Source organism: Spinacia oleracea, chromosome 4 (assembly GCF_020520425.1).
Source record: "Spinacia oleracea cultivar Varoflay chromosome 4, BTI_SOV_V1, whole genome shotgun sequence".
Lineage (NCBI taxonomy): Eukaryota > Viridiplantae > Streptophyta > Magnoliopsida > Caryophyllales > Amaranthaceae > Spinacia > Spinacia oleracea.
In genome coordinates this window covers 1979894-2230335 of record NC_079490.1, presented here as the reverse complement: position 1 = coordinate 2230335, position 250442 = coordinate 1979894, and the positions used below count along the sequence as shown (strand labels likewise).

The 250442-nt window shown below is 36.1% G+C and overlaps 24 protein-coding genes and 1 pseudogene across 42 annotated transcripts in view; 14 read left to right on the top strand and 11 right to left on the bottom strand.

Annotated features, from left to right (window-relative positions):
• The first annotated feature begins 11690 nt into the window (after positions 1 to 11690).
• Positions 11691 to 14405, top strand: LOC130459469 (uncharacterized). Its single transcript, XM_056826850.1, has 3 exons — positions 11691 to 12026; positions 12505 to 12918; positions 14313 to 14405. The coding sequence occupies exons 1-3, from the start codon at positions 11691 to 11693 to the stop codon at positions 14403 to 14405; spliced, it is 843 nt and encodes a 280-aa protein (XP_056682828.1).
• A 14160-nt stretch (positions 14406 to 28565) lies between these two features.
• Positions 28566 to 31320, top strand: LOC110801155 (pentatricopeptide repeat-containing protein At2g37230). Its single transcript, XM_022006484.2, has one exon. The coding sequence runs from the start codon at positions 28737 to 28739 to the stop codon at positions 31056 to 31058; it is 2322 nt and encodes a 773-aa protein (XP_021862176.2). The 5' UTR covers positions 28566 to 28736; the 3' UTR covers positions 31059 to 31320.
• A 7741-nt stretch (positions 31321 to 39061) lies between these two features.
• Positions 39062 to 46899, bottom strand: LOC110801166 (uncharacterized). Of its 4 annotated transcripts, none has more exons than XM_022006496.2 (10): positions 45907 to 46899; positions 45047 to 45168; positions 44890 to 44952; positions 44595 to 44684; positions 44090 to 44258; positions 43250 to 43436; positions 41569 to 42416; positions 40219 to 40827; positions 39755 to 39838; positions 39062 to 39526 (listed from the first exon to the last, which is right to left on the bottom strand). In XM_022006496.2, the coding sequence occupies exons 1-10, from the start codon at positions 46399 to 46401 to the stop codon at positions 39416 to 39418; spliced, it is 2778 nt and encodes a 925-aa protein (XP_021862188.1). In that variant the 5' UTR covers positions 46402 to 46899; the 3' UTR covers positions 39062 to 39415. The 4 variants fall into 4 exon arrangements, with proteins under 4 accessions (XP_021862188.1, XP_021862194.1, XP_021862202.1 ...); XM_022006502.2 differs by having other exon boundaries at positions 45047 to 45162; XM_022006510.2 differs by having other exon boundaries at positions 39755 to 39820; positions 45907 to 46898.
• A 2148-nt stretch (positions 46900 to 49047) lies between these two features.
• LOC110801188 (transcription initiation factor IIB) lies at positions 49048 to 53419 on the bottom strand. Its single transcript, XM_022006520.2, has 7 exons — positions 52967 to 53419; positions 52167 to 52191; positions 51017 to 51146; positions 50806 to 50936; positions 50278 to 50366; positions 49730 to 49806; positions 49048 to 49488 (listed from the first exon to the last, which is right to left on the bottom strand). Exons 1-7 carry the CDS (start codon positions 53320 to 53322, stop codon positions 49355 to 49357), a joined length of 942 nt encoding a protein of 313 aa, XP_021862212.1. The 5' UTR covers positions 53323 to 53419; the 3' UTR covers positions 49048 to 49354.
• A 1734-nt stretch (positions 53420 to 55153) lies between these two features.
• On the top strand, positions 55154 to 58349 carry LOC130459251 (uncharacterized). 4 transcript variants are annotated; one of them, XM_056826496.1, is made up of 4 exons: positions 55154 to 55286; positions 55462 to 55587; positions 55972 to 57113; positions 58160 to 58349. In XM_056826496.1, the coding sequence occupies exons 2-3, from the start codon at positions 55527 to 55529 to the stop codon at positions 57111 to 57113; spliced, it is 1203 nt and encodes a 400-aa protein (XP_056682474.1). In that variant the 5' UTR covers positions 55154 to 55286; positions 55462 to 55526; the 3' UTR covers positions 58160 to 58349. The 4 variants fall into 4 exon arrangements, with proteins under 4 accessions (XP_056682474.1, XP_056682471.1, XP_056682472.1 ...); XM_056826493.1 differs by having other exon boundaries at positions 55157 to 55286; positions 55389 to 55587; XM_056826494.1 differs by lacking the exon at positions 58160 to 58349 and adding an exon at positions 57806 to 58147 and having other exon boundaries at positions 55157 to 55286; positions 55389 to 55587.
• Positions 58350 to 58943: 594 nt separating this feature from the next.
• Positions 58944 to 63988, bottom strand: LOC110801198 (beta-amylase 1, chloroplastic). Its single transcript, XM_022006527.2, has 4 exons — positions 63240 to 63988; positions 60738 to 60948; positions 60538 to 60648; positions 58944 to 60055 (listed from the first exon to the last, which is right to left on the bottom strand). The coding sequence occupies exons 1-4, from the start codon at positions 63845 to 63847 to the stop codon at positions 59249 to 59251; spliced, it is 1737 nt and encodes a 578-aa protein (XP_021862219.2). The 5' UTR covers positions 63848 to 63988; the 3' UTR covers positions 58944 to 59248.
• Positions 63989 to 68536: 4548 nt separating this feature from the next.
• LOC130459310 (uncharacterized) lies at positions 68537 to 72148 on the bottom strand. 4 transcript variants are annotated; one of them, XR_008918620.1, is made up of 4 exons: positions 71563 to 72146; positions 70177 to 71174; positions 68866 to 68938; positions 68537 to 68597 (listed from the first exon to the last, which is right to left on the bottom strand). XR_008918620.1 is itself a non-coding variant. In XM_056826584.1 (3 exons), exons 2-3 carry the CDS (start codon positions 71615 to 71617, stop codon positions 70429 to 70431), a joined length of 801 nt encoding a protein of 266 aa, XP_056682562.1. In that variant the 5' UTR covers positions 71618 to 71628; positions 71861 to 72148; the 3' UTR covers positions 69930 to 70428. The 4 variants fall into 4 exon arrangements, 3 of the variants coding, with proteins under 3 accessions (XP_056682562.1, XP_056682560.1, XP_056682561.1); XM_056826584.1 differs by lacking the exons at positions 68537 to 68597; positions 68866 to 68938 and having other exon boundaries at positions 69930 to 71174; positions 71563 to 71628; positions 71861 to 72148; XM_056826582.1 differs by lacking the exons at positions 68537 to 68597; positions 68866 to 68938 and having other exon boundaries at positions 69930 to 71174; positions 71563 to 71758; positions 71861 to 72146.
• Positions 72149 to 75265: 3117 nt separating this feature from the next.
• Positions 75266 to 83326, top strand: LOC110801205 (ABC transporter G family member 12). The gene is made up of 9 exons (XM_022006539.2): positions 75266 to 75745; positions 78224 to 78303; positions 78927 to 79391; positions 80009 to 80131; positions 80240 to 80371; positions 81053 to 81337; positions 81529 to 81801; positions 81894 to 82001; positions 82663 to 83326. Exons 1-9 carry the CDS (start codon positions 75436 to 75438, stop codon positions 83014 to 83016), a joined length of 2130 nt encoding a protein of 709 aa, XP_021862231.1. The 5' UTR covers positions 75266 to 75435; the 3' UTR covers positions 83017 to 83326.
• Positions 83327 to 84617: 1291 nt separating this feature from the next.
• Positions 84618 to 88546, bottom strand: LOC110801214 (protein TRAUCO). The gene is made up of 2 exons (XM_022006546.2): positions 87268 to 88546; positions 84618 to 85113 (listed from the first exon to the last, which is right to left on the bottom strand). Exons 1-2 carry the CDS (start codon positions 88391 to 88393, stop codon positions 84845 to 84847), a joined length of 1395 nt encoding a protein of 464 aa, XP_021862238.2. The 5' UTR covers positions 88394 to 88546; the 3' UTR covers positions 84618 to 84844.
• Positions 88547 to 90891: 2345 nt separating this feature from the next.
• Positions 90892 to 96076, top strand: LOC130459662 (uncharacterized). 2 transcript variants are annotated; one of them, XM_056827151.1, is made up of 4 exons: positions 90892 to 91414; positions 91510 to 91771; positions 92401 to 92465; positions 94579 to 96076. In XM_056827151.1, exon 4 carries the CDS (start codon positions 94586 to 94588, stop codon positions 95228 to 95230), a length of 645 nt encoding a protein of 214 aa, XP_056683129.1. In that variant the 5' UTR covers positions 90892 to 91414; positions 91510 to 91771; positions 92401 to 92465; positions 94579 to 94585; the 3' UTR covers positions 95231 to 96076. The 2 variants fall into 2 exon arrangements, 1 of the variants encoding a protein (XP_056683129.1); XR_008919221.1 differs by lacking the exon at positions 94579 to 96076 and adding an exon at positions 93461 to 93696 and having other exon boundaries at positions 90950 to 91414.
• Positions 96077 to 105215: 9139 nt separating this feature from the next.
• On the top strand, positions 105216 to 114707 carry LOC110801224 (NAD(H) kinase 1). Its single transcript, XM_022006555.2, has 11 exons — positions 105216 to 105428; positions 107576 to 107726; positions 107839 to 107958; positions 108763 to 108962; positions 109071 to 109184; positions 110111 to 110205; positions 110401 to 110507; positions 110700 to 110773; positions 111589 to 111667; positions 112596 to 112903; positions 114152 to 114707. The coding sequence occupies exons 1-11, from the start codon at positions 105414 to 105416 to the stop codon at positions 114461 to 114463; spliced, it is 1575 nt and encodes a 524-aa protein (XP_021862247.2). The 5' UTR covers positions 105216 to 105413; the 3' UTR covers positions 114464 to 114707.
• Positions 114708 to 115898: 1191 nt separating this feature from the next.
• On the top strand, positions 115899 to 121530 carry LOC110801228 (protein YELLOW LEAF 1, choloroplastic). Of its 2 annotated transcripts, none has more exons than XM_022006570.2 (5): positions 115899 to 116050; positions 116374 to 116455; positions 117427 to 117626; positions 120533 to 120605; positions 121026 to 121530. In XM_022006570.2, exons 2-5 carry the CDS (start codon positions 116395 to 116397, stop codon positions 121220 to 121222), a joined length of 531 nt encoding a protein of 176 aa, XP_021862262.1. In that variant the 5' UTR covers positions 115899 to 116050; positions 116374 to 116394; the 3' UTR covers positions 121223 to 121530. The 2 variants fall into 2 exon arrangements, with proteins under 2 accessions (XP_021862262.1, XP_056682982.1); XM_056827004.1 differs by having other exon boundaries at positions 116016 to 116050; positions 116365 to 116455.
• Positions 121531 to 123644: 2114 nt separating this feature from the next.
• Positions 123645 to 131297, bottom strand: LOC110801236 (protein RETICULATA-RELATED 4, chloroplastic). Its single transcript, XM_022006578.2, has 8 exons — positions 130593 to 131297; positions 128016 to 128084; positions 126898 to 127029; positions 126736 to 126789; positions 126558 to 126602; positions 125621 to 125760; positions 124707 to 124832; positions 123645 to 124025 (listed from the first exon to the last, which is right to left on the bottom strand). Exons 1-8 carry the CDS (start codon positions 131151 to 131153, stop codon positions 123959 to 123961), a joined length of 1194 nt encoding a protein of 397 aa, XP_021862270.2. The 5' UTR covers positions 131154 to 131297; the 3' UTR covers positions 123645 to 123958.
• Positions 131298 to 137321: 6024 nt separating this feature from the next.
• LOC110801244 (phospholipase A1-Igamma3, chloroplastic) lies at positions 137322 to 142020 on the bottom strand. Its single transcript, XM_022006587.2, has 3 exons — positions 141420 to 142020; positions 140288 to 140630; positions 137322 to 138793 (listed from the first exon to the last, which is right to left on the bottom strand). Exons 1-3 carry the CDS (start codon positions 141941 to 141943, stop codon positions 138068 to 138070), a joined length of 1593 nt encoding a protein of 530 aa, XP_021862279.2. The 5' UTR covers positions 141944 to 142020; the 3' UTR covers positions 137322 to 138067.
• Positions 142021 to 149254: 7234 nt separating this feature from the next.
• Positions 149255 to 155648, bottom strand: LOC110800948 (early nodulin-like protein 20). The gene is made up of 2 exons (XM_022006269.2): positions 155363 to 155648; positions 149255 to 149733 (listed from the first exon to the last, which is right to left on the bottom strand). Exons 1-2 carry the CDS (start codon positions 155517 to 155519, stop codon positions 149405 to 149407), a joined length of 486 nt encoding a protein of 161 aa, XP_021861961.2. The 5' UTR covers positions 155520 to 155648; the 3' UTR covers positions 149255 to 149404.
• Positions 155649 to 160420: 4772 nt separating this feature from the next.
• On the top strand, positions 160421 to 166502 carry LOC110801263 (phenylacetaldehyde reductase). 2 transcript variants are annotated; one of them, XM_022006610.2, is made up of 7 exons: positions 160421 to 160617; positions 162949 to 162993; positions 163584 to 163753; positions 164328 to 164519; positions 165411 to 165573; positions 165665 to 165851; positions 166179 to 166502. In XM_022006610.2, exons 1-7 carry the CDS (start codon positions 160500 to 160502, stop codon positions 166321 to 166323), a joined length of 1020 nt encoding a protein of 339 aa, XP_021862302.1. In that variant the 5' UTR covers positions 160421 to 160499; the 3' UTR covers positions 166324 to 166502. The 2 variants fall into 2 exon arrangements, with proteins under 2 accessions (XP_021862302.1, XP_021862311.1); XM_022006619.2 differs by lacking the exon at positions 162949 to 162993 and having other exon boundaries at positions 160423 to 160617.
• Positions 166503 to 166645: 143 nt separating this feature from the next.
• Positions 166646 to 170300, top strand: LOC110800958 (phenylacetaldehyde reductase-like; annotated as a pseudogene).
• A 1450-nt stretch (positions 170301 to 171750) lies between these two features.
• Positions 171751 to 180228, top strand: LOC110801256 (dihydroflavonol 4-reductase). The gene is made up of 12 exons (XM_022006601.2): positions 171751 to 171969; positions 174110 to 174279; positions 174829 to 175020; positions 175478 to 175640; positions 175759 to 175945; positions 176047 to 176152; positions 176811 to 176940; positions 177281 to 177450; positions 178428 to 178622; positions 179058 to 179220; positions 179306 to 179492; positions 179977 to 180228. Exons 1-12 carry the CDS (start codon positions 171852 to 171854, stop codon positions 180119 to 180121), a joined length of 1926 nt encoding a protein of 641 aa, XP_021862293.2. The 5' UTR covers positions 171751 to 171851; the 3' UTR covers positions 180122 to 180228.
• Positions 180229 to 180249: 21 nt separating this feature from the next.
• LOC110801289 (phenylacetaldehyde reductase) lies at positions 180250 to 189795 on the top strand. 3 transcript variants are annotated; one of them, XM_056843947.1, is made up of 11 exons: positions 180250 to 180527; positions 181125 to 181294; positions 182353 to 182550; positions 183349 to 183511; positions 183699 to 183798; positions 185903 to 186057; positions 186495 to 186664; positions 188065 to 188259; positions 188908 to 189070; positions 189165 to 189351; positions 189472 to 189795. In XM_056843947.1, exons 1-11 carry the CDS (start codon positions 180401 to 180403, stop codon positions 189620 to 189622), a joined length of 1779 nt encoding a protein of 592 aa, XP_056699925.1. In that variant the 5' UTR covers positions 180250 to 180400; the 3' UTR covers positions 189623 to 189795. The 3 variants fall into 3 exon arrangements, with proteins under 3 accessions (XP_056699925.1, XP_056699926.1, XP_021862330.1); XM_022006638.2 differs by lacking the exons at positions 180250 to 180527; positions 181125 to 181294; positions 182353 to 182550; positions 183349 to 183511; positions 183699 to 183798 and adding an exon at positions 185131 to 185288; XM_056843948.1 differs by lacking the exons at positions 185903 to 186057; positions 186495 to 186664; positions 188065 to 188259; ... (1 more) ...; positions 189165 to 189351; positions 189472 to 189795 and adding an exon at positions 184274 to 184557 and having other exon boundaries at positions 183699 to 183885.
• Positions 189796 to 192268: 2473 nt separating this feature from the next.
• LOC110801305 (cinnamoyl-CoA reductase CAD2) lies at positions 192269 to 207300 on the top strand. Its single transcript, XM_022006649.2, has 12 exons — positions 192269 to 192592; positions 193253 to 193422; positions 194056 to 194250; positions 194361 to 194526; positions 194631 to 194817; positions 195304 to 195375; positions 201722 to 201858; positions 204198 to 204367; positions 205107 to 205301; positions 205405 to 205567; positions 206118 to 206304; positions 206957 to 207300. The coding sequence occupies exons 1-12, from the start codon at positions 192463 to 192465 to the stop codon at positions 207099 to 207101; spliced, it is 1917 nt and encodes a 638-aa protein (XP_021862341.2). The 5' UTR covers positions 192269 to 192462; the 3' UTR covers positions 207102 to 207300.
• Positions 195452 to 198284, top strand: LOC110801312 (phenylacetaldehyde reductase). Its single transcript, XM_056843949.1, has 4 exons — positions 195452 to 197178; positions 197308 to 197498; positions 197962 to 198067; positions 198174 to 198284. Exons 1-4 carry the CDS (start codon positions 197176 to 197178, stop codon positions 198216 to 198218), a joined length of 345 nt encoding a protein of 114 aa, XP_056699927.1. The 5' UTR covers positions 195452 to 197175; the 3' UTR covers positions 198219 to 198284.
• A 5832-nt stretch (positions 207301 to 213132) lies between the features above and the next one.
• On the bottom strand, positions 213133 to 214040 carry LOC110800816 (uncharacterized). Of its 2 annotated transcripts, none has more exons than XM_022006139.2 (3): positions 213886 to 214040; positions 213617 to 213727; positions 213133 to 213509 (listed from the first exon to the last, which is right to left on the bottom strand). In XM_022006139.2, exons 2-3 carry the CDS (start codon positions 213708 to 213710, stop codon positions 213364 to 213366), a joined length of 240 nt encoding a protein of 79 aa, XP_021861831.1. In that variant the 5' UTR covers positions 213711 to 213727; positions 213886 to 214040; the 3' UTR covers positions 213133 to 213363. The 2 variants fall into 2 exon arrangements, with proteins under 2 accessions (XP_021861831.1, XP_021861834.1); XM_022006142.2 differs by having other exon boundaries at positions 213617 to 213719; positions 213886 to 214039.
• An 825-nt stretch (positions 214041 to 214865) lies between these two features.
• On the bottom strand, positions 214866 to 222839 carry LOC110801323 (protein OBERON 4). Its single transcript, XM_022006679.2, has 3 exons — positions 222692 to 222839; positions 219269 to 222493; positions 214866 to 216190 (listed from the first exon to the last, which is right to left on the bottom strand). Exons 2-3 carry the CDS (start codon positions 222474 to 222476, stop codon positions 215625 to 215627), a joined length of 3774 nt encoding a protein of 1257 aa, XP_021862371.1. The 5' UTR covers positions 222477 to 222493; positions 222692 to 222839; the 3' UTR covers positions 214866 to 215624.
• Positions 222840 to 228101: 5262 nt separating this feature from the next.
• Positions 228102 to 236682, bottom strand: LOC110800824 (uncharacterized). 4 transcript variants are annotated; one of them, XM_056843604.1, is made up of 7 exons: positions 236485 to 236682; positions 236332 to 236382; positions 230759 to 230884; positions 230518 to 230655; positions 229912 to 229985; positions 228783 to 229809; positions 228102 to 228576 (listed from the first exon to the last, which is right to left on the bottom strand). In XM_056843604.1, exons 3-6 carry the CDS (start codon positions 230804 to 230806, stop codon positions 229674 to 229676), a joined length of 396 nt encoding a protein of 131 aa, XP_056699582.1. In that variant the 5' UTR covers positions 230807 to 230884; positions 236332 to 236382; positions 236485 to 236682; the 3' UTR covers positions 228102 to 228576; positions 228783 to 229673. The 4 variants fall into 4 exon arrangements, with proteins under 4 accessions (XP_056699582.1, XP_021861843.1, XP_056699580.1 ...); XM_022006151.2 differs by having other exon boundaries at positions 229581 to 229809; positions 230759 to 230819; positions 236485 to 236624; XM_056843602.1 differs by having other exon boundaries at positions 230759 to 230819; positions 236485 to 236623.
• A 12206-nt stretch (positions 236683 to 248888) lies between these two features.
• LOC110800975 (uncharacterized) overlaps positions 248889 to 250442 on the top strand; it is an 11721-nt gene continuing 10167 nt past the window's right edge. Inside the window, exons 1-3 of the mRNA XM_022006288.2 lie at positions 248889 to 248986; positions 249085 to 249171; positions 249255 to 249410. Coding sequence (XP_021861980.2) covers positions 248897 to 248986; positions 249085 to 249171; positions 249255 to 249410 — 333 coding nt within the window. The 5' untranslated portion in view covers positions 248889 to 248896. The remainder of the gene's footprint in view (positions 248987 to 249084; positions 249172 to 249254; positions 249411 to 250442) is intronic.

Genomic DNA, 250442 nt, shown 5'->3' with positions numbered 1-250442 from the left:
CCGAAATTTTGTTGGGTTTGGGCTTTGGGTATATATTTAGACTCGATTTTCGGGCCTGACACGAGCTTAGTGGATTCAGGTTTGGAACTTCTAGAATTTGGCCATGTTCAACTTGAACAACATGAGCTTGGCCCGAATTTTGGTGGGTTTGGGCAGATTTTAGACCTGATTTTCAGGCCCGACACTAGCTTAGTGGTTTCAGGTTTGGAACTTTTGTTTAGGCTGGTAGTCTCTGATCCGACCTGATAACCCAACTCGAATCCGATCTGAACTGACAGGGAACCTGACCTGAAGTAAACGGGAAAAAATCGATCTGAATTGAACCCAAATGACCTGAAATCAATCCGATTTGACCCATATAATATATATATCCTATTTTGTAGCAATATATATATATTTTTTTTCACAACCCGACATCGACACAAAATCAAACCTGGACCGTACTCATTGAGCTGAACTACCACCCCTAAATTTGGCCAGGTTCATTGACCTATAGCCCTATAGGTGGGGATTAATCTTCTTTCTTCTGTTGAAGGCTGAAGCGTTCCCTTCCCTTGTAGCGGGCCTGCTGTTGCCGGGCCTTCTTGCAAGGCTGTGTTGAGGCCATATGGTGCATATGCAACTTTCCTATGATGTACAAGAGTTCAATCTTCACTAAGGGCAATTTGAGTTAAGTTTTCCTTTACCAATCCTGCCACTAAGGGAACTTGAGTTGAGTTTAGTTTTCCTTTTGAGTTAAGATCCTATACTTAGAGCTTTCAATTCTCATCCCAAATTGTTGAAACCGTTGAGTTAGTCCGGTCGTTTAGAACTCAAACCGTTAATAACCCGCAAGCTGTTACTCGAAATTTATCCGATCTGATTATATTCAACACGAATCGATTGAAAATATTAACTAGATTAATACGTGAAACCTGATAACAAATTGTTTCTTCCCGAACCGAATGAATCCGAAATCCGTTAATGACCCGATACGATTTAATCCGAATCGTGCCAACCCAAGAAAACCCATTTAATCCAGACCATTTACAACCTAAACTCTTTCAACCCTTACCGTATACAACCTAACTCGTTCAACCTTAACCAATTATAACTCGAACTGTTTAAAACTGTAACACGTTAAATCCAAACAGTTTATAACTGTAAACCGTCTACCCTGTACTATTTACAACAGCAACACGTTTTATTTGATCCAAATTAGAAGTCATACTACGTAGAACGATTTTATAACTTAATGTTGAGATAAGAAAGATAACACTTAATTATATATTGCTAAAATTACGAAACATTAATATTTTAAAACTACAAATCAAAGATAAATATTATAACAACATTCCATCAACACGCAGATACGCTAATGGCTTAAGCTGCCGGCACATTAAAATATACTTCCTCCGTTCTTTTTTAAATGACACAATTGTTTAGGCACGTTTGCCAATGCACGATTTCAAACATTAATATATTTAATTGTGTATCGGAAAAAATTATAAAAAGTTGATATTTAAATAATATTTACTGATACGAATCTAATAAGACCGCACACGACTATGTTTTTACTTATGTATAAACCACAAAAGGAAGTCAAAGGTGTTTGTGTGAATAGTGTCTAAAACCCCATTGTGTCATGTAAATAAGAACAGAGGAAGTACATAACAATTACTCCCTCCGTTTCTTTTTGTTTGTTACGTATTCCTTTTAAGGTGTTTCACAATGTTTGTTACATGAGAAAATCTTTACTTTTATAAACTTATTATACTATCATTTTTTTTGCCATCTTTTAATTTTAATTGGTTCAATTTTTTCAACTCATTAAATTTATTTACAATTTCCCAAGCATGTTAAGTTAGCAATCTTTGTGATTTTCCATTATTGGTTCATTTTATAAATAAAACAATCTTATTGGTTGTTGTAATGATTAGTGGATTGAGGTTTTACTTGGGTTTATTTTTTTAATAAAAAGAAAAAGAATATTTATTGTACGTTAATAAACGTGCAAAAGTTCAAACGTAACAAACAAAAAGAAACAGAGGGAGTAACTACTAACTTCTTTGTAGTAAACTTAGAGTTTTCTACTGTACCAAAAAAAAAAAAAAAAAATCATTTATCGGAAACTGACACAGTCTACACAACATGTTGTCTCGTAAATCATAGTTAGATATACAAAAGGTCTTGTGCGCACTAGGTGTACAATAAATTTATTGTACACCAAGATAACTTTTACTCAATATTTTGTAACTTTAACCTAGTTTTGATTAACTTTTATATTAGTAATAAAAAAGTTGATAGATAAACATTTTAAAGGGTTAAATGATTAATTTTATACATTATTTGTCATTTTAAAGAAATAAGTTTTACTAAAATCAAAAAATTTATCACTAAAAAATACATAACTTTTACATATATAAGCTTAACTTTTAAGCATTTTGAGTTAACTTTTACTTTGGTGTACAATATTTATTGTACACCTATTGTAAATAAGAATTTGTGTTAGATATAAGCTTCTTGTCGAACAACAAGTTGAATAAAAATCTCATCGAAGAGGATTATTTTGTATACGTATATAATAATAATATCAAAAAATATACTACCGTACTTTTTGTTATAGCTTATTTTAGTGAATTTTTAATACGGATGTATTTTAAATAATTTTTGGTATGGCTTTATTATCATTCCGCCAAAAAGTTAAAAACACAATTTAGCATGACATTAATTCAGTAAACATATACTTCCTCCGTTCTTTTTTAAATGACACAATTATTTAGACACGTTTGCCAATGCACGATTTCAAACACTAATATCTTCAATTATGGATAAGAAAAAATTATAAAAATTTGATATTTAAAATTATTTATTGAGACGAATCTAATAAGACTACATACGACTATGTTTTTTCTTAAAGATAAATCACAAAATGAAGTCAAAGACGATTGTATGAATAATGTCCATAATCCAATTCTGTCATGTAAATAAAAACAGAGGAAGTATTAAGTATTTGGTATGACTTTATTTTAAGGATTTTTTAACTTTTAACACCTTAAAATTTGATATATATATATATATATATATATATATATATATATATATATATATATATATATATATATATATATATATATATATATATATATATATATATATATATATATATATATATGACTAATAAAATAAAGAAAATTTATATTAAGATAAAGTCAACAATATATTATATACTAACATTTATTTTCATATACTAGAAATAAAATAGTGTCAAAGTGAAATATGTGAATAGTGCAAAAAAGTCAAAACTGATCGAGTATTAAGGGACAACGGGAATAAGTAATCAAATGAATAGAAGGCAAAGATTCCAGATATCTAAATTATAAGCAGGACAATTCAAGACATCTCATTAAATTCAAAATACAAAAGAACTTTAAACTAATATTTTGGTCACTATAATATTTAGAATCCTTGATATCTACAGAATTTGATAAGACAAAGAAGATTCATCGATCTGTTTATATAAGTAGCACTACGTATGTGAATGGAAGATACTTCTGTTTAAAACGACAAGTTGTAAATGGATGAAGATGAAACTTTAAAAGGAAAATAAATAAATTGAATTTGAAAAGAGAAGAATGAAGCTATTTCTTTTAAGGTGTCTCAAATTGATCTTTCCATTTCTTTTCTTTCCTTTTTAATCGCCTCTTTGTATTTTTAATCTTGTAATTCTGTTGGTTTACCAATAAAAGACATTATAATCTTATTGGTTGGTTTAAATTTGAATGGATTAATGATTTGACACTTTTATTCTTTGAAATTCTATTGGCTCACAACAATTACACATATTTTTATTTATTTTTGTGAAAATGGAATAATAAAACAACATTTCCTTATAAAAGACAACTAGTATATTACCCGTGCGATGCATGATTTATAATCTAAATATTAATTTGTATGAAATCTGGTAGACACCTATAATCAAAATAGGGTTTATAAATATTCTCCAAATAAAAAATAATTAATGATAGATAAATTGGTTATTTCTAATTCAGTGTCTTACTTATTAAAACAATTTAAACAAATAAGGGTACATCGGTAAAATTATTTTCATTCCCATTCACCACTTGTGTCAAGCATAAAGCTATCTTATCCGCCCTTTACTTCGGTAGTAATGCCCACTTAATACTCACACAGTCGCCCCGTCAAACTCACGACCCGATCGTTTAACCCCCATTAACTTTATTGAGTTAGAAATGACTTTGAGCCGGGGTAGGGCCTGCATACCCGCACCTGCCTACAATTCTCATCTTCTTCCCCTCCATCCACGATAGGAACGATACCAATCCCTCCCAACCCCCCATCTCGAGAGGTACAAAATAAAATTCATCTCCTCTTAATCACCCCCCTTCCTGTGTATCCTCACCCACCCCATACTCGACTTTTATTTTTTTGGTAAAGGAGTTTTGAAATTTAAATTAAACTCTATTACATAGAGCCTCCAAAAATTTGTTTGACTTATTAGAGTTAATTGAGTAAATAAACAAAACAAATATAATATGTAAATTAATACGGAGTAGTACTTTATTTTTTATATATTCATAATCAATGAGATGAAGGATTAGCGACTAGGGAGGGTCCAATCTAAATCCATCTCGCCCCTTCCCCGCGCCGAATATATATTTTAACCCCATCACCCAATAAACTTTCCTGCATCGCCACACACTTGGGGTTGATGCATAGAGGGATCTCCTAAAAAACCCGCCTCGCTGACAATCTGATATCCCTACATTCGATAAACAATCCAAATTTTCTTTCAACTAAATTTTAAATATATTGACATAATTTTATTACGATGTATCAAAATTGATTGTATTAGCTATAATATTGAAAAAGTATTTAAAAGTGACAATAGTAATTAGGATTGTGTGAGTGTTCTCAAATCCAATCAATTCAAACTCGTCCCATCATCAAGGTGGGTACATGTTATCCTTATACCCATCCACCAAAAATCTTTTTTTTGTTATTCAACATATTAGTCAATCATCTACGTTTAACTTTGTCGTCAAACCAGTCTAAAATCCAAACTCGTGCTATCATCAATTGTGATTCACCATTTACATATATAAGTTTTATTTTGCACGAATTTTTAAAGTGTTGTTGCAATCATTTACATTAATATATATATAAAATGTTTTGTTATTGCAAACATATTAATAATAAGGAACTTAATCATCTAGAATCTAGATTATACTACCTCCGTTTCAGAAAGTTCTTTACGCTTTGGAAAATGTGTCTAAAGTATGAAAACTTTGACCGTAAATTCCCACTATTATATACATCAAAATGTTACATGTAAGATCTTGTTAGATTGGTCTCGTTATTCATTTTGAGAATATTAATTTTTTATAAATTTTTTCCATACAAAATTGGATATATTAACGGTTAAACATTGCACCGGAGTCCGTGTAAATAGTAAGTGTAAAGATCTTTTTGAAACGGAGGAAGTATGACTTTGGACATAGTTGATTACGTTATATTAGTCAAAATTTCAATCAACATGATCTTAAGACTTCACTAATAAGAGCGAATAAATTATTGTATGTGCTCCGTATAAAAATATTACGAAAATGAGAATGTGGTAAGAGTTATTTTTTATATTTAAGATTAAGTATTCGTACTAAAGAAATTATATGGCTATGGGGCTCATTTTTTTAATTAGTTAATAAATGGCCTATAAAATGTTTGAGACAACCTTGTTAAATACATTAAAGCAATAGTTAAATTTTGTTATGCATATCCGTATTCATTATATGACACAAATTTTTAAATAGTTGATAGTACTATAATAATATAATTGATAGTCCAAGTTAAACCATTATAAGATTTCTATACAATTATAAGAATTGTATGCAGATTTTTCATTGGATTACAAATAATACGATCGAAGGAACGATCTAACATATCCGTACTTAGTATATGACAATTTCTAAACGAAACTTGATAGTACTTACAATTAGTCATTATTAATGTTCGTAGTATAATAAATAATTCGTAGTATAATCTATTATTACTATACGTAATCAAAATATTTTTGGTAAAATATATACAAAGTATAATTATTTTATCATAGGTTAGTTACCAATATTATAAAAGAGGCAAATCAGAGCGGCATTTGTCAACTCCACATCAATTTGCCTATCTTTTAGTATAGTGCTCTGTATACAATTGTTTGTTAAAAGTCGAATAAAATATAAGTCAATTGTTTAGCCTAAAATATTTGGAGGAGTTTTTTTACGTAGAGAGGACTACGTGTTAGTCGCGCATCAATTTTTTGTTTACTACTTTTTTCATATTTTTTTTGGATAAACCACTTTTTTTTCACGGTTGTTAATTAGTAAATCAAATAGTTGTATCTAAAAAATTTAGGAATTACGTAGTAAAGCAGTAGATAGATTAAATTACACAAAATTTTCTCTTGTTTAAAGAAGTTACATAATTATCTTAAAGTGGTAAAATATTATTATCAATGGCGGTGATAATTATAGAATTTATCTACTAAATATATTATGTATAACATAGTACAATTAATGACGGTTATGATAATCTCATTAAGTTCCCAAATATAATACGTATAAAATAGTACAATTAATGACTTTTTATAATTATTGCATTTAGCTGTAATAATTTTATAGAGGTACTAATGCAATTTTTTTACACACTATTATTCATAATTGATTGATTTTCTAATTTATTTGTGTTCGAATTATGTAAGTACGAAATAAAAATAAGTAGACTACTCTTGAATTTTTATAAAAAATATACTACTATTTCGTATAATGCATGTATTACTCCCTCCGTCCCGGAATACTTGCACCGCTTTCCTTATAAAGCTGTCCAATATTACTTGCATCGTTTCTATAAATGGTAAAGTTTTATTAATATTATATCAACTACCCCTTCGCATGTCATTTTGTGATTTTGCACCATCCCCCTTACCCTTTTACCTCATTTAAAAAGTTGACACATATCCCCTATCTATATTAAAAAGTATTCCACTATCAACTACCATCTAATTAAATAATAAGTCAATTACATTGTATTAAACTTTGTGTCGGTCAAACTGGTTCAAGTATTCTGGGGCGGAGAGAGTATTTCAGTTTATAATGGCCCTGTTTGGTGATTAGCGGTTAGCGGTTAGCTGTAGCGGATTGAATTAGCAGTTTTGACTAGCTGATTGAATTAGCAGTTTTGACTAGCGGATTGTATTAGCAGTTTGCATAAAAGTGTTTGGTAAATAGCTGTTAGCTGTTAGCTGTTTAAATATGTAAAATGACAAATAAGGACATGTCATATTAAATTGTTTAACTTAAAAGTACAAATTGTTAATATGATAGATATACATGTAATAATATATTTTTGTACATGTTTGTGCAAATAAATAAATAAATAATATTCTCTTACTAATATCTAAAATAAAATTGTGAGATGAACTTTATAGTTTGTATATTAATGTTGTATTGAAGTCCATTTATGAATTAATCTAAAAAACATTAAAAAAATAGAAGAAAAAACAGAAAATTTTAAAATAAATCAGAAAAATTACACCAATGAGGCAGGGGAGGAGGGAAATTAAGAGGAAAAATTAAAAAAGAAGAAGAAAGGAGTGGAGCAGGAGAGTAAAAAAAAGAATATCAGATAACATAGAAAAAACAAGCCAGGAAAAAATATACACAAAAAAAACAAGCTAGAAAATAAAAATAATAAAAAAAAAGAACAGAAATTTCCCCCAAAATTGGCGCAGGTAGGAGAGTTAAAAAAGAAAGCAAAAATTAATCAAGAAAAAAAAATCAGATAACAAAAAAAGAGTAAAAGGAGGAGATAAAATGGAAGAAAAACAAAAAAAACATAGAAAATTATCAAAAAAAATAAACCGCAGGAGGCAGAAGGAGAGAAAAAAAAAATCAAGAAGATCTTCTAAAAATAAAAAAATATTAGTGCGCAGGAGGTAGAAAAAAAACGCAGGGGTAGGGGAAAAAAACAGAAAAAATATCATCTAAAAACAAGGAAAAAAAATGCAGAAATAATTTACAAAAAATTCAAGACAAATAGAAAAGGGCAGTAAATAATAAGAACAAAATTGAGAAAGAAAAAAAATTACAAGGAAGGATTCTGATCTACTATGAAGGTGAAAGTTCGAGAGAGTTAATTTTGAGAGACCTTCATTTCGAACGGTTGGTGAAAGAGAATCAATTAATGGAATGTAGTAGAATGAATTAAAGAAATGCAGTAGATTGTTGAGGACAATATTGGAAATCCACATTAAAATCTGAATCCTATTCAAAAACGCTGCTATGGGCTACTTTTTTTATTTAGCGGTTTGAGGAGAATAAGCTATTCCAATCCTCGAACAACCAAACACCCCAATTAGAGGTTTTGAAAGGTCAAACCTCTAAGTTGCTCAAATCCTCTAATTTTCTACCAAACCTCTAACAACCAAACACCACCAATGTTTCATTCTCCTTAATAACCGCGTAAAATGACAAATGGAAAAAACATTTAGGGATGGAGAGAGTAATAAAATGTGTGGGTACTTAAAGTTGGGGATAGATTAGTCAAATCAGTCATTTAGGACTGGGCTAGCTGTTAGAAGCATTATCAGTGCACGCTAATGACATATACTAAACCACAAGGTTACCTTAGAAAATGAAAATATTTAGTGTTAACTGTGTAGAAAAAAAACTACGCGATATGGTCACCGTAAAAATTTCTCTAAAATAAATTCAACAGTGCTAAAAACGAAGTTAGGTTTTTTAGGTGCTAAAATTAAAAATTGCCTTATTTTCATAAAAAAAATTCATACCCATCAAAATAATAATACTCCCTCCGTCCCAAATTAGTTGTTACACTTACCTTTGCACAAAGTTTTAAGTGATAAGTGGTTGTTTGGTTATCAATTGTTATTTTATTGAAAAAGTAGATGTGATAGGAGTTAGTGGAGTATTTTTTTAATTGAATGTGAGAGAGTGTAGGGAGCAAAAAAAAATAGTGGGAAGAGAGAGACAATACAATAATTGTGGGGTCATTCCTGATGTGGGCTTGAACAAATCTCCCACAAAGCCCAAAGAGGCAGCCTACGAACTCACACCGATCAGATGGGCCCAGGCCTGGAAAGAAGGCCCAAAGTCCTGCTACTCCACCAGAATAAAGACAGAGCCCCATTGGGCAAAGCCCATTATCTTTAAAAGCCGGTCCAAATATGGGAGGACCATCATTGCAGGATAAAGGCCACGTGTCCTAAATCCCCAAGGGGCACGTGTCCCATAGTTAGGGTTGAGGGTGCAGTCCCCAAGGAACCCTAGCACTATAAATAGCTCAGATCCCAAGGTAAAAGGGCATTCAATTCTTACCCAACCACAACAAACTTGTCTTTGCTCTGCCTTCTCTCTACAAAGCACTTATCTCTCTAGCTTATACTTACTTAAGCATCGGAGGGAATATTCCTACGGGAATATTCTTGTTTTGCAGGTTGCCAGAAGTTCGTGCCAAGTCATACTTGATACCTCCGAGGAGCGCGTGCCACATCAGCACCGTAAAATTTCCCACAACATTTGGCGCCGTCTGTGGGGAGGTACAGTGTCATGGCTGAACTTCCAACTGACTACGGAAAAATCAAGGATAAATCAGAACTCCCAGCCAGAAAAGGAGTGTTTAAGCACGGGTCCAACACTCAATGTGACGCGGCAGCTAGCCAGCCTGCGGTCGTCATTCCTGTTCGACCCTTGCTGGATGGTCCTCACGGGGTCAATCCTAAGCATGATAATGGTAGGATGGTAGAGTTTCAGTCAGAAGATTCTGACTCGCCTATGAGGTGGCGCAACCTGGAGGAAGCTAGTCGGCATGTCAAGGAGGTTCGTCCAGGAAAAAGGACGAGACGAATCTTGCAGAAGAAAAATGCGGACCGTTACTCTCTAGGGGCTCCTGTAAGACAACATGAGAGCGTCGCCCGAAGGAAGAATGGCTGTAGCTCCGAAGGAAAACGGGGGCGAAGGAGGACGTCCTCTAGAGGTCCCTTTAAGTTCAATATGGCCCTTGACGAGATCCTCCTTGCGGAAGGACCAAGTCTGGGAATAGAACCGTCTCCCCGACGATCGTCCACCTCCTGCCCACAAGTACCTTTCTGTGCTTTTCACAACGACGAAGGGCATGACACTCAAAGTTGCCGGATGTTGAGGAAGATATTAACTGGTCGCGTGGCTGAAGGACACCTTCGCCAGTACGTCCATCTAGAGGACGCACATGAAGAAGCGAGCCCCACCTCTAAGTACACAAATGAAAGAATTATGGTAATATCCGGAGGAATAGCGGCAGGAGAACCATGTAAGGAGGGACGACAAAAAGGTCCACCTCATCTTCGCCCAGCACAGAGGAACCTACCCTCTGTAGAAATTTCCGAAGACGACTATAGAAGGGCGGCCATACCATATGATGATGATCCTCTGGTTATTGAGGTTAAGGTGGCTAATCTTAAGGTAAAGAGAGTACTGGTGGATACGGGAAGCTCGTCTGACATAATCAGTCTGCAATGCCTGCGGAAATTAAGGCACAATCCAGGAGACATAGAGCAAGTTTACGGGCCCTTGGTAGGATTCGGGGGGAGCATCGTTCGTCCAATTAGTTCCATTTTGCTGCCGGTTTCTTTTGGAATTCACCCAGTAGTCAAAGAAGTTGCCATCAGGTTTATAATAGTGGCAAATCTCACCACATTCAACATCATACTTGGTCGTCCAACACTCAACGACCTAAAAGCTGTGATCGTCCCCCATTTACTATTGGTAAAATTTGTTGGAAGCAACGGACGCGTTGGATCCCTCTATGGAAATCAACAGTTGGCCAGGGATTGTTACTTGTCGACGTTGGAGCCAACGGCCTGGGGAGCTTCTCCGAAGGGAAAGGAACAAACTAAACCTCCAGCGAGTCGCCGTAAAACCCGGAAAATTCCGACAGAGCACAATGCAGAAAGACGACCTGAGCCAGTGGGAGCACTTTATGATGTAATTCTGGACTTAGCGGATCCGTCTCGAACAGTCCCCATTGGGATCCATCCTGACGACCCCATGTCAACAGCGTTAGTGCATTTACTCCAAGAATATAAGGAGATATTTGCCTTCACAGTAGAGGAGATGCCCGGTATAAACCCGGCGGTGGCCGTGCATAAGTTGAATGTGGACAGTACTGTGAAGCCAGTACGACAAAAGAAAAGGAATCATGGAGAAGCAAGAAATTTGGCCGCCGCTGCCGAGGTCAAGAAACTAATGGATGCAGACTTCATACGCCCATGCCAGTACCCAGACTGGGTAGCCAACGTAGTCCTGGTACCCAAGCCCAATAAGACATGGAGAATGTGCATTGATTACACTAATCTCAATAAAGCATGCCCTAAAGACAGCTTCCCACTGCCGAAGATAGACCGACTCGTCGACTCCACTGCTGGACATGCCATGATGAGCTTCATGGACGCCTACTCCGGATTCCACCAAATTCCATTATGGCCCGAAGATCAGGAGAAGACGTCTTTCGTCACAGAACAAGGATTGTACTGCTACAAAGTAATGCCGTTCGGTTTAAAAAATGCCCCTGCTACCTTTTAACGGTTGATAAACAGAGTTTTCGTAAAGCAGCTGGGGAGGAATATAGAAGCCTATATTGACGACATGATTGTAAAAAGCAAGCAGAAGAAGGATCACCTTGACGACTTGAGAGAAACCTTTGAAACCGTCAGGACATACCAGATGAGACTCAATCCTAAGAAGTGCATATTTGGGGTATCTTCTGGCAAGTTCCTTGGCTTCCTGATTGACGAAAGGGGCATTGAAGCAAATCCGGACAAAGTGCAAGCGGTCATTGATATGACGTCGCCAAGGACGGTTAAAGACGTGCAACGCCTCACTGGGTGTCTCGCCGCCTTGGGACGATTCTTATCTAGAGCTGGAGACAAGTGTCACTACTTTTTCAGTACCATCAATAAGGGGACCCAGTTTGAGTGGACGGCAAGCTGAGGCTGCCTTCCTCCGCCTAAAAGAACATCTGCACACCTTGCCACGGCTGGTCAGCCCTCTCTTGGGGGAAATTTTGTATCTATATCTTGCCATCTCAGAATACGCGCTAAGCGCCGTCTTGCTTACAGAGAGGGAGGGAACGCAACTACGTGTGTACTTTGTCAGTCACATGTTGCAAAATGCTGAACTCAAATATCCAACGGTCGAAAAATTTGGTTTTGCTCTGTTCTTGGCTAGTAAGAAGCTTCGTCCATATTTCCTGGCCCACCGATTGGTGGTATACGCGGATCAACCGCTTAAGCGACCTTTCACCAACCTTGAAGCGTCAGGAAGAATGCTTAATTGGGAAATTGAGCTTCACGCGTTTGATATCTCATATGAACCAAGGAAGGCAATAAAGGGACAGGCATTTGCTGACTTCATCGCGGAACTGACCAAGCCACCCTATTTGAAAAATGAAAAAACTCAGTGGATAGTGCATGTGGACGGCTCTGCTACTCAGAACGGGTCAGGAGCCGGCATTATCTGTGAGTCACCAGAAGGAGATATCTATGAATATGCAATGCGATTCAACTTTCAGGCGTCAAACAACGAAGCCGAATACGAAGCCCTGATATGTGGAATTCAGATGAGCAGAGCTGCAGGGGCAGCAGACGTCCTCGTTTTGTCTGACTCGCAATTAATTGTCAGTCAGGTCAAAGGAGAGTATGAGGCTAAGTACGAGGCCATGATAAGATATTTGGAAAAAGTCCGCCAAGAAGCCCAACAGCTGTCTAACTTTGAAGTAAAACACATCCCCCGGTCTGAAAACAACAAGGCAGACGCTTTATCTAAACTGGCAAGCTCAGCATCCTGCGACACGCCACGTCATGTATTCTGGGAGGTAAAACAGTCCAAAAGCATTGACGCCTCGAGAATAGACATCTTGGATCGAACAGCCACCTGGATGGATGACATTGTCAACTTCAAAATGAATGGAGTACTCCCTGATGATCCCAAGCAGGCAGAAAGATTACAAAAGAAATGTACATGGTTTGAGATATGGAATGGAACACTATACAAAAAAGCCTTATCACGACCACTTCTCCGCTGCGTAACCCCCGAGAAGGGGCAAGAGGTACTGGAAGATCTTCATCAGGGATTATGCAGCTCCCACATAGGAGGGAGGGCCCTGGCCGAAAAAACTTTAAGAACTGGATACTATTGGCCCACTCTCAAAGAAGACGCCCTCAATATGGTCAAGCGTTGTGATAAATGCCAACGATTTGCTCACCTAATTCGACGACCAGCACAGAAACTGACGCCAATCACCATCCCTATACCTTTTGCCAAATGGGGGATAGACTTATTAGGACCCTATACGACGGCGCTAGGAGGACTGCGTTATGTAATAGTAGCCGTCGATTACTTCACTAAATGGGTAGAAGCTGAGGCTTTAAAGAACACTAAGGCACAGGATGTGAGAACATTCATCTGGAAAAACATAATCACAAGATTTGGCGTACCTCAGTCTATCGTCTTCGACAATGGGCCACAATTCAAGACGCCCAAATTAGAAGAGTGGTTGGCCGACCATGGTATCACAGCATGTTTTGCATCAGTAGGACGCCCCCAAGCTAACGGACAAGTAGAGGCATTCAACAAGATTATCTCTGAAGGGATGAAGAAGAAGCTTGATGAGGCAAAGGGTTTATGGGCCGACGAGTTACCCAATGTTTTATGGTCTATACGGACCACGGCAAAAAATTCCACAGGAGAAACACCATTCTTGTTAGCCTATGGGGCTGAAGCCGTCCTACCCATTGAAATGTGCGAACCCACCCTGCGCGTCATGTTGTTTAATGAAGATGCCAATTGAGAAATGATGAAGGCGGCCTTGGATTTCTTACGAGAAACCAGAGGGAATGCGGCTCTACGACAGCAGCTATACAAACTCCGCATGATAAGGGAATACAACAAAAGGGTTTCTAGAAGAATACTTAAAGTTGGAGATTTTGTGCTTAAGAAAATGGAAGCCGTCGGACGCGCCAATGAACAAGGGAAACTCACCCCTACTTGGGAAGGTCCGTATGAGATTTACGAGGAGGTTCGAGACGGAACATACCGGATCCAAGACATGCAGGGACGTCCGATTTTGCGTACTTGGAATGCAGATAACCTCAAGAAGTACTTTTTCTAGATTGACACTTGTCTAGATTATATGCATTGTAAAGACGTCTAGAGCCTAGACGCACCGTGTAGCATGTTTAAAACATTAAATGAAAAATTCACTGCAAGCCGGTCTTGTTGAGAAATCCTTCTGAAAAGAATGTCATCAAAACTCTCGGAGAAATGCAAACTAATGCTCTCCCAAAAAGACTAGTCGTTTAAAGGCCTAAGAAGTGGCACAGACTAGCACCCTCACTAGGCTGATCACCTAGAACACAGGGTTCACACATTCCTAACACAGCTATATAAAGTAGCAAAAGACTTTGGCAAAAAGACCAGGGCAGACATCTGACGACTCAAATAGGGGGCGTCGGACGTAATCATAAAAAATATGCTGAAAGCTAAAAAGCAGTAAGACGTTCAAAAGGGAATCATGTCATTCCCATTAAGTTAGTCATAATTACAAGAATTATGCACAAAAGCCACCAAGCATGGCGTCAAAAGAACATGTGCAAAAAAAAAAAAAACAAAAACACATTAATAAAAACAAAGACGCGTAGGAACTCATTCCTCATCCTCGCTGGGCACGAACTCAGGAGGGGTGCGTCCTTCCCTTTGAGCCTTCTCCACCTCAATCTGATAGGTGAGAAACCTCTCAAACCAGCTGAAGGGACGTTCGCTTGCAAATTCAGCATTCCATGCAAGCTCCAAACCCCTTCGGATCGATTTCTCACCCAACATGGCCGACTGGGCGAGGACACTCTGTGACGAATCAACTTCCTTGCTAGCCGCCTCCAGTTGAACCTCCAACTCTTTAAACTGAGTCTCCAGACGAGAAAACTCAGCCTCTTTCTCCTTTATCTTCTTGGAAAGATCCTCCATTTCAGAAAAGTTCTGATCAATATGCAGGAGACGAGTTGTGTTCTCAGCATTCTGAGAGGCCAGGGCGGTAGTCACATCGTCAATCTGCTCCCGCCTGTCTAAGCGAAGCTTCTCCAGTGTAGCAAAATGCTGGTCACCACACTGACTGGCCAGAAGACGGTGACGAGCTTCTTCATGCACCAAAGCAGTGCGCCACTTTTTCAGCGAGTCCAGCAGAATGAACATCTGCGCAAAAATAGTAAGTCAAACAAAAAGAAACGAGTGTGTAGAAATAAAGGTATAACGAAACTTACGTCCAACGCCGAGGACTGCATGGCGGCAAACATATTCTCGGCCGCCTCAGGAAGGGTTTCAGCATATTGGGGAGGAATGGCACTGCGCATCAGCGTCATTATCTTCCTACGGTCATGAGAATTGAACCCGCCTGAAGAAGGGATCTGATCCAATTCAGCATCTATGTCTTTCTGAGGATCGGGAATTTCTATGGGAAAAACAACGGCCTTAGAATCCCTGGGGGAAACTATAGAACTGCTAGACGAGGAATGGCAGGTGGTTACGATGTTGGAGTAAAACTTACCCCCAGAATTCCTAGCTCTCTCCGCCGCCCTCAGAGGGATGTTGCGGCGGACGACTTCAGGAATCCCCGCAAGGGGATCAGCTGTCCCTCCAGTTTTCTCCAAGCTAGGAGAAGCAGATGCAGCCTTGGGGACGGCAAAACCCTTAGAAGCCTTCGACGTCATCGACTTGAAGACGGGTCTCCCTGTACCGCCAGCCCTGCGTTTGGGAGTAGGAGCCGCGTCCGTGCTCGCCTTCCTCGTCTTCTAAAAAAAAAATGATAGAAAAAAAAGAAGTTGTAAACAACAAAGGAAATCACGTCTGAAGATTTAATTAATACCTTCTCCTCCTCAGCAGGAGGGGGAGCCATCTGCTCATGAATGGCTTGCTCGGCTGCCTGCTGACGTTTTCAAGCTCTGAAGGTACTGACATCGAGTACCTTCGCCAACCAACACGGCTTGTCCACTTGTCCTTTGGAGGCATCATCCAGCTGACCCATGGCCTCGTCTGGCAAAACGAGATAAAGACATTTAGTGCGGTTTTGATTAAACAGAAGAATTGGAAGTATAGATACATTACCTCTCGGCATATACGGATACAGGCCTACAGCCGAGACGAAAGTGGGATTGCTCAGTTGATTCAGATGAGGCAACCACCCCTCGGGTATGTAGGCCATCTTGTCTTTGATGACGAGCGGCTTGACCAGGAACAGCGACGAGATCCGCTCCCAGAGCTCGGCGGAGATGGGAAGTAAAGAAGCACCTCTCCCAACGAAGTTGGGCTTGGCGTTCCAGCGTCTCATCCTCTCACACATCTCCAGATTGGTGGTTTTGATAACCACCCACTTCTTCCTCCAGTGATGCCACTTAGACGCCTTCCCCATCACCGTCCGATAGGCCCCTTTGTATGTAAGAATCAGCCAGCCCGCGGCGGCTTTCGAAACTTGAGACATAGAGGCGATTCTTAGGAACGCCGGAAGAGAAGGGGTGATGCCGGCAAGCTCGCAGCGAGCAATGTAGCCAAACACACCCGCCCAGGAGTTCGGGGACATTTGGCACAGGCCAATATTGAAGCTGTCCAGCAACTCCACCACAAAGGGGTGAGAGGAGAATCTCATACCCAGCTTCAAAAACGAGCCGTAAACGGCGAACTCCGCTTTCACCAGTCCAAAGCTGGTGCAGTCCATGCCAGCCGGCATGCAGAATTTATACTCCGAACCTAGATTCAGAGACGCCCCAAAGGTTTTCCCCTCTAGAGTGAGGAAATTCAGCCACGTCTGAAGTGGGAAGATGGCGCTGGGATGAAGGTGACCTTCCTCCCCACCGGACGTGCTAGCCGGCGCGGCATCGGTGCTTTCTGGGACGTCCTCTATAGGAGAAGAGGACTCTCCCTCAAACTGCTCCTCGTCTTCTATTCGCGCCATTAAATCCTGCAACAACCCAAGATTTGCTTCAAAACAGGGGCAAACTTGAAAACAGAAGACGTCAACAGGACAAGATGACGCCTTCAGTTTGACGAGACCCATGCAAGACTAAGAAGAAAATTTGGAAGAATCAAAATCAACAAACACATTTTTCCAAAGAAAACCTTTACCTGATAAATCAAAAGGGAGTTTGTGAAAGAACTTGGATGAAGAACTGCAAGAACACGACTTTGAAGATCGTGGCGGTGCTACGGTGGATGTCGGTGGATAGAAGACGCCGGAAATCGCTTTCTCCTATTTGCTCTCAAGAGATCACTGGAAATGAGGGGGAAAATCACTCAAATTGGCCACTTATTTATAGAGGGGTAAGAAATGATTACCCCTGCCACGCGTCATCACCCTGTTAGACACTCGAAGAGCAGTGAAAACTAACGTCTGTTTTCACTCCTCATGAGGGGCAAATGATGTGGGCTTGAACAAATCTCCCACAAAGCCCAAAGAGGCAGCCTACGAACTCACACTGATCAGATGGGCCCAGGCCTGGAAAGAAGGCCCAAAATCCTGCTACTCCACCAGAATAAAGACAGAGCCCCATTGGGCAAAGCCCATTATCTTTAAAAGCCGGTCCAAATATGGGAGGACCATCATTGCAGGATAAAGGCCACGTGTCCTAAATCCCCAAGGGGCACGTGTCCCATAGTTAGGGTTGAGGGTGCAGTCCCCAAGGAACCCTAGCACTATAAATAGCTCAGATCCCAAGGTAAAAGGGCATTCAATTCTTGCCCAACCACAACAAACTTGTCTTTGCTCTGCCTTCTCTCTACAAAGCACTTATCTCTCTAGCTTATACTTACTTAAGCATCGGAGGTAATATTCCTACGGGAATATTCTTGTTTTGCAGGTTGCCAGAAGTTCGTGCCAAGTCATACTTGATACCTCCGAGGAGCGCGTGCCACATCAGCACCGTAAAAGTGCCCACAACAATTCCTAATTTAGAAGTGTAACAACTAATCTGGGACGGACGAAAAAGGAAAATGTAACAACTAATCTGGGACGGAGGGAGTAATAATTATACCAAAAAATATGTTACTGTTGGAAATAATGCAAAGAAAGAGTTTTACCATTTTGTGAAAATGTCCCACATTGGTAGAAATGAAAAGTAGGGATTTCAAGTGGAGTATTTAAAGAAAAGGGTTTTGTCTTACATGGAAAGAAAATGAACATTTCCCTTTGTTTAAATATAGGGAAGTGTTGTTAATTCTTGAAGTACTTCCCCTAGTGGTTTGGACTAAAAAGGGAATCCCCACACGCACGACGCCGCTGCCTGTCCGCCGTGGCACGTGCGCGGTGTGGTGGGGCCTCCTTTTTGGGCCAAGTCGTAACTGATGATCCAGTTATTATGAGACCGTTCAGTTACGTAGCTCACTCCATACTCTTAAATAAAAAACGTAACGGTCGCATTTATTACGAAAACGGTTCCATGATTTCCCGCCTCCGTTTTAATTCTGATCTTCAGTTTTGATTTTGATGATCTGATTTTATTGTCCAATTAATTCTGATTTTATTGCCCACGTAAAACTCTGATTTTCGGTTACATTTTTGGACCCCCTATAAAATCAGTTGGGGAGTTCATTTTTGACATACTGAAAATCATTCTTCTCTTCATCTCTTCTCTGTCTTATTCTGAGCATATTATGAGTTCCTAATCCGTTTTATTCGAGTGCACGTTAAAACGAATTGCTGTGTAAAATCTTGGGGGGCAACGCCTATTATGATTGCATCATAGTCAGGGAGAAATTTTCTTCTAAGACAGTGTTTTGTAACACGTCACAACTTTATACACATCAAATATTTGGCCCACATTTTATTCTCATTTTCGGATTTTACAGTACTCCTTCCTACAGTTACTTCGTACGTTGCATATTATTTGTGAGTGCAAGTATAAATGGAGGAATAATTATCATTTATACTTCTTACTTACTTGTAGAGGGGCTTGTGAGCTTCCTTTAGAGACACAACGTTTCTAACGTCCGATGGAGCACCCCCACAGGCTTCCAATGTATACTTATTGTGAGTTATGGATCATCAAAACATTAATTGTATTTTCATCGTCACCAAAAAAACCCACTCATTGAAGTAAACAAATAGCGTTTTCATCTAATGTTCTATACAACATCAACCTGATTTTTAGCTCGCCAAAACAAAGTTGAATTTATCTTGGCTATTGCTAGCTGGTTGACGATTCATGTTCTCGGCTTTCAGAAAATTTAGCAAAATTTTATTGGATTTCAGGTTTTGGTCCAATAAATTCTGCACCCACATATTAAGAACACCATTGTGTTCCTCCACATTCAAATAGTTCCTTGATTACTACTCCGTAAATATTTGTATGTAATATTTTTAATAATTATTTATCGAAAAGTTAATAAAATAAAATATATTTCGTAAATGCGTTCATCAACACCAATTGATCTAATTTTTTTTAAATAAATAATTTCATCAACAAATATAGTATTTAATAACGTTTTAATGTAATAATTACAATAGCTATCGTGAAAAAACGATTTATATCAAATCACTATCATCCCGTATGTTAAAAAAAGTTGTAGTATTAATGTTTTTTTTAGTGTCATGAGTTTATGATCCGTATAACATACAATGATTAATATTCCCTAAATATTATTAATACTTTTAACAATTTAACAATCATTTACAGAAAGTTAATAACAAACTATATTTCGTAAATGATTTTTTCATATACAATAGATTTCATTTTATTAGACATATCATAAATAAAAAACAAATTTGAGTTATGAATTGATATTATAATTCAACTGCAATTCAAAACCATAGAATGAAATGTTTGATTTTTTTTATACTCAATATATTTAACGGATTGTCTATGGTTTTGAAAAAAAAATCATGATATAAAAAATCAAACATTTCATTCTATTGTTTTGAATTCCAGTGAATTATAATATCAATTCATAACTCAACTTAATTTTTTATTTATTATATGTCTAATAATAATCAAATCTATTGGTATATGAAAAATTCATTTACGAAATGTAGTTTATTTTATTAGTTGTTCTGTAAATGATTGTCAAATTGATACAACATTAGCGCCGAATGGAAGTAGAGAGAAAATGGCGCAATTCCCCTCAATTTCCTCCCATTTGCTACAGCTTTGGCTCTATTCACCAAATATTTCGACCAATCAGATGAGAGGGTATGACATTATTCCATACCCTCATGGTATATGTAGCTTTTTCGAAATTACTCCAATATAGAAGCTTAATTTTCTTTCTTTTCGAGTTTTAGTAAAATTATGATCACAAATGTGTAAGAAGAATAAAGATGTTGACATAGAGAACAGAGTTTTAATTAGTTAAAACTCTGTTCTCTATGTCAACATCTGTAATCTTCTTCCACATTCGTGATCATAATTTTACTGAAATTCGGAAAGGAAGAAAAGTAAGCTTATATATTGGAGCAATTTGGAGTATGAATATGAATATAAATTTGAATTTCAAATTAAATTTGGGGTTTCCCTCTAATTTTCTAAATTCACTAAACTTGAGTGTTTTTCGATGACATCAAGTAAAACAGAGGATGAGTTTTTTTCTCTTTCGTAAACATAAATTTTGTGTATAAAACAATTAATTTATTCACTCTTTTCTACACATAACATCACTCTTCTCAACTTATTTTCCACTAAACAGTAAACACACACCAAAAATGAGTTTTTGGACGAACTTGTGGCTGTTCATTACCAACTATTTTGCAGATTGGTGGAGTCGAGTGTTGAGTCACCGCGTCGACTTCGATGAATACAAACAGAGGGATGGGTGGACCAGCGCAATCCGGCACGAAGTTCAAAAGAACGCCTATTGTCGGCTTTGGGCGTTTTTAGCGGCGGAAAGTGGTACCGGCGCAATGGTGTTCACGAAGTTGACTCAACGGTTCGATTTCGGTGACGACAACAAAAATGTAACTCACTTAACTTCTTTTCACTTGTTTTATTTGCGCATCATATGTATATAAATATATACTAGATTAATTTATTTTTTAATTTAATAATAACCCAAAAACATGAAACCTTTATTGTGTTATTTTGGTAAAATGACAAGTCGTAAGCAAGTTGATAAAATCTCATGTGGGAAATGACAAAAATATATTATAGGATGAGCTGTAATAATATTAGTAACTTTTATAAAAGAAATTCAAATAAAAATATAAGATTTTTTTTTATGAAAATAGTTTATTTCCTTGTTGCATCTAAAATTTTCAATTAAACTTGGCGACATAAAAAATGCAATCTTACTAGTACTGTATAAACAATCACATAAACAAAAATCTGGAATAGATAGAAATTAGAAAATAGAGATCGAAAGTGTTTCTTATAGTATGTTTACACAAAAGAATATGAATATATAAATTTTTAAGTAATGCTAACAATTTCAGTACATTATTATAATAATACAAATTATTTCTTAACAAGTTACTTTGTATTATGAAAATTAGTCACAATTTAGCAATCACTTCTGAACATACAAAGTGTTAAAGTAATGAAGTAATAGTTATTTTAATATTGAATTAAGGAAAGACCAAAAATGTACAAAGTGTTAACATTAACTAAAGGCGACATGTTGTTACAAAATAACTAGGTGGTTCAGTGGCGTTGACCTTTTTTTATTTCACAGCCATATTCTGGATTCGATCCCGGATATCTGATAATTCTCACTTTTTTTTTAAATTCACTGATTTTCTAGTTGGTAAACGCTTCAAATCATTACCCATTTCTTTTACCCTTTACATTTAGAAAACTAAAATATATTTTGTAGTTTGTAATTACTTTTTATCATTACCCATAAAATGTCTATTTACGAAATGTAGTTTATTTTAACGGTTTGTCTATTGTTTTGAAAAAAATCATGATATAAAAAATCAAACATTTCATTCTATGGTTTTGAATTGCAGTTGAATTTTAATATCAATTCATAACTCAACTTAATTTTTTATTTATTATATGTCTAATAAAAATCAAATCTATTGGTATATGAAAAATTCATTTATGAAATGTAGTTTATTTTTTTTAGTTTTTCTGTAAATGACATTTTATGGGTAATGATTTGAAGTGTTTACCCTTTCCATATTATGGGTAATGATTTGAAGTATAAAATGTCTCCCGTAATTTTCTTGTTTTGTAGTTTGTAATTACTTTTTTTTATTCAATTGATTGAAAGTTTCTAAATTAATTGTTTCCGCAACATATTGTTAGAGTTTAGTTTAATGTTATACTCCCTAATTCATCTGTTTATTTACAATTTAAGGAATTAAGGTTTGAATATTTTGACGTAAAAATATTGTGAAATTGAAATTAAAATTTGACATAGAGAACATAGTTTTGACCAGTTGGTTTGAATTGTCCTGTTTGATTTTATTATATGCGTTTACAAATTCCGAATCGATCGAACCTTGCACCAACACGTCAACATGTGCTACCAACTCTGTTACTGTGATTTAACATTTTCAATTGCCAGAAAAATTATAAATCAGTGTTGGATCCATGGGGTGGGCCAAGACCCAGGTCCGCCGGTGGGCCCAACCATTGTGATCTACATTATCTCTAGCTTTAATGCATATTGTCGAGTCTATTGGACCAACCTAATTCTACAATACCTTCGACCCATAGTTAATGTTTTGTCTATTACGTTAATTAACTTGTAGATTAATTTAATTTAATGATACTATAATATATGACTTATTATACTGAATGAAATCTTACATTTGTAGATAAGTAGTGCCATGGCTTACTTCGGCCTCATCGTTGTTTCGTTTGGTGTGTTTCACGCGGTACTGTTTGTTGTCGGACCTCGAGTGAGACAATTGTGGATTGTGAGAGTCACTCCTCACCCGGTGGTCATGGCCCTTGGTGCCACCGCGACCGCCTTCATACCCGTTGCGTGTACCATCGACGGCAGTTTGGTGGACAACAAACTAGACAAGTACGCTCTGCTTTGTACTTGTTTTTTTACCGTCCAGTTCTCATTTACTCAGTTAGCCATGCTCCCCGCTTACGAGTACATGCTTGTTCATACCTGTTTGAGTATCATGAGCACGATTGTATTATCGTTAACCAGTAACGCCGGCAAACTACGACCATGGTGGATAGGTTTAACGACGATTGCTAACGCCATCTATCTCGCTATCCACCATTGGTTTACTACAATGCACCCTATCGTAGTTGACCCGCAAGAGGTAGTTATTGATGCTAGGCCACCTAACGATCAGGAGATTGGCAACCGCAAATTCGACCCAGTGACTTTGTTAGACGCAGAGAATTGAGTTTACTGGAAAAAATAATCAGAAGTAGGTATGCCCAGGGATTGTTTTTCGTGGCGTTGATGGTTGCTGTCTCATTTTTGCTGGGGTAGAGAGGAGGGAAAACGCAAAACTTAGGGCTTGTTTGGTTTGGTTGACATGAGAATTAATTAGTTCCCCATTTTTAGATGTCAACCAAACAACCCCTTAGTATGTTGCTACTCCGTAGATCTCCTATATTAATTAATGTTGTCAATCTTTTAAAATTTATTAGAGATGTAATTTGTTTTAGTTAAGGATCGGACTAGTAGATCTCATGTACTAAGTATTTTAATGTTTTAAATGATTATTGTCTACCTAATTACGGAGTACTTATTGATGTTACAAATCTAGCTTTTTCTGATTATAAGAATTGCACCATAATTCTACTTCTTCTACTTGAACAAAAACAGTTTCTAAAAATCGTGATTATATATTGTCCTAGTGCACTGTCTTTCTACTATTGCGAAATAAAGCAACAATAGAACAAACTTATCTCGATGTTGTGATTAACGCGCGAATAATACAATTCTTGTGTCGTGGAAAATCATTATTCTCAAAGACAATTTCGTACTTCTAAGATGGCTATGGTCGGGCCGGACTTCGGGCTAAGCCCAATGGTTGTGGGACTAAACGGGATCGACCCACGTCATAACGTGCCGGACGGGTTGAAAATTTTAAAAATGCGGCTCAGACACATCCCAAACCCATGTGCCCTCGTGCCAGGCCGGGTTGGGTCGTCATACGTGCCTAAGTCTAATTAGACTCTAGAGAAAGACATCGTAATAATCTTTGTGCTCGTACCATTCGATCATTTGCTAAAATGAAATTGATGGACAGTTGTGAAATTAAATACTTCTCTCTATCCATGTATAATGTCATCACAAAATATAGAAGTGATGTTCCAAATGATGTTGGCGTCGACTTTAAACTCTTCATTCCATTTCATGTCGCATCGAACGATGTCAGTAAAATTACTCTTTACGGGAAACCGAAATTCATATCGGGTAGATGGAAGCACCGTCTTCCAACCATAATCAACTACCTGCACACCTTGATAGAGGATCATGCAATTGACTAGCAATATATCATTCTCATTAATCATATTGGTATTCTTTTGTCATGGTATTTTATTCGTACGTAGTATATTTTTTTTTTGATAATTGTGGTTTGGAGTTTTATTAATACTGTAATGGCAAGCTATTACAAGGATAGTGGCCTCGCGTTTTACATCCAAAACAGTCCCCAAACAATTACAACAGGAAGGTTACAGTATCACGTCTACAACCAGGCTAGAAATTCGTCAGTTCTAACAAGACCTTGGCCATTGAGTCAACCACAAAATTTGATTTTCGGCCCTTAATGATTTTGATTTCATTCCCCACTTGTGATGCATTTCTGATGTAGTTAATGATAAAGTTGAGGTTCCATGGTCCGCCTTCACTCTTCTTACACCACTTAACTGCATTAGCAGAGTCTGGTTCGATAAAGAGTTTAGTGAAGGAGCTGATACGTTCGCAGCTCTTGGATATTTTGATTGCTCGGTGTATTGCCAAGATCTCCGCATTATTAATATCCATAGGCGGTATAGGGGAGGAAAAGAGGCAGATGAAGGCCCCATTATTGTCACGAAGTACACCTCTAATGGCAGCCTTGAAGAGGGTTTTGTTGGCTGAAGCATCCACGTTCCATTTAAGAACGTTTGAAGGGGGAGGAGACCAGTTTCTTACCAGTGAGGCTTCAGCTCGAGAGGGAGCTAGGCTACGGCAGCTTGATTTCCATGGAAGGCAAGATGGATTCTGCAATATTTCATTTGAAGAGTAGGGAAAAGGGTCGCCCCATCCCTTTATCCACCAACTTAGTCGTAGAAGCACTAAATCACGAACTTCCCCTATCGAGCTGGGTATCAAATCAATCAAGGCCTCTTGGGCTCAATCATCAAACCTACCACTCATGAATAAACTGAAAGCAATAAAGCAAAACCTGAAAGCATGGAACATAGCAGAATTTGGCCTCATCGATGAACATATCTCCAAACTAGAAGCAAGAATCCACGATGTGGACCAGCTAGCAAATGACAGAAACCTCACCACACAGGAAATTAATGACCGGAAAAATGATCAAAGGGAGCTATGGAGTTGGCTCAAACGAAAGGAAGCTTATTGGGCTCAATCCTCACGAACAACATGGCTTAAGGAGGGGACCAAAATACAAGGTTCTTTCATACAATGGCCTCAATTCGAAGGCGCAAAAACAACATCGAACAACTCACCATCAATGGAGAAGTACTGGACTCGCCAGATGACTTAAAAAGGGAGGCTGTATTATTCTTCAAAGAAATATTTAAAGAACCACATGCTCTCAGACCCACGTTTGAATCACTGGAGTTTCGAAAGCTGAGCCCTGACCAAGCCTCATCCCTTACAGAAACTTTCAGCCCGGAGGAAATCAAAGAAGCAGTCAACTCCTGTGACGGCTCGAAAAGTCCGGGCCCAGACGGGTTCAACTTCAAGTTTGTCAAGTGCTCATGGGAAGTCATAAAAGATGATATTTGTGACATGGTGAACGAATTCTGGGCCTCCTCTCGCCTCCCCCGTGGAAGCAACAACACTTTTATCACCTTAATTCCTAAAACTGAAACCCCATCAGGTTTTAAGGATTATAGGCCCATTAGTATGGTGGGTTGTGTTTATAAAATAGTCAAAAAGCTCCTGGCAAGGAGGCTTCAAAAGGTCATGGATTCTATTGTCAGCCCAAATCAGTCCTCATTCATTAAAGGAAGGCAAATCCTAGATGCCCCCTCATCGCCAATGAACTCATTGACTCTTGCGGGAGAAACAAAACCGCAACCGCTATTTTAAAGCTTGATTTCCACAAAGCTTTTGATAGTGTATCATGGAGATATTTGGACTGGACTTTGAAACAAATGAACTTTCCTCCACGTTGGCGAGAGTGGATACAAACGTGTGTTACGACAGCATTGACATCGATTCTTGTTAATGGCTCCCCTACTCTGCCATTTAAACTCCAACGAGGGCTAGCTGAGATAAGGAGACCCACTTCGTACGTAGTATATATTATGAAATGAAATGTCCGTAATTTATAACTAAATAGACATAGGAAGCTTGAGAATAGGTGCAAAATTATAGGAGAGTCAAAATCTACACATTAATCTCCATAAGAAGTAGTATGCATGTCAACTTTTTTAGGCACAAAATTGTCGTTTTTATTGTTTTTTTTAAAAAATATTATGTATAATTAATACGCAATTTGGATTATACACCCGGGTGCACAATGTTCATTGTGCACCCTGTTGAACATTTGTTGAAAATCTAATGAACATTAAGAATGATTTCAATGTACATGTAGTACGTAGTGAAATATTTAAATTATATGTACCATGATTTGAACTATATGTTCATTAGCTATATGTTCTTTGGGTATGAACAATATGTTATTTGTATTTGAACTATATGTTCATTTAAAAACAGGGTGCACCGTGAGCATCGTGCACCCGGGTATATAAACCATAATTTATAATTAATAGGTGTCACGATTGTATTTGGTACAAGAAGAAAACGGAGGTTAACGAGGTGAGATAATTGTACAATTTTGCAGCAATTGATTTTTCTTTTAAGTAAGAAAAATAATACATTAGGAGCCCCTCCGCACAAGGGTCACAGTAATTGGACTTGACTTGCCACTAAAACTGATTTGGCTAAAACTACGTTGGTCTCTAAGACCATATGTAGTTATGTACTGAAAATTATTAGATGCATCCGGGTGCACCGTATATCCAAGGGTATTTGTAGGCACATTAGTGGTCCCTACCACATTTTTTCTTCATATGTTAGGAGAAGGCAACCATCCAAGATTATTTAGAGGGTAAAACTAGAGTTAGAAATTGTTATCTTCAAATTATGGGACCTTATTTCCAGGTTCTATAAGTTCAAATGATTTTAGATAAGTTCATATAAGTTTCAATAAGGGTTTATAAGTTCCAATAAGGTTCTATAAGGTCCTATAAGTTCCAATAAGGTCATATAAGTTCCTATAAGTTCTTAAATAAAATATGTAATATTATGATTATTTGCGTTGTTATATTAAATACGTCATATTTATGTTATTATATTAAAATTCTGTGTGATCACTCATTGAAGTTAATAATTATCGATTATTTGTAAGTATTAATTATTATGTTTATTGTTAATTATTATCAATATAATTTTAAGAAAAAAACTTATTTTTAAAAATTACATGCACATCACAAATCAATTGACGATTTTTTTGGTGAGATATGCAATAAATAACATGTGCGTATTAGTAATCACAACGTTCTGCAACAACGCTCGTAAATATTTAGAGTTAACATATTTTGTTTCTTAATAATAATGATACTCATATATCTTATCAATTGATTGCTTCAATCATCAGAGTATACTTCTTCTTCTTCTTCTTCTTCTTCTGTATCGTCCTTTTCAATCAACACATTCCCCAAACCGACATCCTGCCATATTCATCTGCAATTTTCGCTCGAACAGTTTCCATTGCCTTTTTTCTTGTTTTCTCAATCAAATTTAAAACAACTCTTGGTTCCATTTGTTCAACAACTTTGGAAATTGGAATCCCTAAATCATGTTAATCACAAATAATTTTGTTTTACAAATCTGTCTTTACCAATCAGCCTTACAATTTTTTTTTTTTTCCCATTTTCCTAGTTTTCTGGTTCTAGTTTCCTTAAAAAAGTGAAAACAAAAACAAAAGGTCTTGTGCGTACACGGTGCACAATAATATTGTACACCAAGATAACTTTTATGCTATTTTTTGTAACTTTTATATTATAAAAAAATGTTGATAGATAAACATATGAAAATATTAAATGATAATTTATACATTAATAGTGATTTTGAAGAAATAAATTTTATTTAAATGAAAAAATTTATCACTAAAAAATAGATAACTTTTACATATACAAATATAACTTTTAAGCATTTTGAATCAACTTTTACTCCGGTGTACAATATTTATTGTACACCACTTGTAAATAAGAATTTGTGAAACCAAAACTATAACAAACGGGTTTGGGCCTTTTGGGTATCTCTAAAAGCCCAATAAGAGTAAGCCCAACCAAAACCCAAAGCCCCCTTGCCAATTCACTCCACCATCTCAAACAAACCCTAACCAGACTCAAACGCAAACTCAAACTCAAACTCAACTCATACGCCTGAAAATGGCTAAATCACTGTGATTTCTCAAGAAGCTCGAAACTTTCTGTCACCCAGTCAATCATTTACCCACATTTCCTCTAATTTATCAGCTAATCTGGAAAAATGGCAAACATTTCTTGCTCAAAGCTGCAAAATCTGAGATCATCATCTAGGGTTTATCCTGGGTTTTACGGGATCTCAAGCAAAACCCCATTAAATCTCATCAAGCAATTCTGTTCAACAACTTCGATTGATGACCCATTACCAGAATCTCCCACCTCCATTGATCCACTCCAAGAGAAAAGCAATGATGCTGCGAAACAGGAAGGTGGTCGATTGGTTGAAGGAGGAACAGAGCTTGCTCTGAATCAGAGGGTTCCAAGAGGTAAGAATCAAACCCCAGAAAAAGTAGAGGATATAATTGCTAGAATGATGGCTAATAGAGCTTGGACAACCCGTTTACAGAACTCAATTCGTAATTTAGTTCCCCAATTTGATCAATCTCTTGTTCTGAGTGTGCTGGATAGTTCCCGGAAAACGGACCACGCGCTCCAGTTTTTCCGGTGGGTCGAACGGTCGGGTTTATTTAAGCATGATAGAGAGACCCATATGAAAATCATTGTTAGATTAGGGCGTTCATTGAAGCTAAATCATGCCCGGGAAATCCTGATGGATATGCCCAAAAAGGGTTTGCAATTTGATGAAGACATGTTTGTTGTTTTGATTGAAAGTTATGGTAAGAATGAGATTGTTCAGGAATCAGTGAAGATTTTTCAGCAAATGAAGGAATTAGGTGTGGAGAGAACTGGGAAGTCTTATGATACTTTGTTTAAGGTTATATTGCGGCGAGGGAGGTATATGATGGCGAAAAGGTACTATAATAAGATGTTGGAGGAGGGAATTGCACCTACTAAACATACATTTAACATCCTTTTGTGGGGTTTCTTTCTGTGTCAAAGAGCCGAAACTGCGAATAGGTTTTACGAGGATATGATTAGTCGGGGTATTATGCCGGATGTGGTTACTTATAATACAATGATTAATGGGTTTTATAGGTTGAAGAAAGTGGAGGAAGCGGAGAAGTTTTTCGTGGAGATGAAGGGGAAGAATATAGCTCCTACTGTTATTAGCTATACTACTATGATTAAAGGTTATGTTTTGGCAGAGAAGGTTGATGATGCATTTAGGATGTTTGAGGAGATGAAGGAGTTTGGTATTAAGCCGAATTCTGTTACATATTCGACTCTTTTGCCTGGACTTTGTGATGCCATGAAAGCTTCTGAAGCTCAAGCTGTGTTGAGGGAGATGGTGGAGAGACGTGCTGCTCCGAGGGATCCGAAGGATAATTCAATCTTTGTGAAGTTATTGAATTGTCAGTGTAAGTCAGGTAACTTGGATGCTGCTGCAGATGTACTTAAAGGAATGGTGAGTTTGAGCATCCCAACTGAAGCTGGACATTATGGGATCTTAATCGAAACTTTCTGTAAGGCTAAGGCGTATGATAGGGCGGTGAAATTATTGGATAAGCTTATTGAGAAAGATATAATTTTGAGTCCTCAAAGTAGTATGGATATGGAGCCAACTTCTTATAATGCAATTATTGAATATCTCTGCAACAATGGTGGCACTCAAAAAGCTGAAACCCTATTCAGGCAGCTGATGAAGAAGGGTGTCCAGGATCCTGTTGCTTTCAATAATTTGATCCGTGGGCATTCAAAAGAGAACAACCCTGAATCGGCCTTTGAATTGTTGAATATCATGATTAGGAGAGGGGTGAAATCAACAGCGGATGCTTACAAGTTACTCATCCATAGTTTCTTGGAGAAGAGCGAACCAGCTGATGCGAAAATTGTTCTTGATAGTATGATCGCGAATGACCACTTGCCTGATTCAGCGGTTTTCAGGGCAGTTATGGAGGGTCTTTATAACGCTGAAAGGGTTCAAACAGCTAGCCGTGTTATGAAGGTAATGTTGGAGAAGGGTGTGACAGAAAACATGGATTTGAGTGCAAAGATTTTGGAGGCTCTGTTCATGAGAGGTCATGTTGAGGAAGCACTTGGAAGAATTGAGTTACTAATGCAAAGTGGGTGTTCACCAGATATTGATAATCTTTTATCTGTTCTCAGTGATAAGGGGAAGACAATCGCTGCTCTGAAACTTCTAGATTATTCTTTGGAGAGAGATTTCACGTTGGAGTTTTCGAGCTATGACAAGGTGTTGGATGCCCTTTTAAGTGCTGGCAAGACTCTTAATGCATACTCAATATTGTGCAAAATATCACTAAAAGGTGGAGTGACTGAGAGGAACAACAACTACGAGAGTCTAATCAAGACCCTGAACGAAGAGGGAAACACAAAGCAAGCTGATACTTTGTCAAGATTGCTGACTGGTGATAAAATTCTCAGCACTAAGAAAGGCAAGAAGCAAGAGTTAGTAGCTTCTTGATTTTTTAGGTCATTGAGTTAATAGGTTTAATATCAGTGTTTTGGTTTTTGTAGTAATGTCCATTTACAATACCATCTTGCAGTTTTGTTATATGCTTGCTGGATTTGGTCTTTTATATAAAGAGCCATTCTTTATGTTTCAAGTCCGGATAAATAATTGAGGACTACAAGTTACTGTTTTATTCCCTTTCGCGTTGATTCAGGGTTTTGAATTCTTGTTTCGAGGTATCAACAATATCAAGCCACATTTGGCTTTTCCTTTTCGTTTTGATTTGTTATTTAGGTTTTTTGGTTTTGCCTCAGAAAACTTTCAGCATGGTGTTTGGTGTTTCATCAAATACTTTCAGAGTTTCAGCAGGTTGTTCGGTCTACTTCCCGAGGAACTAGCTTGGCTACTACAACACAGTTTGGCTATTGTAGTACTGTGAAGTACTCCATATCTATTACCTTTAAAGTTTAAACTGTCATTTGGCTACTGAAAACTTGAAACCAGAATTGATAAAATCATAAAAATTCTTAATCAACACCTAAACAGACAAAAGGTAATGACATACGCGCAATAATGTACATGTAACATGTGTAGTTGATTGCATAGAATAGTACTAATACATCAGTAGGATTCTGTATTTATCTGACTGAAGTACTGAACCCACAAAAGTTCATGTATCTAAACATTGAAGTTACTGCTTTTAATATCAGAAATACTTTCGTGACAGGTTTACCAGATTTTTTTTTTGATAGTTCTATCTATCCTTGTATGTTATGTACACTATACAGAGTACATTGGAGACAATTGTATGTTACTACGCGCTTAGTAGCTCATGCTTCTAAGCTTCATCTTGTCCTGCTAGATCGAAGGAAGAAGGCTTGGTGTCATTGCTTTACTACGTACAGTAAGGTGTATTTCAGTATCTCCTAGCCAATGAGCTTTCTGTAATATTATGCTTGTAACAATCTTTAAGGTGCTTTTATGTCTGTATTCTCAGCTTCATGATGCAGCAGCAGCCCATAAATTTGCCATACATAGGCTCGTGGGAGTTGCAATGATCTTTGACCATATCCAATCGTAGTCCTCAACTCGTTGCATCTCTGCCAACTGTCACATGACAAGGTGAGCATTTAGCTATGATTGTTAGTGTGCAAACATTCTTCTATGAGATTCAAATATGTTGAGCATGCACCAATAATATCCTTATTCAATGGAAACCATTTAATTTTCTGCTCTAAACTGAATACTGAGTTGTGTTGGTTTAGCAATTATATTGGATAAATTTTAAGTATGGAAATGGTCTTTTTTGTGATGGAAATATGGAATGCTTACTCTGCCATCCCCGAGCTCAATTATTACTTTATTTTCCGCTGAATGAATTGCCCGTGTAGGTGCTACCTGGAGCAGACGGCTCACATATGTTAATTATCACTGCAGTTCAAACTGGTGTAACCATGTAGACTTAGGTTTTGTTTGGTTGGCATACAAAAATATGGGAAGTTAAAATTCCTAGGAATTTCGAAGTGTGTGAGTTTTTTGATGAAATGGGGGAAGTGAAACTTTCTAGGAATTTCAACTTCCCACAAAGTGGGGGAATTTGCTTACCTAGTCCCCCCTATGTAAGTAGAAATTCCCATGGGAAGTTACTTCCCACATTGTTAACCAAACAACTTTAGGAATGTCCCATAAATTTAATTAAGGAACTCATTTTGCATTTCATCGGAAATTCTACTTCCTATATGAACCAAACGACACCTTGACACCTTAATAAACACATCTAAAACTCACCTTAGGATCACCGATCTTGTTAGTATTCCTTAGTTTAGCTTCTTCTGCATTATCCAGACTATCAGTATTGAAACAGATTCCTTCTTCGTTCCGATTCTTCAGTTTTTCCTCTCTTTCTTGTTCAACTGACACACTTTCTAAATCTGGAAAACCACAGTTTCTCCACTTCCACTCTCCTTGATCGAAGTGCCTTAAGTAAACCTTCCCGTCTGACCCAACTAAGAACAACTGGTGACCCGCAAAACTTGGGCCTGGAGCTCCAGCTATTCTCACCCCATTCGGTGTGCCGTGTTCAACCCATATCCATCCATCAAGTGAGTTCCAGTGATATTCAATTAGTTCACCATCTCTTGAAATCATGAATAAATAGCTTTCCAATGATAGTGCTGATAGCCTCATAGCTGTCCCAGGTAATATTGAGAGAACTAAGTGCTGAGATTTATGATGTTCGTGCCATAATCCGGACAATCCATTATATTTGTACAAACGTCCATTCCTTCCGATAACAAAAACTATCTTGTCTCTACACACTTCCTGGTCTACTATCGTTGCAACCTCTGTATTTTTAGGGTTTTTGCAGTCTTTCCATTTAAAATTCCTGAGAGCAACCTAGACAATAGTGTCTTATGTTAATCCATTTTGGTAAAATATCGGAAAACTATTCTTTGAATGCATAATGAGAGGAGATTAATTTCCCGGGGATCCTAAAAGGCTAATGTATATGAATATTATTTCTTGTGCAATGAACCAAGTGTAAGGGAAGTGCATAATAGATAGTGAGTAATATTAGGTAGAAGACAAATTAGGTAGGTCCGTAGGTGTAGTAGAATAGTTATAAATAAGGGCACATTAGGTTATAAGAGTCATGTTGAGAATTTGGTAAAACTTAGGCTTTGGAGAGTGGTGACCTCAAGTCACTAATTCTGGAGATTGGTGGCCTCAAGTCACTACTTTTATATCCCCTTTTTGTGTTTATCATCTTTCAAGCAAATTAAATATATTTCTGCCATTAATTTTCTGCTCAAAATTATCAGTTTATCACATCTTGACAGAGAAGTAGTTGTTGTGAACACTCTACTCTAGTGCAGGTTTTATATTTTTTCAACTGTGTAATCAGAAAGATCATTCTAGCTAAATCCTTGATGGGAAGAACTAAAAAGAAACAACTTCAAGTGTTACGCTTCTTATCTTAAAAGCAAGAGGGAAAAAATTGCTTCTTTTCAATTGGAAAATGCAGTTGAGCAAACTTTTAGTAACTTGAATTTTTGGTGTTTCACAACTACAGTGAACTGCAGAAGTCTTCCGTTCTCGGCTTACAAAATAAATTGCATCATTTTCTGTGATTTTCTTTCCTACACCATGAATCCTGTCCCATGGAGGGCCACCAATTATCTCTTTCCCTATCTTCATAGCAGTACAATTTATCCACTGCAACTCATTGTTGCTTCTCTATCTAATTAACAAACTACCATCAATATTAACCAAAAACAAACTCCCATTATAACTCCCAACTGCACCTTTCATTACTGTTGTGTGATCATGTTTCAGCCACAACCCTACATTATCATTGTAAAGATATTAATAAGTCAAACCAGCATTTGACACCAGAAAAAATGATCTGTTCATTGTAAAGATATTCATAAGTCAAACCAGAATTTGACACCAGAAAAAATGATCTGTTCATTGTAAAGATATTCATAAGTCAAACCTTGTATAACTCTCATCCCAAAGTTCACATTCACCCAATTCTCTTCCATTTTCTGTTCTTCTTCCACTGGTTTTTCCATTTTGATGTCAGAAATTCCGGGAATCAAGTAGTTCTGCTGCATTCCCTTTCGCCTTCTTCTTGTCATACTTCTTGTGTTTGTGAAATCTTCTGTGTCATATTCCTTTACACCCATTACGCAGTTGGTGGGCCCACGTTCCTCGGAACAGTACTCTGCATTCCATCCTTCAGTTTCAGGGGCATCTAATATTGACCAAATATTTTGATATTGTTCTTTTTCTGATACTGATTTGATGATGATCTGGTCCTGAATTTTCACCCGCTAAACCTGATAGATGAAGTTCTGCTATCCTTCCGTCATCGAATGGGAAAAGGGTCCTCCAAATTGGTATGGTATCCCTGCTACACCTCTTGCTACCTTTGCATGGGGTGGATGCATATGATTTACCCATGGCTCTTGTAGTTGGTTGTCTTGAGCCACTCCTATCAGCATACAAAATCACAAATATAAACCTCAGTTTCCTTTTTTAGGTGTATTGGAGGTAGAGGTGATCAAAATTCGGGCCGGGCTGGGCTTCACACACACAAAATCATGCCCAACCTCATAAATTTGGTGCAGGCTCACCCGGCCTGGATTGGGTTTTGGTCTAAAAATGTTATATTTTAGGCTACCCAAACCCACACTTTTTTGGTTCTGGTCGGGCTAGCAGGTCGGGCTATAGTTGATCAGGTCTCCTATTTGGAGGTTCAAGACCCAATAAGTGCATAATGGTTTTGGACACATATCTCATGTACAAGCCCCCTAGACAGTCCATGGAACTGCACATCTTCACCCTTTGTCCAGCATTAAATGTCACACATACTCGTTTATGATATATACACCGATGGTTTATGATTAGATTTCCCAATATGCCACTATTTAATAATAGATGGCGAAGGTTGGAAGGATGATAATGACCCAATAATAAAGGGCATTAAAAAAAAAATGTCATATCCTTCATTATGAGGGGTTGGGACTATGTGACAATTAATTCTGGACGGAGGGCGTGTTATATCAGATTTTCACCAAAACTGATATCTTTCATGCTACAATTCAACAAAGGGCATTTTGAAAAATGTCATATCCTTGGTTTTGAGGGGTTGGGAACTATGTGGCGATTAATTCTGGACGGAGGGCGTGTTACACCAGATTTTCACCATTACTGATCTCTTTCATATTTATTTTACGCCTTTGTAATTACTAATTAATCCTCTCTTTCATGCTACATCTCACACTAAAATGCTGTTTTATTATCTTCTTCAAGAATCAAGAGAACTATGTCATATCCTTCATTATGAGGGGTTGGGACTATGTGACAATTAATTCTGGACGGAGCGCGTGTTATATGAGAGCTTCTGTAATGTTGGAGAAAAGGGTTACAAAAAACATGGATTTGGCGGCAAAGATTTTGGAGGCTCTATTCATTAGAGGTCATGTTGAGGAAGCACTTGGAAGAATTGAGTTACTAATGCAAAGTGGGTGTTCACCAAATATTGATAATCTTTTATCTGTTCTCAGTGATAAGGGGAAGACAATCGCTGCTCTGAAACTTCTAGATTATTCTTTGGAGAGAGATTTCACGTTGGACTTTTCGAGCTATGACAAGGTGTTGGATGCCCTTCTAAGTGCTGGTAAGACTCTTAATGCATACTCAATATTGTGCAAAATATCACTAAAAGGTGGCGTGGCTGAGAGGAACAACAATACGAGAGTCTAATCAAGACCCTGAACGAAGAGGGAAATACGAAGCAAGCTGATACTTTGTCAAGATTGCTGACTTGTGTTAAAATTCATAGTACTAACTACTAAGAAAGGGAAGAAGCAAGAGTTAGTAGCTTCTTGATTTTTTTAGGTCATTGAGTTATTAATTTAGGTTTAATATTGGTGTTTTGGTTTAAGTAGTAATGTCTATTTTGATTTAAGAGAAACCATATCATCTTGCAGTTTTGTTATATGCTTGCTGGATTTGGTCTTTTATATAAAGAGCCATTCTTTATGTTTCAAGTCCGGATAAATAATTGAGGACTACTCGTTACTGTTTTTTCCCCTTTCGCGTTATTCAGGGTTTTGAATTCTTGTTTCGAGGTATCAACAATATCAAGCCACATTTGGCTTTTCCTTTTCGTTTTAATTTGTTATTTAGGTTTTTGGTTTTGCCTCGAAAACTTTCAGTACGGTGTTTGGTGTAGTTTTTCATCAAATAATTTCAGCAGGTTATTCGGTTTACTTCCCGAGGTACAAGCTTGGCTACTGCAACACAGTTTGGCTATTGAAGTACTGTGAAGTACTCTGTATCTATTTCCTTTAAACTGTCATTTGGCTACTGAAAACTTGGAACAGGAATGGAAAAAATTATAAAAATTCTTAATCAACACTTCAAAGGACAAATGTTAATGACATACACGCAGTATTAAACTAATAATGATACATGTTTAGTTGATTACATATAGTACTATAGTAGTACTAGTACGTCAGTAGCATTCTGTGTTTATCTGACTGAATTTTTTTATCCCATGTATCTGAACATTGAAGTTACTGCTTTTAATATCAGAAATACTTTGGTTACAGGTTTGCTAGATGTTTTTTTTTGGATAGTTCTATCCTTGTATGTCACTGTACAGTAGACATTGGAGACAATTGTATGTTACTGTATGTTACTACACGCTTAGTAGCTTATGCTTCTAAGCTTCATCTTGTCCTGCTAGATGGAAGGAAGAAGGCCTGGTGTCAATTCTTTACTATGTACAGTATGGTATGTTTCAGTATCTCCTAGCTATTGAACTTCTGTATTATGCTTGAACAATCTTTAGGTGCTTTTATGTCTGTATTCTCAGCTTCATGATGCAGCAGCAGCCCAGAAATGTGCCATACATAGGTTTGTGGGAGTTGCAATGATCTTTGACCATATCCAGTCGTAGTCCTAAACTCGTTGCATCTCTGCCAACTGTCATATGACAAGGTGAGCATTTAGCTATGATTGTGTTAGTGTGCAAACATTCTTCTATGAGATTCAAATATGTTGTCTCCTTTTACAATGGAAACCATTGGATTTTCTGCTATAAACTGAATACTGAGTTGTGTTCGTTTTTAGCAATTATATTGGATAAATTTCTAAGTAAGGAAATGGTCCTTTTGTGATGGAATGCTTACTCTGCCATCTCTGAGCTCAAATATTACTTTATTTTCCGCTGACTGAATTGCCCGTGTGGGTGCTACCTGTGTAAGAGCAGATGGCTCACATATCAGTTAATCGCTGCAGTTCAAACTGGTACAACCAGTTAACCACTACAAAATAATCATTTTATAGAGATGAAGAATTTTGTCTCTAAATAGTCCAAATTCGTCTCAAATCGATGATTAGTGACGGATTTGAGACAGAAATAGGGCGTCTCATAATTTTTGAGACGGGATTGGCAAATCTATTTCAAATTTGAGGCGGAATTTTTGAAACAATGCACACAATTCCATCTCAATTTTAATTTAGAGACAACTTTACTAACCCGTCTCAAGTTTGAGATGTTTATACTTTTATAGTATCCGTCTCAAAATCAGTCTCTAATAATGCATAATTTTTTAGTGAACCATGTAGTAGAGTTATTAAACACATCTGAAACTCACCTTAGGATCACAGATTTTGTTAGTCTTTCTTAGTTAGCCTCTTCTGCATTATCCAGACTAGCAGTATTGAGACAGATGTTTAATCAAGACCCTGAACGAAGAGGGAAATACGAAGCAAGCTGATACTTTGTCAAGATTGCTGACTGGCGATAAAATTAACAGTACTAAGAAAGTGAAGAAGCAAGAGTTAGTAGCTTCTTGATTTTTTAGGTCATTGAGTTAATAGGTTTAATATTGGTGTTTTGGTTTAAGTAGTAATGTCTATGTTGATTTAAGAGAAACCTTCTCATCTTGCAGTTTTGTTATATGCTTGCTGGATTTGGTCTTTTATATATAAAGAGCCATTCTTTATGTTTCAAGTCCAGATAAATAATTGAGGACTACTAGTTACTGTTTTATTCCCTTTCGCGTTGATTCAGGGTTTTGAATTCTTGTTTCAAGGTATCAACAATATCAAGCCACATTAGGCTTTTCCTTTTCGTTTTGATTTGCTTATTTAGGTTTTTTGGTTTTGCTTCGAAAACTTTCAGTAGGCTGTTTGGTGTTTCATCAAATACTTTCAGCAAGTTGTTCGGTCTACTCCCTGAGGCACAAGCTTGGCTAATACAACACAGTTTGGCTATTGTAGTACTGTGAAGTACTCCATATCTATTACCTTTAAACTGTCATTTGGCTACTGAAAACTTGGAACCAGAATGGATAAAACTACCAAAATTCTCAATCAACACCTAAACAGACAAATGGTAATGACATATGCACAATAATGTACATGTGTAGTTGATTGCATATAATAGTACTAATACATCAGTACGCTTCTGTATTTATCTGACTGAACTGAAGTACTGAACCCACAAGTTCATTTATCTGAACATTGAAATTACTGCTTTTAATATCAGAAATACTTTTGGTTACAGGTTAACTATAATAATATTTTTTTATAGTTCTATCTATCCTTGTATGTTACTGTACAGTATACAGAGTACATTGGAGATAACTGTATGTTACTACGCGCTTAGTTGCTCATGCTTCTAAGCTCCATCTTGTCCTGCTAAATCGAAGGAAGAAGGCTCGATGTCATTGCTTTACTATGTACAGTATGGTATGTTTCAGTATCTCCTAGCTATTGAGCTTTCTGTAATACGAAGTATTATGCTTGTAACAGTCTTTAAAGTGCTTTTATGTCTGTATTCTCCAGCTTCATGATGCAGCAGCAGCCCCCCAGAAATTTGCCATACATAGGCTCGTGGGAGTTGCAATGATCTTTGACCATATCCAACCGGAGTCCTCAACTCGTTGCATCTCTGCCAGCTGTCATATGACAAGGTTTGCATTTAGCTATGATTGTTAGTGTGCAAACATTCTTCTATATATGAGATTCAAATATGTTGCACATGCACCAAAAATTTTCTTATACAATGGAAACCATTGAATTTTCTGCTTTAAACTGAATAGTGAATACTGACTTGTGTTGGATTAGCAATTATATTGGATAAATTTCTAAGTATAGAAATGATCTTTTTGTGATGGAATGCTTACTCTGCCATCCCTGAGCTCAAATATTACTTTATTTTCCGCTGAATGAATTGCCCGTGTAGGTGCTACCTGTGTATGAGCAGACAGCTCACATATGTCAATTAACCATGTAGTAGACTTAGGTGTTGTTTGGTTGGCGTACAAAAATATGGGAAGTTAAAGTTCTTGGGAATTGCAAAGTTCGTGAGTTGTTTGGTTGACATTTTTTTGATGAAATGGGGGAAGTGAAACTTCCCAGGAATTTCAACTTCCACAAAATAGGGGAATTTGCTTACCTAGTCCCCCTAGGTGAGTAGAAATTTCCATGGGAAGTTACTTCCCACATTATTAACCAAACAACTTTAGGAAGGTCCCCTAAATTTAATTAAGGAACTCATTTCCTATGAATTTGCATTTCATGGGAAATTCTACTTCCCATATGAACCAAATGATACCCTGACACCTTATTAAACACATCTAAAACTCACCTTAGGATCACATATTTTGTTAGTATTCCTTAGTTTAGCCTCTTCTGCATTATCCAGACTATCAGTATTCACACACATGCTTTCTTCGTTCCGATTCTTCAGCTTTTCCTCTCTTTCTTGCTCAACTGACATACTTTCTAAATCTGGAAATCCACAGTCTCTCCACTTCCACTCTCCTTGGTCGAAGTGCCTTAGGTAAACCTTCCCGTCTGACCCAACTAAGAACAACTGATGACCCGCAAAACTTGGGCCTGGAGCTCCAGCTATTCTCACCCCATTCGGTGTGCCGTGTTCGACCCATATCCATCCATCAAGTGAGTTCCAGTGATATTCAATTAGTCCACCATCTCCTGAAATCATGAACAAAGAGCTTTCCAAAGATACTGCTGATAGCCTCATAGCTGTCCCAGGTAATATTGAGAGAACTAAGTGTTGAGATTGGTGATGTTCATGCCATAATCCAGACAATCCATTATATTGATACAATCGTCCGTTCCTTCCGATAACAAAAACTATCTTATCCCTACATACTTCCTGGTCTACTATTGTTGCAATCTCTGTATTTTTAGGGTTTTTGCAGTCTTTCCATTTGAAATTCCTGAGAGCAACCTAGACAACAGTGTCTTATGTTAGTCCAGTGTATCAACTCCAACAACAACAATAACACAAAGCCTTAGTCCCAAAAATGATTTGGGGCCGGCTAAAGTGAATCGACATAGGAGATCGTCATTGTGACCAATCAAACAAGAAATTGGAGCGGGAAGTTAAAAGAATAAACAAGGAAGAGGGAGAAAGTGGAATTAATGAAAGTAAAGAAAAAATATTTAAGAAAGATAGCTTAAGGGATAAGAAAAATAAGTAAAGTTAAAAACGAAAAAGAAATAAGGACAAATAAATAACATAAGTACACTTGAAAAAATCATATAAAAGGGAGCCAAGAAAAGACGGAGAGGTTAGAAAGTTTTGTGGGGGAAACTAACGAAAAAGTTCAACGAAAAAGGTTTGCAAAACGCAAGAAGAGAAATATTGGATCAACTCCATTGTGGTAAAATATCGGAAAACTATTCTTTGAATGCATAATGAGAGGATATTCATTTTCCGAAATCCTAAATCCTAAATCCTAAATCCTGAGAGTATATGAATATTATTTCTTGACAGAGAAGTAAGTAGTTGTCCTAGTTGTTGTGAACACTAGTGCAGGTTTTATATTTTATTCAAAAGGGAAAGCAGAAAGATCATTTTAGCTAAATCCTTGATGGGAAGAACTAAAAAAAATTTGTTTGTTTTCAATTGGAAAATTCATTTTAGCAAACTTAAGTAATTTGAATTTTTCGGTGTTTCACAACTTACAGTAAACTGCAGAAGTCTTCCGTTCTTGCTTACGAAATAAATTGCATCATTTACTGTGATTTTCTTTCCTATACCATGAATCCTATCCCATGGAGGGCCACCAATTATTTCTTTCCCTTTCTTCATAGCAGTACAATTTATCCACTGCAACTCATTGTTGCTTCTCTCTCTAATTAACAAAGTACCATCAATATTAACCAAAAACAAACTCCCATTATAACTCCCAACTGCACCACTCATAACTGTTAAGTGATCATGTTTCAGCCACAACCCTACATTGTCATTGTAAAGATATTCATAAGTCAAACCCGTATTTGACACCAGAAAAAATGATCTACCTCCTTGTATAACTCTCATCCCAAAGTTTACATTCACCCAATTCTCTTCCATTTTCTGTTCTTCTTCCACTGATTTTTCAAGTTTGATGTCAGAAATTCCAGGGATCAAGTAATTCTGCTGTATTCCCTTTCGCCTTCTTCTTGTCATACTTCTCGTGTTTGTGAAATCTTCTGTTTCATATTCTTTCACACCCATTACGCAGTTGGTGGGCCCACGTTCCTCTGAACAGTACTCTGCATTCCATCCTTCAGTTTCAGGGGCATCTAATATTGACCAAACATACTTAGATGGACTTCTTTTTCTGATACTTAGTTGATGATGATGATCTGGTCCTGATTTTTCACCCCCTAAACCTGATAGATGAAGTTCTGCTATCCTGCCGTCATCTAGTGGGAAAAGGGTCCTCCCAAATTGGTATGGTATCCCTGCTACACCTCTTGCTACCTTTGCATGGGGTGGATGCATATGGTTTACCCATGGCTCTTCTAGCTGGTTTTCTTGAGCCACTCCTATCAGCATACAAATCACAAATATAAACATCAGTTTCCTTTTTTAGGTGTATTGGAGGTAGAGGTGATCAAATTCGGGCCGGGCTGGGCTTCACACACACAAAAATCATGCCCAACCCCATAAATTTGGTACAGGCTCTCCGGGCCTGGATTGGGTTTTGGTCTAAAAATTTTATATAGGCTACCCAAACCCGCACTTTTTTGGTCTGGGTCGGGCTGTAGGTGACCAGGTCTACTATTTGGAGGTTTAAGACCCGATAAGTGCATAATGGTTTTGGACACATATCTCTTGTACAAGCCCCCTAGACAGTCCATGGAACTTCACATCTTCACCCTTTGTCCAGCATTAAATGTCACACATACTCGTTTATGATATATACACCGATGGTTTATGATTAGATTTCCCAACATGCCACTATTTAATAATTGATGGCGAAGGTTGGAAGGATGAATGACCCAATAATAAAGGGCATTTAAAAAAAAATGTCATATCCTTCATTATGAGGGGTTGGGACTATTGACAATTAATTCTGGACAAAGGGAGTGTTTTATCAGATTTTCACCAAAACTGATCTCTTTCATGCTACACTTCAATAAAGGGCATTTTGAAAAATGTCATATCCTTGATTTTGAGGGGTTTGGACTATGTGACGATTAATTCTGGACGGAGGGTGTGTTACATCAGCTTTTCACCATTACCGATCTCTTTCATATTTACAGTACACCTTTGTTATTAATCCTCTCTTTCATGCTACATCTCAAACAAACATGGCCTAAAATGCTGTTGCATTATCTTATTCAAGAGAGCTGTTCTGTATTTCCTGATTGTTTACCTGTTTGTTTTGCTATTTGATACTCCAGTATTGACCCCGATGCTGTTGTCAGAAACACTGAATACTTCTCATTGGATTCATCTTCTGAAACTGGTGTGATTGATGTCAGAAGTTCATCTTCTGGATTACCATGTAATATCCATTTCCACTTTCTCTGGTTCAATCTCCTCTCAACCAGCTCACCCACCTGCATGTATATAAGGTTAAAAAGGAATAGTAAGGCTCCGTTTTGTTTGGTGTAAAACGTTTTAACAGAAAACAAATTTTCCCTTTTTAATTATTTTACCTTGTTTAGTTTGGCTTAGGGATGGAAAACAATTTACCATAACTCCCTCAAAGGTGGAAAAACCTTTACCATTTGAAAGGAAGGAAACCACTTTTCCACTTTTCCATTTTTTACCCTTACTTTCTTCCTTCTTCCCATCAATCTTCTCTCATTTCCCTTTTTCTTATTACTTTTCTTATAAGGAATCAAACAAAGGAAAATTAGGACGAATTATATTTTAAAATTTTCCATGGAAAATTATTTTTCACTGAAAATGTTTTACGCCAAACTAAACGGAGCCTAGAAGTGAAGAGAAATAACTTTTTCACTTTCCACCTTTTTCCTTACCTCCTCCTTCCCGTCAATCTTCTCTCATTTCCCCCCCCCCCCCCCCCCCCCCATCCCCCTTTTTTTTTTCTTATAAGGAATCAAACAAAGGAAAATTAGGACGGAAATGGTGTTTTTCCTTGGAAAATGTTTTCCATGGAATTTTTTTTTTCACTGAAAACGTTCTTCACTAAACCAAACGGAGTCTAAAAGTGAGAAAAGCTGGAGTTCCGAGGATGATACTACACCTTGTTTAGCAGAAACAGTGATATTGAAGAAGCTCCTGCTAGTCCATGACCACTGCAACCTCTTGAAGGTAGCAAGGAAGCTTCCTCTGCTGAACCTTCTCTTCTCCATATATGCTTCTTCCATGGCGGTTTTGAATTTTTGTCATGCTCGTAAAGGTCTCCTGCCGAACTATGGTTTAAAATTTTCATATGAACCCATGTACTAAGCATAGACTTGATCAACATGAGCCCGGCCCGGTTTTTTGCAGGTTTGGGTAGAATTTTTAGGCCCGATTTTCGGGTTTGGCCCACCCCGAAATTTTGAAACATTTGACAGGCTTTGGTCAACGTAAAACCACGCTTTTAGCTATAAATTTGGCCCAGACCTGGACACAAAAATCGACACGAATCTTGGCCCGGCCCGACATAGGCCCATCTTTTGATCAGGTCTAACTAAAGCATAATGATATTCACAAGTCTCAACTATATATGCAGTTGTTGGAGAAACAGAGAATGTTTTTTGCACCTGATTGTGAAGACAAGGTTTGATCTTATTGTACCAACATCGGCTATTGCTGCAACATCTGCACCTGGAGGCTGCCCATGATTAACCCACCTGTTTGTGTTCACAATACAGAACATGTAAACCTCATCACTGACAATTCAACATCAGTTTTAGTAAACATCTGTCCTTTGAACTGGAAATTCAAGCAAAATTTACAGAATTCTGAATGCTGAAACCACACTGGTTCATTCTTTGTACAGATGAGGTTTACAGGGATGCAAATGTAACAAATCAATCACAAACGTGTGAGGCGTACCTTGCAGGTTCGGCTTCAACAAGTTCTAACAGTGATCCATTCTTTGTGCAGAAGTAAATTCTCCTGAATTATGGGCAAATTTTGTCAGTCTTTCTGATTATGGAAAGTTGTTATGCCTCAAAACAGTTTTGGCAAATAAGGTAATCCAATTACTCACTCCCCATCTTTTGTAACAACTCCAGACTTGATCATGTTTAGCTCTCTTTCTTCTCCTAAATTTTGATGAACTGAAGGTTGAAGCTTTGTCCAAACCAGTTGTGAGTTTTCAATCAGCTGCATCTGGAAAAAAGAGAAGGAACTCATTAACACTATATATGACACTGAATGCTGGAAAACCCTTAAAACTCTGAGACTTTGTTAATTTGACTCTTTATTCAACCTCAACTCCTCAAGTACCCGTGTTGGATCCCTGATAATCCAACATGGATGTGGACCTTGGGAACTTCATTTTAGACTAAAAGCAAGAAAATTTTCATTAAATAGTCGACTACGACACTTTTACACGTACCGTACTTCGACACCAATACCCAAGTCCAAGTAAGATGGCTGTGGTCCGGCCCGAGGCCCCACCTGGCACGAAAAAAAAAGGCCCGGCCTGGCCCGCACTCGAAAAAAGCACGACCTGACACGAGCACGAAGTCTTGGGCCGTGCCTGGCCGCATTTTATTGGAAATAGCACGACAAGACATGCTAAATTTAGTAAAAGTAGGCTTAGGCATGACAACCCGGCCCGGCAGCCCGTGGGCCTAGGCCCCGTTTTGAACTTTTCAACCCGTCCCGACACGATGCATAGTGGGCCTGGCATGAGCCAACCCGTTTAGGCCCACGGCCCATGTGCTGGGTCTGAAGCCCGACCCGGACATCTTTAACTGAACTACCTGATAAAAGTAAGGATATTGCAGTCTTTTAGAGGGAAAAGTAAGACCACTGCAGTCTTTTCATATTTGTGAATTGTGATTGTCACCTACCTGTCAAAAAATCTACCCTAACTCTTCTTTTATACTCACAAAACTTTACCTGATAGAGAAATCCAGCTTCAGAAAGAGCAAGAATACTCTGATTTACAAAGAAAACAGATATTGCAGGATCCACAGAAACAGGCAAATCATGAGGAGCAATCACCCATTGAACACCATTCCAGAATCTCTCATAAATTGAACCACTTTCACCAGTAATCCAAATTGATGAATCAGACATTTTTGTCAAAGAAACGCGCTTCCTCAAAGGTAAAATCCTTCTGTAAGTCTCCTTATTAGCTTTTAACCTTGTTGTTTTATCTCCTTTTTCAGGGGATTGGTTGATAGAGCCTACAACAGTACAGTTACCATTGTTACAGGTAACTAGATTATAAGGCAGTTTGACAGGTATCCAACTGTCTGATTTTTTATCAAACCGAAAATATTGGTTGATTTTTGGGTTTGGAGGGGTTTTTGTGACAGACCCAAAAGCAGCAAACCAAGTTAATGATAAGCTGATAACTAAGATAATTGACAGTAAGTATGTTTCTGACATGATAATTCTGCATAAACATTTAGAAAACAGGGGAAAAATTTAGCAGAACAACTGTCATGGTTCGAATGTTTGAAGGTTGGATTCTAACACCTACAAAAGAAAGGATGTTTTTGTGATAGACAGGTATTTGGATTGTTGGTTGTTCTGTGGTTAAATGATTATGCATAAACATTCAGAAAACAGGAAAAAAATAATCTAGTTGACCAACTGTCACCGTTCGAATGTTTGAAGGTTGGATTCTAAAACCAAGATTATCCTAGAAAAGAAAGAATGTTTTTGTGACAGAAAGGTATTTGGATTGTTGGTTGTTCTTATGGTTAAATAATTATGCATAAACATTCAGAAAACAGGAAAAAAAACCTAACAGACCAAGATTATCCTTAAAAAGAAAGGATATTTTTGTGACAGAAAGATAGGTGTTTGGATAGTTGGTTGTTCTTATGGTTAAGGAAGGGTGACCCATATGATATGGGGATGTCCCTAGAAGAAATGGTCCATGCTGAATTTTTTGAAAGTTTATATATATATGTAAGTTTCATGACTTGTTCATTTAGTGAAGATATGATTATATATAATTTTATGGGGGACCATAAGAATGGAAGTTTAAGGGTGACTTTAAGGTGGGGTTTGCTGATTATCAGAAGAAAAAAAAAAGGGTCCTCAAAATCTAGTTATATGAAGTATAATTGCTAGAGAAAGTTGGTGATTAGTGACTTAATTCATAAGATAACATTCACCACTTTTGTTCGGAAATAATAGTCATATGTATGCTATTTTGAAAAGTCGAAGAACGTTATTACGTGATTGATGACATATTATAGGTAATAGGTAAGATGAACTGTTCTACTGGATAAGAATTTCACGTGGGTCAATCCAACATTTGTTAACGAGTTAGATCCCTTTAAAGAAATATAATAATTTATGAAAGTCATGTGTCATTGCTTTAGAGATCTTTTTAAAGGTAAATTGCAGCTTCTTTTTCCCTTACCTAATGTAATGACTTTATAAGAGTATGATTACTCAAACTGATTAGAGTATTATTGTTGAAGCATTATATTATTCCCACCTCCTTTGCATAAAGCAAGTTGGTCTTTTGGAATAACATCCATCACTTGTACAAAGCAAGGGGGCTCTATCTTCTGGGTCCCAATCTTGAACTAGACATGTTATGTTTCAAAATATTTAGATGAGTTTGTAGTCCAATTCTTATACTTCATGCACCCGATTCGGTTTAGATCGGTTCAGTTCGGTTCGATTTGATTCGGTTCGGTGGGTAGTAAATCTAATTTGATACACGTTGGTGGCTTACATGCAGGTATGTGTATCTAGCACATCGTGCACCGACACGTTAGATGCATGTGTGACTAGACACGCTCACATATGTCGTAGCGTGTGTCATTGCTCAACTTGCTTATGTAAGGTGTAAATTGTCTGTCATAAACCACTACTCGTATTTCAAGGCCAATGAATTTTGGACCATGTTGGCATATTGTGCATTTGTAAGTATCACCTTAGTTAAACTATCACCTAAAGAAAATTATAATTATGTGAAGGGCTAATCTTGAGGTACAAATTGTCATCAATAATAAATGGATGTTTTTAATGAGTTAGAATCATTGATTGATCGATTGATTGGTTTGTTAATAAGTCACAATCAAATGAGGGTGGAGTCTTCATCCAACGGTTGTGAGATGATGATCATAGTGCGGGTCCCATATGAATTGGAATCTTGAGTTTGTCACGTTTATTGATTCAAAGAATCTAATGTTTGACTTTATTGAATCTATTATGGTAGGCTTAAAAGATAAAATAAGAGGATAATAAGTTTAAATTAAGATAAGATATGATAATATTCCGTATAACTGTAAGATAAGATAAGTTCAGATCAACCAGATAAGTAAAATTCAGGTGAATCAAACGAAACCGTAGTTGGTTGGATGACGCAATTGAGAATCTTTTTGCTTACATTCTCCAAACATGAAATAATTGAGATAATGTTTGTCAATTTCTTTGAGTAAAACTAGAATGTTCTAACCATCCAATAATCAACATGCTTTCAAAATCCCTAAGAATCCAAAAGTGTCCAAATTATCCAAAGATGAAGGTAAAATGCACCATTTAGGACCAAATTTGGAGATTTCGGGACTCGATCTCGGAAAAACCTTAAACTTTCAGGAATTTTTTCGATGGTCATATAAGGAAGTTTGGAATCATAAACATCCAACAGTTGATCACTTAAAGGCACATAATGACCTTGATTAAACAACATGCACTTTTATAAGAAAATCAGTTAATAGGTAGTTATAACTTATAACCACCTAATATGCCATCGGATCCATGAGGTGTATCCGAAGCATCCGGACCACTAATCTTCCGAGTCCGAAAATTTCCAAATTATCCAAAATGTCTAACCATCTCATCCATATCCTACACAGTTCTTCTTGAGTCACACAAAACAGATTGTTGTCCATACCCTAGAAATATTGTTCCATTTCCAAAACAAACTCTCATTTTTCTAATGAATTTACACTTCTAGTAAACAACCACCATAAAAGTTGGCCCTACTTCCTCTTTGACATAATACACTTTGACATAATACAGATGAAAATAGTAAGTCCAGGCATCACTTGCTTGGAAAGGGAAGAATTAATCAGAAGAGAGTATCATTTAAATTCCTGAAAGTAATTCGAGGTACTAAAGCGTTACACATTACACGATGTGGCTACCTCGAGTACATACAGCAGAAGATCGAAAACCTAACATCAGATATAATACAAATGAACAAGATCTATTAACCTAACCAGCAAACACCCACCTAAAAGAGATGATCAATAAGGTTAATGAATCGGTCACCTCAAACAAATGGCTTGCATCTAACACTATCATGTCATTTCATGTTCATTAAGCTAACAAGTTTTTACAGTTTCTTCTACAATTAACCTGAAACGGGTTCTCAAGGATTGCTTAAGTTCTTAAGGTCGTCTTCCTTGGCATACCAGCTTGGTATTATCCTCGAAATATGGGGATAAAGGTCCTTGTAAGAATTCCTTATCGTGCCCTCAGCTACCCCGGTTGCAAGAGAAATATCTGTCACATTTCAGAAATTGAATCAATATTCTTCTTTGCATAAATTCAGGGCGTTCTATTCCCCCGATTTTCACTTATTTTTTTGAACTTATCAAAACTATTTTAGTTATAAATTGTACTTGGTCGTTTTCTAAACTTATCTTATCCGAACTTAACTGAACTTATTTTTCTTGAAATAAGTGAAAATAAGGTGAACAAAACAAAGCCTTAGAGGTGGAGGAGGAGATGGCAGTAAGCTTACCTTTGAGTGGTTTCTTATCGCCAGAAAGTTGGGTAATAATATAAATAATAGCTGCAGCAATTGAAATCGGGCTCCTCCTGCAGAAAAAAAGAAATTTTCAAGCCATGAGTTTGACTGAATTTTCACACAGGTTGAAGAGTTTCACATTGCTCTAACTTGTGAATTTCATCACATGAAATCACCAACGGCTATAGCAAATGCGCTCAGGTTTTCTTCTGTGGCTCTACTAGAATCTCTCTGAACAACTATGTTACCCAGAAGTGAATACTCTTTTTGGACAAAGGCACATCTCCAAGTATCAAACTTTCTATTTTCTGAAAATTTCCAGACTTTTGGTTCAACATGAAGTGTCTAATCTCCATGTTTCGAAGACCTAAAACGGGTACTTTAGGTGAAATGAATAGTCCAAGTAACATAGCTCAACAATATTGGACAATCAAGATTTTCAAGTAGAAGTCATAAAGTAATGTTCAACAAATGTATTACAAAAGAATTATTCAAAGAGTTTCTGTTTTCAATGCAACAGTTTATGAGTGGCGGAACATTACCTCACATCGAGCTCTTCAGATTTCAATACAGCTTCTTGGGCAGCTTTTACAACTTGCTTATCCATGCCTAAATGCGAACAAAAACGCCTCTACAATCACGAAAGCAAGATATTTACAATAAGGCACACCATAGACCAATGATCAAAAGTAAAGCAGTTAACGGGCAGTTTGGTAGCCGGCCATAAATGGTGTCAATAGAAATGAATTTGTATGTAAATTTGTAAGTAAAATCAATATCCATTCCCATAGTAATGCTAGTACACTCAAAATAATCTCTTTTTCTTTATAAATTTCCATTACCATCCATTACCATTTGGGGAGTGGTATTAGGTGTGAATGCAAATTTATGAAGAAAAACACCAAGTTTGAGACAAAAATTCATTACCATCGACATCATGATTTTATTTTCTTGTCAAATAACACTTATATTTATTCACATTCCCACCATTTATTACCGGCTACCAAAAGGGCCGTTAATGCCTAGAAGGCCACTACGATGTATGAATTATTATTTCTTTGTAGACAAACCAAGAAATCTCCTGCATGAATAGCTCCCATTTCCACCGACTGACCCATCTCTCCCTCTAGTTGCTTGACAATGAACTCTTTTGCACGGCCAATTTCCTTCTTTGTGGCCCCGTTAGCAACCGAGCATATCTCTGGTTTTTGTATAGTTAGGACTTAGTTTATAGGCAGAAAAAATCAGGTCAATAATATTCTTAGACGACTGGTATAGTACCTTTTACAGTTCTGGGTTTGTCTTCTTGTCGACAAGCAATATAGAGACAAGCAGCCAAAATTGCATCTTGATTCCTTCCTCTAAGGGGTTTCTGGTCTTCAACCTTTTTATATATCTCATTAGCTCGATCCTGGAAAGACAACGGTAAACTCTAAGATCTACTTTGGATATATGAGTGATTTCACATTCAAAACAGAAGAATCACTTTGACAGAAATAAATGATAAAAAGGTGACAGAATCAGATATTACAAAGTTTTCTAAGACCAGTAGCCAGGATAAGGATTACTGCAATATGCAACGAGAAGTTTGACTGTTTATATATAAACCTCAAAACAGTGCTATTTTTTTCATGTAATCGTGAAAGTATCCTGTTATCAGCTTTCATTTCATCCTACCAAATGTAGGGTGATTTCACATTCAAAACAGAAGAATGTTTGCCAATTTTGACACAAACAAATGATAAAAAGGTGACAGAATCAGATTTCAGATATTACAAAGTTTTCTAAAACCAGTAGCCAGGATGAAGATCACTGTAATATGCAACGGGAAGCTTGTATATTCGTAGTATTATAAACCTCAAAACAATGCTATTTTTTTTTCATGTAATCATGATAAGTATCCTGTTATCAACTTTCATTTCGTCCTACCAACTTTAGGAAACATTACTTCCAGAAAAAATGAAGGATCAAAACATTACAAGCTGTAAGGGTTCATACTTCACAGTGTAAGTAATAGTTTCATCTTGACACGTAATCTAACGCGAGTCACCATACTCAACCTTCCAGTATCAACTTCGAACTTCTTTCCCTGTGTGGATATACTGGAGTAATAAATTGCTAAATCCAGCATGGAATTGACTATTATACCCTACCTATCAAGTGGGTATACTAGTAAGTAGTAAGTAACACTAGTAAAGGGCTCAATCTATGCAAGATAGGTCAATATGCAAGGGATGACTCTCCCAAACAGAAAACACGAGCCACCTCTTGAATCAGATATACTTCATAATTCATACTCAGGTTAGACCGTTAGACTAGTAAAAAAAAGTAGCAAATCAATGAAGGTATTAATATTAACTCATACCATAATGGAACGTAAGAATACTTATAAAGAGAACTTAAAACAGCGAAATGGAGCAATTTGGCTAACCTTGATGGTCGAAACAAGACCCAACCTGCAACAAGAAAGTTGCCGAGTTAGTGATTTCTTGTTCATTGCTAAATAGCCAAAATACAAAATGAAGCACGTGCTGAGTTTGATGCATTTTAACAAGCTTAAAGACTTCAATTCTTCAAATGAAAGTTACTTGATGATGATTGATGAAACCCAGTAGGCCAGTTCCGCCAGTACGAACTCTATAATGTACATACTAAATAGGCTCCACCCCAACAACTTGACCTAAAACTTTATCTAATTCTACAATCTAGGCCCCAGCTAATTTAGTAATTCATGTATTCAACCAAAACCCTAAAATTAATCCCAAAATTAACACCCAAAACCCTATAGTGACAAAAGATACACCCTCATCTCAAAACGGGCAACAATCGATTCGACCATTCCTTGATTAAATCACTAGCAAAATCATACACATAAACCCTCATCTCTAATTGATTAAAGAAACTACACAATCAACAATCCAACATCCTTAGAAATTAATCATCCATTTTTCAAACATAATTGGATCAGCAAATTGATAATTAATCAGCAATTTAGGCAAACAAAATGATTCAACACTACTTCTAATTGATAATTAAGCTCACCAAATTAACCAAACATACTTCAATATTTTGATCAGCATATTACATAATTCAACCAACACAAAATCACAAGAAAATTAATCAACAAAATTAAAATTAACTAAGAACAAATTAAACCTCCATAGTTCATAACTAGAAAATTCAATAATACATAAATAAAATAAAATAAACAAAAGCTTGAAGAACAAACACCTGTCAGCCATGGTGGCAATAGACTTGAAAGCCTGAATAAGATTCCGGTCAGGATTCGACCCACGAGACTGCCACCGGCCTAACGAAGAAGTAAGAAAGTCGCCGGAAGATCCATTAGGTTTAGCGATGACGGTGGAAAGTCCACCGTCGGCGAGTAACGGGTTAGTGGGCCCACCAACACGGACAGGGTCATTATCGTGGCCTTCGTTTGCGAAAGTCCGCCACTCGGAGGTTTCGTCGATGGAGTGCGCCTCCAAAACAAGGCCGCACTCGACGCAGACGGTGTCGCCGGCGGCGTGGTCAAACACCACCTCCGTGCTCTTCTTGCAGTCTGGGCAGTATGAGAAGTCCCCCATTTTTTTCGGGATTATCCAATTTTTTTTTCTTTTTTTTTATATATTTAAATTTTATGACAATTATAAGTGAAGTACTTAATTTAAGTACTGTCTTTTTTGGGGCCAAAATCTAGTGAGGGGGGTTTGGAGGATATTCTGTTTCTAGAAAGGATAATTATGGTTTTATTTTTTTTATTTTTTATTTATGCAAAGGAAAAAATACATGATTATGATATTCTTCTTTCAATACTGTATCTCGATGACTCTTAATTTGATGATGACCTATGAGTGTAACATCTTTATTGGATTTTCTTTTCTGCTTCGAAGTTCTCGGTAACCGACTGATTGTTCCCGATTCCTGGTGTGATTCCTCCAAAGTTCCCCCTTAGATTGTTCGGTTTAGGCTCGTGTATTAACTATAATTTCAGTAGTGATTGTGTCGGTTTTTGGTGTTTACGCTGATAGAGTTCTGCTTAACAGGAGTTAATACGGCAGAGTGATGGCGAATATAAGATGGGTTTAAAACTTCGGTTAATACTCAAGCTTAGGGTAGGTGTAAGAAAAAAAAATCAATAAAGTAAGAGAAGTGAGTGGAAGGTTGTAAATGTTGTGGGGGTAAGAGGGTAAGATAATAAATTTTCATGTCCAAGAATAGAATAAAGCAAAGCGTAAAGAATAGTATAAAACGAACTAAAATAGAAAATGTAAAGAACATTTTAAAACGAAGGTAGTACTCCGTACTGTATAACTTCATTTCTCATTTTAATGTTAGAATTTTCCTTTTTTATAACTCGTGTCATAATAGGCTTGAATTTTTCTTTTTTTTTTTGGGGGAATAGGCTTGAATTTAGAGACAACATGAAAATTCCTTAATTCAAATCCTTATCCTACAATTCTTTAATTCTTCGGAGATAATTTCCCTTTCTCTACTAAATTTAAACAAATACGAAGTATAACTACATACTTAGTCATCCAAGTGGGCTAATTTTGTACAGATTCACGAGGCCATATCAAAGTATCAAACTTGTTCAAACCAAGTTCATAAATGGACCAATCGTCTAAACCAAATATCACCCGAGTTTAAATCGGATAAAACCCAATAAACCTGATTGGAGGTGGAGCTGTCAAAACAGGTCAACTGGTCGGGTCTGGGTAGGGTCATCTCGGGTCATGATCAGATCGGGTCACTTTATCATTTGGGTGCAGGTCAAGTTCGGTTTGATTGGTTTTCGGTCGGGTTATGTCGGGATTTTTCCCATGTCGGGTACAAATCGGGTCTGGGTCGGGTACAATTTCAGATTTGGGGTCTTATATAGTCGGGTTTGAATCGGGCTAGTAGCAGTTAATCTCGGGTTTTAGGTCAAGTTCGAATTAGATAATTTAGTCGGTTAAAATTTAGGTCGGATTCACCCTCAGACACGCGGATTAAGATCGAGTCAATAACTGATTTGGCCATCTCAAAATATTCAAGTGTAAAATATTTACTCCACAGGTCGAGCCACTAACAGATTATATGGTACACCATCGGGTTAAGGTCATTGTCGGGTCGGGTATCGAACAGGGGTCAGGTCATTTCGTTTATCGGTCAACTTTTGGTTGGGTGTCGGGTTCGGTCATACAAAATCAGACTAAAATTGGTTATCGATTTTTTGGGTTGGGTACAGATTGGTTTCGAGTTATCTGTTTTACCAAATTTTTGGGTCATGGTCGGTTATAGGTTTCGGGTCGATTCAGGTCGAGTTCAACCCGGGTCGATTTTTGACGGGTCTAGGCCGGGTGGGTGGCTAATGGCTTACCCGGCCCATAGTCAACCGTAATCCTTTCAAACTCTCGCGCGCGCATACTCAGTATATATATTGAAAAATTGATCTGAACAAAATCCTGGAAATTATATCTTCATTACATTTACACCCAGAAATTCTACAAACTGAAGAGAGAGACAGAAACCGATTCTTCCAACATAAATCCCAAACTTTAGAATTCTGGTACGACAACAATTTCTTTTAATTTTCCCTCGTTTATTCTTTACTGTTTATACTCTGTTTATTGATTCAAGTCTTCACACTAATTTCCTTCGTCAATTTCAGTAATTTTGCGTCACTTTCCCACAATTCACTGCATCAAGATTCAAATTTCACTCCAAACTTCATTCGATTGCAGAAATCGGTTCAAAGATCGATTTTCACTTCCTTAATTAAGCCGCATTTCTTGAAGATTTTTACGAGATGGGAAAAAAGATGCATCGAAAAAGGACGGTTGAAAAAGACATCAATTCTGCGGAAAAGAGTAAGAATTTCCATTTTATAGTGAATTCTTTCTTGTGTTTCTTGTTTTCTGGAAAATTTGTTCGAAATTGCAGTTTTTAGTAGATATGTTAATGCAGAAATTTTCCCTGTTTTTTTTGTTCGAAATTGCAGTTTTTTTTGTAGATATGTTAATAATGCAGAAATTTTCCTGTTTTTTTTTTTTTTGTCAGTGAAAATGCACAAGATTCTTACAGTGAATTCTTTCTTGTGAATTCTTGTTTTCTGGAAAATTTGTTCGAAATTGCAGTTTGTAATAGATATGTTATTAATGCAGAATTTTCCCTGTTTTTTTGTTCGAAATTGCAGTTTTTTTGTAGATATGTTAATAATGCAGAAATTTTCCTGTTTTTTTTGTTTTTGTCAGTGAAAATGCACAAGATTCTTACAGGTTATCATGTTGATCTTACAAGTTTGATACGTAAAGGACTTAATGATACTAGATGGATGATGAAAACCAAATTAACTGAAAAATCGATGAGAGAATTTCAATTCCTGTTATATGCTTCTGATAATCATGTGTTGTTGGGTTTCACTGTTGCATTGGGGTGGCTGATTTGGGTTCAAATCTTGAAATCCAAGCGCAAGTTTCTGAAGAAGAAAAGGTCTCATAAGCTTAAACAACGACAACAATGGAGTTTTAAAAAGAAAAAGAGACAAGGGAAATTGAGGAAATTGAAGAGGTTCAAGATTGAGAAGAAGAAAGGAAATGCAGTAATAAATGTGGTCAAGACTACTGTGATATTAAGGTTTCAAATGAGGTTGAAGTTGAGGATAAAGATGGCCCTGGCCCGAACCGTCCCGACACAAAAAGCCCGGCCCGAAACGTCACGAACACGAAGTAGTGGTGAAGACTGCTGTTATAAGGTTTCAAATCAGGTTGAAGTTGAGGATAGGGTCAATAATAAAGATAGGGGTGGGCCGGGCCGGGCCGGACCGAGGCCCGACCCCCCACAAAAAGCCCGGCACGAAACGGCACGAACACGGAGTCGTGGTGATGACTACTGTGATAAGGTTTCAAATCAGGTTGAAGTTGAGGGTAGGGTCAATAATAAAGATAGGGGTGGGCCGGACCGGGTCGGACCGATGCCCGACCCGCCAAGAAAAGCCTGGACTGAAACGGCACGAACACGAAGTCGTGGTGAAGACTACTGTGATAAGGTTTCAAATCAGGATAGGGTCAATAATAAAGATGGGTGTGGGTCAGGCCGGGCCGGGCCGACCCGGAAAGAGAATGGGTTGGGGAGTCTGATGGATAGGCTGGCAATGGCGATGGAGTACTTGTCATGTAGAAGTGTTTGGATAACATGCAATTTGGATTTTTGGGGGATATGTTTTGTTCATAAAGTGATTGGTTTTTGGGGAAGTATTGCATTTAAGGAGTATGTTATGATTGATGATTCTTTGATTTCATTTGCGAAGAAGTTTGGATTGTATGTGGTTTCAATTGAGAATTTTGAGAGAATGGAACGTTGTTATGGGTGCTCTCCTAGTAGTTTTCGTATGTAGGTATGGTTTTCTCTCTCTCTCAAAGTTTTAAGTTAGTTTTTGTGTTTGTTGATTTGATGTTATAATAACCATTATTACTGAAGTTTGTTTGGCCTTAATTTCCATGTATGTGTTTGGAAAATTGATAATTGGTTGAAGTTCATGTGGATGCTTGGGTTGTTCGAATTGGTCACAAAACTTGCAAAATGTCGTGGGAAATAAATAGACTAGAGTATCAACATAAGCCCGGCCCAACATTTGACCGGGTCTAAAAAGGTGTTCATGTGGATGCTTGGGTTGTTCGAATTGGTCTCAAAACTTGCAAAATGTCGTGGAAAATAAATAGACCTGATCAACACGAGCCGGCCCGACCGCCCCGATTTTGCGGGTTTGGGCAGTAATCTGACCCGTTTTCAGACCCGGCCCGAAAAGCCTGGTATTTTAACCCTGAAAAGGCGAGTTTGGGCACAATTTTTTGGGCCCGGCCCGACACAAAGGGCTGAATTATGTAACGGCCCTGCCCGAACTGGGCCCGACATTCGACCAGGTCTAAAAATAAACAGTCAGTGTTCTGAGAAAGTTGAATGTCTGTTATTTGAGTTTGGCATAAGCTTAATTTAGTTTTGATTCTAATGACTTAATTATGTAAAAGGTGTTTATTTGTACTGCTTTGGTTCCATCACTGAGATTCTTCTGTATGATGTATACTGCAGGTACATACATTCTTCTATCTTGATTCTTCAATTCTTTCACAGATTAAGAATCATTCTTGAACATGCTATAATTAATGTTTCTTAAAAATAAAATGATACAAGTATATAACAATATATACATATCCATTACCTGTATCATAATACTTGGGTTTAATAATCTGTGTTAGAAAGCTTGAATTCTAATTCTATAAACTATATATCCCTCTTGTGAATATAATGATACGGCTTACCATCATACGGGTGCCTGGGACTCATATACGACTATATAATAATATCGTACAGTAGTACAATTACGAGTATACCCTTAGTATCTTCTATTACCGTTGTTTGACAAGTGAACTTAATTTACTGCAGGTTGCTGCATAGCTTATAGGGGATCGGTAAATACCAGACTTTACTCTACCAATTATTAGATACTTATATTTTCTAACATAGAACATTTCCAGTTAGTATACAGTATAATCTTGTTACAAGTAATGTCAAACTAATACATTGTTAATCAGTGGCTGGATTATTTATTACTGTTGCAAGTGTTGAGCAATTATGGATGGAATTGCATACGACTCCATTTCTTTCTCTATTGCTTTTTTCTATATTGTATACGAGTTAATTATAAGGTTTATTTTATTGTTAGGAACATGTGATACTTGTACTATATAGGTTGTTCTTTTGATTGTTCACTAGACTCTAGAGTTAACCCAAAATGTTTGAAGGATCTTGTTCAACGCTAGAGCTGACCAACATGGGCTCGGCCCGGAAGTTGGTCCCGGTTGTAAACCGGCATGATAAAAGAGAGATTGATGGATCATAAGCCGTGCAATGATATCATTTCAGAATTTGGCACGAAGCCAAACACGAGCCGAACAGGCCTGTTTGCACATTACCACGCTTATATTTTAAGCCGAACGGGCCTATACGCACATTGACACGCTTATATTTCAAGCGCTTGTCTTAAAATTAGTAAGGGAGCCATTAACAGGGAAAGATATGGCCCTGTTCCAAAACATGTGACACGTCGTGCATCGACCTCATTTAGGACAAACCCGTGTACGACGAGGCTTATTTTTCCTGAACTTAGTTAATGAAAAAAAATTAAAATCGTGCCATATTAATAAAGAATGTCATCTACACCAAACAATTGGTACTGAAGAAAATATTTAGACCAAGCTTTTGGTTAATGAAAATATATTCAGGATTCATAGTTTTAGATGATTAGTTTATCTTTACAAAGTAAACAACCCCCACAATAATTAAAAGGGGTACTGATTTCAGAAGCAAAAAAAACTTGTGGAATGTTTATATCATGACTTATATTACATTAAGTTACAAATTGATTCAGATGAAAAGTACCAGATGAAAATTGAAACTGTATTTCTTGTATACCCTCTAAGCCCCGGTCGGGTCGCTTTGGTCCGCTCCGGGCCAGGCCGGGTTGCATCGGGCCTAGTGCATGAGAGCAACGGCAGCCTCTTGAACGAGAGGCTGCGTAACATGCACAAAATGCTCGGCCTCTCTCTCGACTTGCTCCCAGCATTTATTCGCGTCTTTGCCTTCTCTCATCACCTTCACAAACGCCACAAACTTCCTCCAGTTATCAGCCTGGAACAAATCCGGGTTCATCCTCAAGTACGTGAATGCGCACATTTCTCTATCCCCCGAATTCTCATCCACCTCCAAAGCGGACGCCTTCAAAATCTGCTCGTGTGCGTGTTCATCATATCGTGGTAGTGCATTCTCCCCGGCTAACGGGATTCCAGCTTCTTGAGTGGCCGAAACCACTTGCCTCACGAGCTTCTCCGGCGCACATTGTGCATCTTGCGGCTGCTCTTGATCACGCATCTCGATGCAAGTGAAGTTGAAAACCGCATTGTGACGGGCCAACATCTGGGCTATGGGTAGGTACCCGTCACGGAACCGGGTGTTGTAGTACCCGGCTGTTAGCTCCGGGGCGTGGGAACGGGTACCGTAATGCCAGTGAATACCAGCAACTTTTACCGAGATCTTGACTCCGGTGTCCTTGAAGATTTCAGTGGTTGCAGAGAGGATCCGATCGCCGTGATCTAATAGCATTTGGGAGTACCAAGTGAGGAAGAAGTCGCCGTATTCACTGTTCCAGCCTCCGCCTTCCTTACGGAAGAACGGGGTGTCTTCGGGCCAGTTGTTGTACTCGCCGGCATCAGTTGGACCCGAATGACCCCATTCTTGTTTACCAGCAGCTTCTGCAGCTGCCTTTAAGCTGCTCATCATGTACTGCATAGCAGCAAACAAACCAATTAGGGGATAATACAATTATATTAATTGAACCCATATTAGAGATTATATGGCTAAAGGCTCTTAGAACACGTGCAAGAAAGATAATTAAGAATGCAAAACACATAGACACTTAACGAGGTTCACTACGTACGTTCGCGATCCACATGCAGAGGAGATGAAGGCTTTAGTGAACTTAACTGAACTTATCTTATCTCAATAAAACTTATTTTGTCTGAAACAAACTTATTTGTGTGTGAATGTATGGAAAAAACATTTCTGAACTTATATTATCTAAACTTAACTGAACTTATTTGTTTGAAGTAAGTCAAAATAAGTCGATCAGAACAGAGCCTTATTGATCTTAAGAAAGAAATACAGATTACATATCCCCGTGTTGGCTTGTTCGAAGGGTACTTTAACAGATTCAAGACATATTCTAACAGGCTCAAAAGACTCGAACGAAAAGGAGGAAAGTATACCTTGTCAAAGCACTGGAAGGCTCCGATTCCAGGGAACTTCCATATCCCATCTTGTTCAGGGTAAGAAGGGTAACGTAGCTCACCAGCCGGACCCATCCCTACTTGTATTTCCTGTTCAAGCATAAGGTTTTGTCTAAGTAAAACAAATACAAATAAAATAGGCCTTGGATATTATTTGGTGCTTAAAAACACAATCTTACCACAATAGTATCGCCGAGGAGGTGTTGAAACTGATCTCTGAAAGCGCGCATAAAGTCAGCATAACATTGAACTGGTGTTCGGCCCTTCAAGACTGGAAGGGTATCAACACCGAGTGATATGTATTCGAAGTTTCTTCTTCCCCATTGATCGGTATATGCCAGATCGGGATCCTTTTGCAGTTCTTCCACTGTCCATTTTGGCAAGGGAATTCTGAACACACAAAAGGCAAAAGCAAGATTTCAATCACTGAGATCAAACTATGAATTCTGAACTTGATTCTACTACTTTGTTATGCAAATCTACATCGTCTATATAGGATGTCCTAAAACGAAGCACCCTTTACAATTCGTAAGACATTAAACAGGTGATTATCAGCTTGATGTTGCATAACTAACTACTTATTATTCCCCAAAAAAGCAAGTCATTTAGTATAAGATCCAAAGAAAAACAATGTTGATATGATGGAATGTATGGCAAATAAACTCTGAATTCTGTTAAACGACCCTAATTCAAATAGTAATCACATTAAAGTGTCAAAAGGCAAAGCAATATTGTAATCATTGAGATCAAACTATGAATAAAATCTGACCAGGAACTTGGTTCTACGCTTCTATGGAGTACTACAACTTAGTATGCAAATCTACATCGTCTATACCATCCCATTAAACAAGTGATTATTAGCTTGATGTTGCATAAACAAGTGATTATTAGCTGATGTTGCATAACTAATCATGTTGCCCCTACTTATTATTCCCCAGAAAAGCAAGTCATTTAATATAAGATCCAAAGAAAAACAATGTTGATATGATGGGAGTGTATGGTAAATTAACTCTTAATAAACCGACCCCAAATCAAATCCTAGCCTACAAATAGTAATCACATTACAGTGTCAAAAGGCAAAGGAATATTTTAATCATTGAGATTAAACTATGAATAAAATCTGACCAGCAACGATGCAAATCTACATCGTCTATATGGGATGCCCTAAAACGAAACACCCTTTACAATCCGTAAGACGTTAAACAAGTGATTAGCTTTATGTTGCATTCCTGCATAACTAATCATATGTCCCCTACTTATTATTCCTCAAAAAAACAATGTTAATATGATTTGAGTATATGATAAATAAACTCAATTCTGTTAACCGACCCCAAATCAAATCCAGCTTTACATATAGTATACATCCCCATTTAAAGGAGTAATCACATTGAAGTGTCTACATTACAACAAACTTCAAAACTAAAAGTTCAATTAAAGACTTAACGGAAAGTGAAAGCAACCATCAAACTAAAGATAAAGAAGAAAAGCCCAAAAGAAGCAATACTCTCCTACTTTTGTCAACATCAGCCTCATGTGAGTATTGCCAAATTTAACCATAATATAAGGTACACTCTTCTCCATAGTTCCCTTCGGCCATAACAAAACAAATAAAAATGTATGGCCATTAAAGAACCGTTTACTCCACGATTCCATAACATCTATGCTAAGAAACCAACAAAAAAAACTCAACATATCCAACGCTCATTATCAAACAATCATTCAACAAGTGGGTGGATAAACCTATCTATCAAGAAATGTCTCCTTCCACTCAAAACAAAACAAAAAAATTGTCAATAATGGTTCACCATCACCGTTTCTTCCCGACATTTCTAGATACAATAACACGATCCACGTTCCACGACTACATAGGTTTGAGTCGTGTGGTGTAGAACAATTTTGGGAGAATCACTCGTCTAAAGAGTTTCTTCCTATGTACTTATAGGCACTAATCTATTCCCTTGAAAAAATCGTCACGTTTTGGCTAACAAATTTCACTTATTGAGTACTAGTCTAATATTATTATCATCTACATACAAATTTCATGTCAAACTCACTTATTGAGTACTAGTCTAATATTATTATCATCTACATACAACCTTCATGTCAAACTCAAACATAGGCAATGTATTGCTTCAACTTTGTCCTCTATTCTTTACAAACATGTATGACATATCTAATGTGTTAAAATAAACTATATCATATGATACTCAAAATCATAAACTAAAAAAAAAAAAAACAGACAATGATACTGAATAAACCAATGATATCTTGGCCTAGTGGTTAAGAGTTAAGACTGGTTGTCTATATACCATAGGTCACCATTTCCCCCCTCCCCATTTGTAATTTGCATTGATTAATTTGTCTTTGTGACTCAATTGCACCCAAAAGAAAACAATGATGCATATTCAAAATCACACAATCACACTCAAAATTGACAATGATAACATGCACAACAATATTCAAAATCACACAAACACCATGAAAAACTAACAATATACCAAACGGACACAAAACCAGCTAAAACAGTCATGAAAAACATGTTCATCAATCATAAAATTAACAAATAAAAAACAGTATGATTCAAATTCATGTGTAGGATGATTTAATCAAAAAAAATACTAAAAACAGCAATTAATTGAAGATAAGAATTGCTAAAATACGGGAAGGTAGGAAGAACATACGTGACGGAGTCACCAACGTTACCACCACACTGATGAAACGACATAACCGCCTGAACTTTCAACCCATGTTTCTTAGCCATCTCCATCAAATCCATATAACCACCCCAATTATACTCCCCAGGATTTTCTCTCTCCACCAATCCCCACCACACATCCATCATTATCCCCTCCACACCGGCGCTCTTCAACGCCTGCAAACTCGCGTTCATCGCCTTCCTCCGATTCACCGCATTATCCATCTTCACACTATCCAACGGCATCATAACAAAAACCGGCACTCCTTTCGCTTCCTTCTCCTTCACACCTTCTCCGCCAAACCTGTACTCTTTCTCCGCCGCCGTCTCCGGTTCCGCCACCGTCGCGAACGCCTGACACGCCGCGGTGAGATCCGCTCTCATTGGCGACCGGCATGGGCTGACTGGAGGCGACAGCATGTCGGATAAGTCGCCGCTTGGACGTGAAACCTTGCATTTTAGCGGCGCTGGAGATTTCCACACCGCGGAGGCGTTCAGCGTTGAGGATGAGTCGCCGGTGTTTGTGGTGGTTGTTTCCACCGTGATTGGTGTTCCTGAGATTGCTCCGATCTGGTGTGCTAAACTCATCGCCATTAAAATTAAAATTAAAATTAAAATTGAAGATCTCAAAAATGAAATTGAAATTGAAATTGAAAATTTGTCACTCTGTATTTTTTTTCAATGATCGTGGTTTGATATTTTGAGTAGCGGTGAACTAAATTGAAGGATGGAAAAGTGGGGGGTGTTTAAATAAAGGAGATTATTTATTTTTTAATTTTAGGATGAGATAAAATAAGTTGAGCCTTTGATTACATGACACGTGCTTTAATGGACACGTGGAGGACGGTGATGAATTGGCGGAATGTACGGCTAGGATTTCTCGGAATGCACGTGAATTTTGGATGGAGTGGAACTTGTAAAATTGTGGTAAACCCCGCGTTTTTGGAAAAAGGTTATTTAGTTTGTAAGGTTTTGACACGTGTCTTGAAATTAGCGGTTTTGGGAAAAGGAGTAGTGTTTTATTGTGATACGGCGTCGTTTAGCTAAAAGCTTAATCTCAAACATTTTTTTATTTTTTTGGGGGTTCGAATAAGTCACAAGTCAATACAAATTACGAATAAGGTAGGGGGGTTTATAAATTTGATCGTGATTAGTTCGTTTAGTAACGGAGTAATAGGTGAATCCGCCTTTTTGAAATAAAACTGGTTCACAACGCCAAACCTTTTTATGACCTCCGGATGCTTTTCATATTCCCCGTGAGTTCTCTGGAGTTATATTGGGTGATTGGAACCATCTATTTTGTATGATGAATGATATTTTAGTCGATTTTCTTACAAAACGCATGTACGTGTTGAATTAAAGTCAATTTGTGCTTTTAAGTGAAAAATTAGTAGGTTTTTATGGTTCTAAACTTCCTTATATGAAAACCCTATACATTTCCCGAAATTTGGGAGCTCCCGAGACCGGATGATTTGGACTTTTTCAGATCTCAAAAGGTTAGAGGTCCAGATGCTTTTCATATATACTCTGATTCCCCGGGATAAACTTTAGATGGTTTGAACTATCTACTTTAACTCTTAAATGGTGTTTTAGCTAATTTACGAGAGAAAGGGGTACTTAAAAGGCTAGGAATATCATATGAAAGTACATAACATAAATTATGTCTAATGAAATCACCACATTTTTAGCATGGAAGGTGAAATTCTGAAATCTAACCAAAAGGAAGTTTGAAAGGAATACAAATTGAAGAAAGGAGGTTGAACCAAAACAAAGACTAACTTGTAACTTGGTGGGAAGAAAAAGAATATAGAAGTAGCAAAGGTTAAGTCCTACAATTTATACCTTTCTCTTGAACTTTTCAATTAGGTAATCTATTGAGGATATCGTGGTTATCCTAACTGGCAGAGTCAAGACATAACATTATCACCTAGGATAATTACGTTATCCTCAATATAATCCTTCCTACCTTACCTGGAACAAGTTCCTACATGTTTTCCCATGTTTGATTTAATTCCTTAGGTCATCTCCTATACGTTGGAAATTAGCGTACCAATTCGGCTTTATACTCGTAAGTATGGGGATAAAAGTCCATGTAAGAACTACTCCGTACTTATTATGCCCTTAACCGCCCAGATAGTAAGAATTTTGTCAAATTTCGAACGCTCAATCAATGTTTGTTATTCGTATAAAGCATACCCTTGAGCGATATTATAAACAATAGTTATTACCTTCATAAAGTTGAGTGATAGTATAGATAATAGTTCTTACCTTTATAAAAGTCGAGTGATAGTATAGGTAGTAGTTCTTACCTTCATAAAGTCGAGTGATAATATAGATAATAGTTCTTACCCTCATAAAGTTGAGTGATAGTGTAGATAATAGTTGTTGCAATTGAAATAGAGCTCCTCCAAGTGAATTTTTTTTATGTACTTTTGACTTTTGGATTTAGAAGTAATAATTCGAACAAGTATTGGAGGCTACTGGCTAGGCCTCGATCAGCCTTGATGGAAGATCCTCCCCTGGTTCATTACATAATTCATTCTTAAGAAATTAACTTATGAGCAACGATATGGAACATGGAGTCATGTTGGAATTAGGTGCTACTAAACTGAAAATTATTAGGTACACCCGGGTGCATTGTGCACCAAAGGGTATTTTTATAATTATTTGTGGTCCCCATCACATTTACTCCTCACTTATAAAGAGAAAATGTGAGAGGGTGCACCGTACACCTGGGTGCATGTAATATGTTCTACTACTAAACCCCGAATTTTCATATGAAAATATTATCTAGAGCCCAAAGGTCTAATGGGAGTAATGCCTTCCAAGGCCCAAGATCATTATTTGGCCTTGATGATGTCCAATTTTAATGTCCTCCACCGTTTTCTTCATATCTCTACACTTTAAAAAGTGGGAGATGTTAATGTTGTAATCGCTAACTGCTGTACCCGGGTACAACCAGCTCTGGTTGTACCCCCAAAACGACGCGCTCATATTGTTTGTTCATTCTTGTCGACTGTTTTTTTTTATTGTACTGTTTGTTCATTCTTATTGTACTGTTTGTTCTTTCTTGTTGTACTGTTTGTTCTTTCATGTTGTTTTTTAAATTCATCATCAAATTTTCATAATTGTTGTATTTTTTGTTATTTCTTCTGGAATTTTATGTTTTTTTTTATATTGTTTGTTCTTTCTTGTTTATTTGTTTGTTTATAATAATCATATGGTTAATGTTCATAATTAAATTCTTCATTAATCTTTTATTCTTTCTTTTTGTATTGTTTGTTCTTTATTGTTGTACTGTTTGTTCTTTCTTGTTGTTTTTTAAAATCATTCATCAAACTTATTGTTGTATTGTTTGTTCTTTCATGTTGGCTTTAAAATTCATCATAAAATTGTTCATAATTGTTGTATTGTTTGTTCTTTTTTCTGGAATTTTATGTTCTTTTTTATATTGTTTGTTCTTTTTTGTTGAATTATTTGTTCTTTCTTGTTTATTTGTTTGTTCATAATAATTATTTGCTTTATTGTTTGTTCTTTCTTGTTGTATTGTTTGTTCTTTCATGTTGGCTTTAAAATTCATCATAAAATTGTTCATAATTGTTGTATTGTTTGTTCTTTTTTCTGAAATTTTATGTTCTTTTTTATATTGTTTTTTTTTTGTTGAATTATTTGTTTGTTCACAATAAATATATGGTTAATGTTCATAATGAAATTGTTCACTTCATTGGTCTTTTATGTTTTTACAAGCGTCTATATTGTTTATTTCCAAATAAATAAATAAATGTTCATTTCCAAAATAGTAAATGTTCATTCCAAATAAATAAATAAATGTTCTTTTCCGAAATAGTAAATGTTCATTTCCGAAATAGTAAATGTTCTTTTTTGTAGTGTATTTCCAAATAAATAAATGTTCATTTCCAAAATAGTAAATGTTCATTCCAAATAAATAAATAAACGTTCATTTTCGAAATAGTAAATGTTCATTTTTGTACCAGTATTTGTTCTTTCTTGTTTTATTGTTTGTTCTTTCATGTTGGCTTTAAAATTCATCATAAAATTGTTCATAATTGTTGTTTTGGTTGTTCTTTTTTTCTGGAATTTTATGTTCTTTTTTATATCGTTTGTTCTTTTTTGTTGAATTATTTGTTCTTTCTTGTTTATTTGTTTGTTCACAATAAATATATGGTTAATGTTCATAATGAAATTGTTCACTTCATTGGTCTTTTATGTTTTTACAAGCGCCTATATTGTTTATTTCCAAATAAATACATAAATGTTCATATCCAAAATAGTAAATGTTCATTCCAAATAAATAAATAAATGTTCATTTCCGAAATAGTAAATGCTCATTTTTTTAGTTTATTTCCAAATAAATAAATAAATGTTCATTTCCAAAATAGTAAATGTTCATTCCAAATAAGTAAAGAAATGTTCATTTTCGAAATAGTAAATGTTCATTTTTGTACCAGTATATTAATGTTCATTTTAAACAACACAAAACGACATCGTTTTGGATGGGGGTACAGCCAGCTTTGGCTGTACCCGGGTATAGCCAAAAATTTGCTGTTTTAACTGTTGCTTATGAATAGTAACTCTCTAATATTAATGGGTTGGGCTTAGTTAATTAGGTTTACCATATATTTGGGTCTTTGATCCGTTTGTCATGACCTGCAACTTATTCATATACTACGTATTAGGGGTGTTCAATTTTCGGATATAGGATCTGATCCAAACCGAAATTTCTTGAACTGAAAAATGTGATCCGGATCCAATCCGAAAATTTCGGATCGGATACCCAAAATTCCGAAATCGATCTGAATTCAAAAATAAAATAAAATTTAGGGTTCAAATTTGAAATTTTCATCCACACTGCGCGCAACGCGCGCAGCCAGCCACTAGTATCGGCTCAAAATCATTAGTCTTAGGCCTCTTAGCTAACAAAAGATGAGATACATACTTGTCTGCCTGAATATGGTTGTGGGCCGTTTTGGGTCATGTTTTGTGCCGAGCCTACGTGTTTAAGGGTTGTTAATCTCGAATACCATGAAGAAAAGATGATAAATAATAAGGAGTAAGAATAAGGAAAATCTTAAAATCCCATGATTATGTGATTCTATTATTCTACTAATCCTTTCATAAACATTTTTGTCAAAATATTTCATACAGTATATGATTCTGTTGGAAGAAATTAACTTTTCATACAGTATAAGTGTGACATTACTTGTAACAAGATTATTAAATGTTATATTTTCTATGTTAATTAGAAAATATAAGTATGTAATTATATCTGCATTGGTAGAGTAATGTCTGGTATTTACCGATCCCCTATAAGCTATGCAGCAACCTGCAGTAAATTAAGTTCAGTTGTCAAACAAAGGGATATATATATATATATATATATATATATATATATATATATATATATATATATATATATATATATATATATATATATATATATATATATATATATAATTCAAGCTTTCTAACTCAGATTATTAACCCAAGTATTATGACTTAGGTAATGAACATGTATATATTGTTTATTGTACAAGAATGATTCTTAATCTGTGAAAAAAATTGCATTAATGAAGACAGAAGAATGTATGTACCTGCAGTATACATTATACAGAAGAATCTCAGTCTTGGAACCAAAGCAGTTACAAATTGTTTCTGCCGGAGAAACTGTAAATATAATATTTTGGGAATTAGCTTAACCGATGACGTATTTGACCGTAATCTCCTTATATTCGACCACCTGTATTATCGTTTTAAACGGCCCCTGAATATATCCGAGGAACCTTCGTGTGATACTTAAAATTAGACAAGTGATTGTTAAGTGAGAAGAACTAGAGAGAGAGTAACTGATTTGCTTTTTTAGGTAATGATTAGATAGATCCTTTTTTTAATGATTACAATAGAGTATTTATATGATTACACGGGGGTAATTATGTAATTATGTCTACTTCTAATGAACAGCTGTCCTCCTTGGTACCCAAGACCCAAGGGTAATTTTGTCTTTTTATACCGAGTTGGGCTGACCATGTATATGGGCCCAAACACAAATAAACACCTTTTACATACATAGTACTAATTAAGCCATTAGAATTTAGAATCAAAACTAAAGCTTATCAAAATTCAAATAACAGACATTTAACTTTCACAGAACATTGACTGTTTAATTGTTAGACCTGGTTAAATGGTGGGCCGGGTTCGGACCGGGCCGAGACATAAAAAATCAGCCCTTTGTGTTCGGTCGGGCCAAAAAAAATTGTGCCCCAACCCTGCTTTTTTCGGGGCACAATTTTTTTAGACTTGATTAAAAGTCGGGTCGGGGCGGACTGGGTTTTCCCGGGCCTCGGGCATAAAAATATGACCATTATGTCGGGCCGCCGCGCCAAATTGGTGTGCCCAAAACCCGCTCATTTGGGTCATGGGCTTTTTAGGTTATTTTCTAGCCGGACCAAATTTATAACTAAAATTGTTGTTTTACGTTGCCCAAAGCCTGTAATTAATTCTAAAAGTTCGGGCCAGACCCATGTTGATATTCTAGTCTACTTATTTTCCACGACATTTTGAAAGTTTTGTGACCAATTCGAACAACCCAAGCATCCACATGAACTTCAACCAATTATCAATTTTCCAAAACATACATGGAAATTAAGGTCAAACAAACTTCAGTAATAAAGGTAATTATAACATCAAAATCAACAAAACACAAAAACTAGGCTTAGGCACAACGGTACGACGAAGCACACTAACTTTAGTGTAACTAGACTTAGGCACAATGGCCTGACCCGGCCCGGTACGACAGCCCGTGGCTTGGGCCATATTTTGATCTTAATCAAAAATCCAAAATCAACCAAACAAAAACTAAAAAGTTTGATAACCATATTAGTTTAGGGGAGAGAGAAAACCATTACCTACATACGAATTCTACTAGGAGAGCACCCATAACAACGTTCCATTCTCTCAAAATTCTCAAATGAAACCACATATAATCCAAACTTCTTCGCAAATGAAATCAAAAAATCATCAATCATAACATACTCCTTATAAATGCAATACTTCCCCAAAAACCAATCACTTTATGAACAAAACATATCCCCCAAAAATCCAAATTGCATGTTATCCAAACACTTCTACATGACAGGTACTCCATCGCCATTGCCAGCCTATCCATCAGACTCCCCAACCCATTCTCTTTCCGGGCCGGGCCGGGCCGGCCCGGCCCGGCCCCACCCACCCCCATCTTTATTATTGACCCTATCCTGATTTGAAACCTTATCGCAGTAGTCATCACCACGGCTTCGTGTTCGTGCCGTTTCGGGCCGGGCTTTTTGCGGCGGGTCGGGCCTCAGGCCCGGCCCACCCCTATCTTTATTATTGACCCTACCCTCAACTTCAACCTGATTTGAAACCTTATAACAGCAGTCTTCACCACTACTTCGTGTTCGTGACGTTTCGGGCCGGGCTTTTTGTGTCGGGCCGGATCGGGCCACGGCCATCTTTATCCTCAACTTCAACCTCATTTGAAACCTTAATATCACAGTAGTCTTGACCACATTTATTACTGCATTTCCTTTCTTCTTCTCAATCTTGAACCTCTTCAATTTCCTCAATTTCCCTTGTCTCTTTTTCTTTTTAAAACTCCATTGTTGTTGTTGTTTAAGCTTATGAGACCTTTTCTTCTTCTGAAACTTGCGCTTAGATTTCAAGATTTGAACCCAAATCAGCCACCCCAATGCAACAGTGAAGCCCAACAATACAGAATTATCAGAAGCATATAACAGGAATTGAAATTCTCTCATCGATTTTTCAGTTAATTTGGTTTTCATCATCCATCTAGTATCATTAAGTCCTTTACGCAGAATACTTTTTAAATCAACATTATCACCTGTAAGAATCTTGTGCATTTTCACTGACAAAAAAAAAAAAAAAAACCAGGGAAAATTTCTGCATTATTAACATATCTACAAAAAAAAACTGCAATTTCGAACAAAAAAACAGGGAAAATTCTGCATTAACATATCTACTACAAACTGCAATTTCGAACAAATTTTCCAGAAAACAAGAATTCACAAGAAAGAATTCACTGTAAGAATCTTGTGCATTTTCACTGACAAAAAAAAAAAAAAAAACAGGGAAAATTCTGCATTAATAACATATCTACTACAAACTGCAATTTCGAACAAAAAAACAGGGAAAATTCTGCATTAACACATCTACAAAAAAACTGCAATTTCGAACAAATTTTCCAGAAAACAAGAAACACAAGAAAGAATTCACTATAAAATGGAAATGCTTACACTTTTCAGCAGAATTGATGTCTTCGACTGTCCGTTTTCGATGCATCTTTCCCATCTCCTAAAAATCTTCAAGAAATTAATGCGGGTTAATTAAAGAAGTGAAAATCGATCTTGAACCGATTTCTGCAATCGAATGAAGTTTGGAGTGAAATTTGAATCTTGATGCAGTGAATTGTGGGAAAATGACGCAAAGTTACTGAAATTGACGAAGGAAATTAATTTGAAGACTTGAATCGATAAACAGAGTATAAACAGTAAAGAATAAACGAGGGAAAATTAAAAGAAATTGTTGTCGTACCAGAATTCTAAAGTTTGGGATTTATGTTTGAAGAATTGGTTTCTTTCTCTCTCTTCAGTTTGTAGAATTTCTGGGTGTAAATGTAATGATGAAGGTACAATTTCCAGATTTTTGTTCAGCTTAATTTTTCAATATATATTTGTTTTTGTTTTTTTTTTTTGGGAGGGAGAAAGTAACTGTTGAGTATGCGCGCGCGAGAGTTTGAAAGGATTACGGTTGACTTTGGGCCGGGTAAGCCATTAGCCACCCACCTCTAAAGATGGCATGTGGGTCGGGCAACCCGAATTTCAACCCAACACGAAAAAAGTATGGTAAGGCACGGGCACAAAGTTGTGGGCCCGTGGGCCTTAATTTTTTGGAAAAAGTACGACATGATTCAATCTGACACAACAAAAGTACAAAACATGCTGGTTGTTGGTCGGGCCGGTCCGAAGCCCAATTAGAAAAAGGCCAGGCCTGACACGAGTACGAAAAAAGAACGGTCTGGCACATGTACGAAGTTGTGGGCCCTTGGCCGGGCCCGGGCCTTAAATTTTTGGAAAAAGTGCGGTAAGGCTCGGCATGGCACGACTCGACCTAGCATACTAAATTTAGTAAAATTAGCCTTAAGCACGATGATCCGGCATGATAGCATGTGGGCTTGTGCTGGGACATGGTTTGAACTTTTCAGCCCGGCCCGACCTGATATAAATATGAGCCTTGTGTGGGCACGTCCCGGTTAGGCCCACGTCCACCTCTAATCGGGTTTAATCCGATTTAAACTCGGGTGTTAATTCACTTATTTGGTTTAGCCGTTTATATTGGTCCATTTATCAACTTGGTTTGAACATGCTTGATATGGGCTCGTGAATCTGTACAAAATTAGCATACTTTGGATGACTAAGTATGTAGTTATAATTCGTATTTGTTTAAAGTTAGTAAAGAAAAGGATATTATCTTATAATGGGCCTAATGCCTTCCAAGGCCCAAGATCATTATTGGGCCTTGATGATATCCAATTTTATTGTCCTCCACCTTTTTCTTCATATAATCGGCTCAAAATCATTAGTCTTAGCTAACGGATGATGTTATACATCATACATACTTGAAGATGGTTGTAGGCCATTTCGGGCCATGCTTTGTGCCGAGCTTACGTGCTTAGGGGTTGTCTAGGCCCGTTCTACGTCCTAACCTACTATTCATGTCTCTTGTCGAACTTTTCGAAAGGGAGGCTCAAGCACAACCCACATCCTAACCCGTCGGATTCGCATCCTCATGCCGAATTTTGCAAAAAGAGCAGTCCAGATATAATATAAACTCTCATCCCACCATGTCTAAGCAGCTAATTTTCACTCAATTTAACGTAATTTTATCATGTTGGACCGTCTTTTGTGGTGACTTTCTATGATAATGAGGCCGAAGTGTTGTGGATACTTTTTTTTTTTTGCTACTCCATAGTATTTAAGGATCATGAAAAGTATTTTTGCCAATTTGCATTATTAGTTTATTACTCACATATTGAATATATAGAATATTCTTGTAATTATCCCATCACTAAAAATTTATGATCCGTTTATTTTGTTTGTATACTTACTTGTACTTTACTTTGCTCTTATCAACCTCAAGTTGTACTACCCAAGTCAAGTTTTGACCATCATAAGTTATAACCAGCTCAAGTAGTTCCATGGCCATACTAGACTCATTACACTACGTATTAATATTTAACACATCAAACAAATAATCCACCCACAGAAAAAAGTTAATCTATCTGTCTCGATTTACTTGCCTCATCATTTGACTCTTTTTTTTTTATCATTTTATGTGAGTTTCTTGGTAAAATAGAGCAAGTAAAATGAGACAGAGAGTATACTTTACTTTGCTCATGCACTACAAAATTATGCATTATTAGAGACTAATTTTGAGATAGATACTATAAGTATCTCAAACTTGAAACGGATTCCTACAATTTTGTCTCTAAATTAAAATTGAGATGCAATTGAATAAGGAGTTTCAAAAATTCCGTCTCAATTTTGTAATGGATTTGCCAAAATCCCGTCTCAAATTTTTTGAAACGCCCTCTATAAAGACGCACTATATATTTTCGTCTCAAATCCGTCTCTAAGCATCATTTTGAGACAAATTTAGACTATTTAAAGACGAAATTTCTCGTCTCTATAAAATGATTATTTTGTAGTGATGTCAGCATATCAACCATAAATTACCTCGAGTGTTTAACGTCATAACCAACTCAAGTAGTACACAAACATGTTAGACTCATTACACCCCATTCTAATAAATATACAATACAACAAACAAATAACTAATCCACCCACCGAAAAGATTAAGAATTGTTCCAAGCAAAAACCCATAACAAGTTAACAACTTGACAACTTTCAAATTGGATAGTAGATGGAGCCATAAATACCAAGAATGTGAATATGAATATCTTCTTCCCCCTTCACCTCCCACAACTCCACTAACCAAATTCATTCAATTTCAAAAAAAATATCAATTTTTTGTAGCGGTGTAAACATTAAATTCTCTTCCAAATTGGCCCCACTTTGCCACCCATTTATGATTATTACGTGTCTTTAAACCTTTTAAACTCCCCAATATTATTGTTATTACTTGTGTTGGTGTTTAGGGCGTTTTGTTCCCTTTAAAATAAAAATAAAAATAAGTTTCAGATCTAATAAGTTTAGATAAATTACAATAGGCTACAATTTGATCTTATTGGGTCAATAAATTCCGATCAAGTTCCATAAGTTGACTCTCTAAAGTTTACTATATTGAAATCAGGTTTGACCGGGTCCTATCAGAACATTCAAGTTTAATGAGTACCTGTTAAGATAAGTTCAATTCAGATAACTTCAGGTTTCACCCGACAAATAGAACGTGCCTTACTCCTTTAGTTCATAAATAAATGTCGATATAGCATTTGTCCAATAAATTAGGGTCCGAAAATCGTATTCACCCCGTTTTTTAATGTTCTTCCTGTTCAGAATCTTGTAACTATTTAGATTTTAAGATTTTGAATTTGTTCATAATATATACGTAGTAGAAAAAAACTAGGTCATGTTCTTCTGAACTTTATTTGGCTGAACTGAATTGAATTGAATGGAGTTGAACTGAACTGAAGTGAATGAACTGAATGTAACGTTCTGAAATTAACTCCAAAAGAAAAAGGTCATAGTCAAATAAGATGTTATTTGATTCCTCTCAGTGAATGTTTTAACAATAGAAATTTTTTATATTTTTTACTCTTTTAAATCAGATATATTGACGGTCAAATATGTACATTGACAAACGTATACAGTCAAAACAGTGAGATCAATAAAAAAAAGTGAGGGAGTATATCATTAATTCATTATTGGTCATTGGTATCACATCATACAAATAAAGCCATTGTTTGTTGGTAGTTGAACTCTTAACACTTAAGATTTTTATGACCATAATAACAACAACAACATAAACATAATTACATAACCATCTCCTACTACTACTACTACTTAGCTACCTCATTTACTTACTATTTTTAGTCCCTTTTTTTATTTTGTATAATCTATGTATAGTTAATAATATCAACAACAAAAAACATGGAGATTGAGTCTTCTACTTCGTTACAACCCAATGACCCTAGAGGCTCTCACCGGAGTTACAAGAATGCCGTCTACGAAGACGACAACGACTCGGAAACGAGCGGTGGCGGTAGCGGTGGAGGTAACGGTGGTGCAGGGGTGGCGTATCTAGTATGGGAGGATCTCACGGTGGTGTTACCAAGTTTTGGTAATAAGCCTACTAAAAGGATACTTCAAGGGATTAATGGGTATGCTGAGCCTGGTAGGATTATGGCTATTATGGGCCCATCTGGTTCGGGAAAATCTACACTTCTTGATTCTTTAGCAGGTTCGTCAAATAACGATACACTTTTTTTAATTCTTCTTTTTCTAGTCTTTTGAATTTTTCTAAATTGGTTCGATTTTGAGTTAATCAGTGATGTAAACAAGATTTGATCTTATAGTTTATCTATACTAATATTGAAGATTATACCAACTAAAATGAATAATATCACCAAATTCTTCTGGTTAGATTTAAGTTAATTAGTGATGTGAACGAGATTTGAACTTATAGTTTACTCACCAATTTCGAAGTTTGTAGAAACTAAAATGAATAATATCATCGAATTTTGCTTAGATTTAAGTTAATTAGTGATGTGAACGAGATTTGATTTTATAATTTTGTTGAGGATAACGTAATTATTACAGAGGATTAAACATCTGATGAGATAGAGTTTAGGGTTTTTAAGTTTTTGAGTTTAGTGTTAGATCTAGAGAACGAAATCGAAATTCAATTATGTTATTATTCTGTACGAATCAGTCACAAGGGAAATGAATTAAAAATGTTATTCGACTATGTGATATATGTCTTTTTCTAATAGGTTTTGTATTAATTAATAATTTAATATGAGTCGATAATCTATTCCTTGTCGGGTTAATGATAATCAAATTATAGTTTTGAACTCTTAACTATTTTTACTTTTTTATTTTGCACCTATGATGAGGTAAAAATGAATAGACATTGATTGTGTGCTTAAAAAAGGAACAAGTACACTAACAAATCATTTATCAATAAAAAGAAATAAAAGTCCTAAAATGGGGTTTCCTTGTTTGAGAAGATGAAGTTTTTCTTCATTAAATTTGGGTTTCATTTCTATACCTTTTGCTCAATTATTTTTTGAGTTTCAATTGGGTCATTTCACAATTTTTGTTTGTCTTAAATTTGGGTGACTAGTTTCATCAATCTCAAAATTTGTGGTCCTTTGTCAAACAATAAACCATTAATGAGCACATGTTAATTATTTAAAGGTATGGCCTCCAATAGAGGGACCATATCCCACAACTAGGAACACAATCAATTCAATTATAGTTAACTAATTCAACATTACAAGATTTCTTTTTTACAAGTAGTAAAAAATTTCTTTTTTTACATTTCTAATAAAATAGAGAAGGAAAATATTGATAAAATTCCGTAAATAAAAGAAAATTTAAACTATAAAGTTAAAATCGCATCCATTCTTGATCCATTCGACCTGTTTTGACTTTTTATACTATTCATACACCAGTCTGATAAATTTGACCTTTTTTAACTTTTCATACTATTCATACACCCGTCTGATCAATTCGATCTGTTTTGACTTTCTATACTATTCATACACCCGTTCTGACCTGGTGTAAGAAAGTTTTAACAAATTTAAGCACAATAAAGTGCACCGCCGCAGGAAACAAGGACATAAAGACAGGGTTACATATCTATTTCCCTCTTAAATAAGTTGAGTAAATAGATAACTGAAATCCAACTACCTTTCATAAACCAATTTTAATGCTTTCACCAACTCAAATGTCTGCTTCATTAACAGCTAACCAATCTAAAGTCTAGCTTTTTTACAGTTAAATATGGCCCGATGCCATTAATGTATTGAGAAACGGAGAAAGTATAGATTAATACAGACGGTCTATGTAAACTTGTCACCTTGAAATATCAATGTGTTGTTACTTGTTCGATTAAGATATTATTGTATTATTACTTGTCAATTTCTAGTATCGATAGAACTGGGCATGGGATGGGCCAGCACACGGGCTTTTCGAGCTTGGGATGAAATTGGTCCGATGTTGCACGGGCCTATCGTAAACCCGGTACGGCAAGGGGCACAACAATAGGACATGGGTAGATATAATTTTAGAAACTTGGCATGACCACGACGGGCTAGTCTGCACATCAGTGCACATATTTTTTAAGCAATTAAAAAAACTCTTAAAATTAGTAAATGAATCCACTAGAATGACACGATCTTGTTTGCCACGACACATGGGTTGGCCCGTGCACATACCTCGTTCATGGAAGATTCGCCCGTTCCAGGCAAGACCCGATAGGGCACGCGGACGCAACACGTGCCGTCTGCGTGCCTCGTGCCCATCTCTATGTATTGGTGCAAAAGCGAGCACTTTCAATAAACTTGTCCTTACAAATATTGGACTGAATATGTATTACACATAACTAACATTGAATACTAAGCAACTTCATGTATATTAACTAAATATGGAATACTATTACAACAATCAAAAGAGAGTATATAATATACATCATTGAATACATGAACTCATAATACTATTACCATTTTCGGCCTTGTTTGGACACTCTAGCTGAAATAGAGCTAAAAGTGATTAGTGAAAAACCGCGATAATTTGTGTGGCTTCTAAAGTACTAATTATAGTTAAGCAGTGTAAGAAACTGGTCATGTTTATGCATTTACAGGAGTCTGTGTGTTGCCAACAGACCTATACAAGTTTTGAAACCATCTGCTTTCTTCCATTGATTTTTCTGCAGGCAGACTCTCGGCAAGCGTTGTCATGACCGGAAATGTTCTACTCAATGGCAAGAAGAAGGGAATACAATACGGCGGTGTGGTAAGTCGTTTACCATTCAGTATTATGACTTTAAATTCCCTGCATAAAATATACCGTATAAAAATCCAACACGGAAAACACTGAGACCTGATCAACTATGGCTCGGCCCGAAAAGGTGCGGGTTTGGACAGCCTCAAACACACATTTTTAGACAAAACCCAAGCCCGGCCTGAAAACCAGCACCAAATTTATGGGTTTGGCCATGAATTTTTGTGTTAAACACGACGACTTGACTCGAATTTTGATCACCTCCAAAAATACTGAAAAATGAGCAGCATAAAAGACTTGTTGAATTATCTGTATTTCCAGGCATAAGTGACACAAGAGAATGTGCTCCTAGAGTCCTAGGAACTCTGACAGTAGTTTTATCATTCAGCATGAGTTTAAATTCTGGGCATAAAATATACCGTATAAAAATCCAACACAGAAAATACAGAGACCTGATCAACAATAGCCCAGCCCGAAAAAGTGCGGGTTTGGGCAGCCTCAAATACGTTTTTTAGACCAAAACCCGACCTAGCCCGAAAGCCCGCAACAAATTTTTGGGTTTTGCCATGAATTCTTGTCTAAAAATACTGAAAAATAAACAGTACTAACTTGTTGAATCATCTGTTTTTTTGCAGGCATATGTGACACAAGAGAACGTACTACTAGGAACTTTAACAGTAAGAGAGACGCTCACTTACTCAGCATATTTGAGGCTTCCACCGAACTTGACCAAAGAAGAAGTCGAAGGGATCGTAGAAGGGGCAATAATGGAAATGGGTCTCCAAGAATGTGCTGATACGATAATTGGGAACTGGCATTTGAGGGGCATAAGTGGTGGTGAAGCAAAGAGATTAAGCATTGCTCTTGAAATTCTCACACGCCCTCGTCTCTTGTTTCTTGACGAGCCAACCACCGGGCTTGACAGTGCTTCGGCTTTCTTCGTGGTCCAGGCCCTTAGGAGTGTGGCCCGAGACGGGGGTCGAACCGTGGTTTCTTCGATTCACCAGCCTAGCAGTGAAGTTTTCACTTTGTTTGATGATCTTTGTTTGCTGTCTTCTGGTGAACTGGTCTATTTTGGAGATTTGAAAAAGGCTGTCTTGGTAAGGAACTAAGGACACGAACACAAAACCTGTGTTAAAAGAAAAATAAAAGGATAAATTGTTTTTTTACCACATACACAAATCGAAAAAATTATTTTTGTCCACCTAAAAAACTAAAACATGTATTTTAGTATTTTACCAACTAAAAGAAAATTAAAACTTGTTTTTTACCACCGGAAAACAGAATAAATGGATGAAACCGTAATGTGCGACTCGCTAATTCAATTTCTCTCCACTTTTTTCACTCTAAAAATGAATTTTGTTAATTTTGTGAATTAATGAGGAAAAATTATGTGAATTCGTAGAAAAGAACGAAGCAGAGGAAGAAAAGAGAGTTAAATACATAAAATCGTGAAAGAAGAGAAAATATCAGAAATATTATCGTTATTGAGCCCCCACATAACGATTTCATCTATTTTCCATTTTTGGATAGTAAAAATCAAGTTTTAGTTTTTTTTAGGTGATAAAATACAAGTTTTAGTTTCGTAGGTGGTAAAAGACAATATTTCAATTGTTTTAGGTGATAATGAACAATTTTTCCAAATAAAAAGTATGACTACAGAAACTACAACCAACCAAGAACACTGAACTCTTAACTCTTACCTTCATCGTTGCAGTTCTTTGCACAAGCTGGATTCCCATGTCCGAGTAAAAGAAATCCATCTGACCATTTTCTGCGCTGCATCAATTCAGACTTTGACAAGGTCACAGCTACACTGAAGGGATCAATGCGAATCAGAGTATGTACAAAACATTAAGAGCGTGTTACTCTTACTATCTTTCAAATTAAATTATTTCTCCATCTAATATCGGTGTTTTCTCCTTTTTTTCTCATCTGATTTCTGAAGCAAATCGAGACAGTATCAGACCCTATGATGCAAATGGAAACATCACAGATAAAAGCAATGCTTATTGAAAAGTTCAGGAGGTCAGAGTATGCAGAAAAGGTTCGAGTAAGGATCCAAGAAATAACATCAATGGTAAGCATCCTAGACACATGCTCGCTAAGTCAATGCGAACTAGACCTGTTCAATGGACCGGCCCGGGCCAGGCTCAAATGGGCTGTGCCATGCTGAATTGTATTAGTTTTAAATGGGCCGGTCCGGGCCGGGGCGAAGCCTATTTAGCCCAGTTCAGCCTCAGCCCCTTTTCTCAAAGTATAAACCACTCTTAGTTCATCCTTATTGATAAAAAATAACAAAACTTCTTACATATATCATTACATTTTATTTTTTGTTGACCGGCAATGCTACTTCATAATTAACAGCTACTCTTTTTCCAAAATCTAATGATCACAACAACAAAAGAAAACCTAAAAACAAATCCAACTTCATACACCACACCCTTCAATCTATAAGAACCATATAATAGAAAAAATAAAAAAATAAAAAGTGGATGAAATTGTAAACAAATGGACATTAATTGCAAAACTACCTCGGCATTATTGGAATAGAATCAATAAAGTTATCAGGTATTATACCCCTTTTATAAAAGTAAAGGACTTAACCCTGTTTAAAATGGGAAGGATTCGGGCTATTAATAGGCCCCCAGCCCATTGAACAAGTCTAATGCGAGCCAACAATTATACAAACAGGAAAAGAAAAAAAAGAAGGGAAAAATTGCAAGTGTTATCAACCCTAATGCATAACCATATATTGCAGACAGGACTCCCAACAGAAGCACAGAAAGGTAGCCAAGCCAACTGGTGGAAGCAACTAACAACACTGACTAGGAGGTCTTTTGTAAATATGTCAAGGGATATCGGATATTATTGGCTACGAGTGGTTGTCTACATAGCAGTATCTATATGCGTGGGTACCATCTATTTTGATGTTGGCACTGGTTATACCGCGATCTTGGCTAGAGGAGCTTGTGGTGGATTTGTATCGGGTTTCATGACTTTTATGTCTATTGGTGGTTTTCCATCCTTCATTGAAGAAATGAAGGTAAGCATCGGCATCACACTCTAAATTTTTAATCTAAATCCATTACATTATATTAAAACAGACACCAGTGACACGTGTCATTTCCTTGTGCAAAATGTTCCCGACAAAAAAAGTCCCTTCAAAATCTAGTCAAATAATTTTTAGAATATCCGTGCATGCACGAGACCTAATCTAGTTTATTTCTAATGCAGATCTTTTATCGCGAGAGGCTCAGTGGGTACTATGGAGTTGTTGTCTATATTCTATCAAACTTTCTCTCCTCATTTCCATACCTGGCAGTAATAGCAACTGCTTCAGGGACAATAACTTGGTACATGGTGAAGTTCCGTCCAGAATTCTCTCACTACGTATTCTACTGCCTAAGTCTTTTCGCGAGTATTTCAGCAGTAGAGAGTTGTATGATGGTGGTAGCTTCACTAGTTCCCAACTTCCTTATGGGACTTGTTACAGGAGCTGGAATCATTGTAAGACGATCTCTAATTGTTTCATGACTTTTCTCCATGTAACTTATAGTAGAAGTTTTTCCTCATAAACTATATGAATTGTTGTTATGCAGGGAATTATGATGATGACCTCAGGCTTTTTCCGACTGCTACCTGATCTTCCTAAGATTTTTTGGCGCTATCCTATTTCATACCTGAGTTTTGGATCTTGGGCAATACAGGTAATCAATCATCAATGACTAAATATGAAGAGGAAGTTTTCGGAGCACATTGAAATGTGCTATCACTAATGCTCTATTTTGTTCGACTAATTTCAGACAAAATAAGTTCATATAAGGTTTAGATAAGTTCATATATGTTCATATAAGATAAGTTAAAAAAAATAAGTGTATTTTTCAGACATTTTCACACACAAATAAGTTTTTTGAGATAAAATACGTACAGATAATATAAGCTCAGGCAAAATAATTCGAACAAAACGGAGCCTTAAGTATGAAAACTAATTTTATAAAAATAAGAATATAAGATTTTGAAACACTTAGACTAGCTTAGAAATTATCCTACCATGTACCTAGACAGAACTCTCTAAACCCTGTCCACAACAAGACCCATATTGAGGGGGGGGGGGTTGTATAATTGATGACATTAACAATTCCCAAAATGCAGTATGTATTATCTCGGCATGGAGGAAGTTAATAGTATGCATTACCTGACCGATTTTTTTTTTTAATGTGTTATTATTTTGCAAAATATACTCATATTCCGTATTAATGTTGGTGATGGGTTCAGATCATTAAAATTCCATATTTAGGGTTCATACCACCTTCAAATATCTGTCAGAATGACTCAGAATTTCACTAATTCAGAACTTGGTATGTGCAGGGTGGGTACAAAAATGATCTTGTTGGTCTCACTTTTGATCCACTAGTACCTGGTGATCCCAAGTTAACGGGGGCTTATATTGTCACAACAATGTTCGGGGTTCCATTGGACCGTTCCAAATGGTGGGACTTGGGTGCAATTTTCATGCTCATCTTACTTTACAGGGTTTTGTTTTTGGTCGTCTTCAAAATCAGAGAAAAAGCATCACCGGTTTTTCAGACATTTTACAGAAAGAAGACCTTAAACCACCTTAAGAAGAGACCCTCTTTTAGGAAGACTGCTTTTCCTTCTAGAAGACATCAACCTCAATATCCATTGTCATATCAAGAAGGTCTAAGCTCTCCATTACCCTAAAAAAAAGCCATAGTACATTTTCCAAATTGTATCCAAAGTGTCAACTCCGTAAGCTTATTGTTCATAGAAGAGTTCTATCGTTGTGCATTTTACCTAAGGTTTTGTCTCTCAAGACCTTCAACACAGAAATGGTGGTGCTAGGGCCATTGGAGACAGATTTCAAGTTGAAGAGAAGTTTGAATTGTCTTAATATATAGGAAAGCAAATGGAGTTACGAAGTTTTTTCTGTAACAGTAATGCAACTTTATACAGAATACATGTTGAAAAACCAAGACACATAATGCAGAAGAAAGATTGTTTATTCTTGTAAGTCACAGAAGAAAGATTGTTTATTTCTTATAATCAGGCTAGTAGTACAGAGTTACAGACTACTGTTTAGAACCAGGGTTAACCAAGTAAAAAATGAGAGAGTTGAAAGGCAACACTTAGACTAAAAACTGAATAGCTAAATATTATCACCATAACCTATCATACAGTTGTCTTCAAAAACTCATCTTGATGAAGATTTCTAGTTCTAGGGAAGAGTGGGAAGAGAACTTTTGTTCATCAACTGTGAAAGTGTTTATGCAGAGAACAAGGCGGAGTAACAATGGAAACCTAGGCTCTCGAAATTCTGATTTTCCTTAATATAGATGACACTGGTTAAAACAGCTGCTGTGGCACAGGTCCTAGCAATTATAGCATGATTAAAGAGGCGAGGTAATGTATTATAAATATAGTAATATGCTGAATCTCTTGCAAAAGCCCTTCTCTAGTTTCCTTAGCTTCTAAGCAGAAAGCAAGTAAAAAGGAAAATATTCGACATAGAAAATAATTGAAAAGGGGGCTTTAAATCATAAAAAAAAATACCAATTGGCCATTCATGTAGTCATTTCCAAAATGTCAGAGGGGATGTAAGCCCAGTGATCAGTAATAAATCTACAACAAACTCAATGTAAAATACAGGTCTTGCTTGCTTAAAAGTCTGGTTATGGGCTCTAATGCATATTAGGAAACAAAGCCGAAAGACATGACGCTAAACATACTACAAAAAGATGAGGACAGAATCAAAAGTAGAGGCTTCAAAATAAATCCTTACCTTTGTGGCTATCATTTTCTCACTTCTATCAGCTACATTGCTTATGTTGCAGTCAACATGAACTTCCTTCACTTGAATTTCAGCTTACCTCGCGGAAACCTGCCTGGATATTATTATTATAAGGCCATATATTATACATAGCCGATTGACCTGCAAACTGAATAAGAGGTAGCATCATTGTGAAGATAAAAGTAAGAGACGGCCATATAACCTGCAATGTTTTCAACTTAAATGGATAGGAATTTATCCATGGTCCACAGCCTCCACTTAGTTACCCTGACAATCCATTTATGCATCAATGGTGTCAAATCAGAAAAATGAAAAATTGAAATTATTATTGATCCAGTTGATGCTGGAAATAAAGCATGCAAACTTGTGATACCTCTGAAGCATCATCCTTTGTTCAGACAGTATTACAAATAGGGTTCACCCCCTAGCATAACAAACTTGACAAACTTCAATTTACATCATAAATAATTGTTAGTAACATCATGGCAGAAATGAGAAATCATACACCAGAAAGCATAAAATGATTATCTTGATTTGAATGCAACGAATAATCTTAGCCATTTATATCAGATCAATTGTTCCACCATAGTACAACAACAACCTCCTCTGTATCATTGACATTGGACAGTTCTATGAGGATTAACTTTTTCCTTTCAAGACAAAAGAGCAGGAAAAGAAAAGGATAAGAATTAAGAGCCCCAACACCATACTTTTCGTACAACAGAAAATTTAATGTAACATCTACTGCTGCTTGTCCTCATCTAATACCCCATTTTCGTCTCGATTTTCAATTCCATGATATGGAACTTCAATCATGGGCTTTGGGACCGGACGGCCTTCAAAATCGGTGGGGAAACATTCAAAATCAGGGCCAAAGTTGAACTTCACAACACAATTAGGTTGATTAGGAAGGGTATACATCGACGCTGCAGGGAAGTAGCATCCACCAAAAAGATCCTGAAAAGCAACTCCCTGACAAATACCATTCTTAAAGAAGGATATTTCACTTCCTGCATTGAAACAAATTTGAAAAGGGGTAAGAAAATGATCTCTTAACCACAATCAATATGAATGTTCTTCAATGGATTTCAAAATTCGACATAGAAATTCAACAGAATCAAAGACACGAGGGCGATTAAATACCGCCTGTTTATGAGGTTGATGGTTTGGTAACACAACCACTTCCGACTGCAAAACTACCTTGTTGATTTAATGGGACGTCAGACTGAGGCATTTCACAGACGCACTTGTAACTATAGAACAGGGGGGAAATGTTCTATTGAAGGTGCCAAAGGTCCCCAGTCATTGTTCACATTATTGGTGGCCAGTAAAGATAACTAAATCATATTTGAGTTTTATCAAAGCAATGACTACACCTCAACAAAAGTTTTGCAGGGGAGTTTGCAAATGAAACAGTATCATTTTAGAGCAAAATTATGTATCCTACCTTTACAAAATCACAGTCTACCAGACCTGACAACAACCACTCAAGAGGGGTTTAGTTATGGATCTTGGAACATATTTGGGTTATGAGTCTTATGACGTATTTGTTTAATAATTGGATTTTTTTGGGTCCCGTAATTTCAGATTTGGTGTCTAAGCCAATTAGCTTATTATCAAAATTTAATCAATATGCTTCGGGTCAGCCAGTCAGGTCGGGTCAATTTTGTTTCGCGTCAAGATCAAGGTGCCTTGTTTAGGGTGCGGTATGTTTCCAATAATACGCATTAGACAATTGGGTAAGGCCAGTTTTACTATGTCTAGAACAGCCTTACAAGGCTACAAGTTGAGAGTTGTCGTACAAATACCTCTCATATGACATCTACCAATGCTCAAAAGTAGAAAGCAGCCAATACCCCTTCAGACAACATTAACATTCACAAGTTTTCTTTCTCACCTATGCATACTATCATCATTCATTCCCTAACTCTCATATGCCATAAATCCATGACAATTTTGTATCCTATTTGTTAACAACTTAACAGCTAACACCATCCATCCCATCTATGCCAGCCTGACTATCCAAATTTTTTGAAATGCTGAAACATGAAAAAATGCAACCTCAGTGCCCCAAACACACATATCATCTACCAGACTATCACCCAACAACAGCTATCCTTCAGCTTCTATAAAACCCACTAATTTGCTGAAAACACTTTCTTCAAAATGATATTCAAAGCCACCAAAAACCCTGGTACTTTACTACTCAAGACATTAGCATCTAAAAACAACATATTTCTATCAACAACATCCAGCTTAAAAACAAGAATAATCCTCATACAAAAGTCAACAGTATGGTATAACGAGCTTCATAGCACATCCCACAAGAAACTCACAACCGCATAACCACGATCTTCCATGAAATAGACGCCTTAAATTCATATTTCACAAGGTTCGTGTCCTTGCATTAGCTTCATAACTTTAGTAAACATGACCTAAAATTCTCTGGAAGTTACCATCTTTTACCAGGCATTATGATGTACAATGAGGCATTTGGGTAAAATCTAAAACTTGAGTCCTAGCTTGCTAATAATGAATAATGGCGGGCACAAATTGCAGGCTGCCTTCTATAATCAAAGTTAAGTGAGCTTCTCTAATGATGGGCACTTATTGGATCCATGTTCCTATCAGCAGAAACATAATGATGATCACTAGAAAGTGATCACGGCTAAACGGTCCTCTGTGAGTCTCCAAGCATCATAAATAGATGGTAATTACTAAACAGGAGATAAGGGTAATCTGCACTCTTATTGGAGGTAAAGCTAACCCATATTGAGACAAGCACACCAAGCGGCACTAACATGCCTGTTTTCCTGCCATAACATACATTACAAAAATGCTTTATTTCTTTCATGGAAGTGCTCAGCAAACTGATGCACAAAGTCTATACACCAGCCTTAAGTGGTAAATTCAACCTTGGTATCAAAATTCATAACCTAGACTAAAGCGACAATCCCTCAATGACTCGATCCATAACATGAAAGCAGTTTAAACAACTTACAAAAACAATTCTACACATTATTCTCACTTCATTTCTAACCTACAGTTTCCAAAACACAGTCAAACAACCAATCAACCAGCAAACAAGACAAGTGTACTTCAAAAACTCCGCAGACTAATACAGAAACAACAACAATGATTGAACAAGGAAAAAAGAAACTCACCGGAAACAATCTTAGGGGGTTCCTCCTTCGGGTCCGGTGCACAAACATACTTCTGCCCTTTATACCAAACTAAATGAGCCGGTTTCGGAGCACACAAACTCCCATCAGGCAAATTGATATAAAATCCAATAACATCACCTTCTTTATACCCTTCTTCCCCATACTTCTCCCTCAATGCCTTATGTATCTTACTCCCATCAATATCCCTATACCCGAAACTATTACCATCGTACCCAACCGGAGCTTGTAAGTCCCCTTTTTCAGTCGACCACCCTAACCTCGTATGCCCTGTTTCTCCTAAACTAACCACCTTAATCTCAAAATACCAAGCACCATCACTCACCCCTCTTGTTGCCCTCACCATTCTATACCCTTTACAACTACCAGCACTCAATCTATCTTCACTCAATTCCACCTTTTCTGCTTTGTATACCTTGGAAAGACAAATCATTGAGTCAGGGGAATCATCGTTCTTATCAGGAAACCTGGGAATTGGGGTGATCAACACAGCATCCTCTGATTTGGGTGTAACAGCATTGTTGTTGTTATTGTTACTGTTGTTGTTCTTAGACTTCTTCTTCCCTTTTCTGGACGTTGTTTTCGTCCATACACTGTTGCCCTTGCTCTTCTTCTTCGACGACTTCTTACTACTCCCACCGCCACCTGCATTCCCATTAATCGGTGTTGATTTCATGGCGGATTGTGAATCTAAATCTAACAGATGAATATCGAAATTAGCGAGTGATTTCTGCTTCTTGGAAGGTGGGTCTAGTTCTTCTTCGTCCTCACCTAATTCCAGTAGTTTCTTGGCAGTTAAAGTATCCGGGTTTTGCTCATCTTCAGAGATTGATTCAGAAGAAACATCTTCAGACCCTAAAGTTTCGCACTTTGTCAACGATTGGGTCGGATTTTCCGCCGATTCTACAGCCATTGACTCGGGTTCTTTCGCATCAATTGTCGGGCTTGAAGGTAAATTAGGGTTAGGGTTTGAGTGAACAATGTCGTTACTTTCGATTGTATTGACTTCAGGAACTGGGTCGCTTTGATTTGGGGGAAATTGATGAGGTGGGATGCTTTCTAGGTCTTCTTCGTCGTCGTCTCTGTATGTATCTTGCAAAGTATCCATTGTTGAGGAGAGAGAAAGAGCGAGAAAAAAAGGGGGGAGAGTGAAATTAGGGCTTATGGAATTGCGAGGGAAAATTGAAAGGGGGCTAATTTTAGGGTTTATCTGAATTGATGTTGGGAGGGAAAACGCTAAAGCGGATTGGGAGTTTGAGAAAGACTGCAAAGTGTGTAAAATAGGAAGGAGCTTGACAAATCTTGAACCACACGAGCCATGACGTATTAATTAACTTTCTATATTCGATAATCAAGATTAATGTCATGTTCGGTATCATTTCTTTACACAATTTTGTTTTTATAAAAATAAAAAACAAAAATACTTCGTATGAAAATTATATACTGTAGTTTTCATGTTTCTGCTGTCAGTTTTTAAAATCATTATGATTATTATAAATGTGGCTATGATTTAATTCATGATCAATCTAAATCATCTGACTTTTAAAACCAAACACTGGACGTTGACGATATTAACGAACGAGCCAATGTTTTTTTCCTTTTTCGAATGAGCCACAAAGACAAAACACATAAGGGGTAAGGGGGGTTTTGAACTTTTGAACATGTAACCTATCATAGGAAGCCATATTGACCCTTAGTTTTAAACAGTTAACCATTAGGTCAATAAATCGTTGACTTCAGTAATCCAAGTTAAAAAGTCACGAGATGAATTTAGATAAACAGGACAAAATTGCAGACTTGGCCTCGCTATAAACAACTATTAAAAGTAGATCCTTTTATTGACAATAATTTTGTTTGTTTTATTCCTTTTGACAAGTTTGTTGCGGTCTCAAAATAATAAAAACATAATTTGCCACTGAAATAAAAACATAATCCATGTCAAGAATATAACTTACTTATTTTAAGTTCCAAAACTCATTATATTACTTATTTATCTCGCAGTACCCCTTTTTATCCCTAAAAAATTGTTATACTTGATTTTTGACGGTCTCCAACACACGCCTTAAAAAATAAAACGAAAATTTATCAAATTCAACAAGCGATTTAAAAAACCTGATACTTTTAAAATATTTTTTGAAAGAATCTAACGAGAACTCAATTGACCATTTTTTCAAACACCCTAATCTTTTGGAGGAAGAGACTGTCAACTCTATATACTTTAAGCTCATACATGATACAACCAGTTATATAATAAAAATCGCCTATATTATATAGGTACATGATCAATGTGAACTGATTTTTAGGTCAATAATTTGGTTTAGTCAGTAACCACTCTACTAGTCTTTTCCTAATTTTAGGAATTTTCCTTTGGATTCCCATCTTCTTGGTGGAATCACCATCTTAGAAAGTGTCTGGTGTTGAATAATTGAAAGGGTCAAATAGTCAATAGTCATTTTTTGTCTTTATTTTATATCTATTTTTATTTGTAGCAAATTTGAAGGCAAGTCAATTTCGAAGTCTCTTTTGTTTATGTGAAAAGTCAAAATAATTCTTTGGTCAATGATTGGAGTTTGGTGGGGATAAAAACAAAAGTCTCTACTAGAGTTGAATTTGTAAAAATCGATTTTTATACATTGTAGTTATTTATTTTGGAAATAAAGGGAATGTGTCACAATAAATAAAATCCTATATGATGAAACTGCTTTGACCTTCTAGAGTATATTCCATCCGTTTCTGAATAAGTGCAACACTTGTCTTAAATAGTCGGATTGGAATAAGTACAACATTTTACATGGTTATGTTTCCTATGAAACGGTCGTATATATAAAATCGTTGATGTCAACATTCGAAAATATAATTTTGCTATGACAAAGTGTAACTATTTGATTAAAAAATATAACTGATTGATCAGAAAGCTAGTATGACTGTTTGATTGTAAAATACTCTGTGTAATTAATTGAACATAACTATGTATTTGATTAATTAACCAATACAACTATTTGATAAGAAATTGGTTTTATATATAAGACCGTTATATATAAGTTATTTTGTAAATATGTATACCTTGATGATGTAACATTAAAGAACTATAAAAGGCATTGAGTAGGAAAAGAATATGAGCAAAAAGTAGAATCATTCATACCTTGTATCTCTCACTAGTTTGTTAGACCGTCAATTACTTATTGCGCGGTGTGAAATTCTAGATGTCGACATATTCTTATAAAAGACTATCTGATTGGCATTTTTAAATTCGCTAGATAAATTGTAAGTTATATTAATAATACGAATTGTGAAATGATAAAATAAATAAATAAATGGTTAGTATGGCTCAATCAATGACTTATTATCAAGTGTCATATTAAATAATGTATCATTTTTCTTACCGCTAATTTAAGATAAGAGTACTACTCCGTATAAAAATTGTAAGAGAACTATAAACTTTTCATGTTTCGTTGTCCAAGGGTAATGAAATGTGATTAAATTATTAGTGGATACTGGCATAGGACGTACCAATTATTGTCAAATTTGACTTTTCTTTTGTATATATTCCAATTGTTTGATTGTTTCTGTAATCCCCCGTAAATTTATAAATTTTATTAATATATATTAACGTACATTATTTATATTTAAATAGAATTTATGAATTTTAAGTAATAAATATATAATTAACGTATATTTATTTTATTTAATTACGTTCTAAATATTTAACGATTTGAGAACTTTATTATATATTTAATGTATATTTAATTTTATTTAAATATATCCTAAATATTTTAACGGTTTGCGCAATCAAGAATAATTTTAGAATTTTATGTTGAAAAGAATTTGAATTACGAAATACATTGGAATTTGGAAAATAATCATAACCGGTTTTGGAAGTTTAAATGCAAACTTAAATCTAATCCTAGCCCAAATTGGCAAAGCCCAATACAATGAACCCATAACCTTCCTATACTCCTATTCCACGTGAAAACAAAAGAAAAACAAACCCTTCCCTCTCAACCACCATTCACGTAAATTGCAAACCCTCCTCCTTTCTCACATTGCTTCCCCTTACTGCTACAACTCACGCCGCCAGCTGCCGGCCACCTACAACCGCCGGACCACCGCCAGCTTCCTCTTCCGTTCGGTAATTTCGTCTTCCTCCCTCTCCCTCTTCTTCTTGCTTCTCCTTCGTTCTTACTCTTCCCCTCTTTCTCACTTGCTGCTCTGTGTTCGAACCAGCAACCACCAGCCCAGCACCACCGCAGTCACCGTCGGCTCGTCGCTAACCTCTTTCCGCCACCCCTGCTCGCCGCCGCGCAACCCTATCGCCGACCAGCACGTTCTCTCTCCACTCTGTTTCGTCACTACTCCACGCGGGCCATCACCACCTTCGGCAACCAGCCCAACCGCAACCTCCACCGCGCCCAGCCGCGTCTCCTAGCTCGCCACCACTGCCGTGCCTGCACCACCGCCGGCCAGCACTCTCCTTCCTCTCCTTTTGGTTATTTCTTAAACCCTAAGTTATTTAAATATTTTAATTAAGTTTATTAATTTGAATTTATGCTCTTGAATTTAAATTATGTTCTTGAATCTAAATTATATGTTTTTATGATTTAACTAGAATTTTCAGATTTACATATTATGTTTAAATAATGAATTTAATAACGTTTTAATAATTTAAATTGCGTTTCTTGAATTTAAATTATAGGCTTTATGATTTAATTGTGGATTTCAGAATTTTAGGTTTGCATAATTAAATTATTAATTTTCAGATTAGGTAATTGAAATGAAATAATGATTTTAATTATTAAAGTGTGAATTTTTAAGGTTTTTAATGATTTAAATCATAATAGAATGGTTATATATTATTAAAGCTATTATTTTTATGATTTTAAGAACATTGATTATGCTTTAGAGTAGTTTGGAATTAGTTTATATTGCCGGAAATTAAAGTATGATGTTTGTAAAGAGTTTTCAACGAATTTCAATCACTAATTCAATAATTATGATGCTAGGAAATCAGATGTTCAAGTTTAACGTTAGGGAAGGTTCTGAATATGTTTAGGATGTATTTAGAATGCTTTATTATGGTTGCGAAAATTGATTGGGAATATGTGTTGGTTGTGTTAGGCGAAGAATTCTCTTTAGGCGACTTTTGAAAGTGTTAAAGTGGTCTATCAGTTTGTTTACACAAGGTACGTACATACCTGCGTGCTTGGAATGTGTGCTAATTGTTGAAATCATGTTGATATTATTGTTGAACTTGGTGATGTTGATATTATAGACAAACTTGGTTATATGGAATGTGCATGTTTAATACTGTTGGACAAACTTATTGAACTTATTTTGCACTATAAGAACTGTAACATGTTAGTATGGATGTTTGATACAAACATGTTGGTTGGGAACACTAGATTATTCTATATGATTGGGTTGGATCAATTGGTTGTTGTTCCCTTTCTATCTTTTCACTACTTTATAAGGGCGGAGGACCTTGTTTAGTAAGTTGAAACTTTATGCCCATATACAGGGTCGCTCATGGTTAAAGGAAAGGTTGGTTAAGTTGGAATGAGTCTTGATTGATGCTTTTATGATCACTTACTTAATTCCAAGATAAAAACAGTTGTGAACAAATGTGAATTGTCTGTCTTATGTAATGGTTGAGTCATAACGAAATCTCAATTTGTAAATCATGTAAAGTGAAACTGAATAGCAATAGCTTTAGACTGTGCACGTCTGAAGTGACGGACAAACAGGAGTTGGGGTTCATGGTGGTAGCCCATGGCCTTTTCTGGGACCGGATTGATCACCGTGTCCTATTTTTATTTAAACGTTCCTCGATATCGCAGGTCACTGAGGTTACGGAGTCGCGCCCGTACCTCGTCTTCCTTAGTGAAGACTTCTGGATGGTCAACTCGGTCCATTGTCTATTTCAACTAAAATAATATTATTGCTAAAAGTCTAGCCTAGTCTAGTCTGGTCAAGTATGGTCGTCAAACTATCATGTTTTGTCTGCCCTTGTTTGTGTTCATTAGTATCATGTTAGGGTTGTTCGTTTAATAGAATCATGTTAGGATTATTATTGATTCAGTATGTAGTACTCAGCTTTGCTGATTACGTGCTTTTGCTTGTGCATGTTGATCATGGCTATGCCTTATTGATCCTGTGATGACCCAACTTTGGTGAGCAGTCTCTAAGGATCAATAAGCGTTGCCCATCTACAGGTTTGAAGATGATGCATCATTGGGATCGGGATTAGAGAGCTCGTAGTTATATTTGTTTTATTAAGTGATTTGGGTTGTTAACTTATATTTGGAAGTTGTCGTACTATTCGTATTTCCTTATTTCCGTTAATTGGTTTTGGACTTAGTATGTAATCGATTATTTATGAACCTAAAAGTTAGTTTTATGTTTTCCGCTGCAAAATTCTGAATAAGCCGTACGTTTTCACACGGGCGATAATGCCTTGATAATTCTCTATAGTTATATTTATAAAAGGGTTGTTTTAGAAAAAGGGAATTGTCGGGGTGTTACAAAGTGGTATCTAGAAGCTAAGGTTTTACTTTAATAAATTTTTAGGCGCCTAACTATCTAGTTATTTAAAATAAATTTCTTAAAAATCGAGATTCTACGTATTATAGTGTTCAAAAATTGGTACTTTTTTTTGGGGGGGAAGATCTCCTTTTATCTTGTTTGAAAGTATATAATATTTCTTATTTAAGTTCGAAATCAAATTATTTATTCGAATTAAATTGACTTTCGAAATTTTTATTCTTTTTCTTATTAATTATTATTCAAAAAAAAGGAGTACAATTTTTTTTTAGAAGTTCAATTTTTTTTTTAAAATTGTTTCAAGAGTTAGAATTCGTTATTTAAAAAAAAAAAAAAAAAAAAAAAATATATATATATATATAAATCTTCTTCGAATTAATAACTTTATTTTCGAATTTATTCGCTACGCATTTCCTTAATTTATTTTACTTTATTTATTTTATATTTTTATTCTATGTTATAATTTAATTATATTATCGTCCTTTTAATTTGTTATTTAAACTATTTCAATGCTTTAGTTTATGAGAGATGGGTAGTATAAGAAAGGCATATAAGATAGAATTATATGTGCATTAGCAGCTAGTCAATGCTAGCATAAGAAATTGATTGTTATGTACGTGCGTATGCTAATTGTTTAATGTTACATTTAAATGTGCATAAAGAATTGTTTGCTTCCACCAAACTTATTGCATTATTGAACTTTGTTTATGATTTGGCTGGAAAATCGTTAGTGAGACTTTGAATTGTTTATTCCAGGAATAAAATGTTTCTTTCCAAGTATACTAACATAGGATCCTTCGAGAAACTTGATATAGAAACCCCTGATATTTACGTGAAGAAAATTGTGTTTGGATGTGAATATTATGCTAAAGTTCAAGGGCAACCTATCTTAATGAGAAAGGATATCATAGCAGCCACAATCATTAATTGCTTACCTAACAAATTTCCATACCTAGAACTCAAGGAAAAGTTTAAAGACATGCATTCTGATAATGGGACTCCAAACTTGACTAAGTATGGAACTTGGGATGGTAGATGGAAATATGATTCAGAAATTCTGACCACCATTATTGAAGCGGCAGAAAGTGGGTTTAGAGACGGTAAAATCGTAGGGAGTCATGTTGGGGATTCAGTTACAGAAGAACCTATGGGAATTAGTGTAAATAATGACCTAGAGGAAAATGATGTAGCTGTGGAGAATGAGAATGTAGGTGTTGAGGCAGAGTATCCTAACCCAGCGGCTCATGAGCCAACCATTGAGATCTCTAGTGATTTGGATGCAGAGCTCGAAAGTGAACAGGAGATGGCAAGTGAGCCTAATCAAGATGAAGACATGGGTGAAGATGCAAACCCTGAGGAAGACCCCGATGAAGACCCTGAAGAAGAGTTCGATAATCTTGAGATCTAAATTTCACTTCGCAAGTTTCAGGAGCAATGGATAGGCAAGAGGCCACAAATATTTTGAAGTCATAAATAGTTAATTTAACTCTTTTATGTTTTAGAGAATAAGTAGCGAAGCTACAATAGTTTAAAGTTAAAGTTTATTGAAGTTTGAAATGTTCTTTATTATTTTGAAGGATGTAATAAATATTTATGGAGTTAGCAATAAAAGTTAAAGTTTTCAAGGAATTGTTCTTTATTCTATTTTGAGGATTCCATAATACCCCAACCTTTAGGTAACACGTCATGGATTAATTTTCCATTGGTTGCATACTCAGTGTGAATTGTGGATCAATTTAATTGCCACAATAATATTAAATGATTTGAGTACATAAAGAAAGTGAGGGCCAATCTAGACCCTCATGACCAATATGATTCAAAAGGTTATGCCATATGTGCAGTGTGTGAATGTCTTTCGTGAATTATCGAGGATGATTATTTTTCAATGATTATTGCATCTTGTAGACGATCGTTGCACCTTCATAAACGATTGTCGTGCCTTCATAAATGATGTGTATTAATGTGAACATTGTTGGTTGAGGCGAACTTTATGGTCAATTCAAGTATTAAATTGTATGGGATAACGTATAGGTGATGTTTCAAACCTAAAGTAGAGTATACTAATTGCAGGCCGCGTTCTAGAATGGCCAACAATAATGACTTAGTTGTTGCTATTCGCCTCTTGGCGGAAAAGATGACCCCACCTTTTTAGAAAACCAGATTGGAGAGTTTGAGAAATTGTTTGGGGATTTGAATTGTCTTGAGAATATGAGAGTGGGTCAAGTTGTCATGTATTTGAAAGATGAAGCCGATTTACAGTGGAGAGAAAATGGGGTTAGACTTAGCGTTGTTGAGAGATTCAATTGGGATTCATTTGTTACCGTCTTAAGGAAAAAGTTTTATCCTCTTTTTATGAGAAAACAAAAGGCACAAGAATTCATAAACCTTAGGATGGGATTGGCTAAGTTTGTACAACGCTAAGATAGACGTACTGTGAAATTCAGAAAGTAAAATTAAGGAACCATATTGGAAGATTGACCTCATATAGATGTTTTGAGAAGACCAAGAACCTTTAGTTATTTCGGAAATGCAAGTGAGAAAATTGATGAATAGGGAGTGTGAACTATTTTTCCGTAGTGTGTTAGAGGTGAGTAAAGAAGTTGGAGTGAAAACCGAGGATGTTGCCATTATGAGCGGATTCATTGATGTGTTTCCGAGTGAAATTGCAAGTATGTTACCTGTTAGAGCCTTGAGTTCACTATAGACTTAGTTCCTGAAACGACGCCTATACCTAAAGCACCATGTAGAATGACACCTCCCGAAATGAGGGAATTAAGACACTATTGCAAGAGTTGTTTGGTCAAGGAATATATTTATTAAGTAGAAACATAAGAGTATGGAATTATGCATCGATTTTAGGGAACTAAACACCGTCAAGAATAAATATCATGTACCTAAGATAGATGACATATTGGATCAATTGAATTGGGCGAGTGTGTTCTCGAAAACTGATTTGTGTTTGAAGTACCACCCATTGAGAATAGCTGATAAGGGCCTAAGACCTCATTAGCATTCGTCATTGTCATTATGGGTTTAGAGTAATATATTTTGGGTTAACCCATGCACCTGCCATAAGTATGTATTTGATGGATAAGATTTTCCATGAATTCCGAATTAAGTTCATTATTATGTTATTGATGATATCCTGATTTATTCAAGGAATGAGAAAAATCATGACAAACACCTGAGGATTATTTGGAGACGCTTAGAAAGAATCTAGTTTTATTAAATGAAGTATACAAATCTTGAAGTCATATGTGTATAAGTGACACCGACAGAAAAGTGAAGGACTAAATTAATTGAGAACTATGTTACGTAAGGGAATAAATTTAAGAGAAGATTTGAGTGGTCCAGGATCGTTGGAAATCATTGTTGGCTGGAAAAGATGAAAAGAAATACATGAATTGGTGCAAGAGCTAAGAGTTAAGCCCAAAAGTTATACACCCATGAAAAGTGTAATGAGGTTCGGTATCAAGGAAAAGTTGAACAGAAGGAGTTTCTGTAGATCATGCTAAGATTCAAGCTGTGAGTGAGTGACCTACTCCAAAGAACGTGTCCGATACTTGAAGTTTTATAGGCCTAGATGACCATTATAGGAGGTTGTGAAAGACTTTTGGAAGAAAGCAAAACCAATGACCAACTTGTTGAAAAAGGAATCGAAATTCAAGTGAAGTGAGAAATGTGAGGAAACTTTCTAGATTTAGCTGTTGTCGCGTCAATTGAAACCTTATAAGGCTAATTACCAAACCCATGACCTAGAGTTAGCTGTTATGGTGTTATCTACGAATATTTGGAGACATTACCCTTATAGGGCAACATATAAGATCCTTACCGAGAACAAAAGTCTGAAATTTTGGCAATAAGGTCCAGGTGAATCTTGGGGACAACATTGAAAATGAATATTTCTTTCCGCCCTGCAACCAATAGACAGATTGAGATTACTAACGGAATTTATGTTGAAAACCTGTGTTATTGACTCTAAGGGTAATTGGGAAAGCCACCCAGGTTCGATTGAATTTTCGTGCATCAATAGTTACCATGCAAGCATTACGATGTCACCTGTTGAGGCATTGTGTGGAAAGAAGTGTAGAAATCCCACTTGCTATGATTTTAGTGGAAATATAGCTTTGGGGACATGATTCGTTGAAGTAGAAATATCCAAAGTCATTCCCTGGGGTGAGTTACGAGGGCGTAACTCGTTTTCTTTAAGGGGGTAGAATGCGATAGAAATTCGCGCTTTTTACCTATTTTTATGGTATTTTTATGCATTTTATGCTTATTTTTAGCAACCTTTACAAGTTGATGCAAAGCAAATAGATTCTCCGCATAAGAAAAGGTGTTCATGAGTAACACAAACAGCTTTGAGTTGGCAAAATAGTGCACTTAGGTGGCACAAATACTTCTTTAGTATGAATAAGTTGAAAACTTTTGAAAAAGGTGTGAATTTCCCTGTCAAGTTTCGGGACGAAACTTCTTTTAAGAGGGGTAGATTGTAATCCCCCGTAAATTTATAAATTTTATTAATATATATTAACGTACATTATTTATATTTAAATAGAATTTATGAATTTTAAGTAATAAATATATAATTAACGTATATTTATTTTATTTAATTACGTTCTAAATATTTAACGATTTGAGAACTTTATTATATATTTAATGTATATTTAATTTTATTTAAATATATCCTAAATATTTTAACGGTTTGCGCAATCAAGAATAATTTTAGAATTTTATGTTGAAAAGAATTTGAATTACGAAATACATTGGAATTTGGAAAATAATCATAACCGGTTTTGGAAGTTTAAATGCAAACTTAAATCTAATCCTAGCCCAAATTGGCAAAGCCCAATACAATGAACCCATAACCTTCCTATACTCCTATTCCACGTGAAAACAAAAGAAAAACAAACCCTTCCCTCTCAACCACCATTCACGTAAATTGCAAACCCTCCTCCTTTCTCACATTGCTTCCCCTTACTGCTACAACTCACGCCGCCAGCTGCCGGCCACCTACAACCGCCGGACCACCGCCAGCTTCCTCTTCCGTTCGGTAATTTCGTCTTCCTCCCTCTCCCTCTTCTTCTTGCTTCTCCTTCGTTCTTACTCTTCCCCTCTTTCTCACTTGCTGCTCTGTGTTCGAACCAGCAACCACCAGCCCAGCACCACCGCAGTCACCGTCGGCTCGTCGCTAACCTCTTTCCGCCACCCCTGCTCGCCGCCGCGCAACCCTATCGCCGACCAGCACGTTCTCTCTCCACTCTGTTTCGTCACTACTCCACGCGGGCCATCACCACCTTCGGCAACCAGCCCAACCGCAACCTCCACCGCGCCCAGCCGCGTCTCCTAGCTCGCCACCACTGCCGTGCCTGCACCACCGCCGGCCAGCACTCTCCTTCCTCTCCTTTTGGTTATTTCTTAAACCCTAAGTTATTTAAATATTTTAATTAAGTTTATTAATTTGAATTTATGTTCTTGAATTTAAATTATGTTCTTGAATCTAAATTATATGTTTTTATGATTTAACTAGAATTTTCAGATTTACATATTATGTTTAAATAATGAATTTAATAACGTTTTAATAATTTAAATTGCGTTTCTTGAATTTAAATTATAGGCTTTATGATTTAATTGTGGATTTCAGAATTTTAGGTTTGCATAATTAAATTATTAATTTTCAGATTAGGTAATTGAAATGAAATAATGATTTTAATTATTAAAGTGTGAATTTTTAAGGTTTTTAATGATTTAAATCATAATAGAATGGTTATATATTATTAAAGCTATTATTTTTATGATTTTAAGAACATTGATTATGCTTTAGAGTAGTTTGGAATTAGTTTATATTGCCGGAAATTAAAGTATGATGTTTGTAAAGAGTTTTCAACGAATTTCAATCACTAATTCAATAATTATGATGCTAGGAAATCAGATGTTCAAGTTTAACGTTAGGGAAGGTTCTGAATATGTTTAGGATGTATTTAGAATGCTTTATTATGGTTGCGAAAATTGATTGGGAATATGTGTTGGTTGTGTTAGGCGAAGAATTCTCTTTAGGCGACTTTTGAAAGTGTTAAAGTGGTCTATCAGTTTGTTTACACAAGGTACGTACATACCTGCGTGCTTGGAATGTGTGCTAATTGTTGAAATCATGTTGATATTATTGTTGAACTTGGTGATGTTGATATTATAGACAAACTTGGTTATATGGAATGTGCATGTTTAATACTGTTGGACAAACTTATTGAACTTATTTTGCACTATAAGAACTGTAACATGTTAGTATGGATGTTTGATACAAACATGTTGGTTGGGAACACTAGATTATTCTATATGATTGGGTTGGATCAATTGGTTGTTGTTCCCTTTCTATCTTTTCACTACTTTATAAGGGCGGAGGACCTTGTTTAGTAAGTTGAAACTTTATGCCCATATACAGGGTCGCTCATGGTTAAAGGAAAGGTTGGTTAAGTTGGAATGAGTCTTGATTGATGCTTTTATGATCACTTACTTAATTCCAAGATAAAAACAGTTGTGAACAAATGTGAATTGTCTGTCTTATGTAATGGTTGAGTCATAACGAAATCTCAATTTGTAAATCATGTAAAGTGAAACTGAATAGCAATAGCTTTAGACTGTGCACGTCTGAAGTGACGGACAAACAGGAGTTGGGGTTCATGGTGGTAGCCCATGGCCTTTTCTGGGACCGGATTGATCACCGTGTCCTATTTTTATTTAAACGTTCCTCGATATCGCAGGTCACTGAGGTTACGGAGTCGCGCCCGTACCTCGTCTTCCTTAGTGAAGACTTCTGGATGGTCAACTCGGTCCATTGTCTATTTCAACTAAAATAATATTATTGCTAAAAGTCTAGCCTAGTCTAGTCTGGTCAAGTATGGTCGTCAAACTATCATGTTTTGTCTGCCCTTGTTTGTGTTCATTAGTATCATGTTAGGGTTGTTCGTTTAATAGAATCATGTTAGGATTATTATTGATTCAGTATGTAGTACTCAGCTTTGCTGATTACGTGCTTTTGCTTGTGCATGTTGATCATGGCTATGCCTTATTGATCCTGTGATGACCCAACTTTGGTGAGCAGTCTCTAAGGATCAATAAGCGTTGCCCATCTACAGGTTTGAAGATGATGCATCATTGGGATCGGGATTAGAGAGCTCGTAGTTATATTTGTTTTATTAAGTGATTTGGGTTGTTAACTTATATTTGGAAGTTGTCGTACTATTCGTATTTCCTTATTTCCGTTAATTGGTTTTGGACTTAGTATGTAATCGATTATTTATGAACCTAAAAGTTAGTTTTATGTTTTCCGCTGCAAAATTCTGAATAAGCCGTACGTTTTCACACGGGCGATAATGCCTTGATAATTCTCTATAGTTATATTTATAAAAGGGTTGTTTTAGAAAAAGGGAATTGTCGGGGTGTTACAGTTTCATGAAGCTTTTTTTACACACTATATATTATACGGTTTTTTCATGAAATGCCCCTGAGGTTTGCAAAAACGCACCAAATACCCTCGCGTCTTTTGAATCACATAATATACCCCTATTTTTTCATACTGTTCATGAGATGCACTTGGAGTTAACGGACGTTAGTCCTCCGTTAGCTGCAGTTTACCATTTTGCCCTTAATATATATTTTTCGACCTAAAATCAAAAAAAAAAAATCTCAAACTTCTCTCCAAACTCTTCCTTCGATTCCCTAACCTCAAACATATCTCCCTTTCCGATTTCCATGGCGAACCCACTTCAATTCTTCAATTCATTTCACTTTCCTTGGCCTATCTAATCACACCGATTTCCCTTCGAATTCGATTCAACAATTTCCCAATTCATCTCTCAAGTCGATTAAATCGCTCAAGTTGCACAATTTTTCAATTGTTACTGATTCCGATTTGGGGGTTATTTCCCAGTTCATCACAAATTTGGAGGAGTTGGATGTAAGTAATCCAAAGGATGATTACTGCGTTACTGGTGTTTCTGGTGGTGGTGGTGCTGCTTTAGGGATCACTGATGAAGGCGTTGATTTGATTGCTTCGAAGCTCCCTCATCTCAGAAAAGTTAATTTGTCTAGTAATTACTTCATTTCTGATAAATCTCTTATTAATCTTTCTGAGAAATGCTTAAATTTGGAGGAGATTATAGTAAACAATTGCAATTTCGTGACTCAAACTGGGTTTGCTTTTGCTTTACAAAATTGCCAGAATTTGAATTCTATATCTGTTCTAGGGATGGATTTGGTTTTTTCTCCTGAGATTGATTGCAAGTCTGCAAGGGTGCAACTATTGAGATTGATTGCAAAGTTTGCAAGGGTGCAACCTGAGATTCATTTTGTCCTGATGCACGCTTGGTGTGGCGGAAGCTGAATTGGAGTGACAAAGATATAAGGTTGGGGGGTACATTTAGAGATTGGTTGATATCTAATCTTGATAACAGGAACCCAAGCTTCAATAACGAGTGGTCTGATGTTTTTGTTGTAACATGCTGGTGGCTCTGGTGGATTGGTGGTCAATATACAGCTCTAGAATTTTGGCCTTAAAATCAATATGCAGTTCTAGAATTTTTATAAGGTGATGGTGAGCCGATATGTCACTGGCTATGTTACTTTTTCTCTTCATTTCTGGGGATACTTTGACAGAGGAATATGCTCAGTACCAATTAAGTAATGCTGCATCAAATTATGAAAATATTTACTCTTCTAGCAGCAGCAGTGAGTTCGATTTTCCAACTTGGAATACACAATCTCCTGCTACTCTTTATCCTAGCACAGCAGGCCGAATTACTAGTGAATTCATTTTGTTTGTAGCTTTGCTTAGAATTCAAAATGTTAGAATTCAAAATGTTACTGGTAGAAGCTACTTTGCAGACCACTTGTATTAAACATGGTTGTTACGCAACTTTCTTTCTTTTGATAGTATAAAACTTACTGGACTAGCCATTTGAATCAAATTCTGCCGTTTAAAAGCAGTTTGGGTATTTCGTGCAAATAAGTTTACAAGTAGGTGTATATTGTGTAATACGTTTATAAATAGGTGCATTTGATGAATTATAAACATGACTTAACGGAGGACTAACGGAAGGTCGGCTTAGGGGTATTTGGTGCAAACTTAGGCAAAAATAGGGGTATATTATGCGATTCAAAAGACGCGAGGGTATTTGGTGCGTTTTTGCAAACCTCAGGGGCATTTCATGAAAAAACCGTATATTATATAGATAAACAAGTACAACAAATAGATATAGAGGGAGGAAACTCAAATGACATTTATTAGATGTTAAAATGATATTAAATAAATGGAATTAAGATATGGATGGAATATTGGATTATGTTATTTTGTGTGTCATCGTGACTACTAGGTCTAGCTACTACTAGCTTCGTGACTTACCCATGCCACCTTTCAATATCAATTCATATATAGCTCTCTATCAATTAATCTCATATATTGTTGAACGTTATACTACGTATATCTATATTGTTAAAGTGGAGTAGTGGTAAATGTGAGGTCTCCAAAATCCCAATACTCCTTTCTCAGCTACTCTCCCTTTTTGAAAACAATAGAAAAAAATAATAAATATAATTAACTAATTAAACAAATAAAGAAAATATAAATAAAAAGGATGCAATATTAATCGTAAAAGGGAAAAAAAAGTAATTAAATTGACAAACAAATGAAAATAAAAAAGGAAAAAAACAAGGAAAGTAATGACAATCAAATTAAAAAGGGAAACGAATGATCGTAACCAACGTCAGTTAATAAAATTGATATATCATGAAAAAAATAACAATGATAATAATCAAAAAAAAAAATACTAGGACAGTTGTTAAAAATTCATGAATAACGACATTTCAAGTTGAGTAGATTGTTGTTATTATATCGACTTAACAAGACTGTTATACTTTTACAGTTATCCCGGCCCGTGCATTAGCACGGGTACAAACTAGTCTATAATTTAATAGTATTTTTTAAATTTCTTTAAAAACATAAACCTTTTGGAAAGTGAATATGAACTTAGGATGGAATTTCATTGCTAAAAAAAAAAAAACCCCTCAAGATTCACCTTTTTTGTTGTACTACTTTTTGCATTCACCTTTTTTGTTGTACTACTTTTTGCAAGGTAGGAAGAACATGGCTATTATTTAATTAAACCAACTCCCAAAACATTTGATTAGTCTTCTTACGCGGAGGTATATTTTCTATCATTTTCATACATCTTTGCAAATCTTTATAAGATAGTAAATCCTTTATTTTAGGGGCTATTTTTATTTTTGTTTTTATATAATGAAAAGGGAAAAGAAAATTCCATTGCTTTGTCATGATTTCTTCTAGTACAAGGTACCTAAACATTTTAATTAATTAAGGATTGTCACATGACTCACATCTTGACACAACATAGATCAATCATAAACCATTGATTTTCAATCATCATTTCAATCACTACTATAGTCCCATAAATCAATGGCGATTTTTCATGTAAGATATAAATAAGACTATTTGGTTGAAGGTACACGTGTACAACTAGTTATACAGAATATCGTGTATGACAACGTACATGAGCCCCTAATCAATACCGTACAACGAGATTGCAGTATTGCATATATACGAGAACATACTTGAATTTTGCCGGTTCAATTTTAAGAAATTTAATTTAATCTATAGTTGAAAAAAACTTGTCTTATGAGTTATCCAAATAGTGGTGTTGTAATGTTTTTTGGTAGTTTTAAATTTATTGATGACTTCTTATTAATATTCATACTAGTAATCTAAGAGTTATAATTGAAACTTGTATTTAATCTAAATTGTTACAAACAAAAAGGCTAACTTATCAAATAATTCCAAAGAAAGAATAAATGTGTCTTTGTATCCAAAAGCACTATGTATTACGAATGAGACATGTGATTTTGTTCTTCCGTCAATCAGAGTGTGAAAGTCGCTAACCGACATAATAGAGATATTCTTGTTTAATTTGGACTCTGAATTTTATTCATCCATAAACTTATTAACTCTTGACAAAAAGTCTCCAGATCCCCACATTAATATTCACACGAGTAACCTACAGTTATAAATAATGTGGCAAAAAAAAATGTTTATAAATTTACTTTTATTCGATCTAAATTGTTACAAACAATAAGACTTAACTTATCAACAAATTCCAAATGAAGAGTAAATAATTAAATATGTCTTTATATCCAAAATAAAACGTACTTTGCATTTCTTCACAAATAAGACGCGTAATTCTATTTTGATAACGGTCAATTACAGTGTGAAAGCCGCTAACCGACATAAAAAGTATCTTCGATAAAAAGTCTCCACATCCCCAAAGTGGGCCCATTCAATACTTTTACTCTAGAGTCGTCACAAAATCTATCTTTATAAATAAACCAAGAAAATCTCATTTTCTTTCTTACCTCCAACAAAAATTGAAAGAAGCTACTTACTCCCCTTCCCAACCCCCAATTTCTCTGTTGATTGATGATCATAGAGAGAGAAAGTGGCAGTTGAAGTTAGAGAGAGAATTCCCCAATTACTTCACTTACTTTTTTTAATTTTGATTGGATTTTTTGTTTACATTTGATCTACTATGTCTCCTCGGCAGGTAAAAATCAATCCTTAATTTGTGTTTAATTGTTCGAATTCTGGGTATTTTAGCACAAGTTTTTAGTTGGGAGTTAGGGTTTCTGTTTGATTTTATTGCTGTTCTTTTACTTCATTTTGCTGTTAGAAATGTGAGCTGCAAGTTCGTGTCTTTTAAGTTAATTTTTGTGATTCTTTACAATTTGTGGTTGTGAATCACTGAATCACGGTGATTTGCTTTTAGGGGGTTTGCTGAATTTGATTGAATTCAAAGTAATTAAGCCTTTTAATGTTAGACATGGGAGTTTTGAGTTGGGTTTATGTTAAAATTGTGATTTGTAAAGCTATAGGAGATGAATTCTTGTCTTAAATGCTGTGTTAATGCTTTCCTTTGGGGATATCAGTTGCTGAATATGGAATGTATCCGACCTCACCCAAAAAATATATATTTTTTTGAATATAGTTGTAAGAATGTATGCTTATATAGTTAAAGTATCGAATTATGGGGTTATGATTGTATTGGGAATATGAGAAGATGGATGCGAGTAATGAATTGTACATCTTTCGATTTTCATCATTCACAAAGCTTTTGCCTTCGTTTTGGAATGGAGGGAGTGGAGTTACTGATGGAGAAATGTTACTCCTCCGTCCTGAAAAGATTGCTCCCTTTCGCTTTTCACGGTCTCTAATGTACGACTTAACATATAAATATCTCTATTTCTACACGCATAAAAATTATAAAAAGTTGATATTTCGAAAAATATTACAACAAATTTAACAAGACCCCACATGAATATATTATTTCTTATAGACTAATGAGAATTAATGGTCAAAGTTTTCAAAGTTTGACCCAAAAAATTGCATTTGGGGGAATATTTTAGGGATGGAGGGAGTACTAAGGACTAGAGTGTGCTTATTCATGGATTTTTGAAAAAACATTGGCAGTTCTTTGATGACTCCAATTGCTAGTTCTATTTGCCTTGATTGTAACATATGTTGGGTTGAGACTTTGTGTGGTGCGGAGGGTCTTTGAGATACCCCTATTTAGTTAGAGCTGAGTTCGGAGCCTCATTGCACTGGGTTGTTCTTGTTGTTTCTGCTATGTTGGTTGTATTGTATTGAAACTGCTATAGGTGTAAAATGAGGTTTGCAGCTTAAATTAAGTCAGTTTCTTTTTAAGATGTAAAACAGCTTATGGGATGTGGGGTTATGTTGGTCCTTTTAGAGACATGTTTGAACCGTGACTCTTACGGCCCATTTGGTAGCCGGCATAAATGGTGTCAATGGGAATGAATTTGTATGTAAATTTATAAGGAAAATAAATATTTATTCCCATGGTAATGCTAGTTCACTCAAAATTATCTCTTTTTCGTTATAAATTTTCATTACCATCCATTACCATTTGAGGAGTGGTATTAGGTGATAACAGAATTTATGAAGAAATCAAGAAAAACACAAAGTTTGAGACAAAATTTCATTCCCATGGACATCATGATGCTATTTTCTTGCCAAATTACACTTAGATTTATCCCCATTCCCACAATTTATTACCAGTTACCAAACGGACCGTTAGTGTTATGGGTTGGTATCTTCACCTCCTTCCTATGATCTGCTTCATAACACATAGGTCTCAAAAGCCATCCTCAAAAGCAAGAGGATTTCCATGATAATGTCTAATAGTTGGCAAAATAATCGATTAGCATTTTGCATGAAGAATTAAGTTCTGAATTTTGGTGTAACTCAACTTGGTTAAGTTGATGAGTGTATGCGGTTCCTTCACTTAGACCAAGTTCCAAAACCTCAGTGATCACTTCAACTAGTTCTTTAGGAGTTCTAGGGTGATAGACCAGAGGGTTGACTCGGCTGAGGATTTGCTTTAGCATTTTGGTTTGACCTTGTAGGGTTTGTATAAAATGGGTCTGTGGGGGAACTTCCTTTTGAAAAAATAAGGAAATGATAGACGATGCCTCAGTAATAGATAAATTTATTTAAGATAATAAAATTTCAAAATCCACTTTGTAAGCTTCTTTCTTATTATATTTGTAAGCTTCTTCCTTATTATTCTTTCGTCATCTACGCCTTGATAACTTTTTATTGTGGAAATTAAAGTAATTTTTCTAGCCTGATTTAAACTTGTCCTGTCACTTACCATTCATATTCCGGATTTAGGAAAACGGAATTGTTTCCTGTTCGCTTCATGAAAATGGAACTTCAGATCCACTTCCCCTGGCCTATTCAGAAAAGGCAGTACAAGAGATGCTTCAGCTACCTCTTGAAGGCATAGACAATAATCTTGTAGAGTTTTCTGAAGCTATGAGAAGTAAGATTTGTACAGTTCTATTTTAGCCATATTTTTTTTTTTGTAGATTTTTTAGCAGTATTTTTATGTTCCACCTATGATGAGTTGCTTATGGATTTGTCTGCTTCTCTAGCTGTGGCAAAGGCACTGAGGCGTGCTGCAGAAGGAAAGACTTCTGCTCAAGCCGAGGCAGCTGAATGGAAGCGAAAGTTTGAGTTGGAGAAGTCAAGGAATCTGCAATTAGAGCGCAAAGGTTCGCTATATATACATAGACAAATTGTTTTTACTTGCTTATTTTGACTTCCTTTGTTTGCAGTTATGTCTGTATGCTCTTAGAATATACCAGTACATAGAATGATTTTCTTGGTGCAACTGTTCTTTAATCGCCAACGTCTTTATTCGACCTAATATATAAGAAAAGAACGTGCTGGGTTTTTTTGCGAACGAAGTCATATTTTTTTGAGTTTCTCATTTTCTAACATTTGGGAAGAATCATGAGTAGAAGTATATATTTGATTTGCAATTGTTTTTATTAGCGGCGTACTGAAGAACACATTCAGTTGACCGTTTTACTTGAGTGTATGATGACTTTTAGTAAATTTTCTACTAATTGGAGAATGAAATGGACAAATGTGACATTTATGTTGTGTAATTTGCAGTAACCAGATACTTTCTAGATTTTTCTTTCATCTGCAGCCAATTTTATGAGTACTACATTAAATGAACGAACCTCAAGATCATCTTATGTCAAAATTTCTCATTTTGTCCTTCCCATGCAGAATTTCTGCAGTCCTTTCCGTAGTTAATCATTAATACTCTCTGATTTTTGTTATACCCACTTTTCTGTTTGAGGTGTTTTTGTTTGTCTTGCTTCTACTTTATTCTATTTTTGGCAAACACCTTTTACCATCTCACCTCTGCAAAATATTCCCTATTGAGCAGATTTTTGTTGTTCCTTCTCAAGTGCTTCATTATGGTTAACTGCAATTTCTTTTCTTCAGTATCTATTTCTTTTGATGTTTAAAAGTGTTGTGATGAGTTTTTCTTTTCATGGCAGCAATATCATCTGTTAATAGTTGTTGTGATCTTCCGAATAAGAGAACATCGGATTTAGCTGACCAACCAGAAGTGTGTCTCCCAGCAAATGGGAAAAATGGTCATTGCTGTGGTGCAAACGGAATCTGCAATCACGAGGTTCTTCGGGATGGTGAAGTGAGATCGGATTCCGAGCCTGTGAACAAAAAGGTTGTGAAGAAGGTAAATTTACAACCACTTTAGAATTCTATCCTCATAATAACTGGCATTAAAACTGCTTTGATAGTGGCAACCTGCCAAATTACTTTTTTTTTTTTTTTTTTAATGCAGGCGTCATTCAAACTTTCATGGAATAGTGAAGGTTCAAAGGGAAATCAGTATAAGCATGATGTAGTTTCTTTTGACAGAGGAAACATCTCAACTACTGAGCGCAGTAGCAAACAGGTATACATGTTGATTCCTCACTATGCTGCTGCTAACTGTTAATAGTGGATCACAGTTATTTTGTCTGACAATCTCCATATTATATAAATAAAAGACCTAGCTTGCAGTTTCTAATACTTAATTAACATTGAGAAGAAAACTTGAGGCAGTTGGCCAAAGCTGAATTCTAGGCTTGAGGCTTGGGTTCGACTAATCGACTCTCACCTGGCTCATCCTTGGGGATATTATAGACTTGATCGACTTGAGCCCGTCCCGCTACCCCGTCCCGACCCAAAATAGCGGTTTTTGGACAGAATTATTAGCCCGATTTTGGACCGGGCCCGGACGATTTTTAATTTTTTTTGCGGGTTTTGGGCAACTAAAAACTACACTTTTAGTTATAAAGTTGACCCGGCCCGAAAGGCCCGCAATTTTCCCCGAAATAGTGGGTTTTGGACACACAAAACCGTCCTGAAACTTGACCCGGCCGACATAATGGGCTGTTTTTATGACCCGCCCTGCATTTTTTTATCAGGTCTAGGATATTACTATACTCCCCCCTCAAGGATAGGCCCTTCAACGTATTGATTTTAATTATTAATTCCTATAGTCTGGAATGACCATGCCTTTTTTTTTTGGTTACAATTGCTTGTGCTGCTTCCTTTCTTGAAATTTTGTGTTCAGCTCACAGGATTCATCATTGTATTTCTGCATATTAATTTTGTAGTAATGGTGGAAAACTCAATACTTAAACATCTTTGAGAATTAGACTTGGAGTTATATGCTCTTATCTAGCTCCTTTGTTTTTCCCGGATGATTGGTTGTTGCATGCTAAGAACTCAATGCCAAAAATTTCTAATGGCTACGGAAACTAGTATAGAAATTATAGTCTTTTATATTTAGATCCTCATCTTCTCAATCAACTATTTTTTTTGTCCATGTTTCAGATATTCCTCAAGTGGGACAGTAATCCCCAGACTGTTCTTGTATTGACCAAGCCAAATTCAGATTCTGTTAAACTTCTATGCTCCGAACTGGTCAGGTACATAATGTTTTTTTTCAATTTTTTTTTAAATAAATATGGCGGTATTTTCAACTCTCCTTTGATGTCATGTAGTTCTTTCTGGTTCCAATGCCTGTATTCTATCTGAATCCTTCAATCAAGTTGGTCGTGCCATCAAAATAAAAATCTACTCTAGTTTAAAGTAACACGAGATGTATACATCAATTTGTGCAGATGGTTGAAAGATCAGAAGAAATTAAACATATATGTGGAACCACGAGTTCGATCTGAACTTTTGGACGAATCATCTTCCTTCAACTTTGTTCAGACCTGGAAGGAAGGTACGATTGGAACATCTACAAAACTCTTTTTTTTTTTTTTTGAAGCTCACAAAGTTCTGTTAGTACAACCATACTGAACCGCGCTTTTGTAGTAACCTTGCATTCTTTTAGCCTATATTTGTGTTGTAGTAAAAAATGTCAATGCTTTAATTTCTCATGCCATGTTCGTCACACTCTTTTTTCCACTGACAGACGAGGAGGTTTTGCTCTTACATACAAAAGTTGATCTGGTTGTGACTCTTGGTGGGGATGGAACTGTACTCTGGGTATGTTCCTTTTTTTTTTTTTTTTTTTTTTTTTTTTTTAAACCTTTTAGAATTGAATTGCAAATGACAAGTGAATATTAGATACATGAAAAGGATTAACTTGATCTACACTAAAATAACTCAGTACACCAAGTTGCCTTGTAGCAGACTTCAAATTCTTTACAAATGTTCTCCTGTACATGCATGCTATAGTTGTCTAATATCCAGATATTTCCGTTTTTGAGAATACTGAATATTATGCCAAATGTAGTTCTGAAACTCATGAATAACAAATAGGAAAATTTGCAAATTACTACCTAGCTTGTTAAATGTTGTCAATTACTACCTAGGTGTTTACTTATTGTTGTCAATTACCTTAGCTCATATTTTGGCCAATTAGTCACTAATTAATTAATAATCAACCGTTAATCATACTTTACTTATTTTAACTAATTAATAAAAAAAGGTTTTTTTTTTTTAATTATTCAGCATATACTTCCTCCGTCTTTTAATACTCGCAACGTTTGGACTTTTGCCACTATTCATATAATCTACTTTGACTATTCGTATTGTTTTTTGTATAAGATAAAACATAGTCATGTGGGATAGTTGTTAGATTCGTCTCAATGTGTATTTTCAAAATATCAACTTTTTATAGTTTTTGCATAAAGAGAATTTAAGATATAAATGATCAAAGTTGTGCATTGGCATGCGTGAAACTAACAAACGTTGCGAGTATTAAAAGACGGAGGAAGTATCTTTTAGGAAATGTGAATAATGCCAACTTATGTTACTCATTTCTTGCCACCTGACTGTCTTGCTACTTCATACTGCAGGCTGCTTCATTGTTCAAAGGACCAGTCCCTCCTGTAGTTCCACTTTCTATGGGATCCCTGGGTTTCATGACTGCATTTCGTATCCTTTGTGCTTTCCAAATTTCTCTCATGCCTCTACATATATACAACTCATTAAAATAATGTGTCGAAGTTAACCTTAATCCTTTTAGATAATGACCCATTAGAGATAGAAAACACTCATAAACGCAATATTTTAATGACCATTTCTCTCTCTCTAAAGTCTACACCATTGCTTTTATGAGTGCTTTCTCTCTCTCTCGTGTAGGTTGTCAAATCTAAGGGCTAACCAAACATATTCGGATGTTTTCCTCTTGAAGCTATTCACAATGAAATATTTATTGGCGTAGTGTAAGGGCATCCCCTCCCCCCGCCCCCGTCCCCAGATAAGATTTCGTAATAACTTTGAAGGATAAGGGAACATCTGAGGCGGCGTAAATAGTGATTGCCTATTTTGCCCTTTACTAATATTAGTAAATAAGGATAAATTAAACAAAAAAATATTTTATAATACAAATATAGAAGGGAATTAGTAAGATTTCGTAATAACTTGAATTTTTAACAGTATGATAACTTCTTCTGTCAAACAACATGCTAGAACTCTGATAACAACTTTCTTGTTGAATTTTTAACAGTATGGTAACTTCTTCTGTCAAACAACATGCTAGAACTCTGATAGTAACTTTCTTGAATTTTTAACAGTATGGTAACTTCTTCTGTCAAACAACATGCTAGAACTCTGATAGTAACTTTCTTGATAAACAGTATGTTAACTTATTCTGTCAAACAACATGCTAGAACTCTGATAGTAACTTTCTTGAACGTTTAACAGTACGGTAACTTCTTCTGTCAAACAACATGCTAGAACTCTGATAGTAACTTTCTTGAATTTTTAACAGTATGGTAACTTCTTCTCTCAAACAACATGCTAAAACTCTGATAGTAATTTTTCTACCAATTTTGGAGTTCTTCTTTAACACCGCTTTTAGATAGTGAGCAATACAAGGAATCACTTGATTCAGTACTTCAAGGTCCCGTCAGTATCACATTACGACACAGATTGCAGTGCTATGTAATTCGAGAGACAGCAAAGCACGAGTTCGATACAGAGGAGCCAATTCTCGTTCTGAATGAAGTTACTATTGATCGAGGGATATCCTCATATCTAACAAATTTGGAATGTTACTGCGACAACACTTTTGTGACGTGCGTTCAAGGAGATGGATTGATTTTATCCACCACGTCTGGAAGTACTGCGTATTCATTGGCAGCTGGAGGATCGATGGTCCATCCACAGGTTTGATCTAACAACTAAAACTACTCTACACTCTGCTTCTTTTTGTGTCAATGTGATACTCGTAATGTGTGAGTCTACGTTTATTTAGTCGTCTATTTTTAGGGACGGAGGGAATATGATTTTTTCAATTCCTATGTTACCCGGACTCGGATACCCATATCGGACGTGGGTACATGTCCAAGTGTCCGGCACGACTATTTTGTTTAAAAATTGCATGGTTTTGTCCAAAATGAAGTGTCGAAGCGTCCATACCCGTGTCCATACCCATGTAATGTGTGAGTCTACGTTTATTTAGTTGCCTATTTTTAGGGACGGAGGGAATATGCTTTTTTCAGGTATACATGCAAGAAATGACATCATTAGGAGGTCCATATTTCTTAGGAAATTTTGTGGGGAAACTACCTTTTATACTAGTGATTTGCATCCAAAATTCCGTCCAAGGGGCCAACAATAACGATTTAAGGAGTACCTCTAATTGTTGGTAATTAAACCCTAATTAAAGGTAATTTACCCCAAATATAAGCAAAAATCCCCAAATTATAAACGCTAATTTGCAAATACAATGTGGCTAATGACTTAATTTTGGGATTAATTACCTTTATTTGAGGTGAATTATACATTAATATGAGGTTAATTACCGATAATTGAAAGTAAATCATTATTGGTGGACCCCTTGGATGGAATTTTGGATGGAAAGACGTCAAGTGGTAGTGCTACCAACAAAAAATGAAGATAATAGGGAGTTTTTCCACATAAATTACCGTAGTTATTTTCAAAATCACTATTATAAAAGGTAATTCCCCACAATTTTTTTTTTAGTTCGAGGATTATCATAAAGTAATATTTGTCTAGCGCGTGATTAGTAGTAGCATATGTTGACCAGCAAACATGTTCTCTCTCCAACGCCCACTCCCCTAGTCCCCTCTCCCTCCTCCCTCTCCTCCACGTCTCCACTCTTTTCTACTTTTCTTAGTTTTTCTTAGAAAGTAGATTTACATGTACGAATGTTGAATGAAAATATTGACACTTAATACAACTACACTACACATCATAGTTTCCTTACCACAGCTTCGGGTTTTGGTTACCACATCATAGTTTCATTGTTCTCTTTATCCTCTTATCTAATTTACTCGGACTCATTGTATTTCACCTAAAAATGATGATTTCAGGTAGTCTGTCTGAGTTTTCTTTCCTTTATCCAAAATAAATAAATTCATAGTTTCTTACCACAACTCAATCTTTTGACAGGTTCCCGGCATTTTATTCACACCAATTTGCCCCCATTCACTCTCCTTTCGACCCCTGATATTACCGGAGCACGTAACAGTAAGAGTACAAGTACCTTTCAACAGCAGAAGCTCTGCATGGGCGTCATTTGACGGCAAAGACAGAAAACAGTTAAACCCGGGTGATGCACTCATATGCAGCATGGCTCCTTGGCCCGTGCCAACTGCATGTCAAGTCGATTCAACCAGTGATTTCTTACGCAGCATACACGAGGGTTTGCACTGGAATTTGAGAAAGATACAGAATTCTGATGGCCCTTCTTCTAGCACTTAATAATGTGTAGTTTACCAGATTCATCAACATGAAAGTTGGTTTTATTTTGTTCTTCATATATGTCACTGTATTTTTAGGTGTGTAGTTGTGTAATCTAATAGAATTGATGATGATGAAGATAGAAAGATGGAACCAAACTATATAGAATGTATCTAACTTACAAAGTTACAAGTAAGATGTATACCATTGCACAAAGTGCAAGTACCTATATCGTATCAGAAGGATCTATTTATCTATTACAGTATATTACTACGTACATTATACTAAAACAGATATCAGGAGTGACACATGTCACTTCATATTAGTAGATCGAATATTTTGGTCAAATTAGCATATAAACATATAAAATTATGTAATACGTAGTAGGATAAAGTTGCATATTACAATGGATTATTCTTGCGTGGACTTGGTCCATAATAATATTTAGTGTGGACCCAAAATTAATAGTTTTCTCTAGCACCCTTTTGACACTCATAGTGACCTTTATTGTTCATATAGTAACTATAATAAACTAAACACTAAAGTAACCCTATATTTTTAAAAGCGAATTGTGACTTAAAATCACATTAGTTAAGCATAACATGTATCAACGATACTAATTTGACATTTTTATCATAATAATCTTAATAAAATGGCAAAATAAATTGTGACTAAGTTGTTGACTTTATTGTAAGACATGGTTCACAATAAATTTAGTGTGGACCAAGTCATTTAAGAGTTATACTACTACAATACTACGTAGTACGTAACTACGTATTAGATGATCCTAGATGATTAAATGAGTATGTTCAAGTGCATACATTATAAATAAAGTTCGACTTAACACAATAGGCACTCAGAATAGGTTTCCAATAGCAGCTGTTGACTTGTTTCGACACTAAAGACTCACGACATGTTTATCGTGATGCTAATCGCGCAGATAACTATATTACCGCTTCAGTCTCGTCTAGACGCATCAGGACATTGACCCGTTTCTAGATAGTAAATTTTCTTATTTTTTTCTTCAGATAAGTTAAGTAGTTGTTGACTCGTTTTGACACTAAAAACTCACGACATGTTTACCGTGAGGCTAATCATGCAGCTAACTATGTTACCGCTTTAGAACATCTCGTCTAGACACATCAGGATATTGACCCGTTTGTAGATAGTAAATTTTCTAATTTTTTTCTTCAGATAAGTTAAGTAGCTGTTGACTCGTTTTGACACTAAAGACTCACGCCATGTTTACCGTGAGGCTAATCATGCAGCTAACTATGTTACCGCTTTAGAACATCTCGTCTAGACACATCACGATATTGACCCGTTTGTAAATACTAAATAGTAAATTTTCATTTTCTTTCATCAGATAAGTTAAGTTTCAGTCTTGAAAAAAACTTTTCTATTTTATTTTTTAATTTTTCCTCCTTAAAAAAAAAAAGAAAAAAAAAAAAGCAACAAGTGAAATTATGATCGGAGTAAAAAATCATTATACTATTAGATGTGTCATTTTCGTAAATAAGCGTCGATGTCATAATAATCTTCTCTGCATCTCCTTCTTCTTCCTCCTCTCGCATCCACCTCTCCTCTTTTCTGCTGCTGCTATTCTCGGTAATTATCTACAATCGATTTTTCTGTTGATTTTATTTGTATTTTTTATTGATTCAAACACGTAATTCTGTAAATTGTTAATTTATATTCTGTTGGGGTTTGTCTTGGTGTTGTGAATTTCGTATTATACTTCTTCTTTTTTTATATGAATCGATATTTCTGATATGACGCTTTTCAAATGGTTAAAATATATTCTTCTGGGTTTGTTTTGGGGGTTTTTCATGAGAAATTCTACTTGAAATTCGTACAATCCTTTCAATTTTCTATGATATTTGGCTGTTGTTGATTGTTTTCTGGTGCTTTATGTTTGTGAGATTGTTTAGGTTAAAGTTGATGATTTATAAATGGCGATATCTTCACTGAGTGCTACTTCTGGACTTTCTGCAGTGTTATTATTATCCCCAGGTTTGTGAACTTTCTCCTGTATAGTTGTATGCCCTAGTAAATTAATCAAGGTATTAATTGTTTGTCAATGTGTCTTCATCTGTTTAGTTTGTTGGATAAGAACATAAGATTGGGTTTTGGGGAAAGTTTGGTGAAACTGGTTAGCTAAATAAAGTAGATTCAGATAGTATTATCTGCCTTTGAATTTTGCTCATGATACCTTTGATTTGTGAAATTTCAATTGGGTTTGGTTATTAGTGATGTGCAAATGAACCCCATACCTTTTAATTAAAGCAAATTAACCCTATCTCTTTTATGGAACGTGCAATTAACACCTAATTAATATTTTCGGCATAATCTCAACAAGCAAAGAGTAAAAAGCACCGGAAAACTACTAAAATCAATAACGAAACACTCAAACACCACAAACCTCAAATGTTTATCTCTCTTCCTTGACCCTTCTAAGGCTCTAATTGTAGTCAGCCTTTAATTTATTAATCAATTTGTATTTCCGTTGGGAAAAAAGGGATCAAACCGGAGACATTGGCTTTCCATATTTTTCACATCTTCAACCATTATTTGCTTAAGACTTTGGTGTGATGTGCAAATGAACCCCAAGACTTGGGCTCGTACGAACACCAAAGTACGATGTGCAAATGAACCCCATACCTTTTAATTAAAGTCTTGTAGATGGTTCATATGCAAATAACGGTTCATTTGCATATCTTCAACCATCATATCACATTGGGTTCACTTTTTGCTTAATGGTTCAAAGTGCGTTGTAGATGGTTTAACGGTGCTGAAAAAGCTGTATGGTGCTCTATAAATTTCAACATATGTTCATGGAATAGTCCTAATGAGGTTTTTGATGAAAACAGAAGTTAGCTTCATTATTATTTGTTTGACGTTCTACTGCTTGCTTCTCGCCAAGCTGGCTTGGTTGCTTTTGCCTGCTCTGTGGTAGTAGCTAATGGCAATACGTTTTTGAACAGTGAGATTTGACTTGCCAAGGAGGGGTCCATTAAAGCATCATAACCACGGCGTAGCAGGGCTTGGTAAGGCATCATTTGGTTTGCATCGTGAACAACAGTTAGTGAGGCTTGGCAAGCTGTCATTATGTTTGAGTCACATTCAAAGGTCAACTCCCACAACCAGAGTGCGTTCTGCTTCCGTGGTCTGTTCAGCTGCTTTGGTAATATTTTCCTCCATGAATTATGATTCACTTTTTACTCTATCCAACTTTCTTAGTTCTTTTTGCGATTTCTGTGATATGTTTTAGTTACAAGGATTTTAGATGTAAGCCATGAGGGAAACGTTAGAAGTAATTTAGTAAAGTTGTATGTGAAATATCAGTAATACATAAATAAAATTACTAAAGTCAGTTTTGGCCCTTTTGGGATGGATGCGATTATTGGCGCACACCAAATATATAGCACAAGTATGTTTTAGCCAGTCTATCAGTTTACTCCCGAGAGTTGTATTTGTAAGACAGATGGGATTTATCATGGTAGGGATCTCTCTCTTTTTAGGCATTTTTTCTGTTGTGTTTTAATTTTTATGCTCCGCTGTAAAAGTAGTTGTTTTAATAATAATATTTAGATCACTTAGATGTTTTATCTACCCCTGAAGTTGCTAGGAATTTGTTTTTGGGTATGCAATCCCGTTTATAATCTAATGTGTATGTTTTGCTGTATTACTATTAGAAGCCACAATATGTATTATTACATGCAAAAAAATCTGTAAACGTAAGAGTAGTTTATGGAACTGTGTTGACGCAATTTCAGTATCCCAACTTGGTTCACTATTTTTGTTCTTTTATTGATTAAGAACTAGATATGATATCTAATGTAAAGTACTAATACTTCAATGATTTCAAGTAATTGAATAAAGGGCGTCTTTTACTACCTCTGTCCCAGACTCCCATTAGTTGGCAACTTGGCATACACTGGATTCTGGAATGAGTAAATCAAGGGAACATTTGTTTGTTTCCCACCATTTCTATTGCTTTTTTTTGGGTGTGTGTGTGTGGCAATTAAAGATATGTATTGCCAAGAATAAAAAAGAAAAACAAGGCAACAGCCCAAACAAACTGCACCACAGTGCCCCAACAGCCAACAAAACCAAATGAAACAAAAACAGCATCAGTATCTCATAAGCCTCCACCTTCTAGGAAGGGTTAGACTTATAGACCCATCACATGCTTAGTTTCTAATTAGCAAAATAAACATCTTATCAGGTACTCTACAAGCCACCTTAAAAACAACTACTCTGCAAACCTGTTAGGGAGGCTTACATGTGCCATTATAAACAATTTCATTCCTCTGGGTCCATATTGCATAACAGCTTCAGCAAAAAGCAATAGGAAAACTTTATGCTTATACCCTCCTTTCTTCGCTGATTTAATAGCCCAGGCCAACTCTGCATCAAACCCCTCTGGTTGTCTGTTGAACTGAATCAATCGTAGCAATTCAGACCATACATGCTTAGAGTATGAACATAAAAAGAACAAGTGTTCTACTGTTTCAGCACAATTCCCACACAATCAACATGAATCATTATCAATCACATTCCACCGTAAAAATCTGACTGCAGTTGTAATCTATCCCAAATAGTCAACCAAAGAATGAAAATGCTCTTTGGTGAAGCAAGGTTGTTACACACAAACCTCCTCCATGCCACTTTAGGGAAGTGTCCCTTTAAGTATTTATACATCTTTTTAATGGAGTATTTCTCACCATTCTGAACATTATCCCAGCCATTAGCATCCTCCACATACCGTACACTTTCAAATATTTCCCTCAGCATCCATGACATAGGTTTCACATTAACCCATGCCCCAACCGCTCGGTTCTTCAAGTAATAGATGTTAACCCACCTGACCCAGAGTTTGTCTTTTTTGTTGTTTATAGCCCATAACAGTTTCGTGACAGCCGCTCTGTTCCAAGCTATCATATCCATAACATTCAACCCTCCTGCCGATTTTGGCATACATACCGAGCTCCAAGCCACCAGGGCTTTCCTTGATGAATTTTTTACACCCGTCCAAAGATAAAGCCTGCATTTGTTTCCACTTCTTTTATCACTTTTTTGGGAAGAACAAACAGCTGACACCAGAATGTTTGTAAGCTGAATAAAATGGTTTTAACAAGCTGCAACCTGCCAGCATAAGTCAATTTTTTAGCATCAAGGGAACATTTGTTTGTTTCCCACCATTTCTATTGCTTTTAACAAGTATCCTTCTTTATTAACAACATGACAACTATCTAGGACATTCATAGTAGGATGGTGGTAGTATTTGGTGACCAAAAGTCTGTGAACAAAGTTTGGCCAGACCTTTGTTTAACCCCCAGTTGGGTCCTTAGCAAAATTCTTCGTGCACAATTTTTGTTATCAGGGGAGCACGTAAAGCATCTTATGTTGGCATAACAATATCTCAGTGATCCTTTTGCAAATTAGCTATAGAAAACTAAAACCAGTTCTCACGTCGAAGGGAACCTCTACATCCTTCACGCATGGGATTTCTTTCTGAAATGTGAAATTGGGTAAACTGCCTAAACTTTCAAGAGAAATCTTAAGAGACTACTAGCTGAATAGAAACTTGGGGTGAGGTTAAAGATGGCCGTGTGGCGGGCCGGCATGAGGCCCGACATGAAAAGCCCGGCCCGGCATGGACATGAAAAAAGCACAAAGTCGTGGGCCGGGTCTGGGCTGCAATTTTTGGGAAAAGCACGCTAAATGCAGTAAATTTAGGCTTAGACACGACGACCCGACAGCCCATGAACATGGGCCCGTTTAGTGTGTGGGGCCCGAAGCCCGGCCCACGGCCATCTTTAGTTGGGGTGGGGAAATGTGAAGCGTCCGTGGAAGAGCCTATTCTCCATAGCAGTATCTGATATTTTACATAATTACATCACACTCAAGTATGGGTTTTAGTTTCAGAGTTCACCTTGTTTCTCAAGATTTAGTTAAAGCTTCAAAAAGGGTCTTGTGACAACGATTTACTTGTGTTATGCTATTATGTTATCTTTACACCCTTGTATTATCTTTATATGCATGAGGTTGCCCTAAATAAGATCTTCCCATAATTTCGTATTGCAGAATGCCAGATGCGGAGCTGAAGGACAGACTCAAACTGTAGAGAAGCCAACTTCTGTAATTTCAAATGCACCAGGTAAGTTTTTGTCATTTCTGCATTTCATGAATTGGCTGAGAGTAGAGACTGATTGGATTCGAGTTTGTATTTTGTACTTTCACTGCGTTTCAACTTGGGATAAAATTTGATTACAAGTAAAAACTGAGCCTGTTGTAAAATTTACATGGTCAACTTTACATAGGAAAAAACAAAAATTAGAAGGTGCACCCGGTTGTATGTAGCTCTACATGCAACCGGGTTAAAAGCATATTTTTACTGTTTAAAAGCATATTTTTACAGTTGGTGATAACTAAAAACATGATGGTTTGATTGAAACTTTGAATGTTGCTTTCACATGGGGTAACTCTACCTTTCTTGGGTGGGGGTTTGTCAGCTAAAATGTTTTCATTTTCTAGAGGTGCCATTGACGTCAAGTCGTCAATTCTAATTTGTTCGCAGGTAAAGAGAAATCACCACTACTTGATGATGGAGGAACCGGATTCCCCCCACGTGATGATGACGGTGGTGGTGGCGGCGGAGGTGGTGGAGGTGGTAATTATAGCGGTGGGTTCTTCTTTTTTGGGTTTCTAGCATTCCTTGGATTCTTGAAAGACAAAGAAAATGAAGGACCCTATCAAGATTCTAGACGAAGATAAACAGTTGAGCTCGACTGTCTTTCTATAGTTTTCATATCATATCGTCGCCTATTATGTTCTGGTTTAATCACATAACGTGTTTTTAATCTTTGCTTCATGGGGTGATGCCCATATGATGAACCGATTTTGCAGCAAAAATTAGTTACTAAGTATAAAGTTTTTTCGTTAATGCATCGTAGTATCAATGTACCATACTTCGTAGTTCACAATCGTTCATCTTTTCATTACTCGTGTATCATGTTTAATACCAATACGAATATCAGCCACACAACAATAGCCTTATATAAAAGTTTGTATATTTGTTATTACTTGTAAGAGTTTCCAGTAGCAACAAGTGAAAATGTGATCAGAGTAAAAATCTATCATATATGTGTCATTTTCGTAACTATCATGCTTTGACAATTGTAGAGGCTTTTTGCTCGTAAATATATTGAAACATAGAGATTACAACAGGGAGTGTGCACAATTCAGATGGATCGGAAATGGACCGGAGTAAAAGATGGCTGTGGGCTGGGCCATCCCGAGGCCCGATCTGACCCGGCTTGAAAAAAGCCCAACATGGCACGGGAACGAGCACAAAGTCGTGGGCCAGGTTTGGGCTACATTTTTTGGAAAAAACACAGTAAGGTACGGCACGACTCGACCCATCACGACAAAACATGCTAAATTTAGTAAAAAATAGGCTTAGACACGACGACCCGTGAGCCTTAGGCCGGGCATGATCCCTGTTTTGAACTTTTTGGCCCGGCCCGACAGAGAGTGTGCCTAGGCGGATCGGCCCACGGCCATCTTTAGACAGGACTAAGGAATTACGGTCACAACATCCATTTATGTATTTTACTGATGGTTTATGTCACAAGCTCACAACTGCAATAAAATTAATCAAGTCCCAAATAAATGAAAAAAAATAGGATAATCAGAATATTAGTATAGCGAATATTTTTGAGTTGTTCAAGATTTATTAATTACTTCGTATACATTAACTTTAGGGAGAGAAATATTTTAGTTAAATATTTTTAGAATATCCGTGCATGCACGAGACCTAATCGTTATTACAATCATTCGCTTGAGATGATATTCATATGATTCAGTCTCGTTTACATCATATGTCCTCTAACATTCATATTCTTTACGCTATAAATCAAAATTACGAATTAAATTACTGGTTACCTCCTAATCCTTTTTCCTAATTGAAATAACCTTTACCGTTTTAAAAAAACAGATTAGATACTAATGAAAACTTAGAGTTGATCTCATAGAAAATAGTTGTACAAAAATGAAAGTGTTACTTAACATCCACCGTAATATACCTCGTTGGCCTATGTAAATTTAAGCCTACGTTAAAAAAAAAAAAATCATCGTCGGAATAATTTTAGAAAATTGAGAATAATATGTTTAGAAAGATCTTAAAAAATTGTGGAAAGATTTAGATACATGCATGCTCTGATATTTGATATCGAAGAATGACAAAGGTGTTAGAACGCGCTAGAGTTTTTTTTTTTTGTTTGTGTGTGTGAAAAGAACGTGCTAGAGTATTTTAATGTTGGTGAATAAACAAATAGCATTCTAGTAGTGGATGATGTGTCAATTTTAATGTAAATAGAATGTTAGAAGACTCTAGCAAGTTTATTCGAGAAACAAAACATTACTAGCGAGTATATATAAACAGTGAAGTGTGCATATGTTGTTAGATGTAGAAACACAAAAGTTCTACCTAGGTGTATTTGTAGAGCTAAGTCCTCACACAACGTAATAATGTAATATTTTCGAGTATATTAAATTTCCGCATGCGTCTGAAGTTTTGGAATTTCATGAAAATTGAGTATTTAGACATGGATATATTTTATTGTCTTCGGATGAAGCCCTGGTGTATATCTGAAATTTGATCTCGGTAATTCTTCTCTGCCTGTCAATATCACACTAATATGGAAATACATAAGAAATTCAGACCTAAAATTACACTTCAACGACTTTGAACATGCTAAATTATGATAATCACACATCTATCCTGAGTCAAAGTTCATTTTTTTTTACGCGTTGCAAGCAATACACAACAGAAAAACAATTGATCCTGACACGTGTATAATTCTGACCATTGCTCACCATTGAATCGGTGACGCTTTATTCTTCTTACTTAGATTATTAATCCATAATTATTGTGTCAAGAACTATGAACGAAAGTAACAAGTTTATTGTGTTTGTATCCATGATAATTGAGCCAAGAACTATTAACGAGCGAAAGTACATGATAATTGAGCCAAGAACTACTAACGAACGAAAGTAACAAGTTATCGTGAATTTCATAAATGACGAAAAATATTAGCAAATTAAAAAAAGCCGTAAGAATCTTCAATACGCAACAAATAAAATTGTGCTCATCTAAGTACAAATCTTTATCTTGCTCGCGAATATATTGAAGAGATTACAATAATTTGAAGTGCATTCAGTCCGAACCGAAAATGGACCTGATTAAGGAATTACGATCACAACATATATTTATGTATTTTACGGATAGTTTATGTCACAAGCTAGCAACTGCAATAAAATTAATCAAGTCCCAAAAAACTGAAAAATGTAACAGCAAGTCCACAACAGTGCAACTACTCATTTTCAGTACATTGATGTGGAAAAATACAGGTAAAAAAGAGAAACGAAAATGGCTCTGTTCCCCTAAACGTCCTCCTGTATGAAAAATCAGTTGCTCTACGTTCTATTTGATGGCAAAACAAAGCAGATTTAATCCGAAGCATGCTTTTTGTCGTGATCTTTCTGGATACCGATCAAGCGTGCATAGTCCACCCACCTAACAGATACAGTAAAAACAATGCAGAGAGTGAGGCAGCCGGGAAAGCCAAGATGAGATATATATATGGAGCAGTTATGTCAAGTAAAGATGACCGCGGGTCCGAGGCCCAACCCGACCCGGCACGAGCACATAGTTGTGGGCCGGATCTGGGCCGCTTTTTTTTGAAAAAAGCACGACAAGGCACGTCATGACTCGACCCGGCACGACAAAGCACGCTAAATTTAGTAAAATCAGTCTTAGGCACGACGGCCCGTGGCCTGGACCATGTTTTGAACTTTCATCCCTGGAAAGCCAAGATGAGAAATATATGGAGCAGTTTTGTCACAAAGATGGTCGTGGCCCGGGCTAGCCCGAGGCCCATCTCGACACGAAAAAAGCCCAACCCAGTCCGAGCACAATGTCATGGGCCGGGCTTGGGCCACTTTTTTTTAGAAAAAGCACGTCAAAGCACGGCAAGACAAAGCATGCTAAATTTAGTAAAATTAGTCTTAGTCATGACGGCCCGACTCGCCCAACACGGCAGCCCGTGGGCCTGGGCCATATTGTGAACTTTTCAGCATGGCCCGAAGCCCGAGCCGGCCGGGCCCATGGCCATCTTTACTTATGTCATTATGTAAAGTGGAGAGGAGAGGATTTAAACAAAAAAAAAAGGTTCATGAAAGCATAAAATACACTTACAATAATGAACCCAAGAATGTGTTGCCTGTCCGTACAGCAAAGCAAAGAGCACTTAACACAAGTTTCTGGTTGTGAAACATAGGTTCCAGTATCCGTTGTTCAACTATACCAGCCAAAAATTGATATCTGTGTATAAGAAACATCAGTAACAGTCGATTAAAAAACAAATCTCAACAGATAAATCTATTTGTATTTGTGCGAACCGCATACATGAATACATGATCATTAAATAGAAACTGCTAAAACTACACAATAAAATATCCATTCGCGAAATCAACAATGTGTATTGGTCTAGTATGGATTCATAGCATCACACTAAACAAACCCTGCAACTATTAACAGTGTGTTCGGCACAGTTGGAACTTGGAAGAACCACTGGGCCTTTTGGACCCCAAAGTTTGGGATGAAATCTTCAGGAGCATTCAGTTCAGTTCAGTTCATTTCATTTCATTTTTCAGTTCAGCTCAAAAGATGAACTCAAAAGAACAGGGCCTAAGAATAGTTGTCAAGTCACGATTAAAAGATGGTAGCGTGTAGAGTGAGGAAAAAAAAGAAAAAGGCAAGATAAAATGCTATAATAGACGAAGAAAATGAGTTATCGTAATGGAGACGGAAGAAGAAAAATTGGAATGGATGTGTAAATATTTTAGGGACAACCCGAAAAGCAAAGAATAAAAATCATAAGGGAGGGATCCCAAAGGGAGTAGTCATGTATACTCCACGTCTCCGCCATGTCATACATGAGGACGAGTTCATATAGTCATTGCACCAATTGACGGCATCAGAATATGGAATAGGAAATTCAATTGCATAGTACAAGTGTAGAATGTAGACAGACAAAAACAATTTCACAGCAATTTAACTATAGACATGGAAAAATCATGAAATATTTTCAAACTAATACGTGAACGTACCTAAGGTTGCTTGAAACTGCCATATACACACCATAACCCACACTAGTGGATAGAATAGGAACATTTTCGACTTCTTCACCACCTGACTTGTCAACAGCTTTACGTGCGTTGATCACAGCATTAGTTATGGTTGTACCAACCTGCAAAAATTAAACTCATCATGTTTATATGCTTTTAACTTCAGACGTTCAGTGATCTCTTAAAGAACGATAAAATTCACCGGGGTGTTCCCTATTCTGATCAATAACATGCCGAGGTGTGGGAGAGGATTTACAAGAAAGCATACAATATGCATCATCAATTCATCATACATTATAGACAAAAAAAACAACATGCTTTATGAAGAAAGGGCATAAAAGTAAAGATTAGGGAAAATTGCAGTCTTATACATTGAAAAATGTACAATGAAAAGATTCAATGGTGAACACAAAAGCTTAGATATCAATAGTTAAGCATAGCTCAAGTCCGATACTTCCTACTATGATGTTGAGGCTCGTGTTTACTTGAAAAGAATCTCAAGTTACCAATGATTTAAATTATATTGGTCAATTTTGAGAGCCGAGCAATATTTCTGAAGTTATAGAACTTGCTAGGTTTGTCAAAATAAGCAGAAAAAAAATTAATAACATACCAATGAAGAAACAACATGCTTTATGAAAAGATCAGGGGAAAATGCAGTTTTATACAATGAATTAAGTAAAATGAAAAGTTTGAATGGTCTCACAAAAGCTTAGATATCAATGATTAAGCATAGCTCAAGTCCCATACTTCCTAATATGATGTTGTAGCCTGTATTTATTAGAAAATAATCTCAAGTTACCAATGTTTTGTATGTGTATTACTGAATCTTGAGAGCTGAACAATATTTCCGAAGTTATACAACTTGCTAGGTTTGTCAAAATTAGCAGAAAAACAAAAAAAAAATCAATTAACATACCAATGAGGATGTAGTGCCGACAGCAAAAAGCTTTGCCCCATTTCGCTGTAGAAGGAGATACATTAAAAGTGTATCAAATATAGCTTCAACATGAAACTCTTTCTTCAACGTAATCCAATGCTTGAAAAGTTAAAAGTAAGACAGGAAAATCCATGAAACCCAAACCAGTGTTACTTACCACAATAGCCCCCATCCTTTGCATCAATGAGTATGAATTACCACCGAGACCAATCTGGAAACAGAGGGTTAATATGAGAATTAGGGCTTGTAAACAAAGCATACACCAAATCTAACGCGTAGAAAAATAAATCATCACAATTGGTTTGCTCTGATTAAAGACCTGGAAAGCATTATCAGGACAGTTGTGGAAAAACTTCGTAATAGCTCCAGCATTCATTGCAAGAGGTTGTCTGAGGGCAACGGTTGGAGCAGGGAGATAGACAAGCATGAAATCCGCAATGACCGCCATAACCTTTCATAAAATCAAAAAAGATATAAAAAACTAGTACCAATAACATTCTTGCATGCAAAGTAAAAAACTAAGAGTCCATGAGTATGCAAATAACTAACCACTAATTCCACTATTTGACAAAGAACTGACGGCTCGTTTGGTAGCCAGACATAAATGGTGTCAATAGGAATGAATTTGTATGTAAATTTATAAGGAAAATCAATATTCATTCCCGTGGTAATGCTAGTTCATTCAAAATTATCTCATTTTCTTCATTAATTTATATTACCACCCATTATCATTTGGGGGGTGGTATTGGGTTGAAATGCAAATTTATGGAAAAAAACACCAAGTTTGAGATAAAATTTCATTACCATGGACATTATGATGTTATTTTTCTTGCCAAATAACACTTATATTTATTCTCATTTCCACTGTTTATTACCGGCTATCAAATGGTCCGTGAGAGTTCATCTAGCATTTATAACTTATGTTGACTATAACCGAGCCTTGGCACATCAATTGGTAGGGAAAGGGGCACTCATTACCAGCCTAGCTAATTAAATATACAAATAAAATTAACTAAACATATGGTACTTTAGTGACTGACAAGTGACAACTGGTATAGCAAGAAATCTCCTTAATTCAACCTGGTAAATAACCTGATTAGTTGTTCCCAAAGGTAAATGTAATTCCAATGTTTGACATCAGAGAGTACGGAATTCCATATGAGCTTGACTTGGCGGTGAGACTAATAAATTAGTAGGATCACTTCATATAAGGAAAATTCTACAATTCCATCCATAGACACAAACTGAAAAAGTCAAGGCATCCCAATTAAATGTCCTATTCCCTAAATATACTATCAGGTAATCACATGAGAAACTAAAGAAGTATGAAACTATAGGTATGAGCATGATACATAAAATCAAACCATTGACCGGAATGGCAAGTGGCAAAGCAACGGTGAATGTAATCAACTGTAACATAATGGCAGAATAACATACCACATCAGCAAAAACAACTTCCAATTCGTTGAAGAAATTCTCCTTTCTCTTCTCGTATTCTGCAGCAGTCTGAACCACAAGAAATCACTAAATATCATCACTAAAAATCATGTCAATCAACAACTATTGATTGTTCAAATATGTCACATGAGAACACATGGGACTAGAAGAAAAAAAAGTCAAGGAAGAAGATGAAGAGTTAAGTGCAGGCGTAACAAGAAACAAGATTGCAGAAACCAGGAAGCATCTAAAAACTAAGAGTGACCTCGTTACATAGTACCAGATCAAAAATTATACTAGGAAAGAAAAATCAAGCACCATTTACTGTGATAAAAGCAGGACATAAGTACTACTTATTTAATTCAGAATCAAAATACACTTATGAGAACTTTACAACCACGTAAGTACATACATGAGAATCGAGAAGAACTTTCTTAAGGAAAACTAGTATACAGATAATAAAGTATTGCACTACTAGGACTACACCTGTATGACTACTTGACAACCACACAAAAAACTCATCCAATGAAATCCTTTAGCTGTCATTATATAGGAAGATGGGGATATATTTAACCATACCCAAGACGGTCGATGAGCAAATGTAAAAGAGAACTTTTCGATTAAAAAAAAGTTCATTTTACATGGTTATAACCAAAAGAATTGCCAAATAGGAAGGCTAATACGGGGAATTGGATCCTCGAATGGAAGATGTAGAAGATAGTTTGAACCTCATATACATAGAAGCGATAGTGATAGTGATAGTAACACAATGGTGAAAAGGAATCAGGCAGTACATCTCACACACTTGTACTAGGAAACTTGAGTGATAATTGGCAAAAAGCATCATGTCTAATACTTGAACAGTGAACTCTTTTTCACTCACAGAGTACTTGTAGGCTTGTAGCAGTTCTTGAACACCACAAGATGATAATACAAGATACTAAAGTTGACATATCAAAATAGACAAAAAAGTGCCAAGGTGGCAAGGAGCTTGATGATTAGACACACAATTATTATCCCTCGATGCAAGCATCCTACAGTTCTTCTGATATTGAATTGGTAGCCAACATCACCAAAAAGTAAGGATATTATTTGTAGTAGTCCTTTTTATACTAGTTACTTTTTAAGGCAAATCTTACTAGTCGCTTTACCTCAAGCGCAATACATCATCCCATCTTTCTCAGTCTTTCTTTAATATAGGATTGCCCTCCTCATACAGCAATCCCAATACTTGGGAGCTATAATACAATACCTCAAAGTCTCAAACCCTTCCAAAATTACCACCCCGTCCCAAATTTATGAGCCTCGTGTAACTTTGGTGGTTAAACTAGCTTGACCATAAACTTTAAAAAAATTGGATCTTTTTGTAAAAATAACATATGTATATCAATTTTAATATAGTCCTGTTAACAAAAAAAATCTGTTGTCAAACATCTTACATTAACCAATTAGCACATAAACTTCCAAGTTTCCAATAAACCAACAACAATCTTCCATTCATCTTAACTGGTTAAACATAGAAATCCTCTGTTTTTGTCAGAACTCTTGGTGGGAGTAAAAGAGAATATCAGACTCCGGCTGGGGTCCAATGACAAGTAGCAAATAACTAAAATTTTACATATTCACCATTTACCCCATGTTGCAACAGTGTAATGGCATCCATATCACCAGAGTACCAGACATTACAGTGATTACTAATCTCAAGAACTCAAGCCGCTTTCTCCTTAAAGTGATCACCCCTATTGGCCTATTGACTCAAACATAAAAGATACGTTCTTACGGCACTGATATAGTCCTCGCTTTCCAGTCATCACTAATCCACATACACCACCTAAAAAAAGAACTGCGCTTGATCTGATCCTACCATATCCAGATACCTAAAGCACCTCCTTGTGCATAGTCCACGCTTTCCACGAATCACTATTTCACTGACACCATCTAACAAAAAGAACTGTGCTTGATCTCATTCTACCTAAATTCCCTCCTTGTGCATAGTCCTTGCTTTCCCCGAATCACTAATCCACACACACCACCTAAAAAAGTAGTGCACTTGACCTCATCCTACCATATCTAGATACCTAAAGAACCTACTTATGCACCCAAAAATGTACAAATTCGTAATTTTCAAGCTCTAAATGAATATATTCCCACAAAAAGATACTAGCACACTAAAAAAAGTATACCTCCCCACACACTCAAAAAAGGTATGATTCCACACTCCCAAAAGTAAATTCCAACTTTCTAAATGAACATATTCCCCCAACATTCAACTCATTCAACTCAAATGTACAAGAACAATCTCAACAACCGCGAGAAACAACTAAGAATGTCCATTAACAAACTAATTACTTCATTAGTGCAATAACACTCAACATTACATAATGATCACAATCCCATTTCTAACAATCCTAATAAAATTTCAGACAAAATTTAGCACAATGTCATCAATTTACTACTAATCAACAACTAAAAAGATCAAAAAGATAAAATTATAAAAATAATACTGTAATTTTAATTGACAAATATAGGATAAATTAAGAATAAGTGAAGAAATTTTCAAATTAGGAAAGAACAAACCTTAGTGAAGACACCAACACCACATTCCATGCCAACTTTAGCTAAAAACAGATCATCAGCCAATAATCTTTCCCTAAACCCTTCAAATTGAAGCAACCACCGCATAAACGCCGATTTCTCGAGCTCTAAATACTTCCTCACAATCTCCACCGGAATCCTCCCTTCTTCAATCGCACCAGCCAAATCTTTCGGCAAACTATCAACCGACCTTCCGATCTCCGATAAAATCATAAATGCATCCTTCTTATTTTTATTATCATCATTATCATTACCGCCGTGATCACCTCCTCCTTCCCCGCCGCCACCTCCACCGCTGCCACCGAAGTTTCCTCCTTCACCGGAGTCACCATCGGAGTAACCAATTGGGATGTGTCGGCGAATGTGTGAGGGAGAACGACGGAGGAGGTTGGAGGAGATGGAGAGAGGAGTGAGTGGCTTGGTGGCGGAAGAGATTGTTAGAGGAGGAGGAAGGAGTGGAGGAGAGAGACTGCGGCGGTGGTGAAGGCTGAGGTTGGACGGAGAAGAGGAGGAGAGAGAAAATGACATGGCGGCGATCGCCATTGTTGAGTTTTCTTTCCCTGTTTTTTTTGAATTTTTGGTGAGAAAACGAAAGTGCTTTTTGTTGGTTTTGTTTTAGGTCTAATTTTTCAACTCCTTTTTAACGGGGATGGCCAAAGTGAGTACCACTTGAGTTGTTTAGTCGTGTGATTGACGCGCCAACTGTTTTTGTGGGGGGTTTAAAAGCTTTTAGTTAAAGTTTCTCTTAATTTGGTGTGTTATTAGGTAAGACACTCATTACTTGTTTAGGAAATTTTAATTGTTACTTTTAGTACTAGTTAGCTCATCTTTTCATCTATTTTGTCTAACTAGCAGTTCAAAGTTGTGTATCTGTGCTTTTAATCGTTTAACCTGTTAGAATTATCTAGTCTCGTCGTACTGTTAAGAAAATATAGTATAAAAATTTATTCTCAATCATACGTATGATATTCCCTTTTATTGTTTTGATCTTTCCTTTTTCACTGCTTGAATGATAATGAAATCATTAAACGATAGTAATGAATTGAAGTATACTGAAATAAGGTGTAACAAGAGTTATCTAACTTTATGTCATACTTCTAGAGTTTTTAGTAATAAACATGAGTTTTTAGTCCAACGCATACAAATAAAATACATTAAGGAACTTTACTCTATCTTTAGGCTTGGGTAGTAGACATGTTTGGGTCACGGGAACATGGCAATACCCTTGCTTATTTGGTTGCTCGTTGTTACAACATGCGTGATTGTCTTTCATCCTAAACTTGTAAATTCTTGATCTTAAATTTCACCAAAATAAATATCAAAACATTATAAACCATCTCTTATTAGATTCATTATAATGTACATACTACATAGTACTCCGCGTAATTTTATCAAAGTTTTTCAATATAATAGTAAAAGTATTAATGATCATGACGGAAATGCGAAAGTCAAATTATTTTCATCGTACAAGCGGAAATTAGGTGTTGTAAAATTACAACCAAATATACCAGTTTACCGTGCACATTGTACACCTTACTATAAAATCACAATCAAATGTACATATTTACCATGTATGTTACTCCATATTACACCTTACAATCTTGCATAAAAGATTAAAAACATAGATCAAGTAGAAAGTTGGCCAACAAGAAGTGCAAATTAGAGAGGCAAAGATCCAATTGGCGCGTGAAACGTACGGAAAAGCATCGAACAAAACTGCCGGAGATTCGGAGAATTACAATAATTTAATGACCAAAGATGACGTGGATGACATGGGCAGTTTGAGGTGGGTCCCACAAGATTTGGTCCACCCGTGGGTTATGACTTATGAGCCGACATGTTTACCAACTTCCAAATACTGCAACTTCTTCAATTCTTCTGTTTTTTTTATCAGAAAAATCAATTAAATTATTTAACTAACTGGTTCAATTGCTTAACTAATTAGTTTCATTGTTTAACTAATTGTTTTCAGTGCTTAACGAATTAATATCAGTGCTTAACTAATTGATTTCATTGTTTAACTTATATAATTAATTTGTAAAACACTAACTTGTTCATAACATAATGTTTAAGTGTACTAGTTCCTCAATTTAGATCATTTTCTACATATTGCACCTAGTATATATACTTTGTACATAGTATTACCTTTGTATAAACAAATTTCTGTTCAAATAAGTTTGATTCTAACAAATAAGTTCACGGTTCATCACCTCCAAAAGAAAAGAAAAATAGAAACAAGAATGATCTACTAATTTATAACATTTTTTTGAAAGTAACTACGGTGTAGTGTGCTAATATAGTGACATGGCCGACTATTGGGCTGTGCATCCAGCCCAACAGTACAGGGCCCCAACATTTTGGGTCCCCAAAATCTGAAAACCTAAATATATATATATAATGCAGCACATATTTATTCGGCGAAATGAAGATAGCTGAGTTGGTAGGAGAAAGGAAGATAAGTATGTTTTGCAAGGAGATCAGATGTTCGACGAGCACCTACCCTAAAAAATGTCTCTTTTTTTTAAAATCTCTTATTTATATTTAACAACTAGTAGGTTTATTATTCGTTATTGACTTTACCAAACTTGCTTTAATATTATTTTGTTAGTATATTGTTTTATTTTTTTAAAAAGTGCATGCAAATGTTATACTAATAGCACAGGGCCCCTAAAATGTTTATGACGGCCCTGTAAAGTGATCAACTATTCAACTGTAATCGTACACGAGGTAATGCATATGCATATTTGGAAACTAATTCTTAATAATTTTCCAAATAAAATAAGGCAAACTTATATAAAAGACGACCTATTGGAATTTTATTCGTCAAACCAAGTTTTAGATCATCGAACTTTTTACGAGTGTTGGACAAAGAATGGGAAGACTACTCATAAAATAAACTACAAGTACATATGGTCCATATTTAGTAGTACTTCGTATATAGCACATGAGCACATCTGTTACACATCAACCCACCATAAGCCCACTAATTTTTTTTTTTTTTTAAAACCACTATAAGCCCAAGGGCGTTTTGATTGGTGGGCTTATTATGGGCCATGGAGTTGGATAGAGCCCTTGGCCAACCCAATATAAAAAGGCTAGAAGTGTGGTGTATTTTGGGCCAAAAGAGGAAAAAAAAAAATTAAACAAGAGGCTTAGTCAGTTCATGACTTACCTCATGTTTCGAACAAGCTAAAAATGAAATACTCCGTAATAAGTAGGCATTGGCGAAACTATATTGGATCATGAGTTGTTTATCGACACCCTAATAAAATCAAAAATTATAGAAACTTGTTATTCTTGCCAGATTAACAACACCTCAACTTTGAAATCCTGGCTCCGTCTCTGTATTTTAGGTTGAGAATCTTTTGTACAATGCTACTTAAAATTAACACAAATGTAATAACACATGATCGAAAGCAAGACTTAGCCTGGTGGTTAAAATTTGACCTCATAACCTCAAGGTCACGACTCACGAGATCAAACCCCCACTGTTGGCCACTAACTTCTTGAGTCTGACCTACAAAGCTGGCTGTAAATAGGGGCGTATATTATATTAACCTCTTTCTCTTTCGCTTTCTCTTGTCGGATGCGATGGTTGATTATTGAGCTTAAATATATTTTAAACTTTTATTTTTTTAAGAACTGGAACATCTTTTGCATAAGTATTTAGATGTGTAAGACATATTGTTATTTTCAATTATATATGTTTCTTAAAAGCTATCGAGTATTTATTTTCCTTTTATGGAAGAGTGACTTGTAGTTATAGGTGTTAAGCATTTCATCTAAATATTTAATACTCGTATATTTTATTTTGTGTGTCAAAAGTTAGCTGGTAACAGCATTATTTGCATATATGTTCGAACCATTTGATTTTAACTCTTTTTAAAATAAATAAAAATAAAGTTTATTTTTTCCAAAAAAATTCGGATCGGATTGGACTGGATTCGGACTCAAGATTTTTTTTATGGATCGGATTGAATCGGACTCGAAAAAAGTTTGGATTGGACTCGAACTCAGATATCAAAGTCCAAGATTTTGTGGATTGGATTTGGACTTGGCAAATTCTAATCCAGCCCATCCAATTTACACCCCTAGCTGTAAATACATGTGAGAGAATGCTCGAAGGAGAGTGTGTACAAAAACTCGTTCTCTTGTATAACTAAGTTGGGAGAGGGATGACTGGATGAGCAGTTGAGCATATACACAATACACCACATGTTGAGAGTGATGGAGAGCTCAGTTGGTTAGAGCTTTCATCCCGGTTTCAGGTGATCTTGGGATCGATTCTCATTTCCGCCCTTGTGGCTCATTTGCACCAAAAAAAAAAAACAATACACCACATGTTTTATGTCAAACATGTTCATATGAATCATATCTTGCTCTTACGGACAGTTTGGTACATGGTAATTAGGAAAAGTACTTCGTATTGTATACGAAGTATATAAGTGATCAATAATAGATTGTAAATATTACTTTCTCCGCTCTTTTTTAGATGACACGATTATTTAGACACGTTTGACAATGCACGGTTTTAAACATTAATATCTTCAATTATGGGTAATTATTAAGAAAAAATTATAAAAAATTGATATTTAAAAAATATTTATTGAGCTGAATCTAATAAGACCCCACACGATTATGTTTTTTCTTAAGTATAAATCACAAAAAGAAGTCAAATAAGTTTGTGAAATAGTGTACAAAACTCAATTGTATCATGTAAATAAGAACGGAGGACGTATAAAGGTACCCCGTTTAAGTGCATAACTCATCTTATCTAGTGATGATAAAGGTCGCAAGTTGCGACAACATTTAGTTGTCGCAATCTTAAGTGTCGGAGTTTTATTGGTACATATAAGCGCCTCGTAGGCTATGAGTCATCATAATATTTTTACTATGAAAATATATAAATAAGATAATCGATATAAAGAAAGAAACAAATTAGAATATTAAGATTTTCCTGCCTTTATTTTAAACATGTATAATAGGATATATAAATTAAATATTTTAGATTCTAATTTAAATCATGACACATAAGCATGACATGTCATCATTGTGACAGGTTTAAAGGTCACATGTTACGACCTTTATTATTTTCGTCTTATCTAATCACTTGCAATGTCGTGCACAAACTTCAATTTTCGTATCAAACTTTAGGCATATCATGAATCATGGATTGTCTAAGGAACTAAATACAAGTACAATATGTTTCCTTTTTATGATGATAAAAATTCCAAGTAACGAAAATGGGTTGATTAAATTATTGCATGGAAGAAGTAGTAGCAAGGACAAATGACAAATGACAAATGACAATAGCAAGCTATGATCACATATGGAAAGTAAAAATCCATCCCCACTTTCGAAGGTTGTAAATCAACCAAAATATGAGACAAAATTATACAACTCATGTCGAATTGACTACTTATATATTGGCTCATTGCTCGTTACTTTCAGAATTCTTAGAAACATTGCACACGTCTATTCGCACACATCATCATCATTATGGACTACGTACGTACATCGTCATCATCATTATGGAGTACGTACATTAGTACTCCCTCTGTCCCGGAATACTCGACCCGGTTTAACTGGCACAGAGTTTAAGGGACTTGAATTGACTTATTTAATTTAATAGGTAGTAGTTGATAGTGGGGTATTATTTTAATGTAGTTAGTGGGAAATGGGTAAAGGGGTGGGGTTGGGGGAGAGTAGGGGGTTGAATTTTTAATTATTTTTTGTATGGAGTAGGGGGTAGGTGGGTTAATAGGGGTGGAGTGAGAAATAATATAATATTGTTAGAATATTTCCATTTTTAGAAACAGGTCAAGTATTAAGGGACGGCCCGATAAGGAAAACATGTCAAGTATTCCGGGACGAAGGGAGTATATAATACTAGTAGTATAATACTCCATATTTTTATACGGATTGAGTAACGTGCGCGTTAGTATTCAAAAGGGAAGAGAGATTCGAACTCAAGCTCTTCGAGTAGGCAATAGGTAGTCACAAGTCATTGTTGGAAGTTCTCATTGGGAAACACAAAGAAAAGAGTGTAAAAACAAGAGAGTCCCACATTGAAAAAACTCTTCATATGGGTGGGTGTAACTCTTGTTTAAGAAAGTGTGAGAGTGGTATGGGTGGACACATGACACGTGCGCGCGATGGGACGGGCCGGCCTCGAGCATCGCGACTTGGGACTTCGCGGAATCGACTTTTAGGACAGTGGGTGTCCACAACGCAACAAGTGTTCATCAATCAATCTATTCATCATCCAGATAAATTTGTTCTAATTTTGGTTTAATCACAACAGTCATAACTCTTATAAGGTTTACAAAGGGAAGGTCTTGCCCTCATATCAGTTCTACTCCTCTATGCACACGAAGGGTGCGTTGATACACAATTTTAAAAAAAATGACAAAAATAACTTGATCCGCGCGTGTGTGCATGCGTTTGTGTTAATTTTTTGGATGTACCATGTTTAATGTGCATCTGTGCAACGTTCCTTGTCTACATTAAGGGTAATAAAACGTTGTACTCCGTATAAATTTCTCTTATCAAGGCGTGAGATAATTATACAAATTGATGGAAAATTCACTTAACTTGTGACCAGCAAGTGCTCAAGTGTTGATCTATGTAGCCGAACTGACTAACTTGAAAAAAATGTTGGTTTAATAAAAGCGTTCTTCTTACATACTTAAATAAAAAAGGCGATAAGACTGACAACAAACACCACCCATTGTTGCATACTTTCGTACATAACTTTGTTACACACTCGTTTTCATTATACTAGCTTTTATACATGCATGCGTTAAATTGTTCACATCAACACATCAAGTGCTACTTTTGGCCTCTATATACGAAGTATAACTAACTTAGGAAGCTAAAGAATCTCTGCATTATTACACATACTTACATATGCAATGCTCCAAAGCTAACGACGTTACAACATAAGGGCCCCCAACTCAACAATGCCCACAAACGCACTACAATCTACACATAGACATTTGACATTTGACATTTGACATTTGTGATTTGACAACGTAACCCTAGAGTGAGAACTAAGTAGCTGGTCCTAGGATATTTCGTACAATCCAAGGATGAGAACCACAAACCACATATTTTAAGAGCACAGTATAGCGTGTATAAAAGACTATAAACTCTGTTATAGGATCCTAACCAGTCTTTAGACGTTAAAACTCGGATCATGAGCAAACTTCATGGCAAGGGAAAAATGATGGGCCATATCAGGTGGGTGGTGCTTGACCCTAGCCCGGTCAGGCATAACCCACCGGGCTAGGATGAGAACTCGGTGGCTGGTCCTAGGATATTTCGTACAACCTTAAGACAAGAACCACATTTTACTAGTACATACTGTTCTGGAATGGAATAGGAACGGTAAAAATAACTTACAAGCACAAACATCAAACTATACACCTAGCTTGTTGTACACCCATTACCAGTCTTCAGACGTTAAAACTCGGGTCATGAGCAAACTTCATAGCAAGAGCAAAATGATGAGCCGTATCCGGCGGGTGGTGCTCGACCCTAGCCCGATCAGGCACCACCCACCGACCCTCATCATTCCTCACCATACCCTTATTAAGATCTTGCCTCCACTTCGGCGGGACCCCATACTCGCTCTTCAGAAAATTCGAATCCTTATTAACAAGTGCAACATCCCTCTTAGTCGTCAGACAGAACTTCCTCCCCTTCCCCTGATACCCGTCCACGAGATGCAAGTGCGCCTCGAGATTGTGCGCACAACTCACGTCCGTGGGCGGCTTCAGGAACGGCGAACGCGTATGATCCAGCGCAAACTCGGTCCCCACATGGGCATAACTCCAAGGAAAATGAACCTTTTCCTCTAAATACTTTTGTAGTTTGTTCTTCTCATTTGCTATTAATCCAGGCATTGTAGGGACTTTATCATGAATGTTTATGATTCTTAATTGTTTAAGTCCTAATTCATCACATCTTTCTTTGAATTTTAGGTTACCAACTCTAGGGCTTGCAAAGGAGAATATTGAGAGTGGTATTTTCTTGGTTTTATTCTTCTCATTTTTAACAATGTTGAGCCTCATTTCGGCTATATCATAGGCACTTAGTAAAGCTAGGGCTCCCCCTAAGCTGTGTCCTGTGATTGTTATGCTGAGTTCCTCGTCTTTGAATCGCTCCACCAGTCTTTTTACCTAGTTTGAGAATCACGTTAAGTGGTGGTGAAATTTAAGAAGTTAGTAAAGTTAGAGCATCTCCAATGGTTACATATAGGGACTAGCTTGCAATTTTCATAAATTTTCTAGCTACTAGCCAACCATTGGAGTACATATGAACAATTAGCCAAGTTAAGCAAATTAGCTCTACAAAGCTAATTAGCTTGGGGAAAAAAAGAACGGAAAAGAAAATTTGTTTATTTGATAAACATGTGAATTGTAATAAAAATAAATTTTAAAAAAATGGTTTAAAAACTCAAGCAACTTGCTAACCATTGGAGCAAAATACACATGAAAAAATAGTAGCTTGAAATTCTGATGTGGCAAATGAAAGCAACTTACCAATTAGCTTACCATTAAAGATGCTCTTATATACTTCCTCCATTCTTTATTAAATGACACAATTTTTTTGTCACGTTTGCCAATGCAATATTTCAACCATTAATATCTTTTATTATCAATGGTTAAAAATTATAAAAATTTGATATTATAAAACTATAGGATGAGACGATTATAACAAGACCCCACATGACTATATTTTTTGTTAAGTATAAATCACAATTGATGGTCAAAGTATATTATATGAATAGTGCCAAAAGTACAATTGTGTCATTTAAAAAAGAATGGAGGAAATATATTGGTAAAATAAAAACGATTTTTTTATTTACCACCTGAAAAAAAAAATCTGAATTTGCGTTCATCCACCTAAATATCTTAAACTTTTATTTTACCACTTAAAAACAATAAAAAAAAGAGTTTATTTTACCACCTTTTAACGGTAAAGTTAATGACACTGTATGTGGAACTCACAAATGAAGCTTCCCCCCTAATTCTTTACCCAATTTATGTGATTCTCTTCTTTACTATTCTTAAATTCTCACCAATCTATCACCACCCATTTTTGCACTTCAAATTTCCAAATTAATCAAATTACAAACTTATACTTACTCTGTTCTTATTTACATGACATAATTGAATTTTGAACACTATTCACACAATTTATATTTTGGAGCTCACAAATTAAGCTTCCCCCAATTCTTTACCCAATTTATGTGATTCTCTTCTTTAGTTTATTCCTCCTTCTCATTCAATTTTTCACTTTCTTCTACTACTATTCTTAAATTCTCACCACCCATTTTTGCACTTCAAATCTCCAAATTAATCAAACTACAAACTTATGTTATACAACATGAAAACGTTGTAGAATTTTATAAAGAAAATGCTATACAAGCCGTTAAAGTGGGTTCAATAACGATTCCGTTAATTTGCTATAAAAGGTGGTTAAATAATTTTTTATTTATTATTTTTTAGGTAGTAAAATAAAAAATTGACATTTTTAGGTGATAAATCACAATTCGAACTTTTGTTTATAGGTGGTAAAACACAAAAAATTCAAATAAAAATAAAATAAATAACACTAAAAAGTATAAGTTAGTTATTAACTTATAATAAAAAAAAAATCATATTAATTACCTCTGATAGGACTTGCTCTCGAGCTGAAAAGGAGCAAAACTTGCAATTTTCTTCCTTAGTTGTATACAAATCATAAAACCCGGATTCAATCTGAACATGCGGGTTATCTCTGAAATGGGCGGGTCGTAGTATATTTTTAAGGTCATGGATCCACTCTAAGTACGTAACTGTGCCCCGCCACACAATAAGTATATCCCTGCGACCAAGTCTCTTGATTTCCTCTTTATCACTAGTGACTGCCACGTAACCCATCCAGTTGGCATGTGGGCTCCATATGCTTCTTATGCTTGATGATTTTCTGAAGAATTTTTCTAGGTTGATGTTTGATGTTGCATAGAGGTATCTGTTTTTGTTGCATGTGTAGAAGTTTAGATTAGAAAGAAATTAATCCATGATATTTATAGAAAATCATGTTATTGAGAAGAAGATATAATTAACAATGTTAATTAACATGCTTGAAATTTAGACCTGATCAGCTATAATCTGACCTGCTGGTCTTACCCGACTTGAAAAAGTGTGTGTTTGGGGTAGTCTAAAGTATGATGATGGCGACTCCGGTGAAGTTTTCGGTAACGGAGTCGTTGTTATCATTGTGGTGGAGTTGGATGAACGATGACGATATTGTGTTTTGGAAAATGAAGCATGGTTGACTTTTACTACTCTAACACGTTAATTTGACTTTTAATATCTCAAATTGTGTGTAAGTATAAATTATAAAAAAAAAGAAATTGATATTTAAAATATATATGTCGATACTAGACCTGATCAACTATAGCCCGACCCGCTGGCCCGACCCGAAAAAGTGTGAGGTTGGGTAGCCTAAAATATGCATTTTAGGCCAAAACCCGAACTCGGCCCAAAAAACCCGTCGTGGCCCGTAAAACCCGCCCCAAATTTATGTGGTTGTGCATGTTTTTTGTGATAAAGCCCGCCCTGGCCCGGATTTTGATCACTTCTAGTTGAAACGAATCTAAAATGACCTTACATGACTAAGATTTTCTTACGTATGAATCACAAAAAATAATCAAAATCGTAGTGTGAACAGTGTAAAACCAAATGGTGCGATATTTATGAAACAGATGAAGTATAAAAAATTTTTTTTTTTTTTATATATGTAGGTAACAAGACATACCGGCATATACTATACCCATAGTGAGCCATATCCATCTTCTCAAAAAACTCCGATTTTGCATACTTACAAGACCCACAATACTTAGAATGAGGGTCAAAGTCAAACGAATCATAAGAAGATTGAGCAAACTCCCCGTACCGGAGTATTTCTCGCCGGAGATGGGAATTCATTGGGTCAATTAATCCCTCCCAATCATTACGACCTTGAATATCTTTCCATATTTCACGTAAAAGCCTAGAATCTTCTTGAAGGTCTAGCTTTAGATCTCGAAGAAACTCGCTTTCTATGGATTCGAATTCCTCCACCGGTGACGGCGGCGATGGTGGTGGTGGTGGTGATGATTCCGGTAACGGAGTTGTTGTTATTGTTTTGGTGGAGTTGGATGAACGAGGACGAAATCGTCTTTTGCTAAGGTTAAGGTTAAGGTTAAGGTTCTTCCATGCATGAAGGGAGAGGTGGTTGTGGGAAGGTTGTTTTAGTAGTTTGCCTTGAAGAAGGTTAGGGGTGAATGTTAGAGAACCCATTTTGGGGGTGGGATAAGGGTGAAAGAGGAGGGGAAATTAGGCAAATATGTAAGTAGTATACACTAGCTTAAGCAAGTGTTTTATATGAAATATTAACTACTTTACAAACTTTTATATATGACAGTTTTATACAAAAGACCATCTTGTTGTCATATTATATCAGACAGAAACAGACGTTACCCATCATGGGTAGCGGGGTAGGAGGGTACGTGCACGACCATAATCAGAACAGATCAAATATAATACTGCCAGAATCATACTACATCCGTTTCAATAAGTTGTTACACTTACTATTTGCACGGATTGTATTTCAGTATAATGTTTGGTAGTTAATATATATATCCAATTCTGTATTGACAAAAAATATAAAAAGTTAATATTTATAAAATACTTTTTGAGAAGAATCTAACAAGCTAGATATCTCATGATAATTTTTTACAGATATTATAGTCAGAATTTATGGTCAAAGTTTTTTACTGTTAGACAAATTTTTCAAAGCGTAAAGAAATTAATGAAACGAGGTAGTACTCCGAATAAGTTAATAAATGAAACTAATTAGTTAAACAATAAAACTAATTAGTTAAACAATATAGAACCCATTATTAAAAAAAATAAAACGAATTAATTAAACAATCAAAATGCAGTGATCTTTCCGATAAGACGGTCTTAGTTACACAAAAGTTGTCGCTACTTTGTATACATGAGCTTCCTTATAACAAATATTACACATATACAAACGAGCGGTTTAGGCATGAAGCCATGAAACAACATCTTATGAACATGTACTACCTCCGTTTCATTAGTATTTACGCTTTGTAAAAATGTGACCAATAATTAAAACTTTGACCATAAATTCTCACTATCATATTTATCAAAAAATTATCATGATATATCTTGTTAGATTCGTTTCAAAATATAAATATAGATATCAACTTTTTATAATTTTTTTGTCGTGCAGAATCGGATATATTAACAGTCAAACATTGCACCGGGGTGGGGTTCGTGTAGATAATAAGTGTAAAGAATTTTTAAAACAGAGGTAGTAAGTAGGTAATTACTATATTACCCTTACAAAATGTGATCCACGAGACATCATGAAACAACATCTTATGAACATAATAATCAGTTAATGTAAGCCAACTTTAGCAAGGTAGGGTTGAATTATTGCATACTCCTTAAATTAGTAAGGGTACTCCCTACAAAATTATGGATTATTAGGGACGGAATTTGAGACGGAAACTATAAGCATCTCAAACTTGAGACGGATTACTAAAATTTCGTCTCTAAATTAAAATTGAGTATCAAACTTTTCGTCTCAAATTTGTAATGGACTTGCCAAAATTCCGTCTCAAATTTTTTTGAGACGCCCTCTATAGAGACGCCCCATTTCGTCTCAAATCCGTCTCCAATCATCATTTTGAGACGGATTTGGACTATTTAGAGACGAAATCCCTCGTCTCTATAAAATAATTTTTTTGTAGTGACTGCTTCTTAAATTAGCAGGGTAGGGTTGCATTAATGCATACTTGGTACTAAAATTATAGCCACTCAACTGGATTTTGGACGTCCCACCTAATTTCTATCACACATGACATGAACTAACCTACATGAATCAAGTACATCCATTATTGGCTTGAAACAATTGATACAGCTCGAGTCAAGCCTGTGCTCACGAGTTTCGAGCTCAAGTATAGGCTCGGCTCAATCTCGGCTCATTAACACCCCTACATGTGACACATAGAGAATCGAGATAGCAAATCAATTATATAGGATTTTTTTTATGTAGGATCATATCATATTTTTAATTATGAAAGGGTGTATCATATTTCATATTGGTATGAGTTTTAAAATTCATTCCTCTTATGCAGGTATGGATTACCATTCCATTTTCAGTTTTGCGAACAAAACGACCCCTTAATTTTAATATAGGGGGTATATCACGAGCTCACGCTAATACATACAAAAATTAGAAAACTGATTAGGATGGTCTTGTGAATTAACAAAAGGGTGGTCCAATATCATTTGCGTAGGAGTTAGAAATACAATTAGTGCACACTTTTAAGTCATCTTCACATGGTTTCTAATTTTCTATCACACATGACATGAACTGACCTATATGAATCTAAGTACATCCATTATTGGCCTCAAACAATTGATACAGCTCAAACTAGCACGTAAAGGTAGTTGTGGGCCGGGTCGAATTTCGGGTCGAGCCTACGGGTTGTGTGCCTAAATGGGCCAGGCCCACTCTGGATCGTGTTAATACTATCAATTATTGATCTAGTTATTCTTAGAGGTGGGCAAAACCGGATATCAGGACCGATTTTATAAACCGGGTTGGATACCCGATTTTCTGGATCACAAAAATTATGATCCGAATTCGAGTCGGTTTAACCGGATATTCGGTTTTTTGGATATCCAATTTAACCGGGTCGGAAATTCGGATAACCGAATCCGATTTATTCAAAGTAATTCTTAATACCTTGTTAATAAGATCTTTTATTTTTCTTCTAATAATCATATATTCCTATTTAATTAACTATTAGTACCAAAAATTCATTACGGCAATACTACAATACCGAAAGAAACAATTGTTTGACAAAAATAAAATATGCTCCAAAGTGTTAATAAGTAGTCTTTGTACTCTTCTAGGGTTGCAAGTCACGTTACATCCGTTATGTTGTAAATCTAATAATATATCTTAGTCTACAAGAGTTTATCTTGTATAGGGTTTCTTTTCTATTTTGTAATTAAATCTTGAATTTATTTTTTAATATGAAATTGCAAAATTCGGATCAAATTCGGATATCCGAATCTTAAAAATCCTGATCCGAATCAGATCCGTTTTTTTCCTCAAAAATTCAGATTGAATATCTATATCCGATCCGGTTTTATCGGATCGGTTATCCGAAAATTCGAATATTTAAACCGAATAACGGATAGGAAATATGGATATCCATTTATTCAGATTTTTTTGCTCACCCCTAGTTATTCTGAACCAATACATAACAAAATATTACTAGACAATTTAACTGTCAAAACCAACCGTTAAACAACTATACCACACCACACCACACAACTGTCATGTTCATACTTCGGGCGTGTTTGGCGGTAGCGTTTGAGGTAGCGGGTAGCGTTTTGACTTAGTCAAGACGCTACTTGTAAAATTTGTAAGTGGTTGGTAAAGTAGCGATTTAGGTAGCGGTTAGCGGTTGAGGTAGCAGTTGGGTAGCTTTTGTCAAACGTTAAAATTAGTAGCGTTTAAGGTAGCGGGTAGCGTTTGACAAATTTATAATAAAGTTTTAAATAATATTCTTGCTTTTATTTTTATTTTTATAATATCAACTGGTACTTTTACCGAGCACTCATATTAGTTACCGCTACTTCGATAGCTAACCGTTACCCGCTACTATTCACCGCTACTCGCTACTTTAACCGCTACCCGCTACTCAACCGCTAACCGCTAACCGCTACCCGCTACCGCTAATTTTGCCGAACAGAGCCTTCAAAACTTAATTCTTTTCTTCTTCCACTCTCGTATAGCCTTCATCTCTTGTCTGATGGGCTCTAGATATGGAGCTTTTTTCTGAAAATTAATTGAAAATCTCATCTTGCTTAATTAATTAGCTTTATGGAAACTAATTGCATGTATAATGTGTTTTTCAACATGATTTACTTACATCATCAGGCAGGGATTTCCATTCATTAAATCCTTCCCTCAAGAGATTATGTGGTGTCTTAATTTGACAAAAAAAAGTGCATGAATTAACAAACTGATTATACAAAGAAATTTATTAATTGATACTAAATTTTAATTAAAAGCTATGTAGAAAAAAAGAGATCTTACCGATTGGGTTGGGAATGGTCCATACTCCTTACGAAGTTTATCCAGATACTCTTTTCTGTAATTAAAAAAAATCAGATCAAAACCTACAAACAACCGGGTAGTTTTGATTTTTAACCACTTAAAAAGCACAATTTTATAGTTTAAAGCACATTTTTACAGGTTAAAGTACATTTTTACAGCTTAAAAGCAGATACATTTCAAAAGAACACATTGTTAGTACAAAAGAACATACAAGCGCGAAGAATTTGAGCGGATATGTAAACTGATGTTGGTTGCTCATCTTTTAAGTTTAGGTTTGGAAGAAGATATTCAATATCATAATATTTGAAAAACATATGTGCATTAAAATTGTAAAAATGTATTTTTAAACTGAAAATCGTGCTTTTAAACTGAAAAATATGCTTTTTTTGAGGGATTAGAAAATACAAAATAATCCGGTTGCATGTAGAGCTACATACAACCGGATGTACCTAATAATTTGTGCAAAGAAAAGATTGAATAATGAATAGGGAGAAAATAAATGGAAGTAACAAGTTACAAGTAAACCATCCCCGCTCTCTGGTGCATTCTTTCCTTCTTACTCCGTGGGCGTGAGGTAACGGTACCGGTTACAAGTAGACCTGGTTATTGGACAGGGTAGTCCAATGGATATAGGGTTAGGGTCAAGTTAATAGGGCTTTTATTGGACAGGGCTTTTATTGGACAGGACCTTTATTGGATATGGTCATTATAGGGTCAAACTTATACTACAATTATTTTGAAAATTAAAATAGTAATGATATAAAAAATTACGTGTATAGCTTCGTATTTACTTGTACTTGCACATGGCTCTTTTGTTTTTCATTTTTCATTGCTCGTTTATTGACCCGCCCACTAATGACCCGCTAATGACCCGCGACCCGCTTTTGACCCGCCCATTATCGACCCGCTAAAAATGACCCTTTCAATACCCGACCCTCTTTTGACCCGCACCGACCCTGACCCGCCCCGCCCGATAACCAGATCTAGTTACAAGTTCACTGCCTAATTACAACAACAACAACAACAAGCAAAGATAAAAAAGGTGAAGAGGAAACAGAAAAATTACAGACATACCTTAATTAAGTTGAGAGAGCCTGTTTGAACTTTTGGTTAATTTTTTTTATTTTTTATTGACGTTTCCCTCTTAAAAATGAGTTTGAAATAGTTTCATATCCTAGGGTTCAATCTAATTTAAAGTGGTATGGGAATTTGAAATTCAAATTTTTATTTATTTTCTTTCTATGTTTAATTTTTAGTAATTACGGTTTTTTTTTGGGAAAAATAATTAGGAGAGAGAAAATGAAGATTTTTTAGTGTATGGATACGTAGAATGTAGTGTGCATGCATAATTTTCGAATATTGCCCTAAACCCTAATCCTTAACCCTAATTGGAAAACTTTACATTTTATTCATGGTACTGATGGATAATCAAAATATTTAATTATTAATTTTATTCATGAAAAAATTATTGAAATTTATTATACTTTTAACACTTGGTGAGTGGATGATGTGGGAATGCTACGTGACATGGCGGACCTATGGTGCTCTCAAAAGGTACATAGGGACCTCCATAATTTTTGAAAAAAATTTAGAAAGTATATGCGTTTTGGGGGGAAAAAAATAATATTTAAATAGGAAAAACAATAATGAGTAGGACAAATAGATTGTTGGAAAACAATAAAGGAATTTACTTAGCCTTTACATAGTTATATGCGTGGTATACTCCTACTATCAATGAGTTAATCGACTACAATGATACTAATTATCCTACAATTATGCTAATTGGACGTTAGATTACTCTAGGTAATATTGACTAAATATAATACAAAATATGGAAGTTTCGTGTAATTAAGAACTTAATATTGTAAATATATTCTGTCATATATATTATCCTTATTTAGTTTCCTTAATGGACTAGATTTTGTAATTAACCTAGGGGCCGGGCTGGAGTATATATCTTGGCAGTCGTGTATATTGAAACAATGAATAAAAAACAAAGGAAAACAACTTCTCAAACCCTCTTTATAATTTTAGCAGTATTGTTCTCTTTACTCATAATTTTTCAATTAATCAATGGTTCAATCTTAAGTAATTTTGTATAAATTAAATTTTGAGTGATTGATTAACTTTTTAGTGTTTAGATTATCGATCTTTGACAATGGATTAGTGTTTTAGTTGATTAGTCGATTAGCATATTCTCATGATTTTTATTTTGTCCGACTGTTCTAGGAGTTTTCTCTCACATCAGTCACATGGATCAATTTATGAAAGAGAGTAATTGGTCTATTATTAGGAGTATTTCGGATTAAAAAGTTTTATGTTTCACTTATATATTACATTATCAATCATTTGATTCATTTCCGGTATTTATAGGCCATTGTTTGCATTGAACAACAAGGATCGCATATTAGTCTTAGAAGGATTAGAATTATGAAAATGAGCTTATGAAATTTATCTGTTACTAGCTTATTAGTGATGATAATATTATGAAGCGGTTTTGAGGAATGCAAAATCGTCGCGGATAATTGTAATTTTTTGTAATAATTATCATGTGTTACTTGTATCTTATGAACGAATTATTATTTTGGATTTTGAAATTTGTAGGTGACTTTTTATAATTTTTGTGCAGTGAAGCTTTATCAAAATTTGGACCCCCATTTTATAACTTTTGGGTGCCCCTACTACGTGACACACATATATTTTTTTCCACAACGTTTTTTTGATATATTAATATAGATAAGATCAAACTGATGACAACTTCTATCAATTATCAACTTAACGGTTTATGCATGGTACTGTTGTACTTTACAAGATACAACCAATACTATTTAAAGTTATTGATCAATTTTACTCGAAATAATGACAATTTTATCAAGTCCATTTATTCACCAATCCAATTTATTAATTTTAAAAAAGAGAGTAATAAAAACTAAAATTGCTAGAACTAAAACAAGCATGAACTTCATGTCTTCATGCTTCCTATATACATGGAGGAAACGAGTTATTGACTCATCGGCCCAGTTTTTATCAGATTTGGGTTACACGTTTCGGCCCAAAACGTTTTCAAAAGTTATTAGACATCGCAATAAATTTTAGGTACATCCTATATACGTACGCACTCGGTGAACAATAATTTATTAGACTCGCAATAAAATTTAGGTACATTTTCCCAAAAAAAATCTTTTATAACACAACTTTTGCGAAAAAAGTACCTTAAATTTTTATTTTTTTTGTAAAATCACACCTTAGTGTAATTTTTTTTGCGAAAGACAACCTAAGGAAAGTTTCTGGCATTGACTGAGCCTTTCCGGTCATGGACTCGCACGTGAGCGACATGTGTGGCTTCATTTTACATGTTAACTTGTGAAAACGAAACAACTTCCCTTAAACACGACACAATATATCAAAATCGAGCACTACCACAATAAACAAAGGGAGTGAAACTAGAATAAGCTCAAAAAAATGACATCGTACTGTTGTACCTTGCAAGATACAACCAATACTATTTAAATCTATCTATCAGTTTAACACCAGTGAAACCAGAATAAGCTCCAAATATCAGGTCTATTTATTCACCAATCCAATTTATTAATTTAAACAAAGAGAGTAATAAAAACTGAAATTGCTAGAAATAAAACAAGCATGAAATTCATGCTTGCTAGATACATGGATGGACCAACGGCATTATTTCCTTGTGGGGACGGAGCAGGAAGAGACGAGTTCTTGACGTTGATAGCGACTTTCATGCCACCATAACAATAACCTTTGCTACAAATGAAGTAATAAGGTCTAGCTTCTTTGAGTTGGTAAACATCTCTTCCACCTTTGGTTACGTTTGCTATGAAGTTATTAGAGTTGCAATTCTCGTAGCTTGTTTGGTTTACTTCTAATACATCGAAATAGTTCTTGTCAAACCTGAAATCTAAAGGGAAAATGAAAATTGGAATTAGATAGTGGTGTGATCAATGCCTAGTACTTAAACAACAAAACCATTAAAAAAAAATATACACGATCCTAAAGATGGTCGTGGGCCGGGCCGGGCCGACACGAAAAAAAAGCACGAGCACGAAGTCGTGGGGTTGGCTTTGGGTCAATTTTTTTGAAAAAAACACGACAAGGCACGACAAAGCACGTTAAATTTAGTAAAATTAGGCTTAGGCACGACGGGCCGACCCGACACGAAAGCCCGTGGGCCTGGGCCGTAAAATTTTTGGAAAAAGCACAAAAAGGCATAGCGGGACTCGACCCGACCAGACAAATCACGCTAAATTTAGTAAATTTAGGCTTAGGCCCGACGGGTCGGCCCGACACAAATGCCCGTGGGCATGAGCCATGTTTTTAACTTTTCGACTCAACCCGACACAATATGATGTGGGATTGGCATAGGCCCGACCCCTAAAGCCCGGTCCGGCCCGGCCCGGACCACATCCATCTTTACACGATCCATCTACACCCTTATTGCCATGTGACTCTCTTATAGTAGTACAAATTTACCTCTCTTCCACGTGGGTCGGGCAACCCATCAGAAAATAGAGTGATTTTTTTTTAATGACTTGTATGAATGTTGAATGATTATTAGTGAGCAAAATTAGTGACTAAACAATTATTACTCCATTATTATACATAATCAATCAATAAATCATATGCATGGACATTCAACACGAGCTTTTAAAGCCAATCCCTTCAAGTCATACCGAATGAGGCAAATAAGTTCAACAAACAGTGGCGGATCCGGTGTATGGGGAGTGGGGTCACTTGACCCCACTTGGCCAACAAAATTTGCATAATTTTAGGTAATCTATCTATATAATATACTAAAAGAGAGGAAATCAATGTAATGATGACAAATGTCACTCATTGATTGACCTCTCTTATAGATATTAAAAAAATTAAAAAATTAAATAAAATACTTGATGCTATAATTATTTTGTTAGATTTTACCTTGAAAAAAATATTTGATTCCCTTTTCCTTAAAATAAAAAAGATTACAATCTGTACATAGAGAATATTTTTTAAATTATAAATCTTTTTTATATTTTGTAACAAATATAACCAATATAAGAATAATAAGATTATCTTTTTTATATTTGGTAACAAATATAAGATTATCTTTTTATAAAAAATTAATCCATTGTACGGAGTACATAGTATAACTTTTATAAAAATTTAAAAGTAGTCAATTTATTTGTATTTCGTACTTACATAATTCGAATACAAATAACTTAGAAAATCAATCAAGTGAGAATAAGAATGTATTAAAAAAATTACAATAGTACTCTACAATATTTTAACAACCAAATGCGATAATTATAACCGTCAGTGATTGTACTATTTTATACGTAGTATATTTAGCAACTAAATTCGATAATTATCACCACTGTTAATAGTAATATTGTACTACTTTCAAAAAAATATGTAACGTCTTTAAACATGAGAAAAATTAATTGTATAACCTAATATATCTACTATTTTACTACATAATTCCTAAATTTTTTAGATGCAACTATTTGATTTTTACATTAGTTGTTATATTCACACATACCTCCATTTTTTTCTGTTTTTTTGTGATTATTAATATTTTATGTTGAACATAGTCATGTACTCCGTAACATTTTGTTGGATTTTTCTAAATACTTACATAATACTACTGTTTTTTAAAATAAGTTTTACTAAATAATAATTTAAGATATTAATAGTTGAATTTATTTTTAACAACCGTGAAAATAAAGTGGTTTATCCAAAAAAAGATGGAAGAAGTCGTAAAGAAGAAAAATGATGCGCGACTAACACGTAATACTCTCTACTTTAAAAAACTTCCTCAAATATTTTAGGCTGACAAATGACTTATATTTTAGTCAATTTTTAACAAACATATGTATATGGAGTACTATACTAAAAGAGAGGCAATGTGGAGCTAACAAATGCCGCTCTGATTTGCCTCTTTTATAATATTGGTGAATGATGACTAACATATGATAAAATATTATATAATTTGTATATATTTTACCTAAAATCTTATATTTACTTATGGTAATAGTTGATTAAACGAATTACTTATTTACTCATGTCCATAAATTTCTTAATTTAAATCTATATACTCCGTACTATGCTAAAAGAGAGGCAAATTGATGTAGAGGTGACAAATGTCACTCTATGATTTCTCTCTCTTATAACATATATAATGACTAATTGTAAGTGCTATCAAGTTTTGTTTAGATATTGTGCCATATACTTAGTACGGACATGTTCGAACGTTCCTTTAATATAGAAAATCTTATAATAATTTAACTTGGACTATCAATTATATTATTATAAAACTATCAATATTTTAATAATTTGTGTCATATAATGAATAAAGATATGCATAATAAAAGTTAACTATTGATTTAATGTATTTAATAAGGTTGTCTCAAACATTTTATAGGTCTCATTATTGTAATATTTTTATACGGTGCACGAATAATAATTTATTCGCTTATATTATTGAAGTCTTAAGAGCATGTTGATTGAAGTTTTGAATAATAATATCGAAATCAACTATGTCCAAAGTCATAAGATTTAGATGATTAAACTTCCATATTATTAATATATTTGCAATAACAAAATAAGTTTTATGTATTAATGTAAATGGTTGCAATATCACTAAATTTTGTGCAAAAAAATATTAATATATGTAAATGGTGAATCACACTTGATGATGGGGCGAGTTTGGATTTTAGATTGGTCGGGTGACAAAGTTAAACATATATGATTGACTAATGTTGACTAACAAAAAAAGATATTTAGTGGATGGGTATAAGAATAACATGTAACCACCTTGGTGATGGGGCGAGTTTGGATTTTAGATTGGTCGTACGACAAAGTTAAACATAGATGATTGACTAATGTTGACTAACAAAAAGAGATATTTGGTTGATGGGTATAAGAATAACATGTAACCACCTTGGTGATAGGGTAAGTTTGAATTGATTGAATTTAAGAACACTCACCAATCCTAATTATGTATGTCACTTTTAAATACAACTTTTTCAATATTATAACTAATACAATTAATTTTAAAACTTCGTAATAAACTTAAGTCAATATATTTAAAATTTAGTTGAAAGGAAATTTGGATTATTTATTGAATATAGGGATGTCAGATTGTCAGTGGGGAGGGTCTTTTGGGAGATCTCTCTGTGCATCCGCCTTAATTGGGCGGCAATGGACGAAAGTTTATTGTTTAATGGGGTCAACAAATGAGTCGTTAATCTTTCATCTAACTTACATATTATAGATTGTACCCGTCTGAGTCGTTAATCTTTCATCTAACTTACATATTATAATGTTTTGTTTATTTACTCAGTAACTCTAATCAGACAAACGAATTTTCAGAGGCTCCATAATAGAGTTTTAAAATTCAAACTCTCTTACCAAAAAAAAAGTCGAGTTTAGGGGTGGGTGTGGATACATGGGGATGGGGGTGATGAAAAGGTGATGGATTTTATATTGTACCTCTCGAGACGGGGGTTGAGAGGGGTGGGTATCCTTCTTATCGTGGATGGGAGGATGAAGATGAGAATTGTAGGTGGGTGCGGGTGTGCAAGTCTTCCCCCGCCTCAAAGTCATCTCTAGCTCAATAAAGTACATGGTCTAGATAGATGTTAAGTGGCCGGGTAATCAGGTTGACGAGTGACTGTGCAAGTATTAAGTGAGTATTAATAACGAAGTGAAAGACGGGTAAGATAACTTACGCTTGACACAAGTGGTGAATGAGAATGGAAATAATTTTATCTATGTACCTTTATTTGTTTTAATTGTTTTAATAAGCAAGACAACGAATGAGCAATAACAATTTATCCATTATTAATCATTTTTTATTTGAAGAATATCTATAAACTCTATATTGATCATAATTGTCTATATACCAGATTTCATAATAATTTATGTTTAGATTATAAATCGTGCATCGCACGGGTATTATACTAGTTTTCGACTAAATCGTATTAAAAAGTACCTAATTTAGTTAATTTTTCAGTAATTTTGTAACAGTTATCCCACTTAGGACAAATTTTAGATCCGCAACTGTCAACAAATAACATTGTGTTCATCTTAACTATACGATTTATCTTACAAAATATATAATCAAAATATGTAAACACTACTCAAGAAACAAACTCAATACAAAGTACGTTTTTAGAAGATGCCATAAGACTAGTTACATTAGAAGTGGCCGTTTGCTTGGATGCAATAGTTTAGTATTTATAGAAAATTACAAATTTTAAGAATTTTTTTAAAAAAGAAAGTACCCGAAGATGTAAACGGTTTAAGTGGGCAACAACCAAAAATTCTCAAAAAGTTGTATGAGACCTTAAAAAGGGGAATTTTGCGTGGATGAGGTATGATGATTGATAATTAACTTTTATATAATTGAGTTTTGAAAATGATAAAAGATCCCAATATGCGACTATGAAGGTGTGTCACAATGATGACATGACATGCTTATGCGTCATAATTTAAATTGGAAATAAAAATATTTAACTTATATAACCTATCATACATGTTTCAAAAAAAAGTAGGAAAATCTTAATATTCTAATTTGTTTCTTTCTTTATATCGACTACTTTATTCACATATTTTCATAGTAAAAATATTCCGATGACGCATAACCTACGTGACGCCTATATGTACCAATTAAACCCTAACACGTAAGATTGCGAGAACTAAATGTTGTCGCAACTTGCTACTTTTATCATCACCCATTGATCGGGGTTTTCCCCTAAGGATGTTTCCAGCGAAATAAACAAAGTTTTAGTGTACATAGTATCCAGTAACAACTAACAAGTACATTGTATCCAGAAAGTTGATTGAATATAATAAAATATAGATAAAATAAGAGAAATGTGTAAAAAGGTGGGTGAGTGTAAGAAAAAAAAATGAATAAAGTAAAAGAAAATGAGTGGAAAATTGAAAATATTATGGGGGTAAGAAGGATAAGATAATAAATTCTTATGTAAAAAAATAGAATAAAACAAAGGGTGGAGAACAACATAAAACAGACTACAAAACAGAAAATGTAAATATCATTTTGAAACGAAGGTAGTACATACTAGTACTAATAACTAATAAGTTAATAACCATAATATTTGTATGAAGAAATTAGAAATTGAATCTTATGCAAGTTCATGATACAAAATCGAGATTAACTACTTTAATAATTAAAAATTGGATCGAAAATATCCTAAATAAAATAAAAATTTACCTTATTTTTCGACACACTTCAATTCCAAGTCTCAATTGAAGACGATCGATTAATGAAAAGCAATTGATACGGAGTACTTTGATACGTAGTATATAACATAATCCTATATAAATGAATTAATTTTCTTTATATGATTAATGCCCTAAAATTTGCTTAACTACTAACAAGATACTAGGTTTTTAGGTCTAATATCTAGCAACGGCCGACATTAGTTGTTCATAACCAAAAAATTGTAAGAAATCAATTCAAAATCCATGAAGAAATTAAAGAAAAACCCATACAATATATAGAGAAAGAAATAAGTACATACATAGCCAATCTCCGATGTAAAAGGTCTCTTGAGATGCCCAAAGGGAGAAATTGTTATTTTGATTCCAACCTAAGTTTCCTCCGACATCCACTCGCCGTCCGTTTACGCCATCGAACATTAAAATTACCAACAACATCACCCACCCGATTGTAGACATTTGTCTTGATCTTTTTATGATATCAAACTCTTTACAACTCAAGTTAAGAGGTGAGTAGAAAATTGGACGTACATAAATGAAAAAATAAAAAACCTTTGAATTTTTGTATTGCTTTCCTTACTTACGTGTGAAAACAGAAGACGTTTGTGGTTTGCCAATGACATTATTCTATTTTATTTCTTACCTTTTTTGCATGAGTTCTTTCCTTGTATTGGTTTCCCATTTATGACAAATTTGATAAATGATGAATAATTATTGATTCTATTTAATAAGCTATTAATGATTCTATAATTTTCTTTTTAATATTGGTATATCTTTGAATTTATCAAAACTTATTTTATTCAATTACCCACAATATTGATTGCATAGTGCGGCTTGTGCCTTTTGGCATGGAATAAATTTGGGATAAGCTATTACAGAAGGGTGCTAACCCGGTACAACATCAACGGACTAAGCACATTGAAATGGACATTCACTTCGTCCGAGAAAAGGTTCAAAAAGGGAAGTTCGTGTTCTACATGTTCCATCCCGCTACCAAATAGCGGACTGCGGATATTTTCACCAACGGTCTTCCGCACGTACTCTTTGGTGATTTTCGAGACAGTCTAACCGTTCGTAAACCTACCGCTTCGACTGCGGGGAGTAATAGACTTAACAAATATGTAAATATTTTTAAAGTCAAAGATATTGTATAGTTAGCGTATTATTAGGATTAGAAATATTCTTTCAAATCTTCTCCTAATTTCTAGCCTAAGATTAAGTTTGTAAATTTGTATATTATGCTAACTGATGAATGAGAACGGCACACAAAACATTCTCTCAATTTTCACAGAAGTTTTTCCTGATACATCTCATAGGAAAGTATTTTGAGTAAAGATATACAACGATGTTATTTGCTAACTATTGTAAATTTTCTAATATAGAAAGATTGTACAAAGATACAATAAACCAAATATAATAAAATATTATATTCCATCACAGATTTACTTCTTTATGCCTTTATAGTTTTTAAATATTTGGTGTCTCCTTTAAAGTACACAGTATGCCTTTATTTATATGTTAAATTTGTTTAAATAAAAAATATTAGTTCAAAATTTGAACAAAAAATATAAGACATTCCGTCTACCTAAGAAAGTATACACTCCGTACAACCTTCGTTATGTGTTGCATATTGCTAAAATCAATTCAGACTCAATATTGTTTTTCCGTCTACATAAGAAAGTATACACTTCTTACAACCTTCGTTTCATAACATTACAATAAATTAATTCGTAATCACAAATCTATGTCGACAATAAACTGTAGAATGGAGATTTGGACAAGCATCAAATTGATAATTTATAATTCGGATTTTTCATGAAATGCCCCTGAGGTTTGACTTAATGCACCAAATACCCCTAAACTTTCCAGAATGCACCAAATACCCCCGAGGTTTGAAAAAATAACACAAAATACCCTTAATGAGCATTTCCCGTCCATTCCGTTATGTCTCCGTTAACATTAAATTTTAACCCTTAATTAAAGCAATTAACCCCCCCAAAAAAAAATCAATTAACCCCAAAATAAATCAATTATCCCCAAAAAAATAAAATCAATTAACCCTTCTTCTTCCCTTCTATTCGCCACCTTCACAATTCCAACACCCGCAATTCGCCAAGAAACTCAACTTCTACTCCCCTCCAAAAATGAATGATTAGTGGAGAAGTATATAATTAATCCAACACCCAAAACCTACATAAGTTCATATGGAAAATTGGACCCATTAATGGAGGTGTACCTTTCTATTTTGTTGTTCAAACACCTGCCGACTTCCCAGATATTAAGCGTTAATTTCTCGAATTTGGAAGTTTTCGTCGCTAATTGACGGAAATGTATACGATCTGTTTGTTTCTTTGACAAAATTCGTGCTTGCTTTATCGATTTTGTGTGATTGTTGATAATTTTGTGTGTTTTTTGGATTTTTGGGTCTTTTTCTGGGTGAATTTTTTCTGGGTTTTGGGAGAAAGAGGAGAGACAAGGAAGGGCAATGGCGTTGTTTTGGTAGCTGGGCGGCGATTTCCATGGCAGAGGGAAGAAGGAACATGGACGGTGGTAGCTGGGTGTTCTTTTCTCTCTCCTCTCAGGCTCCCAGCCAAGCTCCACCGCCACTACCCTCTCTCCTCTCAGCCATGTTTTTCGTCGTACGTATGCAGTCCACCCATAGCCACCACCGCCCAACAATCCCGGTGGCTATGGGTGGATTGTGTCCCGGTGGTGCACCAAGGAAGGAGATCGAGAAGTGGGCTTCGTTCCAGGCAGAAAGGGGGGAGCAATGTTGACTTCCAAATCATCATCTTAGCCTACAACGAAGCAATTAATGGTGGCGGAAGAGAAGAAAAAGAAGATGATAATGATGATGAATTGATGATTGATGGCGTGAAAGAAGAGAGTAGTATAAGTGAAAGAAAGCCCAAAGTTTTGATTTTTTTAAAAAATAATAGTTAATTAAATTTTTTTAGTTTTAATTGATATAATTAAGTGTTAATATTAGGATTAGTAGAGAAAATGGTTGAGAAAGGGCAAAAAAGTAAATTCACGCTAACGGAGACTTAACGGAATGGACGGAAAATGCTCATTAAGGGTATTTTGTGTTATTTTTTAAAACCTCGGGGGTATTTGGTACATTCTGGAAAGTTTAGGGGTATTTGGTGCATTAAGGCAAACCTCGGGGGCATTTCATGAAAAATCCGTTTATAATTTATTCCACAATGTTTTAAAAAAAATTAAAATTGAAAATTTATATTAACTCTAGCATTTACTCGAAAAATTAAGCAATATTGGATTGTATTATGTTTTAACTAACTTAGTATTAGTGCATTGCACGAATGTTACTAATTTTCTTTACGGAGTACTATTAATTACTCGTAAACATTAATTTATAATTGAGAAATATTTATAATAATATACAATTTATTTGTATTTTGTTATACTTCGTATATGATTGAGAAAATATGAGATAGAAATTAAAAATAACGACGTAGAAAAATATTAAATTTATGTAAAACAAAATTATTTCAAATAGACCAATTAAGCAAAGTGTACATTATACTATGTACGTACAATATAAACTTTGTTATTTTTCAACATTTTCACTTTTTCGGGGAAAATTAAAGTACTTGTTTACTTAAATGTATTTTTTTACTTGATTTCAGTAGTTGACTAGTGTTGACTTCCTTGTATAAATAACTCATTTTTCTGTCTAAATTATAATTAATGCGACATATTCTAATTAATTACACAGTTTGTTCCAAATTCGTCGCTCAACAACAACTCTCAAAACCACCTAGTTAATTGAAAAGCCGAGAGTAATGGAGTTATGAAACTTACCACATATATAGAAAAAAAAAATTGTCGATTCATTTTCTCAATTGTGCGACCAAAATTCTTTCTCGTGGCTTCATGGTACTTGCGGTCGACGATTGCCTGAGTTGCAGGACTCTCTCGTCTATATGTATGAGCCTCATTTATTGTCAATGCATGGTTAATAATCCCAATTGTTATACCTAATTATTACTCTCTAACTTTTGCATTGGAAGGATACTCAAAGCGTCTAAAAGTAGCTAACGCTCTTACCTGTGCAGATCCCTACCAATATCGAAGATACGAGATAAGAACAAGTCTTTCCTACTGTTTCCATTCAATACCGAGCCCATTCAATACCGAGGGAGTATCATCTAGGAATTTCTTGCTAGTTTTTTCATTCTCTTAATTTTTTTTTAGGGAACTCTTAAAATATTTTATTGTTTGGTAATCATAAATAAAGATTTTTTTTTGCTTCACTAACGTTAACGTCACCAATTAATTTCCCATTTTGAAAAAATACGTCACTGATATGGATCATTTTGACAACTAAATTAATTTATGTACCCGTAAAGTCTAATCGCATATTTATTCATACTATAATTATTTATACAATAACAAAACAAAACGATTTTCCTAGAAATTGTTAAAATCAAAATTAATTTCCATTTTACATTGGTTTAAAAACTATTTCACGTGGTACTGTTCACATAGTTTTTATTTTTCTTTTTCTTTTTTTATAGCATAAAACCACAACTTAAAATATAGAACCGCTGATTTTAACGGAAAGCATCATCTCATCTTCATTAACTGACTCAACCAACTACTAACAGCTATTGAGAGACACAGTGAGCTCTGAGGAGAGAGAAAATGTTAGGAGCATAGAAGACGTTATATGTTATCAGAGCTTCCGGTTACATCGCTATCACTGAAATGTGCTCCTTTAAATTCTCATTGTTATATATACATCAAAACTTTACCAGGTAAGATCTTGTTAGATTGGTCTTGTTATGTATTTTCAGAATATCATTTTTTTTAAATAATTTTTTCACATACGGAATTTGATATATACTACCTCTGTTTCATAAAGTTCTTTACAATTACTAGTTGCACGGACTCCAATACAATATTAAACTACTAATATATCTAATTTCGTATGTGAAAAAATTATTAAAAGTTGATATTCTGAAAATGCATAACGAGACCAATCTAACAAGATCTTACATGTAACGTTTTGATGTACACAATAGTGATAATTTACGGTCAAAGTTTTCATACTTTGGACACATTTTCCAAAGCGTAAAGAACTTTTAGAAACAGAAGTAGTATGTGATTAAACATTACACTGAAATCCGTTCAAATAATAAGAGTAAAGAACATTAAAAAACGGAGATAGTACGAAAATCAGGATGTTTTTTATCCAACACTTTAAAATCCTTATTAATGACGTCATCAATGATCTACTCCGTACCATATTTTAACAACACGTCATCAATGACGTGGAACCTTTGACATCTTGACTTTTGTTTCATTTTATAGACCAACTGAAAAAAGCTTAACGTTGATTCATCTCCTTTTACAGTAACCAACTACCAGCAACGCAGTTGTAGAGAGAGAGTGAGCCGTGTGAAGAGAGAGAAAATGAACGGAGCAGGGAAGACGGTGTGTGTTACCGGAGCTTCCGGTTACATCGCTTCATGGCTAGTCAACCTCCTTCTTCACCGCGGTTACACTGTCAATGCCACCGTTCGTGATCTCAGTTTGTTTCTCTCTCCTCCTTTTTTTTTGCTGCGAATTTCATTTTTGTTTGTTGATTGTTGAATTTTCGTCGTTTTTAGGGTTTTTCGATGATTATTGTGAATGAATGTATGATGTTTTCCTTTTTTTTTGCGGAATTTTGGTATTCTGAAAAAAATATCATGTAATTGTCAGTAATTCTACCCCATAATTTGGGATAAGGTGTTAGGTGTGTGTTTTATGATTAGTGTTTGGTGAGATTTGTGAGTTGAAATGTTTGAAATTTGTGAATTGTGATTATTTTTGTTGAAAATTGTGAATGATCTTAACCAGTTAACTTCTCTGCATGCATTTGTGATTGCGTTTTTCAATTCAATTTGAGTAATGGGTGCTAGGCTGCTAGCATGAGGTTTATTTGGGATAGATGACGAAGAATTTCAGTAGTGGCTGGATTTGTTTGGATTACAATTATACCAGTTTTTTACCCAAATCGATTCGACAACTAACCTAATCTAAGATGGAAATAAAAACTTGATCAACTCAAACCTAACTCTCTCGAATCGATTCAGTCAATGTGTGTCTTACATAGCCCCAAAAATTATCTATAATATAGTTGTAATTAACCCGAATCATTCCCTTGAGTAATCTTACTCAGACTCGGGTACTAGCGTAGTACACGGGTACATGTTCAAGTTTCCGACACTGCTAAATTGTGGAAAATTTCCTTGATTTTAGACCAAAATAAAGTGTCGGAGTGTCCATACCCATGTCCGAGTGTCGAGGATCCGAGACGGGTACTTGAGGTAAAACGAAGAGCCCGAGTAACATAGCCCTTGCCACTTTTTGGTCTTTGAGGAGAGGAATGGGGAAGGAAAAAGGGGTTCTCCTTTTTCTTTGTTTGTGTGTTGTTAATTATTTCCGCACCTTTGTTGAATGGGTTCAGCTCAAATTCTTTGCACAATCCACATCGCTTTTGATTTCCATTCCGTCTAACAAGTGACAATACTATTGTTCAATTCCACCACCACCACCACCACCTCTCTCTCACTCTCCTACTGAAAGTATTAGCACACCTCTTAAATCACTTCTGCCCTTTTCCCTCCATATTACCCCTATTCAGTAAGGGTGCCTCTGAATTGCTCCTAAATATCTTTCGAACTAGTTAAAACTTAAAACTACACCCAAGTGGGCAGAAAGTGAGAAAACAGATGTAGACTTGTGATTAATTGGATTTGTGGTTATCGAGTAAGTGAGAAGTAGTTTGTAAATGCTTCTGGTGTCTATGTGCAGGAACTGCAAATGGAAGTTTTTGCAAACCATTGTCCATTCGTGGATGTAAGTCATATGTAAAGAGTATGTTTCTAGGGAATTGTTTTAAGTACTTGGCATTTGTGGTGGTAGCCATTAACTTAGTCCTACACTGAAATAGTCTAGGTCTTGTGCTCTATAAGTCTATAACTCTATTTACTTCGAAAGTATAACTGTCTTTATCATCCTCATTTGTTACATGCGTGTTGAAACTTGGCCTTTATGTCATAATAGCCCATGAATTGTTTTAAGTACTTGGCATTTGTGTAATTTAAAAATTAGGTAACAACATTAAATATGATGGAGTAGGTAACAGTGAGACCATGAGAGGTGCTGAGAGAGGAACAACGTCGTCAACAGAAAGTATCTAATGATTTGTCTGTAAATAACAGATTGGGGACATTCCCATCTGAAATATTGAAGGAATAGTTCAAGCATTGGAGATTATATGAAACTGTTGTCTGATATGGCCAAACATGAAAATAGCTTTTGTCATTCTCTGTATATATACCAATTCTATGAAAAGAAATATTAGTCGAGGATCCGAGACGGGTACTTGAGGTAAAACGAAGAGCCCGAGTAACATAGCCCTTGCCACTTTGTGGTCTTTGAGGAGAGGAATGGGGAAGGAAAAAGGGGTTCTCCTTTTTCTTTGTTTGTGTGTTGTTAATTATTTCCGCACCTTTGTTGAATGGGTTTAGCTAAAATTCTTTGCACAATTCACATCGCTTTTGATTTCCATTCCGTCTAACAAGTGACAATACTATTGTTCAATTCCACCACCACCACCACCTCTCTCTCACTCTCCTACTGAAAGTATTAGCACACCTCTTAAATCACTTCTGCCCTTTTCCCTCCATATTACCCCTATTCAGTAAGGGTGCCTCTGAATTGCTCCTAAATATCTTTCGAACTAGTTAAAACTTAAAACTACACCCAAGTGGGCAGAAAGTGAGAAAACAGATGTAGACTTGTGATTAATTGGATTTGTGGTTATCGAGTAAGTGAGAAGTAGTTTGTAAATGCTTCTGGTGTCTATGTGCAGGAACTGCAAATGGAAGTTTTTGCAAACCATTGTCCATTCGTGGATGTAAGTCATATGTAAAGAGTATGTTTCTAGGGAATTGTTTTAAGTACTTGGCATTTGTGGTGGGAGCCATTAACTTAGTCCTACACTGAAATAGTCTAGGTCTTGTGCTCTATAAGTCTATAACTCTATTTACTTCGAAAGTATAACTGTCTTTATCATCCTCATTTGTTACATGCGTGTTGAAACTTGGCCTTTATGTCATAATAGCCCATGAATTGTTTTAAGTACTTGGCATTTGTGTAATTTAAAAATTAGGTAACAACATTAAATATGATGGAGTAGGTAACAGTGAGACCATGAGAGGTGCTGAGAGAGGAACAACGTCGTCAACAGAAAGTATCTAATGATTTGTCTGTAAATAACAGATTGGGGACATTCCCATCTGAAATTTTGAAGGAATAGTTCAAGCATTGGAGATTATATGAAACTGTTGTCTGATATGGCCAAACATGAAAATAGCTTCTGTCATTCTCTGTATATATACCAATTCTATGAAAAGAAATATTGGTCTTTTTTTTTTTTTTTTTTTTTATAAAAAAAAAACCCGAATTTGGATAGCTCTTTTATGGAGAAGTTGCTTCTTTTTGCAGATGATCCAAAGAAAGTTGAGCACTTGCGTTCTCTAGATGGAGCTAAGGAACGGCTTCACTTGTTTCCGGCAAACCTGTTGGAGGAGGGATCTTTTGATGCCGCTGTGGAGGGGTGTGAAGGTGTATTTCACACTGCTTCTCCCTTCTTCAATGATGCTAAAGACCCAGAGGTTGAACTATCCCTTTTCTCATTTCTTTGTTTCTTTTCTTGCATGATGCTCATTAAACATGACAAAGTGATGGACCTTCCATGTAAAATTGCATTATTTACTATACTAATGACCTAGTTACTGTACATCTTTTCCTATTTAGACTAGTTCTTTGTAAGCCTTCTCATTTGTACCTACCTTAACTTTGAGAACAGTGGGATCTGTAATGGTCATTGTTGTAGGGAAGGGCTCTATAGAATAGCAAGTACTGTAGTACTTACAAGATGAGACCAACTACCATCTTAGTTTTGCTGCGTTCTGTAAACTATAAACCTGGTAGTCTCGTACAAACATCAGTTTTTTGGTGAACCATATCAGTACTTGTTTACTTTTTGGCTTTAGTCGTTGACATATTATTTTTGTAATTGAGTGAAGTATTACTTTTGTATAAATTTCCTGGCTCTATTTGTGGACGGAGTTGACAAGTGGCATGCATATAGTTTGTCGAAATGGAATAACATTAGCAGAATAGTGTACCAAAATTTACAGCTGATTCTTTCCTCCTTAACCTGTTTTCTTGACTTCTTCTTATCAGGCTGAATTGCTTGATCCTGCTCTGAAGGGAACACTTAATGTACTCAATGCCTGTGCAAAAATCCCGTCGATAAAAAGAGTGGTACTTACATCTTCAATGGCAGCGGTTGCATACAATGGAAAATCTCGAACTCCTGAAGTGGTGGTTGATGAAACCTGGTTTAGTGATCCAAACCTCTGCAGGGAATCAAAGGTACATATTTTCTTGGACCTGTAATCAAACTTTTGTTCTTTGCTTTCTTCACTTCTATGACTGACCAGGGGAAAAGATTATAGAAATATGTGATACTAGTAGAAATAAGCTAACCAACGCATAGGTAACTGAAGCTGTATTCTGTTGGGAGACTTAGGACATTTAATAGTCTTAATGCTCCATATCGTTTAATGTTAAGTCAACTATTGCCACAGGGAAATGAAGCTGTATTCAGTGTTAGCCTGTTAGGACAGTAACACTCCATATCGTTTAATGTGCTAAGTTTTACAAGCATATATCATCATATCTCGAGAAGTCCTAGTATATAGATAAACTCTGTTTTGATGCAGAGATGTAGTTGCTCATCATCTGAGTTATTCGTTCCCTTCCAATCTGTTAATTTTGGTTTAATAAATTTTCTCATTATTTCCCAAAATAAAATATTGTTTTCTTATTCGAAGTAATTGGAGAATGTAACGTACTGACGACTTATAAATCACATATTTGGGCACATGACTTACTGATGCCTTTGGAAGCCAAGTCAGGCAAAGTATAATAGTCTTTGCAAGTTTGCATAGACAACCTCGGGAGATGCGACTAATGTGTGTGATTGGTAGTCGTGACCAGTGGCGGGTCTTGAACAGTTTTACGAGGGAGGACAGTAGAAAAATTAAGCAATATGTAGTTTATACCATTATACACAAATTTTAGGAGGGGCCGTAACTAGAAATACACTACAAAATTTTCCACGGGTGGGCCGGGCCCACCCCATACATAACTAACATCCACCCCTGGTCGTGACTAAAGAAAACATTCAGCATGTCACAGTAGCTTTGGTTATTCTAGCTTCCCTGTTCATCTTCAAATTTTAAATCATATGAGTTGGTGCAGGCGTGGTATGTGCTCTCTAAAACTATGGCCGAGGAAGCTGCATGGAACTTTGTGAAGGAGAAGGGTATCGATATGGTAACTATAAATCCAGCAATGGTTATTGGTCCATTGTTGCAGCCAACACTCAACACAAGTGCAGCTGCAATAGCGAATTTATTCAATGGTACGCAACATGTGAGAAATCATAATTGTTCTTTTGAGAGGCCATAACCTTTTAAAATACAGCAATTAAGTAACATGTTTTCTAAATGCAGGGGTAAAAGCTTACAGAAACATGACTTTCGGTTGGGTGCATGTTAAAGATGTTGCCATGGCACATATCTTGGCACTCGAGGTTCCTTCAGCTAAAGGAAGATACTGTTTAGTCGAAAGTGTCGCCCATTATTCAGATATTGTTAAGGTGTTAAAAGAGCTTTACCCGAATGCTGCACTTCCTGAAAAGTAAGTTGCTTCCATCTTCGGTATTTCCTTCTGTTAAATTTGGTTTATGCACCCTGTTTTTAAATGAACATTTATTCAAATATAAAGAACATATCGTTTATATCCAAAGAACATATAGTAAATGTCTAAATGGACATATCGTTCAAATCCAAAGAACATATATTAAAATATTTCACTTGTACGCGTACATGAAATCATTCTCCATGTTCTTTAGGTGCTCAATGAATGTTCATTAGGGTACACAGTGAGCACTGTGCACCCGGGTGTATAATCCAAATTGCGGGATAACTTGCCTAATGATGACTTCCTGGCCTCCAAACTTTTCAGGTGTGAAGATGACAAACCTTTTGCATCAGTTTACCAGGTCTCCAAGGAGAAAACTCAAAGTTTGGGCATCGACTATATTCCTCTTAAAACGAGCCTCAAGGAGACTGTCGAAAGCCTCAAGGAGAAGGGATTTATTAGCATTTGATTTGACTTACTTGAGTTGCACTTATCAATAGCTAGTTTTGAATAAGAGGTTTTGAGTAATATATGAGACTAATAGCTAAGCTTTTGTAATGGTGTGAGTTATTCTGCTTATGTATGACATTGGTAAGATATTGTTCTCAAAACTTGTCTTCAATCTAATAACATTCACTCAATTTTTAACGAGGTTGTGCCTTGGTGTGATGGTCAAGTGTGTACTTGCTATCTGCTAGGTCATGGGAGCCTTGTTCACTGGACACATCATTTTTTATCGATGAAATGTGGGTAACAACTAACCTACCATCTCCTTGGTAAGTCACAGTTCTCAGGTCATTTTTCTAGCAAGTTCATAACAGAAGTAACTTCCTATGAAGACCTAGTGAAGACCATCAAAGCTCGTACTTGTGCTTATACTCTAGTGAAGACCATGGCCTACTTGCCGGGATTTAAGCCATTCTTAGTGACTTACTTATGACTTACTTGCCGGGATGACTTACTTGCCGGGATTTAAGCCTTACTTATGACTTACTTATGCTTTGTGTCCTGTCTCTGTTTCACTCTAAACGGGGAAAATTCTATTATATACTGTGGTGTACCTATAAACTCATCAAAGTAGCTCGTGACACTTGGATGAGTTATCTTGGTTTGTTTATTTTTGATAAAATTAATTAGTGAATTATCTGGTATTCTTGTTGTTTAAATATTAATCCTCTTTGTCATATGTGCATCAACTCACACTTACCACAACAATCACAAGTCAAATAATGTGTTCCATCTAAGAGAAGTCTTATTTGTCACCTAATTTACATCATTGGTGATGCTAGTCTTGTGAATTTCTTGCTTATACAAGAAAAAAAGAACCCTTACTGCAGGAAGAAGAGAAAATGAGCAGAGAAGGAAAGGTAGTCTGTGTGACTGGTGCATCCGGTTACATTGCTTCATGGCTGGTGAAGCTCCTTCTTCAGCGTGGTTACACCGTGAACGCCACAGTTCGTGATCCTAGTATGTTTCGTCTCTCCTTCCTTTTCTTTGTTTCTTTCTTCCTTTTATCCTGAATTTCATCTGTTTCATAATTTGTATTTATTCCTCATTTCTGTAAATTAAACAATCTTTAAGTACCTAATGATTTGCCGATATAAAAGACGGAACTCAGGACTAGTCAGGAATGCCTTCCAATCAATTTTATAGTGTATAGTATCTTACCAGTATATCACATTGCTGTAAGTGTTAAAGATTAGCTGAAATTGTTGTTTAATAAGGCTAAAACATAGAAGATATTGCCTACTTTGAGAAAAAGACTGAATTTGTACTCTTTTGTCTCTCTCTCCTTTTCTTTGTTTCTTCTATAGATCCTGAATTTAGTCTTCATTTCTGTAAACAATCTTAAAGTACCTAATCATTTGGCTGTATAAAAGACGGAACTCAGGACTAGTCAGGAGTGCGTGCCAATCAGTGTTATGAAGAACTAGCATATTATCGATCAGTATATCACACTGCCAAAAGTGTGAAAGATCAGCTGAAATTGATGTTTAATAAGGCTAAAACATAGAAGATGTTGCCTACTTTGAGAAAAATACTGAATTCGTACTCTTTTAGTTTTATTATTAAACTGTATATTACTGCAGATGATCCGAAGAAAGTAGAGCACTTGCGTTCTCTAGATGGAGCTAAGGAGCGGCTTTACTTATTTTCTGCGAATCTGTTGGAGGAAGGTTCATTTGATGCTGCTGTGGAAGGGTGTGAAGGTGTTTTTCACACTGCATCTCCCTTAATTTATGATTTTAAAGACCCACAGGTTTCAAGTCATCCTTCTTGCATCTCTTTTTATTAGACTTTTTCTTGCATTTTGCTTGTCAAATGTGGCCTAAATGTGCAGCCTGTTACATAAAGTTCTGCTCTAAACCATGCTATTGAGTATTGTCCGGGAATTTCATTGATATTGTATACTGGCTGGGGAGAAGAATCATGAATTAGCTAACCATGACTACTGGCAGATCAACATCTGTTTGTAGCAGACCTGATCATCGTGATCCCGACTCACTGGCCCGGTCCGAAAAACTGCGGGCTTTGGGCAGAAAATTTAGGCCCATTTCCTGAACCGCCCCGATTTCAAAATTTTTTGGATGGATTTTGGGTAACTCAAAGCTACAATTTTAGTTATAAATTTGTTTGGACCGACCCAAAATGGCCGGATTAGACTGCTAACTTTGGTCCAAATTAGCGCGTTTGGACACTAAAAATCGGGCCGAAGTTTGCCCCGGCCCGAAAAAAATGCTGGCTTTGGACAGAATTTTAGGCCAGTTTCCTTGACCGGGCCCGAATTTGATTTTTTTTTTGTTTGTTGGATGGATTCTAGGCAGCTTCGAACTACAATTTAGTTATAAATTTGATCCGACCCAAAATGGCTTGAAAAGGATGCTAATTTTGACACGAATTAGCGGGTTTTGGGCACTAAAAACCGGCCCAAAGTTTGGCCCGACCCGACACGATGGGCTGATTTTGGTCACGACCGGCCCGACTTTTGATCAGGTCTGGTCTGTAGAGATTATTTTCTGCTATGTTTCTGTCAGTTCTGATTTTAGCAGGAGAAAATTTCATTGGTTTTTCCCCCTTCTAACTTTTTCTTCCTTATTTCCTGATTATATCAGGCAGAGTTGCTCGATCCTGCAGTAAAGGGAACACTTAATGTTCTCAATTCCTGCGCAAAAGTTCCATCAATAAAGAGAGTGGTTCTGACATCTTCAATGGCAGCTGTGTTATACAACGGCAAACCTTTAAGTCCTGAGGTGGTGGTTGACGAAAGCTGGTATTCTGATCCCGATTTCTGCCGGGAATCAAAGGTGCTTATCATATAATCTACTCCGTTTTTGTTTTCTCCTAATCTGTTTAGCGATTCACCCTTAACTGATCCGGTGACTAAGTGCTCTTGTTTATGTTGTTTTTCGAGTTTCTTGCAGAAATGGTATCCTCTCTCCAAAATTTTGGCTGAAGATGCTGCCTGGAAGTTTGCGAAAGACAAGGGTATTGACATGGTGACAATAAATCCAGCAGTTGTGTTATTGGACCATTGTTACAGCCTACACTTAACACAAGTTCGGCTGGATTCGCGAAATTGTTCAGTGGTACGTACCATGTTTAAAGTACCCTTACATGCTCACATAAACATGAAATTATCAAGAAATTGCCCTAATAATCTATTATATTATACTAAAACAGACACTAGGAATGACATGGTCATTTCGTGGTGCAAAATTTTCCCGCCAAAAACATCTTTCCTTCAAAAAACGTATCTACTTTTTTCCCTCCTTTTGTATGAAGGATTATGAAATACCAGACAATTTTGGTATTATTTTAGTCAAATCTCGTCATATGACAGATTTTAATACTCTTTTCAACAATTTATGCAGGGTCAGAAACTTACCCCAACATAACTTTCAGTTGGGTTCATGTTAAAGATGTTGCTAATGCTCATATCTTGGCACTCGAGGTCCCTTCAGCTAACGGTAGGTATAACTTAGCTGAAACCGTCTCCCATTTCTCAGAAACAGTCAGGATATTGAAAGAGCTTTACCCTGATGCCATACTCCCTGAAAAGTAAGCTGTTTCACACTCTTATCTGCTAAAAAATTAGCTGTTTCACACTTTGATCTGCTAAAAAATAGCTGTTCTTCTTTAGATACTTGCCTTAGGTGACCAGATTTTTACAGGTGTGAAGATGATGATTCTTTTGACCCGGCATACCAGGTTTCGCAAGAAAAAGCTCGAAGTTTGGGGATTGACTATATCCCTTTCAGAACAAGTCTGAAGGAGACTGTTGAAAGCCTCAAGGAAAAGGGGTTTATCAGCTTCTGATCTGGTGTTTCATTTGAAGATGTATTTTCTTACTTGATTTCAGTAGTTGACTAGTGTTGACTTACTTGTATAAATGCTCCTTTTTCTATCTAAATTATAATTAATGCAACATTATTCTAATTAATTACACATTCTGGGATCATCTTTATGGTATCTGAGCGAGTTCGATCCTTTTTTTCTGCCTTTTCTTCTATCAATCGTTGATTTGTTGCATTCAAAACACATTCAGATTGTTTTCTTGGCTTAATTTCCATTTTTTTTTCCCGGAAATAATTCGAGTTAGACCGCATGACAGACTGATGTTAGGAAAGATGTTATGTATGACAAACTTATGGCTTTGAGTTAGACTGTATGAAAAAACTGATGTTACGCAACAATTTGTGTGATTGTGTTTATATGCCACACTTTACAAATTCTTATGTGCACCCGGATGCACCTTAGACGTACTCTGTCATACTAGAGTGTCATTTTTTCACCCGGATGCTCATTCACATCTTTGTTTTGTAGAAAAAATGTTATACAAAGTACTGTTGGTTGTGTCAAATTCATCCTTTTGTGAATATCCTTGTACGGGATACCTATCAGAAGGCCGATAGGAAACCTTATAATAATAAGGCAGGAATGTATAATCTAACATATCTCCTGTCAGCTGGTGGAGGACTCGTACAACTGACATGTTATCCTGTCTTTGAGTTATTGGGTTAGGCCTAAGGTCGACGAATCGCTATCATATGGAACCTAGCTAGCCCATACCCATTGTACAAATGACCCGTTTATGGTATGAGCCTCATTTATTGCCGGGTACATAATCCCATTCATTCTACCTAATAATTACTAAAGAATCATAAATACGCTGTGACTTTAGCATCGGAGGGAATCCCCGAAGCACCCTGAAGGGAGCTGACAAAGCACAAAAAATTTAGTAAAATTAGGCTTAGGCACGACGGTTCGACCCGACCCGGAACGACACCCCATGGGCCTGGGCCTGGGCCTATTTTGAACTTTCCAGTCCGGCCCGACACGATGCAGAGTGGACCTAGCTTGGGCCCAACCCGTTTAGGCCCATGGGCTCGGCACGAAGGCGACCCGTCCGACCTACAACCATCTTACTTGTGTAGATCCCTATCTGTATCGAAGATCTGCGATAAGAGCAAGTCCTTACCGTTCCTATTACATACCCGGGGAGTATCACTTAGGAATTTCTCGCTAATTTTTTCATTTTCTTAAAATATTTTATTGTTTGGTAATCATAAATCAAAATACTTTTATCGCTTTATTAACGTTAATGTCGCCAAATAATTTCCCATTTAAAAAAATACGTTACAGATGTGGATTTTTTTCACAACACCCAATATGTAATCCGTAAAGTCTAATAGCAACTCACTCACACAATAGTTATTTATACATTAACAAAAATAAGTCATAATAAAATAGAACGATTTTCCAAGAAATTGTTAAAATCAAAATTAATTTCCAACTTAAATTAATTTAAAAACTATTTCCCGTGGTATCGTCCACAAGTTTCGGGAATGTTTTTTTTTTTTTTAAGCAGAAATCCACAATTTAAAATATTAAACCGCTAATTGTAATGGAAAACATTAAGCATCATCTCATCTTCATTAACTGACTCAACCAACTACCAGCTAGTGAGAGAAACGGAGAGTAGTGAAGAGAGAGAAAATGTCCGGAGCAAGGAAGACGGTGTGTGTCACCGGAGCTTCCGGTTACATCGCTTCATGGCTAGTCAATCTCCTTCTTCAGCGCGGTTACACCGTCAATGCCACCGTTCGTGATCTCAGTTTGTTTCTCTCTCCTCCTTTTTTGTTTTCATCAGAATTTCAATTTTGTTTACTTGTTCATTGCTGAATTTTGGTCATTTTGTTTCTTAATCATAATCGATGATGTAACTGAGTTGTTCTGTTCAAATTTCTAGGGTTTTCCGATGATTATTGTGTATGAATGTATGCTGTTTTGTTTTGTTTTGTTGAATTATGGTCTGTTTTTTTGTGTGATCATAATCGATGATATAATAGAGATATTCTTTTTGAATTCGGGGCTTTCTGATGATGATTTTGTGTGATGTTTTTTCTTTTGCTGGATTAAGCAATTGTGATTAAAATGTCCTAGTTGTCGTAAACTCGTAATTCGACTCATAATTTAGAATAAGGTGTGTGTCTGATGATAATGATGTGTGTGTCTGATGTTTATTTTGTGGTTGACATTTGTGATTAAAATGTCCTAATTGTCCTAATTCTATCCCATAGTTTGGATTTTGGGATAAGGTGTGTGTCTCATGCCTATTTTTTGTTGAAATTTGTGATTAAAATGTCCTATTTTTGGTAATTTTGCCCCGTAATTTGGGATAAGGTGTATGTCTTATGATTATTTTTGTTGAAATTTGTGAATAATCTTAATTTCTTTCAATGCATTTGTGATTGTGTTTGTCAACTAATTTTTGGTAGTGGGTGCTAGTATAAGGTTTACTTAGGATAGATGAAGAAGAATTGAGGATGCCGTTGACTGCTGATGAGGTTAAGGTAGAGGCTGAGATGTATCATGTATGTAGTCTTATGCCAAGGATTCAATAGTACCCGATTGGTTTGGCTTATAGTTAATGTAATATGTAATTCTTAGATCCAACTCGTCAACTGAACCGAACTTATGAGAAAAACCTCAAAACTTGATCAGCTTTAATCTGATTAGCTCGAATTTAACCCAATTCAATCGATTTGTGTCTTATGCAGCTTGTAAAATGGTTTATAATTGTAATTGACCCGAATCATTCCCCTTGATACTTATTGTGGTCTTTATAGAGAGCAATGGGAAAGTGGAAGGAAAAGGGAAAGGGAATTTTTCTCTTCCTTCTCTTTTGTCTGTGTTTGCTTATTCATTTTGCCCTTAATGGGTTCAGCTCAAAGTCTTTCCACAATCCACAACCGTTTTGATTTCCATTCCCTCTATCAACCCCTGTATTTGTTGTCACCACCATTGTTCTACCCTCCCACCGAAAGTATTAGCCCTCCTCTGAAAGCCACTTCTCCCTTTTTGCCTCCATATTACCCCTATTCAGTAAAGGTGTTCCTAGTATCTTTCAAAAATTCAATCCAGATAAAACTACCCCTAAGTGGACAGAGAAGTAGAGAACAAATGTAGACTTGTGATTAAATAGGATTTGTGGAATTGTGAGTGTTAAGTGAGAAGTAGTATGTAAATGCTCTGGAGTCTATGTGCAGGAACTGTAAATGGAAATTTCTGTAAGCATAATGTAAAGAGTATGTTTCGTGGGTAACTGGGAGTGAATACCTTTGTAGTGGTAGCCATTAAGGCATCAATTTTTTTTATTTGACAAGAAAAGAAGTGGTAGGCTGGTAGCCATTAACTAAGTCCTACACTGAAGTAGTCTGGGTCAATGTGCTCTATATTTGTCTTTGTCATTCTCATTTGTTACATGCATGTTAAAACTTTGTCTTCGTGTTAAGTCTCTTAATAGCCCATGAATTGTTTCAAGCACTTGGAATTAGTGTGAGTTAAAAATTAGGTAACAACGAGAGGTGCTAGGGGGAGAATTGACGTTTGGGCGAGTGAAAATAAGGTAACAATGGGAGGAGCTGGGGATGGGGGGGGGGGGGGGGGGGTGGGGACGAGGTTTTCCATAGAAAGTATCTAATGATCTGTTTTGTCCTTGAGAATTATTTTTCCTACATAAAAAATGTATCTGATTATAAGCTGACAGATTGGGGAATGAATCAATCAGGTTTTCTGAAGGAATATGTCAACGCTTTGCAAATTAGTTGAGATATGTCCAAATATGAAACTATCTTCTCTCGGTCCTATGTGTACACCAACTCTTTGAAATTTGTATCAGTCCTTATTTATATATATAAAATAAATCTTAATTTGGATAGCTAATTTATAGAGAAGTTTCATTTTTATTGCAGATGATCCAAAGAAAGTTGAGCACTTGCGTTCTCTAGATGGAGCTAAGGATCGGCTTCACTTGTTTACTGCAAACCTATTGGAGGAGGGATCTTTTGATGCTGCTGTGGAGGGGTGCGAAGGTGTTTTTCACACTGCTTCTCCCTTCTACCATGATGTTAAAGACCCAGAGGTTCAACTTTTTCTTTGCTCATTTCTTTGTTTCTTTTCTTTCATGATGCTCATTAAACATGGAAAAGTTACGGGTTTTTCATTCTTTACTGTACTAGTGGCCTATGGACTGTACATGTGTTCCTACGTAGACAAGTTCTTTGTAAGCCTTCTCATTTGTAGTTGTCATTGTTGTAGGAGAGGGGTTCTGTAATTGTCATTGTTGTAGGAGAGCGGTTCATAAAATACTCAGAAAGTAGCATTTACAAGATGAGACCAACTACCATTAGTGTTGCTGCCTTTTATAAACCTGCTAGTCTGGTGCCAGCATCGCCGCATCGGTTTTGTGGTGATCGTTCGCTAACTTGTTTTTGTAGTATTTCTATTACTATTGTATAACTTTTCCGGTGGGATGGAGCTGGCAAGTGGCATCCATATAGTTTGTTGAAATGGAACAATGTTAGCAGAATAGTGCACCAAGTTTTAAGTAGATGTTTTTGATGTTAAGCAGTGATGTTTCTGTGGCTTTGGTTTATAGCTGATTCTTTCCTTCTTGACTTCTTCATATCAGGTTGAATTGCTTGATCCTGCTTTGAAGGGAACACTTAATGTTCTCAATGCCTGTGCAAAAGTCCCATCAATAAAAAGAGTGGTGCTGACATCTTCAATTGCAGCAGTTGCATACAATGGAAAACCTCGAACTCCGGAAGTGGTTGTTGATGAAACCTGGTTTTCTGATCCAAATCTCTGTAGGGAAACAAAGGTGCGTAATTGTCTTGGACCTGTAGTCAAATTTTTGTCCTTTGCTTTCTTTGTTGCTATAAGTGACCAGCAAACAGGGGTACTTCTAGAAATATGTGATCCTGGTAGACATAAGTTAACCAATGCCAGCCCCTTGATGTGTCTTCCATGTATAGACTATACGGAACTGAAGCTGCATTCAGCATTAGGACAGTTAATACTTCATATTGTTTAAATGTTTAATGTGCTAAGTTTTAAATATCATCATATATCTACAAGTCCATACTAGGAATTCCTAATAATCAGGTAGCTTAATCGTATTTTTGGTGTTTTTATGGCTTAACGAAACTGCAAATGCAGAGTATTATAGGCAAGTAATTGATTGTATTAGCTAATCAGCGTAATTAACTAATTACAACCTTCCCACTATCGAGAGGTGGAAATTCTCTCCCAATTTTTAATCTTATGAGTTGCTGCAGATGTGGTATATGCTCTCTAAAACTCTGGCCGAGGAAGCTGCATGGAAGTTTGTGAAAGAGAAGGGTATTGATATGGTTACGATAAATCCAGCAATGGTTATTGGACCATTGTTGCAGCCAACACTCAACACAAGTGCAGCTGCAATAGGGAGCTTATTCACTGGTATGCATCATGCGAGAAATTGTTATTGTTTTTTGTGAGGCCAGAACCTTTAAACCACAGCAATTAAGTAACAGGTTTGCTGACTGCTATGCTTTTGTTCTTTTTCCTATCTATGCAGGGTCAGAAACTTTTAAAAACATGGCACCCGGTTGGGTTAATGTTAAAGATGTTGCCATGGCACATATCCTGGCACTTGAGGTCCCTTCTGCTAAAGGGAGGTACTGTTTAGTTGAAAGGGTCGCCCATTATTCAGATCTTGTGAAGGAGTTAAAAGAGCTTTACCCGAATGCCGCACTCCCTGAAAAGTAAGTTGTTTCATCTTCAGTATTTCCTTCTGTTTATGTACCCTGTCATATCTTCCGAGATTCCTTATTGATAACTTGCTGAACCTCCAAAAAAATTTCAGGTGTGTAGATGACAAACCTTTGGCACCAGTTTACCAGGTCTCTAAAGAGAAAACTCAAAGTTTGGGCATCGACTATATTCCTCTTAAAACGAGCCTCAAGGAGACTGTGGAAAGCCTGAAGGAGAAGGGATTTATTAGCATTTGACTCACTTGAGTTACATTTGAAAATCAATAACTAGGTTTGAATAAGAGATTTTGAGTAATATTGGTATGAGTTATTTTGCATATGTATGGGCATTGATTAGTGCCAATTCCAGATATTGTTCTCAAAACTCGTCTTTCAATTTAATAAAACACTGACTCAAACTTAACAGAGGTTCTTTATCTTAAAAATGGTATCGTCAATGATATCCATTTTTTACTAGCTTGGATGGATGAAATGGGAGAAGTGTAGTAAGTAACTTCCCATGAAATAAATTTTCCCATGGAAAGTTAATACCCCGTGTGAACCAAACGTATAAAATATTCCGTGGAAGGAATACCTGTGTGAACCAAACGTGTATGGTGGTGAACATCTTGGTATCTTTCTACTTTGTAGCATTTTCTGGAATTATGGGTGCACCGAGAAGACTGCTACCCCTGAAACTGTTAAATGTCTTTATTCATCATATTTTACATGGACCTACAGGAAATGAAAGGCATGGGGTCATAATTTGAACTCTTGTGGTCCTGTGGATATGTATTCTTTCTTTCTTTCTTTCTTTCTTTGTCTCTTTAGATATCTTTCAAAAGGTAAAACAAGAGCAGCAAAAATTAAGGAAAAGATGGATGAAACTGCAAAAGGAAGAGGGAAGAAGGTGTGTGTAACAGGAGCATCTGGTTACATAGCTTCATGGCTTGTCAAATTCTTGCTTGAACGTGGTTATACCGTAAACGCTACTGTTCGTGACCCAAGTATGTCCTCTTTTTTACTCTCTTTCTGTTATTAGTAATGAGCAATTATATTATTTCGAATCATGTACTCGAGGTGATAAGTGGTTATCTGATTACTGAGCAAGAATTTAAGACTATTAGGTGTTGTCTTTTTGCTAAATAAGATGTCCATTATGTTTGGTTATGAGTATATATAAGATTACGTTCATTTTAATTTCTTGTAATTTAACGAGCTTCGTGGAACGGAGGTAGTATTTAAAAAAAAACTTTTTCCCCTTGATCCCCGGGAAGGGAAAAAGACAGGGTCTTGAACAATATTACTACTATATGTATTGAAAGTTTTGGCTTCTAATTGCTGCAGATGATCCAAAGAAAACAGAGCATTTACTGGGAATGGAGGGAGCAAAGGAAAGATTACACTTATTCAAAGCAAATCTAATGGAAGAGGGCTCATTTGATTCAGCCATTGCTGGATGTGAAGGTGTTTTCCACACTGCCTCCCCAGTTGTTTTCAAGCCCAAAGATCCTCAGGTCTTATTTTACTCCTCCTCATCTGTCTTTTGTAGCCGAGCCCACCCTGTCATTGGGATTAAGGCTTCAATATTTTTGTTATTGTATCTGCCTTTTGGTAATTACTATTTACAGAGTTACAGTGTGTACTTTGTAGTAGTTATTAGGCTCCGTTTGGTAGGGCGTAAAACGTTTTCATGGAAAACGATTTTCCCCTTTTCAATCATTTTACGTTGTTTGGTTGGGTAAGGGATGATAAACAATTTTCCATGACTCCCTCAAAGGTGGAAAACCCTTTTCCATTTGAAAGGGAGGGAAACCACTTTTCCTTCTTTCCTCCTTACTTCCCTCTCCTTTCTTCCCCTCAATCTTCACCATCTTCTCTCATTTTCCTTTAAGGTACCAAACAAAAGAAAACTAGTTTGAAATTGTGTTTTCCCTTGAAAAAAGTTTTCCATGAAAATCATTTTACAATGAAAACGTTTTACGCCTTACCAAACGGAGCCTTAGTCACGTGTACTCATTTGCGATATTCCATAAAAGTTGTCACCTTTAAGTTTCGATTGCACCTTCTGTTGGAGGACTCACTCTAGCTGAAAAATGTCATCTGCTCATTCAGTTGAACTCTCCGAATTTCAAGCCCTTTCATATTTCAATCACATACTTCTTCCGTTCTTATTTACATGACACAATTTCCTTTTAGGGAAATTCCTTTTTAGTCGACACAATTCTATTATGGGAAAGCTTTATATGGTGATTTGTCATCTTTGCCCTCACTTTTAAAGAGGTGAAAGTGATGGTTGGTTGTTGTTGTTAAGAGGCATTTTTGTCCTTAATATTGTGTCATGTAAATAAGAACAGAGGGAGTGTCTTGTATCTCCCTGTTCAAAATTGAAAGTCACGTACTTTGAACTCGTAATGTCACAATTATATTATTATAACAAGTTGCTAAATTCTAATCATCTTACTGTAAGTAAAATGTTGCACTTATGATACAGGCTGATGTACTTGATCCTGCTGTCAACGGAACACTCAGTGTTCTTGCCTCTTGTAAGAAGTTTCCAACCGTAAGACGGGTGATTTTGACTTCTTCTACTGCTACAAGCATGTTTACTAGTCGAACCCTAGCTCCTGATGTGGTGGTTGACGAAACTTGGTTTTCTGATCCTGAATTATGCAAGGGTTCTGATATGGTATGTTTATCTCCTGATTATATGTGCATATTTACTTGGAGATAAGTTTTTTTTTGCTTGTGTAGAATTATTACGCGTTTGTCTTGAGAATATTATTTGTTCGGTCTGGAAATCATCCATTTTGGCTCTATAAATCCATAATTGTGTGATTCAGACTAGTAATATGACTTGATTCATCAGCATTAGCTTCTGTAGAGTGTAGCCAAACAGTCTTCTTCTCCCAGTAGGCCTCTAATCTGACCCTACACGGCTACACCTCGCTCCCCAGTCCCCATAGTGTAATTTAAACTAAATATATGACACGAATTAGTATTACTCGTGTCTGAATCCATCTGTATGTAACAAAAGTGTTTGCTAGGACCCGATGAAGTCCATGATTCTAGTTAACATACTACTCCGTATAATGCTAGTATTTAATATGCTATTTTTGGACAGATGTATTACGTGCTCTCAAAAGTATTAGCCGAGGAAGCTGCCTGGAAATTTGTCAAAGAGAATGATATTGACATGGTTTCGATCAACCCTTCCATGGTCATAGGCCCTGTGTTGCAGCCAACTATTAATGATAGTGTAGCTTCAATCTTGAACTTGATTAACGGTGTGTTAGCTTAGGTAAATGTCGTACATAATCCTTCATCTTGTCTTAATATGTAATAATGCATGACTTTTTAACTATTTAACAGGGTCCGAATCTTATCCAGACTTAGTTTGTCCATGGGTACATGTTAAAGATGTCGTGGAAGCTCATATACGTGCATTTGAGATACCTTCAGCTACGGGACGATATATTTTAAGCGAAAGGGTGTTACATTTTTCAGAGGTTAAGAAGATATTGCATGAGCTTTACCCCTCTCTGAAGCTCCCTGATAAGTGAGTTTTGTTGAAGTTTTTTAAGGATACTCTTGTTTATGTACTCGTAAAGATGACACTGGGTCGGCCGGGCCAGAGGCACGGCACGAAAAAAAACACTACCCAACACGTGCAAGGAAGAATATGGCCCAACACAAGCTTGAAGTCGTAGGCTGGGCCGGGTTGCATTTTTTTTGAAAAAAGCTGGACACGACCCAACACGACAAAGCATGTTAAATTAACTGAAATTAGGCTAAAGCACAAAGGCACGAGGGCTTGGGTCGTGTTTGGGCTACATTGCTGAAATTTTCAGCACGGCCGGCCCGACACGTCACAAGTGGGCTTGGCATGGGCCGGGTTTGTTCAGACCCAATACACATGGGCTCAACATGAAGCCCAACCTGGCCCGACCCACAACCATACTTTTGTACTCGTACATTTTTTGCTTTGTATTTCTAATTTTCGAAGCCTGTCTTTGATCCGGGTTCCCATAACTAATTTTCAGATGTGTGGACGTTGGGCCTCTACCAAAAACAATCTATCAAGTTTCGAACTCTAAGGTTAAAAAAAGCTTAGGCATCGAGTACATTCCCTTCGAAGTAAGCCTTAAAGAAACTGTGGAAAGCCTGAAGCAGAGGAAATTCGTATAAGTTTTTTTTTTCCTTCTGTTGAAATTTGTACAGTTCTGTTTGACTTAAATGACGTCGACTTATAATAACTTATTCATAACATGGAAATATATGATTCAGTTTTCCTATTTTCTACTGTTTTTTTCTTACAAGCAACATAAGAGGCAAATATGTATACTTAACCACTGATGTTCACATTACTGAAAGTCAATAAAAACTGCGGCGCAAGCCCATCATTTTACTCAATAAAACGTTGAGCAGATGATGAGGGTAGTCATTTGAGAAGAAGAAGCATAAAAGATGATGAACATTTCAGGGAAAGAGAAGGTGGTGTGTGTAACAGGAGCATCTGGGTACATAGCTTCATGGCTCGTTAAACTCTTGCTGCAACAAGGTTACACTGTCCATGCCACTGTTCGAGACCTAAGTATGTGCACTCTTCCATTCTGTTTTAGCTATACTATTGTTCTCTTTGCCTGATTTTGATTATGATGAGTTTTTTAGGTTTGTCTAGATCATTACTAGTATTGATTTTTATCAGTTGCAGAACACAAGCTGATGTATTATGTATATGCATGCTGCATAGAGTTGGAAGCTCGAACATGTGACTTTCGAGTTCACGAGTTTGAGTCCCCTACTAAAGACTAGTACTTTGCTCTATTCTTCACCTGGGCTGGTCTGATTTTTCCTGTTTCTGATCTGATCTGGTCTGATCTGAATTTGTCTGGTTTAGTTTGAATTTTTCTACGAGTGTGAAATTTTTTCTACGAGTGTCTTTGTCCCTTTATGTGCTGATCTGAAATTTTCTTACTTGGTCTGGTTTTAAGAAAAATAAGGAATAAGCAAAAGAAGAAGGTGAAGAGAACATAGCCTTAAATGATACTCAAACAGTTTGAGTATCATTTAAGGCTATGTTCTCTTCACCTTCTTCTTTTGCTTATTCCTTATTGACTTTTGATCGAGTTCACGAGTTTGAGTCCCCACTAAAAGTCTAAGACTTAGAAGTGTATACTTGTTGATGCAGATGATCCAGAAAAAGTGGAGCATTTGAAGAGATTAGAGGGAGCAAAGGAGAGGCTTCATCTCTTTAAAGCGGATTTGTTGGAGGAAGGCTCTTTTGATTCGGCTATTTCTGGGTGTCACGGTGTCTTTCATACTGCTTCTCCTGTCAATTTCGACGTCAAAGATCCCCAGGTTTCATCTCTTTCTCTATTTTCTCCTGTCAATTTCAACCACGACTTCGTGTCCGGGCCGGGCTGGGCCACAACAACCTCTGGCTCTGCGCGCCCTTCGATTGTGTTAAGTTGTCTAGTCACAGATTTGTACCTCTTACTTACCAGTTACCAGTAAACTGTTCATCAGAGTTGAATCATTCCCGCTTGTTAAAGCTACCCACCTTTAGTAGATGGACGTTAAAGTAGAAACCGTTCATTGCAAAGGAAATACAATTAGGTAACCATAGACTTCAACTAGTACAAAGTTGAAGGGTAAGTGGTCCAAGTTAAAAATGATAAGCTGTTAAAATTTAAATCATGCTTGATCTCACCAAATTAGACTCAATAATTCATTGGACCACAAGAATTGCTTTTGTATTAAAAAAGAAAATTCCATATTCATTTATCTAATTTTAAATCATGATTGCTTTAAAATCGTCTCTTTTTCTCATGCACCAACAAACATCCAATATTGTATTCATAAAGATAAATTATATGTATACAATATTAGAAGTTGTTAATTGTCTTACGTAGCAAAGCCATACACGGAGTAATAATACTAATATAATAATTGATAAGGATCACCAATAGCAAATTAATATAGAAAAGGTCACCAAATGGCAAGAGTCATATGCCTCAATAAAAATAATTCGTTCACGACAGTGTTTAAGGTAAGGGGTAACATTTTAGGTAGCCGATTGCAGTAAAAGTAGCGTTTTTAGGTAGTTAGCACTTAGCAGTAACAAGTAGTGTTTGGATAGTTTTTAAGGGGTAGCGTTTTTTAGGTAGCTTTTAGCAGTAAAAGTAGTGTTTTAACTAGGTAGTTGTTAGCAGTAAGGGGTAACATGGTGGTAGCGTTTTAAGTAGCTGTTAGCAGTGAACGTAGCGTCAAATATATTAGTGTATCAATGCAGTTGTGTTTGATCAAATTATAGTTCATTTTCAAACTATATGCATCTTTAGTTGCATTTTACAATCTCAATCCATGTTGATTATTCATTAAAAATTGATTGTTCGGTAATATAATTATTTATGTAGGTTGAAGTAATTGATCCAGCAGTAAAGGGAACACTGAATGTTCTGAATGCCTGTAAAAGAGCTGATACTGTAAGAAGAGTAGTTCTCACATCTTCAATGGCAGCAGTTCTATTCACTGGTATAACTCTAGCACCAGATGTTTTGGTTGATGAAACTTGGTTTTCTAAACCAGAGTTTTGCAACTATTACCCTAACATGGTACGTGTTGAATCCTTTTCAAAACCAATGTTATCAAGCTAATTTTGGTGTAGCTAGCCTAGTAGTTTGTGGGTAACAAGGTAAGAGTTGAGGGAACAAATAACAATTGCAATAAAGCGATAGAACTATAGAAGTAGGCATAGAGTTGGGCACGTGTTGGGCCGTGTACGCCCACGTGATGGGCCTCGCATGCCTAGTGTCCTAAGTTAGGACTCCTAACAGGCCGTGCCTAGAACGACCCGAGAGAAAGTGACGTCGAGTCGTGCCGTGTCGTGTTGTGTTAGGCTCGTGCAGTCGTGCCTCTCTTCCATAGATGAGTCATGAGTCTCATACACGACCCGTCTCACGTGCTGTATCGGGCCGGACCGGACCGTGCCGTGCTAGCATGGTTAGTTACTAATTTTAAGATTTTTTGTTAATAGATTAAAAAAATAAGTGTGCCGGCGTGTGGGCTGGTCCGTCCTGCTCGTATTGGGCCCGTGTAAAATTTCTAAAATGATATCCATGCACGGCCCATGACTCATCGCCATGCCTCTCGTGTCGTGTTGGGTTTACAATGCTGTGTCTGACCAATTTCGTACCGAGCTCACGCAGCCCGCGTGTAGGCTTGGCCCATGCACAACTCTAATTGGGCAGTTTCTAGAGAGAGCTAGAAAATTAAGTTATCTACGAAGTTTTTTCTTTTTTTTTCCAATTTATCCTTGTACATCCGGGTTTTGTTTTGTGTGTGAATGAGCTACAAAAGGTGTTGGTATATTTTGATAAAATTAACTTCTTGAACTTTAATTTGATTTGCAGATGTGGTATCTAACATCCAAAACTTTGGCTGAAGAGGCTGCATGGAAGTTTGCCAAAGAGCATGGTCTTGACCTAGTCTCAATGAACCCAGGCATGGTAATTGGTCCTATGCTGCCGCTGAAGCTCAACGAAACCGTATCTCTTATTTTCACCTTGATCAATGGTTCGTACTCGTATTAATTATATCTTCATGATGCAATTATCTGAATCTGTACTAATGAGGTCTTGGCATAGTGGTTAAGACGGATGGTCTGTGTATGATAAGTCTGTGTATGATAAGTCTCAGGTTCCAATCCCCCACCCCTATTATCTGATTTTGTCTTTGATGTGCGACAATGTTTAATTGTTAGGGGAACAAACATATCCAAACGTCGCACTACCGTGGGTGCACATCCAAAATGTTGCGGAAGCTCACATTCGTGCATTTGAACTTCCTTCGGCTAACGGGAGGTATTGTTTAGTCGAAAGCGTGGTACATCACTCAGAGATTGTCAAAATGTTACACGATCTCTATCCTACTCTTCCAGTTTCTGATAAGTAAGTGTTGATCCTTAATTAAATCTCCGAAAATCCGATGCATTCTTTAGTACAATAACTGTACACGATGATAATATAACTTTTACCTAATTTTTTGAAACTTTTAGCATGTTTTAAACTTTTGTATTATTTAAAAAAGTTGACAGATTAATATTTTAAAGGGTTATATGATTAATTTTATACATTATTAATAATTTTGAATAAACTATTTTTATCATTAAAAAATAGATAACTTTTACATAGATAAGGGTAACTTTTAAGCATTTTCAGTTAAATTTGCTCCAGTGTTAATATTTATTATACACCATTTGTAAATAAGAATTTGTGTTTCTCTAGTTACAATCTATCTCTTACGAAGTATAACTTTCTCGAATGGTTTTATTATTAGGTGTGCGGATGAAGGACCGTTGGCGAAAACATACAAAATATCCAAAACCAAAGCTGAAAGCCTTGGCATTCAATATATTGCTTTGAAAGACAGTATTAAGGATACTGTTGAAACCTTTAAAGAAAAGAAGTTGATTACCATTCCTAATGCTACTATGGAATAACTTTGATTAGCATTCATAATGCTAAGTACCATGGGTTTCATTCAATAAAATTTGAACAATATATGTATTTTCTCATTTTTCTATGTTATTTTAATGGAAATGAATCTCTTTTTTTTTTCAATCTACTTGTACTAAGACATAACATAAATGGATTTTGTTTTACACAAATTCTTATTTACAATGGGTGTACAACAAATATTGTACACTGGAGTAAAAGTTAACTAAAAATGCTTAAAAGTTAAGCTTATATATGTAAAAGTTATGTATTTTTTAGTGATAATTTTTTTAATTTTAGTAAAACTTATTTCTTTAAAATGACAAATAATGTGAAAATTAATCATTTAACCCTTTAACATGTTTATTTATCAACTTTTTTATTACTAATATAAAAGTTAATCAAAACTAGGTTAAAGTTATAAAAAATTGGGTTAATGTTATCTTGGTGTACAATAAATTTATTGTACACCTAGTGCGTGCAAGATCTTTTGTTTGTTTTAATGTGCTTTTTAAAACGAATAAAATGATGTATAAATTATAATTTATATGATTTGGTATTGGAAGTTGAGTAATTATGACTGGTTTGATGTGCACACAACTACACAAGTAACACACCAATATAAGTTTTTTTTGAGGGAACGTTGTGTGTGTGAGCCGGGATGTATGCATCACAAGTAACACGCCAATATAAATTTGTTGAAAACAAAACTGAATTCTCCAAAGTTTTGATTATTTGTTGTATGAAACTCAGCTTTATATATTAGTTATGTTTCCTATTTTTATCAAGTAACAATTTAACAAAAAATCATCTACAAAATACGGACTACAAACTCAACAAATCACGAGAGAGATTAGGTATTGCTGTTATTTTTATTTTGAGAATTATTACGGAGTATTTAATAAGTTTAGTTGTGTTATTTCTTCCTTTTTTCTTCTTAATTACGGAGTACTAATTAGCTACTTTATGTCTTTTGTGAAAATAGAATTTCATGAATTTTAAACACTCTTCTAGAAATACTACTACAAAACTATAGTTACCATGCGTTTTCCATTGATTTCAATCATTTTCCAACGAAACTTGTTTTTCGTTGAAGCAAACATAGCATTTTCAACGTAAAATGATTCGACTCAAACAAAACGAGAGGAATAAAATTAGAGTAATACTACCTCATCAATAAATTAGTAAACACACGATTTTAACAAGACTTTAACGATTTAGATGTCAACAATCTTTAAGAATGATATACAAGAACTGAGATCGAATCCCGTCTAGACCATCTACACTTTATCGACCTATCTACACCCAGAAATAATAAAATACAATAAGAAAAAGCTCGGATTATTTTTGACTTGTTTCACCAAAAAAAAGTTTATTTTTGACTTGTTTCATTTCTTCATTCAAATCTTATACCAGTTCATTAGTCTCTGAACTGATTAGTCTCTGAACAATTTCTGCATTTAAACATCAGCTCTTCAGAATTCAGAACTCAGAATCCAGAAAGAAAGATGAGTGGACACGGGATGATCGTGTGTGTAACTGGAGCTTCTGGGTACATTGCTTCATGGCTTGTAAAACTCTTGCTCCACCATGGCTACACTGTCCATGCAACTGTTCGTGACCCAAGTAATTTAAACCTTAATTTCGTTTATTTTTAGTGGAAATTTCATCTGGGCTTCACTTATTTGTTGAAATATGACTACCCTTTTGAGTTTTGATTGAAGTTAAACAGCAATTTTGTTAATTTTTATTGGAAATTTCAGCTGGGTTGCACTTATTTGTTGAAATTTGACTACCCCTTTTGATTAAAGTTAAACAGCAATTTTGTTAATTTTTATTGGAAATTTCAGCTGGGTTTCACTTATTTGTTGAAATTTGACTACCCCTTTTGATTAAATTTAAACAGCAATTTTGTTAATTTTTATTGGAAATTTCAGCTGGGTTTCACTTCATTAGTTGAAATTTAACTAACCCTTTTGATTTATTTGTTAGTTCCTAGTATTCAGATTAATTTAGGTTATGTTTTTCATCAAATTGGGAATTGATTGGAATTGCTGTTTCAGATGGTCAGACAGAAATTGAGCATTTGTTGGGGTTAGAGGGAGCAAAGGAACGACTTCACCTTTTCAAAGCAGATTTGATGGATGAGGGTTCCTTTGATTCTGCTATTTCTGGCTGTCATGGTGTTTTTCATACTGCTTCTCCTGTTATTTTCACTGTCAAAGATCCCCAGGTTCTTTTTTTCTTCAGAAATTTCTTATTTTAGGTTTATTATGTGTGATTCTGCTGTTTGTATTGATTCTGTGTGATTCTGCTTTTTGTACTGATTCTGCTTTTTGTATTGATTCTGTGTGATGCTGCTTTTTGTACTGATTCTGCTTTTTGTATTGATTCTGTGTGATTCCACTTTTTGTACTGATTCTGCGTGATTCTGCTTTTTGTATTGATTCAGTGTGATTCCACTGTTTATATTGATTCTGTGGAGCTAAATACTATGGATTAAGACTTATTTCTTGTATTCACATTAATAGTGCAAATTTGGAATATTGAACAAGAAGCCAAAAAAAAAAAAAAAAAGGTATTGCTGTTACATAGAGGAAGTATTTGGTACTTTTGGGTGCGTGGGGGCCTCACGGGGCACATATGTCGGAAGAATGCCTGGGGTTTGAGATGGGGGACTCGAACTTGAGACGGGGTGGACGGAAGGCAGGTTCCGTGCCACCAAAACAACCAAGCTTTTCATTGAGGGAGAAGTAGGGATCCATGGTTAAGGTAGTTTAGTATTGAGGAATTTATAATTCTTATGAGTTGGCCCACAAAACAAGCTACATCTCTTGTCAATTTTATGTATAGCTACCAAAAACTATTCATGGCCTAATATTGATTCTACAGTGATTATAGTAGTAATTTTTACCATTAGCTGTCTCATGTGGGCTTATATTTATGTGTGCATTATCATCATTTCTTACTTGAAAATGGCGCTATTTAAAGGGATGAGGTTGCACAGATTTGAACCTCAACCAATAACACCAGCTCACGGTATAGGCTAGTGGTGGTAGTGGTGGACGGTGGTTGTTATTAAGTATCCCTATTACGAGGATTAAAACTCATAGACCACTTTGAATAGTGACAGATGGCATGACCTCTAAGTTTAATAGTTAAACAGTTCATGATAAATCACAAATTTATTGTTATCCTCACCCTAAATTCCTAAAATAATAATTCACTTCATTATTGGAAATTTCAAGGTTGAAGTATTGATAATTAAGGGATTCAACAATTCAAGTCTAATGTTGTATACTATGTCCTACATTCAATTTTATGTTTTAGGGGAAGATGATCCTTCCGCTACTTTTGCACTTCTTCATTTCAACTCAATGTTACCTGATTCGCTAGTATGAGACTGGGTACGGGTACGCAATTCGCTACCTAATTTGCTAAATTAGACCAAAATTGTACCATTTTCATGTTATAATTCATTTTTTTGGTTCGTGGTTCATGGGGTGATTAGAGAATAACACTGTTTCAACTTAATAGATACGGAGTATGAAGGTGTGATTCCTAGTTGCTGTGACTTTCAATACTTCAAGCTATTTATTCCTGTGTTATAATGTTATACTTTGTGATTGGCAGGCTGATGTGCTTGACCCTGCAATCAAGGGAACACTTAACGTTCTCACGTCCTGTAAAAAGTTCCCTTCTGTCAGAAGAGTGGTTTTAACATCTTCAATGGCTGCGGTTTTATACAATGGAAAACCTCGAGCTCCTGAGGTTGTTGTCGATGAAAGTTGGTTTTCTGATCCAGAGTTGTGCACGGAATCACCTATGGTACGTCCTGCTGTAAAACATACACCTTACCACTTATTTAGGAGCGGGGTGGGGGGGGGGGGGGGGTACAGTGAAAGAGTTGGACATCAAAGTCAAAACAATTCCCCATGCTGTTTACATTAAATACTTCTTCGGTTCTTCCGTTTCAAAAAAGTTGCAACACTTTGAGTTTTGCCACTATTCATACACCAACTTTGACCATGTACTTTTACTAATTTATTGAAAGCAAATGTTATCAAGAAAAATGTCACTGAATTGATTTAATTATATACTTTCATAATTTAAAATTTCAAGATTCTTTTAGAAAAAAGTTAATTAGGGATAAGTATGGTCAAAGTTGTGTCTTGGCAAACGTGCTCGTCAAAGTGTTACAATTTTTTTGAAACAGAGGAAGTAATATATACGTGCTTGTCTTTCAAGGATCTTATACTCTAGGATTTGCTCATGTGATGATTTGACTTCCCTGATCATGTAGTTCTTTCAAGCCTTGGGATTTTGTTAACTCTCTCCTAGAGTGTTTGTTTTTATGCTTTTCAGTCTCTTTTGTAACTACATAGTATACATTAGCCTTGGGAGGGCTTTATGTGATACCCTTTAGCACTTTCTTTCTATTATTATTGATTTATGTGATCTCATTGGCTAGTGCAGATGTGGTATACTAGATCTAAAATCTTGGCTGAAGATGCTGCCTGGAAATTTGTCAAAGAGAATGGTATCGACATGATCACGATAAACCCAGGCATGGTAATAGGTCCCATGTTGCAACCAAGACTAAATACATCTGTAGCTCCAATTCTGAACTTAATTAATGGTGTGTATCTCTTCTGATCATGGTACCAAATTAGTACTTAAAAAAGTAAGAATTATGTCATTGACTTAAACCTGTTTTTTGTTTTTCTATACAGGGTCAGAAACTTATCCAAATGCAACCTTTGGTTGGGTCCATGTTAAGGATGTTGCAACTGCACATATCTTAGCATTTGAGGTTCCTGCAGCTTCTGGGAGGTACATTTTGGTCGAAAATGTTGTTCCTTGTTTCGAAATTGTGGGGATTTTACAAGAACTTTATCCTTCACTTAAACTCCCGGATAAGTGAGTTTATTGTCTTTCTTTCTTTCTTTCTTTCATTTTTTGGCATCCTCTTTTCTTTGGCATCTATCTACTTTCAAATTTCATTCGCTCTTCTTAATCACCCAAGAACTGTTTCTTCAGGTGTGCAGACGACAAGCCTTTAGCACCAACATATCAGGTTTCCAAAGAGAAAACGAAAAGTTTGGGCATCAACTATATTCCCTTTAAAGTAAGCCTCAAAGAGACGGTCGAAAACTTGAAGGAGAAGGGCTTTGTCAGCTTTGAGGGCTAAATACTGTTTTACTGGACCGTGTAAATTATTATTGATAAATGATCAGAATCTTAAGAGATGGAGATATGTCTTATTCTGTGCCTATATTGTTTAACAGTGATAAATTCATCTGAACTACTGTCTTGAATTTATTCACCGTATCGAAATCAGCATCATACTTGTCTGTTCTTGCATATAGAATTTCATACTTGTCTATATTGTTTAACAGTGCTAAATTCTGCTGAACTTCTGTCTTGAATTTATTCACCGTTTTCAAATCAGCATCGTACTTGTCTGTTCTTGCTTATAGAATTTCATACTTGTCTATATTGTTTAACAGTGCTAAATTCTGCTGAACTTCTGTCTTGAATTTATTCACCATATTGAAATCAGCATCATACTCGTCAGTTCTTGCTTATAGAATTTTATTTGGGCATGGGCCTGGTTTTGGTTCTGGTTCGGTTGGATGGAACTCTGATATCATATGGCAGTCATTGTCATTGACTCATTGTTAAATGAACTAACTGCTGACAAATTTGTCACAGTTGACAGCCTACACTCCTGTGCATGTTGCAGCAGCATATCTTACTTAATTCTTACACACATTTTCTGTGTAATGTATTGTATCTCATCAAATGTTATCCTTGTAATGCCACACCATCTCTTTGTCTGTCTCCCTGATTTCCCTAAGGTTTCTGTTGGTCAAGAAGCAGCAGCATGAGTTATTCTATGGAGTGGGGCAGCAAAACATGAAGGGAAGACGGTTTGTATGACTTGTGTAGCACTAGAGGGAGAAAAGAAAAGCTTCACCTATTTAAAGGAGACCGATGTAAGAAGCCTGCTTTTGCTGGATGTAAAGGTATTTTTCATGCCGCATCTCATGTTTGTTTAAGCGACCAAGATATGCTGGTTCTAATTTCTTTCTCCACCTTTTCCTTTTGGTAGTGACTATTAGACAGATGGGTTTTGTTGATGAAAGCTAGTTGTCTGATCCTGAGTTCTGCATGGACTCCAATGTGGTTAGTCTGTCTGCTAGTTTATCTGTTTCTTTTAACGCTTCATCGCCTCTTGCAAAGTCTGCAATTAGTTTCCTAGTATTCACATGAAAGGGTAAATAAAATCATACTCAAAATGATTTTCGCTATCAATATATAGTAACTGTTGCTCAAGTAGCCTGCATTTTGTTTATTAGACAACCTCTTTTGGCTGCAAAATTTGGCATATTTTCTTAATGAAACCTGGTTCCTCTGCGTTATATACTTATATATTCTGAATATAGTTGGGACCCCAGAAAAAGGTAGGAATGAGAAGTAAGGACCCCACGATGTTCATTGTTCTGGACTTCTGGTTGTGAAAATCTGAAGTGGTCCCTTCTTAGCTGGCTTTTTTGTATTGCACCTTACACTAGTTGTTAGTGTAGCTGCCTCTTAAACTTCTTTTTTTCCCTTCTTCAAACTGTACCTCATCTGCAATCAATAATAATCATGTTGGTAGTGTAATCTGAACCGGTAAAGTGATGACCAAATTCCGACTGAGGATTACAAAAATTTCTGTTAGAAACATTTCCAGTTGTGGCACATTCTTGGGTACATGTTCTAGATGTTGTGACTCATCTACAAGCTTTTGAAGAACCTTTGGCTCATGGGAGATATTGATTATCCCTAAAGATGGTTGTGGGCCGGGTCGGGCTTCGGGTCTAGACAGAAATATAGTTGGGCCTAAACGGGTCGGGCCTAAGCCAGGCCCACTCTGCAACATGTCAGGCCGACTGAAACGTTCAAAACAGGGCCCAGTCCGGCCCAAGCCCGCGGGCTGTCTGGTCGGTTGTCGTGCCTAAGCCTAATTTTACTTAATTTAGCGTGCCTTGTCGTGCTTTTTCCGAAAATTGCGGCCCAAGGCCCACGACTTCGTGCTTGTGCCGGGCTGTGCTTTTCCCCACAACCATCTTTAATTATCCCTAAGTCATTAGTAACAAATTTAGGCACTAATAATAGGGTATGCCATTTAACTTCTTCCTATCAGGCTAAAAGACAAGAACCACCCTCTTCATTCCAGTACCATCCCTAAAAACCAAAACTTGTTAGTAAAGGAGGCGAGGCACTACCACTTCCTTAAAGACTTCGACAATCAACATGGCTTTTAGAGTTCTTGTCCTTGAATGGTTTTGGAGGAAAACAGATGATTTTTTTTAGTAATGAAGGTTGTTGGCAGAGATAGATAGATTTTACCGAGAAACGAAAGGAATTATTAGATTGAGCCACAAAAGAAACAAACACAAAGGCTGTTGGTTCTATTTTTTTTTTTGGTTAAAATTCTTAGTCACAGTCAAGTTGAGTAATAAAACTATCAGAAAAAGCAACAATAACAAAGCAACAAACTAAGACAGTGATGCTAGTGGATGGATTATTTGGATTATTTCCACAAATATTAGTTTGGGCTTACCTACCAGCTCTCATTAGATTGAATGGAATTATTTCTTTCCATTTTGTCCTACAAATTATGACAACTTTATTTTGTCTAAAAAAATAATGCAAAAATGTGACCATAATCTTTATGCCAATAATAAAAAATCAGAAAGGGGGTTATCCATCATTTTCTCACCGCCCTATTTATAAGGTTACTCATATAAACTACTTATTCATTGATAATACTAACGATATTTTTTGTTGACACTTTTAAATGATACGTGATATTGTACATTGTAAAATATTTTTACTGATTTTTAAATTCACAATCAACATCTCTAATAAGAAAGGAGAATCACTAATAGCATCTCACGATTGTCAACAATAGGATAAGGAGGTGAAAAATCAACCCCTTTAAACCTCAAAACTCAAAAGAAAAACAAGGAGTAAATCTCAATGGAAAAAAATATGAGTGGAGAAGGAAGGATAGTGTGTGTGACTGGTGCTTCAGGTTACATTGCTTCTTGGATTGTCAAGCTCTTGCTTCAACGAGGATACATTGTCAATGCCACTGTTCGCAGCTTAAGTATATTTCCTCTCCCTCTCTCTGTTTTTGTATATTTTTTTGATTTATAAGTGTTCAACCTGAAAGATCCACACTAAATTTTGTTGCTATTGATTAGCGTTAGGATCGTATTGTATTTCACTCAGTTTTGATAGTAGTCTGCACCCCGGAACTTCTTCATAGTGGCTCCCTTCATCATAGTACTACCTAGGTCGGAATTTAGTTATTACATAACTAGTTAGTTTAAATTATGCTATTAATATGTCACTTATTATCGAACGCAAGGTGTATTTTCTGAGGGGAGTGGAGTCTTGCCACTTCTGGTTACCATTGCAACATTTTCCGTCACAATTAGAGCACTAATCCAATAACTAGTAAAATAATAAACTTATATTCATTGTTTGTGAACTATAAGTACTCATGGATGAGTATTAAAGGGTTTATAGTTATTTGATTGTATTCAAAGGTGACAAATACCATCACATTGGTAGTGGAAATTACAAGTGATAACGCCTTCATATTTGAAAGGGCAGGTAATATGAATGGTTAGATGATATGGTATGTAGACAGTAATTTCTGACTAGAAAACAATTTACTGGCTCTGATTGTCTAGTTTATTAGTCATTCTAGCTGTCCAAGTTTCCAAATTATTTGTTAGTTTAAATGGTGTTTTGCATACAGATGATCCCACAAAAACAGAGCACTTGCTTGCATTGGATGGTGCTGAACAGAGGCTTCACTTGTTTGAAGCAAACCTCGTGGAGGAAGGCTCCTTTGATTCTGCTATTCATGGATGTGATGGTGTTTTCCATACCGCGACTCCCCTTATATTTCTTTCCACAAACCCCGAGGTTCAAGTTCAACTATAGCCTTCTAAATTCATTCACTTCCTAATTTCAGAATGGTTCTACAATTTTCGCTTATCTTTATTTGTTGGTTTATGTGTTATGATTGATATATTCGAATGCAATTTTTGATCTGTAACATCTGTTAATAATGGTTATAATCAATTCAGTGCCGGTTTCGGGCTATAGGCTTTAGTGCTTTACCTAGGAAAATTCTTGGTGGGTTATCCCTAAAGATGGCCGTGGGCCGGACCGAAAAGTTCAAAACAGGGCCCAGGCCCATGGGCTGTCGTGCATAAACCTAATTTTACTAAATTTAGCTTGCTTTGTCGTGTTTTTCTAAAAAATTAGGTTTTTTCGTACTCGGGTCGGACTGAAAAGTTCAAAACAGGGCCCAGGGCTTCGTGCTCGTGCTCGTGCCGGGCAGTGTTTTTTCGTACTCGGGTCGGGCTTTTTCGTTCCGGGTTTACTTTAGACATTTTCTTACCATTTCATTAGTGTTACATGGGGTTCTTACGCGTTTTGAATTTTAACGTTGCACTAGATGTTGTACTCCATATTAATACTTACAGGTTAGCCAGTAATAATCAGACTTGTATTTGTTGCACCTCTGTAATTTCTGGTTTTTTGGTTTTTCAGGCAGAAGTGATTGATCCCGCTGTGAAGGGAACTCTAAATGTGCTGGCCTCATGTGCAAAAGCTCCAACCGTCAAACGAGTGATTTTCACATCTTCTACTGCAGCAGTTGTACACACTGATGTACCTCTTACCAATGAGACGGTGGTTGATGAAACTTGGTTTTCTTCTCCAGAAAGCTGTAAGGGCAAAAAAGGGGTATGTAGTATGATTCTGTTCTATTTTATTTGGATGATAATTTCAAATTATAGAATTAGAAAAGGCAAAAGAATATGTCTGATTTTACCTTTTTTAATTATCTTATACAGGAATGTTATGTGCTATCAAAAACTTTTGCAGAAGATGCTGCATGGAAATTCGCCAAAGAGAATGGCATTGACATGATATCAGTAAACCCGGCTGCTGTAATAGGCCCAATGTTGCAGCCAACAATGAATCTTACTACCTTTTACTATGTTTTCAACTTGATTAATGGTATTAAAACTTCCTTAGTTCACTATTTTAGAACACGTGCTGAGTTGATGTTGTAAGAACCTTGATTGAACGTTAAATTGCTTCTAAAATTTGATTTGATTTAGGGTCGGAAACTTACCCAAATGCAACTTTAGGGTGGGTTCATGTCAAAGATGTTGCTGAAGCACATATTAGAGCCTTGGAGATCCCTACTGCTAATGGGAGGTACATACTGAGCGAAACTGTTGCACATTTTTCAGATATTGTCAAAATCTTGCACGAGCTATACCCAAATGCCAAACTCCCTAACAAGTAAGTTCATACTTTCCTTCTTAAAATTTGCCACTAGTGCTGTCACTTGCTTCTAGTACATTTCTGTTATCTATATATTATACTAAAGCACAATTGTTTTTTTTAATTGTTTTTTTTAGCTGAGTTATACAATAAATTCTTCTTCAAAATAATACACATTATAAAATATTTATTGTGAGTAAATTACGAAGTGACCATATTCTTTTTATTGTTTCATTGAATCTAAATGCAATTTCAGTTTGCATTGTAAATCAAAATTCTATAGGCCCCATTCGGTATCGTTTTTTGTTTTTTTAGAAACTAAAACAAAAATATGGAAACTACAAAAAATATTTTCCAGTGTTTTGTTGCCAGCTTTCAAAAATATAATAAATCCGTGCATTGCACGGGAGCTAACTAGTTAGGTACAAATGTGAGTGAGTATATTGTCCTGCGTTGCAAGATGAAGTCTAGGTACAAATAAAATCCTGCGTTTCTCGCTTTCAGGTGTGAGGATGATCAGCCATTTGAGACGACTTACAAGCTTTCAAAGGACAGAGTTAAAACCTTAGGCATTGAGTTCATTCCCCTGAAAATTGCTCTAAAGGAAACCGTTGAGTGTTTAAAGGAGAAGTTCAACCTTAGTGTTTGATGATTTCTGCACTAATAAAGGAATGCTATCTGTTGTGAACTTGTGATGCTACTGATTAGTGATTGGTAGCTATAATTATCTACTATAATCGTGTGGCCTAGGGATGGTTCTGAGTTGGGTTTTTCTCTTAGTAATATCTCAAGTTTGGACCATAGGAGAGTAGGGATATGTACTGGTTGTCTCTATTTCATATTAATGGTTCACATTTTGCATATTGTCCACCTTTTTTCTAAATAGTATTGCAAATTTACATATAACTCTAGTTTCGTCGCTGATTATATTAAAAAGTTGTCTATCTTTCCCAAAATAGTTTGTTTGTATTTCGATTTCCTAATGTGTCCTTACTGAAGTATTAAGCAACTGAAAGAGGATAAAAGAACAATGTCACACCTTCTTTCGGATGAATAGGTAAAGAGTAACTAGTTAGATTAAGGCAAATTTGCTAAAAAATGACCTTTTATAACCCAAATTTTGCGAGAAATGACCTTATATAATTTTTTTTTTTGAAATCACACCTTAATGTAAATTTTTTTTTGCCAGAAAGAATTACATTAAGGTGTGATTTCACAAAAAAAATTATATAAGGTCCTTTTTCGCAAAAATTGAGTTATAAATGGTCTTTTTTAACAAATTTGCCTTAGATCTGTTGAATTGACTGAGCAGTGTAAGTGGTCTATTTCTTTGATTAGTTGTCCATGTCAGGATACGAAATCCAATTTCAACTGTTCCAGCTTAAGAAAGAATATGATGGAACAAGTTTTGAGTGGTGTAGTAGAAGGAAAGAAAGTGTGTGTAACAGGTACCTCTGGCTTCATAGCTTCTTGGCACATCCTTAAATTATGATTTGGGAAGAACTAGAGTCCTACAACAATGTCTGCTGATGTAAAGAAACTTATTGAAGCTATACATAATACATCAGCAGAAAGAAGAATCTAGATTGTTTCGGTTCTTGAATGGATTGAATGACAAATATGGAAATCAGAGAAGTCAGATACTGATGATGAGTCCATTGCCTACTGTTGAGAGTGCTTGTGCTGTGTTGCAGCAAGAAGAGTCACAGAGAGAAGTGTTGAAATCAGTGAAAACTGTAATTGAAATGTCAGAATGATAAAATGCAGATGATATTTCAGGCTTGTGGTGTAAAAGGTCAGGTGTTGGACTGTTGTTGGAAAGAGGATGCCAAGAAATCGTACCAAAAGACCAAGTTGGGACATCAAGTCAGACACCAAAATGGAATGCAATAAAGAGTAGACCTGATCAAATTGCGGGCTAGGTTTGGGCCAGGCCACGACTCAAAAATTCTGCCCAAAACCTGCTATTTCGTGCCTAAAATAGCAGGCTTTCGGGCCATTCAGGTTTGGCCAATTTTATAACTACAAAAATGCACTTTTGAGTCGTCAAAAGCCACCCAAAAAAATTTAAAATTTTGTCGGGTCCGGCCCTAAAAAATCTGCCCAAATGGCCAGACCCCCGTCATTTTTCGGGTCGGGCCGGGCTCATGTTGATCAGGTCTGGTAAAGAGCAATTACCCCAAGATGGCAAGATTAGTTCAAAGAAATGATTCAGGGGTATTTTTTCACTCAACAGCAACTTGATCAAATTGCAAAACTGTTGCCAAGTCTGATAAATCAGCAAAATGGCAAGGCAACAGACACTGATGATGATGATGAGTGGAAAGACAACATGACTCTACTACTCCAACATTTTCCTGGTTTTTAACTTGATTAATGGTATGATTATTTTCCTCGTTTCAAAGTTTTCTGTAGGCTGATCTGATCTGGTTGTAGTAATTAACAGACTTAATAAAATATCATACATTTATATTCCGTATTGCTTTTGTTTTCGGAGTTTTTTTTCAGGGTCGGAAACCTATCCAAAAGGGAGCTTTAGTACGGAATATTCATGTAAAAGATGTTGCAGAAGCACACATTCGCGCCTTTGAGATCCCTTCTGCTAACGGGAGGTACATACTGAGCGAAAGGGTTGCACATTATTCAGAAATCGTCAAAATCCTGCACGAGCTTTACCCGAGTGTTAAACTCCCTGAAAGGTAAGAAGTAACCTCATTCTTTCTATCTTATACAATCTGCTCACTTCTGCATTGACTTTGCAACTCCTGCTCTTTTTACAATATCCATATCTAAAGATGGCAATGAGTCGGGTCGTGCCTTGTGCCGAGGCCACGTGCCTTGGGCCTGAACACTTGAACAGACACGGCCCACGCCAAGCTACTTTTTGGGGTCGGGCCGAGTCGAAAGTTTCATAAAGGGCGGTCCAAGAACGGCCCTATCCCATGTACCTATGTGTCGGGCCGGGCCTTCGTGTCTGAGCCTAATTCCACTAAATTCAACGTGTTTTGTCGTGCTTTTCCAAAAAAAATGTGGCCTGAGCTCAACCCACGGCCCATGACTTCGTGATCGTGCTTTTTCCCTGTTGGGCGAAGGCAGCCCGGTCCGGCCCGGCCCGACCCAGAGTTATCTTTTAATTTATAACCCTGCATGTTTCGGTTTCAGGTGCGCGGATGATCAGCCTTTTGACCTTGCTTACACACATTCGAAGGACAAAGCTAAAACGTTAGGCGTTGAGTATATTCCTTTGGAAACTGCTCTAAAGGAAACAGTTGAGTGCTCAAAGGAGAAGTTTTTGATACCATTTTTCGCTTAGTTCAAAAATAAAGGAATGGTTTTCTAGTTTATGTAATATTGATTGATTTTTGGTTTTGTAGCTGGACAACGAGATCATCTACTGTAACAATGTGGTACGGGCCTAAATGCCCGAGCGGGGATATTTTTTAATTTGAAATTTGATGATACAATCATACAATTATGGAAAATAATTGTACATCGTAAATTGATTTTGGCACACCTTCATACAAGTGGAATACAGAGAACGCCACAATGAAATACGAAGTAGTTTTTATAGTTTAGATTGTTATTATTGATTGTAGCACGAAGCCTATGATTGAAATTTTGGTATCTATGAGACTATGACCACGAGATCGTCTACTGTAATAACGTGGTACGGGCCTGAATGCCCGAGCGCGGATATTTTAAGTTCGAAATTTTGATGATATTCCGTAAAATTTTGGACATGATTGTACATTGCAAACTGATTTTGGCACACACTTTTGCAAGTAAAACACGATAAAATGCAAAAACAAAGGAATGCTTTACTAGTTTACGTTATTATTGATTGCTAATTTGGTAGCCTTTGATCACGAGATCATTTACTGACTACTTGTCACAATAATGTGGTGTGTGCCTTATAATTGGCCTGACAAATTGAGGGCCTATAGGCTATAGCCATTAGCCAAGATATAAATTACAATAGTGAATAATAAAAAAAAAAAAATTAGATTAGGGCGAGCTATATTAGTCTCACTATATTACTGATGGGATTACAAAGCTAATTTACCTCATGATTCCCTAATTGTAGAATGGACAACAAACACATCAATGATAAAAAAAATTAGATTAGGGCGAGCTATATTAGTTTCACTATATTACTGATGGGATTACAAAGCTAATTTACCTCATGATTCCCTAATTGTAGAATGGACAACAAACACATCAATGATAAAAAAAATTAGATTAGGGCGAGCTATATTAGTCTCACTATATTACTGATGGGATTACAAAGCTAATTTACCTCATGATTCCCTAATCGTAGAATGGACAACAAACACATCAATAATAAATGATTCTTAATTAACATCATCTCTTGTGGAGTTACTTTTGTGAGAGATAATTAGAAACGTATTAATTAGTGAAATTCTAGGGTTAAAACAACTCTTGCCAAGAAGTAGAGATTCTAAGAATTAAAGATGAAGTGGAACCAAATGGAAAAATAAATGAAGTCATGGATTATTATTGAAGTATTAGTAACTCAAACTTGTACTCTACATTCTACAAGCATCTTCAAAAATCGGACATGATATGTACACTCTTCATTTGGAGATTAAATAATGAACTTTTCAAAAAATAGTCTAGTTAAACAGTTGGTTCAACATGTATCCATGTCCGACATGAGTACTCGAGGGCCGAATCCGAGACCTCAAAAACTCACGTTGAATTTTCGACACTCGGAAAAGTCCTGTCGAAAAAGTCTTTTGCGATGGGGCTAACAACCAAACAAAGATGGGAACAACCGTCGAAAATGTCTTTTACGACGGGTTAACGACGGAACTTTTCATTAACGACGGCCCCCTTTTATGACGGGTTCGCGACATAAAATCCCGTCATTAATCAACGATTATTGGCCTTTAGCGACGGGATTTCCCGTCGTTAATGGTAGAATTTCTTGTAGTGATATGAACATTCATATGGGGCCAAAATCATGAATTTTTCACAAAATAGCCTAGTCGGACACTTGGACACGTACTCGTATCTGTTACGGATACCCGAGTACAAGTAACATGGATACCTGAGTCCGAGTAACAACTGCTATGTTTTCTCCACAACAAATTAGAAGCTTATGTTAGTTTCGGAGTGTTACTTAGACTTCTCTTTATTTTACCTCAAATATCTGTATCGGATTCTCGACAAACTGACACACATTTAGACACTTGACACTCTATTTTGAGCCAAAATCACGAACGTTTTACAAAATAACCTAATCTGACACTTGTACACGTGTCTGTATCCGACATGAATACCCGAGTTCGAGTAACATAATGAGTTGCTTTGGTTACTCCGTAAGAAATTAATGGTTTCGCAGTGTTGCATGCAAAGTGCAAACCTACTACTAGTCTTAGATAACTGTAGCTTTCTAGAAAAAAGGTCTGAATTTCACAGTTACACGACTATACAAGAAAACCCACTAATTTTGCCAACTTCTACAAAAATTGTGTCACATTCATTGTCAATTTCCATAATTAAAAATTGCTAATTATTCGGCTAATTATAGTATTGTGACCCTTTTAATTAAATGTAGTACTATGTTGGGACAAGAGGGAGTAATATAAACGTTCCTTAAATGGAGCAACAAAGTTACGTGACATAACATAATTTTGACTACTAATTGTGATAGCACAATTTCTGACGGTCTAACGGTTAGACCTTTTTTATACACTGGAACAATTAATTAGTTAACCACTGAAACCAATTACTTAAGTCTGAAATTCAATTAGTTAAGCAACGAAACCAATTAGTTATGCAACCGAACTAATTAGTTAAGCACTGAACCGGCCAATTAGTTAAACAATGAAACTGATTAGTTAAGCAATGAGATGAATTAGTTAAGATTTTATGAGTTTTAGTTAATAATAAGTTTGTTCAAAAATAATAACTACTCGACTAATAAATTTAACTATTTGTCTTTATATCGTAACTATTTTTTATTTAATTAGTTATGATTTTATTACTTTTAGTTATGTTTTATACTAATTTAGTTAGTACTAACAAAGTGGTCTAACCATTAGACGATCTTGCACAAAAGTTTCTGATTTCTTTTAAGCTAGCTAGATGTGTCAAATTTAACAACGTGGCGTGTTAGAATCGAATTCCTGAATAATGGACAATAACTAGTGTTATAAACGTAGAGAATTTGTATTGAAGTAAAGAAATTAGATAAATAATTTCTTGTAATTCATAACAAATTAAAATGGTTCGCAATTTTTAATTTTTTTATAGGAAAGGAAAATTTCATTAGAATAAAGACATATGACATATACAAAATAAAATTGATTTTTTAACCTAACAATATTTATTTTAAGTGTGTTTATAGATGTGTCTCGTACTCTCGTGGCTAAACTAATCAAACTCGATTCCTCTGACAACATAAAGAAACCCTCAACATAAAGTGTCTTCTGATCGATGAACTTTCTTCACTTCCAACACCGAATTTAACCATGAAATTCGCTCAAAAGATCCTAGTAATACTTCTTTTTAAAATAATGTAATAACGGACAAAACAAATTCTTGTAAAAATCCTTCTAGAAGTCTAGCTATACACTATCATACCCCATGCCACATTCGCCTCCTCCTACTCAACTGATAAACTATTCATACAATTAACAGTTAAATAAGTGTCAAACAGTCTGATAGATCGGATCTGTGTTCAAAAGCAAAAGCAACATCACTCACTAAATTCCATAATTTTTCCACAACTTTCCAAGCAATTAATTATGAATTGTTTAATTCAATGCTTGATACCTTTAGTAGTTGGATGCATGCATTGTGTTTTAGTAAATGAAACTTTGTAACATTTCCCTATAAAAACGTACCCTCATCCCCCTCCTTAGTTTATTCATAGACTTGTATTTTTTTTTATAAGTAAACAAGCTATGGATTCCAAAGGAGGAGAAGGGAAGAAGGTGTGTGTTACAGGTGCTTCAGGCTACATTGCTTCTTGGATCGTCAAACTCTTGCTTGACCGTGGTTACACCGTCAACGCCACCGTTCGTCGCCTAAGTATGTTTTTTTTTTTTTTTTGGTTATCGTTAATAATAAGTCATACGACATCTGCATCATTTGATTGTCTTGATTTGTGAAATACTTATTTAAAGTATGCATGTTTGTTAGTTACTCTTAGTTTAAATGTTTTTCTTATTTTGTTATCGTTAATAATAAGTCATACGATATCGGCAACATTGATTGTGTCGATTGTGAAACACTAATTTAAAGTATGCATGTGTGTTAATTACTCTTAGTTTAAATGTTTTTCTTATTTTATTATCCTTAATAATAAGTCATACGACATCCGCAGCATTGATTGTCTCGATTTGTTAAACACTGATTTAATTCAAAGTATGCATGTGTGTTAGTTACTCTTAGTTTTTGTCCTATTTTGCTTTGGTACCTTCATCGACTCTTGTATAAGAAATGTTTAGGTTATAGCCTAAGTATGTACTACCTCCGTTTCAGAATGTTCTTTACAGTTACTATTTGCACGGACTCCAATGCAATATTTAAATACTAATATATTCAATTTCGTATGTGAAAAAATTATAAAAAGTTGATATTCTGAAAATACATATCGAGACCAATCTAACAAGATCTTACATGTAACGTTTTGATGTATATAATAGTGAGAATTTACGGTCAAAGTTTTCATATTTTGGACACATATTCCTAAGCGTAAACAACTTTCAGAAACGGAGGAAGTAATATGTAATGAATTGTAGGCATGAGTTATGAACTTTGCATCTAGATGGTCCAGTAACGGGAGAGAATCGTCTATAAAAGAAAACACATCGATAATTAACTTGCATGAGTTTAAATTTTTTATATAAGTAGTTAATTTGTTTATGTTAGACAAGCTAGAAATACGGTCGCTGAATCAGTATCCAAGTGGGAAAAGATGTTAATTCAAAACGTATTTGTATTTGTATGTACTTGTCTCCCCAAAGCCTACAAACTTTGACGGATCTAGATTTGATTTAATAAATTTGGAAAACTTGCATGAGCTTTAGTTTGTTTCTAGGCACACACACTTCTTACAATTAAAGTCCATAATTTGGGAGAAATAATGGAATTGTTTGTTTTTTTTTTGTTTTGGTTTTTGGGGTTGTTGAGTTTTTTGGATTTGTTGTACTTTATTTATGGCAATCTTATTTGTGTGGTTGCTTCATTGATGGTACCAATTCCCAAGAACTTTCTAGCTAGAGTACGTGTTAACTTAGCTTGTTGTAACGAACATTTCTTGCCATGGTTTGGATAAAGGATAGTTATGGCCAACTTATGGGTGTCTAATGTCTATGAATGGGTTTGACATTGACAACTTCTAGCAAACGATGTAACTAATTAAATGCCCAAGTGTTTTGTCTTTAACTCTCATACCAATTGATATGACAAAAGGTCTTGCGCGCACAAGGTGTACAATAAATTTATTGTACACCAAGATAACTTTTACTCATTTTTTTGTAACTTTAACCTAGTTTTGATTAACTTTTATATTAGTAAAAAAAAATTGATAGATAAATATTCTAAAGGGTTAAATGATTGATTTTATACATTATTAGTGATTTTGAAGAAATAAGTTTTATTAAAATGAAAAAAAAAATCACTTACAAATAGATAACTTTTACATATATAAGATTAACTTTTAAACATTTTGAGTTAACTTTTACTCCGGTGTACAATATTTATTGTACAACCTTTGTAAATAAGAATTTGTGTTGATATGAATATGAGTAAGAAAAATGTGTACTAAGGTAAGCTATCTAAGAAACAAATTTGATTGATGATTTTGGGAAGATAGATTAGATGATATATTGTGGAAATTTGAAAGTTATATCTCAAAAGTTTGTTGTAATGCCTAAACACCTAGATAACAAAAGCTCATCAAAATATTTCAACCATGCATGACTCATGAAACATAAGTAAGACTTGTCAAATTGGTCAATCATGTCGGAAATATGGGAGGGGGGATTCGAACCTGAGACCTAGTGTATACATGTCATTAATCTTAACCATTAGGTCAAGACATCTTTGATTCATCAATTGAACATTTGAATGTCAATAAGTTTGATAAGAAAGCAACGAAGGTTGCAAGAAACAATATAGTATTCGACACTCCAACATGGGTTTAGATTCTTAGACACATTATTTTGGATCAGGAACATAGAAATTTCTCATAAAAATGACCGAGTATGACACTTGGACACGAACCATAGGAAAACCCGATTAGGAAACAAATTTTGCTTAATTTTAGTTAAGTTTTCATTAATTTTGCATTTTAAAACACTTCATTTCAATTAATTTTTAAATAATGATCCCGCTACCTATAACTTTTGGATCCACCACTGCAGATGATCCGAAGAAAGTAGACCATTTGCTTGCATTAGATGGAGCAAAAGAAAGACTTCACTTATTCGAAGCCAATCTCTTAGAAGAAGGCTCCTTTGATTCTGCTATTCAAGGATGTGATGGTGTTTTCCATACTGCATCTCCCGTTAAACTCGAAGTTTCAAATCCTCAAGTTTATCATCTCAATCCCTTAAATACTATCATCTGTCTTTCTTTCATTTTTTCTAATACTTGAAAATTGGACCTGGTCAGAAGGCGGGCCGGGTTTGGGCCTGGACCAAGAAAGGAAGCCCAAAATGTCAGGCCATATAGAGCCAGGCCAAACTTTGGGCCAATTTTTGTGCCCAAAGCCCTCTATTTCTGGCTAAGATAGCGGGATTTCGGGCCGTTTTCGGGCTGGCTCAATTTATAACTAAAATCACAAGATTTAGTTGCCTAAAACCCGCTCAAAAAAAGTGAAATAGGTCGGACCGGGCCCGAACAACGGGTTATTTTTTGTGCCCAAAGCCCTTTATTTCTGGCCAAAACAGCGGGATTTCAGGCCTTTTGGACCGGGTCAATGTTATACCTAAAACCTCAAGTTTGAGTTGCCCAAGGCCTTCCCAAAAAAAAAGTAAAATTGGGTCGGACCGGGGGCCCAAATAACGGACCTAAAAACTTCCTGGAACCCGTTATTTTTTCGGGCCGGGTGGGACAAGCTTCGGGTCAATTTTTTGTACTCAAACCCTCTATTTCAGGCCATCCCATTTTTATAACTTACTCGGTCAAAAAAAAAGGTTAAATACTTGTTGGGCTGGGCCCAAAACATGCCTAAAATCTGCCCAAACCCCCGGCATTTTGGGGTCAGGTCGGGCCAGCGGGCCAGGATCAAGGTTACTAACTGTTAATTATTTTTACAAATCATGTTTCAGGCAGAGCTAATTGATCCAGCAGTAAAAGGAACACTGAATGTCCTTACATCCTGCGCCAGAATCCCAACCATCAAACGCATAGTTTTCACATCATCAATGGCTGCAGTTCTTCTCACTGGTAGACCTCTAACTGCTGAAACTGTTGTCGATGAAACATGGTTTTCTGTCCCGGAAATCTGCGAGAAACAACAAATGGTTTGCATACTTGTCATTAAATTCTGATCTGAATCATCTGATTATATGCTATTTTATGTTATGACAGAAAATAGCTAAACAAAACCTGGTTTATGTTATGCAGAAGTGGTATCTTCAGTCAAAGACATTGGCCGAAGAAGCTGCATGGAACTTTGTTAAAGAACATGGGCTTGATATGGTGTCGATAAACCCTGCAATTGTTATAGGCCCTTTGCTGCAGCCAACGATCAATACCAGTTCTTTTGCTGTTTTAAGTTTGGTCAATGGTATGATCTTCTTGGTTTTATGCATAAAAGGATCCCTTTTACCTTAAAAGGTTTATCTGCACTAAACCTGATCATCTTGAGCCTGGCTTGCTGACCCGGCCCGAAAAAGTGGGTTTTGGGGGTAGATTTAACAAGCCCTTTTCTCCGGCAGATCCGGTTTTACAATTTTATGGTTGGGTTATGGGCAACTAAGTTTTGATTTTGGTTATAAAACTGGCCCTGTCCGAAATGACCCGGAAAGATTGCTACTTTCGGCCCAAAACAGCCGGTATTGGGCACAAAAAATCGGCCGAAAGTTTGTCCCGGCTCGACATAATGGGAAAAAACTTTTGGTCGTGGCCCCATCCCGAACCCATCTCGGCCCACCTTTTGATCAGGTCTATTATGTACTGGTCTGAACTTATCAAAATTTAATATAACCCGTAACTGAACTTATGTTTTTTGAAACTTAATTAATGTAAGGTGAAAAAATAACAAATCCTTTGTAAAATGGTGGGTATTAATCTTCAACAGCTACTAATTTTTCCTGATATATTTTGCAATATTTCAGGACTAGAAACCTACCAAAATGCAACCTTTGGATGGGTACATGTCAAAGATGTTGCTGAAGCACATATTCTAGCATTCGAGAATCCATCAGCAAATGGGAGGTACCTCTTAAACGAAAGTGTTAATCATGTTTCAGAAGTTGTGAAAATCTTAAGAGAGCTTTACCCTAATCTCAAACTCCCTAACAAGTAAGTTTGTTTTGTTCATTCTCTTATGTATTCAGAGTAGACCCGATCACCTTGAGCCCGACCCGGCCAGAAAACAGTGGGTTGTGAGCAGACTTTAGGCCCGTTTTCCAGGCCCGCCTCAACCCGATTTTAGTTTTGAGCAACTCAAATTCACAAATTTAGTTATCTAATTGGCACGGCCCAGCAATGGCCCGAAAGCCCACTATTTTATGACCCAAAATAGAGGGTTTTGGGCACAAAAAAGGCCCGGAGTTTGGACCAACCTGACATTATGGGCTCCTTTTTTGGTCCCGACTAGGGCTGTCAAAAAATAACCCGATCCAACCGATTTCTGACAAAAACCGAAGTGACCCAAAAAAAAAAAATCTCACATTCAGTCCGCATAAGCATAATGGCCCCATACAACTACATTATCCAATTAAACTCGAACCGATTGTACTCGACCCGTAACCGACCGATGACCCAATTTGACACCCCTACGTCTTTTGATATTCTTCCCGGGTCTGAAAAACGGGCCTAAATATTCTTCCAAAACCCACTATTTCCGGGCTGTATCGGGCCAGCGGGCCAGGCTCAAGATGATCAGGTACAATTCAGAGCTTAGTTTACCTCTTTTATTTCACTACTAACGAACTACCATGAACGGGCTTAGGCCCGCAGATGACAACCCGTTTGATCCGACGTACAAGGTTTCTAAGGAAAAGGCTGAAAGCTTAGGCATCAACTACATTCCCCTGAAAACTTGCCTCAAGGACACTGTCGATTGCTTGATCGAGAAGAAGTTTGTTAGTGTTTGATTTCTGCTGTTCGTTTACTCTACTGTCGAATTTTCTGTATCGTATGTTCAATCAAATCTATATGAAGTACCAATTTCGTTTTAATTTATCATGTTCTGTTCTAAACATTGAAAGAAATTTGGAGAAGTTTGTAAACAGAACTGAGAAACATTTGACTTGTATAAATTAAAGTTAACTTTGGTTTTGTTGTTGTGTGTTATCCCCTGGTCTGTACTAAGCTACTGATAATGGAGATGATCAAAATGGTCCGACAGTAGAACCTGATCAAAAGATGGGCCGGGTTGGGTTCAGCATGGGAAGGAGCAGGGGCCTATAAATCAGTCCAACATGTTGGGCCGGGTCAGGCCAAACTTCGACCCAAATTTGTGCCCAAAACCCGCTACTTCGGGCTAATTTGGCTGGTTTACGGGTCATATTGGGCCATGCTAATTTTAAAATTAAAAATACAGTTTCGAGTAGCCCAAAACCCGCCTTAAAAAATAGATTCGAATCGGATCGGGCCCAAAAAATAGGATCCAAAAATTCGGGTCCGAGATAAAATGATCAGATGACATGATTTTGAGCCGGTTTGGACAAGTTTAGCGGCTTGACTACCGAGCTTCTTTTGGTTTTCTCAAGGTGTTTATCCCGCTAACCCGAACCGGGTTAACCTGTGTAAAGTTCCAGTCTGGTAGAGCACTTCATCTTACCTTATAAAAGGAAAATACGATTGAATTCTCAAAAAAAAAAAAAAAAAAAAGAAAAAAAAAGAGTGGCCATCTTTCTCTCCTTTTTAAGGGTATTCTTCATAACTGTTTTTTCAGGTTTTTCATGCCAAAAGAGGCAAAAACAGAATCTATTTTGTTACTCACAATTTGGCAACAGCTTTAATGGCCTATATTACTGTAATTGCACAGCTTTCTTGTTGTAGGAGTTTGTTTCCTTGTTCCCTTTACTTTGGGAAATAAGAACGGAAAATAACTGTAAATTTGTCGAAATCTGGAAAATGGGACTAAATCTTTCCATTAATTTCTGCAGTTTCCCAGAAATCAAATTCTCAGCAGACTGCATAATTATTAACACTTTCTAAGATCATTAGACATTTGATTTGACTGAGGAAGAATCCTAAAAGATTGTCATATCATTTACACAAAAATCAATCGAAAAAACAGACATTAGAATTGAGAACTAAATTTGTAGGTTTAGATTTAATTAGGTAAAAGTTATGCCACCAAGAAACTCCGAGCTAGATTTCATACTCAAGCTAACACACAAAAATATGCTCAAATCAGAAAATTAACAAGCTAAAAGCCCTCTTCAATATAGATGAAATACAGGACTTGAAAATCCGAAAACAAACGGATTTTAATTCAGAAATTAATGTAACATTTATACCGGATAAAATCCAGTGAAAAATTGAAAACAAACAAAGCTTTGATGCTGATTTGACACTTGATACTCGTATCAAAGGGTAAAATCCTTTGCAGATTTGACACTTGATACTCGTATCAAAGGGTAAAATCCTTTGCAGATTTGACACTTGATACTCATATCAAGGGTAAAATCCTTTGTAGATTTGACGCTTGACACTCATATCAAGGGGTAAAATACTATCCTTCCTAGAGGGAAAGGCAAAAAAGCAATATAATCGAGCATAAACTTCCCAACAAGTCTTCAAAGTTCTCCGCAAACTTGGTATTCAGAACGGTTGCCATGTGTGCTAGCAAATGAGCATCGCCGTCAACAACCCCTCGAATTCCTGAAGGAAAGTACGTGTCGAATTCCCAAGACCCCTCATACCAATGAAGAGATTCAAACAAACACATTTGTTTTGTTTTTCCATAGAATAGAGAGTAATTCTAACAGGCTTTATTTCTTTTGAGAAATAAGATGACTCTCATTCTGAATTTCTGGTAATGGATGGGATGTTACGGCTGCTGTTGATGAGATTAATATATACTTGGTTTTCAACAATTAGGGTTTTGTTAGTTGCCCACTAGTACACGTGTAAGTAGTAGTACTATACAAAATAATTCAAAGTTGTATCCCCACCACCAAACTACTCTAACTGATGATTTTGAATTTTGATGTCTCTTCTTCACAGTTCACACCAGCAGAGTACTTCTATGTTATTCGGATTCTTCATTATATTAATTAATCGGTACCGTATTGACCTGTTTCGAAAATGGGGTGTTAATGTACTATGTGGACTAAAACTCTAAAAGATGGGATAAACATGGTGTTGGGGTTTGGATTCGGGTTTAGGATAACAGGGTGAAACCTCTTACCCAAATACTACTTGGTTATATGAACAGTCCTTGCCGTGGATTCTAGCAAGAATCTTCACCGTACAACAGTGTAAGTATAACAAAGACTAGTTTTTTTTGCTAATTTGCTCATTTGAAACTTGTGAAGATCAAGTTGTGGCCTAAGCTATTGTACACTAGACTGGATTGCAAATGTCAAAACTTGGAACTCAAAAGTTGTGGGCTAAAGTATTGCATTATACTTCTACATAACTGAACTAGATGGTCTAGATTGCAAATGTCATGTGTCTTGAAGTTTCCGACTATTTTCTTCAAATGCATTACGAGTTCTCTCCTATTTAAACGAGAGGTAAAAATAATTAGGTGTACTTAGGTGCAGACCAGGGTGTACCATGCACCCATGGGTATTTTGGAGGTGCAAAAAGATGGTTGTGGGCCAAGCTAGGCTTCGGGCCGAGTCCACGAGTCGTTGCCCTGAACAGGCCAGCCCACACAAAGCCAACTCTGCATCAGCCCGTGCCAAACAGAACTTTTTCAAATATGACCCAGGCCCACGGGCCCTCGTGTCGGGCCATCATGCTTAAACCTAAATTTATAAAATTAGTGTGCTTTGCCGTGTCGCTTTGTCCAAAAAATGTAGCCCAAGCCCGGCCCACAATTTCGTGCTCGTGATGGGCCATGCTTTTTCATGTCGGCCCGGCCCATAGCAATCTTTAAAGGTGCATGGACGCACGGCATGGTGCACCCAAATGCACCTTAGAGGCGTAGATGTGCTGCTCTGATAATACAATACACTCCCCTTTCTTCCTTTCCCTCTCCTAATAATGCCTTCCCTTTTACCTTACCTTTAAACAAAAAAAGAAGTGTTATCCCAATCCATCCTCTTCCACACTCAATTAAAAGTCTTCAGTGTGAATAAGGTAATAGGCAAAAGCATGGAGAGTTGCACCTTGATCATAGTGGGAAGAGAACATGTACATCAAGCTCATGTTCTTGCAGGGTAGAGCACAAGAGAGCAAACTCATGTTATGATTTCTAGCTTTAATTTTAGTTTCAACAATATGCATAAAAGAATTAAGGAACAATGCATACTTAAACGCAGTAGGACTACCAATGAAATTACTGTTTACTACACCATTCGGATAACAAACAAAACACGGTTTTACATCCCGCCTCCTCAAATGCACGTCATCCAAGCAGTAAATTGGTTCCAGTTAAACTTTGGCTCAGACAACAACAAAAGCAGTGAATCGGTTCCAGTTAAACTTTGGCTCAGACAACATAAGCAGTAAATCGGTTCCAGTTAAACTTTGGCTCAAACAATATAAGCAGTCCATCAATTCAATTCATCATAATAAAATTTCAAGCAGACTACTCAAGATTCACAAAAAACTTTGGCTCAAGATTCACCAAGCAGTAAATAGTTTCCAATTAAACTGTGGCTCAAACAATATAAGCAGTCAATCAATTCCAATCATCATAATAAAATTCCAAGCAATATGCATAGTACAAATTTACAAGAAAATCAAATCAAATTTACAACATAAGCAGTCAATCAATTCCAATTAAACTCCGGCTCAAGAAACATAAGCAGTCAATCAATTCCAATCATTTTTTTTTAATTTCAAGCAGACTACTCAAGATTCACATAAAACTCCAACAATAGCAGTGTACATAGTACAATTTACAAGAAAATCAGCATTCGGCGTGACTGACACACCATGCAAATAAATCAACCGAACTCTCAATCAATTCCAACCAAGAAAAAAACATATTTCAAACAAACAACCAACGTTCACATAAACATCAACAACAGCCACATATGAACCATGGTCCATGGCCTACAATAATACGTTATTTCACAATACACCTCAACAACTCAAATAACAATTTACCCTAGTTTCCATACAATTCCAAGCAGAGTTCTAATCGAAAACAGGCCAAATATATAATGAAGCAGAAGCTTCAAGAGTATGTCGACTTGATAATGAAGTTATGATGACTGATAGGGTTCATAACCACTCGCTTCAACAAACACCAAGTGATTGTCCAAAAATCACCACAGCGTTCCTTACAAGTAATAACAAATATTAAATCCAAAAGCCAAATGCAGTTTTACATCCCACCTTATATGCAACGTCCTAGCATTCGTTTATTCCATTCTATTAACTTCCGATCAGACAAATCATTCAAATTTAAGGTAGAAAAACAAAATGACATACAGGCAATAGCAATAGTGCTCATCAAGGTACATTTTTATGCCACATCATCATTTTACAAACCCCATTTTCAACAAACCTTGTGCTAATAATAGACAAACCTATTTAAAAATTTATGTATGGCCCCACCCATATATCATTCAACTCACGTAAAAAAAAAAAATATATTTTTACTTTATTAGATGCAATGAGGTTTGTTTTTAGTAACCTCTCTTGAAAAAGCTTGCCTAAGCAATAGTAAGGTTTGTATACAAACCTCAAAAGCATAAAACAAACCTCATGAAAAACCTCTTATTGCTATACGAGTACAATTTAGAAGAAAACCGATATTCCATGTTACAGTTCACCTCAGCTTTCATTCAAACACAAATCTTTTGTCCAAATATTCACCACACCTCCATACAAGTAATAACAAATAATCCAAAAACCAAACACAGTTTCATATCCCGCCTTAAATGCAACTCATCCTGCCATTCATTGATTACAATCAACCCTAGCTTAACCCTCTGATCAAACTAACACATTCAAATGTCAAGCAGAAAACCAAAATTCACATTACCATCAACAATATACATACACGAGTACAATATAGAGTAAAACCACCATTCCATGTTACACTACATATAAAACTCACCTCAGCATTAGTTCAACTGCAATCAAATAACAAAATCATATTCCAAACAAACCAGCAATATTCACATAAACATCAACAACAGACGCATATGACTCACCACCTACAAAGAAACTCCACTTCGCAACACACCTCAATCACACTAGTTTGCATTCAGTTCAAAGCAAGCTTCTAAATCAAACAATAAACACGACATTTCGACAAGATTCACATAAACATCAACAACAGACGCATACGAATCACCACCTACAAAGAAAACTACATTTCGCAACACACCTCAATGACAATAGTTTCATTCAGTTCAAAGCAAGCTTCTAAACCAAACAAAAAATACAACATTTCAAGTAGAATCACCAATTTATATCAACAATCGCCGCAGCAGAAAACCAAGGCAGCGTAATCTCTTAAGTAAAAGCAAGTTTTGTTTCATAGCATTATTATTTCAAATCAATCCCAGCTTAAATTCTGATCATACTAACAACTTAAATGTCAAGCAGACCAAAATTCACATAACCATCAACAATATCCATACACAAGTAGTCGAGTACAATATAGAGTAAAACTGCCAATCCATGTTACACTACATATATTCAATCAAACAACAGAATCAGATTCCAAACAAAACCCGCAAGATTCACATAACATCAACAACAGACACATATGACTCACCAGTCACCACCTACAAAGAAAACTGAAAACTCCATTTCGCAACACACTTCAATCACAATAGTTTGCATTCAGTTCAAAGCAAGCTCCTAAATAAACAGTAAACATTTCAACAAGATTCACATTAACATCAACAACAGACTTGTGAATCACTCAATCACCACCTACGAAGAAAAGTACATTCGCAACACACCTCAATGGCTAAATCACAATAGTTTCCATTCAGTTCAAAGCAAGCTTCCAAATTTATATCAACAATAAACACAACATTTCAAGTAGAATCACCAATTTATATCAACAATCGCCGCCGCAGAAAACCAAGGCAGCATAATCTCTAAAGTAAGAGCATTGATTTGTTTCATAGCATCATTATTTCAAATCCAATAGAAAGAGTTCCACTCTACTAACCAAAACATGAATACAATTTCTTCCTTTTTTCAGCTCCAATTACGATAATAATCGACAAAAAATTAGAAAATATATCATGAAGCATAAAACCTTCAAGAATCAGTAGACTTGATGATGAAATTCTGACGACTGATAGGGTTCATCACCACCGGAGGTCCAGCAGTACGAGGCCATGCCTGAAATTTCTTATCGGTTTCCTCAAACCATTCTTTGTTCGATACAGTTGATGGAATAGTTCCTGAAACATCATCCAAATTTCGAAATTTTTTTCAGTTTATTGCAATTCTCACTAGATCGATAAACAAAATAATTTCTGGAAAAGAATAATTGTGATTCGTTGTTTACCTCCGAAAATCTTCTGCTCGGACATGATGTAATCGCAACCGTAAGCAATGACACAGGATCCAACGAGAGAGCCCCAGATGTACTTGGCCGCCATAGCTGAGACCTTCAAAGCTAGAAATGCGTCAAAAAAAAGATCGATTCAGAAATTTTAAAATTGTGAATAAATTGAGAGACGATTCAGCTTGAATTTAAATACAGAAGATAATTTCGATCATCTGATAAGTCGAATTGATAAAGAAATGATGAATTTGGAGGAGAGAGAAACTTACCGAAGAGAGAGAAGTAAGGTAGGGCAACTTTTCTAGAGAGAGAGAGAGCGGGAGGAAGTCTGGTGATGGTGCCTGGTGTGCGATGAACAAGAACGCGAAACTGGGCCTCTCAGGATAAAAGGTTTATTTGGGCTAAAAATCTTATTTGACGCCTTATTAATTGTGTAAAATGCTGCTAATTCAAAATTAGTGGTATTTTAGTCTTTACGTAGATGTCGTATGATTTTTTATCAATGAATTAATTTTTTTATCAAAAAAAATTGTGAAAAATGTTGCTAATTCAAACTGGCTCAGCCATCCAACGCATAGCTCAGTTGATAAAGAGTAAGGGTTCAAGTTTAAAAATATATGGCGGTTTTTATAGCTCAAATCATGTGAGAAACATAATCCCTTGTAAGCTGATCAATTGATGTATATGTTCGAGTGACCAGGCAATAAAAGCCCTGGTGCCAAGGGTTTCATCTTTTAGAAAATTAGTAACCCGAAATAAATTCTAAGTAAGCAAAGGAAAATATTTTGGAAAAATGTAAATGTATTATTGAATTCAACATTTACCCTTGTATAATTACTTTGTACAAAGCATTTTAAATTACCGCATTTCAAGTCATTTCGTACTTAAAACTTATTTCGTAGGTAAAACCAATGGGTTTTATATTCAACGGTCATCCCATAATTTTCTCTTTGGTTTACTTATACTTCGTAGTTAGTTTGACGAATAAAAACGCATCAGACAACCGTTTAATTATTACACGTACTGAATCATTAAAGTCGTTTGGTTGATCATAGGAATACTGAATACATTTTTCCCATGTATAAGCGTTTTTCTAAAAAGTGGGACATATTATTTGGTTAGGTAAGCAACTTCCTCCATTTTGGAGGAAGTAGATTTCCCATGTTTTTGTCTAACCAAAAAATCACCTTACACTTTCCATCTTTTGGGCAGAAATGTTGAACTCAAGCAGATTCAATCAAGAAGAAAGTCAATAAATTGGAAAGAGAAAACTCCTTCACTAAAAGATCAATATATGCCAAATGTTTGTAACAAGAGGGTGAAGCTAGCAGCTACTTCGTATTTTCTGTACAAGCTTCAGGTTAGTTTTATACTACTACAACTGAAAGAACAAAAACGAAGCAAAAGCAACCAGCAACCAGCAACCAGCAACCAGAAACCAGAAACCAGAAACCTACACTGAGATCCTGAAACAAAAACCTACAGAAAGGACAGTAAAAAGAATAATAACATGGCTCTCTTAAAGATCTCGACTAAAAATTTATACTTAACTGAGATCGGTAAAGGCACTTGGAAATAATACATACACCTCTATAACTGCCACAAATCTGCCAATATCGGGGCTCGCGGCTTCATGAATACAGGTGTGCGAGGCAACATCGACATAACTATTGAGAGTTGCCTCGGTAAATCTACATGAGCATCATCTTCAGAAAGCATACTAGGCACCTGAAAAGTACATAAAGATGGCTGTGGGTCGGCCCAACCCGTCACAACAAAGCCCGGCCGAACAAGAGCACGGAAAAAGCACGGCACGACTCGACCCGACCCAACAAGACAGAGCATGCTAAATTTAGTAAAATTAGACAAAAACACGATGATCCATGGGCCTGGGCCCTGTTTTGAACTTTTCCACCCGGCCCAGCACGATGCAGAGTGGGCTTGGCTAGGCCCACAGTTCGTGCGCTCAGCCCAAAGCCCAACCCGGACCACAACCATCTTTACTTACTTAGGTACTGAGATTCCGCCTCGTTGCTTCCATTTTAATCAACAAATCCTTAATATCCGTTTCCATCCTCGTTTTCATGTTGAAGTACTCGCGGTGACTCCTCTCCAACATCTGCAGTTCCTCGTGCTTCAGCCTGCGCCGCTCTTCCACCTCCGGCATGCGCAGCTTCGCCATCCTGCCCGCGTACTCTTCCTCCACCTTTTCGTTCTTCGCAACCGCTATCCGCTGGAGGGCCTCGGCCTCTTTACGAGCGTCATCGGCCCGTTTTTGGAACAGTTGGGCTTCTGCCATCTTGAGCTTGACAATGTCCAGATCATCTCCGGCCTTTGCGCTCATTCCCATCAGCATCTCCGTACTCCACGAACCGCCACCAACTGCACTCCCCTCTATAACGGGAAGGGTAATTCCGACATTTGCAGAATTGGGTTTTGACCATGTTGGTTCGTGACTGAGTGCAATAGCGGCCCCATCTTGGACAACGTTTGCTCTGTTATTCTCAAGGGGTTGAGGTTGGGCGTGATCCCTTCCCGAAGATCCAACTATACCGGCAGACTTGCCATCACCCTCTGCAAACCAGACACAATCAGTTTGTCAGGAAGTGACCACAAAAAATATACAAGCAGGCAAATTGAATACATATGTGAGACCCTCAAAGCATTATCTAATTGTTATGTAATATTTAGACCTGATCAAATTGCATCCCAGGCCGGGTCCGGGCTTTGGGTCAGATTTTTCTGCCCAACCCGCTAATTCGGGCCAAAATTAACGGATTTATAGCCGGGACAAATTTATAACTGAAATTGCAATTTGGAGTGGCCTAAAACCTACCCAAAAAATTAAAAAATTGGGTCGGGGTCATGATGATCAGGTCTAGATATTCCCTTTTTGTAAAATGTAGCTGCAGAAATAAAACTATGCTACTAAATATTCCCTTTTTGTAAAATTAAAAAATCGGGTCGGGGTCATGATGATCAGGTCTAGATATTCCCTTTTTGTAAAATGTAGCTGCAGAAATAAAACTATACTACTAAAAGATGGGGCTACATTTCCCTGCTTAATAGCATGGGAACCAAATATGTGAGACCCTCAAGCACTATCTATCTATGTTACTCAGACACGGGTGTCGGTGTCGTGTCCGACAAGGTGTCGGAGTATCTGACACTCCGATCCAAATATTTGCAGACACTCCGACACGGTCAAAGGAGTGTCTTGACCTTTTTTTTAGACACGGTTCGCTTGCAAGTGTCGGAAAAAAAATCGACACTTTTAATAAAAACTACAAAAATAGTGTTAAATAATATAATTATATAAAAAAAAATGAAAATAAAAATATTAATTAAGTTTAAGTTAAAATTCTAAAGCAGGATAAAATCTATCCTAAAGAGTTTAAAAGTACAAAGAATTGAAAAAGTAAGAAACAAATGAAAAAAAAAGAAAATGCTAACTTTTTGTAAAGTTATCAGTGAGCACGTGGGTTTGTTCCCCACTTCCCATCTTTTCCTTTCTTTTATTTATTACGAAGTATACGGGTAGGCCTAGGGTATTTTGAAAAAGGGTAAAAAAAAAGAATAAGTTTGGAAAGTCCAGTCCACCACTCAGTCACTCACCATCACCAACAACGCATAACTCAGCATAAGGCAGAAAAATGACCGGAAGGAAACGAAGACAACCATGGAAGACTCTCAAACAGTCAATTATCGGTGAAAATCAGAATCAAAGAGTGCAATCTAGGCGTTTTTTCTTCAACAACAAAAGCCCCAACATAATTGTTCTTCTCTCGCTTCTCCCCACCTTCAATTTCTAGATCTAGGGTTTCGAATTTTTCTTTCTACTCCCGATTTCGACACTTCAAATTGGACTCTTTTCCGACACTGGTGTCGACACCTCCCCAGGCACGTGTCGAGTGTCGTGTCGCGGATCGGGTCGTGTCGACACCGACACCCACCGTCAAATGGAGTGTCGGAGTAACATAGCTATCTATACAATGAGCCATCAAGTGTTATGTAATATTTAGACCTGATCAAATTGCGGGCCCGAACCCGGTCAAACTTCGGTCAGATTTTTCTGCCCAACCCGCTATTTCTGGCCAAATAACGGGCCATTTTCGGGCCAGACCAAATTTATAAGTAAAATTGCAATTTTGAGTTGCCCAAAACCCACCCAAAAAGTTAAAAAAAACCGGCTGAGCAGGGCTCATGATGATCAGGTCTAGATATTCCCTTTTTGTAAAATGTAGCTGCCGGAATAAAACTATGCCTACTAAAATATCAGGATGTGATGTGAATTGGTATGATACACTACACCCAAAAGAACAAGGATTTCCTTCTCATGGTTAAAAAATACGGAGAAAATGTCTGTAGCGACTGTCAATATAGATTAGTGTTTCATATGATTCAATGTATTCTGTATTTTGAAAAGAAAAAGATTATTTCACAAAGATACAGCAGCACAGTAACTAATCCACACATGTATGATCTCTCTTTCTCATTCTCCCCACCTATGATTAAATGCATCATTAGTTACTTTTTAAGGGAGGGCAATAGAAAGTTTCCTAGGATCTTTAACCGTATGTGTGACCGTGTGGGTGGGTAGATGTCTCACTTTAACAAGCAACTAAAAGAAGTACTTCATGTATCAAACTGGAGGTGGGTTATGCCAATTTAGAAAACTCTGCCACTGTATTTTTACCATGGCGGACATGTGGCAGGATGAGTCTTGGCCAATCTGAAAACCTTAGATGACAGGAATTATAAAGTAATAAAACAAGAGTAACTGCAATAACTCTGCACCAAAATCACTTTCTTTTTTTTCTTTCTTTTTCTTTTTTTTTTAGATCTAATATGGACCTAATACATCTCCCTCTATCTATCTAGTTGGGTTTTGCAGTGAGTGGGTCAATAATACGCTTGGCAAATACTTGGTCGATTTGGAAATTGGAAATCGTCTCCTAACTACCAGTTCCTGTAAATGCTGTTCAAATGCACTTAATGGAGCATTAACTTTTTAACTGAAATGAGTTCATCAAAGTATCAAACAAGAAAATGATCATTTCAGCAGGAAAATTCTAGACAATCAACAACAAAGAGACCTTGTTATGAGAAGCAACAGCTGAAATGAGTTAGTAGCAACAAGTCCAGTTTCAAGATTGGGCCACAACATTTACTACAGCAACACCGGGATGTACTAGCAAAAACCACCGATTTTTACTTTTGACTATTAGCAAAAACAGCACAAATATAGTACATTAGTACTCCCTCCCTTCTTGAACGTTAGTCCCCTTTCTTAATTGAGTTGTTCGTTTTTATTAGTCCCTTTTGGAATCTTTCCTTATTTGTCTAACATTTATCCCCTTTTTATACCTATAAATATCTCAAATGCCCACTTGTTTACCCTCAAACAGACTTTTATCCCCATTAAACCCCCCACAATTGATCAAGGAACCGGATTATCTTAGATTCCAAAATGGACTAATATTCAAGAACGGAGGGAGTATTACTTTCTAAAAGAACAATGTACTTACCATCCGAACTTTCTAATGTATTCAGTGTTGCCTAGAGAAACAAATACTACAAGGAAACCATGCAGCAAATATTGAAATTTAAATAAGGTACTGCTATGAAGAAAACATTCCTGAAAGTACTTACCATTTAGAAACGCCATAATTTGATTACAGATATCCGCAGTTTTCGCTCCACTTTGCAATCTACCAATCAGCTGCTTAGCAGCATCATGCAATACTTTCCCTCTGTAATCATTGCTACCGCTGAATATCCTTCTCACGTACTCAAGTTCCCGAAGAAATGTTTCAGCTTTCCATTCGGTAGCACAAATTTTGAAAACATCCTTCACAAAGCCAAACATTTCAGAAGGATGATCACAAGCAAGACAGTAAAACTGCATCTCAGATATCATCCCCTGGGCCCCAGCAGCACTTCGACCATTTCTAATGTAAGATTTCAGCAACCCACAATCGGTATGGCACCAATGGTCACAAACATCACATCCAACCCAACCACACGTGTTGGAAGCCGTGTCAAACTTGGAACAAACGAGACACATACAAGAACTGCAATAACCCTCTTTCGGGGAGCAGAATTTACATTCACACTCATCTACGGGTAAAGCACTTCGGCAGTTACTGTTTCTGCACTTCAGGTTCAGGTAAATCTCTGCCAAATCGCTCGAAGAAATACTGTCAGAACGCTGAATGAAGTCCGGAAGACCGGTCTTAAGAGCCACTAAAATCTGTAACTGGACACGGTGTGACTTTAACAGGGTCTCTAAATTAAGATCAGACCTTTTCCGCAACATATCCTGAAGCGCACGTAGCTTTCTTTGATTATCATCTTTTAACACAATATCACATACACTGTCCTTCAAGAAAGCAACGGAACGTTCTGGCATTTCGTTAACTCTCCACGACATGGTTTGGATTTGTTCAGAAGCAATTAGGTAAATTAACCGCTCCACGAGATCTCTTTCTCCAGCTACACTGTCTTCCCCAGTCACCCGTTTCTTGTCTTTCCCATATTCCGATCTAGTATCACGAGATCCAGTACTCTGAGCAGGAGACCGGAAATCGTCTTGATATCGTATTTTTCCAGAGGGCTGTTTCTGAAGAATGCTAGACCGATCCACTCCATGAAGTACTACTGGCTGGTGTTGTACAGCTCGACCATTCAAAATTCCCGGGGTTGACTGTGTAAAATGTAGAGACCCGTTACCATTTGAAGCTTGTTTTGTGTTTGCAAGAACTTCCTTCGGAAGAGGATCATTGGCACTTAATGCCTGCCAATCAACACCCTGAAATAAGGGACGGCTTTTCACGGATTGCTCAAAGTCATGATCAACAGAATTATGAGTAAGTGAACAGCTCGGATTGTGAAGGAATTGTGACCCGGAGAACGAAATCGATGTGGTGAAACAATCTGAGCCGGTTCTGAGAGTGGTACCAAATGACTGAACACTCCTTGCACGCGGAGGAGAGCTCGGGGGTGCAGCAGCAACACTGACAGGGACTGAAACATTAGGTAGGCTAAGTGAGAGATCTAAGGGTTCCAACTTTAGCTTCTCGGCTTCGGATTTAGACCCGCTACACCTGTTGGCAGCACACTCCATTTTGACTCCAGCGGTGCTAGAAAATAGCTCGAACCCTCGTGAACTGGGGCCTACCATAGCATCATCATCTTGGCAAGAAATGAAGTTCCTTTCAACCAGCAAACTGTTTTCTCTAACACTAGCCTCGCCAGGAGAGCTTACAGCCACGCCTTTCCCTTTATCTTTTGTGACAGGGATAGATTGTTCAGGCTCTTTATACCCTTCTTCTACAATGGCTTTATTTGACTCACCCAAACCAACTTCGAGATCAAGATTATTATTTTGTGATTTCTCTTTCTCTGGTGATGGCTTGTCCATGTATCTAGTAGGATCATGCTCTTCCACTTTCACCTGACTATCAAGGGTCATGTTTGTAGTAGGGGCAGATGACTCGGGTTGATTCTCCCTCAATCTTACATCACTAGCAGCTGTATTTTCAACAATACCTTTACGTACCGGCGCTTTAGTGTCTTCAGAAACGGAAACTGAGAACTTTTCTGCACCTTTCACAATCTCGTGGTTTGCTTTTACAACCGTAACCTGTTTCCTGTCAGCAGCACCTACTTCACTCACCACTTTTTCGTTTTCTGGAGCCAAATTACTGTCTGTAACAATTGCATCAGCTGTTCTTGACTCGACCATTCGACTAGCATTACGCTCATGTAGCTTCTTCCCATTATCCCTGTCTACTTGAGGATTCTCAGCACACTGTTCTGCATTATCCACAGTCGGCTCAGAAACAACCCTATCATCCGGTGCTTGAATCATCTGATTCAATTCTGGTTGAAGCTCTCCTTCCTCCATCTCACTTCCACTCCCAATGGCCCCACCACACGCACCAGGGCCAGCACTATCTGCTACCATACTCTCGTTTTTCTTGGTATCTTTCAACGGCTCAGGCTCACCCACCGACTCCTTCGAATCTCTAGTTGAATCTTTAGACCACGTGGGTGACTTGACATCTTTAATTCCTCCTCGTGGAGACCTCAAACTCAAACTCTCCTTGCTACTACTAACAACACCACCACTATCCGGGCCCCCACCACCTTTGCTGCTAATGCTCCCTCCCTTCTCAACCGGTGGTGAGCTCTTTGCATCTTCATCAATTTCCTTCCTGCTCCTACTATCAAACCTCCTCCACGACGACGAACCTCCGTCCTCCCTTCTCAACCAATGCCTCTCCGACCTAAACCCTTTCGGGAAATCCCTCCTCGAAACACAAAAGCTCTCGGACCGATGAATCCTCTCCCTTTCCCTATTATCCCTCTCTCTTTCGAGTCTTTCCCTCTCCCTCTCTCTATCCCTATCTGCCACATACCCACCACCTCGTGGCGACACCAATGACGAACCCGAACCCACCATTCCATCCCGATCCCTATACCGATCAAACCCTTTCCTCCTATCAAACCCATCATTCTCATGCTCCACTCTCTTCCTCACCCCTCTAAACCCTTCCCTATCTTCAAACCCATCAGAAAATTCATGTTCCGCTCTCTTCCTAAACCCTCTAGAACCTTCCCTCTCATCAACACCATCCAAATCATGGTCCATTCTTTTCCTCATACTTCCCACCCTTGAAGACGAACCCTCTCGATCCCGATCATCATCTATCACCGGAGAAGGTCTATTCCGGCCGTTTTCCGGCCCTTTGGAGTAAAATCTTCGGTGATGAGATGACGAAAACGACGTCGTTCGGTCGAGTTCTTTCTCGCCAACCGACGCCAAATCATCACCATACGATCTTAACCTCTTCATTATCTAACCCTTTATTCCTAATTTTACATACAACAAGTCAACAACAACAAACAATCCACAGCATAAATGTGACATATAATTAAACCCCTCGTTTTTTTCCCTCGTTTCCAGATCTAAAGAAAACCTAATTTCCGAAAATTAAAGTGATACTTTACAGAAATTAACAGCTTAATTTAAGTAAAAAGTATATATTCAAATTAAACGGAAGAATTTACCGACGAGAAGTTCGGCGATTGCAGTCCCATGAGAGAGAAAACGTGAAGTGAGAGGAGAGAGAAAAATGGGGGAAAGTTGGGAACGAGAAGACAAGGTTTGCTTTAATCAACCTCTGTAATTCCGTCACAGCCTAGTGGGGTCCACAGTTTCAGCCAATCGTATCCAAGAGGTGACAGAAGTGAAGGTCACAGGATGTGAGATTAGCGAAGAAGAAAAGAGAGCAACAACAGTCAACGCCAACGGGTGGAGTTTGAAAGGACAGAATATGACCTCACGCGCCGTTGAAAATTGGTGTGCGGTGCACGTGAGGAGGCGTAAGTGGGGTGTGCAAAAATTGGTCTGGATCGAAAAATTGACCGGATCAGACCTACCCAGACTGAACCGGACCGGATCAAAAGCAATCGGTCCGGTCTTTGAGTCGAGAAATATCAATTACTGGTTTTGGTCTGGTCCGGTCCGGTCCGGTCAAAAACCTGATTTTGAACCGGACCGATTTTTCCTTAATAAAATAAAATATAATCTATTTAAAAATTTAATTCTCTCCTTTAATATGTTGTAAATGTTACGGAGTACTATTGTGATATATTTTATTTTAGCTTCAAAAAAGGCCTTAACAATTGGGTTTTTATATATATATTTTTTTTACCGTAATTTTTAGAAAAAATAAAAAATATATAGAAATATGTCTACAACCGGTCCAAAACGATCCGATCCGGTTTAGGCTCGATTTTTCCGGCGGTCCAAGCATAATCGGTCCGGTCTTTGAATTTTGAATTATCAAAATTTCGATCTTCGATCCGATCCGAGTTTGGACCGATGAACACCTAGTCCGATCCGAGTTTGGACCGATGAACACCCCTAGGCGTAAGGGAGAGGGAGTGCTAGAATGCGCTTGGTGTGAGATGCAAGGCTGATGTTGACACGTGGGGGAGAGAGAGTAAAGACATAGTGGGGTGTGGGGTCAGTTTTGGGTTGTGGAAATGTGGAGTCGTTGACTAGTAACGAAAAATGAAAGGGATGGGGCCCACATGAGGGGTAGGGGTGGATTGACTAAAATGACTTTGGTAAGCTAGAGTGCGTAGCCGTAGGGGTATGAAATCTGTGAGGCGTAAACTGTGCTTTACGGATTTCGGATATTCCACAATCCATACCACTATTTTCATTTCTTTTTCCTTTTTTATCACAAGGAAATCGTATTTTCTTGGGCTTATAGTCTTATAGGTTATACCTTCGTTTCATATTAGTGGTAACGTTTTTAAAAATGGATTTTTCAAATTAATAGTTGTGCTTTAATTTATTCACACTATTATTTCTCACTTTAATTTTTTACTCTATTCATTCTGAATACTCGCAACACTTGTGTTTGCGTGTAGTTTTAAGAACTTTGTGGGTAGTACATGAAATGAATAAATTAATGTGCACATGGGGTTAATGGTGATATTTTAATTGATTAATACGTGAAACAGATTATAAAAATTTTGTGCAAGTAGTTAGGTAAAAAAGAGCAGGAAACAATACAGAATTAGTAGTCTCATGCCAAAAGAGTAAGTTTTGCAAATATTCATAAATGGCCTAAAGAAACAAGTGTGGCAAGTATTCAGAAGCGAAGAGAGTATTATTCTTTTCTTACAACATTTCACTTTTCTCATACTTTTTTCTTACTTTCCAATCATTTTTTCTTGGTTATTGTAAAAAAACTCAAATGTAACCATTAATATAAACAGATGGAGTAATACCTTACTACCTAAGCATGACAAATAACGATCATTCATAAACCGAAAAGATCAGCAGCTTTTGTATGAGACCGCCCTACGGGCGCGTGTAGAAAAGACCAGGTAAGACACCCACGCGCGCGTGGTGTCACGCGCGGTATAAATTGTTGTTTTTTCTCTCTCCTCCCATTATTCTCCTGCAAACACGATTCATTTGTCTCTCTCCTCCCAACGACTCTCTGCCCCTCCTCTCTCCTAAACTCTCTGGTTTTTTCTCTCTCCTAAAATCCTAATTTCACGGCTGGGAGGCACAACCATGGAGAGGGCCACGATTTCTCTTCCTCGCCGGCGGTAGCTGCTACGCCGATCTTTCTTCCTCCTCAAATAATCCGGCGTCACTGCAACTCCTTCGGCTAATTCCATGGCCACCACCACCGAGGTACGACGGTGGTGTTACATCTATCTACCCGCCGACATCTCTACCTTCTCAAACTCGTCGGCGGTCTCTCTCCCTCCTGAAACCTTCGCCTGTTTGGAAGCTTTTCCGCCGCCTCACATGGAAGAACTGCATATCTAGGGTTCCGGTGAACAAACTCTGCAACTCTGCAACTTCCTCTATCCTAAATCCACACTCTACCTACACAACAATGGCACGAAATCTATCGGAGGAAAATGCTAACCGTTTCGCGTTCTTTGAGATTGTGTAAGTATATTTTTTTATATTCAATTTCACACTCAATTCCCAGATCAAGTGTTTCAGTTCCTTTGCATATACCATAGTTCTCTTAATTACGCTGATTTTGTTGAAAGTATTGATTAAATTTACATTTTAGTTATCTCTTGTTAATTTTAGTTTGGATTTGTGGTACTCTAGTATGTGACATGCGTAGTTATGAATTAAATTAGTTAAGGATTTCTCATATTTAGTTATGTTTCTGTTGTGTTTAGTTTTCAATGGGAATTAGTTAATGCATTGTCATATTTAGTTATAATTTTGTTTTGTTTAGTTAAGATGTTTGGTGCCTGTTTCTGTGTGATTGACCTGACTCTAGTCAAATTTGCAAATAGTAGACGAAAATATGTCAATAAAATTTGTAGTGACCGAAATCATGTCTGGTTGAGCTTGAGGGTTACTGACAGTTATGGAGTTAGAAAACAAATAGGACATTGTAGCCTTGTAGGTAGGACATTGTGTGATCTTGAACGAACAAGGGAAACATGGCAGGATGAGGAATATGATGGAGCTAATAATCTAGTTAGCTTGGGTGCCTATATCTCACTTTTTTGTTGGTGATCTTCCAAGGTGTATTCTGTTTACAACTGAGTTTCTGTTAGCTTTTGAATCAGACATGATTTTCGTCTTTCTTAAACCCACTTCCGTCTTTCAATGTTCACGTGGGACTTCCTCGAGTATTATCATTATACTTCCATCACATTTTGTTTATTGTTTTCCAACTTATCAGCATATTGTTCCATGGTTATAAACAGGAGTGTCAAACAAAACTTGAAGCTACTTATTTTATGAAGGTGCAGAAGAATGGACTGGTGTGCACTCTTGATGGAAAGCGCAGGCGAAGATCTAGGTTAGTAGAGTCAGTTGACTTAAATTCGGCGAGATGACATGAATTCAGAGTACTTCCCTTTGTAGGAATTATTGTGGCGTCACAATGTTAGTAGCCTCCCAGTGATGATTTATAGCTTCTAGAGTTCCTTGTTCCATCTTTGATTTGCCCGTATGGTGCAACAATTGTAAACAACTCTCTCCGGTCCTCTCCACTTACATTTTGTAATTTGTATCTATGATTGTAAAATAATTATATTCAGTTATGAAATAAAATGGTTTAGTTAAGTCATTTTTTGTTTAACTAATTGGTTTCAGTGCTTAACCAATTGATTTCTTTGTTAACTTAATTGGTTTATTTGTTTAACTAATTAATTTCAGTGTCTAACTAATTGAATTTCAGGCTTAACTAATTGAATTTAAGGCTTAACAAATACTTAGTTTCAATGTTGAACTAATTGAATTCCATGCGTAACTAATTCGTTCTATTGTTAACTAATTGGTTCAATTGTTTAACTAATTGAATTTCATGCGTAACTAATTCGTTCTATTGCTTAACTAATTGGTTCAATTGTTTAACTAATTGGTTCAATTGTTTAACTAATTGAATTTTATGCGTAACTAATTCGTTCTATTGCTTAACTAATTTAATTTTATGCTTAACTAATTGAATTTCACACTTCACTAATTGGTTTCATTGCTCAAGTCAAAAAAAAATACAACTTTTAAAATCTTAACTAAAACTCAAATAAAATGTAACTAAAACTTCTGAAATCTTAACTAGAACTCAAAAACTCTTAACTAAAACTTCTCAAATCATTACTAACTATAACTCAAAAAATGTAACTAAAACACAAAAACACGTAACTAAATTTTTGAAATCTTAACTAAAACTCGAAAAATCATAACTAAAACTTCTAAAATCATAACTAAAACCGAAAAAATCTTAACTAAAACTTTCGAAATCATAACTAAACCCTGGAAAACCGTAACTAAACCTTATGAAATCATAACTAAAATTCAGGAAATCTTAACTAAAACTTTCAAACTTATTACTCAACCTCAAACAATCATAACTAAAAAATAATAACTGAAACTCAAAAACACATAACTAAACCTCAGAAAATCTTGACTTAAACATAGAAATATTAACTAAATCAAAAATATTTTAACTAAAACATGGAAACACTAGACTAAAATTTCTGAAATCTAACTAAAACTCAAAAATACGTATCTAAAGTTTTTGAATTCATAACAAATTTCTAAAATCATAACTAAAACTCCAAAAGCCATAACTAAAATCCAAAAAACCTTAACTAAAACTTTAAAAATCATACTGAAACTCCAAAGCACATAACTAAAACTAGGAAATTCTTAACTAAAAACTCAGAAAACTTAACTAAAACTCAGAACATCATTACTACACCTTAGAAAAACTTATCTAAAACAAAGTTAATCGTAACTAAAACTCGAAAAATAATCTTAACTAAAACTCAAAAAATCTTAATTAGCCCTCTTGAAATATGTTGTTGACTAAAAGTAATAAAATCATAACTAATTGTAATAAATCATAGCTAGTTGAATAACAAAATAGTTAAGGTATAAAAACATATAGTTAAACTTATGAGTCGAATAGTTATTATTTTTAAACAAAATTATTATTAACTAAAACTCATAAAATCTTAACTAATTAGTTGCAATACTTAACGAATTGATTTAATTGCTTGACTAATTGGTTTAATTGTTTGACTAATTAGTTCCTTTGCATAACTAATTGGTTTCTTTATTTAACTAATTGAATTTCAAACTTAACTAATTGACTCTAGTGTCTCACTAATTAATTTCAGTGCTTCACTAATTGCTTCCAGTGCTTCACTAATTGCTTCCAGTGCTTCACTAATTGGTTTCATTGTTTCACTAATTGATTGTATGGATTACCAAATTTATTATATTGCTTAACAATTGGTTCCAAAACTTAACTTATTAGTTTTATTTTATAACTAATTGATTCAATTGTTTAACTTATTGGTTTCAATGCTTAAAATTTGATATCTTAACTAAAATTCTGAAATTCGTTATCTGAAACTCAAAAAATCTTAACTAAAACCAAAAAAATCGTAACTTAAACTTGTGAAATCATAACTAAAACTCGAAATGTCGTAACTAAAGCACTGAATTGAAAACTTACAAATACGTAACTAAAGCTAAAAAAAACTTAACTAAAACCAAGAAAATCATAACTAAAACTTAAAAAATATTAACTAAAACTTAAATAATTTTTAACTACCACAAAATTAATTTTAACTAAAACTCATAAAATTGTAACTAAATATAACAAAAATGTAACTAAAATGAAATTATTCTTAGACTAATGAAAAAAATTATTTACATCTACAATACATATTGGAAACTAAATTACAATTCTTTGCATTTTGCCAACCAGCACAGCAAGCCTAATGGTGCAAGCCTAGCGTCACCACACAAACCTTGCGGTGCTTCAGAAGCTGCCTCTCTGCGTGTCGCAGCCACCAGAAAACCACCAGTCGGTCCAATTCTTCATCAGTTCACATAACTAGCCTACAACAGCCAACAACATCCAAGTGAACAATACCTGCGGATTCAAAAATCAGAAACGCCTGAATGATCACCGCACCACTAATTCAAACGAAATTGCATAAAAGAAATCGCATAAAAATAATTTTAAAAAGATCAAAAATAAAAAAACGTAAAAAAAACATCATCGATTCACCTAAATTGTAAAATCAACCAATTAATCAACAAATAAATTCCAAAAAATCATGAGAGGAAGGAGTTAACTGAGTTCTTTGAGGCTTTTCCTTCGGGGGACAACTCGCCACCATCGACTACTCCACCGATGCTCAAACGAATTGGCGACGCCGCTGCTCAAACGAATCGGCGACGCCGAAATCCTTGGTTCGAACCACCGAACGAACACTAAAGAAACATCGGCGACAGCGGTCGCAACAAGCGGCAAAGAGGAAACGTGATGGCGACAACGACGGCACGACCGGTGTTCCTTGTTCTTCTTCTGGAAAGGTGAGGAGTTGATGGCGGCGGAGCATTGAAACAGCGAGGAGGCTTTGGCCGGTGTTAGGCTTTGGCCAAGAGGCGGACGGAGGAGAGAGAACAACTCCGGTTAGGAGGAGAGAGAAAGGGATCAGAGAGTTTAGAGGAGAGAGATCAGGAATTAGGTTTGAAATGGATGAAATTTTGGTTTTTATGCGACCCAAAATTAAACCAGACCCATATCCGTGTGTATTGACCCGCGAAAATACCCACATATAAGGTGGTCTTTCCTGTAAGACCGCCTTATACAAAAGTTTGTACGAAAAGATTGAGCGAAGTACAAGAACATACGGAGTACTTAGTAATACAGTTAGCATGGCAATCATTCATACTTCGTATTTCATATGCAGCTCATTATCCACCTAAGTGTAGTGAGTAAAAGTTTCAAGGGTTTAAAAGCTAGAATATAAGCAGACATACTTCTTTTTCTGTAATCTAAGGTGGAGCAAAGTAGCAAACATAACTGCTAGATCAAGTGGTATTTCATTTAGTGATATGCACATATATAGAGAATTAAGAGAGTCATACGAAATTTGGCAGACCGATCTTCATAAACTTGTGAACATGATTCGCAGCAGAAAGGGCAATGGATCAAGGTCTAGCAGCTGATATTCTGCATCTTCATTGACTGATATGAACAGTTTGAAGTAGGCATTTGACATTATTAAGACGATCACTCATTTCCTCGTTAGTTGAATCAATCATCCTTAACTCCTTCACCTCTTCCTGCCATTTCTCAATCTGCTCTTTGTGGATCCTGTAAAACAACCCAATTTAACAAGGGAATAATAAAGTAAGCTTTCTATACTGTATGTAATCAAGTACAGTAATATTCACAATTCAGTGGAGTTTTATATACATGAGAACTCGCTCTTCATAATCCTGGCTTAGCTTGTTGAACAGTGACTTTCCAGATTCCAGCATCTCAGAAACCTGAAAGGAGTTTTGATCATTTTTCTTCCGAACAATTTAACAGTGATCTTACATTAGAACTAGACCTGATCAAATTGCGGGTTGGGCCGGGTTTGGGTCTGGCCATGTCTTTAAAATTCTGCCTGTTGTGCCGGGTCGGGTCGGGACAAAATTCTACCCAAACCCGCTATTTCGGGTCCAAAGAGCGGGATTTTTTTGCCATTTCAAGTCATGTCAGAATTATAACTAAATTGCAAATTTGAGTTGCCAAAATACGGGCCAGGTCGGGCCAAAAATTCTGCCCAAAACCCACTTTTCGGGCCAAAAGAGCGGGCTTTTTTGGCCATTTCAAGTCATGCCAAATTTATAACTAAATTGCAAAATTGAGTTGCCCAAAATATGGGTCGGGTCGGGCCCGAAAATCGGTCCTATAGATTCTGCCCAAACCCCGCTAAATTCAGGCCGGGCTCATGATGATCGGGTCTAACTAGAACTCTATAACCGTAACTTATGCGAGGGATGAGCATAACATGCATATTTCTAGAATGATTACCAGTTGATTATATGCCTCGACTTTCTCATGAAGGCGAGCAATGCCAAGCCTCATCTCTTCTGACCCAGAGAAGTTCATCTCATCTTCTCCATTTTCTTCATTTGCTTCACCTATGTCCTCAGTTCTTTCATGCTCCATCTGATGAAAGTTGTTGAGAAATTAGCAGCTGAATGTAAAGGATAAATCAAACAGCTAATAAGACTGAATCATTTGGTACTCTTCTTAGTCTTCTATACCATACATCATTTATCTTGCGCTTTTTTGCTAGTTCAGCGTCTTTCCCTTCCATGTTGATTACAATTCTGCATCCACGAGTACAGAATTAATTATAAGGGTTCCCAACGCACATTTCGTGTAAGTCTTGACTCTGAATATCATGAGAGTAAGAACAGAAGAAAGAATTGTACATCAGGTTAAGGGCTAAAATTATGACAAACTATCTCCTGATTTAGTATTCAGGACAGAAGACTATGAAGGAAACAGTAGCTGTCTACGTAAAATCTGAATATTAAAAGGTAATCACCATCATGATTAGCAAAATTAACACTGACGCGTTCAATTGATCCACCTATTGAACACTCTACCAAGCCATTTTCATACATGTGGCAGTCATGCGTACAAAGGAGTACCCAAATAGGCACATTGACATCAGGTAGAGCCGTACAGATCATAAATTAACGAAATCCTTAGATCAAAATAACAGGCAGCCAGACAGATCCGTTCTAAAGAAATCACAGAGCATATACTCAAATATTCACAACTTTGTAGTTTGTACTTATATGATATAAGCTTAATTTTTCATATAAATTGTCCATAACAGATAAACAGTAACTGACATGAATTTTGGCATGTTTTGGCCATGAAAGAAATGATGCATATCAATCTAAAGTTCAAAGTCTATCAAACTATAAAGTGCACCATACGTAATTTCAAAAAAATAAATTCCTCAAAGCAGCAAATAACTACACTTTTGCATTGATAATTCGATATATGGACACACGGACAGCAATTAAATATATTTCCACAAAATAGCCCAGAATTCAAATTTCAGATGGTCACAAAGTTCGAGCAGAACTAAAATCTTCTTGAATTTGATCTTCCAAGTTCATACTGTATTGACCGTAAAAACATTTTTATAAGAAACATGTTTTCTTGAGGAAGCACTGAATTCTAAAAGGAATTTAACAACACAAGTAATTAGGTCACGCTAGCAAGCGGTGAGAAATTCAGTACCAAATAGGCAAAGATTTCTGGCCATTATACGAACTTCTTCAACACATGAACACTGCAATCCTTGCATCAACTGTCATTCTACCTGATCTTTTAGTTACTCATAATATATGACATGAATTTTGTGCAAAACGGTAATGTGGGCTAAAACTAACACATGAACACTTAATATCATGCTAGTTCAATTCATTTCAAGAGGAAGACATTGAGCTGCATAAAGCTCTGTGGCCGAAATTATGACAAATTATCCCCTTATTAAGCATTTAGAACAGAAATTTATGAAGGAAACAATAGCTGTCTCCTTAAAATCTGAATATAAAAGGTAATCACCAGCATGATCAACAAAACCAACACTGGCACGCTTGGTTGATCCACCTATTGAACACTCTATCAAACCATTTTCATACATGTTGCACATAAGGAGTAGCCGAGAAGGCACAGTCACACCATAACCATGTAGAGCCATAAAGATCATAAATGCAGACCTTAGATCAAAGTAACAGGCAGCCAAACAGGTCCTTGTAAAGGCACTGTATACTCACACATAAGCTACTTTTTCAGAACAAATGGTCCATAATAGTATCTGACATGAATTTCGACATTTTCAGCCAGGAAAGAGAGGTTGCATACTAATCAGATGTTCAAAGTCTAACAAACTAGAAGGTACACCATCACTATTTATGTAAAATCTGAATATAAAAGGTAATCATCAGCATGATCATCAAAACTAACACTGACACATTCAATTGATCCACCTATTGAACACTCTATGAAACAATTTTCATACATGTTGCACGTAAGGAGTAGACGAGTAGGCAGACCATAACCAGGTAGAGCCGTATGCAGACCTTAGATCAAAGTAACAGGCAACCAAACAGGTCCTTGTAAAGGCACTATATACTCACACATAAGCTACGATTTCATAACAAATTGTCCATGAAAATAACCTGACTTGAATTTCGGCATTTTTCAGCCACGAAAGAGAGGATGCGTATTAGTCAGATGTTCAAAGTCTATCAAACTAGAAAGTACACCATCACTAATTATGTAAAATCTGAATATAAAAGGTAATCACCGGCATGATCATCAAAACTAACACTGGCACGCTTGATCCACCTATTGAACATTATCAAACCATTTTCATACACATTGCACGTGAAGAGTAGCTGAGTAGGCAGACCATAACCAGGTAGAGCCACAAATGCAGACCTTAGATCAAAGTAACAGCCAGCCAAACAGGTCCTTGTAAAGGCACTGTATATTCACACATAAGCTACGTTTTCAGAACAAATTGTCCATAGAAGTATCTGACATGAATTTCGGTATTTTTCAGCCAGGAAAGAGAGGATGCTTATTAATCAGATGTCCAAAGTCTATCAAACTAGAAACTACACCATCACTAATTATATAAAAGAAATTCAACAAAACAGAAAATCAATACGCTTTTGCATTCGATATTTGCACAACCCAAAAATTAAATTCATTTGCACACAATAGTTCAGAATTCAAATTTCAGATGGTCCTGAAAACCGAGCAGAACTAAAATCTCCTTGAATTTGTTCTTCCAAGTTCATTATAAAAGAACAAACTTTTTTGTTTAAAGAACAGGTTACCTTTGCTAAGCACTGAATTCTAAAGGAACCAGACTGTACAAGCAATTAGATCACATTACTACATTAGCAAGCGGTGAAAATTCAGTACCAGAGAGGCAAAACTCATTGTTATACAACTCAGATGAACACTAAAATCCTTGTATCAACTATCATGCTAACCTGATTTTTTGAATACTCAAAATAGATGACATGAATTTTGTGCAAAATACTTTAAGATGACTAGAAATTTTCGGCAAAAACTTTGAGATGACTAGAACATCATCAGCATGATCATCAAAACTAACACTGACGCGTTAATTGGTCCACCTATTGAACACTCTATCAAACCATTTTTATACATGTTGCACAAAAGGAGTAGCCGAGTAGGCAGACCATAACCAGGTAGAGCCGTAAAGATCATAAATGCAGACCTTAGATCTTAGTAACAGGCAGCCTAACAGGTCCATTGTAAAGGCACTATATACTCACACATAAGCTAAGTTTTCAGAACAAATTGTCCTTAAAAGTATCTGACATGAATTTCGGCATTTTTCAGCCAGGAAAGAGAGGATGAATACGAATCAGATGTTCAAAGTCTATCAAACTAGAAAGTACACCATCACTAATTATGTAAAATCTGAATATAAAAGGTAATCATCAGCATGATCATCAAAATTAACACTGAGGCATTCAATTGATCCACCTGTTGAACACTCTATCAAGCCATTTTCATACATGTTGCACGTAAGGAGTAGCCGAGTAGGTACACCATAACCAGGTAGAGCCGTAAAGATCATAAATCCAGACCTTATATCAAAGTAACAGGCAGCCAAACAGGTCCTTGTAAAGGCATTGTATACTCACACATAAGCTACGTTTTCAGAACAAATTGTCCATGAAAGTAACTGACATGAATTTCGGCATTTTTCAGCCAGGAAAGAGAGGATGCATATTAATCAGATGTTAAAAGTCTATCAAACTAGAAAGTACACCATCACTAATTATGTAAAATCTGAATATAAAAGGTAATCATCAGCATGATCATCAAAATTAACACTGAGGCATTCAATTGATCCACCTGTTGAACACTCAATCAAGCCATTTTCATACATGTTGCACGTAAGGAGTAGCCGAGTAGGTACACCATAACCAGGTAGAGCCGTAAAGATCATAAATCCAGACCTTATATCAAAGTAACAGGCAGCCAAACAGGTCCTTGTAAAGGCATTTTATACTCACAGATAAGCTACGTTTTCAGAACAAATTGTCCATGAAAGTAACTGACATGAATTTCGGCATTTTTCAGCCAGGAAAGAGAGGATGCATATTAATCAGATGTTAAAAGTCTATCAAACTAGAAAGTACACCATCACTAATTATGTAAAATCTGAATATAAAAGGTAATCATCAGCATGATCATCAAAATTAACACTGAGGCATTCAATTGATCCACCTGTTGAACACTCTATCAAGCCATTTTCATACATGTTGCACGTAAGGAGTAGCCGAGTAGGTACACCATAACCAGGTAGAGCCGTAAAGATCATAAATCCAGACCTTATATCAAAGTAACAGGCAGCCAAACAGGTCCTTGTAAAGGCATTTTATACTCACAGATAAGCTACGTTTTCAGAACAAATTGTCCATGAAAGTAACTGACATGAATTTCGGCATTTTTCAGCCAGGAAAGAGAGGATGCATATTAATCAGATGTTAAAAGTCTATCAAACTAGAAAGTACACCATCACTAATTATGTAAAATCTGAATATAAAAGGTAATCATCAGCATGATCATCAAAATTAACACTGAGGCATTCAATTGATCCACCTGTTGAACACTCTATCAAGCCATTTTCATACATGTTGCACGTAAGGAGTAGCCGAATAGGTACACCATAACCAGGTAGAGCCGTAAAGATCATAAATCCAGACCTTATATCAAAGTAACAGGCAGCCAAACAGGTCCTTGTAAAGGCATTGTATACTCACAGATAAGCTACGTTTTCAGAACAAATTGTCCATGAAAGTAACTGACATGAATTTCGGCATTTTTCAGCCAGGAAAGAGAGGATGCATATTAATCAGATGTTAAAAGTCTATCAAATTAGAAAGTACACCATCACTAATTATATGAAAGAAATTCAACAAAGCAGGAAATCGGTACGCTTTTGCATTCGATATTTGCACGTAAAGCCAACAATTAAATTCATTTGCACACAATAGTTCAGAATTCAAATTTCAGATGATCCTGAAATACGAGCAGAACTAAAATCTTTTTGAATTTAATCCTCCGAGTTCATTTTATAAAATAAATGCATTTTCATAAAGCAATTAGGTCACATTACTACATCAACAAGTGGTGAAACTTCAGTACCAAAGAGGCAAAACTCACTGTTATACAACTCAAACGAACACTAAATCCGTGTAACAACTATCATGCTGCCTGATTTTTTGAATACTCAAAATAGATTACATCAATTTTGCGCCAAACACTTTAAGATGACTAAAAATCTTCCGCAAAAACTTTGACAATTGATAAGAAAAATCAAGCGTATGATAATAACTGCAATTGATTCAATACTTTGATAAAAACAATCAAGTCGTATGATAAAAACATGCTGACATAAAAATCATGAACCTAAATCAACTGAGCAGCGAGAAGACGTATCCGACTCACAATCAAGCAATTCGCCTAATAGAACAACAAAAATATGGATTCGGCGATCTCGCAACTCAAATACTCTATCAATTTAGGTTTTCGTTAGTAAATTTTATATAATCACGAGTAATTTCAAAAAAAAAACAAAAATTAAGCAATTCGCCTAATAGAACAACAAACTTTTACGAATTCATCGACCTCGCGACTCAAATACTCTATCAATTTAGGTTTTCGTAAGTTAAATTCACATAATCACGAGTAATTTCAAAAAAAACAGCCAAACATTTAGGAATTCGAAAGTTCAAATTGCTTGAATAATGAGCCAGATTTTACCTTCGATTGTAGAATGTGCGATTCGCTGAATTGAGCTTACGGATTCAACAGCTGCAGAAAAATGTTTAAGAAATTGAAATTAGTGATCTCGTGTAATTAAGACTGCCAAATTTCGGAAACGGAGAAGAGAGAGATTGAGAGTGGAGAGAGAACCTGTTGCTGCTTAACTTTAGGGCGCCAAATTTCAATAAGGGAAATGACGAAATGAAAATAGAGAATAGTACAACTTGGATTTATATGGGCCAGGCTTTATAGGAGTATCATCTACTCTGACGGCCCAATTACACTGACGTGAGTAACGTGAGGTGTCAAATCGGGTCATCGGTCGGGTGCGGTTCGGGTATAATCGGATAATGTAGTTGTACGAGATTATTGTGCTTATGCGGATTGAATGTGTGAATTTGTTGTTTCGGATCACTTCGGTTTTTGTTAGAAATCGGTTGGATCAGGTCAGCTTTTGACAGCCCTAAACGTGATTAACGTCCCACACAAATTGATACCTTTTTTTTAAAAAAAGGTAAAATTAGTTCATAAATAAATAGGCATACAACATTTACAATATAAAGCAAAATAACAAATACAAAACAACTTAGATCAAGCGAAATTCTAATCCGACAAGACCAAGATCGTTGTGGATGAGATCTGATAATGATGAATACCCTCTTTCACATAACTGTTTGATACAGCCTTCTATGAGGGAGTATTTCGACCTGTTGTAGCTTTAGGATTGAATTAAATTCGATTTAATTGACTGTAGACGTAGAACTGGCCTTCGTTGTAACATAGAGCACAAATGATAAAACCCAATAAATGGGTAAAAAGGCTCTCTAGTAGGGAGATAATTGAGTTTTTATTCCGAACATGAAATCAAAAGTTAGAAGAAAAAAAAAACAAGAAAATAGGGGTTTACCATCAACCAAATGGTTGGTGGTAGCCCCTAGAAAAATATGGTTTTGAAGGAGGAAGAGAGAAAAGAGAGAGTAGCCGCAGAAGGGGCACTTAACTTCTTAGTCGAGGCTGACCCAAATTAATACATGGGTAATACTTGCTCCGTGCTTTTTACTTGTACCATTTGAATAGGGCACAAAAAATTTTAAAAATTATAAATGTAAAATTGTCAATATGATAACAAAAAAAAAAGGGAAAATGTTAATAAGGGTAAAGTACGTATTTAGTGAGTGAACAAACCCAAAAAAAAATTGTGAAAACATACCATAAAATAAAATAGTATAACTAATTAACATGCAATTTCTATAAAAGAAAAATGGTGCAAGTAAAAAAAATGGAGGAAGTATATAATTTTAAAAATTATCATTATTTAAAGATAACAATTGTAACCTGAAAGTAGTTGGATACTTGGATGGCAAAATCGTTTTGCAGTTTGAATTGATAAACCTACTATAATTCTATGTGGGCTATTGGGTTGAAAATTCGGCCCATGACCTACTCGTTAAGATGTACTAGGTTATTTTTTGCTAGACTGTTTTTTTTTTTGAGAGAAAGATCGAGCGGTTAATCGGTTATATTAAGTTAAGGTCCACCAAAATTTAAATATTTTGAGGGAATGAGTTTATACTAATACGTTCCACATTGACATCGGTATCCCATCTAGCTATCATATGAGCTACCGTATTACCCGCTCATCTAACATGGTTGCAACTAAAAGAAATAAAATGCTCATTCAATCTACCAATATCATCATAAAGCAAAAAGGATAGCATAAATTCTTATTTACAATGGTTGTACAATAAATATTATACACCAAAGTAAAAGTTAACTCAAAAGGTTTAAAAGTTAAACTTATATAGGTAAAAGTTATCCATTTTTTAATGATAAATTTTTTTCATTTTAATAAAAATTGTTTCTTCAAAATCACTAATAATGTATAAAATTAATCATTTAACCTTTTTAAAATGCTTATCTATCAACGTTTTTTTTACTAATATAAAAGTTAATCAAAACTAGATTAAAGTTACAAAAAAATAGGTAAAAGTTATCTTGGTGTACAATAAATTTATTGTACACCTAGTGCGCACAAGACCTTTTGAAAAAATAGGGCCAATACCAGTAGTCTTCCTGCGAACATTTGACCAAATTGACAAAAATTATACTTTCAAGCATAATCAAGATATTATAAGGAGTATAACTATTTTCCATAATAATCTTTTGTTTTTTTTGCAAATTTTATCTTTTGTTTATTTTGCAATTTTTTTTTTTTGGACTCATCCGTTTTGTAACCGAATAAATTATCTATCTCTAAGTAATTTTTTTTATTATTATGTTATTTAAAATTTATTTTAAATTACACTTAATGACATAATCATCCTACGTGGCACTAAAAAAACTCCCAAAAAACTCCCCTTTTTGTTTGCATTTATATATATCCACGTGGCACCTACTTAATTATCTACGTGACACTCAGTTTTTTCAATTCAAAAATAAATTAGATATCTTATTTTTCATTGGCCGAAACCATTAGTAATCCTACGTAACGCTCTAATATATATACTAGTTTTATATGCATGCGATGCGTGCGAAAGTACGTACTTCATTCTATGTATATGCATCATTAAATGAAATACAACCGTAAAACTTGTTAACCTAGTTATATTTGCTCCACTCTAGGTTACAGAAAAAGAAGTATGTCGATTCAAATTATTGCGAGTTAGAAATGCATTAGAATTAATTAGCGTGTACTACTATACTAGTACTATATACTTCTCGATCCGTTCCTTAATGTTCTTTACGCTTTGAAATATGTGTCCAAAGTATAAAATGTTAGAAATAAATATACGGGATGAAGAATTAGGGCCGTGATAATCACTGTCCAAAGTAATATTAGCCCCCACTATTTCTTGCTATGGGTTACCGGCTAAGATACTTCCAAGATTTCCCTAAACTGAGATTAATTGTGGCAAAGCAATTATTGTCAAAACTTCTAATGGTTAACTAATATTGTAGGGTAAAATTACTTGTATTTAGGGATGACAAATTGACAATGGGTCAAATCGGGTCGTATTATACGAACTCTATATCCGATCCACCGTTATTCGCACTCGGACTTGGATTATATTTATTGGATTTGTGTCGGGTTATTTTGCCTCTGATCGGGTGGGATTGAGTAGGGCTTATATCATTTTAGCAATTAAAATCAAATAAGAGTTTTAACATATTACTCCGTAATGTTTTTTATGATAAGGTGGCAGTAGTAATCGGATTCGGGTCGGATATGTCAGATGTTACACAAACTACACGTCCTACAGAGTTTGAATCGGATTTTCATTTTCCGCATTCAGATATTATTTCTTTTGTCGAATTGGGACTAAATTGCCATCTCCACTTGTAAAAAAAAAAAAAAAAAAACACTATTACTTCCATTCCACAATAACCATAATTGACGGGGCACGTAGTTTAAGAATAAAGTTGAATATACAAGTAAATGAATAAACTTCGTTGAAAATGGGTTACAATAATCATAATTGACGGGGAACGTAGTTTTTAAGAATAGAGTTGAATATACAAGAAAATGAACAAACATAGTTGAAAATGGGTTACTAGTGTAATACCCCGTATTTTTCGTAATTTATAAATATATTTTATCGTATTTATAAAGATTTTTACGAATTTAATTGCATTTAATGTGATTTAAATGTATTTTATTTTTAAATAATTTAATTATTATTATTTAATTACGAAAACCGGATTTTTATTGAATAAATTTAATGAATTTATTTATTCGGGAATTGTTGGGTCGTATTTTGAAAACTAATTTTATTATAATCTAAGCCCGATCCAATTTCATTACAAACCCAACAAGGCTTGCAAAAAACTAATTCTAATTAAGCCCGTAAGCAAGCCCAACTCAAAACCCTAAAACCTAGCCCATGAGGGAAGGAAAAACTATAAATACAATTCTTCCCCTCATTAAATCCCCACATTCCATTTCAGATTCTCTCTCTCTCTCTCTCTCTCTCTCTCTCTCTCTCTCTCTTTTATATCCTCCCTTGCTGTAACACCCTAATAATTCCTTGTTTTTATAAAACATTTTCCAACTTAAAACAAAGGAATTACCAAGATATTACTGCCACCGTGATAACGGCTAAGGCTATTTACCAGAATTACGCAGCGGAATTTAACTAACTTTCAAAACATATTAAATAGTCAATGGTCATTAAAACAAACTGGAACCATCAAGGTCCAAAACCAAAGTAATAAATATTTCAAAATCCATTAACTATAAGTAGTAGTCATGACTATAAATAGAGTTTATAAAATACGGAAGAAATAAACTCTCAACATGAATCCCATGATAACTTTTCCCGCAAGTTATCTCTACAAACCTGCTTTATTAAAATTCTACTCCCCAACAACGCAAATGCAATTGATGATCATCATAGGGTCATTAAGGCAAAGGCCATGACCAGAAGACATGAAGCACGAAGTCAGCAAAAGCTGAGTACAAACAAGGTAGAATAACATTCTATCCTAACATGTTTCACTCGACGAATTAATAATCCACATGCAAAAGCCAACTAATAAACAAGTAAACATTGAGACACGACTCGACACTTGACACGACTCTTGACTCACGGTTTAATAAAGAAGTAGCTTCAAACGGGTAAAATAAAGTATCCTCAAAAGGAAAGAAAAGGATGATGGGAGCCCACCATACACCAAACAACAACAAGTCGGACTCCTACCGACAGTCAGACCATACCGACGGAATTCCAATGCACAACGGCCTAAAAGGAAAGAATGAAAAAACGTCTTGTATCATTCAAGGAGTACAGGTTCTCTGACCAGACTCCCCCCATTGTTCATACTCAAGGTATATACGTTCCGAGAGTTTTGAAGCTCATTCGGGTTACACTTTACGTTAATTAGTATGTTATGATCAAGGCGACTCAAGACTCTACACAAGACATAACATGCAAACAATTAAACAATTAAACAACTCAACAATGACACTTCGTTTTAATCCTTTATGACTTGTGATCAAACATAGACTCAAGTGAAATTACTCCTATTGTTCCTTCTCAAAAACACTGTTTGAGATAACCCGACATTGCCCATTAACAAGCAGGGTGTGCCCTTAGCACGAATTGTCCTTAGTTCAATTCACATAGACTCTCTAAACATATTTTACCCCTGTGGTAGAATAAACAATGCACTCCGGCAATATTCAATAGGCTCAACATATGCTAGACATCCCGTACTATAGCATAATAATAATAATAATAATAATAATAATAATAATAATAATAATAATAATAATAATAATAATAATAATAATAATAATAATAATAATAATAATAATAATAATAATAATAATAACTTGCATGCGCAATACTCATACATGCAAACCAACTTGAACAACATGCTTGACATAATTCAACGATTATAAAAGTCCATAACATGATAGTTCAACATAATCTATAAAGCATAATTCAATTCATAACATGCTCGTTCACATAGATTCAACAATAATTCTCACATGCTTGTCTACACATCAAACATGAATTCCCAACATATAAGTTCACATGATTCGCATTCAATACACTTCACAAAATCCTCAAGGGATGGGTGGTCACCCTAGTCTTGTACGTACCTGGAATACCTAAGTACGGGGGCCACTGTGCGAATCACGACTCACTAGAAATCACCTCCTATAAATACAAAGAAGAATCTTAATTATTAATCATGTTTACTAAATTTACAGCAACTATTTAAGAAACTAAAACCCTTGGTTTAATTAGAAATGAATCGTTATTCATTAAATTAATAGTCTCAAATAGTCAACTCAAGTCCTAGCACAAAAACATTGACTTTTTAGCTTTAAACCCATTAAAATTCGACTCTTTAAAGCTTATAAACAATATGAAAATTTAAGTTGATTCCCATAATTTAAATCATCATTAAATTACGTGAATCAATCTATTAAACACTCGGGATTAAAATCCAACTAATAGATTATTAATAAAACCATGTTTTGGTCTTAAAAATTGACACTTTAATTGACTTTGAAATCTGAAAATTATAATTCTTTTGAATCAAAAACAATCTCATCAATTCGAATACTAAATATTAAGACACGGTGTTCATAACCGTTCCAACCAATTTAATTAATCCAAAACAATTAAATAACTAAAACAATTTAAAAACTGAAAATTAAAAGTTTAAAAGTATACAATTTGATTATCACCAATCAACAACACATACACACACAACAATTGATGTGTTGTATGTGGGGGGGCGTCGAAGCAACGACAATAATAACAACACACGCGGCACAGCAACAACGCACACAAGCAGCGCTCGGCACAGCAACGAGGGCGCTGGGTGAGGGCGAGGGCGAGGGCGAGGGCGAGGGCACGCGGAGCGCAAGGCAACAGCAGCAGTAGGCACGCGAGTGCTGCGCTGCGGGCTGCGAGGTGAGGCGAGGGAGTGGGGCGCTCGGCTGGGCACTCGAGGAGTGCGGGTGCGCGCACGAGGCTGGGCACACGAGCACAATGCTCGTGCCTTGGGCTGAAAAAAAAAGGGCGGAAGAAAGGAGAGAGAGGAGAGAGAGCTAAAAATTTTGTGAGGGTACACACACCCCCTCACTCCCTCGCGTCCATCGCGCTCCCCTCGCTGCCCAACGCGCACACAACGTTGTGCGCTGTTGCTGCGTCGCGCCAAGCGCCCGCGCCAGGTCGCCCCTCTCTTGCGCCAGGTCGCCCCTCTCTCGCCCCTGCTCGCAGCGCACCCGCGCATGTTGCTGCGACGAGCCTAGCGCCCATGCCGAGCGTCGTGCTGCTGTTGTTGCTTCGTGCCGCTGCCCCACACGCAATACAATCGTGTTGTGTGTGTGTGTGTGTTGTTGTTGATCGATTTCCGTATACTTTTTAACCTTTTTCCTAATTCCGTTCTTATATTATTTAATTATTAATATTGTTTGGATTATTCAAATTGTTGGGAACGGTTATGAAAATCGTATTTTATTATTGTCACATTTAAATTGATGAGATTGATTTTAATGTTTGATACTATTATTTTCAGATTTAATAAAATAATAAAATGTCAATCTTTATAGTCAAAATATGGTTTTTATGAAGACTTATTGTTAGGATTTTAATTCCAATTGTTTAGGCGATTGATTCACAGAATTTAATGACGATTTAAATTATGGGGATCAACCTAAATTTTCAGATTTGTTATAAAGTTTTAAAGTGCTGGTTTTAATGATTTTAAGGCCAAAAAATCAATGTTTTTGTGCTAGGAATTGAGTTGACTATTTGAGACTATTTATTTAACGAATAACGATTAATTTCTAAATAAACCAAAGGTTGTAGAATCTTAAATAGTTGATAAACATGAATAATAATTAATTTTCTCCTTTGTGTTTATAGGAGTTGATTTCTAGCTTGAGTCGTGATTCGCACAGTGGCCCCCGTACGTAGGTATTCCAGGTACGTACATGACTAGGGTAACCACCTATCCCATGAGGGTTATATGTTGTGTATTGTTTGTGAATCATGTGAAGTCAAAGTGTTGAGAATTCATGTTTAATGATTGGGAATGAATATGTTGTTATTATTCTGGATTCGTGTTGGATATTGAAACGAGTATGTTGTTATTACTATGGAATCATGTTTGATGTGTGAACAAGCATGTTATGAATTGTTATTGAATCCATGAATTCTTGTGAACAATCATGTTATGGACTTTTATAATCGTTGAATTATGTCAAGCATGTTGTTCAATTTGATATGCATGTATGAGTGTTTCACATGCAAGTTATGATTATGCTATTGTACGGGATGTCTAGCATAGCTTGAGCCTATTGATTATTGCCTAGTGCATCGTTTATTCTATCGCTGTGTAGAATACATTTAAAGAGTCTATGTGAATTAAACTAAGGACTATTCTTGCTAAGGACACATCCCGCTTGTTAAAAGGGCAATGCCGGGTCATCTCAACAGTGTTTTGAGATGGAACTATGGAAATAAATTCACTTCAGTCTTATGTTTGATCACAAATCCTAAAGGATTAAAATGAAGTGTCATTGATTGATTTGTTAATTGTTGGCATGTTATGTGTTGTGTTGAGTCTTGAGTCGCTTGAACATAACATACTAAATAACGTAAAGTACTCGAATGAGCTTCAAAACTCTTTGAACGTATACACCTTGAGTATGAACAATGGGGGGAGTCGTGTCAGAGAACTCGTACTCCTTGAATGATACAAGACGTTGTTTCATTCTTTTGGTTATCGCTTATAAATGCGCAGGAATTCTGTCGGTATGGTCCGACTTGTTAGGTTATGACAAATATAAAACATATATATTTCATGCGGAAAAACCATAAAGCCGGGAATCCAAATTAATTGCCACATAACAATTAGCATAATTTAGGATGCATACATTTGTAGTGTGCCCTCCCTAGCTTCTCCCGAACCGAACAAGAACAAGTTTAGGACTCCAAGTGTAGTCCTCCGTAGATAGTCCACAACACGTTCGGATCCGCCTTAGATTCAATTAACTAGAATTTAGCCTAAGGTTTTATGTTTATTCGATTATAATTTGTGGCAAATTATTAACTTTAGTTTTTAACTTAAAACTATATGAATACTTTTTGATGTATTATAAATTGTGATTGCCATCACCTATTTATAGGGTAGGATTATCGGAACTAGAAACCTACTAGGATTTAATTAACCTAATCTTATTAGAATTAGATACTAATTAAATCTATTAAGTTAGTGTTTAATTCAACAACTAACTCTAGTAGTTTTAGGAAAATAATCTTTAATCGAACTAATCCTAAACGCTTAAGGATTCGATGCATGCACGAACTCAACGCACACACCCGCACAGCCCACGAAGGGCGATGGGCGCGCGTGCGCGGAGAGCTCGGCCCAGCAGCGCTGCAGGTCACGCTTGGGCGTGCCAGCCTGCTAGCCTCGTTGGGCCTGGCCTTGCGTGTTGCTTGGCTGGGCCTTGCGGTGCTTGGCGGGCTGCTTGCTTGCCTTGCTGCGCGCGGGCTTTGCTAGGCGCAGGCCTGGATTCGTGCTGGGCCTTGCGTCTAGCAAGCTCGTCCGATGTTTATTTCGTACGACGCGCTTCCGTTTAATTTTCCGATTCCGGAATTCATTTCCGATTCGAACAATATTTAATATTTCTGATTACGAAATTATTTTCCGTTTCGAACAAATATTTAATATTTCCGATTTCGGAATTATTTTCCGATTCCGATAATATTTCCGATTCCGACAATATTTCCGTTCCCGGCAATATTTCCGATTCCGGCAATATTTCCATTTCCAATAATATTTTCCGATACATACCATGTTTTCGTTTCCGACAACATCTACGACTTGGATAATATTTATATTTCCCATACGATCAATATTTCCGTTTATGGCAATATCATCGTTTACGGAGTACTCATAATTTGCCTTTTGACGATTTCAGCTCCCACTGGAACCGAGATCCGTCGATTCCGAATATCCATAAATGGAGTATTTAATTCACTTAAGTACTTGATCCGTTCACGTACTATTTGTGTGACCCTACGGGTTCAGTCAAGAGTAAGATGTGGATTAATATTATTAATTTCACTTGAACTGAAGCGGCCTCTAGCTAGGCATACAACTCACTTGATCTCACTGAATTATTAACTTGTATAATTAATTAATATTGAACCGCATTTATTAGAAGTAGCATTGAATGCATACTTGGACCAAGGGCATTATTTCCTTCACGACTGTCGGTAGAAAGCCCAACTTTAATTATTTGGTGCTTGGTGGGCTCCCAACACTCTCAGTTTCCCTCGGTGGTCTTGTGATTCCCTCAAGTGGTTTTGTGTATTACCCGTTCGAAGCTAATTCTTATTAATCTGCGAGTTAAGAGTCGTGTCAAGTATCGAGTCTGTCTCCATGATTAATTGTTTAATTAAATGGCTTTTGCATATCGATTATTACATTGTCGAGTGAAGCATGTTAGACTAGGATGTTGTTCTAGCTTGTTCGTACTCAACTTTGCTGACTTCGTGCTTCATGTCTTCCGGTCATGGCCTTTTCCTTAATGGCCCTATGATGATCCATCATTGCACTTGCATTGCTAGAGAGTAGATTTCAATAAGCAGGTTCGTAGAGATAATTTGCGGGAGAAGTTATCATGGGAATAGTGTTGAGAGACTATTTCATCTTCCGTATTTATAAACTCTATTTTTATTTCTAGTCATGACTACTATCATTATTTTAAACTATTTAATACTTTGGTTTTGGCCTTAATGGTTCCAAGTTGTTTAATAATCATTAACTATATATTTAATGTGTTTTGAAAGTTAGTTATTTCCGCTGCGTAATTCTGGTAAATAGCCTTAACCGTTATCACGGTGGCGGTAATATCTTGGTAATTCATTTGTTTTAAGTGGGAAAATATTGTATAAAAAGCAAGGAATTATTAGGGTATTACAACTAGGGTTAATTTTATTGTTTTACAAGGACAGTGAGGTCCATACTTATTGTTGGTGTAAGATTGTTTTTTTTACGGTTACTGCTCCACAACTTACTAAATATCAGTGGGACCATTAGAGGAGGGGTAATATCAGAGGGACCATATTCGCTTTTTTGGTTAATATATTTTTTTTACTTAACAAAAAATAAAATAAAATATGATCCCTCCCAAAAAATAGAAATGTTACAATTATTCAGGAACGAGCGAAAAAACAAGTGTTGTAGGTATTCTAGAACGGAGTAAGTACAATAGACACCTACAATCGTACTACACCATAAAACGTACTAATTTGGCTATAAATTCTATAATGCTATATGCAAATGTTTAATGCACTGCGCCTCGAAGTATATTTTTATACAAATTGATACATTTGGTAAATAAATCATACTACATCCGTTTCTGAAAGTTATTTATGTTTTGAAAAATATGTCAAAAGTAAGAAAACTATGACCGTAAATTCTCATTATTATATACATCAAAACGTTATATGTAAGATCTTGTTAGATTAGTCTCGGTATGTATTTTCAGAATATCAACTTTTTATTTTATTTTTTTCACATACGAATTTGGATATATATATATATATATATATATATATATATATATATATATATATATATATATATATATATATATATATATATATATATATATATATATATATTAGTAGTTAAATAGTGCATTGGAGTCCGTGCAAATAGTAAATGTAAAAAACTTTAAGAAACAGAGGTAGTATAATTTTGCAGTTCAATACTGTAGCCTGTAGTAGAGCTGTCAAAAATTGACCCGACCCGAAAACCCGACCTGAACCGACCGAACCCGTAACCGACCATGACCCATAATTCTAGTAAACAGGTAACCCGAAACCCGACCTGTGCTCGACCTGAAAAAACCGGTAACTGATTTTAACCCGATTTTGTATGACTTAAACCCGAACTCGAAACTCGACCGTAAGATAACCGATAACGGAACTGACCCGACTGAATAATGATCTGAATCCGATACCCGACCCGACAATACGACTTTAACCTGACTTTTACCACATAAACTGTTAGTGACTCGACTTGTGGAGTAAATATTTTATGCTTGAATATTTGAGATGACTAAATCAGTCTTAACCTTTGTCTGAGAGTAAACACGGTCCACATTTTAACCGACCCGAAAATTATCCGTTTCGAACTTGACCCAAAACTCGAGATTAACTGCTACGAACCCGACTGTATAAAACCCAAACCCGAAATCGAACCCGACCCGAACATGACTCGACCCGAACTCGACTTGTACCCGAAATGAGAAAAATCCGACATGACCTGACCGTAAACCAACCCGTCCAAACCCGACCAACACCTGATTAATAAAGTGACTCGACTCGACTCGACCCGACCCGACCCGACCCGACCAGTTCATGACCAAGACCTGAGATGACCCGACCCAGACGTGTTTTGACAACTCTAGCCTATAGGTATCAATATTACACGCCCAAAAATTCTCATTATTTGCAGGAAACAGTTGTAACTTGTAAGTTTTTTTTTTAGGAAAAACGGGCGGTCATGTGTAACTTGTAAGTTTATAACCTGAAAGTAGTTGAGTTCGGATCCTCTAGAGTTTTAATAAAACTCTACAAGATAGAGTTGTATCTAAACCGTACGTTTTAAAATCAATGGCTCACATTATTGGGAAGTGAAAATATTTGGGTGAATATTGATGAGAAAAAATTGAAAGGATTTTGGAAAGATAACATATGAGCCATTGATTTTTCATTCAATGGTTGATATTGCACAAACTCTACCTTGTAGAGTTATTTTAGAACTCTAGAGGATCCAAAACCAAAGGAGTTGGATGGCAACATCATTTTACAGTTTGAATTTATTATAACATATTTGTTTATGATATTATCTTCCAAATTATGGTATGATTTGATACTATTTCTCCTAATTAGGTAATAAAATATTTGTTTCATTAGTAAATTGATTTTCTATTAATTTCTGGGGATCTTTTTCCCTATAAAAATGAACCTAGAAGATGACACACCTCACAAATTTACAAAGTTACAATATCATGGCAACAATGCAAATTATTTGTCTAATTATTTCATCAATTTTTTTGGGAGGTGTTCTTGGAAAATCATTGTCTCAACAACCAATCCTAACTCTCAAGGTATTTTCTCTTTTATTAGTCGTTTATAATTCCTTTTTATAATTCTAGGGTTTCATTGGTATATTTATGTTTTTATTTTTCTTTCATTTTTACCACAGACTAAAAATGGACAAGTTTATGATTGTGAGGATTTTTACAAGCAACCAGCCTTCGACCATCCTGCATTAAAAAATGATATTTCTAAGGTACCATACACACGTTCTGTTGATTTTTACCAGCACTACTTTATACGGAGTATTGATTCATGTGTTGTTGTGTACATGTACAGGTGAGACTACCCATGGTTCATTTTGGAACAAAACCTAAGAACATTGGACTCAAGGAAGGTGGTTGCCCGCCCGGTACTGTTCCAATTTTAAGGGTTAATACAAGAGAACCCGGTGAACCTATACCCCCACCCCCACCAGCACCACAAGAACATTGTGTGAGAATTTAATCTTTCTCTGCTTATTTGCATCTCTATTTGATCTTTCTCTGCTTATTTGTATCTCTATTTACTCTTTCTCTGCTTATTTGCATCTCTATTTAATCTTTCTCTGCTTATTTGTATCTTTATTTACTCTTTCTCTGCTTATTTATATCTCTATTTAATATTTCTCTGCTTATTTGTATCTCTATTTACTCTTTATCTGCTTATTTGTATCTCTATTTAATCTTTCTCTGCGTATTTTGTATCTCTATTTACTCTGGAAATTTCATTAAAATAAAGCCATATGGCATCTACAATCAATTTTGTTCCCTAAACTAAATGAGAAAATACTGAATGAGAAATTCTTTTTTCCAAATAACTAAATGAGAAAATACTGAATAACGGCTACGAACTCATGTACTTTATTTGTGCACTTTGACCAATTTAGATAAAATAAATTTATTAAATAAATAAAAAATACTCTGTAATAATTGCATATAATAACAATAATAATTATAGATTTATAGTGAATCATAAAAACAATACTTTTCAAGATATTTTTTAAATAAAATAAAAATGAGATTTTAAGAGAATGACGAGCGGTATATAAATTACATATTTGAAAATATCGGTATCAAAGAGAACTTTAAATGTCACAAAACTCTAGGAAAACAGCTACTCGCACTAAGTACCTACCTTTAATAAGTGGGTTAAATCACAACTCACAAGACTTTAAATGTCAATGTACACTAATTTGTTCTTTAGGTGTACCGATAATTTCAAGGTATACTCGAATAGTCTTTCTTATCTTGAATTAGTCAATGGTCAAATCACATGTCACGTCAACCTTAAGTGTGACCACTCGAATAATAATTATTCCTTCCAATTTTATGTTAATATTTATTATATACACGTGACCACGCAAATAATAATTATTCCTTCCAATTTTATGTTTTTTTTTTTTTGGTGTAAGAGAGGAGGACTTCCATTAATTAAGAGCAAAAATTACAACTAAAGGAGTAAACAAAAAGACAGACGAAATTAACA

Excerpts from the sequence above, each read along its gene's own strand:
- LOC130459469 (XM_056826850.1), top strand. The coding sequence starts at position 11,691 with ATGATTGTAAAAAGCAAGCAGAAGAAGGATCACCTTGACGACTTGAGA. Across the intron at positions 12,027-12,504 it reads GGACCCAGTTTGAGTGGACG|TGGATAGTGCATGTGGACGG; the intron begins GCAAGCTGAGGC and ends GAAAAAACTCAG. Across the intron at positions 12,919-14,312 it reads CACGTCATGTATTCTGGGAG|CCGGTCTTGTTGAGAAATCC; the intron begins GTAAAACAGTCC and ends ATTCACTGCAAG.
- LOC110801155 (XM_022006484.2), top strand. The coding sequence starts at position 28,737 with ATGGCAAACATTTCTTGCTCAAAGCTGCAAAATCTGAGATCATCATCT.
- LOC110801166 (XM_022006496.2), bottom strand. The coding sequence starts at position 46,401 with ATGTCAGAAACATACTTACTGTCAATTATCTTAGTTATCAGCTTATCA. Across the intron at positions 43,437-44,089 it reads CACTGTTTCTGCTAAACAAG|GTGGGTGAGCTGGTTGAGAG; the intron begins GTGTAGTATCAT and ends ATATACATGCAG. Across the intron at positions 40,828-41,568 it reads GAAGACTTCTGCAGTTTACT|GTTGCTCTCAGGAATTTCAA; the intron begins GTAAGTTGTGAA and ends ACTGTTGTCTAG.
- LOC110801188 (XM_022006520.2), bottom strand. The coding sequence starts at position 53,322 with ATGGGGGACTTCTCATACTGCCCAGACTGCAAGAAGAGCACGGAGGTG. Across the intron at positions 50,367-50,805 it reads TTCATGCAGGAGATTTCTTG|AGGCGTTTTTGTTCGCATTT; the intron begins GTTTGTCTACAA and ends TCGTGATTGTAG. Across the intron at positions 49,807-50,277 it reads TCTGAAGAGCTCGATGTGAG|GAGGAGCCCGATTTCAATTG; the intron begins GTAATGTTCCGC and ends TTTTTTCTGCAG.
- LOC130459251 (XM_056826496.1), top strand. The coding sequence starts at position 55,527 with ATGGGAAAAAAGATGCATCGAAAAAGGACGGTTGAAAAAGACATCAAT. Across the intron at positions 55,588-55,971 it reads CATCAATTCTGCGGAAAAGA|TGAAAATGCACAAGATTCTT; the intron begins GTAAGAATTTCC and ends TGTTTTTGTCAG.
- LOC110801198 (XM_022006527.2), bottom strand. The coding sequence starts at position 63,847 with ATGGCGATGAGTTTAGCACACCAGATCGGAGCAATCTCAGGAACACCA. Across the intron at positions 60,949-63,239 it reads AACGTTGGTGACTCCGTCAC|AATTCCCTTGCCAAAATGGA; the intron begins GTATGTTCTTCC and ends TTGTGTGTTCAG. Across the intron at positions 60,649-60,737 it reads TCCTCGGCGATACTATTGTG|GAAATACAAGTAGGGATGGG; the intron begins GTAAGATTGTGT and ends ATGCTTGAACAG.
- LOC130459310 (XM_056826584.1), bottom strand. The coding sequence starts at position 71,617 with ATGGGAAAGATGCATCGAAAACGGACAGTCGAAGACATCAATTCTGCT. Across the intron at positions 71,175-71,562 it reads CATCAATTCTGCTGAAAAGT|TGAAAATGCACAAGATTCTT; the intron begins GTAAGCATTTCC and ends TTTTTTTGTCAG.
- LOC110801205 (XM_022006539.2), top strand. The coding sequence starts at position 75,436 with ATGGAGATTGAGTCTTCTACTTCGTTACAACCCAATGACCCTAGAGGC. Across the intron at positions 78,304-78,926 it reads GAATACAATACGGCGGTGTG|GCATATGTGACACAAGAGAA; the intron begins GTAAGTCGTTTA and ends GTTTTTTTGCAG. Across the intron at positions 81,338-81,528 it reads CCTTCATTGAAGAAATGAAG|ATCTTTTATCGCGAGAGGCT; the intron begins GTAAGCATCGGC and ends TTTCTAATGCAG.
- LOC110801214 (XM_022006546.2), bottom strand. The coding sequence starts at position 88,393 with ATGGATACTTTGCAAGATACATACAGAGACGACGACGAAGAAGACCTA. Across the intron at positions 85,114-87,267 it reads ACCCCCTAAGATTGTTTCCG|GAAGTGAAATATCCTTCTTT; the intron begins GTGAGTTTCTTT and ends GTTTCAATGCAG.
- LOC130459662 (XM_056827151.1), top strand. The coding sequence starts at position 94,586 with ATGTTTCTTTCCAAGTATACTAACATAGGATCCTTCGAGAAACTTGAT.
- LOC110801224 (XM_022006555.2), top strand. Across the intron at positions 107,727-107,838 it reads GTTTTCTGAAGCTATGAGAA|CTGTGGCAAAGGCACTGAGG; the intron begins GTAAGATTTGTA and ends CTGCTTCTCTAG. Across the intron at positions 112,904-114,151 it reads GATCGATGGTCCATCCACAG|GTTCCCGGCATTTTATTCAC; the intron begins GTTTGATCTAAC and ends ATCTTTTGACAG.
- LOC110801228 (XM_022006570.2), top strand. The coding sequence starts at position 116,395 with ATGGCGATATCTTCACTGAGTGCTACTTCTGGACTTTCTGCAGTGTTA. Across the intron at positions 117,627-120,532 it reads TGGTCTGTTCAGCTGCTTTG|AATGCCAGATGCGGAGCTGA; the intron begins GTAATATTTTCC and ends TTCGTATTGCAG. Across the intron at positions 120,606-121,025 it reads TGTAATTTCAAATGCACCAG|GTAAAGAGAAATCACCACTA; the intron begins GTAAGTTTTTGT and ends ATTTGTTCGCAG.
- LOC110801236 (XM_022006578.2), bottom strand. The coding sequence starts at position 131,153 with ATGGCGATCGCCGCCATGTCATTTTCTCTCTCCTCCTCTTCTCCGTCC. Across the intron at positions 128,085-130,592 it reads GTGTTGGTGTCTTCACTAAG|ACTGCTGCAGAATACGAGAA; the intron begins GTTTGTTCTTTC and ends CTTGTGGTTCAG. Across the intron at positions 125,761-126,557 it reads TCGGCACTACATCCTCATTG|GTTGGTACAACCATAACTAA; the intron begins GTATGTTAATTG and ends TAATTTTTGCAG.
- LOC110801244 (XM_022006587.2), bottom strand. The coding sequence starts at position 141,943 with ATGGGTTCTCTAACATTCACCCCTAACCTTCTTCAAGGCAAACTACTA. Across the intron at positions 140,631-141,419 it reads TATGGGTATAGTATATGCCG|ATACCTCTATGCAACATCAA; the intron begins GTATGTCTTGTT and ends CAACAAAAACAG. Across the intron at positions 138,794-140,287 it reads GAGAGCAAGTCCTATCAGAG|GTAAAAAGACTGGTGGAGCG; the intron begins GTAATTAATATG and ends TTCTCAAACTAG.
- LOC110800948 (XM_022006269.2), bottom strand. The coding sequence starts at position 155,519 with ATGTCTACAATCGGGTGGGTGATGTTGTTGGTAATTTTAATGTTCGAT. Across the intron at positions 149,734-155,362 it reads TTACATCGGAGATTGGCTAT|ATTTCAGGTTTGACAAGAAC; the intron begins GTATGTACTTAT and ends TTTTCCCTTTAG.
- LOC110801263 (XM_022006610.2), top strand. The coding sequence starts at position 160,500 with ATGAACGGAGCAGGGAAGACGGTGTGTGTTACCGGAGCTTCCGGTTAC. Across the intron at positions 164,520-165,410 it reads ACCTCTGCAGGGAATCAAAG|GCGTGGTATGTGCTCTCTAA; the intron begins GTACATATTTTC and ends GAGTTGGTGCAG. Across the intron at positions 165,574-165,664 it reads AATAGCGAATTTATTCAATG|GGGTAAAAGCTTACAGAAAC; the intron begins GTACGCAACATG and ends TTCTAAATGCAG.
- LOC110801256 (XM_022006601.2), top strand. The coding sequence starts at position 171,852 with ATGTCCGGAGCAAGGAAGACGGTGTGTGTCACCGGAGCTTCCGGTTAC. Across the intron at positions 174,280-174,828 it reads ATGATGTTAAAGACCCAGAG|GTTGAATTGCTTGATCCTGC; the intron begins GTTCAACTTTTT and ends TCTTCATATCAG. Across the intron at positions 179,221-179,305 it reads AATCTTGAACTTGATTAACG|GGTCCGAATCTTATCCAGAC; the intron begins GTGTGTTAGCTT and ends ACTATTTAACAG.
- LOC110801289 (XM_056843947.1), top strand. The coding sequence starts at position 180,401 with ATGATGAACATTTCAGGGAAAGAGAAGGTGGTGTGTGTAACAGGAGCA. Across the intron at positions 183,512-183,698 it reads TATTTTCACCTTGATCAATG|GGGAACAAACATATCCAAAC; the intron begins GTTCGTACTCGT and ends TTTAATTGTTAG. Across the intron at positions 186,665-188,064 it reads TCACTGTCAAAGATCCCCAG|GCTGATGTGCTTGACCCTGC; the intron begins GTTCTTTTTTTC and ends TGTGATTGGCAG.
- LOC110801305 (XM_022006649.2), top strand. The coding sequence starts at position 192,463 with ATGGAAAAAAATATGAGTGGAGAAGGAAGGATAGTGTGTGTGACTGGT. Across the intron at positions 195,376-201,721 it reads GTTAAAACCTTAGGCATTGA|TAAACAAGCTATGGATTCCA; the intron begins GTTCATTCCCCT and ends TTTTTTTATAAG. Across the intron at positions 204,368-205,106 it reads TCGAAGTTTCAAATCCTCAA|GCAGAGCTAATTGATCCAGC; the intron begins GTTTATCATCTC and ends ATCATGTTTCAG.
- LOC110801312 (XM_056843949.1), top strand. Across the intron at positions 197,499-197,961 it reads AGTGTTAAACTCCCTGAAAG|GTGCGCGGATGATCAGCCTT; the intron begins GTAAGAAGTAAC and ends TTTCGGTTTCAG. Across the intron at positions 198,068-198,173 it reads AAACTGCTCTAAAGGAAACA|CTGGACAACGAGATCATCTA; the intron begins GTTGAGTGCTCA and ends TTGGTTTTGTAG.
- LOC110800816 (XM_022006139.2), bottom strand. The coding sequence starts at position 213,710 with ATGGCGGCCAAGTACATCTGGGGCTCTCTCGTTGGATCCTGTGTCATT. Across the intron at positions 213,510-213,616 it reads CGAGCAGAAGATTTTCGGAG|GAACTATTCCATCAACTGTA; the intron begins GTAAACAACGAA and ends ATGATGTTTCAG.
- LOC110801323 (XM_022006679.2), bottom strand. The coding sequence starts at position 222,476 with ATGAAGAGGTTAAGATCGTATGGTGATGATTTGGCGTCGGTTGGCGAG. Across the intron at positions 216,191-219,268 it reads AATTATGGCGTTTCTAAATG|AGGGTGATGGCAAGTCTGCC; the intron begins GTAAGTACTTTC and ends TCTGGTTTGCAG.
- LOC110800824 (XM_056843604.1), bottom strand. The coding sequence starts at position 230,806 with ATGGAAGGGAAAGACGCTGAACTAGCAAAAAAGCGCAAGATAAATGAT. Across the intron at positions 230,656-230,758 it reads AAAAGCGCAAGATAAATGAT|ATGGAGCATGAAAGAACTGA; the intron begins GTATGGTATAGA and ends AACTTTCATCAG. Across the intron at positions 229,810-229,911 it reads TATGAAGAGCGAGTTCTCAT|GATCCACAAAGAGCAGATTG; the intron begins GTATATAAAACT and ends GTTGTTTTACAG.